Here is a 236835-nt window from a genome sequence, read left to right on the forward strand (position 1 = left end):
TCTAACAGTCTGACCCTTCCAAATACGGCATTTCACAACTTGCTTCGAGACGTTTTGGTTGACTTCAGGGAAGCGCTGTGATAGGTAGATACCTTTTCAATTTCATGGAGAAGTTTCGGTTTTCCGATTGCAGCTGAGTTCAAAGGAGTGCAGGAATCAGACGTACCTCGGGGCTGCCATTTTAGAAAATTTCAAAATTGAGGTTAATAGAGAGAAAGATCTGTATTTGAAATCCAGGTACAATTCCAAAGGAGAAAATAACCAGCTCTTATTAAAATGGCGGACGTTTTCCCTTGTGCTTTGTTTTTTACTTTGGGAAATCTAAATGGAAAATGACTCTTCTTGAACAATGGTTCCCATCTGAATGCATGAAGGGTAAAAGGGAGAGAGAAAGCAGGCAGGTGCATATCCTGCTTCTATGTAAATGATAATCTAAATGGCAGCAGAGCATTTCCTCCTAATCCTGGCAGGTGTCCAGTGTTGTGTTTTGTGAGGCTACCGAGTCACGCCGTGAGACCTGCTGCAGGTCTTTAGGACTCCTTGAGGGTTTCTCCTTAGCCTGCTCTCTGACAGACATTGATGCAAACAGATTTCATAGCACCGTTGTTCTAATCTCTCCTGGCTGCATTGTCTAGAATAGAGGAAAAACAATGAGTGCCAGGGGAGTGTGCTTGTACATTCTTCAGATCAATTGAGCTGGTGCTGTAATGCTGCTGAAAGGATGGGAATTATGAATGCTCAATGCAGAGTTCACGTACAGCCACTCTGAGATGAGAGTTAAAGCTGGGACATCGTGTCCTTTCTGATTTACATACCTTATGATCTAGCAGAACCTCATCAACTAATTTCATATTTCCTTGTTGTTTTTTTATAGCATTGTCAAATGGTATGCCTGTCAAAATCTTGAAATATGTGAGAAAGAAAACAATAAGAATCTACCCTGCTCAAGAATCTTGTCACTTTTAAAAATTGCAAATATCGTTGTTATCTAGGTTGATTTGCCAGATATGTTCCCCTGCGAAAATATCAATACAACCACAGATTTCAGTATTTTTTATGGACTTTGTGTGAACATCAGCTTTCTTGTGTTGCCACAGATTCTTCAATGAGTTTCACTCTTGACATTATGAACATACTTTGATCCAAACCAGGAATCTCAGCTTCAGATCCTTGGTAGCTGCTCTCCTGGAACTTTTAGATGTATCCCTGTTTTCACACTGCTGGTAACAGGTTGTACATTTCATTTATGTTAGAACAGGGAAGTACCTAAAATGTGTAAGAAGGTCTTGATAATTAGAGCTGTGGACCTCTGGTCTGTGTGTTAGGTGTTGTTGGCCTTCTGTAAGGTGCACATCTGCTGCAGTCTCAACTGTTTTGCAGCTTTTTCTTCATTAGCTTCATTCATCTTTCCATCAACTTTGACCAGCTCCTCTTTCCCTGGTGAAAAAAAAACATCCTCAAAGTATCATGCTGCCACTTTCATGCATCACGGTGGGAATGGTGGATAATGTACAGTGTCTTTTTTTACCACAAAGAGTTTTTCATGAAAGAAAAAATAATTTAATTTTGGTCTTATCTCACCCTTTTTGATAGGTCTGCTGTGTCTTCTACTTGGCTATTGGCAAATTTAAACAGGACTTTTTAGAGCTTTCTTTCAACAATAGTGTCCTATTTCCCACTCTTCCATAAAAGCCATATTTGTGGAGCTAGGACTAATATTTGTCCTTCAAAGAGCTTCTTCCAACTGAGCTGGGGTGTCTTTGTGGCTCTTCCAGAGTTACAATGGGCATCTTGGCTGTTTCTCTGATTCTTCTTGGCTAGCCTGTTATGGTAACTTTGAAATTGTGCTAAATTTTGTTCAGTTTTCAGATAATGGATTGAGCAGTGCTCTGTGTGGTGTTTAAAGCTTTCAATATCAACTAAAAGCTCAACAAAGTACAACCAAGTGTGAGGTTGTTGCACACCAGTTGTGGGAGGAAAACAGCTGAAAAGGTATTAATATTTCTGCAAAGCACTGTCTGTGCAATTTCCTATTAACTATTTATCTTTTTAGAAACCTTAACATTGCCACAAAGCTTTCTTCTTTGATAATAAACCAAGTACTGGTGTTAAAGAATCTCATTTCAATCATAACCTCTAAAGGGCAATTTCATTTCAGCAGTGGACTGCTACCTATTCCTGAAATGATCCCCATTTCTTGGGTTTCTCAGTTCAATCAATTTTAGTTAATTCATTATTTTATCCATGATGAAGATAAGATGCCTCTGACCTTAAATAATAGTAAAAAGATAACACTTTGAAAATTAGGTTTTCAATATCTGAATCTATTTTCTAAAATCTACCTCTAACTGCTCTTAGTGGATGCTAAAAAGATGCAAAATTCACAGCACAACTTTTCATGTGTAACGATATGCAAAAAGGCTTGAAATATGTTTCTTTATTGCAGTAGCATAATTTCACCCCAAAATAAGAACAATATATATTATTTATATTTTATTTTGGGGTGAAATTTTTATTTACTTATTTATTTGTTTGTTTTTACATACACTTTTGTTAAAAACATCATGTGAAAGGATAACTGTTTTACACAAAATCACCTGTTGGCAACGGCATCCATTACTACTTGAATCAAGTAAGTATTTGTAATGTGTGAATAATTTTAAATATCATACTTTACTTAATTTTAAATATCATACTTTACTTTTTAAGGTGGATCAGACTGTTGATAAAATTAGACGTTCACACTAGCACCACCCTAGTATAAACATAAACATATGCATGACATACTTTTTATGAAGTGTCTCCTCAGGTTTTAAACCAGATGCAACAGATAACACCTTTTGAAAATTTCCATTCTTGTTTCATTAGTGCAGAGAATATTTTTCTAAATGTCTTGAAGATCTCTTTGGAATAAATTTAGGTTAGCTTTTGTGTTCAGGCTTGCATTTTTTTTTTGTTCTGGATTCTTTTGCAACTGCTACGACTAGAAAATACAAAATAAATCTTTGGAATATATATTTGCCCACTTCAAGATAATAAAATTGGATTTTCTTTATACGACATAATGATTTATTTAGTGTAAATTGTTTAGGAGATTATTTAAAGACTACAAAAAAACACACACACATAGTCTGACAGCTAGTTCAGAAAACAGACCCTTTTTTAGAAACTGTATCTGGTCAGTAATCCAGACTGTCAGGATTACTCACAGAGAAATATACTGAGCTTTGTTTCCCTACAGCAATGTTATAATTTCACTGAAACAGAGATAACTAAGTGGGCTGTGTTGTGTCTTCTCATGCAGCTATCCAGATTTAATAAGATCTATGATCACAGACGTCTTATGTTTCACCTCTCTGATGAAATGTTGCTCACACTAAATCAGCATCACAATCTAAGCAAAGCAAAAAATAAATCATAATACCTGTGATGAATCATAATTCACGAAACTGTGCATTGATGGCGTCTTGTCTAAGGATATAATCCATGAGAAATAATATCCTTAATGTGTCGGGCTCGCACAACCTTAATTAGATCAGCGGCTTATCTGCAGCCCCTTAGCTTTTTGAGGTGTGATTAGGAGTGAGAGGCGCAAGGCATGCTTTACGAGGGAACGATGTGTGCTTTAGATTGATCTGTTCTTTTGTATCAGGGCATGTGGCAATCTCTCCAGCAGATTAAAAATAGACTGGATCTTTAAATTGGGCCTGGCTGTTCACTGGAGACCAATAGCTGAGCACTGAGAGCTGGGGTGGCAGAAGGATTGTGTGTGGGAAATGAGCTAAATCACTGTGCACTGTTTCCTTGATGAATGAAACCTCCTCTATAGTCGTGGTAAATGACTTGGCCTTGATAGACTCTGACGCAAACCCTACTTTTTTTTTCTCAGTGTAGCTCCACAGATAATCTAAACAATTAAGTTGTGAAGATAAAACTTCAATTCCTTTCTGCTTTCAAACATCAATGAAGTCAACAAGGGAGAGAGAGAGATATGTTTCTGTTTGATATCTCTAGGTAGTCCTTATTTTCTTTATGAAGGTAGCAGGAGGCAAAGTTATAATTTACAATGCAGATGATTTTGAAACTCTGGTACCGTTTTTCATATCTAGACTGTAGCTAAAACAGCACCACTAATAGATAATATCTTCTTGCCCATGTATGAAGCTGTTATTGTGCTACAGACCTTCTTTGTGCATCTTAGATGTACAAAGAAACATTGTCACAGATCCTTCTTCCCAGCATCTGTTGACCTTTGTAACCATCACTGCTCCTAACAATAAAATCTACTGTACCGCTTTTGTGTGACTCTGTATGCTCCTGCTTATCTTAAATTGCTGTGATACCTGAATGTCCCTACTGTGGGACAATAACGGATTCTATTCTATTCTATTTCACTTTACTTTATATTTTTGTACAAGGCATTACACTTATTTTATATAGTCTGCTAAGGACACCAATAAGTATGGCATCTTTGATTTTGTAATAAATAAGTAATAATGCTTTCAAATCAAGGTTTGGTTTTCTAAGTATTTAGGCCGGGTCCCAATCAGCTATTCTTTACTTTTTTAGTAGAATTTTTTACAGCATCTTTACCAGGCGTGCCAAAGAGTGTGGAGGTGGTATTTTTTTAAATCTATTATTAATTTTTTTTTCAGCTAGAAACAACTGCTGCGTGTGTTCCCAAATTGTTGTAAGATTCCAACAGAGATGATGCTTGTTTTCCCTTTATATCAGGGTTAGAAAAAAGGAATTCTCAAAGAGCAGTCTTGAAGGTTTCTCTTATTTTCCTACAGTTCAAAACATTCTCTCTACCAGGTTTTCTCAAAGGATTTTATTTCAACATTTAAACCAGAATATGGGAGTTCAGTCTGTGCTGTGATTGAAAAGAAGTTGTTTGTCCTCAAAGACTTCTTCATTAAAAGAAAAATCCCATTTCAATGTGTGGGGGTGGCATGCAAACAAAACCCCACACCTAAAACAATAGCTCACACCTAAAAATAGATGTATGCTTGGAAGCCACATTTGCATTGTCTTGCTCTGGAATCATGAAAAGGTTTCAGTGAAAGAATAAGATGTTGCTCCCTAGCAGAGGCTGTGCTGAGAGAGATGCATTTCAGCAATCGCTCTTCTGCCAGTGTTAAGTTCTGCTCACCAGCTCTGATGCCAGGAAGTGCCCTGCGGTCTTTCTGAAACATCAGCACTCGCAGCCCTGTTTCTCCTCCTGATCTTTGTTCGCTTGAAATCAAGATTGGAGGACACATGCCACAGAGTATGCATCCGGAGGTACATGACAATCTCATGGTGAAAGCCATGTCAAAAGTGTCAGCTTGTTTTTTCTGTGAAAACATCAGTTGTGTCACGCTACGTGCACCACCCACTCACACTTGTGGGAGGAAAAAAAGTTCAGTTGGGAGTGATGAGAAGGAAGAAGGAGGCAGCAGAGAATCAATTGTTCTTTTAATGTCAGACACACAGAAACATAGAGATGGTGTGCCATCTACTGGAGGAACGGCAGAATGCAGCAGCTGTGGTGAATGCGCAACATTATTTTGCAGTACTTCTTTCGAGCACTGGGTGGCAGTACATACCAAAATACATTTGCATCTCAACGTTCTTTGAAAGGAAAAAACAAATACAATTCTTGCAGAAAGGCTTCATAACCTTTCAGCCTTTTTTTGAAGTTACAAACTGTAATGTAAAATTGTGCATAATTTTGAATTAGTAATAAATAAAAAATACACCCCTAAATAAAATGCAACCAATTTTATTTTCTGTTTTTTTCTGCTCATCAAAAAAACTGAAACATAAAAGGATATTTTTTTCTAGTCCAAAGTTTCTTTGACTAAAGAAAAAAATATTTTATTCTCATCAACAAGAACAGGATACACTTTTAGCACTCTTTTTTTTCAAAAGTGCTTGCTGTATTTAGCCACATTTTATTCTAAGTTTGCTTTAGAATAAAAGTTACTTGATTTTTCTTATCTAGCTTCCTAAAAAAATTAAATGAAAGAAAATTTGTGTTAAAGATTAACCAAAATGCTGTAATGTGTTTTACGATTTTTGGAAGATTTAAATTTTTCTATGAAAACCTTCTGTAAAAATGACAGGTAAAATTTGCAGCATTCTTAAACTGCGGTCACTGGCCACAGAAAAAAATTTGGAGAGGTGTAAATGGCCCACAGGCTTCATGTTGAACATGCCTGGCTTAAATATCGAGGTAGCTGTAGCTCCTCGATATTTAAGCCAAAAAGTATTTGTAAAGTATTTGTCATATAATTAGAAAGTTGTGGGTCCGATTGCAGCTTCCCCCTTCAAATGTCAATGTGTGGGCAAAACATTTAATCCCAGGTTGCTTACTGATCTGTGTATCACTGTATGAATGTGAGTATCTGAACATGGCTCTAGTGTAAAGCACTTTGAGAGGTCAGTATGACTAGAAAGTTCCTATAAATTTAATGAATTTCTTTAATTGCCAAAGGATAAATATGTGTTAGAATGACCTAGTGAAAGTTCAAACCTAAATCCAATTGGCAAGACTTGAAAATGTCTGTTCACACACACTCCATCCAGTCTGACTGAACTTGGCTCTTAAGTCATTTAAAAATACTGCAGCAGTTTTGCAAAGTCTGGTGAATTAATTGTTTTCCCTCTATACACTATATCCTATTGAGATAGGTCATTATCACTGTTAATCTGCCAAGTGACGTAGTGAATTCAGTTTCTTTTTTTCTTTTTTTTTGACTCCAGGTTTGCTTCTGGCTACAGTGTTGCAAATGCATCATGCGTAAACCCGGATTTTAAAAGACAATAGAAAAGAAAAGGAGGCGTATTCAATGTATTTATCATATTTGTGGGTTTTCCCAAACTAGTAACAACTTGTTACTTTTTTCAACTTTTCAAAGAGTTTAGTGGTAATCTGTAAGCGTTTTGTTTTCAGCCAACTCTAAACAGACTGTCGCACTGTTACCCAACCCACATGAGCATGTTAAGTCAAGTCAGCTAGACTAGAGTCTTTAGTCACAGATACTGTCATTGGATTTCCTAACATTTGCACCATATGAATAATGACACCATCACCAGTTGAGCATGAGGTTTCAGGTGTTGTACAATCAAGACTGTATGTGAAGACATAAAAAAAGTGGAACGTGGTGATTTTTAAAAAGAAACTAAGTTTGAATAAGTTCACTGCTCTATTTTGTAGATATAACAATTTATGTGTGACCTTCGTAAAATAGGTGGCAATGTTTTAACTGTTGGAGTAAATAAAAAATCAAGAATTTAAACATAGAAAACACCTTAAAGGTGAGATGAAACATATTGTGGAGCAACACAAAACAACAGGCTCTGGATAGACGTCATGGGATTTATGATGAAAAATCTTGAAAGTCAGGTTATAAAGGAGAGTCTGTGGCGGTTAGAGATCAGCTTGGGTGGGCATAGTCAAAGCATTGAGCAATCTGTTGGGATCGGTTGGGCGAGGCCCTGGAGAGGCAGAGAGTTCACTTGGAAAAGGACAGAAGGAAAGATAACCTGGGACTTTTGCACAACTGTGTTGACTGAATGAACCACAAGAGATATAGAAGACCATCAAATGGGTCCCTAACCAATAGTTAATGTAGGAGATAGAAGCATAAAAAATTAATTATCCTGATATGAACCATACCAAAACATCCATCAGAATTATATTCTGAATAAGAATGTAATTTAAATTAAAACATTTTTCAATAAAGGGTTGCCAATCCAAACTTCCAAACTTTTCCAGATTTTGATTTTCAGGTTGCCTTCTGTTTTTTCAAAATAACAAAAGCCTTTTCCCCTTTACTACAAACAGATCCATTTCAGAATGTACACCACTTCAACTTGTCAAATCTGGGCAGTGTTATACTGCTCCAAATAGGGAAATTTGGTTTGGTTCAGGTACATAGCACCAGTTCACAACAAATGTCATTCTAAGGCAGTTAATATACAGAAAGATATAATTATCAATCTATTCACATGACCGGAGTTAGTTTCATACAGTCAGCAGCAGCCAGATTTAGTTACCAGGAGTTACCAGGAGAGTTCTCTTTAAGTTTATGAGATACAGTTTGTAAAACTGTTGATTTGTAGCAAAAAATGTCCTGGTTTCAGGTCCTAGCCTGGGATCTTTCTGCATGGAGACTGCATGCTTTCCCTCTACATGCATGGATGGTGTTCAGGCACACCGACTTCCTCCCACAGTCCAACAGTCCAACATGACTGTTAAGATAATTGAACACTGTAACTTGCGGTTAGGTATGTGTGTGAGCGTGTGTTTGTTTTTCCTGTTTCAGCAACTCTTCATGGAAAACTGAGTTTAGATAATGTTTGGACAGTTTTGGAATGGTAATACAAAATCATTACCATAATATCACAATTATGGTAATAATTATCAGAATTATTCTCAGAATTATGGTAATAAATTGTAAAATTCAAGTCAGAATTCTGACTTTTTTCTCTCAAAAGTGTTAGTATAAATTCAGAGATTAATGTCAAAATTTTGAGATTAATGTCAGAATTCTAAAATTTACGTTAGAATTGTGAGATTAATGTTAGTATTCTGATTTCTCAGAATTCAGAATTTTTAGTTTAAACTGAGATTAAAGTCAGAATTCTCATAATTCTGAGTTTAAATTGTGAGATTAAACTATTTAAGATTAAAGTCAGAATTGTAAACTCTGATATTAAAGACACAATAAAGTCAGAAGTGTGAGATTAAAGTCAGAATTCTATGATTTAAATTAGAATTGTGGGATTTAAATCAGAATTGTGAGAATTCTCAGAATCATAATGTTGAGTTTAGAGCTTAAAGTCAAAATTTTGAGGCTACAATCAAAATGATCAGAATTCTGAGATTAAAGTCAGAACTACGAAATTAAAGTCTGAATTCTGAGATTGAAGTCAAAACTGTGAGAATAAAGTAATAAAATAAATTCAGAAAATTATTCTAAGAAATTCTCAAAATTCTGAATTTAAGTTGCAAGATTAAAGTCAAAATCGTAAAAATAATATCAGAGTTTTTTGGGGGTTTTTTTTATCCAATGGCCCACCTCATCTTCCATTCAAATGTACCTTGAATCAGAATCATCCACATGTTTGCAAGTCTTGCTGAATTGTAAATAAAAGTCCCACCCAACACTGCCCCCTATCTGCGGGGACAAGCCCCGCCCCGCCTATCAACATCCCCAGTCTGTGAAGGGAACCTGGGAGACCGGAGGAATAGGAGCTGGCGGCGGCAGGAGATCAGCGGCTCCCGCGTTCGTCCGACGCTCAACTATAGCTGCTTCCAGGCAGTGGTGGTGGTGGTGGTGATGATGGCGGCGGCTGTGGAGCGAGGAGGCGTTCGGGCTGCTTTCCTGAACCCGGGCAGCGGCAGCGGCGGACCTGCACCGACGATGCCCCCGACCGGATCGCTGGCCGGGGCTGTGGTTCTCGGCTCTGGATCCAGCAGTATCCCCGTGCCCATGAACCTCTTTGCGACCTGGGAGATTGACCGATCATCTCCAAGCTGCGTTCCGAGGTAACATGTACGCTGCTGTGTTGGAGAAACTTGTCCCACGAATCAGTATATTTAAAATAAATAAATAAATAAATAAATAAAGCATTGCTTAATAAAATATAAATTGTAAAGAACAACGCCCTCGTTTACCGTATTGTGAAGCAGGGGAAGACGAGCTTCTTCACATTCCCACAACAGAGGCTAGCTAGCACGGGAGCTAATGCTAAAGCTTTCTAGCTAACAGCGTTGATGTTTTTTACTCTTCAACACATGTCAGTTTTGTTTTTATTCTGTTTTGAATGTTATGTGTCAGGTGCTAATTTCCAGCTGTCAAATTAAGTAAAATTATTCCCTAAACAAGTCACAGAAAACCCGAAGTTGTTGGAAACATTCAGTGTGGAATTATATTGGGACCGTTATACCAAGCTAACAAAAGTTCAGTTAAAATAATTTCATCTGCTTCTCGTCTACGTTAAAAACAATGTAAAAGTGTATTTATTTTTTTGTCATGCTGCGTATTCATGTGAGACTGTTTGATCAAATTTACGGAATGCATGCCGCCTAATAGCATAACTGTCTATAAATACAGCGACATGGATGCCAAGCAGGCATCCTTTTCATCTTTTAGAGCTGATCCAACTGATCTATGTCCGGAGCTGGCAGGCAGTTCGTAGTCAACAGATGTTTTTGCTTTTTATTCTATGTCTAGTTGTTTTTATGCAGATATGCATGCTCTTTTAGGTCAGCGTTGTGTGTTGCTTTGTCTGTTATTCTGCATGCGAATGTCACGGCCCATCCGTTTGGTTTTAATGGTGCTGAATGCAGAAACATTCAATACCCCTGCGTTTGCATGGATCGTCAGTGAACAAGCATTGCTGCCACCTGATCAGGAACCCTCTGGGGGGCTGTGGGTACATTAATCAGCTTTGACCTAGTTCTGGTTGGTTGAAAGTGGGCTTGCAAAAGGGGAGCGTTTCCTCTGCTATCCATTTGCATGTTTGTGTTTGTCTGCTCTTGCTTTCGTTCCTGCATGGGTATGCAAGTTCAAGTGGGACTGTAGCAATGTTCCCACAATTGGAAATATGTGATGGTGGTATGTGTATAAACATAACATAGTTGTTTTTTTTAAATTAAAGCATATCTGTACAGTATACAGCATAACTAGACTTTAACTCTAGTTGACTTTACAAGACAGGATGCAGCTAGAGATGCACGAATGAATCAGTCAAAGATCAGAACTGGATCTCATCATCTAATAAAGAAATCCTGACAAGTCTGCATCAAAATTAAGAGCTCCCAAATGCATGTTTGTCGGTTCACTAAGAATCAGATAATAATTTTGAACTAATTGGGGTAATTTTACAATTTCTCAATTTTCTGTTTTGTTCAAATCTACCAGCTCTATTAAAGACCCGGCAGCGCATTTGTGTTTAGACTTTAAAAAAAAATCACCTCAAACAAAACTGACAATTGGTGTTAGCTAGGATAAGTCTGAATGGTGCATTCCTAATTATAGCTATACAACATTTTATGTTTTTGCATACATCAAAATGTAAATTCAATCAGCAATGTATTTAGTTTTTTCTTACAATATGCCTTCAAATAGAAGTTTATTCAACTTGATAAAAGGAAAGCATTTCTGATTAACTGTCACATGTTAGATTGTTGAATCATTTATTTTCACAATGCAGCAAACTTTATGCACATTTTAATTGGAATTAATTAATTTATTAACAGAAGAAACCTCACATTGTGTGACACAGCAGCGAGTGTTGCACAGATCTGCAGCTAAACAGAGGTGGGTCAATATTTCAAGAAAACTCAAAATTATTTTACAGTTGTCATTTTAAACCATGTTAAATTTGAGATGAGCATGGTTAGCTTATTATATACTAAAATTGCTGAAGCATTTTGGCAACTGCAACCTGTTGCTTTGTTATGCTGCATCCACTTATTTGAAAAAAAAGGGAGACATTTTTTAGCGCAAGTTATGGCTGCAAAGAGTGTAGAAAATGGGGAAGGAAGAAGATGAAAGAAAGACATATTGCATTGATTGTCATGACAAGATTTACTAATATTGTCAATTCAAGATGTTCTAATGTAATGCAGCCCTACTCTGAATGGCAAATCAAGAATGAGAAAGTGTGAAATCACCCATTTCCAATAAGTCCATTCTAGACTCTAATTTTTAAGCATTGTCCCTTCTTTGGATGCGATAACTCAAATTTAAAAGTCAGCAGTTATTACACTAAACAATGTATTGACTTCAGGGTTCTGCTTTCTAATTTATTCCTTTGTTTAAAAGTCGGATGACAACAACGTTATTGTCATCCGTTTTAGATTCTGATCCTGCCTCCTGTGTGTTTTATTGCACATTTCTTGCTATTAAATGCTTCACTTTTTGATGATCTCATCATTCATAGCAGCAGCTGGTGTTTGTTTGCCACAACACTGAAGCATCATGTTCAGGTAGCAGCATTCACAAGGTTAGGAGGCTGCATGATGGTGCATTAATAGAACAACAGGGTAGACATTGATTTCGCATCTCCCTTCCCCCATGACTTTCTCTGTTGTGTGCAGCTTAGAAAGAGTTGTATTAAAGACAAATGTGTTTGAGCGCAGTAATAGATTATTATTGATGCACACAGTAAAAGCTCACCACTTAATTGGTGGACAAAGGCTGAATGTAGTTGCGTTTCTGTATGTTGCATAGGAGTAATGGTAATAGTTAATGAATCTGATGATTTATGACACTGTTTATGTGGCTTTTAAAATATTTATTGTATTTGATTTTAGACCTGGTGGCTTTGTGCTTAATTAATTTTCAAAGTAACTTCTGCCTTATGCAAATTTAATGCTCTCAGACATGTTTGTATGAACACTTGTGCAGAGAGCCCAACCCGAGGCCTGTTTTGGGGGATTTAGCCTTCGCATTCTTTCAGGGGTTGGGCTATTTCTCTCTGTGCAGCTGTTTGTTCCTCTGCTGTAGTGAATGTGGGTGTCCAGCCCATGGAATGGTTTCAAATGAAGGCATAGGGGCTGCTATTGATTTACTGTTTTTTTATTTTTGTATTTGTTTTCTTCTTTTCCTTGTGAGTGTTATATGCCTGAGATCGCACACAGCTGTGCATAGTTAGTAATTACCAGCTGGTTTTACTGTCTAAAACCTAGCAACTTTATTAAAAGCACTGCTCTACTTTCACGGAGTCTTCTAGCACAAGTTTGTGATTATTCTGACAGTTATTCTGCTGACCCCACCCTTGGCACTTTGCCACTTTATGACATCTTTTGTCCGTTGCCTCTCTTTGTAAAATCGAGGTGTGCACTTGTTCTGTGTTTGTGCTCTTGCACTTAGATTAGCTCCTCGCTGCATCCAACCACATCCATGAATTTGCATGTAAAGTTTTATCTAGAAATGCACTGGCTGTAGTACATCACATCTTGTTGATAATGCAGAATATGATTGAATATGTTTTGTTGCAATTTTATAGTTTGTGAATGAAGTTATTCTTTGTGCTTACATGTCGGCACTTGTTTCTGTGTAAAACATGTCAGGCTGTCAGCGTATGGGAGTCAATATGAAAATCTCAACTATTAACACAATTTCTCAGAAGTTTTGGAAATGCATTCAATTTTTTTTTCACATTTTCCCATGTAACAATTGTATTTATTATTTAAAGTAGACATTTTTTAAAGCTTTATATCATGTTATTGCCTCACCAAAAACTTACCTGGAATGATGCCTTGATACTTTCATGAATGTCTGAGAAATCATTGAATCTCACGTGGCAACCATTCAAGGTACCCAAACACTTGCTCATACAAAGCACCTCCTATTTCCACAAACCTACATTTCGGAGTTGCAGTCTCCAGTCGAGCTTCTGCCCTACAAAGCCCTCCTACCCTGCACTGTCCTCACTAAGCTCCTTCAGACTAGCAGCAGTAAGCAAATATCTAGTGGAACTTTGAATCTGCTGAGCTTATCAAATGAACTGCTTCTCAGTCCAACTCTCCTAAGAATGGTTGATGGAGAAACTTTGTTGTAATGACGTGCTGAAGACGGAGTGTCGGAAAGAAGAACTTCTTAAAGAGACAGAGATCAATTTCAAGTCGCGAGATTGTGAAGTCAAATTTCCTTTAAGTTATTCTTGATGTATACAATATGAAGATAACATAGTTACCTCACTGTTCTGTACAATGGCATTATATGCCTGGAAAATACAATAACAATCTCTGATCCACAACAGGGTTAAAAAGGTTTCAGATAGTTTCTAACTGAACTGTAAACACATGAGGCTTAGTCATTATTTTGAAGAATAATATGTACGGTAGCTAAATCTTCAGCATACACTCATCTACATTCACTATGTAATTGAATGAACAAATTCCACAATATCACATGTTTTAAAGTGAAGATGTTTCCAGCATTGTGGAAGCCCATGTGGCGAGATTTTATTTAATTTTTTAAAATTATTTTTTTAGTGCCAACATTGAAGAAACAAAGCTTGCCTGTAAAGTTCAACATAGAAAACTGGATTTATTTCACAATTCATTTTCAGTTACATTTCATGCGAAAAAGCTCTAGTGACCAAATGCTCCATCAAAACATTTTTCTTAAGCAAAACCTTAAAAAAAAATCTGAAATGCCAAACTTCAAAAAAGGATCTCATTTGGAGCTTCTCAGTCTTTTTATCCAACTGTGCTGATATTTGAGAGGCTTCTGTCTGCTAGATTAGAGTTGTTAAAGCCTTGTCCTGAACAGGCTGCCTGTTGGAACAGTTGGACTTGAATTGTTTTGATTCCAGCACTCCCATGGCTGCCAGACTGCCACCCCCAATCTTATAAATGCCATGTGGTGTTGGTTTTGTTGCTTATTTCTCTTTGGAGGAATTCATGTTTTTCTTTGTCCTCTGATTTTAACACAAAACCTTTTGAGGGGGCGTTGACAAAAAACATAAAGGACCAACACACATACCCATATTTTCCCCTTAGTTTTGAGCTGACTAGTGCTGTAGTCAAGCTGCTGACTAATTAAAGACACCAAGAGAGATGTGGGGTGAGATTTATAAGATTATTGAGTTTCCATATAAAGGTTAAATCCTATTTGTGTGTTAATGTATACACAAGTGACTTCACTGAAATGGTTTCCAAGTGAGAAAGCGATTAAAAAGAAAGAATTTGACTCCCAAGTCTAAGCCTTTCAAAGAAGTGAAACAATTGTGTTTTCGAGGAAAAAAACTGCTTTGTATATTACATCTCTGCAGAGAGCTCTATTGTTAATGTAGATTGTTAAACATCTTTTCAGATGGGATTTTTATTTGGTACAAATAGTTCAGGTACAGACTTTTGGCTTCTCCTTCCCCAGTGCTTGCAGTCATAAAAAATAATATCCTGTTGTAGATCATTAATACCTGCTTCACATGGCAAAAAAATTAAATTGCCAGTTGATTTCCAAAACCAGAGAGACCCCACACATAGATGATAGACATAAGGTTTGGTCCCACACCTTTTCTTGTACAGCCACACAACAAAGACGACACACCACGCACAGATTTTACTCATTAACAAACACAGTTGGCTAAGAAGAAGCAATGGCGATTGTTTATGGACTATTTGTAATGGAGGAAAAAAGAAACAACACAAAAAGCTAGACTTTCTGGTGTGCCATGGCAGTTGTTTAGCCATCTGTGTATTTTGTCTTTTAATTGACTGCATGTTAGAGAGTATGCCCGATTTGAGATTAACGCTGACTTCCAAGCTGACTAGATCACCCTTAAACACACCATGGTATTTTTGCAGTCTGGATTCTGAGAGGTACAGATGATTTAAAGGTACAACCTGGATCTGTCTTCCTTGGTTTGAGCTTTATTTCTAGTAAGCAGAGCTTGCTTTGTTCTGCCTGTCTGAGTTTCAGCCTCATCTTTTTTTCTTGCTGACAGTTTTATTTTGATTTCTTTCACTTGCCCCAAATCTGATCTGTGCTGCATTTGTATGGAAGTGAAATGGACAAACGGCAACAAAAAGTCAGAACTGGACTGAAGCAACATGATGTTTTTGTTCTAGGTCACTTACCAGGCAGCCATCAGTGGGGCATTATTACATATACTGTATGTAGTCAACACAGATTTTACTATTTGTATGCCACCTCCTTTATCATCTTAATCCCCTTTATTTGTGTTTTGAAAATTCCCTTTATGTTTATTATTGGACCAAAGATTAAATGTTGGTATAAGATTACATAAAATTAGACCATAAAATCATGTTAGGCAAATTTGCCCTTTCACTCGCTCAACAACACATTCGTCTCAAGGCATGGATATTGTTTGTCTTAGCATCAGAGCTGCAGTAATCTGATTTCATAACAGGAAAAGAGAAGCTAGTAATCTGATGCTGGACACACAGATGCTGTCTGCTTAATCCGCTGTTTTCTTGTGGAATCATAAAGAAGTCCTTGTCAGCCACCTCCAGTGCCCTTCAGGACAATGACATTGCACCATCAGTCCTCCGTCACTCATGTTCCTCGTCTTTTCGTTGCTCCATTTTTAACACCTAAAACACTACCAGCAGGAGTAAAACCCACAAAATATTTGACTAAATAAAATATTTTGAAAATATTTTATAAATTTTGACAAAAATTTATATATTTGTTCCTTGTTTGTGCACATAAGCTTGGTCGATAAAGCTGATTCTGATTATTCTGGACGCTAGCATTCTGACTTGTTTATGGCAAATTGACTTTAAAGACTTATAAAATCTATTTAAATAGATAAATATTTTAGTATGACATTCTACTCTATTCCTTATGTGTGCTAAATATTAGCTTAGCTTCTTAAAAATATTCTCTAACAGATTAAAAAGACAACTTCTTCTGTCAGGCAAATAAATAAATCTAATAATCTTGAATTTATGTTGTTACCATAACTAAAAGTTTCACTTGTTTGCTCTAAATTTTCTGCTATTGGTTCTTAGTATGTGCTTGTATTAGATTCTCACCACATGATCCTGTTCATCTAAAAGGCAACATGGTTGCATGGTATTTTCACCAAAATTTAACATGTTTATTTTTGTAAAACAGAGAAAGCTAAAAAAAAAATTAGGCTACTAATATGGTTTAACATAATTATTATTAATGTTATATGACAGAAGGATGGATATTCTGAGGTTAATACATGGACTCAAGCAAAAAGAAAATACCCTATTTGAAAAGAATTTAGTCAGTTCTGTAACACAGATGTAAAAACTAGCTTTGTGTGCACAGCAACAGGTGAAGCAGTTCTGCTTTAACCTATGTTCTAATAAAAAAAAAACCCAGCAACCTCTGGTCTCTACCACTTTTTAAGTTATCTCATGAAAATTCTTTTTAGTGGAGGAAAAAAGCACAAATCTTTAGTGTGCTTGAAACGTTTTACAACCTTGGTAAACTTTATTAGTAGAAACCAGCCAATGCCTCGTTGGTACACAAACAACCTAAAGGTGATGAGAAGTTATTAGGTGAAGGTGGAGAAAACTCGTCTGACGTTTGAATGGCTTACTCGTGGAGATAAATATCCATCAGAGGAAAAGAAAAACTGCATAAAGTCAGTTGTGGGACTTTTAGTTCATTCTCTATTAAAGTTTATAGCAAATATATTTTAAAAATTACTTAGTTATCTAAAGGACACCGTGCTCTTAAAAATGTTGCAAATTTATTTGAAATGTTTACAAGACTATAAATTAACAATAAAAATCTATTTGCCCCAGACTTTTCTGCAGAAGGGGGGAAAAAAACCTCTGCTTTTGATGCTTGAATTGATGTAGAGTCTGGAGTGTATGTGTTGCTGATGTGGTGTGTGATGCAGACTTAGAGCTGACACAGAGTTGCAGATGATGCCTGCAGGCTCCCATGGAGCTGATGAAATAGAACAGGGTGTTTGCAGTAGGTGACAGATTCTTTATTCATCTTTTCACTGAAAACTGTAAAAACAACAAGCTCTTCCCTGAAGGCCTAATGGAAACTGCTACTAATAAACAAGCTCTCACCCTAAAAAATTCTTCTTAATATTTTCAGAGATTATGTTTATCAACAGTATAATTACAATAATAGCATTTTAACATCACTATCAGTACCATAACATAGAACAAATCTAAAAGAAATTAATTTAGACAGAAATTGGACAAATTTTACAAATTGGTTTAAAATTGTATGTATAAATATCTCAAATGTGATTCTAAATATCTGTCCTAACATTTAAATTTTTCGTTAAGCATATATTAGTACTTCCTTTTTTCTCCTTGTTCTAATGTGCTGTTCACACACAAGCGAATAGTCGACCAATCGAAATTCAAACCCCCTTCTTCTCGCCTACTCCCACTCCCTGAAATGTGTCAAAAATCTCTTGGTTTCCTTCCCTGCTTTCCTGAAGAAGCAGGAATTTCCTTGGGAAACATTTTGCATTCCTGGGAACTCGAGATCGGGCTGTGCAGCCGAAGAGCGAGCCACTTCAGGTTTTGTCGTCTTTTTACTGTTTGTCAGCCAAGAACAAACTCTCAGGAAAGGGTTGCCAGAACTGTTGAAAAGTTTTGCTGACCTGGCTCAGAGCTTTTTCATGCCTTGAATGTGGATGTTTAATTCCACACAGGGGAAGATGTGTTTGTCCTCTCTTCCTCCCCCGGTTTGGACCTCTGAATGGGGGAAAGAAGGGCCAGATTTACATGTGGGCGGATCCTGGGGTCCTAGTTAAAAGGAGATCTGAATTTCTGAACAAGCGAGTGAGACAAATGCCCCGTCTTCTGACACGGGGGAATAAAAACAATGGGAAATGTGTTTCTACTTGATTTTTCTAGGTAAAATAAGATAAGATCTTTGTCATTTATCACAGTGACAGAGATCTTGTACAACAATCTAATAATGCGTTGCTGTATTTACTCATCTGTTGTCATATTTGAGATAGCTGCAGTCATGCTTATTCTACTTTCTGAAGTGCTCCCTATGATTTCAATTATACAGACACTATTATGATATTCAGAATTTTAAGACAATTCTAGTAACATTACTGAAGATACCAGATACAAAGGCACTCAAAGATTCCCAGGACTGGAATCTTTGCTGCATGTCTTCCCCCTTTTCTTTCTGCCCATTCCCTGTGCTAAATGCTGCAAATAAAGCCCACAAATAACCTGTGAAAAAAATTATCTTCTGGCTTTTGGCAAATAAAAATTATTTTGGTTTTCCTAACGAATCTAAAACAATAAAAGATTAGTCTGATTTATTGTCAAACGGTGCGGGGGGAAAAAAACTCCAGCACACTCTGGGATTTGTCTGTTTAGTTTGGGACATAACAGCCTTTAGAGGGGTCACTTTTTTAAATAGCTTTAAGCTTGATGCCCTCCCCACTTTGTCTAATCACAGATTAAGTTCTCTGAACTGTCTGGAGCCCTGTTTCATCTCTGCAGCGCCTTGCTACTGCATTTAACCACCCCCTCTTCTGTGTTTTAAAATAATAAAACAATGGGATATTTGCTTCATAGATTAAAACCTAAGACTTAGTCAAATGATAATGAAATCCACTGGATTTAGCTGACACCATTGGAGATATTGGGGGCCGGTTTGCTAAGGTTGAACTTTTTTTTTTTTGCATGGATTCAGAGAAAAGCTAGAATCTCTGGAGAACTTAGAGGCTTTATACCTTCAGTCCATTAGTCATTTGGAAATGTCGGGCCAGGGGAGGTGAACTGGAGCGCGTACTCAGCAGGCTGGTTCAGGCTGCTATTGTTCATTCCAAATGACACTGATGATACAGGAGGATTATATGCAGCAACTGTTTTATCATTGTTATTGAGTAATGTGAAGAAGTGATTCTTTTCACTGAGTAAATTTTGTCCTGAAGGAATAAGTCTTATGAAGTACTATGGCTTAATTAAGGCATTTTTAAGAGACTCTAGCCTCAGGTCTCCATGGCCATTTTTCTTTCTGAAAGAGCTTCTCTACATAGCAGTGAATAGTTATGGAGTTAAAGAACAGTCAGGCACCAAATGTCAACATGAAATATAAATAATAAAACTCAGTTGATATTTCAGCCTAAATGCCAGAAATGGTTTCAGTGTAGACCCAACCAAAAGAAAACCACAGATCTTTGTTTGTTTTGTATTATTTTTGTTTGAGAGAAAAAACCTCTTTGTGTCTGACTCAGATTAACATCAAATCAAATGAGTTTTGTCGTTTGACTGTTAAACAAAAGCACCCAACAGAAAAAGATCCTTTACCTATCCTCTGCTCTTTTGTCTGCTGTATTGCCATTGGAGTCAAAGCGTTCTCTAGCACTGCTTTGACTCTGCTGGATGTTGTGATGATGGATGTTGTGATGATGCTGAGTTTGCAGGCTTTGTCAGATCCGTTTCTCACTCCCAGTGGTGTTCTTCGACCACCATCAGAAATTTGAATGGGATTGGATTGAACCGGAGAAGAATTTGTCTGCTCTGACTTGCTAGCAGCTGTGAATGTCTAGATATGTCAAAATTGGCAGGATTCAAAGAAAAGCAGCAACTGTCAAAAATAATCCTTTGGCTCATGTTATTTTTTTAAATGTCCTTTTCTTTTTTGATTTACTATGCTTTCAACATAATAAACTATGCAGGTTCTTCTCATTTTGCATATGCATGTTGCATATGACAGAGTAGTCCGTTTGTAGTTGTTGGTTATCTCTTCTCAAACTGTACGGTGGGTGAAGTGTTTGCTTCTGTGATAAATTGGCTGTGTTGGAGAAGTTTTTCAAAGGTTGAGGGGTTCTACAGTGTTGAAGTACTTTGAGTTAGTGACAGAAAAACCAGAGCCACTTCAAGTAGTTGAAAGCACTATTAAGTTAGACATGTAGCCTATCAGTTGCATAAATATTTTAGTAAACTCTAGAATGGAATTACAGATTACTGGAATTTGGACTGATGTTTGATTAATTTATTTGGTGTCTGCATGTAAACCGTCTGAATTTATAAAGTACTTTTCCAGTCATATTGACCACTCAAAGCACTTTGCACTAGAGAAGCATTTATACACCGATATGCAGACTGGTTGGCAACTTGGGGTTAAGTGCCTTGCCCAGGGGCACATGGACATGTAACAGGAAGATGCTGAAATTGAACCTACAACATTCTGATTGCAAGACGACAATTATTCCACCCACAGTCTCCTTAATTTAGGCATTATAACTACTATATAAATATCAATTCTGCCTATTTTTAAACCATAATATTTCCAATTTGGCTCAATTAAAAAATGCAAACCTGAATAAAATTGCCTTTAATTTTTTGAGGAAAATTTGTTTAGTTTTGTTAGTTGAAAAATGTGTTAATAAGTGGCAGCTGTTAATCATAGCAGAGGTCTTTAATAATATTTTAAATTGAGTCTGTTTAAAAAAAAAAAACATTAAAGCATCTCTTTGTCTTGACTTATTAGTGTTTTGGAATGCAAAGTGTTTTCCACCACGCATGAAGTCAAAATTACCAACAATTCGGTACAGTATCAACGTAAGATCATTTTTCATTCTGCTAACTATTTCATAAGGTGAAATGTCTTTTTCTACATTTGCAGGGTGCCAACAGGGGGCCACACCCTATATAAACTGTTTAATGTATCAAGAATAAATCTCCTCTGAAGAGGTTTGCATTTATTTGTTCAGTTAATTTGACACACAGATTGTTTTAAATTAAGCTTTGCTCTTGAGACAGACAGAGGGACATTCTAGTGAGACAGGCCATCCACCATAACAGGATTTTAAAGCTCAGTCATAACATTGTCAGAGGCAGTTACATTTACAGGATTTACCTTTATCTGTAAATCTGGTCGCTTAGACACAATGTGAATTCAAGAAATACATGCACCAAATGATAGAGGGTCTACCCTTATTGAGAATCAACTGTATGTTAAGTTGCACAGACAAAGTATGTCATATTTTCTGCCTTGTCTATGTTTTTAACTGTGGTATGGTGTCCTGTGGCGCATCTGGTATTCTGTGTCCATCACAAACACAAACCTGCTGACTTCGTCGGTTTAAGGATAGAAAACAGACAAAAGAGATGTCAGCTACAGCAGTATCAGCAACAAAAGATAAAATTCATTCCACTGAGTTCCTGAAAATTACTGTCAAATCCCTGGAGGTTGTGAATGCACAATGGGTTTGTATTTTCTGTTAAGCTCTTGCTAATGTGTGGACTTACAGACTGACTTATGATGATAAAATAGTGTTTTATCTACAAGTTTACCATTCTCTATTTCCTATTTTTTGGTATCAGGTTCTAGCAGAGCCTGTGATTCACACTTCACTATTGGTAATCCTTTTGAAAGTGTGAGAGAAGCTCTAGTTTGAATCAAATGGGAATATAATCTGGCACTAAGCTGTAAAACAGAGTACCATGTAAAGTTACATAAAATATGACATTAATCCCAACAACAGTCGGATTGTACCGTGGCTGGGCTCCTGACCACACTAATACTATATTATGGAGTATTACCACAGTTATCGGCACAGCTCTTACATCCTCCCGCCTCACAAGAATATTGTTTCATCTCAATATATCCTTGTCTTTTATAACATGCCTATTCTAATGGTTTAACGCCTAAGTGATGACACCTGTCCTCCTCCACGCTGCTGCAAATTAAAATCCTCAGCAACAGTTGTTCTGCACAAAATAGATGGTAAGTACAAAATAATAAAAATAGACACAATAGAGCTAAACCATTCCCCTCTTCAAAATTGGTGTGACAAATTCTTCACATTATATTATTGCAATTTTTGGAGAGTGCTTTTAAAAATTATAGCAAATCCTGTTGATGGTGCAGAACTGGGATCTTCAAATTCAGGTCTTATGGGCGGGTATTGTGCAACTTTTAGATGTCTCTCAGCCAACACACCTTGCATAATTAGGTCATCATGTATGTGATCATGAGGTATGTGATGTTCATCATACCTCATGAACACCATGTATCTGTTTCTACTAAATTTAAATGTACCATCTTAGTTACACGAATGATAAATGAAAGACTTTACAAATATTCCCAACGGGTTGCGATGAAGTCCAGTGATGAAATGTTGCCATCTTTCCTGTTAAAGTTAAGTCAGTCTTACAAAGCAATGTTCAGCTGCTGACTATCTAGTAAAGAGTAAGTACAACTCTGAGGGTGATTAAATAATATTTTGTATTTTTTTTCTATGCAAGATACCATTTTGTATACGAAAAAAATGCTATTTTGTTTCATACAAAATGGTATTTTGTGTAGAACAAAAATACTACAGTTTTTTACAGTGGTATTTTCTCTGTGGTTCTGCAACACTTCCATACTGATCTATGGATTTTTCTGGCTGGAAGCAAAGTATTGACATTCATAAGTCCTGTTAAACACACATGGACAGCTCTCTTAATCCTAGACTGTAGCTGTAAAACCTGGTTGCCTCTTTAAAATTTTATCTCACAAAGGTTATATTCTTATCATTTTTGAATATTACTTTTAGTTGTTGTTAAACTTGACAATCACACAATTCTGGCTTTGCTTTAAAGGAGACTTCTACTTTGTCTACTCTCTTCATGTTTTTCTCCGCACTGTGACCATGAGAAGATTTCATTCAGGGATTTAAAGCTCAATCAGCATATGGCCATCTGGCACACATGACCAGATATTTGGGGTCTAAAAGAGGTTTTGAGTGAAGCCCAAGTGCAGACTAAGCTCGTATGGCACACACTACTGTGTAAATCTCTTAAAACTGTTTTGGTCTTTTCTGGTTTGGGCCACTTTTATTGGCCTAGAAATTAATTTAACTTTTTCCAAATAACTAACCATTAATCTTCTTGCTTTTGCACAGCTTGCACAAAAGGCTTATCTTTCCATTTGATGTTGCTTTTTAGTTTAATAAGGAAATATATGAAAAAAACAGCTTGTTCATGATGGTGTTAATGAGTTTTGGGGATTTACAACATATAGTTTCAATATGTGGTTTTCAGCTTTGTATTTTGACAATCTAAATCAGATGCAGTAAGTGTGGTTGTTTTGTAGCCTGGGGAGATTTTAGTTGTTCCTTTTGCAAGTCCCCATTTTGAATAGAGTTGCACTTGTGCTTGGTGTTGGCAAATAAAATATTCAAAAGAAGTTGCTTTCAGAACAGCGTTTCTTTTATTTGGGTTGAATTATACATTGAAACAAGAACAAACTGTGTCGTTATTATATAACCTAGTACTTTGGCTTTCGTCAGAAAGTGCCTTTTCTTCAGAGTGTTTTTTTTATCTGCCACTTATGTAGGACAGTACCACTCAGTTTGAAGAAGTGGAGAATTTAATGTAGAGCATTCTGTTACAGGATGCTTTATTAATTGAATCGGACTTTCTTCTCATCACAAAGAATCAAGAAATGGTTTGTTAAAAGTAGTGAAAGTATTACTGGAAAAACTTTCTTTAAGGCTGAAACTCCCATGAGCACATACTGGACAAAAAATGTCTCTTTTCATCCAGCACTCTGTTACATCACTCAGCTTTCATTCACCACTTCCCCCAGCTTTGTGCCCCTGACAAATACTGTGCAGTGATCCGAAGGCATGGAACTGGCAAAACATCAACTAGATTGCTGACCAGGGAAAAGAATAGCAAAAGTGCCCCTTCTGTTGTGTCAGGATATTGTTAGTCAGAGTGCTCCTTTGCCGTATCTTTGGGTCAGATCGCTAAGCAGCCAGAGCATAATAGCTATGTCGCACAGTCACTTTTTAAGCCGTCATATCTCACGCATCTCTCACAGTTTTCATTTTTTTATTTTTATATGCAGCAATGATTTGGTTAGGGATTGGAAAGAGACTATATATCCCGTTGTCTGAAGGTAAAATACCAAAAAAAATTACTCCCCTCTCCTCCATTTAGTAAATGCATCATAACTAAAAACTGCCAAAATCATTCGTCCATCAACGCATCAATCTAACACATGTACTCCTTTCATTTTGATTTAAGCCAAATAAAGATTGGGGACATGCAGTGTTAAGGTTCTTAGTCTGGAATTTATGAAGAAAGTGTGGAAAAATATTTCCATTTTAAAGGTTTTACCATAGAGTTGTGTTCATACATTCAAGTGTTTATCATCCAAGTGTCCATTTTGGTCTATTTGTTCATTCATCAATCTGTCCGTCTGTTCCTCCATGTATCATCTGTCCACACATCTGTCGATCATGGTCGATTTGTCGATGTATCCAGCCTGAGTTTGGTATTTCTAAACATTGTAGAAATACCTGCCAGAATTTCATAGGGGCATTTTGAATTTATATTTAAAACTGGCTAACAGGAGCTATCACCTCTAGAAGTATCAGTCTGGAAAAGTAGATAATTTTAAAACGAAAAGTATGTGGCATTCATAATAAATGTATTTTCCCTTAGAAAAATAATTGAATGGTCCGAAATTAGAATTGATGGGTCAGAACCTGAACATAACTGGAAATTATTATCAGCCAGAAGAAAGCCTGATCAGTCCATCTCTTACTGTAGAGTATTCCCCTGGCTCCAACTGCTGCTATTTTTGGGAGACCCATAAATTACAGTGTTTTTGTTAGAAATTGTACTATCACATAGAAGTCCAGAAATAGAACAGTGATAGAGACCACATGTACTCTGAAAGTGGAAGCATTTCTTTGGCTGACGGCCTTGAAAGAAGATGATTTAGATCTCATGAATCAGTTCCTGCCAAAGAGACGGTTTTCTAAAATTTTTACAGCCATGTATTCATTGTTTCAAACAGTACATCGGGCCTTTCGTTAAATAAAAAGAACACCAACAGTGTTTTATATATGTTTTATGTGGATTCAGATCTAAAGATACTTCCTTTTTGGAGATATGCAACACAATGTCTTATTTTGCCTTAGCTCATGTCATTTGTAATGTCAGACAAAGCTTTAAGGTCTAAGTTTGCCTTTCTATAAATTATGTTCTCTCCCAGATGCCTACAGTCATATAATCCATTATTATTCCATTTCCAAATGTTTTAAGGCACGAGGATTTCAAAGTATGTTTATGTTTAAAAACTTTGCAGTGTCAGTGTAATGTAAACTGTGCTATCACATGAGACAGGGTCATCATTTTGCAAAAGCTGCAGACAAAAGGCTTAGTACTGTTCCAAGTTTTGTCATCAGCAAAACCTGCGGGAGAAAAACCAGACATGTCAGAGGTTGCAGTCATTTTGCATTTTTGACTACCACCTATCTGTCCATATTTAGTCCATTTCTAGCATTGCTTTGACAGAGAAAATAATTGTAGTTGAGACTTTGAATTGTGTTGTTCAGTTTATTTGCACAGCTATAGTTACTCTTAATGCTTATTACTAGATAAATAGGTCCAATTCACCTATAATTTTACAGAAATCAAATTAATACCAGTATTGTTTAATCATTTTGATTCAGTGACAAACATTGCTTAGCATTAGCTCTGTTAGCACCCATGTCTAGGAAAGAGACATGGTTACTTATCAGTTACTTATCTGAGAATTGCTAGGTTAGTAGATCTATGTGATAGAAAAACGGAGAGAGAGCTCGTAGGTAGCCGTCTTAATAGCTCCTTTTAATAGCTCTGTCTATCAAAGAGATGAGGTCAAAGATATAATTATTGGAGAAATTGCATCCTCTACGGAAAAAGAACAGAGATCATTCACTTATCTGCAGCAGCAACTCAGCCGAAGGCCACCAGGAAAGGAAACCAACCATTACGGAGGGCCTGTACACCTACTGAATTACACATTTATAGTCATAGCCTTTGTACTGTATAGTTATTGGACAGCTATGTATACATTGTTGCTACTGTGCAACATATTTATAGTCATAGCAGGTACATCTGTGTAGCAACACCTATTTATATACAATTCATTTTGTGTATTCTATATTACTGCTCCATATGTCATTCAATTACTGCTCAATTGTTTTTGGTAAGATGCAATTTGTGTTTCATTGTCGAATTTTATTGACATTCTTATGTCAATAAAATTTAATCTGAATCAGTCACTGTACACTGCAGCCAAAACAATGGACCGCCACAGAGGGTTTGTGCATGCTCAAAGCGGTATAAAGACCTTTGGTGCTTCTTTATGGATAATGAGGAGAGCCTTACCTCTTAAATATGGTTCACATGACTTATCCCAGACTCTGCAGAGACCAAATTTTTTCTGGATGGATTTTATGCTTAGTTTGGGGTAAAGAAGGCCTTAAGAGGCAGATGCATGTTAGCCATAAGCATGTTATAATGACTGTTTTGTGTGCCGTAATATTTGGTTGGTTTGCATATTGCAAAATACTTTACACTTTGTAGTGAAACATGATGTTAATCTTCTTCTACTTTTAAAGGAGTCATAAGTCATGTTAGATACTACAGTCATCATTTTACCCACGATTGCTGCAGTTTTATCTAAAGTCAAATATTTAACTACGGCAGAGTGAGTGCCCTGCCTGATAAGTAGTTTTGTTTGTTCAGCCCAGATTATTGTTGGATGGTTGTAGCCACAGATAAGCTATCTCACATTACACATTAGTTTCAACAGTAGCTGTCTGCTTCACTTTGAGGAATAATGTATTATGATTATTTAATGATTCAACCAAGAGCACAGCAAGAAATTTCATCTGCTTCTCTAATGTATAGCTTTCTGTTGTGCTGATCCCTTTTTTTAAAGGACTCACTTGTAGCATTAAATTTCCTGCTGGTGCTCCTGTCTTCTTCAAGATGTCATAGTTCCTTTCAAAACTACTTTAGTTGAGCATTTTATTCATTTGTATTTTTTTTAGTTTGTTTTACCTGAAGAATCACCCTTGTTTTTGATTCTAATGGCCAATCAATCAACCAATCAACCAATGGTTACTGGCATCACATCTTATAACAGACACTACCAGGTAGGGCTGCAGCTAGCATTTAATTTAGTAATCAATTAATCTGATGATTATCACTTAAAAATTAGCACAATCTATAGATTTAACTTCTGTATTTTTACATTCTACTGGTTAAAATGAGAAAATAAACATTTCATTGCCTAAAATGGAATAACAGCATTCTTTTAGTAAATCTGAACCAGGTGATGCTGAAAGTTGGGTACTTGAGAAGTTTTTTTTCTCTATAGCCTATTTACAGACAAAGGTGTTTTTGTCTTAAATGTATGTATCTTTTTATTTTTGTAAAGTTTTGGCTTAATCTAGTTTGAATTTTCAGTAAATGGCCTTTTTTGAGTCTTTATACTCCAGTTGGTGATTAATCGATTACTAAATTAGTTGACAATTACTTCAATAATCGATTAATAACAATTAATAATTTCAGCCTTCTACCAAGACAAAGTGCTTTTTATTAGTGGAAGAATTAAAAACATAGACTGGAATAAAGACATATAAAATCAAAACAAATTAACATCGGTAGAAACATGGTATTAAAGATGTCGCTTTAATACTATGTGCTAAAAGCAGCTTTAATTCATCATTGATGGTCTGCAATTTCAAAAGGTAATGAATTCCACAGCTTTGGACCAGCGACGGCAAAGTAAAGGCTAAAAAAGGTCAGCATTTAGTGAGTGACATGGAGAGAGTAATGGGCTTAGATGAAGCAGGGCTGCTCTGTTGCTGTTAGCGATGGCATATAGATTAAACATTTCAAGCTGTGATGTGCTCAGACTCTGACTGGGCGCCAGTATGAAACTGTTCATTTTAAGATGACAGTAAAGTTCAGCCAGTCACTAGAAATGTCTGTCAGTCACTTAAGATTATATTTTGTAAAAGATTTCCTTGCAGTATATGTTACTTTGAAGGAGAATTGATTGGAATTACAGTTGTCTTACCATCTTCATATGGTTCAATTTGAGTTCTCTAGTAAATCTTTCCTTTCATCATGCAGGAGTAAATCTGACTGAGTTTTAGGATTTTACATATGAGATGTTTAGTCTGTTTAAAATTCTGGTTCATTTTCCCACTTGATGTCGTTTTTTTCTGTTGATGTCAACATGGCAACCTCACTAGCATGGAGACCAAAAAATCGTACCAAGACCAGAGGAGTTGATCTCAAAACGAACTCTAGAGTGGTTTGTGTATAGTGTTAATGCGACTCAATTCGACGTAGCTGCAACGTAGATTTATGTTGCAAGCTTGAGTGAAATGCCTTCCTGTGCCCCGTTTACGTGTATGTGGTAGAATAAAGAAAGGCAGTCCATGTTTTTTGTGACATAAAAGCCCATATGCGACTTGTAACACATCTCAAAATCATTTGGCTTACTTATTCAATAACTTTGCCTGAAAGAGTATCCAGAAACATGCTAACGATTAAACTTGACTTCGGAAACATCGGGTCACTAAACTTTCTTGCCTGATTTGTGATGACAGGGGTTTTTTTCATTTTTATTTCACTTTCTCTTTGGGAAAAGAAACCAAGCTGCTGGAACAAGTTACAAGTTAGCAAAATCATCAAATGATTTGGACCAAAGTAAACAAGTTATTGGTGTGAATAAATAAATAAAAAATATCCCAAAATATCAGGGTTCATCTTCAGAGAACCATCTGCTCAGTCTCAATTCATCCTTAATATAATAAGGAAGTCCGGAAATTTGAACCTGGAAAAGTAATAGGTTTTTACATGAAAAATATGTAGGGAACCCTGTTTGTAGGAATGTGAAAGCTCTCTAAAATTAGAGGTTGTTTGGTTTATTTGTCATAGTTAAAATAAAACCACATTAATACATGAAAGACATTAAATTCTACAGCTAGGAAGCAAAATGTTAGAGGAAATTCCTGTTTTCTCTATTTGCAGTTTTCCTTCCAGAGTGAAGACATGGCTGTCGGTTGTATTTTTCTCTCCACAGATTTAACCAGACACTAATCAAATCTGTTGATCGACAGGGAACCAGGTTTCCTAGATATAACAATAAACTGGATTTCTATCCATGAACAGTCAACCAGGAAAAACAAAAAAGCGCCAGAGGTATTACCCTTAAAGGGGCTTATCAGCTGGGGCACAGAGAGAACATGTGTCACTTATCTTTGCATTGCACTGAGTGTTTGTAGATATCTAGAACTAGAGACGCCTGCATAAATGCCTTCTCTCTTGACTGTTGACATAGTTTTTGGTACAGAGCTGTGTTTTGACTGGTAGTTGCAGGGAAACCATCTTTTGTGCATCAGTACTAGCAATCTTTTCTAAACTTCATTAGGAATGCACAGAGGTTTTTGGTAGTTACTTTGGTAGCTACTTTAACCAATTATTTGTTGTATTTTTTAATAACACCTGGTCTGTCTGAAATTACTGTTTGGGTGTCAAAGCGAACTGGCGCAGAGTATAAGGACGTCCGGGCACCGGGCCAGAACAGATGGCAATGAGTTTCATTTACAACAAAACACAGTGGCAGACAGGAGTGGAGATACTTGTGTCTAGTAACAAAGGGATTTCTGGCATCTGATCTGACCCCTCCGTCAGCAGCACACTGTTTTAATTACATGTGAATTTGGGTCCTCAGAGACGACATGAAAGCTCACAGTGATGATGAGCTGGGAATGCTGAAATATCAGTGATTCTTTCATAAATCCTGCCAAAGAAAGCCACGGCTGGCTAATTATCTGGTGACCAAACATCAATAATTCACCTGCTTTATTAACTGTTTGACTATTTAAGCCTCAAATATATCTGCAGTGCACAGTTATAAATGTGTAAAATATTTGTCATCCCCTTTATATGTCTTGCATTCCTAATGTGGCTTTACGTAAATAATCCAGCACCACCATTTTATGCATCTGATACTGTAGTAGAAATAGTGAGCTAAATTCTGTAGCTAAACCAGGCTGCATCAGATTTTTTTTTAGTTGCACCATGTGATCCAACTGGTGTACAGAGACACAACTTGAAAAATATTTTTTACTTTGGAGCATTATTTTTGTTTGAGGGGCTATGACTGAAACACTGACACATTTATAACCGAATATACTTTTTTATTGTTCTCACAAAGAATACTGCTAAAAATTATGATAAAAATCCATATCACCCATCTTGGGAGAAGGCCATTAAGTTTCATCTATCGACTCATGTAAGTAAATTATAAGTAATCAGACCAGCCCACTGCCAGAAACAGAACCAGGCAGCGAGCAGGAGTCGTCTTTGATGTGCTTGTAGCAGCTAATCAATCATTTATCTGAACTTTCTGTCTGGTTTCAGTGACAACACATAAGATTGAAGCTTTTTTTATGCACTTGTGGACTCATAAATTAAAAATTTTAATAATTCAACACCCTGTCAGCAATGTTTTCAATTTGGGAGCATAGTAATTTTGGTATATATCCAAAAGTATTCTTTATTACAAGTCAGGAATTAAGATCATTGTTTTGTTTTTTTTTTGTTTGTTTTTTTGCAGTATGTTTTTCAAGGCAATAAAAAGTATTGATGTTAAAAACTGACAAAACTTCTATTTTTTCATAAGCAGCAGATGGCTATGCACATTAGGCTCTGTTTCTTATTTTAATGCGTTGTTGCAAACCAACCATATAAAATGTTAAATTATGTTTTCTACCTCATTTTAAACAAAATTCTGATGTTTAGTATCCAACAAAAAAGACTGCTTTGTATAATCTGTGGTCTCGGTTCTTAGTGCAGACTCCTGCTACTGATTTTTTTTTTCCCTGTAATGACGGTGCTACTTTTTCTAAGTTCTTTTCTTGCTGTTTGTTGTTTCCCTCAGGCTGTGCAGTCTGACACTGAAGAAGCTGGTCGTCCTCAAAGAACTGGATAAGGAGCTGAACTCACTTTCGATAGCCGTCAAAATCCAGGTTGGTAACTTAACCTCCTATGTGTGATGAGAAAAGAGTCATTGTCAAGACCCTTGAAAGTGGCGTACCTCAGCCTGAACCCAGTGCTTCACTTTGTGTCTGCTTCCTGCTCTATATTGTTGGCCTAGTTGATAAGACATTCACCTAATCCTGCTGCAGGATAAAACCCTCTTTAGCTGCGCCGAAAGCCCCAGTGCCTTACATCCACTCAGGTAGCAGTGCGGCTTACCGCTCTAAGCAGGAGCATTAGCACCTTTAAGACGGATTGTGCATCTTGCATTGATTGCTTGTGCATACATGTGCTTGCAACATTTATCTTGAAAACTTTGTCATCTTTGCTTTTTATTATTATTTAATAATTCCACATAGAATCAACCACAATGGATCCAACATTATGTCTCACTCTTTTCAGACATTCTGGTTTTTAGACGGGGATTTTAATTTTATGTAATTTATTATGGAAATAAAGGCTGCTATCTCAAGCTTAAAGATGCAGCATAGAATTCTGTTTGGAAAGAAAAAATATGGTATAAAGCATGACATGAATCGCTCCTGACAGACAGAAGCCCCATGTCAACTGTGCAGCAGCTCAGGCTGTCATGAAAACAGTGGGAAACACACACTGCCTATTGTACATTCACATGGGAAATAAGCCCAGCAGCTAATATTGAACTCTTTGTTTAATGTTGTTCAGCATTCCATCAATTTCTAAATTCACACGTGCGTTCATACATCCCTTGAAGCATCAGTCAATATATCTATCTGCCCAGGCATGCCTCCGTCCATCCACACATGCATCTCTTAACATGTCTGAATGCATTTATCCATACAGCCATTCTTCTGGTGATGGATTTGTGCATTCATTTGGGATCAATTTGTGCAGAGTTGATGAGTTATCTTAGTTTTCATACCAAAATTATAACATTATTTTCAAATCCTTCACCTGCTTAGATTTAAACTGAAAATAATCTTCAGTTTATCTTCTTGTCAATAAGACTATGGTGGTTAAAATATTCTACTTGTGACTAGGCCTGTCACTAAGCAATTAATCAATTAATTTCATAAATGAAAAGAAACTCAATAATTGTCATTTGCTTGATTTATCGTTTTTTCTCTTTTCTCTCTCTTTTTACCAAATACTGAGTGATAAAACTTTTCAGTCTGGTGCTTTGGTCTCATCTAGCCCCATTTTTTTCTTTTAAAGATAATTTTGTTTACAGAGACTTCAGAATTCATTTCATTTGTTGTTTCTTTTGTTTCCTTTATTTATTTGGGATATTTAAAATGTCTTCCAGTTCCAGTGTTTAAATGTTCATTACAATTTAAAGGCTATTGATTCTTGAGAATGTGTTCTTGCATTTTTGTACCATTATTACTATTATATTACTTGAAAATGGCCTCAAAACTACAATATTATAGTTTATCGCAATAAGTTCTGGGAGAATTTATCGTCTAGCAAAATTTTCTATTGTGACAGGCCTACTTGTGACACAAAGTCACTTGTTACCCAGAATGGTGTGATGCTCTATCAGGTCATATGCCAGACTAATCTGCAGTTGCACTGTGTTGGATTGCTGCCTATAGTCAGTAGTCTGACTGCACAGCTTAAAGCAACACAGGTAGTAGCAAGCATAGCTGCAATTAAAGAAACGGTCAGTTTTCAGTTGTTTTAGTCATCAGCTGTTCCGATATAATGACTATGAAAGGTAAGGAGGATTAGGTGGGAGTTAACAGGAGCTTGTCTTTTGCTCTGTCCTTTAAATTAGATCACTTAATCTGCATCTGTGTTTTTTGTGCGCGATTGGAAATATTTGCCCTTACAGATTTCTTCTGTTCATATCAGATTTATTTTGGATGGATGGATAAAAATCCTGTATAGATCCTGTGCTAAGACTAGAAAATTGGTGTTTACAGATGCTCTCCATACATTCTGATTGAGTTTCAGCTGTTTTTTTATGAAGAAAAAGTGGAGCAACCTGTGGCTCAGTTTACAGGGCAGATGCACAATACTAGGAAACTATAGACCTCAACACACCTGTCCTGGGCTCCACTCCCGGTCCCAGGCCATTTCTTTGCTCCCTTTCCTGTTGCCTGAATGTGAAATAAATGTCACTTGTGCCCCAAATTCTTAAAAAAAAAAAAAAAAATCAGACAAAAATGTCAGTGTTACAATCTTAGATGTTCAAACTAAGTAGAGACTTGCTCAAAAGACTCTCCCCTCAAAAGACTTTCAGCTGTACTTGTAACAAAAAGTGATTCCATAATGTGCCGACACAGCAGGGCAGAGAATACAAATGCTTGGCATACTTTTCAGAGTTTTATTTGTAAAAAAAAAGAAGAAGAATTGGAATCCGATGTAAGAGTTATTTTCTCCAGCCCTGCCAGTGCATGCTCAATGTGAGTTATTGCTGCAGAATTATGAAAATGATGCAACCGGGTTGTTTCCCTTGATGGAAAACCTTTTACCACTTGGCATAGTCAAATGAATTTTATTGTATCGTTTTATAACTTTTTGAAACTGAAATGTATGCAATTGAATTGAACATAAAAAACTGAATTGAACTTTGACTTCACAATTACACATCACACTTTGTTGGTACTGCAATGCACTAGCGACCTGTCCAAGGTGTCCTCACCTCTCCCCCGAAATGTCTCGCTTGAGATGGGCACCAGCACCCTTCCAGATCCCACTATGGAAAAGGACGTAAGAATGGATGGATGGACTGATGGATTTTGTTGGAATATATCATAAAATACCAATGAAATTCATTGAAGTTTGCAGTTGTGATATATGAATACTTTTGCAACCCACTGTCTATGTAACAAGCAACCAAATTAACAGAATTGTATAGTCATTTGCATTAATTTGGTTTATAGGCCAACAAAATTGTTTTTATCTTGTATATAATTAATGAACTTTGACCTCTTCATTATGAAAACTAAAAGGTTACTCTGCAAAGCTGCATAATTCTATTAAAAGAGAAACCATAGCATCCTCCTGCTGCTGCTGTCCTGAAGGAAAAGATGGCCAACCAAGTGTGGCAGTATCCATGAGCTACGCTATCTCCGGAGCGTGAAATCTCCCCATTTCTGCTGAGCTGCCCCGAGGATAGCTGAGTAAAGCTCTGCCTGTCGCAGTTCTGGAATTGGAGCATTAAATGCATTTTCCAGCAGGTTTGGTGAGGAGAAAAACGGACGACGGGGAGCTGAAGGAACAAGTTGGGAATATGCCTGGAATCGCACGGCTTTGTTTTTACAGTGAATAAAGAAAAATTTTTGTTTTACGTCATTGCTTGTCTGTTGAACACAGTTGATGGTTATCTCTTTTATCTGCGTGGGACTCATCAAGTTAAGTGACATGCAAGTTCAGACTCAGCCCTGTAATGACTCAGCCCCATATAGAAACCCTTTCTATATGGCTATTGATATAGATAGTCTCCAGGCCTCCGCAGTTGTAACGAGGATGTATTCTTGTTTTTTCTGGGCATAGTTGTTGTATCAGATTTGATTCTTATCACTTCAAGTATGTTAAACATGTTAAAAGCAGCCCAATGCATTCGTATTCACCAAATTTTACAATGAATTCTGACACAAATGGTGCACAGTTCCCATTTCATTGCAAGTTGCTGTCAGAAAAGCTTTGGTGTGCAGCATGCTGAGATATGATCCAATTATATTTGTGTGCGTCTTCATCAGTGTGTGTTGGGTGGAAGCAGAAGCCTCCAAACTCCTGTAAAACCTCTGTAATATAATTCCCCACCGAGCACTTTGAGTGACCTGAACACACTTCCTGTCATTGCTGCAAACAAGAGATTCAGTTCAGAGTTTTTAATGTGCTTAAAAAGATAACCATAGGAGGAAATGTGACATTGAACTCATTTTTCCATGAGCTGGTAGTTGCTTGGAGGCTTTGCTAACTAAGCCCGGCACCCCTCCATCCTCATGTGGCCCCTGAGAGATTGTTGTAGGAGCTGTAGTTGAGTATAAAAGGGGGCTTGAGGATATTGAGTGCAAGCTTTCCTTGCCAAGGTTGTGCCATTTCAGTGTGCCTAGGTTTTTTTGTCTTGATTCATTATACTAGTCAATGGGCATGTGAAAGAACTGCATACAAGGCCTCTTTGTGGAGCTGATGTTGACAAGGTCAGACTCAGATTTATCCTAGTTTTTTCTTGTTATACCAACACAAGAACCACAGCTACTGTCAAAGGCCTATTACTCTCTTTTTGTGATACTCTGAAGCATATTGAGTGAGTATGTTTTATTTCAGAAAGCTCACAACTTATTGTGAGCTTTCTGAAGCTAAGGCTGCATGTTGGAAGCTGTTGTCCAAGGAAACAAAACAGCAGCAGAAGCTAAAATTGATGTAAAGGTTTGTTGTTGTGTAAAGGACTCACAATGCTTCCATCTCCACATAAATGTATTTAAAAAGTTGCTTCTGGCCAATCTTTGCTGTTTTAGCAATGAAACAACATTTTAATACTTTACCTTAGCGTTTTCATACTGCAATAGAAAACTATCCATCCTTCAATTATCTTGCACATGTATTCCTACTGGGGTCAGAAGGGGTCGCAGGTCAACACAGAGACAAACAGGACAAACAACTGTGCACGCAGACACCCACACTTAAGGAGAATTTCGAGGGACCAGTTAACCTGACAGTCATGTTTTTGTACTTTCAGAGTACCTGGAGAGAATCCATGAATGCACAGGGAGAACATGCAAACTCCATGCAGAAAGACCTCAGGCAGGCAACAGAAAACGAGTGTTACTGAATATATTGCTGGCATTGAGAGCCTGAATCAATCGGACCTAAATAGTTATCTAACACTTACTGTGGTTCAAGTAGTTCCTTGATACAGCGTACCACTGGTATTCAGAGGTTAGTAACTACAGTCACCTGCAAATACCTGAAATATACAAATACTTCAGACCCCCTTTAAAAAGAGAGACAAAATAACAGTAGCATAGCACAAAAGCAAACTGGTTACACTGTCTGAAATATCGAATGAGTTGATCAACAGTACCGGCTATGATTTAGAAACTCTGGTAACTCTGTGCCTAATTCCTTACCTACTTCAACATTACATCATTATTCAGGAATTTATTCTTGAGGAAGTCTTAAGTTAATTGGAATGTGTACTAGATACTTAAGCTGCGCTTGGAAGACTTGTGAACTTTTTATTTATTGCCGTTGCCAGAAGTGTTGCACAACAAAAGTCTGCTTACAACAAGCTTGGCCTAAACTTGTTACCCTAACCTGATGAGTTGGTGGTGGCTTCATGCTTTCCTGTTTTTAGGATTACAACCAGCAGAACAAGAAAACTGATTGTGAAGTTAATCTGAAATCTGTAATTCAAAAGTAACTTCATGGATTAAATCCATGGCATGCAAGAGAAGCATATTAAAGCCTGCCAGAGGTCGTACGGGGACATGCTGAGTGCTGTTTGGCTTCGGCTAGGAAGAGACTGCCACGACTGGTTGTATTTAAATCCTCAGGCGGCCATCTCCCAGAATTAGCTCAGGTGATGAGTTTGTCTTAAGCAGAATGGCAAGCATTAGATAAGAAAGCTTAATGTGATTTCAAGTAGCAGCTTGAATCAGTGGCTGTGCTTCTCCAACAGAGAATATTGGCTGCAGTAGTTAACATTACAGCATCAGACCAGGGTAAAGATTTGGCTGATGGGTATTTAGAGCTCTCAAAACAAAACATTTCTCTTATTCTGCAAAAAAACAAACTGTTCTCTAGGGAGAATTGATGGAGTTGAGGACTGTTTGTTCAAGGTTACGGGTTGGTGCGACTTTGCATGGAGGTGTGAATGTGGAGCAGGCCTGTTCTAAAGAAAATAAAAAGCAGAAAAAAATTAAACTTCCAGACTTGCTCACTGTTATCTGAGAGGATAAGCTTTTTTTTTCTTCTTTTTTTTTTTTTAAAGCTTTTTTAAAATTTGTATTAATTAATTCTGTTTAGGCTTACTTACTTTTCAGATACCTGTTGGCAAATTTCACATTGATGTATTTAAGTCAGATTTATTTTTGACCTTTTTTCCCCGGATTCCACATCATTTGCTCTACTGGTAGAAATGCATTGACGAAAAAGACGGCCCTCTGTCAGAACCTAAAGTTTATCTTTATAATTATTCATCAAATTTTAACATTTACTTTTCATTGCCTCACAGGGCTCGAAGCGTCTTCTGAGATCAAACGAGTACGTCCTCCCTCCCAGCGGACTGATGGAGACCGACCTGGAGCTCACCTTCTCACTACAGGCAAGCCGTCTCACATTCCACTGCAAACTCTCACACAGATGTCACTGCATCTTAAAAGTGCTGCTGAAACATTTCAAAATTTGTAAAGTTAGTAACCCTAACTTTACAGATTTTGACCTTTAAAAAATATGCAGGCCATAAATGAACTCAACTCTTTAGTATACAGGCATTTCTACAAAGTTAAATAGTGGTACAAGGATAACAGAATTGGTATCAGCAGCTGGTATATTGGCTAGCATGTTGCTCTTTGTATTTCTAAAATGCATATGCTTTCTCATCATCATAATTGTGGTCCCACCCTCAGCTTCTGGTACTGAATTGAATAAACGACCTGCTTTTGAGTTATTCGGGGCCACCTACCTAGGATTGGAGGCCCTTTTTCAACAGTCGTTATATGTTGAAAAAGTTTAGGAAATTCAAAAAAGAAAAATCATTTTTAAAAAATTATGTTTTAATTAGGAACAATAATCATATGTTTGTTGATTAGTTGTTGACGTCTGAGTCTTTGATTATAGAAAGTTTCAGCAGAGGAATGTTTGAAAGGAACAGTCAGAATCACAGAAAAACTTCAGCTTGTAAAAGTTGAAGCGATAAATTCAGCCAACTTTTAAAACCAGCAACTACAGATGATTATTATGAGAACGTTGTGCAGCTAAAAGATGAGAAAGTTATTCGAAGAATTTAGTTATGGTTTCAAAAAGGTACAGCTCTACATATAAAAAACTACCTTCTGACTACTGATATATGTGGTACAACAGTGAGGGATTAAATTCTGAAATAGTACAGATACCTTGATTGACTCCAGTGGAAGAATCTTTCATGATTCCTTTGCAGGATGTTCACTAGTGTGAGCAAATATTGCAGTAAAAGCAAAATAAATCCTTGTGCAAACAGACTTTTTTCTTTTTTATATCACCTGAATAATGGAATTATGTACATGTGGACTTACCTTAAAAAAGTGTTGCACATTAGTGCAATATAATCCTTCGGGTTATAGAAATGGTCTAAACATAGCATCAGAAAACATTTTTTTTATCTGACAGATTAATTAATTTGACTGATTATAATTTAGAATATTTACAATTGAATACTTGGATAAGTGTTTTAATCTTCAAAAAATACATACAAATTTAACCATAAACAGCTTCACCCCTATTTTCTTGTTTTACTTTGTAGGACTATATAAACAGATGAAATGTACTACAGTGAGTGATGTGTTTTCCTCCGATTCATTACAGTACCCACACTTTCTAAAGAGGGACGCCAACAGACTGCAAATCATGCTGCAGAGACGGAAGCGTTACAAAAATCGAACCATCCTGGGCTACAAAACGTTGGCTGTGGGAGTCATCAATATGGCTGAGGTAACATCCCCTCATCTGGGGGTGGAGTGCTTTCACCCGCTTCATTTCATGTGTCATTCTCAGTCGCTTTGCTTGAGAAGCGCTCTATTTTGCTCTGAGCTTGTGAATGTGTTCTACCTTGCTCTGCTTGCCAGAGAGAATGGGCTCCTGTGATTCATTTTCATCAGACAGAGCTGTGTGAAATGATCGACCATCTGGTGGTTGCTTCATATATGCTATTCTAGCCCAAAAAAAACAACAAACAACAAAACTGCTTTCATTGTCGATTGGCTGTTGAAATAAATATAAGCTAGTTTATTTGTTTGAAAAAGAGTTAGATAATTTACTATTGAGCCATTTTACTTCTTTAGGGTTAGTCCAAACCTCAGCTGGAGACACAGTGGGGAAATTAGGACAGAATAAGGATATCTGACCACAAACACTCATCTGAAACATCATGCTCATATGTTTTATGGATTGTTGGCTTGAAATTAGCCCTGACAGAACAGATACCAATGTTGTTGTTTTTTTAATTCTCTTGCAAAAGTATTCATACCTCTTTGTTTTTATGGTTTGTCCTCCTACAACCCTAATTAGGATTTGATGTGATATACTAACACATAGCAGTGCATAATTGTAGATAATTTAAAAAAAGAATTTCAAAAATGTCCCTGTCCCCTCTACTTTGATACCCCTAAATAAATGTAATGTAACAAACCGCCTTTATGAGTTGCATCTATTGATATATGTATATTACTGGATATATACTGGAGATGGTGCCTATTGGCCACTTAGCTAGTGCAGCCTCCATTACTATGTATTGAGTCATGTCCATAAAACCATGCTGTTCCAATGCAGAACCATGTTTTAAAACAAAATATATATTCGACCCAGATATAAATCGATAAATAGTTTGGTTTCTGTCAGTTTTGTCTAGAGGGAACTAAGCAAGTTTTTATTTTATTTTGGACAATAATTAAATTTGACATAATTACCTCTGTCTAAGCCATAGCTTAAAATTGAACAAACTGCAGCTCCAATATTTTATTCAATATTTGATCCTATTTGATGATTGTTAGGAATATAGCCATGCTAGTCCAGTTTTTGTTGTTTGTCCCCCACAATGAAGGGAAAATAACATAGAAAACCAACTGCAAACCACTCATGTATAGAAATGGCACATAAATATAGTCACATGATGTCCAACCCAAATAGTTTAAGAGGCATGCATACCTTTGCATGGTACAGGTGTTATCAATCATTTTCTAATCACTATCTGTCCTCAGCCAGAGATGTTTTCCTGCTGTGGCCTTCAGGGCAGAAACTGATTGTCATCTGAAAACAAGACTAATGCATTATTGTGTTTTAAATTCCAACTCAGCTGCTCTGCTCTTTCTGCTGGGAAATAACCCACAGACCTTTTATGAATGAAGCCAAATTGACCATTATTGTACCCTGTAGGGTAATTGCGTTGTCATCCGGCTGCAGAGCAGAACCCTCTTGTGCCTCGTGTTCTGAAACCGTCGAAGCATTGTGTGGGAGGAAGTGGCTTCCTGGGCTTTGCTCGGAGAGTTCAAGTGGACTCCTGCTGGTGGTTGAGCGAAATGAGCCTGCTCCCTGTTCAGCCATTCATCAGCTGAAATATTACAAGCAGCCCCCAGACAGAGCTTAGACGGAAAGCCCATCCTCTCTCATCTAATTCAAAACCGTTTATTTAAAACTTGCGCTGCTGGGTTGGATGGCAATGCAGATTGGATTGGGTCACTTAGGCAAAGCAGTTATTTTTTTTTATGAAGACTTATTTACAGATAGCTTAGCTGTCAGTGGTTTAAGAGAACCTGCTTTAATCTCTTCACCAGCAATGGATGTGTGAAGATACAGTATGTTTTATTTTTTGACTGTTTAATCACTGCTTTAGAAAAACGGAACAGAGCGATGGGACCAGATATGATCGCAGACGGTGTTTAGCTTGCAGATAAATTAAAACGTTCAAACCCAAAGAATCTCTTTCTGGGTGAGACATATCATTAACTAAACGGATGGATTTTAAATTTGATCTAAATGCTGCACTGTGTCCAGGTGATGCAACACCCAACAGACGGGGGACAGATTCTGGGTCTCCATAGCAACGTGAAGGAGGCCCCGGTGCGTGTGGCAGAGATCAGCGTGTACTCTCTGTCCAGCCAGCCCATCGACCACGAGGACGGCAGCGGGCAGGCTTGCCGCAAGACCAAAACCTCAGGTGGGTGAGCACCATCTCCCGCCTCCCTCTGTGGGTCTGTTAGAAAGGTCTGAGTCCAAATCCAAATGTGTTTCAGTTCTTCAACCCCAGAGCCAGCACCTCCCCGCTGTGGCCTCTCTCTTCCCTCCTTCCACCTGGCTCAAGTTTCCCTACTGAGAACAGAATAAACTCCATTAATCCAGGCCTGTCCCACAGCCAGAGATATGTTATTCTCTTCAACTGCGGCTGCAATGTCAATGTGAGACCTGAACAGATGGAGGGACTATTACCTTTCACCGCTCTATTTCTGGACGGTGATGGTCCAGTCTGAACTCCGTGGCATTATTCTGCCGTTCTGATCCGACCAACACTGTTCTGGATGTTATTAAGGAAGCTGCTCAAACATAACACATGAGCTCATGCGGCAAGCATGAAACGAGTGTCACTCTGAGGGAAGGGAGGGAAGAAAAGATGTTTATCTTTCTCCGTTCATTGATTCTTAATAGCATCCATCCTACCTTGGAGCATGGAGCAGGATGTTTCACAGGCAAAAGGAAGAACATAGAAGCTGCTCCAAATGAATAAACAGCAGATTTTTAAGCTGAAAATATTTGTTGTCTTTAAAGAAAATTAAATTGGGAAAAGCTTTTCCACCAAATCTTTAAAAAATGTCCAGTATAATCAACATCTCGCCACATTTGCCTTATTAAATGCTTGAAAATCAAGATAGAAATTCAAGATTATTGTTGTTGCATAAAAATGCTGTATTCTCTTTTAAGAAGAACTTTTGCAAAAACGACAAAAAAGGGAAATATTTTTTCTATCCATCATAGAGAGGCTATGATGGATAGAAAAAATATTTTTCTTAGCCGATATCTCTGTATTTTGACATCTGTTTTCATTTGTTGACCTCAGACCGCTCCCCTGACATGGATAATTATTCAGAGGACGATGATGACAGCTACTCGTCGGAGCAGGAGGCCAGTGATGACGCAGTTAATACCCAGGTTGGTGCCAGAACAATCATTTTGTGACTGTGCTGCAGCTCTCTGTTAAATCTGGTATACATTCATGTTTCACATTATTTTTTAGCTGTTTGCCGAACATATCACTGTAGCTTCCACAAACTGCAGTGTATTTATTTGGACTTTATATTATAGACCAACACAAAGTTCATAATTGTGAAGTGGAAGGAAACGAATAAATGATTATAAAGATTGTTTTGGAAATAAAAGTCTGAAAAGTGGGATGTACATTTGTGTTCAGTTGTCTTTACTCCAAAATCTCAAAATAAAACCCCGTGTAGCCAATCACCTTCAGTATACTGCCCATGTAGTTTATTTAATCTCAATATAAATGCAGCTATTCTGTGTTTATAGCTGGGTTAGGCCATAAAATGGAGCTGTGTTGAATTCATCATCTGAAATTGGAAAGAACATGGCATAACTGAATAGCCTCCTGCCTCATTTGCATTTGTTTTAACGTCAGGATATTTATGATGAAGATGACGAAGTCCGGAAACCCAAGAAACCCCGCAGGAAAATGATCAGAACCACCTCCATGACCAGGGTGAGTGGCTCGCTCTCCTGTCACAAAGAGCTTAATGTTCGCCAATCATTGACCATAAGAATCGCATAAAACGTGTAGCGTACTGTTCCACAAGCTTTTAGGAGAAGTAGCACAGCTTGTTCCATTTGTCCAAGCCATTAGCAGGATGTGGATGAACATGTAAATTACCAATGTGGGCTCGCTGAACTGACTATAATGGTCTTTGCATGAAATAAGTAATCCAGTAGTTGGTAACGAGGATAATTTATAAATCCAAGCCTCGCTTGGATTTATAAATCCAGCCTCGGATTTATAAATCCAGCCTCGGTTGTTAAATGTGAGATTTATTTCAGCAGTTTCCTTTGCTCACATTTACATCTTTTTTTTTGTCTTCTCTTACAGCAACCTAACTTTAAGCAGAAATTTGTTGCTCTGCTGAAGAGGTTCAAGGTTACTGACGAGGTAAGCTACAGCTGCTTTATTTTTTTGTTGTTGCCCAAACAAACACCTTTTTAGCACCAAAGGAAAGGTTTGCTGGGTTGTTTCTGTGTTCTCAGCCAGGCTGTTATGTGGTCTCAAGTTAGTCAGCTGTGATGCTTGTAGTTATTATATTGCCGTTGAGGCAGCAGAAAATAATCCCAACATTGACTGCCTGAATAGTCTTTTACTGCAGAGCAGTGAAAGGTAGAAGAAAAACAAGGTTACAGGCATTGTTAAAGCTAATTGATGTCTGATTCATACATTCCCCATAGATGTGATTCATACAGAAATAATTTACAGCTTGATTAACTCATTATTTCTTATAATGAACAGATGACTAATCTACTTTTTAGGATATATTTTCTGTGGATTCTGTTTAAGACATTGTATAAAAGGTTAAAAGTGAGACATTTAGCTCTTTTTTTGGGAGTAAGATTCAGATGTTCGCTCGTATCTAAACTATATTAATCTAGTAGAATGAGTATAGCCAAGTTGTAAAATGTAAAATCTATAGGAAGAAAGTCAAAGACTGTTAAATTATATTCCTCTTTAACAGCTTTCCCGTTTTCAGTTTGCCACAAGCTATGTAGGGGAAACAGCCTACATGGTCAGATTGGACTTAGACTGTTTATTAAATTTTTTTTTTACCTATGCAAAACATAGGTAAAAAAATTATTAGAAATTTTTTAAAAGTTATTAGAAAAAATAACTATCTAATATTAGTTATTAGATAGAAAGCTAACACTGCACACTGTGAGACACTGTTGTGACAGCATCATGCTGTGGGATGTAGTTCTGCTGGAAGGACAGGGAAGCTAGATTGGGTTAAATACAAGGCAGAAGCTGTTAGAGGCTGCAAAACATACAAAATAAAACAAGAGGTGCACCATTTGCAGTTTTCTGGTCGATCTGATTCTGATTTTGGCTGATGCTGATTTTTGTTGTTTGAAAAGTTGCTAAGTTGGCAACAGCGAGGTGACTATTGTTAACCGTGTATGTGCAGACCTGACCTGGTGGGTGGGTGAGTCAGTCAGCTCTCTCTCATGGCAAAGAAAAAGGGGACATTGACTGATTTTCTGACCTTCACATAAGATGAGTGAATACGATCGGTTTCACATGTCAGCCGATATCCTAAAATTAAGGAAACCCAGGCCGATTTATTGGTGCGCCCCTAAAAATAACTGTGATAAAGATTTGTGCTGCAGTACAACAACTCTAAACATACAGTCAGACCTATAATGGAATGACTTGGAGCAAAGCATCGTGACGTAAAATCATCCAGACCTAAAGGCGGTCGAGGATATGTGAAAAGACTTTAATTGGGCCCTTGAGACACTCCATCTAATATGTCAGAGCTTGAGCTGTTTGTCGAAAAAGACGAATGAACAGAAAAATTCCTTGCCTAGAAGAGCTCTATTTAGTGTTGACTCAGGAGGGCTAAATACAAATACACTTCACATTTAAGTCTGTAGTTCTAACAAAATTATAGGTGAAAAATATCAAGGGACATTCTAACTTTTGGGAGGCGCTGTATGTCTAATAATGTTCGCTCACACCAACCTCAGTGCTGTATTTTTCTGGATGGTTCTGAAAGCTCCAGGTGGTCCAGTGATCTTTTATCACGTTCACTGTCACTAATCTCTTCCTTGTGCCTGGGTAATGTGCAAGGCTCCAGCTCTATAAATACCCAGGCAGAAGGAGGCGGGGGGACAGACTGTTTATCTGCTTCCCGCCAGCTTCTGCTCTTATGGAGTGGCATTAATCACCTGATTAGTCCACAAGCCTGCCTGTGTGCACTTCCTATGATATAAATCCCCACTGTGCAGCACCTCAGCACTCACCTACCTTTTAACTATCATTTTAAAAAAAAAAAAAACTAAGGTATGAATTTATTGGCCTTCCTTGGTCCAGAAGTCTAAACCAACATTAGAGATTTACACTTTCTGAAGCCATGGCTATGAAGACAAATATGCGTCTGTAATGTACTAAAGGTGTGGGTGTGTTTGTGTGTGTGGTAGGTGCTAGACTCTGACCCAGTAGATCAGACCCAGGAGGTTGAGGAGGATCTGGATTTGCTCTACGACAGTCTGGAGGTGTACAACCAGAGCGACAGCGGGCCAGAGATGGAGGACAATGAGAGTGTACTGAGCACTCCAAAGCCTAAACTCAAGTATGTTTTTCTTAAAGCCCAGCTTATAAAAATTTTACCATGATAGATATTAATTAGAGAAGACACCAGTACAGAACCTTGGGGAGCACCAGAATTAAGAGCAGCTGAATGGACTTGATAGATTCTGGCTGTATGAAGTCAAAGCAGCCTTGGATGTTATGTAGGTTTTATGTCTGTTCTGTGTTTTACTTGTTGTAGCATGAAATTAAAACCAAAACAACTGAACCAAAGTCTAATTTTTTAGTTTGTTCAATTCTTATGACAAAAAAATATACTTGTTAGACATTTATAATAGGCTGCTTTTTTCTGAGCCCCTGCACTGAAAAGGCTGTTTGATTTTTTTTTAAGTCTTCTTATTTAAAAGGGTTTAATTTTATTGGTTCGGTGTCACAAAAAATATAATTTGCATTAATTCATTAGAAAATGTACATACTGCACCATAAATCACATGTACTGTCAAACCCCTGGTATTATTACAGGCTTCTTTATTTCTCAGTGAAACTATTCAAAAGTCAGTTTATGTTTGTATTTATCTTCAATTTCCCCCACATGAAGCAGATGTTGCTGTCTTCTGCTGTTTGTTAATCTGTTCTGGAAATATTTACATGTAATGCTTAATATTTAAAAGTGTTTCATTTTTATCAAAAGATTTCCCCATATTGTAACAAGATAAGATTCTTCTAAAGGTTTGCTTACTTTGTTAAACCGAGGCTGAGCGGAATAGTTTGTGTCCCTTAGTTTTAAACTCCTAATATTTAAAATATCATCTCCTTTTTTTAGGCCGTTCTTTGAAGGAATGTCTCACTCCAGCTCCCAGACGGAGATCGGAAGCATACACAGCCAAAAAAGTCAGCAGAGAGAATTATCCTGTCCTGTAAGTTGATCATTAATCACCATGTATGAACAAACTGTCTTCTAGGGTCATTGTTTATCATTAAGGCTCAGTTTCATTTGTTTTATAGGTTCCTATGTAAAAGAAAAAAAGCTATTGTTTAAATGTCTGTAAGCGCTCGGCTCATTGAGGTCGAGGGAATCAGAGCTTGAGTGCAATGCAGCCACTAGTAGGACAGGATGAAGACTTAAGTCCTTGCCCTGTCCACCCCTGCAGGCTCTCAGTATTTATAGGGAGTGTCACCAGATGACCTTTTCAGCACCATCAACACACACGCTTAGACACAACTATGCTCCAGAAGGAAGATTGGATGGAGCGGCCCTGAACTCCTACTCCCAGATTTATGGCCCATTAGAACAACACAGGCAGGGCAGGAGAGGCATGTTGAATCCAACGATGTGAGGGAGGGGGCCATTTATAAATATCTGGGAAACCATTTGAGCTTGTAATAAAATAGCCCAAAGCATCACAGGCTGCTGTAGCCCTATATTTTGTTGTGTTGCAGCGGAACTTCATAAACATGTCTCGCAGCCAGAAAGGAAAGTTGTTTGATCTCAGACTGAAATGAATTAACCCAGATGTTACAAGACGCACAGGAATATTTTCAATGGCTTAACTCTGAGCACGCAAACAGGCTTAGATGTGTGGGTGAAATTAATGCAGTGAATAGCACGACTATTAGACCGTTAGGTCATTGAGGATACTACAGTCTGGAAAAATATAGAATTTGACAAAAAATATTAACATTTACAGGTCTGGGTAAGTATGAAAAATGTGGAAAACATTTCATATTTCCAGACCATATTTTCTGTTACATTGTGTAAATCATCCATTCATCCGTCTGTCATCCATCCTTCCTTCCATATATGAATCCATTTCTACATCCATTCTTCTATCCATCTATGTGGGTTTTATATTCATCCATCCATTTATATCTCTATCTATCTAGCTCTGTTTTTATATCCATTTTTATATTCATCCACTTTTATATCATCTGTCTGTCCGTCCATCCATCCATCAATTCATTGTGTGCAGATTATCTGTATACTGTAGCACCATGTACAGTAAATTTAAAGCAAACTTTTATATTTATACTTAAAAACTCTGGAAATGTGAGTCTGAAAAACTTGTCAAACACATGTAGGAATCCTGGGAACTGTCTGAAAAACTACAAAGTGACCTCCATGGAGAATATAATCTAATGTAGCCATGTGTGTGTGTGTTTTCCCCCCTATAGAGCGGAGACTTTCTGACTGTGGACAGATGTAAACTCCAGGGGAGCCGATATCAAGATGACAGCATCACAGAAACGTCTGTTGGGGTATGTTTTTGGAACAGCGGCACATAATTTAAACCAAACCCCTCTGGAGAATCTCCTTCTCACATTTACTCCTTCCAACCGTTTCCTTTTCACTTCACTGCCTCCTCCTCCCTCGGGCCTTTGAGAAAAAGAAACAAAGAGAGGGAGTGTGTGAGGGCAGACAAAGATAACTCTGAATGATGAGGACAGAGAGAGGTCCCTGAGTTTCCTGCTGTTTTCTTGCTGCTAGGTCAGCTTAACCTTTTTCATTCAGATGTGCCCCTCCAAGCACAGGGCGGCCGTCTCAGCAATCTGCTTCACTAAACCAATTTGAAGCAAATATCGAAGATGTTTCTTCAGCCACCTGCTAACAAACCACAGCTTTTTATCTCCTCTGTCACGGCGGGCATTTAGAATTACCAAAAACCTCAGCAACTTGAGCTCAATTCCATGCAAAGCCACAAGCAACATCTTATTTTGTTCTCCAGCTCCGCTGGTAGACAGAGAAGACACTGCTGGAGATTGATGAGTTAGGTTTGATTCCCATAAAAAGTGTTTTTGTGTTTTAAAGCTTATTAACGAGAAAGAAAAATTACTACTTTTAAAATTTGTTTCAGATATCACTTCCATTATTTATTTTGGGTCAAATCCAAGGTGTTTGGGTTTAAACGGGACACCGACTTAAATGTCATTTTGCTCTCGTTAGATCATAAAATGAAATGCACAAACATGCAAAATTATCTGAGAATACAGTGAGACTTTTATGCAATGAAAAGATCTAGGATTAGGGAGAATTAAGAAAGCTAAAATAAATGTAATTTCAAAAGCTATATAAGAAGATATTAAAAACCTATCATGTTGTTCTTTTGAAAAATCCCAGTACTTCACAAGATGTGATGAGATTTTAGTCTTAAAACAAGAAAGTATTTTACAGGTTTGGATAAGTGTCTATATTTACAGACTGTTTGCCTGTCTCATTATCTAAAAAATATTATTATTTTTTCTTTATTCATCTATTTGCCCACATTCCTTCCACTTTGGTCTATGGATTTTTTGCATTGCAGTTCCAAGCTAGTGCTTCTCAACATATCACAAATGTATTGTTCTCTGAATGTATGTGTCTTTGTACAGTGTGAGAACTGCCTGAACTGCTATAAATGTTAATTATTAACTAACGTTTTATTATTAATTAAACACGTTTTTAATTCAGCATTAAAAGATTTTGAGGGTAAAGACGTGTTTCGGTGGTGAAGTCATAAAGAAACTACAACTAAGTTGTTTTCGTGCTGAAACATCAGATGTAAACTAGACTCTAATTTCTCAGTAAAACTTTGTTTAGATGGAAATAAAGAACTTTTTTGGTTTTAGCTCGATTGTTTGTTCATAATATGAGGTATGTGTTTCAAATTAACTAAATTCAGAAAGACAAAGACATTGAATTATTAGATTGTTTATTTATTGCAAGTCATATACACAAGTCAATGTTGTGATACTGAATCACAACATTCAGTATTACTGTCATATATTGCATGTTTTCCTTATGTTATGCAGCCATAGTCTGGTCACTGTAGAAATGAATTTGTTAATGAACTTTTGTATTTGTCCTTGTATAATGTGCTAAAAAAGAGTTAAAGATTGGAAAATTAAAAATATGGAATTTGGTTATGAAATATGTTTAATAACTCTGGTTATTCCTCCTCTTTATTTTAGGTCCAGGAGCCAGAGTCGGAAAACAGTGGATCTGGAGTTGGGGAGGCTAATAGCTGGGATGTCAACACAGAACGGATCCCAAGCACCGTCGGCAAGCTCTGCAAAACGGAGTCACAAAACCACATGTCACCCAGGTGAGTGGCTCATCACTACATCTGAGAATAAACACAATAATCCGATCCTACACAAACCAACATCTGTATCTAAATATGCAAGTTAACCAGAATGAGTCCATGTGGAATGGGTGTTTCCTTTTTTTTATTCACAAGTTGCGTCCAGATTGTTAGATTTCTTGTTCTCTCTGCCAGTCATATGTATTGAGCTGGTTGCGTTTTGTATTCTCAGTAAAGTGGAGAACAGGCTGCAGAGGCGTCCTCGCAGCACCTCCATGAAAGATAGACAAAACTCCAAGGCTCAGAGCGACAGGACCAGCAGCATGGAGAGCGAGTGTTCCCCAGACTCCCGGCTTATAGCGCAGGTAAGCCTCCCTGTTTTGTAAAACATTGTCTTGTCTCCATTTTTGGCTGATGCATGTGCTTGTATCAGTTTCAGAGTCTCTGCTCCTCGTTTTTCTCCAAGGTTCCCAGAAAGTCTGTGTACGACCAGCTAAACCAGATCCTCATCTCAGACGAACGCTTGCCAGAGAGCATTATTCTCATAAATACTACAGAGTGGCAAGGACAGGTGTGTTTTCCTTAAATAACATTCAGAACTTCTTAACAGTAATCTGTTCATAAAATAGCACTGGGTTTCTATAGTCTGGGAAAGTAAAAACTTTTGTTCATTTTCTACTCAGAATTCTTATCTATTCATCCATTTCTATTTAAAGCCTTGCCTCTGCAAAAGCATATAAATTAATCTCAATCCTTTGTATTTAAGCAAGAAAAACTGTTAATTATTAACAATGAAATCTGAAAATTATTGTCTGGGGATTTAAGAAGTTTGACTAAGGATGGGTGATATGGAATTAAAGTTTTATCTCAATACTTTATGGTGCTATTGTGATAACAGTAAAATGATAAGAACTATTTTACTTTTTTAGGGAAATATATGGCTCTGAGTGCGTGACACAACAGTCATGGCCCCACAAACGCAAATACTACTCTTGAAAAATATAAACGTTTGTAAAACGCTTCTTTAGGACACTAGTCACATAAAATAGTGTCATTTATATTACCAAACATTTAATCATATTTTTAAATTTATTGATACTCTCATTGAACAAAGAGTAGAAAAAAATAGTACAAATAATAATTTCAACAACACATAACATTGTTAATTGGAATTTATTGTAACAATAAATCAAAATTCTTGCTATGATAAGAAATGTATCACAATAAATGATAGTTTTGACAAAAATAATCTGTAGAAACCCTTCTAATACATACAGGGATCATAAAGAGCATGATTTAGTCACATTATGTGTCATAATGTGAGCCAATATCGGGTTGTAGTACAATACGACGTTTCTTTTATGTATTATGTGTGCAGGACGTTTCTCAGATTGTCCCGCTTCTGCTGTCTTTCAGATGCAGTCTCACTTAACTTAACTCATTGTGTCCCTCTCGTGTGTTTCTGTGCAGTACGTAGCCGACCTGCTCAATGAACAGGGCCAGCCCATTGTCTCCACGTGCTCTGCTGCTGATGTGCAGGCTGCCTTCAATACCATCGTTACACGCATCCAGAGATTGTGAGTCGCCTACACATGCACATGCTTTGCTTTGTTTGTATGAAACGTTTAATCAGGGAGTGTTATTCCCCTCCCTAATTTGGATTAAATCTTGCCAATCTGCATTTGTTTATGGAGGCTTCTCCTCAGAAGATTCCAGGTTGCTTCTGCTCATCTTGCTGATCTTGTTCTGTCTGTGTAGCCATCGTTTGAAAATCTGCTGTTTCCAGACAAGTGTTCAGTGTTCTGTTTCTAAATCCGTCATCTCTGCTTGTCATCTCCGCAAGCTTTCAAGTCATTTTTAGGCAAGGTTATATTTTTATATTCTTAAACAGAAAGTCAAAATGAAAAGGGGAAATATTTTAGAATGTCATCAGCATAATAATAAAAAGATTGTACTTTATAAATACTGATCCAGTATACAGCACCCTGATGTAATGACCTCTTAGCCTAATAACTGGATGACAAAAAGTCTTTCTTATCATTATTGAAGAATTTCAACCTAGTTTCTTTGAAGATTTGGTTTAATTCAGCTGGAGGGTTCAGTTTCAGCTGGTCTTAAAAAGTAACCCTATTTATAAAGATTTTTTTGTGGCAAGATCAAAAGAGCTGCTTAAATAAAGTTGAAAAAAATCTTCCAGATACTTTTAAGCCCTCAGTGCTGTAAAATCTGTTTGATACAATGTGGCTCTTTGGGGAAAAAAACAAAGCTGACCTGTTTTAAAGCAACAATCCTATAGAGATACAAATCTTTCTTTCAGGCAGGCTTTAATTTTTCACACAACATCTCTGACCTACATTTCTCAAAAGCCAGTTTTTTTCCTTCGTTTTACTCACTGCTTCCTTTATTTAACACCTTCCAGCTGCAACTGCAATGCTCAGACCCCACCGACAATTAAAGTGGCCGTTGCAGGCGACCAGAGTTACCTCAGCACCGTCCTGAGGTTCTTCGTGGAGCAGCTCGCCAATAAAACCCCAGACTGGCTCAGTTACATACGCTTCCTCGTTATTCCCATCGGTACGTCAACCGGAGTTAAAATTAAACCTGAAGATGCTGCATGTATGTAACCAAGTCTGCATGCAGGTTCCCATCCCCTGGCGAAGTATGTGGCCTCCTTCGATAGCCGCTTCAACAACATCTTCATGGACACGGCTTGGAGGGAGCTGTTCTGCAGGACGGAACGGCCCACGTCAGGTAGGACTCGACACTCTAAAGTCTGGCTGAAGGGAAAGTCTGTGTGTCTAATGTGCAGCCAACTTGAAAGGGAACGAAACTGGGTCAGAGCTCAGGTCATGAGCTGCTGAACAGAGGAGGGAATTTCTGTCTGTTGCAGCAGATGGTTTTTGATCAGGTAGTGTTTTCACACCCTGCAAAACATCTTAAGAACCAGGTTAAAATAGCATCACACATCTTTTGTTTTTGGTTTTGTTTTTTTTTTGTATTTTTATGTATTATGTATTTATGTATTTTTCTTTGACTTTGTATTTTGCTTATTTTAGAAGCGATTTATTATTTGTGAACTTGAACATCAACGTATGATTGCACTCACCCAATCGTTTTTAATCCACTGTCTCATCATCACTTCTAAAGTATCAGCGAACCCGGCTACCAAAATCCTTCTCCACTTTGTATCTTAATTTCAACCTCAAAGAGAGTCACGGTTTTTCGCGCATGGTGTTGAGTCATCACTAAGGAGCTAATGAACGCAGGAAGGCTTGGCATCCTTTTTTTCTCTAAATCTTTTATCCTTAACAGAAGCTGCCTTAACAACCCACCATTCTTTTATTTGTAATGCGGTCTGTCAGATGTGTGCTTTGCCTGTCTGTATTAACACACATTTGGAAGAATGTAAATAATTAATGTTCAGTCTCCAAGCAATCTGATGTATGTGGAGATGTAGACTCTTGTTGATCTGACATGAATGTAGAACTCAGGCTTTCTCTGTTCTACAAAGTCATGAAAAATGTGAGGAAGGAGAAATATTTGTATTTCAAGACTTTTATGTTGGATTCTACTTAAAAGATGCACATCTATCCATCCATTGCCTAGATTTATCAGTCGATCTATTCCACTCATCTAAGCCGGAAACGATTAATCATTATGAATCAATTATTGAAATAAGAATGAGGACTGGTATGCTATTGCATTTTAAGCAATAAAATGTTTGTCTTATTTTAAAAAATAATTATTTGTTTATTTGAATCTTTTAATGTATGTCTGATATTGTATAAAAAGACTTAAGAGGTTAAATCTGAAGAATGTGCCAATTTTTTAATCCCAATTAATTGATCAATCATCAAAATAACCGACAGAATAATCAACTACTAAAATAATCATTCGTTGCACCATGCACTCATCCATCTCTCTCTTTATTGATTCTTTATTGATGATCCATCTGTCTTTTCCCTACAGACAACATGGATGTAGCAGGACGAATTATTCAGTATCTAGCCGGTGCCAACGTGTCCCACCAGTTCCCCATCTCAGAAGCCATGCTCACCTACAAACAGAAGAGGTAAACCTGGATTACTTGTATGTTTTCAACCATATTCATACAGTATCTGTATGCATGTTTATATCTGTGCTTTTTATGCAATCCAAAAATATTCTCTCAGAAATAATTTCTAATTCTAATCCTGACCATCATTGTAACTTGAGCTCTTGAAGTAAATGTCTATTAAACTGCATGAAGGCAATGCTTGAATTGCTTACAAGCATTCAGCTTTTGCATATTACACTGCTTTTTGTGATGACAGTCATTGGAAGAGCCCAACATGGATTCTGAACTTGACAAGAAGATGAACAAAAACTTGTACCTATTGTTTTTTTTGTTTTGTTTTTTTTTAACTACCATTCCCGTCTTAGTGAGCACAGCTTCCAGTTGGTCAGCAGGTTCTAAAACCAATGTAGTTTTTAACTGTTGCATTCCTTCTCCTCCCCCTTCCCCCCTTTGATTTGCTTTCAAGGAAAAGAAGTCTGTATTTTGATTTTTATATCAGGTATCTAACTCAGCTCTTTTTGTTTGACCTTTTTTATTCCCTCTCCTCCATTTGGCCTAAGCTCCTCGCTGTGTCTTTACATTTACCTTTTCACACACTATTTTCTGTCTAACTTCACTTTGTCGTGACCCGTGTCTCTGGTTTGCTGTGACTTTGATTCCTGCTCTGTTGTCTGTGTTGTTGCTGTGACGATTTGCCTAACAACCTTTAAGACAAGCCTTTACAAATTAAGCTGGTGTTCTAACACGCAGCCAGCGTTAAAGTACCATAAGAATCGTAAAGACTGTGAGAACCAGGTGCTTTCTTAGAAGGCGGGACTATCTGCAGGTAGAAGAGTCAAACCAGTCAAGTAAATCATTTGTCACATTTTTGTTTTTCAAAACAAAAGTAATTAATATTGTGCTGTCTCTAAGCTACAGAAATATTGTTTAGTTTCTCTTTTAATTTTTATAGAAACATCTAAGACATTTTTGTTATCAACTTGAATAGCCCACATTATGGCTTGAAGGTTTAAAATTCAATAAAAACCTTTGTGATGTAAATTCTACATCCGACAAATGTTTATAAACCAATCAGTCTTTATCTATTTCTGCTTTTTCAACTGTGTGGACAAGTTTGCTCTGACTAAATTCATGATCCTATGACCCCAGTAGCCCTGCAGAAAGACGGTTCTTCAGTTGTTCACATCTGAAGTGTACTTTGATACACCTAGTTTGGTTCTGAAATAATGCAAGAAATTTTACAATTTTTGGAATATTTTGTACTTAATGCACACATATTTTAGAACAATGAATTTGGCTGAATATACACAAGTTATGTTGATATATGAGCCATTTAGAGCGATATTGATATGAGATCAGTTAATGGTTAAGGTACCAAACTTTAGTAGAGCAACAAAAGCTAACAAAGACACATAAACAGTCACACAAAAATACATCGAATAACCAAAGAAACAAAAACTAAATGACCAATGTTGTTTGAAAATGCATGAAATCTAAATACTAACATGTATGTTGACGTATGCTGTGAAAATAACTGAAAAAGATCATACTTTGTGAACTGTTGGAACATCAATAAGGCATATGATGACCACTGAAAGGTGGAGCGAAGAACTGATTATTTCTTCATTATGGCACCTGTTTGCTGGTGGGATATTGAAAACACAAGAAGAATCACTTTGTCATTCAGCACCACTTCACAGACACAGTGCAAAACAATATTGTTTCACAAGCTCATAAAAACAAACAAATTTAAAATCAGCAGCACATATTAAAAAGCAAATATCCAATTATTGCACAAGAGAAATGTTGATTGCACAAATATATTTTAACAAACTTGTAGAGTACAGTAATATACAAAATAGCAGCTATTGATTTACTGCTCACCAGTCTGAAAGACGCTTCCAAAGAACCTCTTCAACCTGCGCCTCAGGCTACAGTATCGTCTACCTGAGGGCAGTGTGCAGGCCGTGGTTGGGGTGTGAAGTGTTCCTGATGAGGTATTTTCCCAGAATAAACATCAAATATCAGGCAGTGAGTGAACATTTTGTCCCCAAATAGACGTAGAGATGGAAGTTGTTCCTGCTTCTCAACCTGAAAGTTAAGATGCACAAAACATGGACAAGTGTTGGTTTGACAAGGGCCAAATTGTGATAGTTTGATGAAAATTTCAGAACTACTGTTACTGTAGCTCAAATAGCTGGTTCTGATAGAAATGTGAAGGGTGCAGATAAGTCCGGGTGAAGCACAATGAGCTTGAGGTGTTCACTTGGACTTCAATGCCCACATATGAAGAAGACCCACTTCTCTACTTACACAGATTTAAGAACCCACTGTTGGATACTATCACACACCTTCAGAGGTTTAGTGGAGTTCATCAGGGCTGTCTTGGCAAGAAAAGGGAAACCAATGTACTTTTGGTAGGCAGTCATAATGTTATAGCTGATTAGTGTGTTTTCAGTGGAAGATTTTACCACATAGGCGGGGCCTCCATAATTATGTGGTAACATGGAAAAATAAACTCATCCTTTATCACAGTACCATAATGTGAGCCAGAATAGTTGAGGAAAAAACTATCTTTAAGTACATTTATTGTACTTAAAGCTGGAGAAAAATTATGAAATAGTTGTTATAAGTACGATGTTGATTTTCATAAGTCAACAAATGTCTACAAGATTGCCTATTCTTGAACATATGGTCAGTCAAAACAATAATTAAATTTAGAAAATGGTACCAGTGGTGAAAAATAAATAAATCTCCTAAGTTTACTGCAGCAGAGCGGTATCTTGGAGTCACTTATCCCTTGTTTCCATTGAGCTCTATGGCAGAAGTATTTTATGGTCCGGCTTACTCGGGACACTCTTTTCATCACTAATTGGACTCTCACAGGGTAGGCGTCACACTAGCGTAGCATCATACTAGTGCAACAACAAACATGACACACTAGTATGTCTCAAGCAGTGATGCTTTTCTGACTCCCAACCAATGGACAGTGATGTGAGATGCCAGTAGCTCCACCCTAACCATACCGTGCCATCGTCCTATAAACCTACCACTGAAGGTACGTTCAGTGGTAGCCAGGAATGGTGCGGTATGGGTCTGGTAATGGCTGCTTTCACAATGGAAATAGACATAGTGGCGAACAGCACCAGTGGCATATACCGCTCAGTGAAAACAATGCTTTAGACCCATCTTAACTAGGAATGGCAGTGATTGGTGGGTGCTGTAATGTGTTTAAAAGCTGCTCAGTTCATGATGTGTGAAGCTTCTTAGTACCGTTACTTTGGTTGGTTATTTTCTTTCTTACTAAAATCTCCTGAAACAGATTTAGAGCATCACTGTGTTGTAACCATCCATTGGATGATTGTTTTGTGAGGAAGTTACTTTGCAGATGTGTTGCAACTCCTACTGGCGATTCCCCAGCTAGTTTAGGAGTTGCACTGTTACCTCCTGGTTGTCTTGAATGCGTTTTGGCTTTTTTCTTTTGTTGCCTGGGTTTCTGTTTATCTTAATAAAAGGCTTTGTATTTTTTTTTTATCTCTGCAGAGGCATGTGTCGGTAGAGATTTTCCTTTTACTCATTGCTTAAGAATCCATAGTCCTCTCTGAAGAGATTTTGAGCCAACATGAAATGCTGTCTCTAGTTCCGGTTGTAAGGAGCGGTCTTCATTTTCATCTCATTGTAAGGTGACATCCCCTCCCAACAAAATCCCATATTCCACCTGAGTCATTTCAGCTGCGAAGGGACATGGTGAAAGCCATTCCTAAGCCATCTCTCCTTCAGGAGCATTGAGTGTTCATCTGCACCTCTCGATTATTGAAATGCTTAGACACCTTTTCCCCACCCTCACAGCGTTCTCGCTCTTTCTCTGCTCACAGCCCGGACGAGGATTCCTGTCAGAAGTTTGTGCCATTTATTGGGGTAAGGATTCGCTTTTCCATTTCGGATGTGTTACGGTTGAGACATGTCTGCTGTGTTTCACACTGAAGCTTGTTTGCTCTTGCAGGTTGTCAAAGTTGGAATAGTGGAGCAAAGTCTTTCGACCTCAAGTAGGAAACTATTTTATTTTAAATTCGATCATATTTAGGACTTTGATGTGTGTAAATGTTTAAGTTGGTCAACTTTTTTGTTCAAAATATGAAGACATCCTAAAAGGTTTTTTTTTAATTATTATTTTCATGATGAGGTAATGAACTTATTTTATTTCTCACAGTGGATTCTGATGATGCGATGGGAGGCAATACCAGCATCCTGTCTTCCCCACCGCCCCCATCGGCTGGCCCGTATGGGAAGGAGATTGGGAGTACCCCACCGCAATCTCCCTCTGTGTCCACTGCCCTCTCAGGAGCCGGGTACAGAGCATCATGTTTTAGTCTGTGGTGTTTTTATTATATGCGTTTTATGTTTTTTATTTTGTTTTAACCTTGCTTTCTTCCCTTGTAGCTCTCCGTGTTCAGGCAGTGAGGTTATGGGGCTCCAGGTGGACTACTGGACCTGGCAAGGCTCGGAGAAGAAGAAAGAGGGCGAGAAGAGGGACGTGGGATTGAAGAACACTCTCAAGTGCAACTTCCGGTCGCTACAAGTCAGCCGCCTGCCCTGCGGAGGGGAACTCACTCCTCCACCCAGCATGGCCATGACTGTGGTCACCAAGGAAAAGAACAAGAAAGGTACGCTCATCTATTGGTATTTAGCAGCTCTGAATTTAGCTATTTAGGCTGGATTTTAGGCTCCACACGCAGAAATATAGATGGTCATTTTATACTTCCCATATATTGTAATTTCAAAGGCATCTAACCAATTTAGTTAGTTATCTGTCTCACCAGTTCTTTATGGTCTTGGCTTGTTGTGTTTTGAAAAGAAAGATTTGAGCTAAGACACTTTTTAGATTTTATTCCTCTACAGTTTTGCATCAGATTGCTCTACAAGCCAAAAATGGACTATGTTGCAGGATAATTCACTTTATTTTAGAGATGATGCTTGTAATTTACTTCGTTCACTTTTGACAAAGCCTCCCTGTTTTCCAAACTGAGTGTAATGAACCAATGTTTGCAGCAGGTGAGATGCTGCCCAACAACACGTCCAATAAAATACACTCTTTTGAAAATAGGTTCCAGGATGAGTTTGGAAAGAAAAAATGCAGTCTGGATTATTTAACTGCTCCGTTTTCTTTAATTTTCTCATCCATCAATTACCTATTCTTCTATTTGACCATCCATTTATCCGTTAGTCCTTCTTGATTGTGGTTTTTGCTGCTTATGCATTCAAAGCCTGACCTCTGTAGAAATATCTGCCATAAATTTGTGGTGAATCGTGGTTTTTGTGGCTTAAAAATCCACCTAAGGAATAAGTCTAGATTAGAACAAGGAGAAATATTGTATTTGCGCAATAAACATGAGCAGGAACCCATTTTAAAAATAAAACCAAATTGATGCAATTATATCAAGTTTTCTTTCCTCCTCAGGCATCCAAACATACTGAAATATTCCTGAGATCTGGATGTGTTTTTATTTTGTCATATCAGTAAATTAAGTTCTCAGGATTGGGAGAGACAGTTTCTAAAGTAAACCTGTTCTGACTGAGCTCACGCTTTCTGCCTGCTCAGTGATTTTCCTTAGCAAGAAGCCCAAGGAGAAAGAGCTGGACTCTAAGAGCCAAGTGATCGATGGTATTAGCAGGTTGATCTGCACAGCCAAGCACCAACACACAATGCTGAGAGGTAAGGCGCTCTATGCTGCACTGCCATCTGCTGTTTATTTTAGGCAATAACAGCAGATTTACTTCTAGTCTTCTGCATGTCCCATGCATTTGTCTCACAACTGTTTGGTCCTTTTAGTCAACATTGATGGCGTGGAGTGGAACGATGTGAAGTTTTTCCAGCTTGCTGCCCAGTGGCCAACGCATGTCAAGCACTTCCCGGTGGGAATCTTTGGTTACACAAAGCCGGTGTGACCCCGCCCGGCCACCGTCCGGTCAAGTACCAGACTCTCAGCTGCACTTGTCTTACCCAGAGGGCAAAGAGAATGATATACAAACCCAACAGGGCCCCCGGAAGTAAAAAGTAAAAGTTTTCCTGTGGAAATCTTACAGACTTAAGACCACGTGTTCAGTATACTACAATTCATGTCGTTTGTTTGATGTTTTTGATGTTGTTGGGTGTTGCTGTTTTGGTTTTTTTGTTTTCTTTCTTTTTTTACACACTACAAAAAGAACAATTTTGTAAGATTTGTGGATATTTTGAGGTTTTTGACAATTTGCCACATTTCAGTAATGGCAGCTGTGTTTGCACATTGAGTTTTGTTAAGCATTTTATTATTTCTGTGAAATCCTACATTTATTGTTACTCTATAGACAATGGAGGAGTGTGATGGTGACGTGCAGTGGCGTGTGTGAGATTGTTACAGACCGTGTTTGTGTTTGCTGTTGAAAGTTGGAATATTGCTGTGAATCTAGATGGGATCCTTCTCTTCTAACTCGGCTTTCTTACTTGTCCCTTTAATTTTTTGAAAATCTTTTGTAGGAAGGAGCGCAAAGTTCTTGTTGCCTTGTTGCTTTGAAGCACACTAAAGCAAATCAAGACAAAAAAAAGACATTGGACATGAATGTAGCTATGTTATATTTGTTAACTGTCGGCATTGGTGAGTGCATTCAGACTGTACAGTAACAACCACTTAGAAGGAGGGTAAACAAAATGTTATTTCAACCCTGAACAGCTAAACACCAAATTTAGTTGCAGCTGAACGACTCGTGTTGTAGTTTCCAGACAGGAGTTTCTCTGGCACTTTTCAGGATGCAAAAGCATTTATCTAGTAATCATAACCACCCTGCTGCATTCGACTAGATTTACTAAGTTAACCTGAAGTACTTTAGCTAATGCTGGACTGTGCAGTGATGTGCCAAAGTTGGTTTTTACGGACTGTCCACAAGAGATCTTTCTTTAGCCAAAATTCAGATTGTGTGATACTCAAAACTGAAACTGTGCATTTAATGCGTCTGTGGTCCCTGTGGAGATCAGTATTAATATTACTGAATTACTAATTTAGACTTATATAAGTGTTAACACTCCATATTTGGTCAAATGTCAACTTAGATGAGTGCATGTCCTAACCTAGCAGTTACAGTTGTGTTTTTGAGTACAGCTCCACCGTGGCTGGTCGGAGAAAAACTGCAAAGATCTGGGGTTTAGTGTTGCGCGAGGGAGAGTTATACAGTGCCAAGTATTTGTACTCTGACTTTTTCGCATTACGCTACATTGCAACCACAAACTTCAATGTATTTTAATGGAAGCCGCCCCAGATTCCTTTGCTTTTAGCTATTTGATAAGATCTATTTCCTGGGTACAGTAGCTACGGTAAATAAATTGGGTCTTCTTGCTGGATTGTGACCCTCTACCACCTTTTAATAGCTTGACCTTTACCAGCCTTCCTCTCCCTGTTGAAGAAAAGCCTTCCCAAAGTACAATGCTCCTACCACCAGGTGTCATAATGGGGATGATGTGCTCACAGTAAGCCAAAACGGTGATTTTGAACCTTCTTCCATGTTTCCCACATCCCCTTCTAGAGTGCTTTGTTGTGCACTCTTGCAGAAATGTCAAATTTCTGGAATGCATGATGAAATCTGAACAGATTTTCCTACATGAACTCCAGCTCATCCAATTACATTGCATTTTATTTAGGAATGTTTGAATACAAAGAAATACCATATCTCTCACATAGATGCACTGAAGTTTGTAGCTGCAACGTGGCAAAAATGTGATTAAGTTCATGTGAAGCACTGTAAATAAGAGTTAGCTTTTCTGACTTGAACAATGCTTTGACTGTAGTTTTGAGCGCTGTGCAAATGTTCAGTTGCTTTTTATAGTTATGATAATCCTACAGAGTTTGGTCAGATGTCCAAGTCCACTGCCTATGTGTCTGCATTGGTGTGCTACAGCGTTCGATGGTACTCCCTGAATAGCGTTATGTGAAAACTTTCGCAATAGGAAAACCTTTCTTTGGACAAAGGGCCTTCTGTTTGAGTTTGCTTTTTATAAAGTGAAGACTTTAAAGCTTTGGTAGGACGGCTTTTTTTTTAATTACTGTATATAAATATTTACAGGATATGCTATTGTGAATCACAAACCATCCCCATCCCCCACCACTAAATTGAAAGCACAAATAGTGAACTTTTACTTCTTGACATGAATGCCAAATACATTTCCAGAACTCCTAACTATGAAGTCGACAATGCAAACACTGTTGTGTTATTTCTCATACATTTCCCTCACTTTGTAATGCACTTTCATGTGGTTTTATACGCATAGTAACTCTAATTAGGACACACTTTAAAGTGTTTCAGATGTTATATTTGAAATGGAAACCACTACCTATATGTATAGTCAAAAGAAGTTTTCTTTGTGTTGATAGGCTAAAGTTCTCTGATGTTTTGCCACTTAAGTTTACCACCCCATGGATCCCCGGTCGTCTGTCTCTCCCTGTAACCTGCTTATTGAAGGAGTCGGTATCGACTCTGGGTCAGAAATCCAGACACTTCCTCACAGTTTTGCTGGGTTTTTTTTTAACCCCTCCAGGGGATCTTTTTGTGGGCTCTAGAGTCCCTTTTCATGAAGTAGGCTGACAGGAAAGGGGGAAGGAAAGGTGTCGAACCCGCGACAGCCGTGTCGAGGACTTGAGGCCTCCAAATGTGGGTCGCGCTAACCCCTACGCCACCACAGCACGCCACACAGTTTTGCTGTTTTGAGGGAACCAGCCACATGGGTTAATCCCTTTCTAATACATATAAACAAATTATAATCCTATTTTAGTGTATTTAACCTCAGTTTTTCCCTCCCGATTCTAGAGGTAGCATATGGGTGTGTTACAAGGCTGGATCAATGAGCAGGCATGCTCACTCTGTTACCACAACTCGGCAAAAGAAACTTCAAAACATCAGTGTTATGCTTACAAAACAGGTCAGAATCCAGTTAAGCCATGCCATCTCATTGCTCCTGGTACTTGAACTGCCACCCAGTGTCTTTGCACAAACCCTATTTTAGATGACATGACAGTATTTTTAAATTTACCACTAAAAAAATATGGGTTACTCTGCATGTTTTATTATAGATGTAAATATGTTTTGGATTTTTATATTGTTTTTTTTCTTTCCATGCTCTCACAAGCAGTTGTGTTTAATAAAATTTTTAATCTTCCGTACAAGCAGCTTGTCTTTATTTGTTTGGTTGTTTTTTTTCTTCCAGCAATATCACCTGCAGACCAAATATAAACAGAGTAAGTTTCTGTTAGATAGTGGAGATCAATGGCAGGTTAATGAAGCTCTTCATCGGAGGCAGCGGTTTAATCTTCCGTCCCGCCCAGCCTCCTTTCCTCTTCCACAAGCCGCTGGACGGGCGGATCCCCAGCCAGCGGTTGCGACCAGCTTTGCCGATGATCCGTTTGTTGTGGTCAATGTTTGACACGCGACCCACCGTTACAATACAGGTTTCCAACACCTGTGTGTACCAAAATGGCATTGTTCAGTTCACATCACAGCAGAAAATTGTTTTAAATTTATGTAAAAAGATGGAAGTAGTTCCACCTCACCTGAACCTGCTGCTTTGAAGGGAGCTGAACAATTGCGGTCCCGTTTACTTTACGCAGCAAGACGCCACTTGTGCCTGAAAACATGAAATTTAAATTATGACTAGTTGGGTTTCAAAAACTTTGAAGATGACATCATTAATAGTTTGGCTAGCACTATCAGCTTCCACTTTCTAGTAACTTACCAGCTCCTTTCTGAAACATATTACCTATTAGTTCTGGGTTACTAATCAAAACCCAGAACTGTTTTGTTACCTAATAGTTACTTTCTGGAACTTTGCAAAAGTTAAGTTTTCTAGAAACCTAATAGAACCTTCCCTGAACTTTCATTAAACTTTACAGTTACAAATTGAAACTATCAGAATGTCATAGTTACTTTCTAGGACTTTCCTCAAACCAAATTGTCCCTCTTTGTATGTCAATTGTAAATTTCAATAAACATTCATAGAACCTGATGGTTACCTTCCTTGAACTTTGAAGAAACTTTGTTTGATTTATGAAATTTAATACATAGTTATGTAACTTAATGGTTAATTTCTTGGATTTATTTGTTAATTTCCCAGAAAAAAGTCATAGAACTTCATTACCTTCTTTGAATGTTTATTAAGCTTTATGGTAAATTGTTACTTTCTAAATACTGCAACTTAACAGTTACTTTCTTAACCTTCCCTAGAACGTCTATGTAACATGTTACATAGAATGTTCTTGGAACTCTAGGGCTATTTTCTGATACTTTCATTGAACTACATCGGTAAATATTAAAGTTTATGGAAATTAATGGCTACTTTCTAGAACTTTCCAAGGGACCAAATTGTTACCTTTTGTATTTTATTATGTTTATTATTTCCAGTAAACATTCATAGAACCCTATGGTGAACTTAATTGAACTTTCATGACGTTTTTTTATTACAATTATGAAATGTAATGGTTGCTTTCTTGAACTGTGCTAGAACTTCTTTGGACATAGTTACTTTCCCAGAAAACTTCTTTAACCTGATGGTTGCATTCTGATTAATTTTCCCATAACTTTATCTAAGGTTCTTGGAGCATAAATGTTACTTTCTGTAACTTGATTTTTACTTCAGTCATCAAACCTTACGGTCCTAGAAATGTAATTGTTACTTTTTTAACTTTCCCAGAACCTTTGAGGAGCTTAAATGTTACTTTGCCAGCTTTCTCAGAGAATTCAATTAATGGAATATTACTTCCAAAAATTAACCAGGTCAGATTTTGGGGCTTGGGTTACTTTCCTTGAACTTGGGTAACTTCTAAAAAGTATCTTTTAGGTTCTGGGAATTGACAGGCTATATTATGCAATGCTACTGAAATGTGTCACAAATTATAGAGTACCTGCAGCACGTATGTACTGTGATCCTTTTCCTGGCTGAACTTCCAGGTTGTTCACTAGTGTCCCCACAGGAAGAGCCCCCAGTGGGTAAGCATCCCCTTCATTTGCTGATACTGCAAAGAGTTTCCAAAACGTTAATATTACCTGAAATGAGCCAAATGTCATCAACTATGTCAAAAATCTGAGACGATGTGGTTCAGACCTGCCATGCGTCCAATGACACCAGATGTTTTAATGATGTCTCCAGCTTGCATTTTCTCTGTTGCAATGATCCATCTTTTGCGGTTGCCTCCTGCTATCAGAGCGATATCAGCAGACCTTTACACAAAAACAGAAAAGTAAGGATAATTCATCTCTTTTTCTTTAAGCAGAAATTCAGTGTGAGGTAATGATCTCACCTGCATGGATCGTAGCGCACCTCGACAACCTTCTCTTCAAAAGGCTGACCTTCTTTGTTGGGTTCATAGCGTAATCGCTGGAAGTCTACCCACCGGTACTTCTGTTTATGGCCTCCACCAATGCCCCGTGTGCGAATCCTTCCTGTAAATAAAAGATCAGAAAGAAACACAAAAACATCACTTGATTAACAAAAATAAATAATGGAATGATGCAGGCCTGCTAGCACAGGCTGATATGAGGAATAGTTCAGATGTTTGACAAGCTGTCACAACCAACAACAGATCATAATGCTTCAAAAAAAAAAAGCTGTTTTTGCGATATTCGATAGTTGATATTCCAACTTGTAATTGTTTTCTTTTAATAATCACTCTAAAGTTTAGAATAAAATCTGACAGTTGTTCCTGTTTTAATGCGTTTCTAAGAAGCTATCTTCAGAAACTTTAACTAATTCTGTTTGGAAATTTACAAGAACTACAAAATATGTGGGACAATCAAACGCCTTCTTAAGAAATCCTTTAATGATCGGACGACAAAATGGTTGAGCATTTTGTGCACAATGCTGAAGTAAGTTTGGAGGAGTCAAGATAAGCCTTTCAAATCTCCTGGCAGTTATGCAGTTTTTTTCACAACATTATATTTTCACAACAGAATGACCACAAAACTACTGATAATGTTTTTCGAACAATTTTTACTAGTGATTAGTTTGGGAACTATATTTTTCTTCATTTTCCACAAATGTCAACACACAATAAATAAAAATATATCGAAGTTTATAGCAAGAAAAGATTCATAGTTATGCATTTCTTCTTTTTTTTTTTTGAAGGCTAACAATACAAAATAAGGGTGGTGCTTGAAAAATGAATATAAATTTCCTGTAGTAGATTCAGTAGTAGTTTTTAAAATGTCATATAACATTTGTGGCTCTAAAGAAGCTTTATTTAGCTGGAATGAGAGCAAAAATTGTTATTTGGATTGTAAATGTTGCAGATCCCTGTACTACACCAAAACATAAGCACTGTAAAGACTTCTCAAATAACTTAAACATCCTACTTTATTTATCACCTAAATGCTAAAAAAAAAAAAATAACGAGGGAAAAAACTAGAGAGCGAACATGAAGGTGAAGATGACACCATTCTTCAGTCTCACCTGTGTGATCTCTCCCTCCAGTCTTTTTCATCCCCATTGGCCTTGTGGTGTACTTATCCCTCTGTTTCCAGTACGTCCTGTTCTGCTTCAGAGAGGCTGTGGTCAGGAAGCCTCTGCACTGGCTGATTGTACTGGACACCAGAGTTCCCAGCTTCAGCTGAGCGACCGGCGCCTACAAACACAAAAAGCAGATGCACAAACTCGCTTGGTTGCAAGTTAACTTTGAATGCAAAAGGGAAGGAGTATTTATTTACCTGTGAAGAGAGCAGAGCAGGCTTGGAGAGAGTCAGAGAGCGCAGAGCTCGGGTTAAACATGACAACGCCATGACCGCTGCAAAATGTTTAAAAAAAGAGAGAGATGTAATGTGTGTTAAATCACAAACCTCATTAAAATACATGATTATTCCCATAAACAAGATCCTAAATCAGGTTTTCAAGGCTGTAATTATATATATATTTAAATTATACAAGCACGTTAAAAACAATTAATATTTTTAATTTAATGCCTAATCAGTTATGGCAATACTTTTTATTATAACTTCGTGGATGACATAAACACTGGCGAAATGGTAGCTTACCGCCACTGATTAGACTGACTTCCGCTTGCTTTCTGCTGTTTTACTTTTGGATTTCTCCGAGATTTTAAGTTAAATCTCACACATAACCCAAAACAAGCTTAACAAATAGCCTGTGTTTTTAATCTTTTTAATTATTTCATCCCAAACTTCTGAGCTGCGTCCTTCACAGACCTGCACATGATGTCCCGCACTGATGACGTAAGCAAAAGCGCCAAAGAACATAACGTTCTGTTTTTAAGATACTTAGTTGAACTATTGTCACAAATCCATATCGCTCTCTGTTCAGCCAGGCATAAATATTCTTTATTACATCAAGAATTATGTTATCATTCTGTAGTTTGTTAATGAGGCTTTGGGTCAGTTCCTTGCTAGTCAGCCGGGGGTGACTCGGGCAGAGGTGATTCAGAAGCGGAATGAGAGGAGCTTAGTTCTTAAATAAAGTTACAAAAGGCATCCAGAGCGATCTGAGCTGACTACTTCATTTATCGCTGACAACCTATAAACAATAATGAAATAGGTCTCACAATGACAGGAAATAATCATTGAGAAGACCGGGTATATTCTGATACGTGAAGCAATGACCACTTTGTAGATTTGCTGTTTATTTATTAACTTTTGTCTTTAATGGAATGGACAATAAATTTCCATCTTTCCGTCCTGGTCCTTCCTCCTTATCCTCTATGGAGGTAATCGAAACACCTTCTTATAATAATGTCTGATGTTCGGTGTTCCTTGCTATGCCACCCCAAGACTGGAGGTTTTGAAAACTTTCTGTAGGCGCCCCTCGCCTGGTAAATGCACATCCTAATTGAAAGGTTTAATATTCCATCATATATTTTCACAAACTTCGCTAAAATCAGTCTACAGCGCAATGATGCCCTGACTGTTTCACTATTTTAAATAGTTTGCAAACCACGCTTCCCCTGCCGGGTGATAAATGGTGCACATCCACTCTGAGAATGCTGCAAATTTTCCATTCCGCCACGAGGGGGCAGTCTTGCTTTGTCGCGGCATGAAGATGTGTGCTTCAAACCTTCAGGATCACAAAAAAATAAAACTTAATGTTTTATTCTTTATCAATTCTGAGTCTGTGAGCTAAAGTATTTTTATCCTGATCTTAGCTACATATCTGCCACAGAAAAAGCTCGGAAACTGATTAACTGTACAAGACTGTCATGATATGGATTTTATATTATATATATTAAACTATAAGGTTTATCAATAAGGAACATTGATAAACACTTTAGAGGACTGTTTTTTCTTTATTTATATCCATACTGAATACTGTATGTAAGATTATATAAAGAACAGTGTTGTTAAAAGTGCTATTATAATATGGATAAAATGTTCAATTTCTTTGTGTTTAAACTGTCCAGCAGTGTTCTTGAGGTTTATAAACAGGTGAAATATTTTTAATCTTTTATACTGATCAAGTGAATTCTGACTCCCCCTCAGATTTCTAATCAAAATTTTGATCTCAGAATTTTTACTTTTTAGCCAGAATTCAGACTTTAATCGACATCATTAAAAGTCAATTAAAGTCGACATGGAAGAAAAAGGTAATTTTCCTCACATTTTTATCATTGAAGCTAGTTACTAAAATTAGAAGTTTGAGATTAGAACCAGAATTCCCTAAAATGTAATTGAGATTTTTCTTTCAATTGATGTAACTGTAAATTCTGACTTTTTTTTCTCAGAAATTATTTTATTTTATTTTATTTTTACCACCAGTGGAGCTAATCCTCCTCTGTTGAATGGCTTTTCCACAGTTTCAGGGCAGAAAACAAGACATGACGTCACTGCAAGCAACACGTGCCGCAGAGGCTTGTGGGAGATTTTTGCTGCGTTGGAGACATTTTGGATCTGAAAAGGGGCTGAACTAGTCGTCAGTCCCAGCTCTCGGTAAGTGAAAAGAGAACAATATGACGACGGAAATCCAAATCCTGTGTGGCGTTTGTTTCAGGGAGTGTTAGAGTAGCGTTCATGAAAGCCATGTTGTGCATAAATGGTCGACTTGACGCTGGAAACAGCTGGAAGTCACAGCAAATAGCCAGGGAGTGGTGAAGCTAGCCACCGGTTAGCCAACCAGGCAACCAGCGGAGCAGCAAACCGCATCAGATGACTTTAGTCTGTGAAGTTTGCTGTAACAACACAATTTTTCGCAAAAACAAATAAAATAAAATTTTAAAAATTAAACTTACGTTTCCAAAACAAACTACGCGTGTATTACGGCATTTTACATGGGAAGAAGATGGTTAAACGTAGCAAAAATCAAACCACGTTTGTGATCCACGACGCTTTATGTTGTTGTTTTTAGTCCAGAGTTGTGTTTGAATCGGATTATAGTTCAGTGTTTCCACTTTAATTCGATTTTATATATTCAAAAATACTTCTTTGCCACGTCAGTGTCGCGCGGAGTCGTAAATATGCAATTACCTCGACATAACATAAAACAATAAACATAGTGAGGTGCAGTTGTCACTCATTTCATAAAGGTGGAGGCAGATGTTGGGTCCAGATGTTTATTGGTGGCGGACTGCGGTCGGACATGTTTAAAGGTAAAGTCAGCGGGAGTGATGGATGACGGTGGATGGTGGCAGTTCTTGCTCTGCCACACCCTCCTGCATGCCTGTCTCTCCTTTGTGTCTGGCAGTGGTACCGATTATACTGGATCAATGTTTGTCCCAGAATTAGAGGGAAATGATGAGGTCAGATTGTCTGGAAATGCATTTTTATGGAGATAAACAAGTTTTTTGCACTCTCTTCTTCATGTCTTGGAGTTTAAATGGAGAACCATAAAGAAAAATCATTTATTATTTAAATGAGAGCATAATAGCGCGCCATAAATCACTTTCTATCGGCATTTTAAATATTGAAACGCCAGATTTTATTCCACATTTACAGCGTTTTAACATGTGCTTTGATTGACTTTCTGTTTAAGCTTAAAAAAAGATTTGATGCTTAAATGGAGATGAGTTTGTAAATTTTCCATTTTGCTTTGATTTTGAACTTGCTAACTGCATAAAGAAAACCCAACAAAATGCTTGATCTGTGAGCAGCATCACTAAGTTGGTATGAAATTAGCTGAGTTTGTGGTGATTTTATAGAGATGAAGACAACTGATCGATGCGGGGCAATAAGCTAATTATATAAACACAAATAATGTGTGCAGAGATTAAACTATGGATGGTGTCTTCCTATTTTTGCTGCAGGAATATAAAAAATCTTGTGATGGAAAAATCGGTCGTGATAAATACCAATTTTTTTGCAACAATTTGGGGGAATTTCTCCCTCAATCAGGATCAGCTAGTCAAATAACGCAAATCTGAAGTCAAATTAATCAGAACTTTTGATTTTCTGTCAACTTTTATGCGTTTTTTTGTTTTAACAAAAGTCACTCACTGTCAAGGTTTAGAGATGTATGCTTAGATGGAAAAATAGGGATAATCTTGTCTTAATGAAATCTGCAGCATATTTCTTTCTTTAATGATTTGTAGTTTGTGAGAAGAAAATTGCCATAAACCAGTCACATCTACAAGAAAAACAGAAATTGCTGTCAGCCAGCTGTACACTTGTACTACTAAACATTACATAATAATTTAACTCGGTTATATTTTGAAGTTTTTGTTGGCAGAACTCGTATATTGTACAAAATATTCCTAAAATCTAGTGTAGAAACTCTCATATTTCTTTTAATTTTTTGTGCTGTACTGTTGCTGTATTGCATGACCTTTGAACTCTCAAGTGGAGTCATCAAAGCTGTCCATAACGTTTAGTGTTGCATTGCCAGTTTTTACGATGTGATTTTGTGAATGTTGTTTACGGCATATGGGTCGTAAAAGCGGATTCCTGTGATGCTTACAGCAGTAAAATGGCTGAAAATTAGCATTTTTTTCCACCGCAATAGAGAAAACACTGACGTTTTGCTCTTGCCTGAGCTGTTCGGTGTCATCGAGGTTATTCCATAATGTCTGAGCATGGAGGAGAGCTGCATGGCTCCCTCCCCCACCCAACCTGCTCCTCTGCGCTCGTCTGTTTTCCTCCTACTGAGGGCGGGCCGGCTCCTAACGCACACCCTGAGCTGATGCTGCTCGTTCTGACGAAGCAGTGGGAAGGTCACAGTCATCCTGCAGGCAGCTCGCTTTCTCCACCTCCCTCTCTTCCTCTGCAGCATCATCATTCAGCCTTCTCATCACTGTCTCGTTTCCTTCCCATTTGTGTGAGTTTCATGCAGATTTTTTCCCGTCTTGTAGTGAGATTTGTTGGATTTTAGCAGGAGTAAGGGGCAGAATTTTCTCACCTTTTCTTCAGTCTGCAGATGAGGCCTCCACCAGTGAGACAAAGGTTAGTTCATAGATGTTTTAGTGAAAGCAATTCAGACTACAGTATTTCCAGCACTGATGGGGATTCTGTCTGAAATATTTTATTATGATGGATTAAGGTTGCAAGTGTAAAAATAAAAGGAAGTTTGTGAAGAATTAGACAGAATATTCCCTCTGGTGTAAAGTGCATCAACATTTGTTTGGCACCACGTTTCATTCTGTGATGTTAAAAATGCTTGTCAGCTGGCTTTGAGCTCCAGCAGCATTTCCGGTTAGTTTCTAAAGATGGATGGCGGATTGAGTTTCTCATTTCAAACCAGAGGTCAGGAAAGTAAAAGGATGGAAATCAAAACTAGGATTTTAATTAACCTTAAGGCTTTTTCTTGGCTGATTTCAGCAGCTATTTTTGTGTCCATTCCTTCTTATTTCTTGATTCTTGAATTCTTCAAGTCCTCCTTTAATTTCGATTCTTCAAGTCATCCTTTAGATTCATTTGTCCTTAATAATGGTCAAATGAACAGCTATTTCTTTAATGTACAAACATTGTAGCTTTTGGACTTTGTTTCTTGTCTTTAAAGTCTCTGCAAACATTAACTTCCTCGCTGTGAGTAGAGGAAGTGTTTGGAACAGGTGTTTGGAGTGTTTTTGCCGAGATGAAAGCAAACGTCTTTATGAGTTAATATGCGTCCCTGGTTAGTCGGTACTTTTATCCGTACAGGTGCCTGACAGCCAGGCTGACACTCGGAGTTGCTCTAAAGGGTAACAAGCTGTGTGATCCTTTAATGTTCTTGATCATTCAAAGGGAAGCGTTCAGAGAAGTTGGAGCTTTGAAGACAGATCTAATAAGAGAGACGCTAGGTTCCTGTTATCCGTTTTGACTTTACTTTAAAGTCAATATGACGAATGCAGCTGAAAGCAATGAATGCTCTGTTATTTATTTCAAAATGCAAACCCAGGTTAATCTTGATTCTTTTTGAAGCATTTGCATAAAGAAATGAGACTGTCAGCTGATTCTGCTCTGCATATTTTTAATAAGTCAGTTCATAAATTCTTTTTTATTTCGGCACAGCTCACTGTAAACATGAGGGTTTATTTTTGTTTTTCTGTACACAAATATTGACATAATGATAGCTTTTGCAAAAACATGCAGCATGCATTTTTAGATACAGTTTTCATTTCATGCTCAAAACATCAATAGTTAGACCATATTAAGCAGAAAATAAAGCTACCTTAAAAATATTGGATGTTTTCTGAATATTAGGTACTATCGCTATGCCATTATTTTTAGGACATGTTCTTCAAATTATTCTGAATATTTGATTCATTTCAGTTTATGGTCTATCTCAAAGTTTGTTCATCCACCTCGGAAGTTTGTAGTTAAAGTTATCTCTAATTCTGTTTGTGCAATTATATGGAGAGACTTTCCTTCTGAACATGTTAAACTATTGCTTGAATAGAGGCGTGCATTTGTACAGAATATGGTCTCTTTTAGGTTGTTCAGTTGTTCCAAGCTTTTAGGGGCCGCCATTTTTACTTGGGAATTAGTGGAAAGTGTGGCAGCATGGTGGATGAGTGGCTTAATGCCACCTTTTTTAATAGCTCTGGTTTTAACAACCAAGGTGGTTTTAGTGAGTGATTTGATGCAGCCCGTTTTAATCAGTTTTAATCCAGTGTAGCAGAGAGTTCAGGCCTAGCCACAATAGCTGCATGTCCATTGAGCGAATAATTCCACAGTTTGACATTTTGAAAATAAATTCACTTATTAGATAAGCCAATTTCAAAAAACAAATTTTTCAATAAACATCTTGGCGCTAGGATGAGGTGGTGTATGCAAGACGCGTATCACATGATCAACAACCGAATGTTGCCATTAACGCAAACCACGAAGAAGACTACGACAGGAAGTAGTTGGAGGATGGTGGCACGGTATGTTTTTAAATTGCGTCAACAAGCTTATGTATGTGTGATTTTTAACTGCATTTCTTACTTAATAAAAATTTTGGTTTTCGACATTAGCGGAATATAGAAGTTTTGCGCACATTTGTAATGGAAAGTACGTGTATGTGTCAGAAAGTTTAGCTTTTATTTTATTGGCTTGATTTCACCTGATAGCTTTTATGTATTTGTGTTAATGAGCCGCCATCTTTCACTCTACATCGGTAGTTTACTTGGCATTAATCTCTGCTACTCCAAGGCTTGCCCTGAGCTTCCAGCTGTTAGTAAATGGACACCAGTGGGATTGTGGGTAGCGACCACTGCCACAGCTGCATAACTCTCAGCGGACCACCAGCTGTTCACAGTTGCTGCTCTGCGTTCCTGTCAAGGATTCATCATGACACAAATTAGCTTGATGAACAACTTTGTGTTCACATGATCTGACGTGCACAGTGAGACATGATTACAGGACACAAGAAGATGCAAAAATCTTGTCAGTGAGGGATGTTTTGTCTAAGAAATGGGTGAAACTTGAGAGGAAACCACTAATGAAGAATTTAATAAAGTGATTATTGCTGATATTTCATTTTAATGATATTAAACAACATTTTTAAATCTTTTTTTTTCTTCCAGCTGTGAACAGTCAATAAGGAGGCAAGACATTAAAAAGTTTTACTGTTTTAAAATACATTTCCAGACTATTAATCACCCAAGAAGTGATTTGTTTTCATTGTCTGTGGTTGTTGACGTAGTGAACTTGGATCTCTCTGAAATGTCGTCTGTGACCCCTCTGGTTGCGTTGCCCTCCACTTCCTCCCACGCCGTCTCAGCATCACTTTCACCTGGCTCATCCCTGGTTGACTGTTCAGCAATAAACTCTAATTACTTACTGTATCATCCTGAAGGTGTAAAATACTCAGCTGTGTGTTTTGCAGCAGAAGAGGCTTGTATGGCTGGATTTAGATGTTTTCTGTGAACTGTGTTTCCGTCAGTAAAGTGGCTCTTTGAGTCACGGTTAACCTTCAGACTCTTTGGGGGAAATATCACATGTTTCATGCACGCTCTACATGCCTGACATTTTTACTGGACTCCGTATTGCTCTAAGTCACAGAGGTCTTTGCTGCTTTTTTCCCGGCTGCTGGATGTTTTGTCGTGTTTTCCACCGTTTATCATCTTGCAGCTGCAGACGTTCTTGGCTGGTTGTGTTTGGATGCTGCAGCTCCACTCCGAGCCTCAGCTTGTTTTAGATGCCAAATCCCAACGTATCACATCCGTTTTTCTGAGGGTGTGGCCCTTTATTCAACCCACACAGATATCAAATACACGAATCGTGTATATTTGATTTAATTTCCCTGTTTATAGAGTTTCATTCCCAATATATGCAGATGAGTTTCCTGCCTGTAAAAAATGCTGACCAACTGTGTGTCTCACATTTAGTGATTAGATAAGCTCTCTGCTCGAGAACAATCTGATTCCCAGAGCTCAGAAATGAGATGGTGTCGGTTGGCACTGACGGAAAGAGAAACACACACGCACACACACACAGATCCTATTTCATGTCATGCGAATGAAAAGAAACATCGTCTGCAAAAGATATTTGAAAACAAAGCTGCATCAATTTATTGAAGAAATGAATGACTTTCAGTTTACAAAAGCTAGATTAACTTTGCTCTCAGGTTCTGTGTTGAGTTTCTGCATCATCCGAGCGAAGCTGAGTCATTGAAAGATCATCATGATGTGCAACATTTATATTTTAGCTTCTCCTTTTAAATTTTACTTCGGTTGCACATGTTTGTTCTTTATTGCCCCACAATGGAGAAATTTCTGTGCAACAGCAGCTAAATGGCAGGCACTCACACAAAGACCATAAAATGTATATAAAAACATAATAAATAATAAAATACTGTACAGTAAAGACAAAATTTCAACATAAATACTGTCTAGATATAAAAAAAAATACTCCAGAACAGAAGAATGTGCAACTGAGTTGGTTAATTAAGAAATGTAAAATATAAGATAGTTTCACATGTTGACGGATTTAGTCAACACTCTTATTTTTAGACTAATTCAAGCGTTTATGCCGGGGTTGCTATTGGTGAAGGATAAGAGGTTGTTCTAGCTATTCTAAAAGATCTGCATAAGCTATATTAATTTCTTTTGGAGCAGTAAAATGTTGGTGCTTGTTGCCACTACTAGGTTTCCTCCTTATAAAAAGTATCTTCCCATTTAGAGTGCTGCTGTAACATAAAATGTTAACTGTTTTTTACAGGAATTGTTTCAAAAATCTTTTTAAAGTGTCTCAACCAAATAAACTGCTCTTCCTTCTCTTCAACCAGTTAGCCTATTTGGTTTTGTTGATGACTCATCGCAGCTCTGCAGCTTTAGCAGCATGAGACAGCTTCAGCTTTTCCAACAGTCTCATTGCTGGTCTCAAAGAAAAACAATTTAAAAGCCTCACAGGAGTTGAGAAAAATCAGCTGGCACACCTGTACTGTTGCTGTGACGAAAATCTCTAGATCCCTTGGCACAGAAGATCCAGGTCACATTGTGTGTGAGGATAATGGATGGATAATAACCTTAATCTAATAGGATGTTTTTCAGTATTCTGCAGTCTTCATATTGACCTTAATTCAAACTTTAAATTTTAAAGGGGGATCGATTATGCAACAATTCACATTTTGTACATTTTTATTCTTTCATTCGGGTTGCCAATGCTTAAAAAAACACCAAGCTTTTTTTTGACTGAGTTAATTGTGTCTGGAAAATGAGCTGTTTCAAAAACCTCTCAAATGTTGGGTCACCATCAACGGGCACTGCGCCATTACCTAGCAAACCAAGCTGAGTTTCAGCCCGTTTAGTCAGTTTTACCGCTGTATGTGATGTACAATGGCCGCTGGAAAAGACAAGTATTTTGTTGTTGACTTACCATAAAGAAACCACTTGTTGCATTCTTGTTGGGTGTACAGGAGGTTTTACTAATGCTTTTCAAAGATGTACAGTTGCATAGTTGCCAGTGATGTAACGCGTTACTGACGTCAGACCACTTTTTTCAGTAACGAGCAATCTAATGTGTTGCTATTTCAAATCCAGTAGTCAGACTACAGTTACATATCAAAATCACTTTGAGTTACTGTGCGTTACTATTTTCTTTTGGAATTTAATTGTATTTACTCTACGAGTCTTGTCGAGTGATCGCCGTTTCTATGCAACAGTGTCAGCAGCGTCAGAAATGTAAACAATGGAGGGAGGAAGGAGATGCGCATTTTGTTGGTGGAAAAACAGGAACTATTTTGAGTTTCTGTTGCCAAGTTCGATTGTTATAAGCGGCTTTGGGCTTGTTTTTTTTATTCTTTTTTAAGTTGCTTGCAAATTTAATGAGTCACAGGCTGCGCTTTTGGGCTCATTTTTGAACGTGAAGTTGCTCTTTTGGGCTTGGAAATAAGCAATACTCATAATAAACCACAGGATGTGTCTGACGTCCAGATAGTTTTAGTCAGGCCTTCCAGGTCCATCTATTCCCGGATGATCTGTCTCGCTGTGTCTTTGTTAATGTTAAGTTAATATATTACTTGTGAATTACGTCAAGCTTTGCTTTGCGCTCCAGAAAATTGTAAACGTCAAGACTAATATGAAAAGTGCAATAAAGGTGAAAAAAGCCATGAATGAACAAGTCCGTAAAGTTATGCAACTAAACTGCATTATAATTATTAATATTAAGATAAGTGTCACAAATCTGTGCAGCAGGCCATCTGAGTTGTGGGGCCGCAGGAGGAGCTCTGTGCGCTGTGCTGTGACACCAAATGCAGAGCGGCAGAACACGCAGAACCTGGAGGCTGGGGCTTTAAAATCCTTCTTAGAGTTTTCCAGACAATAGTGGAATACACAAAAAAACACACAAATTACTAACGTGCTTTTTTTGTACTGTTGTAACCATTACAAAAACCTCCTCTTCAGTTCAACCTTATAAGTGGAGATACATTGTTGATGTTACCATTATAAAATAGCTTACAATTAAGTATTGGCAAAGCTCAATGTAATTTTCACAGGTGGCGGAGCGTTGCTGTTTACTGTTGCTGAAAGTAACTAAAAAAGTTACTTTTAATGTAACTTAGTTACTTTCCAAATCAAGTAGTCAGTAATCTAAGTTACTTTTTCAAGGAGTAATCAGTAATCCGATTAGAGTTACTTTACCAAAGTAACTATGCCGTCACTGATAGTTGCGCAGCCATCTTCACATGCGAGTGTAAACATTGAGTTGGGGGGTGTGGCCAGCAGGAGCTTATTTGCCCTAAAATGGCTATTTCTGAAAGGAATCCAAAATAGGCAGAACAGATCAGACTAGCATCTCATTATCTAAGATAATGCAAAATATGTGATGGACATTTCTTGAATAGTCCATAGACTTATCCTAATCTGTTCAAGGAAGCATAATGGTTCACCTTTGAATGTCGTTTGTGTGTTTGTTTTTGTGCTGCATCCTTTACCGTGTTTTTCCTGTTTTCTTCTTACTCAGGTTTCCCTGAGTTCCAGAGAACATGTCAACTATGATGTATCCGCGGGAGGAGAAGCTGGAAAAGCTTTCCCAAGAGGAGATCATCTCCAACACCAAGCTGGTGATCCAAGGCCTTGAGGCCCTGAAGAACGAGCACAACTCCATCCTCCACAGCCTGCTGGAGACCATCAAGTGCCTAAAGAAGGATGAAGAGGCCAACTTAGTCCATGAGAAGTCCAACTTGCTCCGCAAGTCGGTGGAGATGATCGAGCTGGGACTGGGAGAAGCCCAGGTACGGCGAGAAGAGGAAAAGAAACAATAGTCTTCTGTTCAGTGTATTTTTTCCTCCTCACAGCTTCCTCATTCTATACTGAGGCTGCATGCTGATCATGATTCACTCTGAATCTGACCAGATTTGTACTTTTCACTCTTGTCCCCTTCCACTGTCCCACTCTTCGGCGCTGTCCCAGGTCATGATGGCTCTGTCCAATCACCTGAATGCGGTGGAGTCGGAGAAGCAGAAGCTGCGTGCGCAGGTCAGGAGGCTTTGCCAGGAGAACCAGTGGCTGCGGGACGAGCTGGCCAATACCCAGCAGAAGCTGCAGAAGAGCGAGCAGAGCGTGGCCCAGCTGGAGGAGGAGAAGAAGCACCTAGAGTTTATGAACCAGCTCAAAAAGTATGATGAAGACGTCTCACCCACTGTAAGTAAAGCCTTTCATTCAACTATATATATATATATATATTTTCCAGTTTTCTTGGGATTTATTGTGAAAAATATTTAGCTTCATGTTGGGCTCTTCACTTCTTTGTAGCCCAGAGAAGTGAAAGAAAGTTGACTTTGCTCTCGTCAATTAGCTTTAAGGAACTCAAATGGTCACTGAAAGCCATGATAATTTTTTTTACAGTTTATAGTGATAATGCACTACATGTCTGAACAGAAACATTGTCTTGTTATGGTCAAATCTAAATTTTATTTCAAAACAACACAGAATGAGCATCAGTACTAAACAAATTGCTTTGTATCAACGCATACTTAACAAAAACGAGCGAAATTGGAAAATAAGGGGAAGCACAGATTATCTGTAAATGTGAGCCCTGGAGGTGCACCGGTCTGACTTTACTGGCTAATATCAGGTGGACTGGATTCTTTTTTTTGTTTGTTTTTCTTCTTTAAGATGTAACACATACAAATTAATTTGTGCAGAACTTTTGTTATAGTTTAGTATCAATGTCTTTGTGTATTTAAGGAAAACGCTGTATTTTTCCATAGTATCTCCTAACTCCTAACTCAGTAGTTGTGTTAAATTGTTATGATTTCAATGTTGCCTAAATATATAAAATTTTGTTAATTTTGTTGTTACCTAATTTTAATTCCAGCAGTTTTTTTCTTTCTAAGTTTGTGAAGTTTCCATGACTGCATGTTGTCACTGAAGACACAAATAATGCTGCTGCTGTTTGCAGAGTAAGAAATCCCATTTTTCCAGGAATGAGCTACATTAGAGTCTTTATTGATGGGTGAAGAAGAACGAGTCGCTGCATTTTCTTACCACATTCTCTGTCCCAAAACAAGGCTGTATTGGTTTTTATTTACAAACCGCTTCGCTTAAATCAGCAGAAACTCTTCCTGCTTGGAGCCTGAGGGACCCTGTTGTTGGGCTAAATTAGAAGCTGCAGTTTTTAGCCTTTAAATCATTCTGAACACTATTATATGGAAGAACTTTATCCACCGCTTCCAGTTTCCACTTTCAGGAAGTAACAAATAGAAACATTTGATACTTTCTGTCAATTTTGAAAGTGTGTTTGTCTTACAAGTTCAAAGTTTACATTTGTTTGCTATAAAAACCTTTTTTAATCAATGGAGAGTGTTTCCTAATTTACCTTAATTATCGTATTGTCAAGGATTTGAGTTTTATTTTCTGTACAGTTCTTTTCAGTTGTCGGATTTTATTTCAAGTCTGAAATTTTTTTTAACCCTGACATCTGAAGGAGTGTCTAATGACTCGGTTTCATTTTACTAGCAGGAGGAGAAAGACAGAGAAACGCCAAAGGACAACCTGGATGACCTCTTTCCTAATGATGAAGAGGAGCAAGGTCAAGGAAGTAAGTAAAAACAGAACATGTTTAATGCTAGGTCTGGAATGAATACCGACTAGTTACTCTCAGAAACCAATTGGTTGCTCTGTATTTTATGAAGGGTTACTTTTATGGGGTTTGAGTAGAGATGGAGGGCATACATTTTGGATTTAACAGTTAATTTTGCTTTGCAATTATTCTCTACTTGGTGTTGGTCTTTGAGATAAAAACATTAAACTTCACGGTCATAAATAGAATTGGGCACTATGGCTTAAAAATAAAACATCCGATTTCTGAAATACCAGATCTGATTTCCAATTTTAATGTTTTTTTTTCTCATTTTCTTTTCTAAAAAAGAAATTAGAAATGACTGAAAATGTTTTCAAAAAGTTGCTTAATTTTCTTTCATTACCAGATTTTTCTCAGAAACATTCTAGTGACTCATTGTTGTAATGTTTTGGGTATTCCTCCCACAGTGCAGCACCAACACAACAGCGCCGCTGTGGCTGCGGCCCAGCAGGGCGGCTATGAGATCCCGGCCCGCCTGAGGACCCTGCACAACTTGGTGATTCAGTACGCCTCTCAGGGCCGCTACGAGGTGGCCGTGCCCCTCTGCAAGCAGGCTCTGGAGGACCTGGAGAAAACCTCTGGACATGACCACCCCGATGTCGCCACCATGCTCAACATCCTGGCTTTGGTCTACAGGTACAAATGGGGGAAAAAAAACAAAAAAACATCGAAAACCTCTCCTTAAGGTTAGGTTTTGTTTTTGTTTTATTACTCTGATCATGTTGTTTTTCCAATCATCCAGGGATCAAAACAAATACAAAGAGGCAGCCCATCTGCTCAATGATGCCCTATCCATCCGTGAGAAAACCCTGGGCAAAGACCACCCGGCCGTAAGCATCCGGTTGTCATGGCAGCATGCTCACAGCCATCTGTTACTTCATTTTGTTTATTTTATGTAACTGGTGAACAGGCATGTAAAATCCAGCTCTGTAGTCTGTTTACAGTCGTTTGATCAGGTTTACTGGAGCAGGGAAGTTACAGGATAGAAATGTTCAAAACTGGAGTTGGAGAGCCCTGATATAGATAGATTAATTTACACACAGTGAAAAAATTCAAGCATTTATTTCTGTTAATTTCTAAAATCATGCCTTTATAGCTAAATTAGAAGAGAAAACTGATTAAAATATATTTTTAATACAGAAATGTTAGGTCAAGACCTTATTATGGCCTACAGTCATAGTGAAAGTTGCTGACTTTATAGAGATAAGGAGGATAAGTCACAAAAGATCACTTCTAAGAGAACTGGCTGTTTTAGAGTGCTGTATCTACCCATATTAATTGAAAGTTGAGTGGATGGCAAGGATAGCAAGCAAGAATATTTTACTACATAAATGTTATGATATTTCTATGTTATGGCTTGTTCAGTGATTCCCGTTGTTTCCAAGCATATTAATTGAAAGTTAAGTGGACGGAAGAAATGTGGTAGAAAAAGGTGCAGAAGCAAGGTTTAATGTCATGTCATTTCCATGTTATGGTGTGCTTATTCAACATAGCAATAGAAAGTTAATTGGAAGAAAACGGTTTGGCAGAATAAAGTTACCAGAACATAAGATTTATTTATTAAAATTTGCTTTTATTGGTGTTTGTAATCTTAAAAATTTCAGTAAAATTCAATTTTGGGTTTTTATAAGCAGTGAGCCATAGTCATCTAAATTATTGTTTGAAATAAATGCTTTTGTGTTATGAATCTATATGAGTTTTACTATTTTAACTGAATTACTGGATTGAATTAAGATTTCTACGATATTCCAATTTATCAAGTTGCATCTGTAAAAGTATAGCTTTCTGCAGAAACACTTCTGAAATGTCAAAGTAAGCTAATAAAACACAGTGCTGTAGCTCTGCACTTCATAAATTCATTGCTTTTTGACAGGATGTGTTAACCCCCTCAGAGGTTTGAGCTGTAGAAAAGCTTTACTGAGCTTCTTGCTGTGAAAGAGTTAATTCGCTCTCTGGACTACAGTGGAAAAAGCCCTGAAGTGAAGTGAGTACAAAAGCAATAGAGAGCTCTAATTATGCTGTCTGTCTGTGTTTGTGTCCAGGTTGCTGCAACTCTGAACAACTTGGCCGTGTTGTACGGAAAGAGAGGGAAGTACAAGGAAGCCGAGCCTCTCTGTAAGAGAGCCTTGGAGATCAGAGAAAAGGTAGGTCGCATCCCCGGACTGCTTCAGCGCCGCCGTCCACCGCACAGGAAGTCCTCACCTCAGGGGCATCAGCTATGAATAGAGAAAAGAGAAAATGATTTTCTTAAATTTAGTGTGAAGTTTCTACCGGGGGCTGTTCCCTGGTCAGAGGAGGAGTTGTGGGTTTTAATTGAGAGCGCAGCTGAAAATGGATACCAGGCACAGGGGAAGCGAGGCAGGAGATAGATTAGAGAGAGACATGACCAATTATTGAACTCAGGAGATACAAACATTATCTCTTAGCCTGAAAGCCCTGTCCTGTTTATACTTTATCAGCCAGCTGTTTGCTACGTGTTCTGTGTTCTTGTAGCAGATAATGTGAAATGGCATCAGGATGTGCAACAACGAAGTTAGAGCTAACAGAGCAGCCAACAGCACTGAGGTAGAGAGGCTCCTATCAGAGTTCGTGACCGAGTTCTGATCTCCCAACTTCAATTTTAGCAGCTTCTGATTTCTCTTTATGTTTGATGGTTTCCGTTTCAATAGTGTCTCATGATCTCTGTGGTTCCACTAATTTCGTTTTAAACATATTCATACTGAAAACAGCTCAGAAATAGTCTCAACACTTAAAAGTGGGGTTTTTTTCAGTTTCACTTGCTAGTCTGGTGCGAATCAAAATGTTTACATTTCTGGATCTTGGCCTAAAATCTGCTAGTCCCAGTCACCAGCAGATTTGTGGGAGCACGAAGATAAAGTAAGAAGTTAATTTAAAACATTTCATTGTGGATTGCCGTCAGGTTCTGGGGAAGGACCACCCAGATGTGGCCAAGCAACTGAACAACCTGGCCCTGCTGTGCCAGAACCAGGGCAAATATGAGGAGGTGGAGTATTACTACTGCCGCGCCCTGGAGATCTATGAGTGTCGGCTGGGTCCAGACGATCCCAACGTGGCCAAAACCAAGAACAACCTGGTGAGAAACACAATGTCTCTCCTTTTATTTTAAAAACTCTGTTTATTACTCAGCTCACGTTGAGCAAGATAAACGCTCAGTCTGTTTCAAGGTAAAGTGACAGGAAAACGACTTTGTGTTCCCACTTTGATCAACATGTATCCAGCTCACTACTAGAGTCCTTGACTTCAGTTAAGCACAGTTTTCTCTGTCAGCATAAGAAGTTGGATTTTTGTGGCGGTTGGCGTCCTTTATCTACCTTACTTTCTTCCCAGTGAAGGCTGTATGCTGCAGTATTGTTCCTGTGTGACTGATATGCAGATGGATTCTTCTCCTAAGGAGGTTTTAGAGTCAATAGCATTCATCTTTAAATGTATCTTCTCATCTGTTTCTCCGTCAGGCTTCCTGCTTCCTCAAACAGGGGAAATACAAAGAGGCTGAGATTCTGTACAAAGAGATTCTGACCCGTGCTCATGAGAAAGAGTTTGGATCGGTTGATGGTAAGAGCCCATGATGGACGCTGAAACTCACACTGAGGCTGTTCTGTTGGAGATTTTATGCACTGTGTTAAATCAAATCAGTAAAGGACAGATGGTCAGAAAGTGGATCACTTTCTAAGCAGGTTGCCACTTGTAGAACCTAAACTTTACAGAATCGCTCAGGGAAAATCAAGAGTTTGCTTGTTCGAAGGATAAACTCTGAAAAGAAATCAGAAATCATTAGATTCCTTTCTTCGGCTCTTTAGAAAAAGCCTGTCTCATTCGCCTAAGAAGTCTTTTTTATGCAGCATTCAGCAACATTGTCACACCATCTTTTCAGTCTGGAAGTTCAAGGATAAAGTGGCAAAACTTGAAGAATGTCAGATTCATTCCCTTCATTCACTGCCTGGCAAAAAGCATTCATACCTCCTGAACAACACATTTCCATTTATTTTATTGAGATTTTATATGGTGCATGACCTATGACACAAAGTACTGGATAACTATGATGGGGTATACAAGTCATTGTTGATGGAAAAAAAAGAACTGGCCATGAAGGAGTACATTTTGAGATTCATTTAATATATTTATAAGAAAAGGCTTGTATATTTTATGATGTCAAAAAGCCATATTACTGCAGTTTTTCTTTCAAACTTCTGACTTGTATAATGTCAGATAATATCTTAGTTTGAATATCTTAAATTTATGCTTTAAATTGTGGAAAGTTGTGTTTTTTTCTTGCAAATTTCTGTAACAGACTATCAGCTTTTTAAGTAAGTGAGAATTATTCTCCAAATTTCCTTGTTTTTTAGCAGAAATAAATTCTTCTGTGGCCATGTTGTCTTTTTTTCATCTACACCGTGTTCCAAATTATTATGCAAGTTATACTTTCTCAGATTTTCTTAAATGGTCAATGCAAATGAAGGTCAGTATAATTTTCAAGTCATGAACTATTACAGTATAAATCAAATTTTACTGAACAAAGCTCCACATGAGAACAGTATTTTTTCTTTTTATAAACCCCAAAAACTCAAAATGCACTGCTCCAAATTATTATGCGCAGCAGATTTTCTAAACATTTTATGGATTATAAAGAACTGCATACGGCCATTCTTTGAATGTGCAGCATTAAGTGGTCACATGTACTAAAATCAAAAGCTATTTCAATCAAAAACATCTTAACAGACTGAGTTACATGTTAACATAGGACCCCTTCTTTGATATCACCTGCACAATTCTTGCATCCATTGAACTTGTGAGTTTGTGGAAAGTTTCTGCTTGAATTTCTTTGCAAGATGTCAGAAAACCTTCCCAGAGTTTCTGTTTTGATATGAACTGCATTCCACCCTCAGATCTTCTGCTTGAGGAAACTCCAAAGGTTCTCAATAGGGTTGAGGTCAGAGGGGGATGGTGACCACACCATGAGTTTCTCCCCTTTTATGCCCATAGCAGCCAATGACACAGTGGTATTCCTTGTAGCATGAGATGGTGCATTGTCATGCATGAGGATGATTTTGCTATGGAAGGTACGGCTCTTCTTTTTGAACCATGAAAGAAAGTGATCAGTCAGAAAGTCCATATACTTTGCTGAGGTCATTTTCAAACCTTCGGGGACTCTAAAGGGGCCGACCAATGATTCTCTCCCCATGATTTTGGCCCAAAAAATGACTCCACCACCTCCTTGCTGACATCACAGCCATGTTGGGACGTGGTGGCAATCCACCACCAATCCACTACTGCGTCCATCTGGACCATTAAGAGTTGCACAGCAGTCATCAGTGAACAAGTCTGTTTGAAAATGAATCTTCATGAACGGCTGGGCCCACTGCGACCGTTTCTGCTTGTGAGCTCTGGTTAGGCGTGGCCTCTGGAGGATCCTGCACCTTGAGGTTCCAGAGGCAACAGCAGCTTCAAATAACTGTTTGCTGCTTTGTAAGGGCATTTTAACAGCTGCTCTCTTAATCCGATGAATTTGTCTAACAGAAACCTTCCTCTTTATGCTTTTATCTGTACAATTCCATCTTTGTTCTACATCAGCCACAAATCTTTTCACAGTACGATAACGCTTCAGTTTTTGTTAAATATCTAATGTTTTCATACCTTGTCATATGGCACTGATGATTTTTGTCAGCAGAGAGATCCTTTCTCTTTCCCATATTGCTTGAAACTTGTGGCCTGCTTAATAATGTGGAACATCCTTCTTAAGTAGATTTCCTTTAATTGAGCTCACCAGACAAACTAATCAACCAGCTCTCTGAAATTATAGTAATTCAAAGAGCCCTGACACACAATACTATCTATAAATTTAATAGCACAACAAAAAATGTAATCTTTATGACACTTAAATCCAATTTGCATAAAAATTTGGAACACGGTGTATAAGAGCCTGATACTCCGTTTTATGTCATTTAGTGGTACAAAAACTTTCACAAGGGAGTTCATGTGGTTTATTTTCTAAGTATACTTTCATAAACATGCAACTTTCCAAAAATATCCCATGAATACAAAAGATTTTCCAATACTTTTTTTATCCCTGTTGTTACTTTTATATCATCACCAGTAAGATCTCAAATATATGTTTAGTTTTATTGCACTATTCATTTTAATAGATAAGCTCCATTGTTTTCTGTTTTAATATCCTGTTTTTCTGCACTTATGGAACTGTAAGCTCTGCTCAATTCAAACATGAATAAAAATAAATGCATCACTAAGTGTTTGAGTCCAGATTTAGACGGTTCGTTGCATCCCAGTTGTACAGTATGTAGACGCTCTCTCCTGTCTGTCTGCAGCTGAGAACAAGCCCATCTGGATGCATGCAGAGGAAAGAGAGGAGATGAGCAAGGTGAGAAAACCTCCCTAAAAAAGTCATCAAGATTTCTTCCTGGATGTAGGGCTAGGCGATAAATTGATTTTATCTATTAATCAAAATTTTGGGGTTTTGAAGATTTAGTTTTTGGAAAATCAGGATTATTTTTTTTTCCCACGAATGCACTCCTTGTGTTTCCATAGTTCAGGGTGATGTCAGCACGTCCAAAGGCCGCCATCTTGTTTGCGTTTTTTTTTCCCAGCTTCTACCTTTTTGGATTTTCAATTCAAGCCAACTCTATGAAAACTATATAATTCTAAACTATATAATAAAGTCAAAATAATAAAGAATAAAGTCTTAATATTAGGAGAACTAAGTCGTCATTTTGTGAGACTACATAATGAAAGATAAACCAATTTATCTAAACTTTTTTTCTCATTAAAATGACTTCTTGTAATTTTAAGACATTCTTCTGGTAAAATTACGCCTTTATTCTGCTATTAATGTGACTATATTTTCGGAATTAAACGAAAATACTTGTAGCCTGGCCTTAATACTCACAGAAGGAATGACTGAAATAAGAACTACTTTTTGAAAGCATTTTGTGTTGTTTGTAATTTCTTTTTTAGAAAACAAAAGAAAAAAATGCAATGCAATCAGAAATCGCATTTGATACGAAACAAATCTGAGATTTTATTTTTAAACCATATCGCCCAGTCCTACCAGGAAGATTAAAATATTCCTCTTTTTAAACGATGTGTCAGACACAACTGTATAAACAAAGTATAATGCTACTTATCAGGTCTAAACACCAGTTTTTCTTTCTCTTTTGCTCACTGAATTACTTCCAGAGCAAACACAGAGACAACACCCCATATGGAGAGTACGGAGGCTGGTACAAGGCATGCAAAGTCAACAGGTGACGCCGATAACCGTGTTTTATGACTCAGCCATAAAGGCTCTAGATTTAGGTCAACTTTTGATTCAGCGGAAATATTTAATGCCATCTTTACTGCATTTTCTCCTTTGTCTGTCCCTTTTACATCAGGATTTACTTTTGTGACCTTTTTGAGTAACTTTCTGTCTCTATCCATGCAGCCCTACAGTGAACACTACCCTGAGGAACCTCGGTGCTCTGTACCGCCGCCAGGGCAAACTAGAGGCAGCGGAGACACTGGAGGAGTGTGCTGTGAGGTCTCGCAAGCAGGTCAGCGACATCTGCTAAATAGAAACGGCCCTGTTCTGCATGACGGTTCCTGTTTTTTTTATTTAAGAAAGCAAATCTCATTGTATTTCTTTCCCTTTCCCTGCATTGCTATGGATTCAGAGCAACACAGTAAGTGGTTCGTCTCTCTTGGCTCCCATAGAGCTTCCACCTCTCCCATCTAACATCACTCCCATCTCACAATCATTTAAGATACTTGTTTGTCGCTGAAAACGTGATGGACGGACAGGAAATGTGAAATCACCTCAATTCCCCCCATAAAACTTTCTACTCTCACGAATTTACACAAGCTAATGTCTGCATCTGCAGCTTGATCTAATTAGTTTTTATACCTCTGCAGGGCATCGACCCCATCCACCAAACGCGTGTGGTGGAGATCCTGAAAGATACAGACGGTGAGAGGCGGAGGAGCAGAGACAGCCTGACCAGCGTTAAGTACGAGAGCGGCTCTGAGACTGGCGAGGAAGTGAGTATGGGCGTGGAGTGGAACGGGGTGAGTACAAATCCACTATTGTAGAGTAAACACGGCCCGTCTGGAAAAACCAGGCGGTGTCTGCTATTTCAGAGAGATTGAGGGCTGGTACAGAACTTCACTACTATGTTTTCCTGCTGTGTTTTTAAAGATGGCACAGTGTCACATGAATGGAAGCTAACTTCTCTCTGGAACTGAATAAGCTGGTTCATTTAGCAAGATGCTAACCCCTGGTTCTGCACTTTATTCATAAAAAATTTTTATAAAGCTACAAAAAGCTTAAACAAAAAATACCAACTGTATTTGTTTTTTAATGATGCCTGTTATTATTATTTAGGTGTATATAAATTTCTCTAAAACAGGTGCAGAGCCATGTAGTGATCTGAGTCTGTACCATCCCATCGACTCTGCAGACAGATCTTGTCTTTGTCTTGAAGTGACCCTGGTGTCATAAAGCTGATTGAGTGTCTTGGCATGTTCGCCTTTTTGTTTTCAGCCTCGCAGTTTGCTTTAAACTCCATGCTTATGTCTTTTGTTGTGCAAGTGAAACAGTAGGAAAAAGGCACACGCAGGAAAAAGGCACACGCTCAGTCCCTGTTGCCTTGGTAACATAATACACCTATGCGAGCACAGTAAACGAGTTTAGCCGCTAACACCATAAGCACAAGGAGCCCACCCTGTCTGCTGATGTTTGGACCCAAATCAGAACTTTATACCATTTGGGTTTCAAAGAGGTTTGAGTCTAAAACCTGCAGCAGCAACAATAAAACGGGTGTGGCAGCTGAAAAAAAGCTCCTATGCATCAACAAAGCGGGGATGCATCCCTTAGCTTGAGCTTGTGCCTCTTCGTTCACTTGAATGCAGTCTAACCTCAAGCTGCATCAGCCTAAGCATGCATGTTCCAGCCTGCCACTCTCACCCCCCTAACATGCACTAATGGACCACGTCTGTTTTCACATGACTGAGAAATGTCTGTTGACCGTGAGCTCTCCTGCTTTTCCTAATGTAGGAATTTTGTGGGGTTGTTTTAGTACTAAAGTGTGAATGTGAAAGCTCCCCTGGTGGAGATATGTAAGAAGCCTTTAAATAAATACAGCTTCTGTTGCAGTGAGGCAATAAAAAGAGAAAAATCCAGCCTTTTAGCCATCTTGACATGTAGTTTTCTACTATAACATTTCATAAGATTGTAGCGTACAGAGACGGCCAATCTCTTTAGATCAGGAGTTTAACTCAATCACTCATTTGGCCAAATTTAAAGACAAAGTTGAAGGCTAACCATGATATATTGATATTTGTTGAAAAATGTCATTTTCTTACACTTGCAAGGTCTATGTTGTACGATTGTGAACAAATATGCTTCCCGCCTGTCCAGAAAGCTTCTGTTTTCCATCTTTTTGGGAGGGATTGTCTTGATTGGCATGCCAACGCAACAGCAGAGTAATCTGATATTTGGATTTATCTTGAGGGAGGAAATATAGTTGCACTGCATGCCAAATTTGACCCACAAGTCTGATTTTGACTGATTGGGTGTTTACACAGTTGATAGTCCGGTGAATTCGGTTCAATTGGGGACCAAAATTTCACCATTTGTTCCATTTTCAGCTGGTAAAGTTCTCGTTCACACTGCACAGGCTAAACGACCAAAACCCTTTGAAAAACCAGTTCATCGGTTCTACTTCCTGCTTTTGGAGCGATCTCTGGTTCATTTGCAGCCACATATACTTTTGAACCGCACCAGAGTTCACCTTAATCTAACCAACTCTTAGGTTTCAATTCGGATAAGGGTTGGACTTTTTGGTCTGCATTAAAGTCTGACTACACATTCACACCAAACTAACTGGACTTTCCAGACAAACGAACTGGAGTTCAATTAAAGTGGCCTGAACTGGGGTGTTGTGAATGCACCCAAGATGATCCACATCTCTTTTTCTATCGTATCTTCAGTTCTATCGTATCTTCTATCGTATCTTCAGTTTACACAGGTTTTCACAGGTTTTAGGTTTAGGATGTCAGATGAACATGGAAGAAGGCTGATTTTGAGTGCTGCCTTGATTTGGCTTTTTGTTTTAGATCATTATCCTACTAAAAGAAAAACCAGGGTCCTTGTCCAGTCTAACGACCTGAAAGAAAACGGTATCAATAATTGATTCATTTCATTTATTAAATGCTTTCAAATAAAAGGTTGGATTTGTATTAAAATTTTCATTGAGCGATTAACCTACTGCAATGAAAGATTAATTTAAGGCTTTGTCCACATCCTCACCAAGGTGCTGATAAATGTAAAACTGCTTCCAAGCTTAACAGCAGTCGATCTAACCGCATGTGTATTCATGCAAAAGTGCAGTCTATTGTCAGAGGAGAGTGAAAACATTTCTCTATTTGCTCATCGTTTCTGACAGCTTAACCTGTTTACTTAAAGTGTTAATTACTTCCATTCATCCATCCATTTATTTACAAATGTAAAAACATGCCATGTAGCTCAGCTAGCCTTTGTTTGAATGAACAAGCATTTAAATACCCATCATCTTCCTTGCTTTAGACATTCAAAGGATTTTGTGTCAGAGCTGATACCCATCTGCTTTCTCTTGTTACTTTATGCAACATTATTTAACTGTCTGCTTACAAAATCTCATTAAGTGTGTGTTGAACCAGTTTGGTGTACAGATTGCTAACCCAGATGACATCACAGCTGTTTCACAATACGTTTGTGGTTGTGTGTTGGGTTCATTTAGTTTTCTGTCTCATTAAAAGCATGACTTGACCTGTGAAAAGTGTACGTGTGCCTGCAGGAGTTTCAATTTTCGCATTTAATGCACTGCTTTTCAAACTTCTTCTGTTTTTTTTTGTTTTTTTTGCTTTTCCCATACCTCATTCACCACTAACATGTTTCTTTGTTGATTTGAATTGCCATGACAACCAATCAGCCTGCCAATCAAATCCCCCCCCCACCTGGCAATCAGTGGATTGTACTCTCCCTGTTAATGAAATCAGACCTGGGTGGGGTGATGCAGAGAGATGTAATGAGAGATATTTTGTTAGTGATGGAACATAGCTCAGTGTTGTTATTAGGATTTCAATGTTTAGTTTGTTTGGCTAAAATGAGGTTTTCTCATAGTATTTGGTGCATTCTGTGCTGCATCTGCAGTGCACAGTCAGTTACTGTGCACTCTCTGCCAGATTCAGACTTTCCAGTACCCAAGGAGAAAATAAAAACAGCTGAGTCACAAAGACTGCATCGCTAATCTGACTGCAGCTTTCTGGGTTGACTTCTATTTTTTATAATGAAATGCAGCTCTTATGCTGCAGCATTTTCACGTCACACAAATTCAGCATTATCTCAGGGATGGAAATCCTAAATTTTACTATATTCCAGCTTGGGTGAGCAATATGCATGGAAGAAATGTAAAACAGGTTGTTTTTTAGACATTGAATTAATGACATTGAAGGTTTTATCAAATTAAAAATATGAATGTTTTTAATTTGATATTTGCCAGCACAAAATTAAACTTCAGAAATGTGCCTGCAGATGTGATGACCTTTTAGTGACTCAAACCAAAACATTCAGCACTAGATTGAGTCAAGCAGCTTTAGCCAATCAACATTACGCTTCTGTGATCATGTGACACCAGAACTGTGAAATATTTTACTCAGTTTGAGTAAATAAAACAATAATGAATCTCCACTGGCTGTCAATAAGTACCTCTTCTGTAATGCTTAAGAGAAAAACTTACTTCATCTTAATGAAGCCCCGCTAACCAGCTGCACTGGTGTCATGTGATCAAAGAAGCGTAATCTGATTGGCTGAAAGCCGCCCGACTCGATTTGTTATCGACTGCTTTGGTGTCACATTTGCAAGTGATTTTATTTTATTTTATTTTTTTTGTACTGGCAAATTTAAAGGAAAGAAACAAACTTCATATACATAATTGCATAAGATAAAAATTAAAATTTCTAACTCTAATGAGACTATATTTCTTCTATACATTTATCACATTGTTGTGATATTTCTCTGCAAAAAGAGGGTTAAAATATTTAAAATTCATCGGGGTTTTTTTCTATTAATCTGTCACTGCAGTCAGAGCCTCAAAAAACAAATCAAGTTCCAATAAATAAAGCATTGCACTTCATAACAGTTATCTAACTGTAATTAACTGTGAATAACACAGTAATTGCCCATTCCCAAGTGTGGAAAAAACAGAAAGTCACTTATTTTGGTAACAATGTGATTACAATTTGTCATATCTATAAAAGTTATCTGGAACTTAACCAGATTGTACAAGTTAAATCATCTGAAAATCAAATTTTCAGATGATTGTACACAATTAAATTTACAGTAGTTATAAGTGAGATCCAAGCCTGTCTTTATCACCACTTATCTCCATAAATCATGAAAATACTTAAAAATACAAAAAACTAAAACCATATGCTTTGGTTCGTTTGAAAATAGTCTGGTTAGAGGTATGAAATACAACAAGTAGGTCTGAAAAAGGAGTACCAATAGATAAACAAGTGAATTAACCCAGACTTAGAATATTATATAAACACGAGATTTAGCATGAATAAAAAGTTAAAATTTGGTTTTGGGACATCTGAATCTTGCTAAAATAGTCAAGAAATTACCTGATAATTTCTTTAATGGTGCTTTAAATGTCTATTATACACTTTTTTATTTGCGTATTATAAATTTGCTGTCAGATTTAGAAAATGTGAGTCTACAAATGTAATGCCTGAGGATCGATGCACCTCGGATGTGTCAGAAGTCAGGGAGCTGTAGAGCAGGAAGCCCAACCCAGAGCTTTTTAATCTTACAATGTCTGTCCTTTTTTTGTCCTTGTTTTTCTCTCTCTTCTCTCTCGTTTATCAGGCCTAAGCCATCAAGATTATTCCTTCATGCTTCTCTCCTTCCCCCCAACACAGTAACAAAGGGATGTGTGTTGTCGTTCCCTCTGGGCTCCTTTGTCCCTACAAACCAACAACTCCTCTTCCGTCTCCGGTGCCCCCCCCACCCTCTCTGCAGCAGAGACTCAGAAAGCCCCCCCCCCCTCCTGGTTGTCATCTCTCTTCCCTGCTCAACTGGCCACTGCTGGGACGTTTGGTCTTCTCATCTCTGCTCTTCTCAAACTTTCCTGTCACTAACCAATGTCAGAAGTCTTTCTTTCAGCTCGTTCTCTCACTTTGACCTTAGAGGAAGTTGTTATGAGTGTGTGTGTGTGTGTGTGTGTGTGTGTGTGTGTGTGTGTGTGTGTGTGTGTGTGTGTGTGTGTGTGTGTGTGTGTGTAATCTATCCCTGTGAGGATGTCACTTGTACGTTTTTTCCCCCTCGGCAGAATTTATTTATACTTTTTAATGTGGGCATAGTAGATTTATTTATCTAGTTAGTAGAGCTGAAGGTGGGAAAAGAAATGTTTAGAGTTATCATGGAGTCAAAATATTAATTTCTACAGTTTAGTTTATCTGCATGATCTCACGGAAATTGTTGAAACCTAAAAGTTGAGCTGCCATCTTGGTGCCTGGATTTCGCCACTTTATGTTTATTTAGTAAAGTTTTAACCTGATGCCTGGTTCAGAAATGGTACTGTATGATATCCAATGAAGGTTGTACAGCCTTGCTGAAGAAAAGTGATCGTTGCCATTTTTATTTTCTTTTTACATTACATGTTGTCGGTTCTTTTGTATCATCATTGTTTACATTTTTTTAAAAGGCTTTTGATACGTTTTGGCGCAGTGTAAAGGCTGTAGTGAGCGTTGCCTGTTGCTAATGAGAGCAGTTTTGCCTGATGACAGAAAGCTACTGTTGCCATGGTAAAATGTTCTGGTGGCTCCCACCAGCTTGCAGTGTCCTTGGTTTCTATGGTGTTCAAGAAAGGTTCGGTTCTGCCAAGATACGGTTCTGGTGTGAAGTTTACAAATGCTCATCTTTCTGGGTGGCGGCAGGAAGTGCAGACCCAGAGGTACCCAGTTCGAACCCGGCGTAAAACATCTGCTAAGTCTGTGTGTGAGCAGCTGTGGAGTGGAATCAACACAAGCAGACTAATGTGGAAATTTCTTAATAATTTAAATTCCATGGATGGATTTTGAAGCAACAGATAATCTTTTTAGAAGAACATGCACAAGTTAAGTTTGGGGGGCGGACTTTTAAAAATCACTTTTGCCAGTATTCTATCATGCAATGTGTAGTAGCACAATAAAATTGTATTGAGAAATACTTTGACCAAAAAATAATAAACAGCCATAAATGAGGAAAAAATAACATTTCACTAAATTACACTTGTGTATTGCACATAATCCACTATTAATAAATCGTTAATAACATAATGTTGACGCTGAGTATGAGTGTATGTAAACTTCTGACCAGAACTGTGAGTTTGATATGTGGAGTAGAGACCAGCTGGAGCGGTCAGCTCAACTATGAGCCACTTGAGAGATTACCTTGCCATTAATGTTGGATTTTTAATCCTTTTTTTTAAATGCAAATACCCAGAATTATTTGCTCTGATGGCATTGGAGATGTAACCTAATGGTGTCACTTTACAGATGTCAGTGTGATTATGTGCTTGTTTCAGTGGTACAGTCACAGTGAACCAATCTGGCGTTGGAAACTGTAGTTTGAACACAAAGCTTCGAGCCTTTTTAGTTCTTGCTCAGCGTAGATATTGTAACTTTGGTGAATCATGTTTTTTTTGGCACCAGGAATTCAGTGCAAGTGTCTCCTCACGGTTTACCCTAACCGAATGTAAATGATCTTAACATCTTGGAAGTGTAACTGTAGGCTGTATTTATAGATTCGACAAGTGCATTCACTCTATGGCTTTTCAATGTGCTACATGCCTTGATTCTTCATTCCTTTCCATTGAGTACGCCTATACATCTAATGCAACTCTGAACAAAAGAAAAATAATACAGTGTTCACTCAATTATGATGATATTGTTGTTAGTGGAATGCTTGCTTATTTATTGAAGTGTCTATTCTCAACATATAAAGTGGGATTCTGTTTCTATTTGTGAAAGAACAAAAACCATAAGCTCTATAAGCATTATCTTAGTATGTATTATGCATTATATCTATATATTCACCATTCTGCATTGTGATGATTAATGCATCAACACTTGTTGGTATTCTCAAATAAAGTTTTTCATTTGTGAACACTGTGTCTTTCTCTGCTTTGGATGAAAACATGAATGTCAGCTGCAGAATTGCAGCAAAGCAGGAATCAATCTCTATCTCTAAATGCCTGCATCGCCCCCTGCTGGTGATGCTCCTGCACTGCAGCTGGTTTAACTTTGAATGGGTGGATGGATAAAATACTGTGATGTAAAGATAAAATGTGACTATGGCAACTAATACATGCAACAGTTTATTCTCTGTACTGTTAAAAATCACAATTTGGTCTGGTTGATCATTTAGTTAAAGCTCCTTTAACAGGTTATTGGAAAAGTCTGTAAAAGGGCACTGAAGTGAAGTCTTTGCAGTAGCATAACCACAGGAAAGAATTTAAAAAAACATTTTGAACATAAAGATTATTTTTAACTTTTAACAAAAATAACTTTTAACATGGTAGCAACCCAAACATAAAACAAGTGAAGACTAAGACAATGTTTACGTTGTTGTGTTTACATAACTGAACCATGGTGAAAATGGGAAAGACCAGAGAACATCTTATTCTAGGTTGGCATCAGCTAAGGGTGGACATTTACCACACAGAAAATATATTTTTTAACAATAAACTATCATAAGAATTTAGATTGGTTGTGACAGTGATGAATAAAAACTCAAAAACGGGCTCTATTTTCTGCATTTTTACTATTTTTCCCTCAGTTTCATGAAGTTCTAAATAAATATCAGTACATTCAAAAAATTAAAAGCTGCACACAGTCACTCTGTGCAGCCCAAAATCACATTTCCTTATGTAAATGAAGTCTGGAAGAGGCCAGTTTATCGTCACTTTGATCATTATTGCAATAAACTAAATATGCTAAAAGTTTTAGTCCATATCGCCCATTCCTAGCTTCAGAAGCAGGTAAAGAAACAAGATCCCATTAGTTTCCATGAAACATCTAAGATCTTCTATGACTGTTTTAGTACTGTTTTTGGTGAGAAATGGTTAAAATAACTTTTAATGGACAAGGGAAGATTTTTATTTATGTAAAATTGAAAAATGCATGACCCATAGTCTCATCATTATAAGGACAAATGTCACAGTTACATGTTTTGGCTTCTAATGTGGTGTCAAAATTATTTTCGTTTTGGGTCTCATCAAGTTTATGAAAATCCTACCATTTATGGCAAAATATATTGATAAAACTACCCCTTAGCAAACTGTTAAAATATTAATAAATGACTGCATTTAATGAGTACTACTTAAAATTAAACATTGAACATCTCACAATTTTGTAACTTAGCAGTATACAGATAAAAACTGCTTTAATTTGACTGATAAAATTATATTTAAGAATACAACTGTTATCTTGAAAGTTCTATTTATGTGGCCCTCACATAAAAACTTAAGGCAGGCCTTGAATTTGGCCCCCTGGCCTTGAATTTTAACACATCTTACACAGAGTTAACTAAACTATGATCATTCCTCAAATACAGGTGGCATAGCTTTATAACTGGCCTTTAAGCATGTTTCTGAGTCGACACGTGTAGTGCAGTTTCAAAAAAGCGTCCCTTCTGTTTTCATAGTGAATAGTTAGCTGAAGAGCTAAGCTAATATTAGCATGTTTACTCTGTTTTGATAGGACTCATTGATAATTCAGCCGATAAGCCATTTAACCGTGTTTAGACAAAACGTAGAGAAATGCCTGGTCTCCATTTTCAAAAAGTCTGATTTTGCTTTTCGCATCATAAGTGTTAATGACTGGTGTTTCACCTGCTCTCTGGTCGCCTCTCATTCAGCTGTTTGTGGATATCTGATCATAGTGCAGAGAAGGTTACTGAAGCAGGTAATATGGCCTCTGACATCTTTTTAACGGAGGAAAAGACTGGTGTTTTGGGAAAACCCAGATTTGATAATGGAAAAATTTAACAAATACACAAGAACAAAAGGACAAAATTGTACAATTGAATGATCTATATTTAATTGTACCGGATCCCAAACATTCCTGCTCCAAATCTCTCTGACTTCACTTCAGCTTGTCATTTTATAATTATGCTACTGCAATACATAAATAACTTATTTTAGGCCTTTACCAGGGGACCAGTAAATGTAGAACAAGCTGCTTTTAGCTGGTACAGGGTGTGTTGACTTCTGCTAAAGCTGCCTCAGTAATGACTACCTGATCCTGTTTTTAGTGATTACTTTAGTTCTAGCTAGTGAAGATTAAGAAGAAAATTTCATCGGAACATCACAGCAGGGACATGTCTTAATGCATGAGTTTGCCTGATTTTACATTTCTACATCTAACTATAACTCTGAGGAACATCTGCATGGCAGTATCTGTTCTTCAGCATGTTTTCACAAAGGCATATATAATTTTTTCTGTCTCAAATTCAACAACACTGGAACAAACTTGAAACTAAAAATGTTTTTTAAAAAAAGCAGCTTCCTGTCAGAATGGCTGATGAGGTTGAGTGTGTGTGTGTGTCTGCAGGACGGCAGTGGCGCTCTGCAGCGCAGCGGATCTCTTGGGAAGCTCAGAGATGTTTTGCGTCGCAGCAGCGAGATGCTGGTGAAGAAACTGCAGGGCAACGGACCACCTGAACCTCGCAACACCAAGTAATTAACAAATAAACATTTTTATTTGAAGTAAATGCTAGTTATTAATGCTTGTTTTTTTTCTAATTTCATCATTCAAAGTGTGACATGTTCTTAGATCAGTTTTGGGAAAATAACTTGATATATAAACTATTCTTCTTCTTACTTTCCCAGCATGAAAAGAGCTGCTTCACTGAATTACCTGAACAAAACAAGTGACGACTCTTTTCAGGTGAGGATGGAAATATTTGGAATCTATTTACGCTTCTTTTTCACATTTTTATTTGTACCAAATTTCGAAAACTAATTATCATTTCCCTTCCCCTCAGCAATTAATTGTTTACTTCACATAAAAACTTTATAGGATACATTAAAGTTTGTTGCTGCAAAGAAAAATGTGCAAACGTTGAAGGGAAATAGATACTTTTGGTAGTAGCTGTATATGTTGCATCATCGGCATTTAAACTCTGTTGGCCAGTAGCCAAAGAGCTTATCCTGGTGTTTGTTGCACAAAGACTAAAAGATCATGTTTGTTCTGATGTGGAAATGGCATCAGAACAAACACCGTTCTAATGCCACAACAGTGCAATCTCTGCAAACATGCAGAGATTGTTTACAGGGGTGCAAGCAATCTCTGCATGAGATTGCTTGTATTTTCTTTTTTCTTCTTTTGTTGTGTTGACCACAACAAAAGAGTGGTGCAAACTGAATTGTGTTTTTTTGGGATTTATTAAGTTGTTTGATTTGATCTCTGCTTTCCTCTTTTTTTAACCTCCGTTCCAGACTCGAGGAGGCGGAAACTTCAGGGAAAGCCGGGGCCTGAGCTCCAGCACTGTGGATCTGTACACTGGGAAGTGAGCAGCTCAGGAGGTCGCATCTCCACATCAGAGTAATTCTTTATAAGGACTCGTCTCCTGAGACGCAACAATGACTGGCGACACTACCACACAGAACCAGCTGCTTCAGAGTCTTTATCCTCGCAGCCGGGCACTTATGCACTCCCAACACCCCAAACCTTCACAGTTGGAGACTTCCCTGCATAAATGACACATTGTGGTTTTAAATGTTTCTGTCTCCTGCTGACCGACAGCCTTACCCCCCTTCATCATGGCCCTGAACTTCTCCTTTGCCTGAGTGCCTCATTAAGGCGTTGGTAGTAGCTGCTGCACTTTGAATTGATTTGTTGCCATAAAGTCACTCGTGCTGGTTTTATTTTCCTCTTGTGTTGTTTGGATCTCAGATTTTTGTGACTTCCTCTCTTCCTGTGCCATTTGATTGTTTTATCAGTGCAAGAAAATAAACTTTGCAGACTTTGAGGTGTGAGATGAGGTTGGATGAATGTGTTGTTTTCTTGCCTTTTGAGATTTAATTTCCAATTAGGTTAAAGCTTTGGGGTACAGGGTGAAACATTTATCACAATTTTAGGTCGTGTGAAATTATCTGCTGCTTTAACTTACTGTTTTGATGTAAAAATGTTGTTTTTTTTCCTGCTGCTGAACTTTAAAACTTTGAGGCATTTTGGACTCAAAAAGCTGGAAAACAATATTTAAAATTGTGTTTCAGAATAAAAAAAACCCTAGGCTGCTTGATTTATCTCGACCTGGAAGTCTTAATAATATTTGGTGCAGGGTTTAAGCCTCTCAGCACCACCTGCCACATTTTGAGAGCATGTTTGTATAAAGTTATTTAGTAATCAGGATGGGGATGGTTTGTTTTTGCACGATTCTCAGGTGGTGGTCTTTCTCACTGATTGCATTTTTAGTGAAGCATCTCCTCAGAACTGGATTGTCCTAATACAGTTTTATATTTTATAAGTCTTCCTTACTCTGAAAAGTTTGTAGGAAAAAAAATGCATTCATCAAATGATAAGTCAACATAATCTTAAGAGGTGATCCTGATCTGTTTGTTGGGATTAAACTGAATGTTTTAGATGGTTAGAGCATCAGATTGGGCCTGATTCCTGAACAGTCCTGTGTGTAATCAGTAGCCACTTTCTCTGAGGATCCTTGAATAAAAACTTTTTGATTAATAGTTCTCTTGTCTTTTTTTGTCCAGTTTATGTTAGAGACGATCAAGTCGGCACACAACTTCAGTTATTACAGCTAGAAACCAGTGATCAGATCCAAAATCTGGGTGTAGTGATGGACTCAGATGTGAACCTTCTCAAGAAAGACGTCAGGTTCCTATGTCATGTAAACATTTAATTACTCAAAGTTACTATTTTCTGTAAAGTCCTCCAACCATATGTTCAACATAAACAATAAATGTATTTACTATGCTACACAAATTGTGTTTCACCATATTTATGGGCCATTAACTCAATTTGCACTTATTTGTAGATTGGTGAAACTTTTATTTAATTTTTTATGTTAAATATTTGCATCAAATAAAAAAAATGTCTAAGTTTAAAAAGACAGTGATCCATTTAAACCGGAGGGTCGCACTGTTGTATTCCCGATCCAAGTTGAGTTACCGGAAGCTGCATTTGGAAAAGAGAGGTTCATGTGTCAAGGCACCGGAAATATACACGTTGTTAAAAGGATGTAGAGAACTTCAAAGTAAAATTTTGTTCTTTTTTTTATGTTAAGTGGGGAAAGTAATGTGGAAAATCACCAAAGGTTCTGTGATCATTGTGTTAAATAAAACATTTTAATTTAAAAATATGTTTCAATTATTTATCTTTTTTTTGTTGCCAAAATTAGGTCAAAGAATATTAATTTATCAAAATGGCTGAGTTGGGTAGTAACTAGTTACATTTACTCAATTAACTTTACTTGAGTAACTTTTTTGAAAAAAATTACTTCTAGGAGTATTTTTCCTACGCTGTACTTTTTACTTTTGCTTGAGTTATTTTATTATGAAGTACCACTACTTTTACTTAAGTTTGTATTCTCTACCCACAGAATGAAAAACAAACATGTTTTAACCAAAAATTCACCAGACACACACACACACCTGCAGTTTTTGTTAAAGTTTCATAAGTCTTATATTGAAGTACACTGATTTTAACTATTTTTATTTTGCCCAAGTTTATTTTTTTGTTACTTGTACGAAGTATTATCATTTTGGTCTTTAGAATACCAAAATTTCCACTTAACCTTATGCCTGATGATGTAATTTCTAAATGTTAATTGATTGATAATTTGATCAGTTACTCAGTACTTTAGTAGACCTTTTTAACCAAATATGTTTTTACTCTTACTTGAGTAATTTCTTGGATGGCTACTTTTTATTTTTACTTGAGTAAATATATGTCGAGGTACTGCTACTCTTACTTGAAAACAATTTTTGGGTCCTCTACCCACCTCTGCAGAATGGTGTTTCCCAACCCTGGTCCTCAAGGCTCACTGTCCTGCATGTTTTACAGGTTTCCCTGCTTTAATGTGCCTGATTCAAATGATTGCAGTTCAACAAACGCCTGTTAATCAGTCATTAATTGAAATCAGCTGGACTGAAGCAAGGAAATACCTAAAACATGCAGGGCAGTGTGCCTTGAGGACCAGGGTTGGGGGAAACACCACGAAGTCTGGATTTAAATTCAAAAGAGAATCAATCTGATTGGCCTTCTTGAGGAATTATGCAAAAATAGAGGCGCGAAACTGGAGAAAACCCCGAGTTTCCGCCACTTTGCGACTCTAATTGTGAAAGGTATCTACAGGAAGCGCGTCCCGTTTTTCCAGCCTGCTTCACTGCATGTGTGTGAAGAGGGAGAGAGAGAAAGAAAATCCACTCCACTCAGAGTCTGCAGAGCGGGAGGAGGCAGAGTTGGGAGATAAACCGGGCTGAAGGAGGTCCGGGCGGTTCTGAGCTCGGTCGGACCCACGCAGTGGGCTGGAATGAGTCACAGCAGCCGACATTTCTCGCAGCTTTCCCCCCTGTGAGCCACCTGGAAGTTCGTAGAGTTGGGTCCAAACTTTCGGCGGGGCTGCTCGGTGTGAACTCAGTGGTTCGCGTAGCTGGCCTGGTTTGGGTTCCCTCTTGTTTCTGCCGTGTTCCGGTGAAACCAGGTGAGCAGCCGAGGCCGTCCGGGCTTCTCCCCCGGGGGAGCTGCGCAGGGAAGCGGCGCTGGGATACCTGTGCGCACACGGTGACTCTGCTCTCGCTTTGACTCTACCTGCGGGTTTTTCTTAGGGAAAACTGAACTGGAAACTATGGACGTACCGGCAGGGGCTAAAACCCGGCGGAGGGTAAACTCCGGGGTAACCCGGAGAGGAAAAACCCTGCTGGATGTTCTGTACGCGGCTGGATTCATCTGCCTCCAAGGTCGGTACCAAGTTTCTCTTCGCTCAGTTACGATGTATCCACTTCTCAACATGCTCTGCTGGTTAAAACGCTGATTAATCATCATCATGATCACATAAATGAGACTTCTGCCTGGATGTGGGGTTTAGATGTGAAAAGTTGGAGTTAAAGTTTGTGTTTGGAGCAGGAGGGGGACCCCTCCCCCATTGGCCCCCGGTGAGGGGGAGAAACAACTGAAATTTAGAGTGCAAGCGAAGTCTGCCTGCATAATGAGTGAAATTTACGCATGCATTGTGTTCTGCAGAGGTTTGCACCTCAAACCTTTTTGTGAAGCGTACGAAAAAGTGGGTGTGCGTTTGTGTTTATTCTGTTTTGTGTCATTTATCCTTGTTTTATGGAGCTGTTTCTTTATAAAAGTGTATCTGCATGCACCTACGTCCTTAAGTGTAACACATTTTAGGTGCAACACCTAAAATGTCTCCACTGTGGGACAAAAACAAGTTTTCCCTGTAGATACCGGAGGTATGTCCTGAGCCAGACTTTAAAAGAGGCAGTAGCCCAGGGCTCTGAGTTTTAGGGGGCTTCTAAATTATTGTTGTTGTATATTCTGTGTGATTTCCAAACATGGCCTCATTTTGCATGTGGTATTTTTTTAAAATGTTGTTGGAGTTTTGTTAATTTAATCTACGCAGCAATATTTGAAAATAATCATTTTGGGACCAACATGGTCTGTCAGATGTTTTAAACAAACTATTCATCAATTTGTACTTGTAAATATGTGGGCTTGCCTAACAATTTCTGTAATTTGCATGAGTAAAAGATGTTTTATTTTAATTTATTCTGGGATAGGGTACCAAACTGGCTCCAGCCTAGGGGCCCCCCATTCCTCTGAATCTGGCCCCGGTTATTTGTCTGCCAGCTTTTGGACGTCTAGAGAGATAAATATGTTTACTTGATTGTTGTTCTTTGCAAAGTAGTTTAAACTCAGTTAGATTATCCATAACAATCGATTTTACGAGTCATGCCACAGTTTATGTTCTTGGATTTGGGTCTGGACTTTGACTAGGCCATCCTCATGCTTTGATTTGAACCAGTTTTGTAGTTGTCTTCTCCCTCCCCCCAGGAATTCCCTGTTTTTAGCTCCATCTGTCTTTCCATCAACTCTAATCAGCTTCCTTGTTTTAGCTGAAAAAAAACAAAACACCCAACAGTATGATGTGCCATCTAGTACTGTAGATGGTGGTACTATCTACAGTATGATGGTACTTCCACGTGTTTTCCTTGGACTTCATGACAGGGATGAGCATTTATTGTGAAAAATTAGATTTATTAATGCCCTTATAAACTAACAGTATTCTAGAAATACTATTTTCTTTTACACAAAAGCACCAATAAATATTAGTTATAATTATTATAAAATTAAGTAAAGTAAGTAAAGAAGCGCATTTCAAATAGCAAATGTTTTAAGTCACACCCATACAGATACTTAAAGGAAGTAACTGTTTTTTATGCCACCACTGTGATTGTTATGACAATAATACCACAAAATATTGCAATAAAATTTTTAGGCCCATATCGCCCACCTCTACTTCATGATGCGGATTGTTCTCAAATATTCTCACAAACGTCAAAACATCCTCAAAGAACTGCTGGGTTTATACTGAGGTTAACATAAAAAGGAGAACTATTTATTTATTTATTTATTTTTTGATTTGGTGGCTGACGATGATCAATCAGTCAAGTTTAATTGTGTAACGCATTTCAGCAACAAGGCAGTTCAAAGTGCTTTGCATCATTAAAAACACAAAAAGTCTTTAAAGACCCCATGCAGTCAACAACTGAGAAAACCAGTAAACATTTCATTTTGTCAAGTGCCATTGTTACACATTAAATATTTTGGTTAATATTTAATTTATTATGGCTTCAAAGCAACTCAAAACAGTTGGGCTTTTAGCTTTGATTTAAATGAACTCAGTGTTTCAGCTGTTTTGCAGTTTTATTTTGCAGATTTTTAGTGCACAGAAGCTGATTACTGCCTCTTATGATGATGATATTTTTTATTTAATTAAAGGGGAGCACTGTTGCCTTGCAGTAAGAGGTTCCTTGGTTCAAATCACGGTCTGACATCTTAATACATGGAGTTTGCATGAAGTTATGTATGCATTTCTTTATACTTAAGAATTATGCACCTTTTTTTCATTTAAATACTAGTGAAATATACTAAAGTGTTAGCTGTAACATGATCAATTGTACCTTTGAAGGCACAGCTGTATGCTTTCCAGCATATTGGATAACTGCCTCTCCAAGCTTGGCAAAAGTTTGTGGATGTTGCGTGTATCCTGAAGTGGAGGAAAGTCTCATTCTGCTTTATGATCGTTGACCTCAAACAGAAGAACAAGAAGAAGAATCAACTCCTGCCTTCATTCTTTAAGACTCAAAGTTCAAGACCTCAGCTGCAGAGTGAGAAAGAAGAAGAAGAAAAACAGTGTAAACATCGGAGTGTGTGGAAAAGGAATTCTGTTCTCCTGCCGGGGATGGAGCTCATTAAATCAGCGCTCTTCGGGTCAGAACTGAGTCGGTTTTATCTGATTCTTGCAGATTGAGTTTTGCTGCTGCCGTGGCTGTCAGAGTGCCTGAATAAATTCCTTAGAGCTGAAGTGTGTCTCTGCTTCCACTCCCCCTGCCGCCACACCGCCTCATGGTGCCCGTTCTTGGGGATGAATGTGTCCTCTGTGTGCCAGCGGCAGCAGGGGAGACGGGTCTGCCGCGGGTTTGTTTTTATAAAACGTCTGAACAGAACCACTCCAGGTTCTGTCGTCTCAGACGGCCCGCTGTTTTAAAAAAAAAAAAGGGGGGTCTCTTTTTCTGACTGAGTAGATCTGACAAAATTTTCTTTTTTTTCTTCTTGCTGGTTCTTTTCAACTGGATCTGGGTGCTCTGGTCAATTGCATATAACATTTTAGAGAACTCTTAAGTGAAACAATCACACTTGAGTTTGTCGACTCTTGTTTCCGTCTGTGGATGAAGCCATCTGGACCACTGTCTATGACATAAAACTGCTTAGATATAGTATTTTAATGTTGAAAAACACTACTTGGCGATGTTTTTATGCAAATTCATAGGATTTCTTCATATTACTGTGCATTTAATTAAACCACTATTGAGTTTAGTGCTGCACATAATTATTTTAGTTAATGATTATTGTATCAATTATTGTGGTTATCACTCGCATAAAAAATTTCAACGTTAAACAGCTTTTTCATTTAACCACCATATTTCATTTAAATATGGCAAAAGTTTAGTTTTGGCTAAAGTTCACCTAGTTAAAACTCACTAAAGGAATGCAATGTTGCTGCATTTTAAGCAATAAAATGCTTGCTTTTCTCATTAAAAAAGGAATTGTATTGTTTGCATCTTTTGATAGATGCAAACAATCTATTGTTAAACCTTTTTACTGTATATAAAGGCGTAAGTGGTTAAATGAAATATCTGTAAAACAGTTTTTATCTGATTGTTTGAATAATCAGTTTCTAAAGTATTTTTTTATTGCAGCCATATGACTGACTTTTTTTTTTTTAATCTAAAATGCATGTATATTTTGTACATTTTTGGCTTAATTACTATTGTGAATGTTTTTTTGGGGTCTGTATATTCCAGTTATCACTTAATCAATTACGAAATTAGTTTAATTATTTCAGTAATCAATTCATCACGATTAATTGCTTCAGGCCTAATTGAGTTGGTTGCTCAGTGAAAGCCTGGATGCTGTTCCTCTAAGCGTGTGGGACGTGGCCGTCCTGCAGACTCCCTCCTAACCTCCAGCGTCACCCGACGGTTTGCTTAGCCTGTTAATAAACAGCAGCTTCTACTGTACTGGAACAGATGGCTTCCTTTTAGAGCATTTTATTGGCATTTACACCTGCTGCAGCTTTATTTAAGAAAAGGGGGGAAAAAAAACCTTTCGCTTCGCTCTCATTAATGCTGCTGTGCCTGCAGGCCGCTTGGCTGCTCCTTCATTTTCTGAATGCTCACATTAGGATGGGATAAGAGGATTATTACTGAATAAACTGAGATGTGTGTGGATGAATTTATCTCCACCAGGCGATCTGCCATCAGTTTATAAAGACAATGTGCACTTTGTGTTATTTACAGAACACTGACTGCCATCTGAAGTGGATGATTCATAAATTAGCACGGAGATTTAGAAAAAAAAAGTAAATCTGATATTTGATGGTTTCAAGTTGAAGTTTTCTATCGGCCCTTAGAAATTCTGGAAAAGTACAGGATGTGATTTGTGAAAATGTGTCCTGAAAAGATGGTAAAAGTTCAGGCTCCATATTGTTTGTGTTCAAAAGATTAATGTCGGAATTTGTGGGGAAAAGAGACTTTAAACATTGGGTTATAATGGAGCCGCTGCTCTGCAGGAAAAAGTCTCATTTATTTCAGTATCTTCCAGATCTGGATGAGAATGAAGAAATATTTGTTTCCAGACTTTATTTCATGTCTTATTCTCTAGACCTTCCTTCCCTTTGTCTGTCCTTACATTTTTTCCCCTTGTCCTCCCTTCCTTCCCTTCATGTGTCCTCCTTCCTTCTGCCTATGCTTCCTTCTTTATGTCCTTCCTTCCTCCTTTCTTTCCTTTAATTTGACCTTTTCTTCCTAACTTTCGTTCTTGTTTTTGTCATCTTCCTTTCCTCATGTTCTACCCTCTTTCCTTCCCTTCCTTCCTTGTGTCCTACCTCCATTCCTACCTTTTTATATTTTAGCCATGACTTATAGGTCTGGGAACTCAAACTGTTTTTCATGTGAGGTTTACAATATTTAAGAACAGTTTGTCTTTGTTTAGATTTTGCTACATGGAGATTTAACAACATCAATAAGAAAAAGGGGGGGAACACAACTGAGGTTAAAAACTTGACAAGGATAAATAGTGAGATTGTTTACCATGTGTCCTTGTGGACATCAGAAACTTTCACTAGTAGCTGTGGGACCGTGGGAGGATTTCTCAAGGCCCTCTGAGGCTCTGGTTTCTGCTCATTTATCAGGTGATGTTTATTCAGCTTTAGGTGTAGCTTTTGAACTTTTTTTTTTTTTAAACCCCAGTCACTATGTGCAGTTTACTCCGAGTCCATTATGGAGGGTTTCACTCTCAGGGGAGGATCTTCTTACACCATTTCAGAGGTTTAACTCATGGTTGTGAAATCTCTTGTTACAGACTTCGTGTCACCCGCCAGATCGATGCGTCGCTGGCGCTCGTTTGTCGCTCTCATCACGTCAGTAACAGCAGTTTGAAAGCAAAACTATTTATGGATTTTGTGGCTTTTCCCGTCTCCTGAGCTTTTCTTACGTTTCACTGAAACCATCTTAAAGTCAAGGCTCAGCGGTTGCCAAAAACAACCGATTCACCAGCCTGAGGGAGATTAGAAAGAAAAATGGATATGATAGCTTATAAGATGTCTTGTCAGCTAATATTTTTCATGCTCTTACATTAAACCTTTGGTATGTGTGTGGGAGAATCGTACATAAATGAGAAAACCTTACTCTTTTTTGCCTTGTAAACTAACAAAACCAAGTAAAGAAGAGCAAAAATAGTGACTACCATGCAACTAAGCCACCGTATGTTTTTCATTAAGATCATACATGTTGGCTCATGTGTTAGTGATTTGGCTGCTTTGTGGTTTTTGTTGTGGATCTTTTTCTTCTGCCGGGTCTGTTGCTCGTCTTGTCGTGAAGGATCTCTGTTTATTGACTTGGTTCCTCTGCAGCTCTTTGTTTTGTCTGAACTGGAAGACTGATTGTGATGCACTCTTGCGTAGCGGCATTTTTCTTTCTGCATTGTTTCTGAGGATTTGCTGCCACGCATCACTTGGTTAGCCTGTAAGAGATGCTAATTTTTTTTTTCTTTTTCTAAAATATTCCTAACTAGGATTGGAAAGAAAATCTAGGATGTCAGATGCCAAACCAAGTCATGTAAGACGAGGCATTTGTTTATGCTGTCTTTCACTGCAATACTGTAGCAATGTAATTTAACATCTCTAAAAGTCATTAGTTTTAAAGGGAAGTAAAATAACACACCAGAGTGAACCACCTCCTGCTGGTGGTTTGTGCATTTTTCTAACTATTACTCAAGGAAAGCCTGCCTGTCCATTAGGGTTGCACTGATAAACAAGCCCCAATTTTCTTAATATTGGGAGATTGGCGATCGGCCAATACTTGCATGAAAAACCGATCTTATCCACCAACCTGATCTACCTCTGCACAGGTGTGAAAACCAGCCACTGTCACCGTTTTTCTCTACCATGAGAGAAGTGTGACTAACACGCTCTTAAATCAGCATTTATTGTTGATCATGTAACATGTTAAAATTCTTAGAAGTATTTTGATTTCTTGTTTTTGTGCTAAATTGCAATTAATGCTTTAAAAAAAAGTCTAAATATTGTTAATTTAGCAATTTTATCCACTGTTTGATGAGATAATAAATAAATATGAAAATATGATTAAATTCAATTACTGTGTGCAGCTTATTATTCACACTTCTTTATGCAACTGGTGTCCTGAAGAAGTATATTACAAATAGGTATGCTTTTCAAGAGCATTGTTTATTTTTGTGGGGTTCTGATTGCTATGTCTTTAGACACTAAAAAGGAGTAATAAATGATTCTTATTACTTGAACTTATAGCTCCACAAAAGACCGTGATAAAACTTTATGCCTACAGGCACACCGTTAACAAGTGTCACATCATTCTTGCCAACTTGGCAACTTCTCGCTATATTAAGCGACTTTTCAGACAAAAAAATCCAAAATTGGGTTTGATGGGTAAGGCTTTTTAAAGGTCTGTGATTGCCCAGAAAACTGCAATTGGTCCACACTACTATCCTCAGATTTTTCAAGAGTATATCTAAAATATTGTAGAGTAATGTTTGGGAACCTGAAATAACTTGGTGCAATAACATGATATGCCATTAGCTGGTGTTTAGGGACAAGGGATCTCTCAAATGTTGCTCAATTAATTTTAAAGATAAAATTTTTGAAATAAAGCAGAATTTGGGCTTTTAAAGGAGCAGGCACATTTATTAAGAGGAGTTGTAAACTTTAAGTTTGTTTGGCCTTTTAAAGGCAGCATTCAGTGACTAGTCACAGCTGGCAGTAAAATTAACCTCGTTGATGTTTTCCTGCAATAGTTTTATTGTTTTTCCACTCTGTTCCTTGGGATCTGGATGAAATTTCATGATTTCTGCTGAACTGTAGAAATAAGATTTGGTTAAACTCATAGCAATTCAGTTTTTTTTTTTTTTAGGTTTACATATGATCATCCCTCGGTAAAAGAAGTGTATTTGTTTGGCAGCCTGACCTTGTAACTCCCTCCTCTGATACTCCAGCTTCTCCGCCTGGCAGGCAGGTATGAGGCTCACATTGAGGAGGGACGGGAGGGGCTTCATAGTGTAACAAAATCCCCGTTTTGTTTTCAGTGTTTGGGGGCGAAGCGTGAGCGGTGCTGCTGCTGCATTTAAATGCATCCAATTGAAACGTGCAGGAATGCCTCATTTGGCTGCAGCTCGTTTGAAGGGAGAGGAGGGAATAAAGGAGGGTGAGGAGGGGAGGAAGGCATGCCATCGCATAAACCCTGCAGCCATTAACTCTTTGTTGCCTGAGGCTGAATGAATTCATCAGAGCAACAGGCCACAGGCAGAGACACCAGACAGCTTCTATTCAGCTCGTCTTTGTCGCAGCGGTGCATGGAAACAGGCTGACGAGGCCTCTGGTGTCTGATACCGTCAGTGGCTGTTTCACCTCGAGCCGTTCAGTTGGCCCAGCCGCTCAGATGCTACAAACTAATCTGTTCTGTGACCGATTCATTCAGCTGCTTCGCTTTCTGTTTGGAGATGCTCTTTGTTTTTCTATTGGGGTTACAGCAGAGGTCCGGGGAATGGGTCCGTCTCCATGGCAGCGTGATGCGTTGACCTCGTGGTCCCCTCACCCAAATTAACCCAGCTGGGCCGGTGCGGAGGATGATGGGAGCCGGACTGATGTGGATGGGCTTATCAGAATGTTTTAGATCTTCCCGGCTCCCTTGACTTCCTGTTCAGAGCGCCACAGCTCTGCCTCGGTTCCCCTGGGATTTGGAGCAAAGCTTTGAAAATGAATAAATCAACCAAGAAGATGCACTTATTCTTCTAAGCTGTTTGGATTTTTTTCAATTCCCATGATTTTGACTTCTGTGTAGCGATTACTTTATTGATGATTAATAGTCAGAAAAGGCGATTAATTAGTCAATCGGCAAAATATATGAGCATATTTCTACATGTTTCTGTGTGAGATTATGGCTGCATTGAAATAGTTTTAAAAATCTCTAAATGCAGAAGAGTGATGCATCCTGGATGTGAACAATATTTCAAATGGGCCAATTTAACTGAATCATTTTCAGATTTTGACCAATTTCACCTTCCAGGAGAGCCAGCCTCCCTCTGGTTGAATTTAATGGCTTTATAATCACTAGATGTGACCTGTGCTGACCAAAGAACAGGCAGCCATGTTTGTGGCCTGTGCACCCAGCAGATCTGGCTCATTACGAGCAGTATTGTTCTGTGTTAGCAGGCAGTAATTGCTTTAGAGGAGAGGGGCTCACTAGACAACAGACATGGTTGTTTTTCTGGGGTTTTTAATCACGTTAAACAACCCGACCACCAACAACAGCTTCATTCCTTCTCCACCATTTCTGTAGCTGCACTCTCTTTCACCTCCCTCTGCTCTTTTCCACTTTGCTCGTTCCACTTTCACAACCCATGCCAAGTACCGAGCCACCCTTCCCCAAAGCTCCTCCATCCTTTCTGGTGTTGTCCTCTTTTTGAACCTTCCTCTAAGGAGTCTGTGTTAACCCAGACAGCAGGATGGAGCGGCACAGGAGGAATAATTGAGTAGGTTTGCAAAATAAGGAGGTCTTGGAAGGAGTCCGTCTCTCTGAAGCTGCTCTGCTGATAGGAAAAGCAGATTCGTCAAAGCTGTTTTTATATGCGGGTTTCCTCCAGAAATATTCTGATTTGAAGGAGCGCTCGCTTTGTCTTCGGGGTCCAATTTGTGCCTCCGTTGTCCAAAACACCCCCAGAATATATAACCGACAACCTGTTAAAATATTTTATATTTTAATATAAAATATACAAATATTTTCCTATTTTTTTTTTTTTTTTTTTTTCTCAGCTGCTTGAAGACTTGTTCATCCTTGAGTTCCATGGAAACTTTTTGTATTCTGTTAAAAAAAAGATGATGAATTATAATTTATGAACAACCGTTAAAGTGGCTCCATAACTCATTTTAACAAAATTTGATTTTAGGGCTGCGACTAAATCAAACCATTTAGGCTATTTTAGTAATTGATTTTTCTGATTAACTGATTTATTTATTTTGATTAATCGAACAAAAAATGTCCAAATTCTGCAGCTTTTTCCTTCAACCATCTTATACGGTATTAGAAATGCATTAAAATGTAAATAAATCAATTCCTCTTTTAATTAGAAATTAAACATTGCATTGCCTGACATGCAGTATGATGGCAATCCTTTAGAGAATCCGTGATCATTTACAGGATGCAACGACAATACTACTTCTAACATCAGTATGTGAGAAGCTCAGCCCTTTCAGCTCAACTTTAAATCGATACACTGTACGGCTAATCTACTTATTTCCAATTAATAACTGGATAGGAAAACATCCCTAGTAGGAGATCTTTTGCACAGAATTTGAACCAGTTGGAGCTAAAACTATATCACTTGAGGAGTTCAGGACAAAGAAGTTTTATTATCTTCAATGCAAAATGTATATATTTTTTGCTCTATTTTGGCTTAGTGCTCTTAAGGTGTTCTTTCAGTAAATCTGCTTTTTTTATTGTCTGCATACTCCAGTGAATGATTGATCGATTACTAAATTAGGTGAAGATTATTTCAACAGTCTATTAATCACGATTAATCTGTTTAATCGCTTCAGTCCTAATTAGACTGTATGGTTGTGACTGCACATCTTCATCAGTTATCAGCCTCAGTCAGCATTGTGCACATGTGCCCTGAAATGAGAGTTTAAAAGCCCACAGAGGACAGACGTAACACAGGCCTTAACAATGGGCTGCTCTGTGCAGGTGCAGCCAGCTGACACAACGTTGTTGATTACGCTGCAAGGGACCAGTGTTTCCTGTCCTTATCTGCTGAGGTGACGACAGACAGAAATGTGTTGTGTTGTGTCTGACAATTAACAATGGCCCCTCAGCTCGCCCCCATGTGCCAAACAGCAGAGGAAATCGATGTTATGCTGCCGTCGTTTCCTCCCGCAGTAACGCACACCGGATGAGGATCTCAAAGCATCCTCCCTCCCCTGGACTACCATGGCTTTTGTGTCCTCATCCAGGTTAGGACCCAGGCGGACGGCCACGGTCCTGTCTTTCGTCGCGTTGCCGGGTGTGTGGGTTTTGTTTGCGTGTGTGTGGTGAGGAGGGTGAAGGCTGCGGACTCCCTGCGGGCCTCAACAACAACCATGGCAGGAGAAGACCGGCAGCTGTTTGGTTGTTGACTTCCTGTAGTGCAGACAGAGACCCCATGCTCCTCAAAACCAGAATCTTTTACTGTGGATGGATTTCTTTTTTTAAGCTATATGAACACAGATTCATGCTTGAACAAAAGACTTCTCTGAGGATGAGTTTATGGTCTGCTTCTGGCTTTTAAAAGCATGTGACTGATTGTTGATGGACTCTGGAGAAACCCTCTTAATGTTGCTCTGCTTCATTTGTTGCTGTTTGCTTCTCTCTCATTTTTAAAACATGACTCCATGAACCTTCACTCTGAAGTAAAAATTTCATTGAAAGCTTCACACACAATAGAAACAAGGAGATGTTTTTCTTAGCTATATTTTAGTGAGCAGTGATATCTGTTTAACATTAAAGCCCAGATTCAAAAGCACTCTTTCACCATTCAAATGCAAAAAATGGGCTGATTGTATTTCTTTCTGGTTGTTTGCCAAATTAAAAGGGATGTGAAAACTCAGATGTGTTAGGTCACCTTGACAAACTATATTTTGTAGTGGCTTTCACTTGTGATATTCTGCATTTTACAAATCGCATTGTACAAATCAGAAGGGTTCAGCTAGAGGGTAAATTGCTCTTCATTTGCCTTTAAAAGACGGTCAACATGGTGCAATCTACTATAGTCATATAATTCACAGAGGGAACAGGGCAATATGGCTCAAAAATAAAGTCTCTGATTTTCTCATGTCAGATCCAGTTTTAATAAATTTTGTCTCCCTTTTATTTCCTAAATAGAATTTACAAATGACAAAACATTTTAAACTTATTTTTATTTCAATCATTTATTTTGGTAGTTGACCTGAATTCAAAGTCTAAATAAATGCAAGCTGTAAAACAAAATGGACTCTCGTCACTATTAACTGTGGAAGCCCATTGATGAAAATAATCCAGATTTTAAATATTTGTAAAAGGCAAATTTAGTTAATTGGTTAAATTAAGTAAGTATGTGCACTTACTTTTTGACTGGACCAAGTTTTTCTACTTGGTGGGTAGTATGGTCAGATGACAAGTTCTGATGGAAAATAAAATCAATGTCTCCATGAAGCTTGTTGGCAGACAACACTTTTTCCTTTCACCAAATGTTCCACTAAATAAACAAAATACAGCTATCTGACCATATTTATAGTGCCACTATTTGAATTAAATTACTGAAACAACCTTTTTTTGATCAAACTAATTTCTTGATATATTAATGTAAATCACAGTGCCTACTATTTCAAATTTATATACATTTTGCTATATTTTCAACAGCAAAACCTGATCTCTATTTTAACTTTTGACCCAATATGTGTCATGTGCACATTATGATGCTCCTGGCAAATCCTCTGCTTTGCATCACACTAGTTTGTCAAACCCCCCCATCCTCCTTTGTGAGTTGTAACATTTTGGCACCTTATTCAGAGATGTAGCTCTGCTTTTTTGCCCAGATGCGTTTTTGCACCATGACTTCACTGGTACTCTTTCATCTCTCTTGGGATGGTTTCCAGGCACAACTCTTTCTGTGCCTTTTGTACTGTCATCTCACAGGAAGCAAAGAAAAGTTTGCAGTGAAAGCTACACCTTTGCCTTTCCCCCTTGCAACCTCTCAGGGCCGTCTTGAAATGAGGTCAGATGACACACGAGCCCCCGTGTTGAACCTCCGCCCTAACGCTCTTTTCAGCGTTTACACGGATGCTCTGAAACCGGGAAAAGACTACTGAAACAGCAGCTCACTCCCTGGAGTGAGATTGAGAAATTCTGCGGTCGGCTGTCAGAAAAAGAAGAAATCCTGTTCAAACCAAGAGTCTTGAGTGACGGACGCCTCGGAGCACTCGTTGGTTTTAAATACAAGCAAAGCTGGAAAGATATGTGCCAAAAGTCAGCTGTAGAGTTATTGACAGTCTGTCTCACGTTTCCATTTAAACTGCTGTGGTATAATTAACTCTCAACTTTCAAGTGTTTAGGTGAGAAAACCATTATATCCTGATGAAAGCTGCAGTTATCTTTACATCAGCTCCACTTGTAAGAGTGAGGATTCTGCAGCAGACTGGGGGCTAGTCATGAATTAAAGAAGTGCCGCTGTTCGTAGACTCACGTCCAAGTGTTTCTCATCTTTAACAAGAAAGAGCTGGATGTCCTGCAGCTTTTCCTCCTCCCGTTCTTCCTTTGTTTGATCATGTTGTTTTCTGGTGCTGTGAGTCTTTGTGAATCTCTGCGGTTCAAAAGGCATTAAACATGAGTGAGGAAATGCTGAGGCCTCCACAGAGTGTTCTGGGCTCATGGAAGCCTTGCAGCTGGTCCAGACCTCCAACTGTTGGACTCCTTTGGGAAACTTAAGACTGTCACTAATTTTACTGCCTTGGTGAGTTCAGCGTTTGGTTTTTTCTAAAGGATTTTTTGGCTCTAGTTATTTTTAGTTGATAAAGTGGGTTGTGAGAGAGGGGGAAGACATGCGGCAAAGGTCGAGACTCACACCTGTGATTTGTGCGTTGAGGACTGAGGCTTATAGGTTGCGTGGTTTACCCCTGTGCTACCGTCTCTCTTTAAACTTAGTTTGAATGCAAAAAAAAACGAGGTTTGGACAGCTGTGCGTACCGACCAATAAATCAGACTTGTATTTTGAAAATTGTAGCTGCAACTCCGGGCCCCAAAGATAACTTTCTGCCCTTCTTCTCTGGACATTATCTCTATTTACCCAGGGCAGGCTTCTCGTTAGTCAAAGAGCACAAATTTCCTCCAATTTCTGTCTTTGTCCAGAGCAGGTTTCCATCGTCATTTACAGGAGATTTCCGTATTTGTCAATCTTTATTCAGGACAAGTTTCTCCTTATGTCAGTCTTTGTTCGTTACAGGTTTTGCCCTTTATTTGGGAAAGATTTTGCTTTTCATTTCTTTGCACAGTACTTGTTGTCCTTTGTCAACCAGTAGAGGTTTCCTCCATTCTCTTTTTTTCCAGAGCAGGTTTTCATCTTCATCCAGGACATGTTCCCCGTCCGTTCGTCTTCGTCCAGGACAGGTTTCTCCCTTCGTCTATTTTCGTCTAGGGCAGGGTTCACTGTTTGTCCATCTTTGTTCAGGATAGATTTACCCCTTTGTCAACCAGAGGTTTCCTCCATTGTCCATCTTCATTCAGTGCAAGTCTGTCTTTTTCCTGAAATTTGACATTTCTGTATGTGTCCTTGTCCCCATTTTCTGAAATCAACATTTTGTTTACCTTAATACTCTTTGTATATTTTGTCCCTTCAGTCTTCCAGTCTAGACAAAGATGATTAATCCCTTATAAAATTCTAACATGTCTTTTTAAAATTACACGCCGCGTCTTGTCACAAATTTACATGAATATCTTGTTTTCTTCTTCTACGGTTGCAGTTCTATCTAAAATGTCTTTGAGAGTTGGTATTTAACGTAGTTTTATAGAAGGGTGAAGTTGGTGAGTCAGTCCTTGAAAGTTGTTTAAAGTCGTTAACCTGAGTTTTGAACAATGCCCTTAGGGTGGCATCAATCTCAGGAGGGAATGTGGTTAAATTAGGGATCTGGAGAATGTTGGGTTATGAGTAGTGAGGGAGGATTAGAGAGTCAATGAAGGTCGGTCAACCTTCCCCTTAAAGACACGCTCAGGTTTCTACATAAACCATAGACATAAGGTGATTATAAAGGTTTAACATCCAAATGTTTTCGCCAGCTGGTGAATTATTAAAGTTCACAAGCTTTTTTTGTCAGTTTGTTCCTGAATAGACTTGCATAAAATATTCAAGACACTGTGACTCATAGGTATATGAAAGATGACTGGATCCTGATTATGCTCATGTTGCACAAGTGCTGCCTTTTTCAGTTTGGAGAGGAGCTGAGAAACAACACGGTAACTAACCTAATTACCCTAGTAAAGAATTGCATGTGTAGCCATGTGTCCTCTTGGTCTTTGCCAGCTTGATCCTGTGATGCTAATCTGGTTCTGGTTTGGGTCATGCGGTAGGGTCTGACCTCCTCTGATCCCAGTTAGATGTATTCAAAACAAATCTAAATTATCAGCTAAATAAACCAGACAAGAACAGAAGAATGTGTGTTCAGACTTGGTTATACAAGGCTGAAATGATGTTTCTATGATGGAAAATGTTCCCAATGTTTCTCTTGCTACAGCTAATGCTTTTTATATTGTGTTGGTCTATCACATAAGTACTGAAGTTTGTGGTTGCATACTTTTGCAAAGCAATGCATGTTTTATTAGTGAGTTTAATTTGAAGGCATTTTAAAACTAGAGCTATAATTTAATATATGAACATATGCTTTCTATTTGCTCCTATTTAACAAAAAAGTTTTCTTTTTTTTGTTTTTAGATTTTAGTTGTTCCGGTAGTGTTGAAGTGCTTAAATCTGGTATTTTTAACATACTGTGGAAAGCTTCTGTTAATCGGTTTATTGTGATTGTTGGCCTGCTGCTCATCGTCTGTTGAAGCTGTTTCACATTTATTAACCTCCTTTGAGAGGAGATAAGGAAAGGCTTGGCACTTCTCACTCTTTCTTAACAAACCGAACAAAAGCGCATTGTTTATTTCTTTATTTGATTAACATACAAGTAAGAGGATTGTGTGAATTTCCCATATGGCTAGACCATTGGCACTAAACCAACAAAATCAAGAAAATTCAACTTAAAACGGGTTGATTGCAAAATGTAACTGCTTTCCCTTTTTTTAATGGAGCTTTGGAGCCCGTTTTTTCCCGTTGACTCAGTGATGTATAATACATGGATTTTGTTTTTAGGAGTACAAAAAACAAGTACATTGCAATAAAGTTGTGGGTCATTTGTGTTAAAAGCCTAAAAAAATAAAAGTTTTTGTTTTTCTGCTCTGGCTTCATAGCAAACTTTTACCCCAAATGAGTCCATCAAGCCACTGGAAAACAAATATATTTTTCTTTCCATTTCAACAAGACATTATGGAATTGATATATTGTTGCAGCTTAAACCCTCTGTTAAGTACAACGGAGGATGCATGATGCTGTGGGCTGGTATCTTTTCTAAAGGCAGTGGGAACATTACTAGAGTTCAAGGCTCAAACTCCTTCAAATGGCAGGGCATTACAAAGAAATATCTGCTGTGCCTCTTCCAGAAAACTGAAAATGTTCAGAAGTTGGCTCTTTCTATAAAATTGTGTCAAATGTTTGTCTTAATTGATGTAAAAATTAATTGCAAGACAAAGAAAACAAACCTTCCATTCTTAGCTTTGTACTCTAACCTGAATCCATTAGAAGACCTACAGGGAGAGCTCAAGAGAAGATGAGCAAAAAATCTAGAGCTTTTGTAAGAGTCGGACTTTACACCCATTGACCTGGTTGGTAAACGGCAGTTCATTTGTAGCTAGGAAAGTTAACCTTACGTGTCGATATAATTTTGATTATTCATAGCAATGGTTTAAAAAAAAAAGTTTGCTCACTAGAATCTGTAGCTCTTTGCATCGGCATGGCAGAAAACATCTATTTAGACCCTCAGAGGTTACAATAGTCTCCCCTGCTTAAAAAAAACATGACCAGGGCATCAAACATGGGAAGAAAAGTCACTATAATCAGAAAGTCAAGAACTATGCTGCTGCCATGTTGTAAATTTTGCAAGAATTAAACTCCTAGATGAAGGTAATTTTGGTCTTGTTTGTTCATAAAAAAGCTGGACGGTTGCAGTGCTAATGCTACAAGTCTGCACAGATAATGCACTCTGCCCAAACATGAATAAATGAACACTGACGCAACAGTAGTCAGTAGTCTCTCCCTCTCTTTCTATCTTTGTGAAACTCAAACAGTGGGTCCGTCTCACCTTGCATACCTTAACATTGTGGGAATTTTTCAATGCAGCATTGTGAGGACTAAAGAGGACAGACTATAGAGCTTTTCTGAAAGAATATCTATTTTTTTTTTTATCTACACAGAGAGGCAGAAAATAGTCAAGCAGCAAGGTGTGAGACAGATACTGGGTAGAAAATCAGGTTGTTGGTGATAAATTGCAGTTCTGGGTTGGAAAGTGTCTCCTTTCTGACAGGATTGGGGCTTTGTCTTGAAATGCAAGCTGCTTCTCTCCAGCTGCTGCCAGCTTCTCAGGATTTCCAACTTTCAATGGGAGAGGTGGAAAGAGGAGAGAGATTTGTTAGAGAGATGCCTCGGGGTGACACGGGAGAGAAAACGATTTGAGTAGCTGTTGGTGTCTGTTAAAAGGGATTAGCATTTAATTAGAGCCGTGGTCAAGTATCATCATACCATCATATATTCTCAGTGTAACGGGGAGAGCCCTCTTCAGGTGTCCACAACTAAAACCTTCATTATCACGATGCATTTGACATTTAAGCTCCCCCTTTCCACAGTGCCTGGCAAAAACAACTTAATCTCCCAGTTTTTATTGGGGTTTTATGTGGTAAACCAACACCAAGCAGCACATAATTGTACAGTAAAAGGAAAACAATACATTGTTTTCAAAATTGTTGCAAAAAACATTTGAACAAACAACTTTAGGAAGTTCAAGGAACATCTGACAGGTCAAGACAGTTTAGAGGTCTACAGTAACTCTGGAGTAGCTGCAGAAATCTACAACTCTACAAATCTTAAGGAAAAGTGGCTAGTAGAAAGTCACTGTTAGAGTACTATCAGAAGTCCCATTTAATGTTTGGCACAAGTCACTTTGGAGACTCGGGAATATGTCGAAGAAGATCCTCAGACTAAATAAGAACTTTTCAGCATAATGTTGTGATGAAACTTTTCTTCGGGAGGGACATGAAAGCTGTTCGGGGTCCATGACTCAGGGTAGTCCGGTTTGAAAACCAGTTTGGGACTTCAAACTTGTACTGGGGCCAAAGTTCACCTTCCACCAGGACAGTGACCCTTAACACTAAAGCCAGAGCTACAGTGTAATGGTTTAAGGATTCCACATACTTGGAGTACTGTGTGTAATCTGCAAGTTGTGCGTACTCTCAACGGATGGGTAAAATGTCACAGTCATGGGTGCTGATTCCCTGCATTTGTCATGACAAATTCCTTCATTTCCAACAATTCCATGTAAGTTGACACAGTGCCTCATCTTTATAGTCTGAGGCGTTTCCTCCCATGTATTTTTAGTTCTCCGAAAGACCATCTCTTGCCAATCTGATAGAACTTGAGGCTAGCAAAGAAGACTGTGCAAAGAGAGAGATCCAATAGAGCCATACCCCAAAACATTTGTAGCTGTAATTGCAGTGAAGGGGAGTTAACCAAAGTAATGACTCAGATTATAGCTTTTAAATGTTTTTTGAGAATCACCTTTCACAGTTTTGTTCTACTCGTTCTTGGTCTACAACCAATAATCATTAAAAAAAAAAATACTTTGAGGTTAGTGGTAACGTGACAGAACGTGAAATAGTTGGCGTATGACTACTTTGTGTGCACGCTTGTTGTAAAACTTTATTCCCCCTTTGTGTTATCGTGGTTTAGAGATGTTTTATGAAATGTCTTTCTAATTATATTTGCATCTAATTCTGGACTACCTTTGAGCTTCAAATATACAGCTTCTCTTTAATTTACACCTAATTTTGTTCATTTTACTTCAGAATTCCCCTTTTTAAATTAGCTTGTCTATTCAACAGACATGACAGAGATTAAAGTGCTGAAAACATTCCCCTTTTTCCTCCCCTTGAAGTGTCACTACATGCCACGTAAAACTGGAAATTCCAGGAAACCAAATTTTTCCTTCAGGATAATGAAATGAAGTCCCCCCTTTAATGTAGAAATACCTGTTGTGTGCAGCCATAGTGGTCTTTTTGAGCTTTTAGCCAGAAATTATTTAAGGTAACATGTACATCATAGCCTGTTTAAATTACTTTTGCTGCAAGGTGAATGTTGACCTTTTGTGGTCTGTGATTTACTTCCTCCTACTTGAATGATCCACCACTTTGTGGTTAGCGTATGTTGGGTATTTTAGGCTGTTTTTGTGCTTTATAGCTTACAAAAGTTGTGCAGTGTTGAAGGTAATGGTTGAAGTCAGTCTTATCCGCCTCCTAACTGTTTTTGATTGATGCTGAAGGCTGATGGAAATTGTTGCCTCATTGTTCTAGTTCCTGGTGCCTCATCTTTGCATACTAATTTATGCATCTTTAGAGGAGTTCTCGTTTGGTGTAAGGGTGACTCTGTATACGTTTAAGACTTATCAGATGGGTGTTGTTGGATCTGTCTTTGGAAATGCAAGATACAGTTATTGTGAGGCATTCCTGATGGTGGGATTGAGATTGCCTAGGTTGGGAGCTATGGGATCAACATAATGCTCAATGTTTGGTGATTTGCTTTGATCAGCCAGTGAGACCAAGTGGGAGTCATGAAGACCTCTGAGCTCAGCAGTGGACCATGACTCTTGAGATAGATTAATCTTTGTTGCAGCGAGAGCAAAGGAGGGACACCGACACTGTGCAGTGAGTTTGTTAGACATTTAATTAATAAATACACAAAAAAATATTTCCCAGATCTAGTCAGGAGTGCCGTTCTGTAATAAGTCAACCCATGATGAAAGGGAGTAACTGGTGAACTAATGCTATCTAGCGCCATCAAGTCAGAATGCAACTTTGTGGTTTGATGTAAGATATTGTTCATCCTGATTACAATAAGCTGATGCATTTAAGACAGTTATGTTGAAGAAAGGAAGTAGTTTTTGAGCTCACCTGTTGTGACAACAAAGGCTAGCCAACAATCTTCTTGAGAACAGTCTTCTCGAGAAAACGATAGGAAATATGGAAACTATTTATGAGCACAAAGAATATCACTGCTGGCTAGTTTATAGCTAGCAGATGCTAAAATTAGCATCTGCCTTTTAGTGTCCAACTAGTGTAATTTGCTTTGAGTTTAGTATAAATCATCTAAAGGTCAGGAACATTTGAATCACAAATGGTAAAAATTACATAATTTCTTAATATTTCCAGTCTGCTTTGTAGATTAGATTTCTTTTTTTTTTTTTTTAAATGAAAAGAAATCAAGCCTGACCAGTATATCTCAAACTTGTCAGTTGAACTGGCTTTTTTTTGTCGCTTGGATTTATCCATGGAATATATTAGTTTTCTATGCCACACCAAGCAAGTTGTGACTCATACTAATGGAGACCAGAGTTTCAGAAGAACTGCAGAGCCAGTCTCATTCAAAGCATTGTAACGTAGGGCTTAGTTTTAAGGCTGCCACTCTCACACCATGGAGCAGAGAGAAGTGTCTCACCACATCTTACTCCAACACAAAAGAAGACTGTGATGTACATACAAATGAGCCTATAATTGGTGTTTTTGTCACCCACTTTCTTTTTAGTTTAATCTCACAAACAAACCTACTGTGCACAGGCATATATGGGCAATCCTGGAGTTTTAGGGTTGTGTTGGTCGATATTTTATGCAATTGTCCGGTAAACAGACTCTGAACTCTTCCCCCCTTCCTGTTTTCCTCCTCAGCTGTCTCTCCACTGTCCCCATTAACTCTCAGCCTGAGCCTTAGGTAAAGTAAAACATTGTTCTCTGTGTGGGTGCATGACTGCAGGGGATGGTGTGTAAAGCAGGAAGTAATTAGAGCTAATTATTCTGCTTTAATCATTAAAAAAACCTCCACTGATGCTGCATCACCACCATGCCTTGTTAACCAGCATTCACTATATAATTACTGCTGATTGTGGTTTGTTGGGCGAAACAATGAGGTTTGTTTTTAATGGTCGCTCTGAGTAACTTAAAAGTTTTCTAGAAGCTTCATACATTCCCTGATGGTTTTAAATCTTAACCTTTATTGCCTCTGTCTTATCTGAGTTGGTCTAAATTCCTGGGGGGAAGTAGGACAGCCTTTACAAGGAGCTATCTATTGTCATCGGAGCAATTAAGTTAGTTTCTTTCATCTGAACATCTCCTTTGAAACGGACATTGCACTTAGCAGCTCACTGAGCAGGGACCAAGTTGTTAGAAGTGTTAAAATAAAGATATGTGGGGGTGTTAAAGTTTGTTGTTGGGACGCTACAGACGCAGCGTCCCTGATTGCCAGACGCTGTTTGCTCTGTAAAGTTCCCTAAGCTAAAGAGATGTTCAGTTACTCATAGCTGTCAAGACCAATTTACTCTGGGATCCTCTTTCTTCAGATGTTCAGTGTTGTCACCCTCAGACTTGAATACCTCAATCCTGCTCTGCAGTATTTCACCTCACAGCAGTAAGCTGTGATGGAGTGCAAACTTACTTTATAGCCCAGTTGTTTTCAGTGAGCTCCTAGATCTGCTGTCCAACTTTTTTTATTTTGCCTTTTGAAGCTAAAAAACAGTTAGGATGATTGAATATGTGCCTGCAGGCTGTTGGCTCATTGTCACAAACGTCAGAACAAAAATCTGCACAGCTCTTTAATTCTTTAAAAAAGGTAGATGATGTTAGACTATGAGGACTTTACTGATCAGGTTATAATGGTTAAAATTAGATTTGGAGAACAACTGTAGGCCTATCACTGAACTATTTCCTGCAATCAATTGCTGTTTTGGATAATTCAACATTCCTTTCACATTTTAATTGGGTTCTGAGAATCTTATTGGACTGAAACAAGTATTTTTGATGTGATGTCAGACAATGTTACTGTCCTACTCGTCCTGAACCGTTCCTCGGCTTTCGATAGCCAACCATCGGCTTTGGGATTGGATTGCTGTCAGAATGTTTTTTGAAATGCTTTGCATCACCTTTATTTGACCAATCGTTTTCTGTAGTAGTTTCAATATACAAGTTTTTACACAAGTGCCACAAGGTTCTTCAGCTTCTCCTTGTTTCCCCTTTCAAGCACCTAGATTTCTTTCTTACCACTGCTATGGAGATTATGTCTAATTACTCACTTCTGCTAAGCTTTACCAGATTCTAAATTTTGGATTGCTTAAGTGTTTAACCAATAAAATAAGATGAAAACATAAAGGAAGAAAATACTGAAATCTGTGTTTCTGACCCAGACAGGATTATTTCTCTGCTTTCGGACACTCTGGAACCTTTGGCCATTTGTAAAATGCTACAAAGTTGAGCTCAATTACTTACTTAATAAACAGTTTTCTCATGCAACTTTCTTTCTTCATGCCTCGTCCTGCTTCACCAGCTTCCTCTCCATTGTAGACTTTAGCAGGTAAAACATCAACCAATAGTATCTTGTTTTTATGCTGTAATATTATATATTCTAGTATTCTTTGTAATTTTATAGGTGCTATATATAATTTTTTTTAAATTAATTCATTACTGAGGAGAAGGGTCGATGAAGTTCTCTACTGTGGGGTCCTGCAGCCTTCTATTTACTACCGTCCTCCATAATTTCTGCTTTCTACTAGAGTGAAAAGTAGAGGCATGAGGAAGAAAAGGTGTGATCCAAGCAGCAGTGGGAATAAGCTTGAACACTACACGGTGAAAGGCAAACTGACAGCCACTAATTAATTCAACATATTGAATCATCAATCCACAGCTCTTCTCTTTCTTTCCTTTGTTTCTGTCTATCCTCTCCACATTTTCCCCACACAACTTTTTGTTCGCTCTTCCAACAATACAAACTCCTAAAACTTGGAAGCCCGAAAAGAAAATTCTTGCTGCGTTGCATTTCTTTCGCTTCCTCCTCCCCATCTACATTTAATTGAAACATCAGAAGCAGCACACAAGTGTTGGAGAGTGTGAACCAAGCTGATCTTTAATGCACGTAAGGTACTGTACTTCCTTGACCTACTTTCACACCAACTAGTGTATCCTACAGGAATTTTATATTACTTTTTGGGTAGACACTGTGGATGCAAAAGGGATTAGCCTCCAAATTTATTTGAACTACATTTGAATTTTCTTTTTTAAATATATTTCCTAGTTTTTTTCTTTACTACGTTGTTGAAATAGTTTTCCCTTAAAAGTAAAATGCAGTACTGAATTAGAATTGGCTTTATTGACCAATATTGTGTGCATGAATAAGAAATTTGACTTTGGTTTCAAGCGGTCACAGCAAACAAAGTATAAAAACTAGTGTTGGGATTTGATTAAAATTTTTAATCAACTTAATTGCTGACTCTTTAATAAATCAAAAGCCATCTCATTTTAATCAAAAACCGAATATTGACAAAATAAACATGTTTAAGAATCGTTTTTGCTTCGGCTGGTCTAGTAGCAAAGATTTTTCTTCGACATTCTCTATCTGAATCACATTTTTCTTTCATAATAAACTCTCATAATTCATGAATTTTTGTTTTGTATTTTATTTGTATTTTTTAAATAACAGACAAAATACAACTTACAAGTTGCTATTGAGCAAGATATAGGAGCTTGTTTTAAGTCAATAATTCCTTGATATCGATGAAAGAGTACTAGTTCCACTGGCAGATTATTTCACTTGTAACAAAACATTTTTCACATATCATAGGGAAAATAATCTGCCAGTGGAAATAGTACTTTTTAAAATCAATGTTTAGGAATCAATCTAGCTCCTATTCTCGGGTACCAATATATTTGCACTAGAAATACTTGGTAAGATTTTGTGTTTTTACAGTGTAAAATCTGCAGGTCAGACCTACAGAAAAGCAAAATCAGACAGTATAATCCTGATCAGTGTCTTTTCCAGTTAAAACGGTTAAAGTGATGGAAAATTGATGTTGAATTAAGGTCTTACCAACTTGAATAAAAATCATGTTGATCTTTTCTCCACACCTTCTTAAAGAAGCATTCTTTGTGCTTTTATTTTTCTGAGTGGATTGTGCCTGTGTAGGTGGTGCACAGTGCCTATATGTCTGAAGCATGTCTCCATTGAATGCTCATGGCGCTAAAAGCGGTGATGTTTCTTTAGACCCCCTCATAGAGCAGCCAGAGCGTTCCTCCCGCTGTTACACTGCTCACTCATAGAGAGGTGCTTGACGGTCCAGTGGCTTGCTCTCTGAATACCCATCATTGTCTTCCCTGGTTTTAGGGAACTCTAGAGCCTGGCGTTGGACTTGCTGGCTGGGGTTCAGGAACTCTGCCGGGCCAGAGATTAGCAAGGCATGGCAGGATCCCTGATAACTGACACCCTCCACGCAGGCATCTGAGCCTCTCTCCCATCCTGCTAAAGACTACAGCCACAAAGACGTCTTTCACCGCCGGCCACGGTGGCGCTAATCCCCAAAACACAAAGACCTTAGCCACCGATAGCATCTAAATAACTCTAAAGTAAATGTCATTTGGCTGAATTAGCTGTATCTCATGTTGTCTGTGGATTGTGGTGTGGGCCGAACAGAAATATTTGTGATTGTGATTTCTGTTGGTGCGATTTTTGAGTGTTGGTGCTTGATGGGATACAAGGTCAGATCGCCCACTGAGATGGCTTCACTGCAGGGTTTGGACTGGTTTCTTTCAGCTTTGCCAGATGCATTCTGAAGATTCATAAATACCCCATGCCTTCACTGATGTCACCTTTTTAAATTATCTCAGGAATATCTGGATGGACCAGTACTGGTTCTTGGGTTTGGATATTTTATTTGATCTGGCCATCTAACGTTGCCAAATTTAATGGTGAAAAAGGGTAAAAAAGGCAAAAATGTTCCAGAATATAAATGTCGATTTGTTTTTGTTTTTTTTTTTCTTTTTTTTCCCTCCCCTTTCAGCCATGGACTGACACAACTAGGTTTTGCAGATATCTAAAGGAAACCTGGATAAAACAATACATTAAGTTACTTGCTAATGTTATGAGACATACTTATTGGATAACTTGTTAGATGTTTGATTAAAGTTATGAATTTTTGCTGTCAAAACAGGAAAAAAATGAATCCCATAACTGTCATAAGGACACTGGCATGTGGAAATTATGCTCATATTGAACTGAAACAGTACAAGAATATTCAGGAAGTGTTGATGAACCTTAATTTTGTCATTATATGCTTTGGTGATTATAGTTCACCGTTTTATTCTACTACTTCTAATACAGATCCCCTGCATAAAGTGACATTACTTACTGTTATTAATCACTGGTTAGTATTTTACTATTCAAGCATCCTTGGAGGATTGTGCCTCTGCCTTTCACTGAAAACAAATTACCCCGAGTTGATCTTTGACTTTAGAGGCTCTACGTCCCATGAGGATCACTAGCCACTGGTTGCTGTGGAAACGCCCATAGAAATATACAGTGAGACAGCCATGTATGAAGGATTAGCTGAGTTAATGAAGTTATGATGTGCTCCACCATCATGTGGGAATCTAATACCATACATTTATCTTGATGTAAAGTGCAGAGATTTCCAATAACAGGAGAATATGTCCCATCTATGTAATGCATAGCTCATATCCTTTTTGTGTAAGACTATCACGCCATCACCGGGGAATATCTGGGTCTCCTTTAGACTGGAGTTTGAGCTTCACAGGGCTACAGATCAATATGTCTCACTGAAATGAAGAATGGAAACAAACGGGTTGAGAGTACAGGTCTGAGAATGAATGAATAATCTCCAGCCTGGTGTTCCTTCATCTTGTCCTTCTGAGGCTTGGTGGGTTGTGAGGAGTGTTGAATGCTATTCTACTCCGTTCCTCCCGGCTTTAATTCAATAGGTCTGATACCTGAGAACTGGACCAGGGCTGTGTTATCCCTAAAGCCTGGCTTCTGGGTCAAGGCCAGATGGAAAGGTTGATCAGGCCGTTAATGGACGCCTGGGATGGGAGGGTTGGAGGGCAGGAATTGTGCATGGATATAACCGTTGTAAAAGCGTAACTCAATACATTGTTGTTTGCCATTTGTGCATAATTCATCACATAAATTTCTGCTAGAAAATACCTTCTTTGGGGTTTGCAGATGGTGGTGTAAAATAACCAGGAAAAGGATGACTTACTGCAGCTTCCTAAAGCCTCTGAAGCCAGTGAAAAATCATTAAATCACCATGTCTGGAGGGAGCGGTCATAACTGATGTGAGGGGAAGCAGAGTGCCTCTTTGTTACTGATACATGGGCGGGGGAGGCAGTTACTGATGACGCCTAACGGTCAGGGTTACCTTTTAGACCTCGTAGAGGCTGATTTATTGGACACGTTTTCTTTGAAGTTGGCTAAAGATGAATTTCAGGCAGCAGGAAATGTTTTGGTTTTGATGGATGGTAAAAAAAAAAAAAACCTGGATATTAAAAAAGGAGAATTTATAACTAATAAATTATGTTGTGTTATATAAAATATATGCAGTTATTTTTGTCATGGATGCCATTTTTTTGTTGCACCTTTTCCAACATTTTAGTGCTTTTCTGCCATTTTCATTGGTATAGCCACTAAGGAACCAATCTTGTTTATTCCTTACTTGGTTAAGTAAGTAAAGCTTTATTTATACAGCACTTTCCAAGATAAAAATCACAAAGTGCTTCAACAAACAAATAACATTGGCTTCCCCACAAAGACATGAATGATTAAAATCAGAGAAGTCTTTATAGTTGTGAGCTTTCTTAGTGCATCTCATTATTGCATCCAATTTCTCCAGAATTGGAAATAGTCACAGCATTCAGTTTGGCTTTAATGATATGTAGTATTGTGCTTAAATGTGCGTCAGATTTTTTTTTATTTTTTTTAAAATCATGAAGCCAGATGAGAAGTTCATTGACATCTTGTTTCAAATATGACCAAAAACACCACAGCTGTTTTTTTTTTTTTCTTTAATGTTTTACACATATAAATTAGGGATTGGCACTAATCTCTAATTAGTGATTAGTGCTAATCACTAATCACAGCAATAAATTGCTGTAATTTACAGTAATTTATTTAACTGTAAATTGCAGCTAATTTACAATTGGCTGTAAATTTGTATTGCAATTAATATAGATCCTTACATTATCTGCACCAGAGGGAAATTCATATGGTGATCCCAGACTGATTTCTGTCTCATATTGCTTAGAAACCACAATAACAAGTCATTTTTATAGAAAAAAGATATTCAGCCTAACACAAGGGGATCCAGAAAACTTCATCTTGCTTAAATCGACAGGTCACGTAAAGTTTTGTTTAGCTTCGTCCTGTATAGACCCTCCTGCTCAAGCAGGGAATTCTGGCAGACCCCAAAACCCCTCCTGCTGTTGGCCTTTCTTTACCTAATCCTCTTATAAATAGGCCACTGTGTGTATTTTACAGGCAATAAAGCAATGTGTGCTTGGCGTGTCAGTAAAGCTTAGGGGATAAATAGAGGGGCAAAGGGTCTCGCCTGGTGGCAGAGATCTTGCTCCTTAACATTCTTGGAAAATGAAAATCTTTGTTTTCCAGTTTTGAGTATTCTTGGATGTTCCCTCTGTTAGGCGCAAAATGGTCAGAATATTATTTAAAAAGGGAAAAAAAGTGGAGTCAGACCGTGAACACAAAAGGAAAATAGATTTCTCTTTCTCTGCTTACAGAGGCTTTCAGAAACCTTTTCAAAGATTGTTCCTTTGAGGCAGTGAGAACGCAGTAGAGGAAGATTTGTTGACCTTAACTACTCTTTCCCAGATGAAAGCATTACCCAGAAGCCCTCTGGCTTGGCCCACGAGACCACCAGGGCTGCTGGAAGGTTTTCACTGCCAGCGCTCATGAACCAAATCCATTAAAGCCATACAGTTTGGAGGATGAAGGGGGGGAAATATGAAGGATGAATAGGTGGAGTCATGTTTACTCCTGGATTGATTTATCTATCCCAGCTTTCACTTCAGCTTCATAGGGGATCACTTGCCAGGAGGCATCGCACGGTTATAGAAGCAATACATTAAACGAAAAGTGCATTTAAGAAAATACCTCACAACAATGGACAGGGTTATGCTACCCTGAAGCTAAACTCTGTGAAACATAAAAAAAACAGAAGATGCTGCCGACAGAAAGCCTCTGCTGTTTTTCTCATAGTCGGTGTTGACCCTGTGGCTAGCATTTCTGTTTTCTTTCCTTCTCTCTGCATGTTTGCTTCAATGTGGTTGATGCATTGATTTCCATCAAAGGTAAGCCTAAAAATGTCTCCATGACTTGTTTTCCCCTCCAACCCTAAATGTCAACTAAATCCGTCTGTCAGTTTTGCTTGAATGGACGTGAATAGAAATGCTACAGTGATTCTTGTTTTTACTTGCTTAGTATTGTTACATCTAGAAGATTAAAAAACTTCTCAGCTTTGACTTTTTTTTGGGAATCTGTCACTGAGCTTGTAGCATGGAACGATCTTAGACTAAATTAACTGAAGAACAACCTTTTTGAAACCATCTAAACTCTTTTGGATTTAGAAAATATATACCAACATACAAAAATGACAATTTAAAGGAAAAACAATAGTTTCTGTCCAGGGTTTCTTCCAGAAAACTGTCTAAACCTGATGGTAGGCTGCTGGATGATTGCCATTTTTTATAGTTTAAAATGTTTGGCAGGAAATTTAAAAATCACTTGATAATTATGTGTTCTTCGAAGATTAATACATAAACACCAACTATAGAGTCTTAAAAAAAGGGGCAAACATTAAAACATCCTAAAATAAATAAACAATGCTTAGCCTGGTAGGGGCACAAGTAAAGCCTGGTGGCCTGCCAGGCTTATAATCCACATATGAAAATTTAACAACTTCTGTTTATTCAAGACTTTGTTCATATCCTGTTGTCTTCACAATAAACATAAGACTTTCTCAAAATGGGTTGCATATTTCCGACCCTGGGTCTGCAGATCCACTGTGCATTTCCACTGTCCTCCAACTTTTGGATGCATTCCTGCCCCCAAAGCACCTGAATCAAATGAACGGTCAATGACCAGGTCTTTATAAAACTTCCTGACATGTCAGGAAAGTAATTCAGGCTTTTCAGGTGTGTTGGAGCAGGGATGCATCCAGAATTTGCAGAATGGCACTCAAAGACTGCAGTTAAAGACTTCTCATATTAGACAAAAGATGCCTTTTTTTCTCCATTCATTGATCATTTTGTTCATCCACAAAACCATCAGTCTGTCCAGTTTTATATCAGTTTCATCAAGCAATTTGTCTCATCGGTTAATGGTTAGGTCCACCCATAGTCCTTGCATCCAGAGATTCCTCTGTTTTTGGCTCATTGATGGAGTTTGTCATCTATAAATCCATTAATCCTTCAGCCAGTCGATTCATTAGTCAGTCTGTCTGTCCTTGGATGTGTCATTCTACCCAATTATTTGTTTATCTGTTCATAAATCAATCAATCAGTCCAAGGATTGTCCATCCACCTATCAATTGATCAATCAGTCCATCCATCAGTGCATCACTTTATCCATCGAACAATCACTCAATCGGTCTGTCAGTACGTTTGTAATTGATGAAGGGACTGAAGCACAAAGGGATGGCCAGTTCTTTTATAAGTTTCTTCAGGATCCTTGCATCCATCTGTCCTGTCCTTCTGTCAGCCTCACCACTTCAGAAACATTGAATGCTTATATTTTCATTTTGCAAAATGGTCCAGAGATTAGTTTTTAACTGCCAGTTTGAGCCTTTTAAAAGTATGAAATGTTAAACTGGAAAAATGTGCAAGAACCATGACCTCTACAGGTGTTTGGGTTACGAAAATACTTAAATGGCCATAAACTGGGTGGCTTGCCCAGTGCAGCCTAGAACTGACAAAAGCCCACAATGGTTTTCTGCAAAAAGAACTCAAAAGTGGCTAAAGGGCTAAGAAAAACAAAAATATCAGCAGGGCACTGATGTGGAAATGATGGTAGGACAGCAGCTTACCCGTGGTCTTCCAGACTGGCAGGGGATTGCAGACAGGAAGCGGCATTGTCCAATCGTGCTTAAAGACGAGACGGGCTCTGACAGAGAGACGGGCAGGGCTCTGGCTTCACACGCAGGTAATTGGCTGTTGGCATGGGAGACACCACAGCATGAAACCAGATTCTTTATCCCAGACACACAAACTCTCCTTCCCTTCCTCTTCCTCTTTTCCTCCCCTCCTCACATTTTGAGGGAAGTTCTAATAACAACAGCTGCGGCTCCGCACCCAGTTAGCATTCACGAACGGCCAGGCAGGCCAATTAGGGGCCTTAAAGTGTATAATTGCATGGCTGGAATTGTGTGGGTGTGTGTGAAGGTGTCATTTCGTTAAGTCTCAGGGGGTTGCGCCACCTCCCGCGGGGGGTTGCGCCACCTCCCGCAGTGAGGTGTCTCTGCTCAGAGTGTGAGTGGCAGGGTGCTTGGGCGGAGGTCATTGTGTCGGTCAGGCCTCACTGCTTTTCAATGCTGTTTACACTGAAGACGAGAGGAGACACGTCTGTTATCTTTGTGTGTACTGAAGACTGAACAACTCATCACAACGTCATTGTGTGATGGATGGGAAAAATATTTGCAAATGTTAAGCGTAAAAGGGAATTTTAGTCTTGAATAAAGTGTATCGGCTCTCTGTTTAAACCCTGACTTTTTTTATGCTACTCTTAAAACCTTCAATTTAGACTTCGTATGTTTCCATGAGAAAATACTTCGATCTCTGAGTATATATGCTTGCAAAGATCATACCCCAACTTTTTCAAGTGGGTTTAAGGAGAAACCACCATTTTGAAGGAGTGGACAGCTCCTCCTCTTTCCACTCTTTCTGCATTGGGAAAACCCAATTCCTGGTGTATGAATGCGCAAGATGTAGAGATAAGATCACAAAGACAGGTGTGAACAAGTGAACCAGATCAGTTATTTTATCTAAACAACTTAGTATAAACATTTGATCAGCTTTGCATGATCTTCACTGGCATCATTCTCCCACTGTCTGTTTTCCTTGACAGCTACCGATATTTTGTCCAAACCATAGTTAATGTACAACAGCCTCAAAGCAAGCATTTAGCAAGGTCAGACCTACTATAATGTATCAAGAACATGACTTCTAAAACATGCATAGCTTTATTTTTTTAAATTTATTTTAGTAAATGACATCATTCTTAAACGGAGCCAGCATTACACTCAACAAAAGCAGCTATAATCTTCAGTAAGCTCACAGATTACTGATATTTTTATGTGGAGAAGTTTGCATAAGTGCATGCTAATGCTAGTATGTTAGATCTGTTATGAGATGACTTGTTGAAGATGAGAAACGGGATCATTCTGGCTAAAATGACATAATTTTTAAACAATGTCTCCCATCTGCTTACCTGGCACAAGTTTAAAAATTGCATTTTTTTTAAAAGCTCTTATAACTTTATCACAGACATTGTATTGTTAAAATTTCTTCACAGTTAAACCAAATAACAATGATATTGCTGTATTTCTTTGTTGAAAATGAAAGGAAGTCACTGTATGATCTAGTTAGATGTATTCAGGTGTATGTTTAACATTGTTGATGTTCCCTAGCAAATCTAACCTTTTCCATTGGCAAGTTGACCTTTTACATATACAACAGATAATGGCATAGTGATGTAAATTGCATTTAAATTTCCCTTTTCACAGACAAATAAAGTACTATTCTACTCAAACCACTGATAACCTGGCAGTTTTTTACATTTTGCAGTAAAAGTCTTTGCAACTTCAGATTTTGGTGTAAAAACCATACACATGGAAATGGGGTTAACACTTGCTTTATAGAATAACTTACCTGAACCCTGGAGATTGGAGCAGGCAGGAGGATTGGGTTGGCAGCTCAGGATCACTGCTGGGCCAGCCATTGTGTGTAACTCCATAAACCAGATCAGTCATTGGAACAGAGCCATGTGCAGAAAATTGAACCCTTCTAGCAGAGAAATGTTGCTTATTTGATCTCCTGGATACACTCCACATCATTCCTAAACAGAGCCAGCATTGCAGTCCCACTTGACTCTCAGAATAGAAAGCTGAAATGCAAATATAGTGGAATATTGGCATATTTCTAGCCTGATCCGTTTTTCAGTCCCTTTCTGCGTTTTGCTTTTCCCCTCTACTTATTTCTTTTGCTTCCTCTGTTTTTGTCCTTTTCCTTTCAAAAAATCTTTCCAAAGCTTGTGTAAATAGAATCATCTGGATAAAGTGAATCTTTTAAGCAGAAATGAACATTTCATCAGTCATATTGAACCTTTTATATATCCCTATTGCATTTCAGTTTGAGAGTCACACTTATCCCTAAGGAACCTTCCAGATCTTGCCTCTCGATTCTTCAGTCAGCCGTTACAGCACCTGAACATGTTTCCTTTCTTATCGCCCTTCCTTCAATCAACATATGTAAACAATGTGTAATTGGTTTTTAGGTGGATTTAGCACTGGGCTGTTTGCGTGCCTGCTGTGTGAACACATTTTCTGAGTACAGAGGTGTGAAAGTTGAGCTGGTGCTGCTAGATTGTTCTGGAAAAACAGCATAATTATCTGAATTGCGTTCAGATCAACCTGAGTGGGAGAAAATGTGTCGAGTGGCTTGTTGCCAAGTAACACAGCTTGTAAGTATCAGTGTTTTTGTCCATAAGAATACTCGCTTGGATAATCTGAATAAAGTTACCATTTAGTGTTACATTTTAAATGCACAATAAAGACATTGTCCGGGGAGGGGAGTCCTGAAATTGACAGCCGATCAGTTTAATATGCATGAGAACAGGTCTTCTGATTCTTCTTTATTCTCTTCACTTAAACCGTTTTTATGTTAATAAACTCTCACATGGCTTTCAAAGCAAAGCGTGAGCCTCACCAGGGGGTTCGCCACACCCTCCCCCTTGTCCCTGTTATTCAAATAATCGTAGGGAGTGCAAATGTCATCGGCTCCCCTGAGCACTTTGACAAAGGTGGCACTTTTCCTTCACTGTGCTTTGGATATATTTTACTGTATGATAAATTCAGACTTTTACCTTCTTGCTCTTTTTTTTTTTCTTTCTTATGCAGCTTTAGAATCCACTTCAAATATCTAATCCGTATGTAAAATAGCATGCCTGATTTATTTGAAGCTATTTAGGTTTTCTGTCTTCAGTAGTTAATGCCATTGATGTCCAGAAGTACAATGCTTTTTTGTAAAACCACAAACTTAAATGTATTCTAAACTTCTATACTAAACTTAAATCTATTTATTTCCAGAATTGGGAAGTAGAAAGAAAATTATGAATGGTGGGACTTTGACTAGATTGTTCTAACACATGCATATGCTTCGATCTGAACCAATGTTTAGGATCATAGTCCTGCTAGAAGGGGAACCTTCAAATCAGTCAAGTGTTTTTGAAGCTTCTAGCAGGTTTTCCTGCAGAACAGACGTGTATTTAGCTTCATCTCTTCCAGTCAAATCTTCCTATTACTTCTGAAGAAAAGCATCCCCACAGTATGATGCTGCCATTACATATCCTTACTGTTAGGCCTGTCAGAATAACAATTTTTTCTGAATGGTAAATCATTCCAGTAATTATTATGATAAATGATAATATCGTTGTTTTGAGACCATTTTCAAATAATATTTTGATAATGGCATAATTGTCCAAGTTTGTCCTTTCAAATACTAATAAACTCTAATTTTGTACAGAAACTCCTGCAGTGGAACTTGAAGACATTTTAAATATCCAAAGTAAAACCTAATCAAAAAACATTATATAAGATAGAAATACAAACCACATACGACAGACACTGGATTATAAAGTGTTTGTAAACAAAATTGCACTCGTTATTTTATTTTGTCATGCAATAAATTAATTGTGTTTTGTTAGTTTTGTGCCAAACATCACATTTCACATGTCAGTCAAAAAGTTTGTTTTGTTGTCCACATCTATGCTCCTTCATACCTGACTTGAAGCAAACTGCAATCCGTGCTCTTGTGGATTTCTTCTTTTTCCCCATTCTGTCCACTAAGGCAATATTGGTGCAGTACCCAACTAATAGTTGTCACGTTAACATGTTTTCTACCCTGAGCTGTGAATTTCTGCAGTTCCTCAACAGTTACCATAATCATCTCTGGTTAGTGCTCTGGTTGTCTGGATTGTTAGTTCACAGTGTTCCCTCATCTTTATGATGCTGTTTGATCATTAATGTTCCCTAACCAACCTTACAGTCCTTCAAAGAACAGCTGTATATAGTTTATGCTACTATTAAATGCAAGTTTACATATCTTTACTAATTAAGTGATTTTAAATGAAGGAAGTTTCTGCAATGAATTTTATCCAAAGGTATCAGAGTGAAGAGGTGGGGACATGATGCATATGTACGCCACACTTTTCAGATTCTTATTAGTAAAAAAAAAAACATGTAAAGCAATTAAGATTTTTGTTGTGGTGTGAAAAAGAAAAATCTGGGAAATGTTAATGACTGATTTCAAAATACACTGCAGGCTTTAGAAATTCGACCACAAGGTTTGTTTTAATAACAAATAAAAAGCTTACGGGGGGGCGGGGGGGCTCTTTGTTTATAGCTGCACACAAATGAACGCGGCAGTACAGTCGGTGCTGATTCATACTGGGCTTGATTGAAGACAATAGTTCTGTCAGGAGACTAAAACACAGTGAAGCCGTTATTATCCTTCCTTCCTCCCCCTTCCTTTGTTCCTCTCTGGATGATGCAAACAGACCACCTGCCGGCTTGCAAACACAATGACACAGCAAGCCTTCTTAATTAAAAGATAACTTGACCTAATTATAGTAATTTGGGCTGCAGCTGCAATTAAAACACTAAGTTGATTCTAGGCATGTATTAGGGCTTTTAGTGTAAAAATGTGATGTTTTGGATGTCTGTTTACATTCAAATGCATTTACTATTTATTTTTAAGATGTCTTGTTGAGTGTCTTTGTTTTTTTCCTGCAGAATATTCACAAAATAGATGTATCTCCCTCTCCCCTCCTCATGCTTCTCAGGCTCTGAACCCTTTAGGCCAGAGGACCTCCAGTGACAGCAGTTACAGAAAATGTCTGACTTTAAAGTTTGTGGGCCAATTAAACTGCAGAGCCTACGCTGAGCTGGCCCTTCAGAGGCAGCCAAGCTCTGCTGGGAAACCCACCCCACAGAGCTGACATATCCTGGAAAAAAAAGCAAACCTCCATTTGCCAGGTTTGTTTGATTCCCTCCTGCCAGCATAAACATCCACATGTGTTCGTGTGTGGGAGGGAAGGAGGACAGAAGTAGGTCCAGAACCGTCTGCGTTCTAAATATGGGTCACTTACTTAACTTTCTCTAACTTTCATTTTTTAATTAATTTATTTTTTAGTCTCCTAACTTATGGATGGAACCTCAGGGTACATTTACCAGAACAAGCAGCACTTTCACTGCTTCCTTGATGAGGACAGTAAAAACGGCTTTTACCGGAGGGATCCATTTATACATGGCCATTTGCAGATGCACAGATTTAATGTGATGGACGGAGACAAGCGAGACAGAATGAGGTTTAATGGAGTCATAATTGACCCCGGGAGTCCCAGGGATTGACTGGAGGAATCTCCATTTTAAGAATGGGATTTCTCATTGTTCCATCAACCATTGAATTTTTTTTTTTTTTAATCACTTTATTTTTCTCATTGGATTTGATTTATTATCTCCTGATGTGATGATTAGCATATTATGATGTGGTCTTTTAGCAGCACTAGTTTCAGAGAACTACTCTGAAACTAGTAATTCATGTTTAATTCAATTTGGTTTATTTATACATCACTAATTACATCAGATGTCATCTCAAGACCGTACGCAAGAAAAACCAATGCATTTTTAACTAAATGCACAAAAAAATCCAAATTCATTTCAAATCTGGATTAATACAATACAATCAGATGATATAGTCACCTTTGGATCAACATTAAGTCGATTTTGGTACAACTTTTAGCAGGTTTTATGATTTCTCTTTTGTTTGTGGTAAAAGACCACAAGTCGTTTCTCTTGTTAGTGCGAAACTCACATGTTGATTTTGGTTTTATTTACCCAGAATGCTCTTCGCTATAATCTGCTTCTTGCTTTTGGAGAGGTCTCCAGTCTACTTGGCATCCACATTATGCAAGTGAACCACACCAGTATTCACTTTAGCCAAACTGAGACAGGTTTTAAGGTCAACCAGAGTTTGCCTTTTTTGGACAGTTGGATTGCGCATTCACACCTCCCCAAACGAACCGGACAGTTGAGACAAACGAATTGGAGTTCACTTAAAGTGGACTGAACAGGACTGGTGTGAATATGCCCTAAGTCACTGTCAGTAGTTTGTCTATGTTCTATTAGATCAAATATAAGTCTGTTACACAGGGTTTACTGACTCTGGCCTGGACAGAAACATAGTTACACACTGTGTAGGGAATACTTTCTGTGTTTGGGGAGGGAATACAAAGTTAATGCCATTAATAGCTTCCTGTCTTTGTTCAGGAAATAAAAACAGAAGCATGGAGCCTGAAAGCACTTGCAGTGCAAAGGAAAAACACGGAGAGCACACAAAGTTAATGCCATTGATAAGTCAATGACCATGTGGGCCAGAGATACTTTCTTTGAAAGTTTTTCTCAGATTGCTATGACCTCTACAGGCCGTCTGCTGCAGACAACACAAGCTTAAAACCTCAATGATGGAAACATGCATTCAGCCTGTTTTTTCTTTTAGTCTGAAAGTCTCCTCAACTCACTTTCCTCGTTGTCAGGGTGTTGTTTGCCAGAGAAGTGAGTGTCATCACATTCCAGGCTGGCACTAATGGCTGGATATAGCTGACGTGCAGGCATTAGCCAGAGCAGCCTGCCGAGAAGAGAATGGCATTGGCAGACGTGGATTCGGCGCCCATCCACTGCTAGAGCTGGCTAGGGAAACACAAATTATTACAACTGATGTGAAACCAGTTCCTGTCACTGTGGAGACGCTGTGTGCTGTGGCTGCAAATTTGCAGTGGAAGTATTTTTCCATTCTCTTGTTTTATTTCAGATAATCTACCATCTACAGTCACATTTTGCCTCGTCGTTGTGTTTTGTCTTATTTTCCTATATGACTGTAGAGACTCTGGTAACTCTGCAGCCAGGTCTGATTTCTAACTCCCATTTTCACAGCAGACTCTTTAATCTGCTTCATCTGACTTGTGTATTTTGCCTGGTTTTCAACAGTCGGGCCTCTGTATGAGTTGCCCTCCTGTTTTTGATTCATAATTGTTCAAAAATATCAAGAGTCACCTTCACATGTTTGTCTCTGTTTCTTTGTATGCTTCATCTGGCTGAAGGGTAGTTAAAGCGCTCGCTTGTGAAAATAGCTAGCGTCAGACCACACACTAGACCCCCATGTCTAGTGTGTGGAGTCTTTGTTGTAAAAATCCAAACATGCGTAGCAGAAAGAGTTTCCCCTTTTCCACATTGCTGCTGTTTTTGTTTTTTTTTTCTTTAAAAGTGCTCTCATTATTGGATTAAATCGCATTTTTCAACTCCAAACGGGATGGGAACAACCCAACCTGCCTTATCTGAGTAACGGCTGATCCCTGTTAATCTGATAATTGCTCCCATATTTTCCCTCATCTTAAAGGAGCACAGCTGCGGGAAGGCGGCTGCGGTTCCAGATTGCTCTGAATCGTTTAGAGGGGGGGGAGAAAAAAAAAAATTCTGGAGCCTTTCATGGATAAAATCAGATACCTAGATGCTGTGAAAAAAGAGTCTTCGTCGTAGTTTGGGTGCTCCAGACAAATTGTTTAACCTCTTATCGGCGCTTCTTGCGCTTTCATCTGTCCTTTCTTCTCTCCTCCCTGTCAGCTCATGTTCTTTGCTGAGGAGTAGGCAGGTCACGCAGAGATGCATTAGACTGCCTGTGTTTCAACAGTCCACCCTTTATGAGTGGGTGTTGAAAATGTGAGCGAGCTGGCTGTGCTCAGATGTCTCTGTTTTAGATACAACATGACAGTTATGAAGGCTGGTGAAGAGGGACGGACCGGGGAGCTTGATGAGCGATTTGGTTCATGTCTCCCCTTCAGAGGCTCCGTCACGTATTTGAGCGCCAGCCATCTAAAGCAAGATGTTCAACCTGAACGCCAGAGTCCTAATATTCTGGACAACATGATAAATCTATATTCAAAAAGTTCCCACCTTGTTGTCCACCTTTAAGAGATTTGAGTCTCATAGTTTGCTGTTTCATAGTATTCACCAAAAAGCATAATTGCTTTTAGAAAAACAAAAAATAACAAGATCTGACAAGTTCCTTTATATAAAAAAAATAATAATAAAAAAAGAAGGTTTTTGCTGATCTGCAGCTTAGACATTTATTCCTATTAGTGTATGGAGAAAATAGGAAATTTAAAGCTTTTAGATTAGTGTTGGTAAAGACACTTTCAAATATGTTTGCACATATATATTTTTGTAATAAAAATTTTCTGGAGTCGTGCAGGTAATTGATGTTAGGAAATAATGAATACAGCAATGTTATCATTTTGAATAAATCCGCATTTTCTTTACTTCCCTCTTTCTCATTTGCCTTTTCAATGCCTGCAACATTCTTTATATCTTTTAGCATCTTGGTCATGATCATCTTTGTCAGGTGAGGCTCTCTAGTGCCTTTACCTTCCTTCAAACTGACTGAATGTTAATCGCATGTAAAACTGCTGGAAATACAGGTTTAATGGACTAAGGTAAATAACTATAGACTTTTTGCTGAAAACACCAGGGTGCAAGTTCTTGTTGGTCTAACAGAGCCAACGCTAGGTTTTTGGCAGGCCTTTAGAAATAATGAAGTGGAAACAACTTAGGATGGTGTAGCCCATTAGGGCGTCTTTTGAACAGCAATTGAGGTGGGACTTATCCAGCACTTTGATGTTGTGGACCACATCCCAGTGTGCTCAGAGATTTATGACTGATTCAACACGCACAGCTACTTGTCATGTGGCATGACTGTTTGCATCATTTCTCCTGTCATGGGAACATATGGAGCAGATTGTTTCAAAGACGGAGGTGTGCTGGCAAGCAGCGGCTTGTCAATGAGGCGTTTTCATAACGGTGAAGCAGAAGTGATATTCTCCTGTTAGCTTTCTTACGATAATTAACGTCTGTCATCCAAAAATGATTGAGAAAGGATAAATGAGATGAGATAAATGTGTGTTGACGAGATGTCAAAATTGGGCTCGTGTTAGTCAGTTTTTGAATGACTGCTGCTGTTTTATGGGAGTCTTGATCGTTGAGTCTGGGTTTGCCAGGTGAGTTTGCGTGCCGGTTGCATGCCAGTGTTGCCTAGTAATAAGCTGGTGAGCAGGCCTTTGTCTCGCCTGCGCCACTGTTGGAGTTGAGATGGAGTGAAAAGTGCGAGAACTGATAGTAATCTCTGTGGAGTTTGCTATAATGAGGCCAGCATTTTCTTTGCATAGTGAAATCCCTCCACACACCAATTACCTGCTACAATGAGAGCAGGAATTGGATTTAGGCAGCATGTATGGATACCGATGTCAGTAGCAAAAAGAAAGACAGGCTCCACTGCTTTGAACTTGGTTTTCAATTAGAAACAGTGGAATGAACACAGATGCTTTCTGCTGATGTTCTTCACACAGAATCAGTGCATACCTGAGGTCATTCTTTTTTTTTTTTTACTTATCTAAAAACACATTAGGTTCCTACTTTTAGACGTGAGATGTCTAGAAGACAGTGAAATTCAGTTTAAATATTTTACAGCTCTGGATAAATACGTAAACGCATAACTTAAATAATTGATTCCCAGAGTCCATTTCCTGTTCCATACTCTAAATGTAGTATCTGTCTAACCATTTGCACACAACATGCACACTGTGAAGATCTGCCTGGACTGCTGTCAGTGTTGGCTAATTATTTAAGTGCTGTACGTTCAGGCTCTCCATTCCTTTGGTGACACTTGTTGTTTAATGTAGTATAAAGACTTTAGATTTTAGAAGGTAAAGAGGTGGTAAGGTCATCCATCCATCTTTCTGTCGGTCATTTAGTCTATGTACCCATCTCCCCATCTTTTGATCCATCAATCCATTGTTCTGTCCATCTTTTTGTTTGTCTATACATCTGTTTTATCTCATTCATCTTTCTTATCTATATTCTCTTATCTAGCTGTTTTTGATCTTTTTTATCTCTTTCATCCATCTTTTTTAGTATCATCCATTTTAATTATCCATCCATTGTTTTCTGTCTTTTTTTCTACTATCCATTGTTTTCTGTCTATCTATTCATCTTTTTGTAACATCTAACCATTGTTTTCTCTGTATCTTTCTATCCATTGTCTGGAAAATAATGAAATTTGATTGTGTAAAAGTTTTACTTTGATCTTGTTCAGCTAGAGAAACTTTGTGCTGTGGGATTATCAGAGGCTGAACATTTAAAAAAAATAAACCTGCAAGATGTTCAGTTAGATTTTAAACACCCCCAGGCAGTGCCGTAAGATTTCATGGACCAGAATAATGATGAAACTTGTAATTTAATATTCCTTTAGTCAATCAAAACAAGATTTTAAGTTTGAAAGGACTAAACCTCGATAGGTAACCAGCAGAAATTGAACAGAAACACCTGGATCAAAATTCAAAATTTTCCTGCTTGAAATTTACTTCTTCCTCTTTTTATTTTTATTTGAACTAAATCCAGGACACATTTTGAGTTAATAATATTCCAAAGTGAGATGAGTTTGACAAACTAAGTTGTCCCTTTTTGTGAAATAGCTTGACAGAAACATTGTCCCTTGAGTGCCGCTGTCCTGTTTAATGTCTTTTATGTCAAGTTAAATAAAAGACAGCATGACCTCTTTGTATTGGGGCACATTTCTGCTTCATGCACTGCTGCTCTGCTGTTGTATTTTCATTAGAAATGCAGCCCTTTCAATGACACGTTCGAAAGGCTGATCAAGCGAACACCAAAGACCTAATACTTATAAAAACTTAAGATTACACAATTGCAACAGTTTGTCTTGCAACGTCTCCTCTATCATGTTACAGAAATGCAGTTTTTCTGAGACATTTGTTAAATATTCCAGTTTAGCATTATGTCTCACCTGTTTCATGCTCTGATTGTTTTTTCCTGTGCGTTCATTAGACCATAAACGCTGCTGAAAAGATCCTCCATCTAGTCTTAAAGATGGCAGCTCAGTCATATAGGGAAACTGAAGCGCTGCTGACAGGCCATGAAAGCTCTGTCAGTGGGCCTAGGAGCTTTCATGACTATGCCCTCCGCCTCCATTCTCCAATTTATCTCTGACATCTCAGTCTGCACAGCTGAGGCTGAAGCTAGCGGCCTCAGCTTAGCTTTTACTTCAGCTTCTAAAAAAAACACACCGCCTTGCACTTTGACATCTGGTTGTCAGCAAATGTTAATACGCCAATCATTCAAGCCGTCACTTTTCATCATTTTGAAATTACTTGCTTTTTAACAGTTTGTGATGTGCCTACTGACAATACTAGGAAAGAAAATGTAGATATGTAATATTGCACAGCTAAAAGAAAATGGTAAGTTAAAGGCAATATCAACATGTCTGTCATCTGTCTGACTTCAACATGTTATGGCAAAGCAGTAGACCTCTAATAGAAACTCATATTTTGCAATTCTGAATGCTTCTACTTAGCCATTTAGCTTTGGTTTTGTTCATGGTGTTGATTAAACCTTTAACTCACACACACTCTCAGCTGCTCTGTTGCAGTTTGTTGTTTCTTGGCCATAACTTCAGCTTGATCTCTAATTTATAATTAAACTGATGAATCAAAACTAACACAAGGCATATACTAAGACATAGGGTTATAAACAATTGATCAAATTTCTGTTTGCAGAACTTTTATTGGCTTTAAATGTAAACTTCTACTGTAAATTCAGCCAGAACATCACAAAAATATGGCGTCTTGTTTGGTGGCTTCAGCCTAATATCCAGTCCAAGAATGTCAGAATCTCAATAGTCAATTTCTAATAATCAGATATTTTCTTAATTATTTAAGAAAATAGTAATTTGTCTTTTACTCCTTTTCAACTTTTAGATCCCATTTTTTCATTCTACTTGTGTAAGAAACTTTATATTTAGTATAAAACTGCAGCTGCTAGAAGTTCTGCTGATGGCTGCTTTTTTTTCATCTGTGATTGCTCTCGATCTTTTTTTAAAAATGTACTTTTTCATGTTGCTTCATGTGTTTTGGCCCTTGTTTGACCTCCTGATTGACAGGAGCCAAGTATGATGCCTTGTTTTCGTTCCAAGTCAGACACACTCTTATAGATCTTAATAAACACTGAGTTTTTAATCAGGCCCATTAATTGTTTACAGATTCACATCAGAAAGTTGAGATGTTTGATGCTGCGTGTTGCAGCTTTAACTGGGTATTAGTTATGTACACTTTTTATAGAAGTGGAGAACTTGAGGGAAAAACTGTCATGTTTTCATTAACGGTGCCTCACAAGAGAGAAATGACACTTGTCACTAAATCGACTGTTGGGTTTTGGGGGAGTTTTTTTTTTTTTTTTTTTTTTTGACATCTTTGCATGAGATCCTGGAATATTTATCACTGAGGCATTAAGGTAAAAATAACAGCCAAGTGGAACGCCACCAATCACTGTCTCATGCATCACCGGCACTTCTCACTTTCAGCGACTCCGAGGCTCCCTGTTCTGCCAGCTCGTCACTTTAAAACATTTTTAAAGCAGCTGTCCTGTGTTGACACGGCCTGCAGAGGAGCTCCTAAACCATGCAGTTGGGGTTATTTGAGCTCCCACAGTGGGTGTTCCTGGTGCCAAGTGTTAGTGGGTGTTGCTGTTTGTGTCTGTGCATGAACGAACGCCTTCACCCATTAACCTCCAGGAGAGCCAGGCCTCTGTGTCACCGCTGTTCTTCGTCACCAGGCGGAGGCTTGTTTAGAGAGCGCTTCAGAGATAACAATGCTGTGTGTGATGGGCTGCTGGAAACGCACAAGCACGATAACAGGATTTCCACTGATAACATCTCCTTTTATGCTGCTGACCTGAACAAAAAGAAAGACGTTTCCTCTTTCTTTCATCTTGCATACTTAAAACACCACTTTCTACAACTGGTTTGTTTTTATTTAGACAAAAGGAAGTATTGTTATTGCATGCTTGCATTCTGCTCTTTTCTGAGTGTTGGTGCAGCAAGCTTCATCGTAATCTCTGCATTCTTGTGACAGCAGACAGAGCTGACAAAGGGAAAGAAGAGACGTAGGTTGCTGATGAGCTCATTATGGTGAGTTCTGGCTGTCAGGGCGACTTAAACGTATCTTCAACCTGACAGCCCGACAGCCGCACCGAGCCTAATGGGGTCGACAGTGCAGCAAGCCAAAGAACAATACAGATATTCCCGTCTCCATCCTTAACCCCTGGTTCTGTCTCATCCAATGTCTTCCCAGAAACTCTGATCAAAATCCAAACATTGTTTCTCATCTCTCTACAGAAACTGTTTCCAGCTGGAGTTTTTTTCTTGACAATTGCACGGTGATTATTGTCAGAGCCACGGGCGAACTTGGGTTTCTGTTTTTATTTGTGTAACAATAGATGTTGCAAAGAAAGCCTGTGTCTAATCATCACATGCGATGAAGATGTTGCTGATTTACAGCTTCCAGCTTTTGTAGTGTTGTGGGTTTTCGCTTTTCAGATGGCTTAAAACGGAATATAACAAAGAAAAAACAAACCTAAGTGTAATTATTTAGCTTTACACATGAAATGTGAGGTTGGTTGATAATTTAACAGCTATTTATTTTATTTCTAGTATAAAAAAATAAACTGGTTCATAGATAAATGCTCATTTGTGATCCGTCCCTGAAACCTATCACTTACAGTACAATTGAATTTTCCTACTTAGTTTCATTGTCAGTCTATGTTTTTTAGACTTTGTGCAGCGAGCAGTCAAACCAAATGATTCATTATTATTACTAGTTACCGCCTTTCCAAGTTGGGTTTTATTTTTTCCAATTTTGTCATCAAAACAGTTCTTAAACTGCGATTTGATTACCAGATTAATGTATAATCTGCAGGAACAAATAAATTTGTTCTCTCTCCTTGGTTTGGGAGTTGCAATTTGTTCTTCACGTATATTTTGGGCAGAATTTTTTCTAACATGGTGTCCAAGAAATATGAAGGTTGTGTGCAGCAGTGGAAGAAAACTGAAGATTTCTTTGGAGTTCTGCACTTCAGCTTTTGAGAAGTATAACATATCTTGACAAGCAAGAACTTTACTCTACCAGCTTCAACAAAAATAACTAATTTCTATGCTTTTGCAGAATATGTCTAGACCAGAATAATATCATGACCTTTTTCTCTGCAACAGAATTAGTGCTTTCTTCAATAATCTTCAAGAAATTATGCTCCTAAATATATTTTACACATTCTTTCTAAAATTCAAAGTATAATTTTTCCCCTTTTTTGTCTTTTAGGTTATAACTACATGCTATGATGGAAAATTGACAAAAAGAAATACAACAGGGCAATATTTAAACTTTTTTTTTTTTTTTAAAGGGTTTTATTTTTTTAAATTTTTGCATTCTGAAAAATCCCCACATCATTAGTTGAGAGCGCAGCTACTGCCTAGCTAGTTTGTTCCAGGAGCCTCTCCATTCTGTTTGCCCACTATCGGGGTTTGTTTGTTCTTTATCTTAAACTCTCCCTTTCAACTGGTCTGTCTTTGAAGAGGAGTTCAGATTCCTCGGCTTATCTCCCCTGAAGCGCTGCTCTCTGTAGACCCAGGCATTTTTTTCCCTTCAGCTCTCTGAAGGCTCTATAAAAGAAGAGCGAGACCTAATTTAGCTGTTAATTCAGTCCGACAGATAGAGCTTCGGTGAAGTTTATATGTCTGAGTGGCTTTTTGTAGAGGAGGAGGAGGTCCGGAATGGCTGCTGTGGTTTTGTTCTTTGTTTATACAATGATGTTCATACAGTTAACGCTTTGTTCATGCCTGGTAGTCAGGAATATAGGTCACGCTGCCATCTCTGTTTGAACAGAGAGTAAACTTGGCAGACTTCTTCAAATGTGAGAGCCAAACCCCCCCCTCCTTACTTGAAGACTCCCTTTCATGTCTGTCATCATGCAACATGTGACACCTTAGCCGCCTGTGCTGAGACTTCTCCCGGAAGTCATCCTTTCTGTCTAAAAACATGAACTGGATGCCTGTGAGTTGCTGCATCTCCACCTAAACGCCATACTGCTTGTGTTGGAAGCAGCCATTTTCTCCCAGGATGCAGCTGTTGCCACAGCTCCTCCATCTCTGCACGTTTCTCGATGACTTGTTTAAGTTGATGTCGGATCATTAGGCTGTTTTCTCCGGCCCATATGCTGCTTTTCATCCCGGTTTGGTTTTTTTTACACAGATGGGACAAATCTGCTCCCTCATGGCGAAATTGTTCAGGAGTGAAGAATATGTTACAATCCTTGGTGCAATAAATCACACGGCGTCTCCGTTTAACACCACAATCCAGATGTTGTAAGGATGATATATTACTGTTTATTTAATATATTTTGCCACAAATCCCAAACATTTTCAGACAAGGTAACCCAGCAGGCCTTAAACTTCATGTTCACTGGTTTCCAGAAGTATTCACACCCCTTGGACTTTTCCACATTTTGTTGTTTTACATTGACAAACTTTGATGTATTCTATTGAGATTTTATGTGGTAGAGCAACACAAAAGAAGGGGACATAGGGTTTTCATTCTCACCTGTTCACTCTGAAACTACTAAATAAAATTGACCTAATCAGTAAGTAGCCCACCTGTATTTTAATCTCAGTTCTGTAACGGCCTCGGATGTTTGTTGGGGAACATTAGTGAACAAACGACATTATGAAGACCGAGGAGCACAGACTGACTGAATACAAGTGAAGGTTTCAATATTTATATCCACTTCAAAATTGGCTTGGATACAAAATTAAACCTGTGGTAGTTTCGTGAACAAAGACCTTATTCCTGTGCAGTTGTCAGTGCTGTCCTGCAGAAGAGGCATTGATGCTTCGCTCTTGTCCCTGCAGTCTGAGCCATAGTCCACTCTATAAAAGATGCCTTGTTTGACCAGGAATTCTCTTCAGCTCTGCCACACCTGTCAGATCCAGCCACCTGCAGCTGAGACAAAGGTGAACTTGAAGTAATAAGTGCAGTGGGGTAGGAGTGGTGGGATATGAAGGGTCAAACACTGGCTCATCTTCAACAGCCTCCTTTATGTAGCATTATTAAAGGATTTGCTTCACTCCCTTAAGAAACTCGTAACACCCGACACACACACCCTTCGCCAGGCAGGTGAAGGTATGCTTAATCGACTTTAGCTATGGACCGTTCCTTCTGATAACAAGCTTTGACATCTGGTATGATAACATTGTGTTGCGGGAGGCAGGCGACCTGCATGAAGATGGTTAGCAGTTCCCTGTGGCAGTCGCTCAAACGTGAAGGGACTTCACAGATTAAATAGAATTTTTCTGTAATTTTTCTGATGAAAACTGTATTTCTGGGATACTTTTGTCCTTTTAATCTGAGATGGATAAAAGAAATTGCTTTGTGGTATTTTTGCCAAAATCGTGGCCCGAGTCAGTTTCCAGGTGGAAAGATCTGCAGGAAGTAATTTTGTAGGTACATCTCTGCATGAGTGAGTTGGATCTGTACCATTATTTCACTGCTCTGAAGGGTTTCAGCAGGGTAGAGCTGCTCTTGGAGGTTTCTCCCATATAGTCACCCTTCGTTTTATTCACCTACTTCCAAAAAGCTCCGTCTTGTTTGATCAAAGCACACAGTTCCAGTTAAAGTCTCGGTAGTTTCTGGCAAGCTTTGTGATTATAGCAACAAAAAAAAATGCATTTTTTCTGGTATGCTTACTAAGCAAATGCCTTGGTATGGATTTTGGTATGTAATGGTTGTTTGGAGAATTGCTGACTATAGGAAAATAGGCTGGAGCTCGGCTGGAGACTGTAGCTCTGAGAAGGAGCTTTGGATAAATAGGCAGTGCTTCGTATTGGCAGTCATTAAGGCACCATCAAATGGCTGCCATATGAGATTAAAGGATTCACAAACATGCATGAAAGAATCAAAGCAACACTCCAGGTTGTATATGATGTGGGAATAACATCATGACATCATATGAAGCTGAACAAAAGTTGTTTTTTTTATACATAACATTCTTCTCTAAGATTAGCTTTTTGTTATTTAACACAAATCAAACATGCCCCTGGTCCATCTGTTTACAATGAAGTGAACAAAAATCATAATTTTCTCAATTTAGATGTGGCCAGCGGGAGTAAATGAAGCTGAAAGTGATCTTGTTTACAGCAGCATGATGTAAAAATAAAAGCTTTATGAGTCCAAGAAAATACAGGGAGTTTTTTTTTATCTTTTAAAGTAGCCTGATCTGATGCGATGTGCGACAAACTCGCACCGAGGCGTCACTAATGGGGGAAAAAAAAAATCTCTAAGTCGGGTCTGATCTTTTTACAGCATAATAATTTACCCTGAGTCATTATTGTCTCAACATCACATTCTTCCACATGGCTAAGTGGTTGCTGTGGCATACTCTTAATGAATGGAAAAAAGCTATAAAATGTTAACAGCAGCCCAGTCGTAATCCTCTTGTCATTTACTTTCCCCCCTTCTCTCCCTCTTTCTTTCTTTTTTCCAGTTTTGTCCATTCAGGCAGTTTCAATCCAGTTCACCAAGCAGCCCATGTCCCAGGATGCTTTGCACGGCCGCAGCGCCATGATGCGCTGTGAAGTCAGCGATCCGACCAACATCACATACAGCTGGTATCAGGGCAACAAGCGCTTGACGGACACAGAGCGGCGCTTTCAAGAAGGGGGGAACCTGAAGTTCACGGCGGTGGATCGGCAGCTGGACGCCGGCAACTTTTCCTGCCAGGTGCTGAACTACGCCACTGGAATGACGCAGCTTTCCATTAAGGCCTCCTTTAATATCAAATGTGAGTGTTCACCTTTAACGCCTTATCAACCTCGTTTACAAAAATGACTTGTCAAATGTTTTGAGTGAAAATTTACTGACTGATGGAGCTTCGCATTGTCTCACAAAGTTTTCACATCTTATGTCCACATTTTGTCATGGATCTGTACCCGTAAAGTACAGTTGTAAGTCTGTACTTTGACTAGGCCATTTTAACAAATGGACATCTTTTGATCAATTAAAGCTCTGGCTGTGTGTTTTTGGTTATTGTCCTGCTTGGAAACGAGTCTTTGCCCAATTTAGCTCCATCCAGCTTCCCTAACAAATATTGCAATTTTGGCCTACAATCAAACCGAGTCTACTGGACCATCAGGTGTGAAAACACCACAAGCCTACGCTGCATCACAATCACAGTAACAATGCTGAACAAATACTACACGGCAGTCCCCCTCCAGAAACACAGATGGCAACAAAATATTTAAAAAAAAAACATCATTTGATAATATCTATTCACTTTTAACGGATGCAGATAGATTGTTTTCACATTGATGCACCACTTTTTTGGTCGTAATGTGACAAAATGTGAAGAACACAAAGAGATGTGAAAACGTTTGGAGCGCTATTTAATGACACCAAGGCCAAGTGTCGAGTTCCTGGTTAAAAACCTGAACAAAAGTCAGCATATTGGGTGACGGGCTTCATGAGTTAGAGGAATGTTTCCACCTTGTTGCCTTGTTCTTTGTGGCGTCTTCTTTCTACTGGAAACCGGATACGTGTGCCACCAAGCATGTGTTTCTTGTTGTTTGGATTTTTATCCCTGTTGTGTAACACCGTTTTTTCCCATATATCCCTCAAAAGGCTTTTGTCGAGAACTCGCTGGCGGGTGTAATTTACCTCCTGGCTATATACCGTAATTATTTAGATTTAGTTCATTACTGCCCTCTTTGCGCTGGCTTTTTTACCCAGCAGCTTTGTAAACTTTTTGTGCCTTCTAGACGGGAGGCACGCCAGATTCTTAATTTAGTTTAACCTCATAACTGAACATGAGTGGGTCTCCTTGTTTCAGAAGATGCCAGGGGAATTCAACCAAGCTCTGTGTGGGATAAATAACAGAGAGCCCTCAGGTACCAGTTGTTGCTGAAAAGCCTTTTGTGCGTCTCAGCCTTTGCAAAGATAGCAGTAGAGGGGATGGAAGAAAAAAAGGAAAACCAGATGAAAAATGTCTCCATCTGGAACATGTTCTCCTCTTTGGCTACATTCAGATGGTTTCAGGAGGTTTTTCTTTGCAGTGATGATACTTGTTCAAAGGCTGATTACAGGAACAGATGAAGGTTCAGACCTCCCCCTCTGCCCGAGAAGAGGCAGGCGGAGTGATTTTGAGCACCATCTTTAAATAGTTTTAGCCAGAAAGACCAGAGTGGTACGTTGGTTTTTTGAATTCGAAGATGGCTGCAGTTTTGTTGAAGCTGCAGATGATCCAGCGTGTCGATAAAGATCAACTGACACACTCCCACAGATTAAAGTCATGAAAGCTGGAACGAGAACGAGTTAGACGAGAACGGCCAGTTCTTCAGAGTTTCCATTATGATCCAGAATAAACTGTATTTATCTGCCAAGTTGTTAACATTATTCCCACGCACTTAAAATAACTTTTTCTTATTAATAAAAGGCTTTAGAGGAAAGAAAGCTAAATAAAACATGTATCTGGAGTATGTGGGTATATAAGAGCAGCAGTTTCTTTTCCCAAATGTGTCGAATTTAGACACAGCAGACGTTTCAAAACAAATTTAAAAAAGCTTCATGCTAATGTTCTGAGTAGGGCAGTGCGATATCAGAAAGACATAAATGTGATCATATTTCTGAATATTGAGATATTTATTACGACTAGTCCACGGTTTCCTGAAATATGATTCACATGCAGAATTTGTATGCATTGAAACATAATATCCTACCGGTTATTGCAATCAAACAGTTCTTTGCGACTGGCATATTGCACACATTGATAATTAAATTCGATAATATGGGCATCGCTAGCTGCTAAAGTTAGCTCTGAAATCAGTGTGCATTAATATTACTGGACTGCATTTGATGCAGTAATTATTGGCCATTATATTGTAAGTTTCATGAGCTCACTGCAGAAGATGTTCACACCTCACCTAGATTAGTGTCCTAAATTTAGCTCATAAAACTGGAAGTATAAATGAGAACAAGAGGAATAAGGAAAATGTGGATTTATTGCGACTGGTACTGTTTTACTGATGTTAACCAAACTCATCACAGTCGGTTGTAATTTTCCGATTTGAAGCAGAATCGTTTATATAAAACAAAAAGTTCCTGTCAACTACTTTTTTTTTCTTAGATTACCAACAATCCTGGGCATTTGATTTATGAGACTGCTATACAACAACCGTGTCTTCAGTCAGAGGAGTCTTCAGAACTGCTGTAATACAGACTGCAGCAGGGGATCCTTTCTGCCCACAGCCATCAGCATCTACAGCACTTTGAAGAAACATGAATAATATGAGTTGCAACATTTAATTTCCCTCTGAGATTATGACATATCTTTGAATTGAATCTGAAACAAATGTCCTTAGGATAAACACAGTCATGTTGGTATATGAATATTTACTAGTATACGTTTAAAAATGTTTACCTGATACTTTTTAGCCACATCAGTTATCAATGTACGAGTAAATGTTAAAAATAAAATTGTGAATAGTATGACGGACATACCTTTTGTTGGTGCACTTAAACAAAGACTTATTCTGAAATATAACCGGAATTAATCTGATCAGATTTAAATATTTACTTGCAACTAAACCAAACATCGCTTTGTTTAGGTGCTCAAAAAGAAACCTCAAGCCAAATAACGAGAAGTTTCTAATTAAATTTCTTGCAGGAAGCAAAGTGTAACCATGACTTGATGCTACATGTTGGCCTTGTTCCTGGAGGAGGATCCAGCCTTGTTTTTATGAATTGTGCCATATTTACACAACATGGATTAATCGGACGATGGAGCCCTCTGCAGCTTTAATGTCAGCCCCTTCGGCATTAATCCTGCATGTGCGTTCAGTGATGTGTGTGCAAGTTTGCGTGCATGGCAGTAAATGCATTTTCTAAGGAGGGGTGGGTGCTCCGTATGCACTGTACATGGACTTGAGGACTGTTGCCCTTCCCCCACTGAAGAGTGAGTTAATTTGTCTTGCCTTTAGTGGTGGGTGGGCTAATCCTGTCTCAGTTATTCAAGAAAAATTATCCCCCCTCTGTTCTCACTAATAGAGGTTTTAGCCCCTGTCTGAAACCCTTTTGTCCTGTTTGGTCAGTGGTCTCCAGCAGAGACCCTGGGCTCAGGCCTCTCAACCATTAGTTTCTCCGCATGAGTCTCAGAAGATGCTGGACAGCTCTGTTCTGGATTTGGGGATATAACTTGCAGAAATGAGTCAAATGGCACATGTCGGCGTGCACATGTGTGCACCATCTTTGCTTTGGTCACGTGGTCCTTAACCTACATTTATCCAGCAGAAGCCACTAGTGCAGCTCCACTTTTTCTGCTCCTGTCACAGTTCATTCATCTTGACGATGATTTTCATTTTCCTAAGGAGTCTTCCTCATCACAAACATCTTCTTGATTTCCCGCTGCTCCGTTTGATGACTTCTGTAGGACACAGCTGATAAAATCTGACCCGTCCTGACAGCTGGCCCAGACCGCGGAGGGTGTGTTGGTGTTTACAGTACAAGAACAATCCCAACACACATGGCTCTGCCACTCAAATCCTGCCCACTACTTGTCAAGGTAATGACTTTTTCACTGTTTTACTGCTGCAAAGACCCTTCACCATGGCAACAACTTGCCTCGCTGAATGAAAGTCACGCACATTCAACTTACCGATGAATGTTGGATGTATCTATCCACACAGTTCGTCTATTATGACGACCGTGTTTCCTGTTCTGCCTCCCAACATAATAATCATACGTCCCTAATTATGGCGTCAAGGGCCAGGCCACTCCGTCGTAGACTCTGAGAGGAATTACAGGGAGTGTTTCTCCCCCCTTTAATAGGTTATGAAAGAGGATCCTCTGTTTGCAACTTTGACAGCTGGAGAAACCTGAACTGTGAATGGAGCTGTTAGAGGAGCAGAATGAGCGGCTGTTTAATAATAAACAGGATGAATGTGAAAAGGGAAATTCATCCAACAGACTTCACTGCATTGTTTCACTGGAGGTTTATTTGGATAGTAGATTGCAACCAGTTGTTAGATTCTATTGTTTATTAAGCTTGAGATATTTCCAGGGCTTTTCAAAAGCATTTGTACTCTAATGTCTTGCAAATATTACAACTACAACCTTCAATAAAGTTTATTGTGATATTGATGAAAGAAAGCCATAAGAAGCCATGTTTTCAGCTCACCGCAATCCATGTGTGGGACACACCTAACAAGTGGAAGGAAGTGTTGAAAACACAAAACGTGAACTTTCTGGTGTGTGTTGCATCTAAACAATTTTTTTTAATGCAAAGAAGAGAACAAAACAGTTTTTTTTTTCTTTTCCGTTCCTAATCTATTTACGTGAAAATGACTTGATTTTTTTTTTGTTTATAGAAGGGCAATAGAAAAGGCAATGATTGCACAGCAAGAATGTGTTTCATACAATGGGATTTAAACAGTTTCCATTGTTGTTTTTATGTAGGATAGATATCTGCATAACAGTGGAAGAGCACACCATGCTTCTTTAATGTGGAGCCAAGCAGAAACATAAGGCAAAGAGAAGGGAGCCTCAAACCGAGCCAGGTGCTACCCCACATAGAGCAAGGGTGTCAAACTCCAGTCTTTAAGAGCCAGTGTCCTGCAACTTTTAGATGCGTCTCTGCTGCACCACACCTGAATAGAATAATTAGGTCATTAGCAAGGCTCTGGAGAACTTGTCTACACAAGGATGAGGTAATTAAGCCATGTCATTCCAGTGTTTTGTACCTGTGGTACATCTAAAAACTGCAGGACAGCGGCTCTTGAGGACTGGAGTGTGATACCTGTATGATAGAGGATCTTATTAGTTAAGTAGGACTTGAACTAGTCCTTTGGTGTTTTCCTAATGCCCACCCACTGTGCCAAATGAGAGAGTAAAACGTTGTGCTCCACTGCATCAAATGCAGCAGTTAAATCTAAACTGAAAATAACTACACAGTTACCAGAGTGTGTAGCTAAAAATATATATAATTTAAAACTTTTAGAAGAGCCAATTCAGTGCTGTGTAAAATTTAAAACCACATTGGAAGAACTCTTAAACGAAATCCTTCTATAATCTTTTTGTTTTTTCTTTTTATCTGCCCATAAATTGGACATTTCCTTGAAATTATTTCGGCTCTTGAGTCGCAGATTCCTTGTCCGTTTTGCTTTCAGTGACTCAGTCTAAGTGTCTGGCCCCGGGTCCTCGTTGCTGACTTATCCTCCGTTCCCTCCCCCCAACCAAGTTGTCAAAGCTGTTGACCTTGAACAGGAAGAACAACCAATTGTTATCTTCTGGAGTCTTTATAATTTGAGTACATCTGTAGGCGTGTTTACAAGCCCAGCATCATTATCTGTGCATCACCCCTCACCAGCACATCTGTACACTCATCTCTCGCACCTTAAATGACTCGCTGAAATGCAGAGTGAGAGCACTCACGCAGTTGTTGGGCATCTGCTTTGAGTAGGCTCTAATGAGCAGCGCCTCAGCCAGAGAGATAAACAACAGGGATGGAGGCCTTGTTACTGTAGAGACTGTTTGCTATGACACCTCAGGGTGCAGAGCTCTGCCAGGTTGGAGCGTAATTCTTCATGACAAGTCTTCCTCTAGCGCCCCATGTGACCTCACAGGGGAGCTACGTCTCTCCTTCCTCTCCTCCGCTGTCTCAGGTTGGCTCATGCCATGCATATTTCATAGATGATCCAGGCGTACCATAAAGCCACAGGCCTTAGGAATGAATCTCAGCTCCCGTGGAATGTCTTGCATAAATACATGCACAGCGCATGTACACAAACCCAACAGAGTTGTGATTATACCTGCAAACCCTAGCAAACTCTGTTAGCAACACCACAACATATAGAGTTTTGTGCTTGTCTATCATCACATAAACAGATAGTTGCTGTTTTTACTTGATGTAAGCTGTAAATATTTGTACAGTAAACAAAACAGAGTTGGAAATCCAGGTTGGTGGGAGCTGGTTATGTATTGTGAATAAATCATAAGAGCTCAGTGTAATTATGTTATATTTTAGAAACATTACATTTATTGCAACTATTTCCAGTCCACAGTTATATAGGTACAAATTTAAATCCGATAAGTTTGATTAAATTCAATATAATCATATCGTCACTGTTCATTTTAGTAAACATGTTCCTGTGTGCTGCTGTACAAATCATAGTAGGACTGAAACAATTAATCAACTAATTTTGTAATTGATTGATCATGAACTGAAGTGTTGAGACTGTAAAACAGGCCATTTGCTGAAAGAACAACAACAAACCAAAACTGTACAAAAAATGTCAACATGTTTTTAGGATTTAAAATAAAATCTTCATTGTCTGTAAATATGTTCTACCCAGAACTCAAGTGACAAAGGTTTAGCTTCACCTGGTTGAAAGAAAATCTCCAATTAAGCACCTTTTGTTGTTCAATTATTAATCAGTAAATCCCAAAAATAATCAACAGATTATTCCTCCACTGTATTGATCAGTCAAGCATAAAGGATTAAACTTTTCACATGGTTGAAGTACTTTTTTAGCTGCCGATTCATCCTCTGCTACAAATGATCAAGCATTCACTAAAAGAATTCTGTAATTGTGTTTTAGGCAATTACGTTATTCTATTTATATAGGAATAATTATGTATCTCTATCACTTAATACATTTCTAATATTACATAAAACGGCTTAAGTAGTTGAATAAAAAAAAAAATCTGTTGAATGTTCACCCTCTGCTTCTGCCTTCTCAATCATCATGAACTGTTTTTCAGTTTTCACATCTCTGTTAATAAACCTTCATATGACCAATTAAATTATGCATTAATGTTGTGCATACAAATAACACTTGAAATGTGATAGCCGTGGAAATATTGCATTAAAGCATTCCTTTGCAAATGCAATAATGCACTCAGTAGTTGCCGTGACAATGATGGGTATTTGATATACCTCAGATATGCATGGACTGCATGCTTCCCCATCTATTATTATTCATAGTAAAAATGCAGATTTGTTTGATCGCATGAATAAATGCCATGAAATTCCTCATTTTCTGATGCATTTCCTCCCCCTGGGATTTCCACATTGCTGTACAAATACTTAATTACATTCATGTGATCATTTGGAACTGAAATTAAAATATAAGTGCAATTTATTACACATCCTTTCCAGCAATTTTCCGCAAAATATTAAAGTATTAGTTTGTTTTTCTGTCATTTCAATGCCACATTTTAATGAGCTGACAGTTCCAAGTTATACCTCTGAGTTTACCGGTACTTAGAGAAAAAAATACAATTTCATTTGATGTGGATTTGAAGGTTGGTATTTGAAGCATGGTTGGTTCAACCTTGTATATAAATAGGAGAAAAATACTTGAATGCGCTTCTGGCCTGAGATTTGCATTTTTGATAGTTGATATAAATCAGCCAGTGTACGGGGTCATCTTTTCGGCGGTAGATTTATGACATTACCTTGTTATTCCTGTTCAATTTGCTTTATTCTTTTCAACAAATGACATAAATTCACCTCCATTTCTCTTTCCTTCCTCCCTTTCATTTCCTACTCGAAGACAACAATCAGGTTTTGCATAATTCCCTCTGCCATTGGTGAAACGTTATCTCCAACCTTCTCTAGAGGTGCAGACATGCTTGAAAATGATATTCTGAAGAAATGCGTCTGAAATCTTTTTAAAGTTTTGCCTCACTTCTGCTGTCAAATCATGTTAATTTTTGCCTTGTTGCTTGCTTTCTCCTCTGGCTCATTTTTTGACAGCAGTGCATCCCTTATCCCAGTGAGTCAATGAAGTGTCCTTTAAATGACTAAAAAGCCAAGCCGAAGCCCATCTCACTCTGAGTGGAGTGATTCGGTGACGTTAGCAAAACAAGAGCTGTGGTCGCTCGCTGCTGTGGCTCTGGCTGTCACAGTGATGATGTTGCGCACCTTCCTCTTCCCCGCTGTTCTCATTTGTGCTGCTATGTGTCCTGTGTTGACAGATGAAAGGATGATCACTTAACTCAATTTTTCCTCCTGTCCTTCTCCTGGACTCTGCTTCGTTTTTGCTCTGCAGGGTTGGAGAGTGGTGGTGTGACACTGAAGGAGCCAGCTTCTGAAGGGGAAATTGAGAACTCGACTCCGGTCATGTTGCGCTGTCACATCGATGGACACCCACGGTAATTGTTGACCTCTGCTTCTACAGCAGGTCTCTAAAGTAGATAAGTGTGTGTTTGTTGACAACTCGTTCCATCCTGAGTCCCGGTCTCCTTCCCTTCCTCCCAGGCCGACCTGCCAGTGGTTCAAAGATGGAGTGAAGCTGATGGAGAGCAGCCATCAGACCAACAACAAGGACAGGACTCTGACCATCCAGAGCGCCAGTCCGGATGACAGCGGGGTTTATTACTGCTGTGCCAAAAATGCAGCCGGCTACGTCTGCAGCAGCAGCAACTTGACACTCACCATCACAGGTGAGACTTTTTTCCTTCTCACTCTTAAAGAAGTGATGATGAAACTTATTTATGATTCACTTGACATTATTTAAGCAAAAAGGTATGATAATAACAAATAGTCAAAACTCACAGATACCAGTGGCAGGTTCCCACAAAATTTCAATAACAAAAGACTAGACCAGATTTCTGTTGCTCCCTTTAATGATACTTTAAGGCTTGTAACTCTGAAAGCTGTAACTCAAAACACCTGTTGGAAAATCCCAGTGAGCTCAAAAACAGTGAAAAATCAATGGAAAGATCTACGTTAGTAAGTTTTCTGTCAGATGCCTTCACAATGCAATTGACCCCCAGAGTCACTTGCGAACAATTAAAGTCTACAAATGCTCATCCAAAAATTCTTATAGCTGCCTATTTTTCCAAACAACAAATGTACCTTAATATGTATTAATATGCACAGTTTAAACCATCTTAGAACTACTGCAGAAGCTGACATCCATGGTCTTTCTTCTTTTTCTGTTTTTGCTTTTTTGCAACATTTAAATGTTTAAGATGAACAAACAGTATTAATATCAGACAAAACTCTGAGTAAATACAAAAAGCAGTTATCAAATTACAATCTTATGCTACCCAAAGTAACCTGTGTGAACAGTAATTGCCTTGTAAACATAATAACCAGTTGTACCAGCCATGATTGCTACAGCGAATGTTTCCAGTAACAGACAATGAGTGTGTTTTTTTTTTTTTTTTTTTTATCACTCTGTAGGAATGTTGGTCCACTTTTTGGAAAACTGTTTCAATTCATTACAGGGTTTTCAGGGTTTTCGCTTCCTCTCAATTGGACTTTGACTATGCCTCTCCAAAATCTCATTTTTGTGTTTTTAGAGCCATTCAGAGATACGCTTGCTGCTTTGGATCATTGTTCTGCTGCGTCGCAAAAAAGTTAATGAGTTTAAGATTAACACTTGATAGACAGAAATTCAGGATTTATGGTTTGTTTGATCTGGAATATTTAACTAAAACAACAAAAAAAATCAAATCCGTTGAGAGGTAAATACTTGTTCACAGCACTATATACAGTACACAAAAATGTCCAGTATTTTTTTAAAGTGTAATATCTTTTTAGTCATAAAATGTTTTATTTTTTTTCCAAATTTCATATAAAACCAGCCCCAGACAAGAGAGTTGTTTAAGGTATACATAAAATTACACATATCTATACACATGACAAAGTATAAATAAATCTTTTTATGCAATAATGTTTTGAAAATGTAATTAGAATTAAAAAATGTCCCTTTCTGTTAAGTGGGACTCTAGATCACCAATTTAACAGATTGGCTCATAGTGCTCCAGGCAAACCCCTGAGTTGGAGATAAAGCTGTAAAATCCTAACATTCATTCACATTACTCTTTTCTTTTTTATGTGGGAAAAGTCTTGCCTTTTCCAAGTCTGCTGCTGCTGCAAATGAAAGGATAGGAAGTCAGTTTAAACACCATTAGTGATGAGAGAAAGCCCTGAAAGAGAATCTAATGAGATTATAAAAGAGTGTACTTGTACCTTCATTTCCCGCCTCCCACGCAGACTGAAATATAAACAGAAAAACGTGCAAAGCGAATAATAACTTGATATCCTGAAGCAGAAAGATCCCACTGCTGTTTGCTGTTCAGGGAGGCTGTTTGTTTTCCTCCAGAATCTGTTGTTTAACCCATTATGTGTGGCTTTAAAGTTAATGCAGCAGCATGTCTGTGCTGGAGAAACCCAACACCCTTCTTCATTTTAATTACCCACCTGTAAGACTCTCAAGTGCTGCGATAACACCTGCATGGGGGGAACAAAACCCTACAAGCTTCCAGTTACAGTCTTGCCGCCGTCTGCCTCTCTAATAGGCGTCATTGTGAGAAAAGGCAAATTTATCCTGTTTTTCCTGTGTATTGAGGCCATCCCACTGATTTCTTGGGTGGGCCAGATGTTCTCTGACTACACACCTTTTTTGTTCTCAGTTTTTCCAGAACTAACCCTGAGCCTTATCCCAGTGCTCCCTCTGGCACCATTCCTCCTCCTCGTAGGTGTGAAAATTAGAAGTTTTGACCCAAATCTTTAAACCTACTTAAATTTAAGAGTATTTCCATGCTTTGCCTCCTGTATGGAGCTCAGCAGTTTTACACTTTTTATTTTGAGTACAATATTCCCCTCCTGCTTGTATTGTACAGCCAATATTTCCTTTGGCATATCAGAGTAGAACAAAGTTTACCCAAGAATGCTTGTTTGGAAAATTATAAAATTATATGCACTCTAACCAGATTTGGGAATCATTTAAATCTCACGTCCAGAGTATTAATACTCACATTCTACATATTTATGAAGCAATGATGGATCTGAAATTGACAAACTGCTTTAAAAATGAGTACAACTTTGCTTCTTTTTTTTGTTTGTTTTTTTTCTTTTTAATTTTTTTACGTGTGCTGTCCAGCAGTGTAGAAATCATAATTAGTGTCATCTGAGCACCACAGAGAAGTCACACAGATTTACTTCACAAGAGGAACGTTATGGCTTTTACCATAATGCTCCACTATAGAGAATACAAGAAAACACCTTAGAAGTCCGCTTCTACATCTGCAGAAAGAGAGAAACGCAAACAATATATGCACTTAGAACAGTTTCACTGAAATGTACACAGAACAGCCCGATATAGAGCCAACATCTGTGTGTGTGATTATTCTTATGGTTTATCCATATGACTGTTAAGGAGGAAAGACTTCAGTAATGATTGTGAAAGCAATTGTTGCTGCAGTTGGAACCTGTTCTACTGCTTCCACATGTAAACATGCATATGTTTGTCTGTCTGTCCGTCTCATAGATAAGAGTGTGCCGAAGCCGGTGGTCACCCCTGAGAATCAGGTGGTGCTGAAGAACGAAGAAGCCATGTTCCATTGTCAGTTCTCTGCGGAGCCTGAACCCACGTTGGAGTGGTACCATGAGAATGAGCTGCTGGTTAACAAGTCTCGGTAAATTGCTTCCTCATGTTGTTTCTTCCCCTTCTTACTCATACCGACTGGTCATCCAGCTTTCAACTCTTTCTATCATTTCACAACACAAACATAAGCTGCTCCACTTCCTGTTAGTAGAAGCCTTTGCGTTACCCTCACGAGCCTCTCTTTCACGAGCTTTAGACAAATTGCTCATCGAGGGAAGCCAGAGCTGTAACAATGGGCAATCCGCCATACATCACTTGAACAAAGCCTTTCTCTGCAGTCCTCCAGTGTTCTCACAGTGAGTGGAAAAAGCCCTCAGGCTGCCGTCATCTCACCAGTGCAGCCATTACAAACACCATTTATTCATATTTTGTCTCATTCCAACCTAAAACTTTAATTTCACTGGGATTTTAATGAAACATAACACAAAGTAGAGCATAATTAAATCCCACATCCGAAGCCGAACTGTTGACAACGACGATGCAATTTCCATTCAGGAGTTTTTAGCCATTTAACATTTTTATAATTATAGTAGTTATTTAGTGAAGAACCTTACAAAAGTACATTTTTCCTTATCGCGTCACATAAGCTTCCCTAAAAATGTTTTGTCTCCTGTAGATTAGAGATGCACAATATGGCTGAATTATATAATTATTGATAAGTTTTTTTGTATTAAACATCAGAAATGTTGCCATATCGACAACATGACCTTTTCTGCTTTATCCCCAGTTTTCACTTCATGCCATTGTTTTTTTTATTTTTATTATTATTTTTGAGCGGGTACAGTGGCAAAACCTGAAACTGCTGCTGCACAAATTACTCAAGAGGTTGTTGCTAGGTAACCAAAGAGTGAGTGAGGTGTTACCACTCACCTTGATTAGTTGTCGATAAAAGGCTGAGCAACTAAAGCATTTCCTCTTTTCTCTTTCATATATTTCTTTAACTAGCTTAAGTAACTACTACAGGAAGGGACGTTTTTTTATTTGATTACACAATTATTTGTCAGGATAATCAATGACGAGGCCTGTCAAAAAAAAGTAAATTTTTCTGTACAATAAATTGTCCCAGAAATTATTCCGATAAACAATAATATTGATGCAAATAAATGCAACTTTAATTTTGTAAAGACTTAACACTGGAACACGTTCAACCTAAAATAATAAAACACACAAGACCAAAATCATAAATAAAATGGATTATGATGTCACTGTAAGCAAAATTGGTCTTCAAAAAATATTAGAATAGAAATTATCAAGCCCATTTTAATTTATCCTGTGATGAATTGATTATTGCTTGTTGCGGCAGGCTTATCAATTACTAAAATAATCACTTGCAACAGCCCTACTTTCTAGTTACTCATTTATGTAATAAGCAAAAGGCATTGATGGCACAATTGTAACAAAAAATTGTGTTTGATTCCTCTTTAAAATCTACGTTTGTTGGTTGAGGAATTCCCAGACAGCGTTGTTTTGTGTATTCTTGTTTATTGATGTGACTTGATTGTAACGCCAGAGAAATGCAGGTCTGTGTGGCCAACAAAACTGTTTAAATAACCCTCTGCACATTTTGTTTATCGGATGAAGATTGTTTTTCAGATGTTTTGAAATCAGGAGAAAATAGACATGTTTAAGCTCAAGGCCGTTGTGCAAACTGTGAAGCCAAGTGTTTGTTTATGCACAGGACCCAGCAGAGCTATGAGGATTTTTTTTAAGGGAAAAAAAAGTCTGTCTTGACTTATTTTCTTGTGAGGTTATTTGAGAGGTTTCCCTCGGAGTGAAGTCATTTTCATGGTCGTCATGGGGGAAAACGTACTCAAAGTCCCGCAGCTCGTTTCCTTTCCTCTTCCTGAACAACGAAGACAAGATGGCAGAAGTATTGCCCTGCCTCAGGGATTCAGTCAATGCTGGACGATTCTTTTTATAAAATAACCCCAAAAGCATTTTACTTTTTCTTTTATTAGATGTTGTACGTGTTTTTAAACTAAATCCAAAATAACTTTCTCATCAACCTGTGATGAGCTGCTGATTTGCCTTTAGTGATAGTATCACATGTGAGATTTCCATCTCACTCTGGCTTAAGGTCAGTCTTTAATTACTTTGCATCCTTTCCATCACTCACACTGAAGCTGCCAGCAACTTGGGTCCAGCTGGCAGCTTTCACTCCCTGAAGGATAGAAGTTTTATTTTTAATTATAGCAGAATGTGGGAATCTTTCCTTTCTTTTACTGTAGACTTGTTCTCAGTGGGATGTTGTTGGGGTTTTTTCCACTGCTCCTGTGAGATGTTGGTGATTGTTTTTTGTGAATCAGCCCAGTTCAGGCAGGATGGACTTGTCAAGGATGAAGGAATTGAGCTGGGAATTTTCTGCTGATGAGTCTGGGTTTGTTGTGGAGAACGTTGTTGTTGCATGTACTGGTATGCAGGCAGGGCGGCTGTCCAGGCTGCCTGGGCTGCAGAGGCTGGAATTTATCAGCAGTTTCCGGGTCCGGATGAACATGAAAAATAGATTTACATGTTCAGATCTTATTCTCTTTTTCTTTACATCCATCTGTCCGTCCATTTATCTTTTGGTCTATGTCTATTCATTCATATCTTCCATTTCTCCATCCATAAATAGCTTTCGTTCATCCATCCATTTGTTCCATCATCAATGTCTTTCATTTATCCACCTATTTATTCATGTCTTCCAATCGTCCGTCCGTCCATCCATTGTTCCATCAATCTATATTTTGGTCCATCCGTTGATCCATCCTTAGATAAATACTTTAGTCCTTATCTTTCATCTGTCCATTCATCCTTTGGCCCGTCCGTCCTTCCATACATAGCTTTTGTCCATCCATCCATCCACCCATCCAGTCATCCATCCACTGTTCCATCCATCTATATTTGGATCCATCCTTATATAAATACTTTGGTCCATATCTTTTGTCTGTCCAGTCATCCTTTGGCCAATCCATCCATCCATCCATCCATCCATCATTCCTTCAATCCAGTCCGCTGTAGAAATATCAGCAATAAATTCATGAGGAACTTTTGCATTTGCAGTTTTAAAATTGCCCAAAAGATGAACCAAGAGCTCTGAAAACTTGAGTCTGAATTAGTATAAAATTCTCACACCCAGTGTGTGTAGGGGCCCTGGTCAGGTTCTGTCGAATTCATGCACCCATCTCATCTAAATCGTCTGTTTGTTCTCCGCAGCGTGTCCCTGCTGTCCAACGGCAGTCTCCTGATCACACAAGTCAAGCCCAAGTACACAGGAAACTACAAGTGTGTGGGACGTGGCATTGGAGGATCCGTGGTTACACAGACTGCATCTCTCCAAATAGCTGGTACACGCACACCCCAAACTGCAGCTGTTCAATTGGTGACGGACAAAAACCTGTGTTTCTGAAATCTGAGGAGGGCTTATGTTACACCCTGACCCCGTCCATGGCTCTGCTCTGCACTCCACTCCTTTCACTTAGAGCCAGATTTCCGTGATGATGATCAGATTCCCATAGGGACATCCGGCCCTGCTTGATCCAGTATGCGCGGAAGACGCCAGTGGATCACATTATTTCCAGGTGTTTTCCAGACTTGTTCAAACCTTTGAGCTTTCTCCAGAGTAAACAACACCTGGCAGGCAGAGATCATCAGTAACAAATAACATGCTGGTATTGCTGAAAAGACAATACAGCAAAACACCATGAAAAAGTATCATAAATCTAATCATTTTCCAAATAAAAGTTTGCCAAGTACAGTATGAATTTGTGTTATAGTCAAAATACATGAACTTGGAAAAGCTCCTTACAGAATAGTTTTAATCAGCATTAAGCTTCTCATCTTGCATTTTCTAGTGCATGTGCATGCAAGTCCAGCATTGCGACTGAGCTCAGGGTTGGAATTTCTAAGCATTTCAAAGTCCTGATCACCTGATTGCTGTCCTCTTTATCCCAAGGGTCAGGGATTAACGAGAAATGACTGAATCTGCAGTTTTAACCCACAGAACCATAGATCCATATAAATGCCATATTTCCCAGCTGGCACCACATGGAGTGTTGTGTCACAGTAATATAAAGTCCCATTTCTGCTCCACCTTCTTCATTTTTCAGTGTTTCCCAGGTCTGGATAAGTATGGAAAAAGTAAATGATTGGAAAAATTGCTGTATTTCCTGACTGTATTCCCTCTCCCACTGTTTAAATATTAGTCATTTTCCCTTTCTTTTTTGTGTCTTATATTTCTCTTTTGTTGATGCATTTTTCCTTTCTTTTAACCTTCCTTGTGTCTTTTGATTTTTCCTACCTGATGCCCCCTCTTATTTTTCATTCCATCCTTTCTTATTTACTTACCTCCCACTCTGCATCCTTATAACCTAATTTATTTCCTTGCTTGTGTTGCTTAATTTTTTGGTTTTCTTGTGTCCTACCACATTTTTCCAAGTTTCCTTCCTTACTTTTTGTGTCCTTCATTTATTTCTTTTCATCCATCCTACCTCCCTTTCTACTTGTTTTTTTCCTTCTGTTTTTTCCTTCCCTGTATTTGTCATTTTCTTTCCCCCTCTGCCTATTCCCTTCCCCATTATTAGACCTTCATTCATACTTTCTGCTTCTTTCTTTCTTACTTTGTTTGTTTTTTCTCTTTTTTCATTCTTCCTTTTTCTTTTCTGTTTTTTCATTGTTTGTCTTTCTCCTTTCTTTCTTTCCTTTATTTCCTCTCTCTTTCTCTCTTCTTCTCCCTCTCTCCTTCTCTCTCTCTTTCTCACTCATGAAGTATTAATGACTTGTACTTGGGTATCAATGCTAACAGCAGATGAGGGTCTTGTGACCTGTAACAGATCTCATTGCTCTTTGTATTTAGGGGCTGCTGATTTTTGGTGTGACCCACCAAACAGAAGTTAATCCCCCTCTAAGTCCAACCTGTTCTCTGTTTGTCTTCCATCCACTGGTTTCTGCAACTTGCTCCTAAAATCACAGAATTTACTTTAACAAGTCAAGAAATCCCTCAACTGGGAATTAGTGTTGCTCAGGGCCAAATCAAAATGCTTCAGTGACTCTGAAAGCAAATTGATGATTAAATAGAAATCAGTTGGAGCATTTTAAATCTCTATTTCACGCTGCATTATTTCCATCTCCCTGCTCTTCGCTGCAGACATCGGAAGCATGTCGCCAAAGATGTCGAGGGTGTTCACCACCGACACCATGCAGCGGGTGACCTGTCACCCCCCAGCAGGGAGGCCCGACCCTGAGGTGTGGTGGGAAAGGGAAGGTCACAGGGTGCCCACGGAGGGCCGGGTGTACCAGGAAGACCTGGACCTGATCTTCAACCGGACAGAAGAGGGAGACTCGGGCGCCTTTACGTGTGTGGCCCAAAACAAGGCCGGGCGCAGAACCCAGGATGTCACGTTCACTGTTGCAAGTAAGTTAAACGTGGAAACATTTTTGAGCTACTAATGCAAGCTGGCGATGTTTGAATGAAAACGCAAAATGGATCTCATGAAAGGTAAAGCTGGGATGGGATTATGCATATATTTTAGATTAGTTATCAAAAATACATGACTGCATGTCCCTGTAAAATACGAACAAAAAATTATTCACCATGTTTATATTCGGGGAACATTTTGTCTGTGCCATTAAATTTTGGAAGATATTAAAATACTAAAACCCCAAGTTCTTAGCTTTAACAGCTGTAATAAATATTTAAATATATTTTTCTTTCACATATACATAAGTGGTTCTTCAATAAAATGAAGTCGTAACAAAATTACATTTTATTTCATGAAGAAAAATACTAAATGGTTCCTTTAAAAATATAAGGAAAAATACAAGAATTTTAAATAACTAAATGAATCCTTATTTTTAATGCTTTGATGAGCATAATTTCCAGTAATTGTGATGTTAATTCTTGTATGCTAGTGGTTTCTACTCTTAAAGCCATATTATTTAGGTTTTTTGTTTGTTTCGTCACAGAAAAGGTCCAAAGAAAACCAAAAAAATAATTATTATTATCATTAATATAAATACAGTTTGAGCCAAGATCCATCAGAGGGAGTTGAGTGTACATGGTGACAATAAACTGATGTTGCATACTGATGTCTCTCTGTGCCTCCACAGCTCCCCCGGTCTGGGTGTCCAAACCTCTGGACAGCAGCTTAGAGGAAGGTAAACCAGGTTATCTCCACTGCCACGCTCAGGCTTACCCTCAGCCTGAGGTCTCCTGGTACCGCAACGGCATGGGGATCATACCTGAGGTTTGTTATCACTCACAGCTGTCCACTTTTCTTAACAGCATACAAGGTTGTTAAGAAGTCACACATAGAGCTTTTTTTTCCCCTCTTCATTTTGCCCTCCAGGACTCTCGTTTCAAACTGTTTTCTAACGGCACCCTGAGGATCAACAACGTGGAGGTGTACGACTCTCAAATGTACGGCTGTGAAACCAGGACCATCGGCGGCCGCCTGTTTGGCCAAGCTCGAGTCACTGTGCTGGGTAAGCTGCAGGGGGAACTCTCTAATGATCCGTATGGCCATTTAAATTCTTTCTCTGCTGAAAGGTTGTGTGAAATGGGTGAAATCAAAATGGTTTTTTTCCAGAAAAGAAACAAACACAAGTTGATACCTGAGAGCCTGTGTGTTTGCCTGCTAAATCAGGAATCTGTGTTATGTGGGCTTTCTGCAGGGACACCCACAGAGGTGTGAAACATGACTCATATATAGCGGGTTTGGTCCAAGTCTGAGTTTTAACACCTTATCTCCTTCATGCATTCCTGTCTCCTGTCGTAGAGCTAAACCGTGATAGATGGCCAGCATGTTTACTTGATCTCAGCCTCTGATAAACCACAGCCTCTTTGTAATCATCAAGTTGTGTGACATTGTTGCTGCAATACAATTTGGTCACATTTGTCTATGTGACCACAAAATTGTGTTTTATTGGGACTTTGTCATTGTAACATTTTAGAACTCCTTCAGTTCACCTGATTGAAAAACATCTGTGTGTAATTTCATTTCATTTTTAATCCAGCTGTTCCAGGAACAAATGGAGGGAGCTGCTTCAAAATCAAACTACTTGGCTTATCTGCAAAACTTTGTGGTGTAAAGCTAATAATGCATCATTCTGACCTCACTATCCCATCTGAGAAGCACGGTGGTGGCAGCATCATGATGTTGTCCAGAGAAGCTGGTCAGTTTTTCTGAGCTGCAACTTTTAGAAAGTATGAGTTCGAGTAACTCAGTGCTCTATCCAATCTGACAATTTTCCTCAGTGGTTCTTAATAACTATGAATAAAGAACCCACTTTTGGTTTTAAGTATGGATATAACTAATGCATGTGTTAGCAGATTTTTCATGAATCATATTGCATTTCCACAGAAATGCCACTAAAATTACCATTAATATTTTTTTAATCTATTTTTCCTGGAATTAGGTTGGAAATTGTTTTCTGTATTTATATTTTTTCACAGAATATTTCAAAAATTATTCTTCCCCTCTTTTCTTTTTTTAAAAAGGTTTTATGTTTTTCTTTATTCAAATAAATTGGTGGTTCTTTAAAACCCCTTAAAAATTCAATGTTCTCATGTACACATTGACTAACATGTAGGCGTCTTGAGGTTGACAGTTAAGCAGTTAAAAATGACAACAATTTTCCTAAAGTATATATTGTTGTTGCGCAACACCCCCCCCTCCTTTCTGTCTCTACTCTCTCACTCTCGTACTTCCTCTTCTGAGAGGGGAGATGTGCTACCAGCTCTCCGTCTAACGGGTCCGTTGAGTTTCCTAAATCTGCTGGGATTTACCCTGTCCAGAACTGAAGTAAACTCTGTTTAAGCTGGTTTCGAGAAACGATTCGCCTGGTTATCTGACGGCCTACATCCAGGTGTCCCACCCTTCTTCCCCCTGTGAATTAGCCAGACTGAGCAGCCTACAGCCAACTAGTTTCACAGAGCACACCTGTTAACGGTCGCTCGTTCTCTATTTTACAACTTGCATTTGTTATTGAACCAGGTAGGTTTTAGTGACTCGGGCGAGTCCCAAGGATGAGGTTTTAAATATGGGCTACCAGCAACCTAAAAACATTTTCCACCTCTTCCTCTCCAGAATCAAACATCACAGCTATTTTACAACCATCAAAGAACTTTAAGGTGACTCATTAACTGAATGTCCACAACATCTTTAGATTTTTTTTATGCTAAATATTTTATTAGTAAGGCATTTTTGCAAGGGTCAGTACAGCTTAATTCAGTAGCAGAAATAATCAAATAAGTAAAATCAATCATCTAGTCTATCTTTCCCTACTGCTGATACTGAGTACTAAAAAAGGAACCTTAGAGCGAGACGGACGGAGTTTGGCGCCTCGAACCCCAGACCTGGCACGACGACGAAGAAGGTGCGGCAGCAGGAGGAAGATGTTGATCGGCGAAGGCCAGGATCTCCGCTGGTCTGATGAGCCTCCTCTCCGCATGGATGCTGAGGTCACACAGGACTTGGTGCTGGCAGGAAAAAAGGCACCAGTTCTTCTTCCTTGTCTTTGTCTTCATCTTTGTCTTTGGGGTCAGAACCCAGCCGATGAGAGAAGTGCGATTCGAAGCCACAGATTGTGGGCCAGACGGGTTGGTCTCCATGTGCAGGACAGTCTCCGGCTCCGTGGCCCCGGCTCTTCTTCAGCTGCAGAGTTCTTTGTCCATCTCGATCTTGGCTCGAAGCTGCCCGGAGGATCCAACGAACGGTTCCTCTTTTGCACCCACCTTATATAGGGTTCATCTGTCTGCTTAGACAGATGATCTCATATCCGTCACTGTCTTAAGAGACATCATGTCATGATGTCTGTGCCAATGTCTCAGGGCTGCTCAACCTCCTGTTTCCATATAAGGTGCTGATCATCTCTGCTCTCCTGTTAGTTCCCCTTTTTCCCTTCCTGTCACCTTTCACCTACCATCTACCTCCAACATATCAGTGATGTTTAATTGCAGTTTTACAACCTTTTACACCATTTCAAGTTCAATGTCAAAATCACATTTATATCACATTTATTTTCTTTAGCTTCTCTGATTTAGCATTCATTTATAATTTTATAACCATAACTTATATCACATTTATTTTCTTCAGCTTCTCTGATCTATCATTCATTTATGATTTTATAACCATAACTTATTAGTTACTCTTATTATGATCTTAATGTGAGTTATTACAGATGTTTTTCTGAAAAGAAACCAAGAATAATACATGATTCTAATTATTTACTACTAAAGTTACAGTTACTTGTTTTTCTTGTAGTTCTCACAAATATAAGTGTAAGTATTATTACAAGTAAATCAATATTAATATAAGTATTTTACTTTGAATCTTATCAAATTACTCAAAATGTTTAGATTTAATTTTTTAAAACTTTCATGCTTTAAAATAGTCTCAACTATTTTTATAAATCTGCAGGCTGGAAACTTCCTCTTTTTCCAGGAAACCTGCTTTTCCTGTTTAATGACTCTCTCTGACTGACTATGATTTTTTATGATTAGATAGAAAAAAGTAGAATTAAAGCAAAGTTTGCATGAGACAAAAACAACACACACAACTAGATTTATTTTATTGACACTTAAGTCTACTGTTGGGCCTTGATATCACTTGAGTGATTCATTTTAAAGATAACTTTATTTATTATTACTGTTAAACTAACTTTATTGACACTTAAGTCTACTGCTGGGCCTTGATGTCACTTGAGTGATTCATTTTAAAGATAACTTTATTTATTATTACTGTTAAACTAAAATCTCCAGCATGGGGAAGTGGGATGAGCTCGGATTTTCTTGACACCCCCTCCACGAGGTCAGACCTTTCACATGCTGGGAGTCCATCACCCTCCTGCAGTTCGCCGTCCTCATCCACTAGAAAGAGAAGAGGTTCGTCTGGGATGTGAAGATGCAGATTCTTCATCCTCAGTTTTCACAGAGGGCTCGGTGTAGTCATCAAAACTCCACTTCTCTTGACAATATTTTTTCAAATGTTTTACAGGGTTTTTTTGGTCGTGTAACATTAGCAGCTCTATAAAAGATTTATTTATCTGGCCTAGGGGTGAAAATGGCTATTTGGTTTGTAAATGTTTCAGACCTCTGAACTATGAGAAGAGAGTGTTGCAACATTTTAATGTCTAGCTGTGCAAAGTTGTTAGAAAAACAACTTTGCACTATTTTATGTTTTACAAAAAATTCCAGCAAAATAAAGAAAACTTGCTGCTAAATGTTTAAAGGCTCCGAATATGTTTGCAAGGTGCTGCAGATCAGTTTGGTTCCTTTTCATCTGCAGGTGGAGTTACACAAAAGAAGCTTTGACCTTCCCCCACCTCCCCATGTTTTTACCACATGTGTTAACCACATGTAATGTTTCCCTGGAACTTGTGTTTCAGAGCGGCTGAAATTCACACCCACCCCCCAGCAGTCCCAGTGCCTTGAGCTGGATAAGGAGATCACCATCCAGTGTTCTGCCAAGGGCCGAGAGAGCCCCACAATCCGCTGGACCAAAGCAGGTATGCATGGCACTGGCTTAACCTTTGCCCCCCGTTGTTGTAGATCTGATAAGGAAAAATCTCTCTGAACAATATCTCACCCCAAAAAGAAGCAGTAGCAACCTGCAGATCTTTGTCAACATTAAGGCGAGACGTGTTAAAACCTGCGTGGTCTTCAGCAAACATTGTGAGGAAGATTTATCATCACAGACCTCGTCTCGTTTGTCTTCATTAACCGAGAGGGAGAGGCAGTTCTCTCCTTAACCCATTCCCTGCTATGGCTGGGTTTTGTTAAAAACCCCATAATTTAATTAAATTTGTATTCTTTGAGTCATGTTTCAATGTCAATTTGAGTCAATGTTGATTTAAATACTTTGGTATTGATTTAATAATCAGAAGTATAAAAGTAATGTATTGGATTATCAATTTATTGTAATTACTTCAGCAGTGTATATATTAAAGTTTTTGAGCAGTAAGATATCTGAAAATAAGACGGTAGCACAGTAACATTTTGGCTTAATATGAAGTTCAAAAGTTAAAACATGACTCTAGTACCTGATTAAAGTTGCCACCCCTACCTTCTTCAAATTAAACAAAATTTGTGTCAAATATTTATGCTACGTTTGTGCAGCAAAAAACAAAACAAAAAATTAAATTTTTTTGTTTTCAGCTTAAATAAAATAGTGTCACCCGAGTGAAGTTGCCACCTCCCACTTTTTTCAAATTAATTGAAAAACATGTTTGGGCAGCAAAAATTTTCCTTTGTGCCTATATCATTTTAAAGATATTAATAAATGTTTCCAGAAGTCATTGAAAGTCAACCAGTCCCCCACATTTACAAAATCAAATGAAATGTTGTGTCAATCAACTGTGCCACGTTTGTGCAGGAAAGATTTTTGTTTCTGCTAACATTTTTAAGTTATGTTAAAAAGAAAATCCAGAGATCAACCTGCCCACTCCTTCACGTTATCATAATCAAACATAATTGATCAATTAATTGTGCTATGTTTGTACAGCTAAAATTTTGCAGTGCAGTTGATTGACACCAAATTTGCTTGATTTTGTAAATGTGTCTGGTTGTGGCTGGGACTATTTGCCAACCACCAAAAAACTCAAGGAGATGACAATTTTACGTGCGATAGCAAACTAATATAGCACAATTAACAGAGTTTTCCAAATCAATATTGAATTGGAAAACATATTAATTGCATTGATAAATCGATATTTTCACCCGCCACTCCCCCCTCAGACGGAGGAGCGCTTCCGCCACACGTGGATCAGAAGAACGGCCAGCTCCGCTTCAACAAGGTCACTCGCAACGACGCCGGCAACTATACCTGCATTGCCTCCAACAGCCTCCAGGGGGAGATCAGAGCCCTGGTGACCCTCATTGTGGCCGGTAAGCCATTCTCGATGTAAAAATACCCCACACTGAGCGATTTTATTTATTAGAGGGGTTTAATGTTGACTTTTCTCATTAAGATCCAAATAAAGCAGCATTTAATGTCCTCTGAGAGACCATTTTACTATAATGAAAAGCACCCAGTAACTGAGAATCCATCGGTGTGTGTAGTTGAGGTTTTTCACCAATTGTGTCCTCACATTAATGAGCTTTTTGCTTATTGTTCTGTCCATGCTTGCACATGCAGTGTATGTTCGCTTTAATGTGGAGCCAGAGCATACGTCGGTGTACCAGGGACACACTGCTGTCCTGCACTGCCAGGCCAGTGGTGACCCTAAACCTCAGGTCCACTGGATTGTGAAGGACAAGGTTCTGGGCGTCGCCAATAACGGCAGGTAAATGAGGCCAGGCTGATATAAAGTGAGCAGAATTATCACTTCAAACAAGTTTTAACCCTGGAAGGAAAAAAAACAACAACTTTCAGTTGCATTTGTCTGAATATTTGGAAGACTAATATACAGCTCTGGAAAGAATTAAGAGACTGCAAAATGATCAGTTTCTCTGATTTAACTTTTATAGGTATATGTTTGAGTAAAATGAACATTGTTCTTTTATTCTATGAACTACTGACAACATGTCTCTGAAATTTATTTGCAGAAAATGGTCAAAATAACAAAAAAATGCAGTGCTTTCAGACCTCAAATAATGCAAAGAAAACAAGTTCGTGTTCATTTAGAAACAATACTAATGTTTTAACTCAGGAAGAGTTCAGAAATTAATATTTGGCGGAATAACCAGGAGGTTTTCAATGGGGTTCAGTGCAGTGGTTTCTTGCTACATTTCCAGAGCTGAATGTTTTCAGTCTTTTTGTGTGTGTGGGTGTGTGTGTGTGTGTTGCACAGCTTTTTTGTAATATTTCAACTTTAGGCAGAGTTTCCTGACAAACTATTGATAGTCACTGTCAGAACAACATTGAAGAAATCTTTGTACCTCATTTTAAGCAAAATGATTCATTTCCCTTATTGATAGCTTATCATTTGCCTCTAACCTGTAAAAATTATGACTAATATTGCAAAATGTCCTTCCTTTGTTTTTCTCTCTTCCTTCCTTGCGCCCCTTCTTTCCTTCCTTCCTTCCCTTTTTCCCCTTATGTCAGTCCATTCCCCTGATCTAAACAATTTGAAATAAACTGTGGTACGTTGAGTCTGTGAAGGTTTCTTAATTTTTACATAAAAATGTTCTGTTAAGTTTAGGACTAATGTCTGCTGTAGTTTTTCCATCCCGCTGGCATGTGGGCCCCTCCTGCTACATTTTGTTATTTTATCTGACTGCTGTTCACACTTCTGCAGATTAGGTGTATGTCTGAAAATCCTAAATATGATCATTTAAGACAGATTGTGACTCTCGGGTTCCGCCCCTGTGTGTTTCGTCTAGAATCCAGGAGATGCCGAACGGCTCACTGATAATAAGAGACGTCACCACTGACGACACGGGTCAGTACACATGTGTGGCTGGGAACAGCTGCAGCATCAAAGACAGAGTGGCTCAGCTCTACGTAGTGGGTAGGTTTAACACACACACACACACACACACAGAGAGGCCTGCTTCCAGAGGTTTTCTTTTATCAGGGACAAACGTGCCCAGGTGGAGCGGTGAGCCACAATCACAGGAGCAGAGAGGAGGCATTAATTAAACCTCCACCCGTCTGTCCGTCACCCATGGCGACAGGTTAATAACCTGCCCCACGTCTCTGACGCCACGACTGACAGGGTGATGGGCTCGGGTTGATGCTGGATCTAATAAAGCTTTGCACTCTGAGGCCGATAAAAGCTGAAAATTACAGTCACACGCTTGCACTTTACTTGAACAGAAGGATTTCAGAGAGAGAGAGAGAGAGATGATTTAATTTAGTCGTTAGTCTGGGTTGGCGTGACAAAGCCGCCCAGCTAAACCACAACAGTAACCTGATCATTTTAACCTTTTAAGCGGTGAATGACTTGATGTTTGCTTCTGTAGAACATGCGATTGTTGCATCTTTCAGACAGTTGGTCAGACTTTTTAAATCTCTAAACAATCTTGTACCAGTTTCTCATGTTTGCTAAAGGCATCCAAACATTCTGCAACATGCAGGGTCATTTTTGCTATAGGCCAGGGGTGTACAAAATGTAGCCCGGAAGCCATTTGCAGCCCTTTGCATGATTTTGTGTGACCCCCAATCTTAATTCTACAGTGAGGTAAATATGACTGAATTGAGGCAAATGCACAATTTCTTCATTTCTTTTAGATCTGCAAATTTTGCAGACAAATTAAATCTTAAAATGACAAAAAAAAAAAGCTTGGTGCAACACAAGTTTCTTATTCATTCTGAGTCTTAAATTTTTTTCCATTTGTCATAGTTTAGTAGTATAATAGGACCACGAATATCCAGCAACTCTTCCTCAGACTTTATAAATTGAATAAACTGTAAATATTAACTTTGACTGATTCTTTATTGAGACCGCTGACATGTACAACAGGACTGATTTACAGCTACTAATCTTTCCAGTCAGCGAGAAAGGTAAACCAGACAAATGGCGTCTCAAAGAATTTTAGTGGCCCAAAAAAATGGAAGAAAAGGAAAACGGAAAGGTGACGCATTTATTGGCGATGTGAACTGGATGTGTGGAGGTGCAACGTTTCTTTTTTTATTTTGTTAGCAAATTTTTTGTCCCTCTAGCTAGCCGCAGGTAATAATTTTACTGGCAAGCATCTGTTCGTCATAAACTCATCTTTAGAGTTTACGTTATGAATATGTCGCATGTGAATGAACAGTCTGTGCTGCCATAGAATTGTCGATAAAAACTCAAAATCTGTCTTATTTTTTAATTGCCATGAAGAGGATTACTGTTTTTCTTTTATCAGTTTAATTTACCCCAAGATTTTAATTGTACATTTTAATTGTAGCCTGTTTTGCTTGTAAAGTGTAATAAATTTTGCATTTTTGTGGACCAGTTAAGTGGTAGCAAATCCCTTCATTCTAGTTTGATAAACTAGGGGCCCCAGACAGCATCTCGCTTTGGGCTCCCTCAAAGCTAGAAACGACCCTGTCATTATGTGCTTTCAATATCAAGCATCATAACCGTTCTGTGTCCTGCAGACAAACCTCCTTACCAAGATGACGTTGAGGATGACAAGGCTCCGTATAAGATGATCCAAACCATCGGACTTTCTGTGGGGGCAGCCGTGGCCTACATCATTGTGGTTCTGGGACTGATGTTCTACTGCAAGAAGAGACGCAACACCAAGAGACTGCAGAAGGGCCAGGATGGAGAAGAGCCAGAGATGGAGTGTCTCAATGGTAGGAAACAATCTCTGGATTACACGAACATGCCAACAAGCTTCCTAAGGCCTTTGGTGATTAAAAAGACCCAAGGCTTAAAAAGTTAAACTTAATCTTGCCAAACTATTCAGCTCTAGTTACAATCTTTAGCACATTTTTCAGATTTACTTTTTGTGATGGTAGGAAAGAAACAGCTTTTTCCTAGAATGCTTTGTGAACAAGTTGGCATAACGATAGTGTCTAATGGTTGCCTCTTTTACCAGCCTTCTCAGTGCATGTTGACAAAACCAATGCAGTCATCGTCCAGACATGTTTGTCGTTTTTGTTACTTTACTTTAAGTTATTTTCTGACTTATGAGAATCATCACTTCCTTATGTAAAGTGCATTTCCTCATGTCTTTCCCATTTTCAACAGCAGCCACAAGAATTTGGATTTTGTTGTCCTGTCATACTAGAGATGGGCAATTATTGTACTATTTGTTGTGGGGAAAAAGGAAATAAGATGTCAGATTTATTGGGACAACAATAACTTTTAATTGATGTATTCAAAATCCCACAACTGACATTATGGTTGAGATTTTTACTTCCATTGTTTGGACTAATTTGTTCCCCAATGTTGGGTGCAAAATCGGCATCAAATAAATGAATATATCTAAAAATATGACTTATAGAAATTATCTATGGTCAACAGTGCAATTGTAGTAAAGCAGCCTATTTATTAATGGCTATTAGTCAGAGTAGTATTTTATTTTGTCGAAAGATGATACTGATGCTAATTAATCTGTATAACTTTTTACCTTTTGTTGTTATCACAGTAAATAGCACAAGTTATTTACTTCATAATGGACTTGATTATAAAGTCACCCATTCATACATTATACCCTAATAGGTCATCAGTACAATTAATAGGTGATCAAAGATTTTACTAAACACAGTTAGTTTTTTTTTTTAAATTAATGTCCTCAAATTAGACATTGGATTTAATGTGAGGTTATCCTGCTGCAGTAAAAGATGAATTGAAGTAGAGACTTTTTACATATTTTTACTATTCCTACCAATAATTATAAACTCCTTTTATATGGTTGGTTCTCTTTCCCTGCTTTCTCATGCTGAAAATGTTTCTAACAGTCTGGATATTTGTTGCCATCTTGTGTTAGGTATGGGTATTGCAGGTAAAAAATACCAGAGGATTCATCCGAGTGGAGATATTGGTCGTGTAAATATGTGAATTTTAATCATTATCGGTTGTTCTTTTTGTCTGTGATCTTTGACCTTTTGTGGATGTGCGTTGTTTTCTTCAGGAGGTGCTGTTCAGCAAAATGGCCACACCACGGCGGAGATCCAGGAGGAAGTGACACTCACCAACATGGGCACGGTCGCTACAACTGAGAAACGCCACAGCCATGCCAGCGATAAGCTCCACTTTCCCCGTGCAAACCTCCAAACCATCACAACACTCGGTAGTTTAATCCTATTATTGTTAGTTTTGTTTGGGGTTTTTTTGTCCGTCTGTTCTGATGTGTTTGGTGAATGTTTGCTCAGGTAAAGGGGAGTTTGGTGAGGTATTGCTGTCCAAAGCGAAGGGTATTGAAGAGAGCGAGGTGGAGGCGGTGGTTCTGGTGAAGTCGCTGCAGTCCAGGGACGAGCAGCTGCAGAGCAACTTCCGCCGTGAAGCCGAAATGTTTGCCAAGCTGAACCACCCCAACGTGGTGCGACTGCTGGGCCTCTGCAGAGAGGCGGAGCCGCACTACATGATCCTAGAGTACTACGACCTGGTACACACACAGGAACTGAAACAAAGAAATAAACACGTTTCAACTTCTTTATTTTATACGGTTTTTGCTTTTTTTCTCATAACAGGGAGATCTGAAGCAGTTCCTGAAAATTTCCAAAAGCAAAGATGACAAGATGAAGTCCCAGCCAATCAGCACCAAGACAAAAGTAAGTCCTGAAGGTTTTAATTTTACTCTAAAGCTGCATAATTTTTGAAAATTCTGTTCCATTTCATCCCTACTGACCGCCAGAGGCAGTGCTTAAAGCACTGAATGATTACTCTTGCGCATGTACTGGTCGAATATCTTATACCAACATGGTCACGTGTGACCCCCGGTGATACCGGTAAGTCTATATAGTCATGTGACAATAACGGCTCAGTCTCTTTTCGTCTTCTCACTTTGGTTGAACAGGTGGTAAGACATTTGATTATTTGCTTGTCACTGGTAGCCTCAAGACTACAGTCGGAGCTGCGAGGATCATCTCGCCCTCCTGGGAGTCCTTCAGGAGGGGCATCAGGTCCTTCTAGTGGCCCCCCTGTGGCCAGGAAGAACCTGGTTTCCACTGCTGCGCAGGCTCTGTTGCAGCTCTCCAATGCCTCTTCTGTCACAGGACCTTCTCTCGCAGTTGGGGGGTGGGATCCTGCATCCCAATCCCAGTCGCCTCCAACTCTGGGTTTGGCCGCTACGGGGTGTTTCCTTCTCAGAGTATGATGGAGACATCGGACATATGATGACTAATTCCAGGACCCCTTCCACAGGACTGGTGTACACCCATAAGTGGAAGGTTTTTAGCAGCTGGTGTGATGCTAGACATGAGGATCCTGTACACTGTCCTATTTCTGTTATTTTAACCTTCCTTCAAGCACTGCTTTCTCAGGGTCAGTCTCCATCCACTCTGAAAGTTTATGTTGCTGCCATCTCTTGTTGGCATACGGTGGTGAGTGGAGAGACAATAGGCTGTAATAAGGATGTTTCTTTGTTTCTGAGAGGTGCCCGATGTTTGCACCCTCCCACACACTCTGTCGTGCCTGTGTGGGACCTCTCTCTTGTCCTTGCTACCCTGCAAGCTCCTCTGTTTGAACCCCTGGCAGAGGTGAGCCTCGAGTGTTTGTCAAAAGACAGCTTTTCTCCTCACCATGGCTTTGGCGAAGCGAGTGGGTGAACAACATGCGTTGTCTAAGAGTCCTGTTGCCGTTGGAACCCAGCTGGTTCTGGCGTTTCTCCCTAAGGTGGCCTCATCATCTTCGAGCCACTCTGTGCCCCTCCAGTTTTTGGGGTGGTTTCTTTTCTGTGTGTGATTCCTCAGGACTCTGTTGGTAATCGTCATCCAGTGCTCTAAGCACCACCTCTGGCGGTCAGTAGGGATGAAATAGAACGAAAGTTACGACTGTAACTACGGTTGTATGAATCCCGGATGACCACCAGAGCGCTCGGTCCCTCGGAATCATTGTGTTTCACGAGAAGATTAAGGGACTGAGCTGTCATTGTCATGTGACTATATAGATTTACCGGTGTCACTGGGGGTCACACATGACCATGTTGGTATAAGATACTCGACCTGTGCATGCGCAAGAGTGATCATTCAGTGCTTTAAGCACTGCCTCAGTCATCCGGGATTCATAGGACCGTAGTTACAGTTGTAACTTTTGCTTTGTTTGCCGCATCAAAACTAGATATTTTTTTAAAATCAAGCCAAAACTATTATGGTTTTTAAATGACTACCAGATAAACATTAACTCATTTAAACTTCATTTGTTTTTTACTTCAGGATTTTTCTTTTTTACTTCTGGGTCTGCATCTTCATTTGTGTTGTCAGAAGGAAAACTAATGATATTGTTTGAAACTATTCCCTCCCTATAATGGACAAAATAATCAAATTCCTGCTCACAAAATCAGGCCACTGGGCTTCACTGTGCCAGACAGTCTTTCATAACATCTTATACGGTAGTTCATATTCAGTTTTATACAAATATGTCTCTAAAGACTGAAAGCAATATTGGAATATAATGATTTGTCTTCAGAAACGGTAAAAAAAAGGAGAATTATGTTATTTATCAGCAGTGCTGAGGTTTATAGACTTTCTGACACCAAAACGTAATAAAATATTTTATTTAGAGATAAATAAAACACTGAAGATGTCTTTTTGTTTGTTTTTGCCTGTTGCAACTTTTGAAATTAGTCAGTTTAAGACAAAAATGATATTTCAGGTCTATAACCTTCTGTGAGTATTTTAATGTGTTCATTAAAAAAGAAGTGCAACTATGATTATGTGTCTGTTCCACTTTGAATGTTTTATGAAAGTCACTTTACGCTGCTCTTCTCCTTCGTCTTTTTTTCTCTCCAGGTCTCCATCTGTGCCCAGGTGGCTCGCGGCATGGAGCATCTGTCCAACCACCGCTTCGTTCACAAAGACCTTGCTGCCAGGAACTGTCTGATCAACAGTCAGAGACGGATCAAAGTGTCTTCACTGAGCCTCAGCAAAGACGTCTACAACAGGTCTGTTACAAACACAGTTATACAGCTGCAGCTTATAGTTGTTTCAGTAACTAAATAGAAAAAAATGGATTGTATACGTAAAGGAAGATCAACCAATTGAAAAGTGTCTCCATGCAATGTATAGTATATGTACCCAATTCTGGATCAAGGCCATTCCTCCAGATTCTGGAATCTTGATTTACAAAAAACATTTTTTTTCCTTAGCCCAGGTAACATTTCTGAAGTGACTTAACACAAGGAAATTCAATGAATGTGTCCCATCTTCTCCCTGAAATGTCTGAGTGTGGTGATTCCTGAAGCTCTGACCTCAACCACAGTCCACGTCTCCTTAAAACTCTTCAGTTGACTTTGCTTCAAAATCCTCTCAACGCAGCTGTTATCTATGCTGTGTGTGCACTGTTTTCTACCATATTTTTCCTTCCACTAAACTTTCCATTATTTTTGTGAATGCAGCCTCCTTTTTAGGAAGGACCTTTCATAGCTTACCATTCTTGTTTAGTGTGGAACTGTCTGCAGGAAAAACTAAATTCACAAATAATTTATTTAACCCAAAGAGAAATTAAATGTTGTCGTAACTCAGCATACAAGGATCATCAGAGTTGTTGTGGATGGTCATGCTGTGGGCAGAAAGGACCTCTAGTAGCAGTCAGTCTTGCAATGAATCTGAAGAGAACTCTGACTGAAGACTGTTGCTGTATCATAGTTTGACATCAGTTGGTAGCAAGTTCTGCTAATCATGCCCATTTGCTTTTGCTGCTCCTTTTTAAATCTGTCTGGCTGTATGATTGGAAAGCCGAACAGCGAGACGTTTGACTACGGGATACGATCCTTCCCCATTATGATCGATGGAAAACATGGTTTGAACTTCTTTTGTATTATAAAAACTGACCAAAAGTAAAAAAGTAATACCAAAAATCTTGTAGCTGCACAGCAAAGTACTAAAAATGAACAAAAATCTACAAAAATAACAAATCAAAACTAACGTAACAGACCTCCAACATGCTCCCACCATGAGAAGAACAGTGGCAACATCCAGTGCACACCCAGTGGATTCTGTTTTTTTTTTTTTTGTTTTTTAAGTTGACAACATAAACTCCTGACCTAATCTCACTGTTTGAATTGAATTTGTGTCTCATGTTTTATGTTTCTGTGTGCAGTGAGTATTACCACTACAGACAGGCGTGGATCCCTTTGCGCTGGCTGCCAACAGAGTCCGTGTTCGAGGACGATTACTCCACCAAGTCCGATGTGTGGGCCTTTGGAGTGCTGATGTGGGAAGTTTTCAGTCTGGGAGAAATGCCGCACGACAAACTGAGCGATGACGAGGTTCTGGAAGGTAGGGCTGATTTCTTTCTTCAAGTTTTTTTTTTGTTAAATAGATGGAGAAATGTGGTTCTTTGTCTTTAATTTTAACATAGAAATCTTGTGATGTTTTTGCTGCAGGTCTGAAGATGGGAAAACTGAAGCTTCCCGCACCGGATGGATGCCCCTCCAAAATTTACAAGCTCATGGTCCGCTGCTGGGTGCCCGGCCTCAAAGAGCGTCCCTCCTTCACCGACATCGTCAACGCCCTGGGAGATCAGCCCTCTGACAGCAAAGTCTGAGAGAACCGTCCACAAACTGAGGAGGGAACCAGAACTTCTGACCCTTTGTCCCTCTGAGGCACAAATGCTGGATTACTAGTCTCACTCATTTCAGGGAAGAGGTTTGAAGAGAGGACTTTTAAAAATTTTTTATTTCAGTTGAGGGTGGGAACTAGACTTTTGCTAAATCAATGGAAGCGCGATGATGGACGAGTTCGGCCTTAGCTGCAGCATATATGAGTCTCCACAGTCCGTCTGCAGCAGCTCACAACCTCAGTGCCTCGAACCCACATCACACACTCAACCTAGCTGTCCACTGCCACCTTGTGGGGATGATAGGAACAACGCTCTGTTCTGATCAGTGGAGATTTTTCCTGAAACTAGGGGATCATCTGTGGAAGGAGATCTGGCTTCTTCAATTTAAAATGTTTCATATTTTAATGGTTACAAAACAGGCTAAGAAGGTCTGGAATTGATTTTAAAAGAAAAGCAGGAAAAGAGTAGAAAAATTTCCTCTCCCATTGTCTAAATGCAACTTTTCTTTAGTCCCTTTTTCTTTCCTCTCCTGCTTACATTTGTTCTTCCTTGTGTCCTACCTTTATTCCTTCATTTTGCCCTTTTTGTTCAATCCGTTTTTTCTTATGTCCTTCCATCCTTATTTGCGTCTATAATTTTTGTGCGTCTCTCCTTTTCTTCCCTCCTTTGTTCCTCTTTTCTTTCCTGATGATTTTTCTCCACATTTCTTCCTGATGTCCTTCTTTTCTTGATTCCCTCCTCCTTAATTGTCCCTCTCTTATCTTCCTTCCCTTTTTATTCCATTCCTTCCTTGTCCTTCCCACCTCCTCTCACTTTTATCCTTCCTTCCAGTTTTTCTTTTTCCCAGGTTATCAAATTAAATCTTGCCATACTGTAGAAATACCGGCCATTGTTTCAAGCTGAACATTTGTTTTCCATATTTCAAAAAAGAGCATAGAGGACTGAGGAAGGTTGAGTCTGGAAATGTTTTTTAAATAAATTACGTGTAGGAACCCTGTCTTAAATATTTAATCTGCTCCTGTAATCTTTGAGTGGACAAGTGCTGATGCCGAACTCCTTTCGCTCAGACATACGTGGATAAAAGAAGAGGCCTAACCAAGCTTGCATGAAGGGTCACAGTCTGTTACGCTTCTAGTTTAAAACATCATCTGGCTACACTTCAGGAACAAACTGAAACAAACATTTTTAGCCAAGAATTTATATCAAAAGGACGAATATATGTTGTTGTGTCAACTTCGAGGTGCTTTTTGTCTCACCAACGATGTCAACAGTTGCAGGGATTCAACCCATCACCATGTTAAATGTGCAGTGTAACATCCACAGAGGTCCAATCATATTTTCTATCTTTTTATTTTTCTGTTTTTGTTTTTAATCAGTCGATCATCACACCAGACAATAACCACACCATAACGTAGAAGCCATGCACTAACTTCACTTGAGAGGACACCATGTTTCTTTGTGTAGAAGGATGCACAGGTACCTGTTTATTTATGATGAAGGTCCTGTTTTCTTTTTAATTGTTTATAATTGGTACTTCCATAACATTTTTATGCTACTTTTGTTTTCCCATGGTCCATCTCGGTGTGCATCCTAACAGAATATGCCAACAGTCGGCACACAGGAGGTCAAAAATGCTGACTGCAGGTCACCTGGGCTCATTTAAGTGCCTAGAAAATGAAGGATTATCCTAACAGTCTCCCCATTTTTTACATGATCTAATCAAATACAAAGGCCTTTGTTTATGAGCTTTTTATGTTTTGTTTTTATGAATGCTAGGCACTCAAACCTAGACCTCTTGTTTTTTTTTTTTTTACTCTGCTTGAGCAAATGTTCACAGTAATCAGATATATTCAAAAGTATACATGCTGCTGTCAATAAAGGTGCACAGTGTTTTTACTCGATGTGAGTTTTTTTGTTTTAACTATTACGGTTTGCAGAATTCAAACTATGAAAAATACCGAAACTTATTTTTAGCAGTATCCGGGGCAGAACAGGAGTGGAAAAACATTTGCATCTGCAGACTTTTTCTCGTGTTTTCTTTTTAAACAAACACACTTTCTATTATTTATGGAGCATGTAAACCATATACAGGAAGTATCTTTGTGTGGAAAGAAAAAGCAAAAACTTTGTTGATTTAGTTCAGAGGTTCCCAATTCCAGTCCTGGAGAGCAATCCTGTTGCGTTTAGATGCACCTCTGCTCCAGGCTCATTAGCAGGCTTCTGCAGAGGTGGATAACAGCTGGTGAGGGAATTCAGATGTGCAGAAGAGGAGATGCAGGATTACAAACAATCTGGGAAGAAGTGCACAGTTTATTACCATTAGTGTGTATGGTTGTTTATCCTGTATGTTGCATCGTGATTACCTAGCGATCTGTCCAGGGTGTTCCCTGCCTCTTAGGCAATGACCGCCATGACTCTGCATGACTAACAATGTGGTCGTTTCTCAGGTAATGGATAACTTCTTTCACCTTGTGTATTTTCTTTGGCTTCGGTTTTACACTTCACTGATGTTTTATAATAGCTAACTTTGAGCCTTCTTCCAGTAACAGCCTCCACACTGAAGAGAGTTGTCAGGGTGTTGCTATGTTGTTTCTTAGATGGACAAAGGTTGGATTTTTAAGTTTCTGCCTGGCCTATCGTGGCTCAGGACTAGTCGACCTAAAACTTTGGGGATTTTAGTACAGAAGTAAAACTATTTTTATAGCACAATACAACAGATCAGATCAGTCCACTGATCTCATACATAGTTTAATAATTTAATAATAGTTTAGTAGTTTTATATTACTGTTGATTGTTTTCTCAATTATTGACTAACTTCATGCCAAATGTTTGAGACAGGTGTGAATTAGTCATGCTCATAGTTTTGAGTATATAATAATTAAGGTTTGTGTATGAATCAGGTTCCAGCTCGTATCAAACTACAGTCCATCTGTTTTCTCTGAGCTGATGTCGCAATAAGTGAATATATATCCAGCAGCTCTTGAGAGAGAGCCTGTCAGAAATGTAATAAAGCATCTGTTCTAACCTGCCTGTTGGGAGAAGGAAGTGGGAGGAGAATCAATACCTTAACCACTGAAGCCTCTTGGCCAATTTTTCTCTAGCAACATTTTTTTTTTTGAGGACATTTTTTAAAGTGTCTATTCATAAAGTCATGACTAATTGTAATGCACTTAGTTAACGCTGCTTGTTTTAGTTGTCCTGGCAACCTGGATTCTTGCATTCAGTGGTTACAAGGACGAAAACTAAAGGGCAGATACTGACACTTAAATATTAGACACACAGGTTTTGGCGACTGTCAGTAATATCTGATAAAAAGTAATTTAGTCTAATCTTTGCATCTGGGTGTGACTATAAGATGTTGATTCTAACCGATTAATACTACTTATATAAAGAGTATCTTTTGAGCTATTTGATTGCCTTAAGGGAATTTTGTGGTGCATATTTTGTACTCTAAAAAATTTACTATATGTTGGAATGCATAATGCAAGCAACATTTAGTGGTATCCCTGGTAAAAAAGTGTAAAAAAAAAAAAAGTAAAAATAATTAAATATTTTATTGCAGCATCAAAATCAAAGCTTTTATTGTAAGTACATGCATTAATTTAGAAATAGTTTTGATACGATTATTTGTTCCTCTGACTAATAATTGTAATTAAGCATTAATTGAAGACTAAAATTGAGTTTATAGAGCAGCAAACACTTCAGGTGAAGTTAATGACTACCGTTCTGTAAGGTGGAGGATCTGTGATGCTGTGGGCCAATTTGAATTTATTTCATAAGGGACGTTGCATATTAACCAACACGAGTACATGAAAACAAACATGTAAAGTGGTAAAGGAGATCCACCATCCTCAGAGGCTGCAGTCCTCAATGCAGCTGGACCTGGTTCAATTCCAGGTTCTGGGCATTTTTCTGTAATGTCCACAAGCAAGGAATCATTTAAATGCATTTGCAGCAAGGTCATAAGATTGTAGCACAATGGCGCTGTATTAACAACCTTTTGCGCAGGCAAAGACTTTCTTCTTTCTTTTGCTATTTGTATTGGAAATATGAACAAGATTTAAACGGGTTCAAAACAAGTTATTTTTTTGCATCATCTCTTTTACCAAAGAGCTATTTCCTTGGAGTTTTGGTATGTTAAAGAAAAGAAACTACATAAGAAGAGGGAAAACTAATTGAATGTATCAAAACACAGACTCAGAGAAATGCATTGTCTTTCAGTTGAGTTTAGATGTATTTTATAACTGTTTGGAAAGGTCTGTACAAATTCAAAATTATAGCTTAGCTAATGTCAACAGTGTTACGCCTGGTATTTCAGTTGATTTGCAGATTGTATGAGTTCATGTTCTTTTTTCTTTTCTTTTTTTTTACCTCTTAAAGGTCAGTGACTTAACTAATCAAAACTATATCTGAGCATAGCATAAGGAGTGTCCTTCTCATGACTACCTTCAGCAATCAGATTTGGTTTTCCTGGAATCAAAATGAAAAGAATCAAGGAGTGGCTCTAGACTTGCACAGCATCAATTTCAGTCTGTGTCAACAAACTGAGAAAATATTCAGGATCTCAAGGCCACCAGCAGAGGGCCTCAGAGAGCAACTGAATTCCATTAATCCATTGTTTATACCCGCCGTTGGTGTTGGGTGAGAGGCAGGGTCCATCCTGGTCAGGTTGCCAGGCCATCGAAGGGCAACACGGAGATACACAGGACAAACAAGTCATGCAGTCATAATTTAGAACCAGTTAACCTAACAGCCATCTTTCTGGACCGTGAGGAAGCTGCAATACCCAGAAGGATCCTATGTATGCACTGGGAGAATATGCAAACTCCATGTTGCCAGACTGGATTCAAATCCCCACAGTGCTTACAATTGTCCACTGTGCAACTGTGTAATTATTAAAAAAACAAAACTTGAAGGTTAGTCTTTTTTTGCTGCTTGGGTCACATTTTATGTAATTTCTGACTATATAAAGTAAACTGTCTGATCACTCTGTTGAAAAGCTGTTTATATCATCCGAAGTACTACTATTTTATTAAATACTTGCATTACTGATCAGGTTGTCAAGCAGAACATTTGGTTATAGTCACAGAAGCACAAACTCTACCCTATGTTTATGTCACCTGAGATATTTGCTTCATAATCCTCTCAAGACTGTAGTTATCACTACACCTTAATGAAAAAACTTCATCCTCCCACTAAACTCCCTATTAAAGATAACTGGCAACAGCTCTGCTTGAAGAGCCATCTTCTTTGAGAACTTTTTAGTAGCATTGCTGTGGTCTCAGCTAAAGCCAAGTTTTGCATGAAAACATTTCTAGTTAAGATGTTTTCTAGGTCGGAGTTTACTTTGTAACACCCACTCGAAATGCAAAGTTGTTTTTTTTATTATTATTATTTACTCTATTTGCATTATTTTGGTGTCCCTGCTTTTCCACGGTGACGTTGACATTAGCTCAACCATGTTGGTATTTATTCTAATGAGTGTTTCTCATCGACCAATCACAGCGCTATTCAGATAATCCTCAGCCAATCGACGAGAGACGCTGTGACTCACCAAATAAGGAGAGACAGCACCAAATAAGGAAACGTATCTCTTTATAAGGAGGGAAGTAGTCCCCCGTTCTGGTATCACTCCGCTCTTAAATGCGGTATTTTTAAGCTAGGTGGTTGTTTTCGCTTCTGGATCAGGGATATATGGAGATTTTAATCAAGTATAAGTGAATGGTGATATATGTGCACGAATCGATAGGTTTGAATCGTTTCTTTTTTAAACGTAGAGCGGACTATCTGACTCGGCGGAATCGTTCGTGAGGCGTTCTTCGCGCTTTCCTTTTTGAGAAAGTGCTCGGAGTTTTGGAAATAGAGGAGGAGGGTGAGCCTAACTGAGCCGGGGTTTACGGGTCTTGGGGGCAGCATCAGTTTGTAAAGTTTGTATCGGTTATTTCCTGGACTCCGCAATCTGTCATCTGGCCCGGTGTGTTTACAGTTACTGGCCCGGACGTGTATGCGCTTTAACAGCCCCTCACGGTTCGACACGCTCCAGCTTCTCTGGCTGGCGTTCAGAGACTCGCTTCTGTGAATATAATGTTACCTAGCCAGGTCGGATCGGCACCATCTGGAAACGGGTCGGCATCGGGCAGGACTGCTACGGCACACGGGCCGGGGATTCGTCCCGTTTTGGTCCGAACTGGTCAAGCCTTACCGGGGGTCGGTGAGAGCGGCGGAGCTGCGGGGCGACAGGGGGAGAGAGAGGCTGCCGGGATGCTGGGGGCAAACGGGCCAGGGGGTTCTAGAGGGGCAAGACCGGGGAACGGGGCCGGGTTGAACCCCCTGCAGACTGCCGTCCAAGGAGGCATTGTGGGGTTAAACCCCGGGGTGGTGATGCCCCATGGAGCCCGCTTCGACCCGGACCGGGATAGTGCTCCTCTATGCAGCGGCTCGGATAATGATTCGGACTCTGGAGACGAGGATGACCCGGTGGGTTCACTCGGGGACAGCAGGAGAGGGGTGAAGAGGGAAAGGGGGGAGATGGAAGGGGCGGCGGCGGGACAGGAGCTGGGAGTACCCCCCGGAGGGTACGGCATGGTGACCGGAGGAGTTGCCGGGGCGAAGCCGGGGAAGAAGACACGTGGGCGGGTAAAAATAAAGATGGAATTTATCGATAACAAGTTGAGACGCTACACCACGTTCAGCAAGAGGAAGACGGGCATTATGAAAAAGGTGAGGTGTTAAAAGTGTTTTGTGTTTATTGTCCCAGCCGACCTCTGCAGTGCTTTGCCAATTTTTCAGGTTTCACACATACCAGGGTTAACTTCATGCATTTTGTTGGGGTTAACGTAATTGACTAAATTAAAGTAGTGTAGAAGTGTCAAGATGAGGAAAAGTGAAGTGTGTCTCCACTAACTTTTGCAAATCAACTTAAGTTTTAATGAATTTATGTCTGCACTTTGAGTAGGCCATTTTTGGGTCAATTCTAATTGAGACTAGAGTTAGAAATGCATGATGCTTTCCCACCATGTGTTCAGGGTGATGTGCAGTGTCGTTTTTCTGCATGTAGGCCAGAAAGTTCAACTTGGGTCACGTTTCCTGTGTGCCCTACACATCTTTCTATTACAACTTCTGCACTGATAGATTCCCCCACATGAACTGTGGAACTTTGCAACTCCTCCAGAGTTACTGCTGGCCTTTTGGATGCTTCTCTGAAGATTGGTTAATTTAGGTGGATGGCCATATCTTGGAAGGTTTGCGGTTTTGCCACACTCATCCTCATTTCCGACAATGGATTGAACAGTGTTTGTGATTTGTCCAACATTTTAAGTATGGTTATGTAACCCAAACCTGTTTGAAATGTCTCAACATTATCTCTGACTTTATTTTAGGGGTATCAGAGTAAAGTGAATATAAATGAAGGCCTGATTTCATAGAATTTTAACAGTTTGGAAAAACATGTTTCTTCCACCTCACATTGATTCATAATTTTGTGTTGGGTTATCACATAAAATCCCAATAAAACACAATTAAGTTTGTAGTTGTAATATGACAAGGTGAAAAATCTGATAAAGAAGGAACGCTTAAAGTTATAATAGAGTTTATTCACAGGAGCAGATCAGTCCATTTCTTGTGACGAAACAGTTGTACCACAATGTGACTCAGTGGGTGCAAGGAAGTCAGAGCAAAGGGCTGTAAATAGGTTTGAGCCAATGACAGTTCTATTTGTGACCATGCCTCACCCCCCCAACTAACACACACACAGACTCTCAGATTTCCAAATATCCTGATGCACTCATTCATACACAGGTTCCCAGACAGCACACCTTTACAGGTTCATTAAGAAGGCCTGCGTCTTCTGCAAAGAAACTCCTTTCAACTACATCAGTGCACAGACTGTTGCCTCCGCCACCGCAAAGGAGGGCCATGTGGCAGCGAGCAGCAGTAGTCTTCATGTGCCAACAGCTGAATAAGCCAGAGGGGAAACGGATCAGAGGATGGTCAGAGAGCGCTCACAGTGGAGTCTGTGCATGCAGCATGACTCTACATCCTCTTGCAGGCTTCTAGTCTGTCTTTTTTGCTTTCGGTTTTGTTAGCTCAGAGTGACAGGTGACACTGAAGATCTGAGGATGACAATTTCCTCTTCATCCTAATCTTCAAAGCCTGTGTTGGTGCCTGTCAAGCAGTAGTTTTTTGAGAGCTTTGCAAAGCAGTCGCCTATTTGCTAGATATTCACCAATCTGGTTTTTACCGATATTTGTGGATTTTTTTGTTGTTTTGATTTTTTTCTTTTTCGGACACAAGACAGAAAAAAATGTGTTCCTCTGTTAAAGAACAGATATAATAGTTCTGAACCCTGCCAAAAGTGAAAGCAGTAAAATAAATTATCCCCATTTATTGCATTAAAACACATATTCCTAACCTTTTTATCAGATTTTTAAAAAAAAAAGCTTAACAAAAGAACTTAAAGTACTTAAAATGGCTGCTTTTTTATAAACCAAAATCTATGGGAGTTCTTTGGTTAAGATGCAGCTCATGACTGAGAGGGGAAATTCAGATTTTTCAGTATTTGACCCCCCGATCTGAGCAGATTGAGGGGACAATAGTCAGATTTTGATCTGTAGATAATCATTTATCATGCCTCTAAAAAAAACCACAAAATTTGCAGATTTTATATAAAGAAATGCATCTAAGATATTCAAAGGAAAGTGCAGTTTGGAGAGCTGAAATACCTGGGTGCAAGTGGGTGGCATTTGCAAAGCAGCCAATCCAAGAACTTCATTCATTTTCCTTGGCGCTGATTGGCTGTGTCAGAGGAGTGTGGATCTTGCATTTCAAGGTATATTTGGTATTTGAATGATTTAAATATGCAGTACTAAGCGTTTTCTTGAAGAGAGACTTGAATATTCCTGAATTTCAGCTAATCTGGGGTGTCCACTGTATTTTATTTGGCTACAACTCAGATTTGGCCCAAGTTATAAGCAATCTAAGCCGCTGCTTAGTGCTCCATATCCAGCAGGAGGCACCCAAGAGCATTAGAAATGTCACATGAGTTGGATTTAATATAGTAAATTTCTTTTATTTAAAGTTCAAATTAGTTGTAATCATACAAAATAAAACTTTTTTAAATGACCTTTAAAACAATCAGTTTTCTATTCTGTGGATATTTTTGCTTGTGTTAAAATATTTAGATGTTGAATAGATTTATATTTTGCATGTGGTATTTCACATTGTACTTTTCTCTATTCTACAGAAGTGAGAATAAACTATTGTAAAGATGCCTGTGTGTTGGTAATGCATTTATTGAAGATGGATAGTAAAAAGCGGGTAATTGTTTGTTTGAGAGGACTGAAGCAGCATATCAAGTTTTGATTAGGGCCCCATAACTCCATTTAAAGTTAATTATTGTGGAACTTTGTCTGTAGTTATTTCACTATAAAAGGAGTGATGAACACCTTCATTAAAAGCTAACATAAACACTTAGTTAAATGTTTTGAGGCGCATGCACGGTTCTCTCTCTGCTGAATTTCTTTTGGTTTTTAATGTTTTGGTGTTTTTTTTTCCCTAGACTGTTGTCGTGGAAACTGAAGTGTCTTTATGTAGGCTCTTGGCAACGTGAACACTATTTGACAACGCGGGGAGGGATTTTTTTTTTTTTTTTAAGCGGTTGCCCACACTAATGCCAGCCATGACAGAAATTGACAGGTGGGTGGAGTGGGTAGATTTATAGTAGTTTGGTCTCTAACAAGGAGGAGCTCTGTTTCTGTTTTTGAAGGATGCAGAGAGCACAGATCGACCCACATCTTCCTTTCCCTTTACTTTACATGCCTGATGACCTAAAGTGCATCATAAAAACCAAGCAAGACAGTGGAAGGTACAGAGAAAATTGTCAAAGTTTCTACAGGTTATTTAGTGAACACATGACGTGTGTGGAAAGAAGGCACTCTGTTCAGAGGAGGCAAAAATGAAACACCCTCCTCCTCAACGTAGTGGTGGCAGTTTCATGCTGTGGGGATTTTCCTTCTCTTCAGAAGGGTCAGGCATGTTGCCCAGAGTTGATGGGAGTGATATATTGAGCTAAATCAAGAAAAAGTTTAATAAAAGCCAATAAGAGGCTTAAAAATGAAGTGACAGAACAACAACTCTAAGCACACAGCCAGAGCTGCGAAGGAATGGTTTTCTAGAGTTGGGCCGCTCATGGTGGCAGCATGTTGGAGTGGATCTGTTACTTTAGTTCTTATGTGTTGACTTTTGTTCATGATTTTTTTTTTCTTTTTGGTTGAGGCATGTTTGGACAATTATTCTCTCTGGTTTTGGATGCTGTACAGCTGGAAGGATTTTTGCTTTTCTCACTTTCGGATATTTGTTATGATAAGTTACCGTGGGAGCAGCGTCAAAATCAAATTGGGTGGATTACCAGAGTTTGCCAATTGATGGCGTCATCCGGGACGTGTTATGTCGTCTCTGCTGCCTGGAAATTGAGCTGTTAGCATGCCATGAAAGTCACAAGGCTGTAATACAGCAACATGCTTCAGTCAGAGGCTACTTAAGATTTGTTGCGAGACTGACTGCTACTGGACATCTTTCCTGCCTGTAGCATCAATTTAAAGATACTTGGGTCTTTAAATTATAAGTTCTCTAAAGGGTAAATAAAGTATCTTTGAATTCAATTCAATTTAGATCAAAGCATATTTGTTTGCTCAAATGGCCTTGTCAAAGTCTAGACCTAAATACAGTTGGGAAACTGTGACAAAACTTTATAAGTTGATGTTGAAAGGTGTTTCCATCCAATCAAAGCTAATTTGCAGCAAAGAGTGGACACTATGTAACAGTTTAGAAATGATCCCAGCTGCTCTGAGTGAATGTTGCTTTGTCTGCAGGTTTAAAAAAAAAATAAAAGACAAGTGATACAGGAACTTTTTAGGAACTGATCTGCAGGAACAATTCATTCACTTTTCAACCTGCAGGATGAGTAATTTTCTCTGGTCTCATTTTGTTCAGTTGGAGAACATGCATCCCTCAGGGTTCCTTTGTTTGTTTTAAGAAGCTATGAAGACAAATTACCGGCACTAATGGATGTTTTCGTTACTTGATTACCTTGCTGTTCCTGGAAGCATAGCTGTACAAAACTGTGTAATAAGCAAATAATGACCAAATCCTGTCAGCTCAGTCAGAGAAGCCAAAATGTTAATTGTTTTGATTAAATTAGGGGTTTATTATAAAAAAATTCATTAATGGGTTTTATTAAAACTTTGTCCATAAGCCCTGTTTTGTACTGGAAAGTACAGTACTGTGGTGATCCTGGTAGATTTAAAGGAAACCTTTCTCATTGTCTATTTAGGATTTAGTCATAATGCTTTAAGTTCTTGGTTTTGACTGTGATCTGTTTTTCGTTATATTTCCTGATAAGTCAGGAATATGTGATGCAAATTTCCTAGTTTATTATTAATGTCTGGTGTTGCTGCTAGAAAAAATTTACATTTTCTGTTCTGCTTTTCTTGAAACTGTGAATAGCTGCTTTTAACTTCTGAGAGGCTTCATTTTAATGTTCGTTACTTTTACAGAAACAAGTTAATCAATCTGCATCTGCCCTGGTCTAATCAATCAGCTAAGCTGTCAAATGGTTTAAGGCGGACCAGAAGAGGTCTACTCAACTAGAATCTGAGAAATATTTCAGTGAGGACCTGAAATTTAACAAGAGACAGGAACAGATTTCTGAAAGTTTAGTTCAGGTATGAGTCTGAGATGAGGATGTAGGCTGCCCAGAAGTTTAACATTGAAGTAAATCAAACCGAAATGACCCCTATCAGTTTGTCCAGCTTTCTGTTCTTTGATCAACCCACTACTTTGTCCAACCCTCTGTCCCTCTATCCACCAATTGGCTTGTTGAACTGTTCTTCTGTCTACCCATCGAATTATCCATTTGTCCTTTCGTGTACTTGTCCAGCCATTCTTTCATCTAGCCATCAAATGTCAGTCAGCCCTTTTGTCCACCCTCTGGTTTCTCCATCTGTCCTTCCGTCCATCCACTGGATTGTCCAACTACCCATCCATCTGTAAGTCCATCTATTCATCGGCTTGTCCAACTCTCCATCCTTCCAACCACCCAACAGTTTGTTCAACCATTTTTCTGTCTACTTATCCAACTGTTCTTTTGTCTTTCTATCCAAATATCCTTCAGTCTACCTATTCCAGATGTCTTTCCGTTTACCTGTCCAGAGGTCCTTCTGTCTCCCTGTCCAACCGTTTTTTTCATCTACTCATTGGTTTGTCTAACCCCTCATTTGTTCATTCATCTATCGATCAGTTTGTCCTACAATCTACCTATTGGTTTGTCTTGCTGCCTTTCAGCTCTTTTGTCCATCCACTGGTTTGTCTGCTTGTCCATTTGTCTAATCCTTCCATCTACCAGTCAGTTTTCCCATTCATTTATCTAACTATGTCTCCGTCCAGCCAACAACTCAACTATTTTACCAACCTCCTGTCAGGTTTTTTTGTCTGTCCATCAAACAGTTTGTGTAACCATGTATTCATCAGTTTGTCAGAACAAACTGTTGGATCAACATGAATTAACTTACTCAACTGGCACCTGACTGCTCATCAGTTTTTGTTCATTTGCCTGTGAATTTGTTTGTCCATCTGTCCAGTTTGTCTGTCCATCCAGGTGTTTGTCTGACCATACACTTTTTGCGTTTGTCCAATTTTCCGTCAGGTTTTCTAACGAACAGCAAGTTCTTTTCTTCAACCACAGTGATGGCCAGTGATAGTCTACATTCACTTTAATAGTTTGTTAAAAGGGACTGAGGTACTCTTGCTCTGGAAGTGTCATGCTTTTTGAAATCTTTATGAACTCTGACACTCAGTCTGTTATTTTTGGTTTTGGATGTTGGTTCAACTCACAGCTTCTAAAGGCAGATGGTAGAGAACAGTAAGAGGAGCTGTGCGGTTTTGCTTTAGTAAGGCAGAACCTCTGATCGACACAATGTATAAGGAGGCCGAACGTGAAAGAGATCAGATGTGGTTTATTACAGCTCAATATTTGAATGTGATTCATCTCTTCGCTCTGTCCGACAGTGGACTGCACTCCAGCGTACAATGGCTCGTGTGTCGTCTTGTTCTGACTGTGGTTTGCGTGCCAAGGTGGTGGTAATGACACCGTCCCTTGACGCCCCCCAGTAGCATCCGCCATATACCTGATGATTCTTTTAGATTAAAAGACGTTTTCACTCTGAGTCCAGCTTTAGGAGGCCGGAGTAACATTTCGATGCTCCACATCCGTATAGCCAGAGTGTGAACATGATGCAGATAGGCAGCAGAATCTACCTCTGTTTAAAGAATAGTTCCTCAGTCATCTGGAGTGCTAATATCCCCCCCTGCTTATGCAAACAAGCACTTTGCTGTCTCACATCTATATCACACTCTCTATTCTGGGAGTCTTATCTTCAGCTTCATGGAATACGTCACAGTTCACTACAGAGGTATTTATAAATTGCACTGGGCTTTTTATTTCTGTTTTTCCACTAGTTCATATTGGGAATTTTTTTATATTCCCTTCACTGCTGAGAATAATTCATCAAAAGGAAGTCCAAATTTGGTGAGCTATATATATATTTTATGTCTTACTGTTCCTGATTTATCTCTCCCCAGGCCTATGAACTCTCGACCCTGACGGGAACCCAGGTTCTGCTGCTGGTGGCCAGCGAAACGGGTCATGTCTATACTTTCGCCACCCGGAAACTCCAGCCTATGATCACAAGCGAAACGGGCAAAGCCCTGATCCAGACATGCCTTAACTCGCCAGACTCTCCGCCGCGCTCCGACCCCTCCATGGACCAGCGCATGAGCGCCACAGGCTTTGAGGAGACAGACCTCACCTACCAGGTGTCGGAGTCGGAGAGCATGGGTGATACGAAGGTAAAAACTCATAACTCGAATGCTTCTGATTCAGTGCATGCCTCTCTGTCTGTTCTCTTTGAGAGATTAATTAAACAGTTAAAGCATTGTAGAGAGTGACCGATGAATATTGTAAGAAACATCTCTAAGACATGCAGGCATGCAAGAGGACATAAATCAAGCTGACTACCAGCTGTGGAGGATAAAAGTTAAAATGTAAACAGTTTTAAGCTTTCTCCTGCTTCATGAAAGGTTTTTGCTTTGGCCTTGTTGTTATCGTACCGTCCATAAGTATTGGTTTTAAAACTTTTTCCTTCATTTTGTCACAATAAATGCATAAAGGTAAAAAACATAATTGGTTATTTTACAAATAAAAATACTACAGTAGCTTCTTTACAGGTATATCTCTGCAAGCTGTAGGCTTGTCACACAAAAAAAAATTTGCTGGAAGGTAAACTGTCGCAGAAATTATTGCGATGATAATATTGTTGTTTTGAGACCATTTTCAAGTAATATATTTATAATAGCATAATAATGCAAGCTGACCAATCAATGACCAATAAACTTTAATTTTGTAAAGAAGTCTTAACACTCTAACTGGAAGAAATTTTAAATAGCCAAAATAAAACACAACAACCAAAAACAACAAATAAATCGGAATTAAAAACAACACAACTTTTTTTCCACTTCTGATACAGTTATAGCTATCTGAGGTTCAGCATCGACTGATAACAATCCGATACAGAAAAACAGTGCTGAATTGACCTGAAAAATCTTTTAAACACTGACATAAATGGACTGATTTATATATCTGCTCTTATGTATTGCACATTGTTACTGCTACCCAATCTAGAATTTTTTTTTACAGGTATTAATTAGTGCATCTCTAACTTTAACTCTTCCCTTGCTCCATTTGTTTCTGGTTTGCAGTTTTGCCATATACTTCCCATTCTCAGATGCTACAGTTATGCTTCATGAGATGTTTAAAGCTTAGAATATCAATTTGTAACCTAACCTTGCTTTAACCTTCTCTCTGACCTGCCTTCTGTGTTTCTTCATCTTCATGATTCTGTTTGCTCACTAATGTTCACTTACCAACCCCAGAGGCCTTGGCAGAACAGCTGCATTTATGCTGAGATTACATTACACAAGCAAAAGCCTTCAACCATCCTCTTCACTGTAACTCACTGCATCTCATATGACCCTAATGAATAAAATTTGTTGTTGTGAGATGTTCAAAATCTCCACTTTCACCATCAAACCATTTTATGAAGCTGAGTAAAAACTATCTGTAGTTCCTTGTAGGGTTGCAGACTGAAGATGAAGACAGATGTGGAGATTTAAAGAATTAACCACCATATGTGAAGGGAATAGTCTTTTACTCATTGCCTCTGTGACCTCTCCTCACCCAGAAAAAACACTCCTCCTAAAGATAAATCCCAGCAGGTCTGGGCTGTGTTAGGATAAGAAACAACTACCCATCTCTAAAGTCTGTGGAAAGATCCGTGTTTCTTCTTTTCATAACATTTTAATCCTTTAAACTCAATCTGAGCATATCAACATATTATAACTTCACCCGTCTTGCTAATTTATTTTAGTCAAGTCAAAACAGAAAATTCAACATATTTTATTTGGATTTGAGAATGGTTGCATTTTATTTGGTGAATACAGATGCATGAAAACACACTTTCACATTTTCAATTTGATGCTAATTTCTGTTGCAACAAATCTCATTAACTTTAATACCTTTATATAATAAATATGAACAAGTTTACCATTTGAATGTACATAAAGTTAAAAATTAATCTTCAAAAGTCTTGATCAGCAGTAATAAATTTATCCGCCACTTCCTTTTTTTTCTCTCGTTCCTGATTGCACAGGAATCAATCGTGTGCTGGAAGTCCATATTCCCTTCACTGTTTGCACAGCTTAAGTGTGCACCTTTTTGAAGACAGACGCATGCAGGCCCCCTTTGCCCACTCGCTGTGTTCGCAGGGCGCCAGCTAATGCGTACCAGACTCCCGTCAGGGATGGGAGCTCAACCTTTGCATGTTAATCCACTCTCATGCCCGCTCCGCTCATTGATAAAAATTAGATTCTGCCTCTGTTGCCATATATGGTATGGTTTCCCTGCCTGCACTCTTGGCTGAGGCCCCTCGCATTCCTTATAAGCTGCAGCTGTCTTTCGAGTCCTGTGATTTTGACCCTCCGCTGCACTCCACCCTCTCCTCCCCCACCCCTAAGCCCCCCTCACGTTTGGCGATACGGTAGGGAGCTTCGGATGCAGATAGGAGCAAGTGGGCTAAAGATGCCTCACCAGTGCCGGCCGTCCATTTAGGCGGCTGGCAGGGGATGCTGCTGCCGGTGGCCCATCTCACCTCCGCAGCCAAGCCTGCGGGAGAGCATTATGACTCCTGTGAACCGTCAGACAGGTGATTTATGTGTGGTTTGGGGCTGTTATGGCTGAGACAGGGCAGGTGGACACCATTTTTTTGAGGGATGGTTTAAATGCAGTGGGTCCACTGTATGGTTGCTGCCGTGTGAGGGTCTGGACTCTGTCCATCATGAGAGCGGCGTGTCATGCATACAGACTAAGCTAGTCTAAACAGTTCAGTTTGCAGAGGCTGGTGGGGGAAGTGGAGAACCTTTGGAAGGGGGAGAAGAAAAAAAGCAGGTTTATGAGATAAGTGGACATGATTTAGTGTTGGGATGACGAAAACGATGTTGCTTGTGGTGTTTCTTGTTAGAAGTTTAGGAAGGTTTTTAAGAAAGAAACCAGCTGTAAGGCAGCAGACATCCATCCCCCAACTGCCAGTCAGCTGGCTGAAAAAAAGCGCCTATCAGTTTTCTTTGCAGAGAACAAATAAGGGCTCCAAGTAAAGATTATTTATGGATTAATGTATTGATTATTCTGATGATTAATCTCAAAGGAAACTGGCACATGTTTGTAGATTTTCCATTTCCCCCTTTTTTGTACAATATTGGAAATACATTATGTTGCAAATAAACGTACTTTATTATATAAGAAAATAAACATTTTCTTGCCCAAAATGCATTTCTTTAGTTGATGCTTGATCATTTAGAGCAAATAATATTTCTAACAATCCAGGAACTGCATTTATTTTCCTTGGTGCTGCTTGGCTACTATATCATTTAGTCTTATACCAGCTAGCCAAATACTAGTGTAGAAAACCAACAGAGCATCCTCACCTATCACTTATCATCTTGCCTTGTCTTAAAGTTTTACTTGGAAAGCTACTTGTAGTGGCTGACTCCTAGAGCAGATAGCTTGACTAATAAACCAGTTAATACCAACTTCTTATAGTAGTTACTCCATAAAAAGCTGAATTTCAAGAATGGCAAATATTCTGTACATTAAGTACTTGAACTATTGTTTGTGTATAAAAATAACTTTTTGTTTTCTGTTTAAAACAATAAAACAAACAAATTGGATCATGGTATACATTTTTGTTTTATTCTCTGCCTAATCTGAGCCTAAGCAGAGACTTGGATCAAGACTTCCCTCTTCCCAGCCACTTGGGCCAGTATCTCTGGGGGAATCCTAAGGCTTTCCCAGGAACATAGTTTCATTTTTATTTTTACATTTTCATGCAAATGCTATTTCTACTTAAGGTTATGCTACAGTGAAGTCCTGGCCCATGGTTACAGGAGAATATGTTAACACATCTTTATCTGTTCAGAGTGTGGTTCTCCAGCAGTTTGTATTTCAGAATGGAAGCAAAGTAAACCAGCTCTTCCAACAAAATGCTTATTACATTTTGTACCGATTCTAGTAGGTGATTTTATCTTTATAGAAAACAGAATTGGACATTTCCCTCTTGTTTTCCTGAACAGTAAAAAACAAAAAGGTATATTTCCCAGCTGTTCCCTTTTAATACTGACAGGTACAGCAGTGTTGTTGGTTATTAGTTTTCAGCTTCATTTTGTGTCAACTTACAGGACTATGATGTTTGTAGTCATAGAAAGTCATGGTGGAAGTTGCTCTGGGAGAAAAAAGACAAGTTTCAAGTTAATCTTCTTTGTCTACATTGATACTGCTAACTGATCAGATTCAGTTTTCCTTTTAATTGGGTCTGTCCAACTCACTTGAACGGTGAGAAATGAGTCTTCCCCTTGTTCATAAAATGTGCACAAACTGAAAACAATTTCCACTTTCTTACGATTGCTAAACAATCGTAATAGTAAGTTGACTTTTATGAAAAATGACAGATTATATCTCCAAAGCATTTCAGAATAACTGGGTAACATCTACTCTGTAAATATTACTTATAGAAGTCATACAAAACACTTAATTCTTTGTAGGTTAAAAAAAATTTAATCGAAGGGAGTGAGAAATATCTCCAAGGTTGCCACGATTTAAATACAGTTTTGGTTAAAAAAAACAAAACATCCATGTTAAACGGTCCAAAAGTCATAAGGTTCACCGGATGTAATGGACCATACCCCTTCCAGAAAGTTACACATTTATCTCATGAGTCCAAACAATATTTTCCTAAGTCTTCAGCAATTTTTTTTACTGGTTATTCTGAGACAGAGTCCCAAAACCTTGGACATGACGTCGTAACCCTTTCCAGATTAATGGCTCTTTTTAGCCTACTCCATGTTGTCAGACTAGTCACATTCAATTAATTTCTTAATTTTATAAGTGTTGTAGTAATTTGGCCAGGCTTTTATTATATGAAGCTATTTTTATCTGATACTAAAATTTGTATATTTGATCACAGTCCTCACTGATTTCCTGGATGTTTCTGTTGCCATTTTTTCATGTGATGCGTATCGGATGTACATCTTGTCAGGTTGATGAATGTTCGCCACCCCAGAGGTTCACACCTGTTGTGAATTTGTAATGGCCAAGAAGGTCACAACTAATTGAAAAGAAACAATAGAGATTAGTTTCAATATCCTCAGTAATATCACACATGCATATTTTTCCATCCATCCATCCATCCATCCATCCATCCATCCATCCATCCATCCATCCATCCATCCATCCATCCATCCATCCATCCATCCATCCATTTTCTTCCGCTTTATCCGGGGTCGGGTCGCGGGGGTAGCAACTTTAAGAAGGGAAGCCCAGACTTCCCTTTCCCCAGCCACTTGTTCCAGCTCTTCCGGGGGAATGCCAAGGCGTTCCCAGGCCAGCTGAGAAACATAGTCCCTCCAGCGTGTCCTGGGTCTTCCCCGGGGCCTCCTCCGACCGTGCCTCCTGGATGCCAGGGAGGCGTCCAGGAGACATCCCTACCATATGCCACCTCAACTGGCTCCTCTCGACATGAAGGAGCAGCGGCTCTACTCTGAGTCCCTCCCGGATGACCAAGCTTCTCACCCTATCTCTAAGTGAGAACCCACACACCCTACAGAGAAAACCCATTTCGGCCGCTTGTTATCCACGATCTCGTTCTTTCGTTTATGACCCAAAGCTCATGACCATAGATGAGGAATGTCGATCGACCGGTAAATCGAGAGCTTCGCTTTTGAACTCCACTCTCTCTTCACCTCGACAGACCGGTACAGCGCCCGCTTCATGGCAGATGCTGAGCCAATCCGCCTGTTGCACCAAAAGGATACGGTCGAACGCCTTCTCCAAGTCCACAAAACACATGTAGACCGGTCGGGTGAACTCCATGCACCCTCCAGGACCCTGCTGAGGGTGTAGAGCTCGTCCAGTGTTCCACTACCAGGACGAAAACCACACTGCTCTTCCTGAATCCGAGGTTCAACTATCCAATGGACTCTCCTCTCCAGGACCCCTGAATAGATCTTGTCAGGGAGGCTTAAGAGTGTGACCCCCTATAATTGGAGCACACCCTCCAGTCCCCCTTTTTGAACAGGGGGACCACCACCCCAGTCTGCCAATCCAGGGGAACTGCCCCTGATGTCCTGCAATATTGCAAAGTTGCGTCAGCCAACACAACCGTACAACATCCAGAGCTTTAAGGAACTCTGGGCGAATCTCATCCACCCCCAGGGCCTTGCCGGGACTGGAGAGCCCAACCCAGAGTCCCCAGGCTCAGCTTCCTCAATGGAAGGCATGTTGGTGGGATTGAGGAGGTCTTCAAAGTATTCTGCCCACCGGTCCACAACGTCCTGAGTCGAGGTCGGCAGCACACCATCCCCACTATAAACAGTGTTTGTGCTGCACTGCTTCCCCCTCCTGAGACGCTGGATGGTAGACCAGAATCGCCTCAAAGCCATGTGGAAGTCTTTCTCCATGGCCTCTCCCAACCCCTCCCACGCCCGAGTTTTTGCCTCAGCAACCACCCGCGCTGCATGTCGCTTTGCCCGCCGGTACCCATCAGATGCTTCTGGAGTCCCACAGGCCAAAAAGGTCCGATAGGACTCTTTCTTCAGCCTGACAGCATCCCTCACCAAAGGTGTCCACCAACGGGTTCGAGGGTTGCCACAGCACCAGGCACCGACAACCTTGCGGCCACAGCTCCAATAAGCCGCCTCGACAAATGAGCCATCGGATCACCAAGTCCAAAGTTCTTGTCCATCATAAGGGGTCTTCGGGCTGCGCTTTGTCTGGTCCCTCACCTAGGACCTGTCTGCCTTGGGTGACCCTATCAGGGGCATTAAGCCCCAGACAGCATAGCTCCTAGTATCATTGGGACACTCAAACCCCTCCACCACAATAAGGTGAGGGCATATTTTCCTAATATTGTAAATATTGTTTAGTCAATATGTCCTGCCCACTAAAAACCCAGTATGTTAAAAATAACACTGTTAATGCCTCCCTGCGTTCCTCCAGATTTTTCTGTTTTGTTTATGTCAGATCTCTAATTTAGGATATGGCTTGAATGCTGAATCTTTAAACCTTTTTTGCTCTTTAGGTTAGTCATAAGGACATAAATAACAAGTCTCATAACTCATAGATGCTGGAAAGCAGTGGATTCTCAGTATGCTCTGGTTTTTCCCTCTTTCTCCTCTTCTCCCATGCTTCCCTACTTCTCGGTGTGTCAGTGTCATTGCTGTTAAAATCCTCCCTGAGTTCAGTTGTAATGCTCATTAGTGCAGCTTGAATAGCCAAACCAACCAGGAAATGTCCTGAGTAAACCGCTGCCATTCTGTGTGCAGCTTGGTTTTAAAGAGCCTCTGTAAATCACTTGACAAGTCCACTATTCAGTATATTGTACACTTATGCATACGCACTGTGTTGCATGTATTAGTAGGGAAGGAAAGCAACATGATGTCACCAGCCCCCAACCCCCCACTTCCATCCCCTTATTTTACAGCAAGCAACTGGACAGGTCAGCCGCCATTGGCTGCACCTCCTCCACTTGGGCTGCCTTGCCTTTTTTAGCAGTCCCAAATGGAGCTGCAAATTCCATGTTGCTGGCAGAGTGACAAACTGGGAGATGGGAGCCAGCAAATGGGAGATTAGAAGAGGGCCAGTAACCAGTAAATTGCACAATGGTCTCTCACACCGACACTGGACCAGCCTGCCAGTTGTCACCTTCAGTTTGGAGTGAATAAAATCTCTTGTGAAAAGGGAATTATTTGTCCTTTTTACTCTAATTACTCAAATGTATTCTCCTTTTGGAACATGTTTTATCTGGAAGGCCAGAGGGTTTTTTTCTCTTTTTTTCTTCTTCTTCTTTTTTGTTACTTAGAAGGTTTAATAAAATCAAACAAAAAATAAAACACACAAAAAAAACTGACCTGAAAGAAGTCATCCAGAGTGCTTTAACAAGATTGCTGGTTTGTTTAAAGAATCTGTCTCAATATTCAACTCGTTGTTTTCAAAGTTCATTTTTGTCTCTGTAGTTAAATCCTTCTGTTGTAAAATGGATTAGATAGCCGGGTAAGGAGGCAAGTCTTATATCAGATTACTTGGTACTCTACTTGCTCACCTATAAAACTCTGACATCATTTGCTGTGGTAACATCTAGTTAATCAGGCACAGATTGGTGCTGGCCTTTTTCCTTTTTTTTTTTTTTTTAATTTAAATGCTGCAAAACCTACAAGTATACTTCTTTTGCTGTACTTCTTTTTGATTCTATTTAAAATCAGTGACATTGCAAGAATTAATGCTTTGATTGGATACATAAATGGGAACAACTTTTTAATTCCTTAATTCCTGTTGAATTCAAAATGCTATCAAACAAAACTATTGCAAAAATGTTTTTCTTGTATTTATAATTCATCTGAATCTGCAGAAGTTTGAATCACTGGATCAGATTAGATAAAAATTTTTTAGTTAAATTATATAACGGCAATTTAAAAAACATCATCTCACCTTACTTACAGCACCCTCTCCACCACATAGTGGACAGACAGCGGAGCACCTTCTCACATAGACTGCTCCAGCTCCGCTGTCGTAGGGACAGATACAGGAAATCCTTCCTGCCACATGCCATCTCACTGTACAATAAAAGCTAAATTATTGTTCTGCACTAATCAGTCCAATTTTGCACAACTGCACTGTGGCACACTTGCTGTACATATATTTACATATGCATACTGTATCTGCATTTTTTGAATCTTTGCAAGGACTGCTCTAAGTTGCTTTTTATATTAACAGCATTTTATATTTTATTTTTATTTTTTATTTTATCCACAACTACTACTCAGTGGTAGTTGTTATTGTGTCTTGTCTCTATGCTGTAACTGCGAAGTAATTTCCCTGCTGGGATGAATAAAGTACTTCTATTCTATTCTATTCTATACTTCAGTTCAATCATACCAAACCGATCTGTTATTAAACAATGCAGTCACGTTCAGTTCAGTATTTAAATTGATTAAAAAACAAGAAAATTGCATCCCCTCATTGACTTGCATCATTCACTCCTCCTGTCGTTGACTTTACAGCAATCCCTCATACCGCGCACACATGTAGTGACAGTGGAGAGGAAAAAACTGCCCCTTAACAGGAAGAAACCTCCAGTAGAACCAGAGCCTGGCTCAGTGTAAACTGCAAACTGCCACGACCGATTGGGCATTTGAGAAGAAAGAGCGAAATGAAACAGACGAACTGATCCAGTAGTACCTTCCTCTATGTTAAAGAAAAATGAAGTTATGGCATGTGAGAGGGAGAATGTTAAGTTGTTGGGAGCATTATCTTTGCTGTTGCCCTCCACCAGGAAGGTATCACAGCCAAACAGAATGCCAGACCAGTTGCCTCTCCCTTATCTTGCTGCAGCTTATCTAATGGTTGGAAATCAAAACGGTGATCTGAAAGTGTAAAACTTTTAGCATTGCCACTTTACCAGAGAGGAACCTTTGTGACCCTCTGCAGTCAAAAATGTGAAGGCAACAGACAAAGCACAGATATGCTTTGTCTGTAAATGTAAAGAGCGTTTCCAGACAAACACACCATTAACTTACTGACCGGGTAAGGAGAACAATAATCAGAGAAACAGCCAAGAGGTTATTTGTGTGTTCAAATGGACCAAAGTCCAGAACTAAAGTTTGTTTTGGTTGTATTTACCCAGAATGCCCTGCAGTACAGTCCACTTCCTGCTTTTGGATCGGATTCGAGTTCACTTCAACCGAACAGAGACCTAGGTTTATGGGAGGCCCAGAGTTTGATGTGCATTCACACCTTCTCAAAGAAACTGGACTTTCTAGACAAACAAGCTAGAGTCCGATTTAAGCGGACTAAACAGGGTCGGTGTGAATGCACCCTATGAAGCAGAGCTGAATAGTTGACCATGAAGCTGGTCAAACAAAGCAGTAGGTCAGTGGAAGGTCTCTATGTGGGTCACACAGATAGTGACAGGCTGGTTGGAGGTAGGAGTGCTCTGTGTGGCACACCTTCTGAAGCTAACCTCCCAGCCACTGATTGGACCTCAGTGACGACACGTTTACAGAGCAGGAGCAGATGTTCCTCTCTCCCCTGAGTGGTGTAAAATGGAAAACTGGAACATGATGACCTTGTCATGTCAGTGAGCCATTTTCTTAACTAACTGTGTAAGATTGAGCATCTGGGTTGGTTGTAGACGTTAGGGGGCTTTATGAGTGGACCCATGCTGCCTCATCTGGCCTAGAGGGGGGCTATTTGCCCTTCGTGGGTGCTCAGGTTTCTCTCCAGCTGTCTGTGCCCTCAGCTGTTTCTACTCTGTCCCCTGTGATGTATCCTACTCAGATCTGCCCCTACCTACACACTTTCTTTCTCCTCTCTGACTTTGCTGCTTCCTCAATTCAATTACTCTTGTCTGTCTTGTTAGTTTTACTGAGTATTAGCTGGGGAGTCTGGAGAAAGCGTGAAGACGTGATTACAGCTGCGTTGTGCTCTGTTGTATGAATGCATTCGATTTTCCTGTTGAGCTCAAATTGTCCCTCCCCTCACTCCACCCCCCGTCGCTTGAGCTGCTGTTTAACTAAACCAGAGAGGGACCTTGGACTAGTAAAGGTCTGAGGTGCAGACCATTTAAACAGATAATAGTTGTGCATTTTTAGTCATTTATACTTTATTAAAGGACCTGTCCATCCCCAGCTTATTACAGACCAGAAAACTGAAAGTGTTTGAAGTTAAAATGCTGTCTTTACATCATATTATGAGAAATATGACATATAGCTGCTCGGAGAGCCTGTACAGTAGCTCCATTTACATGGTTGCATGGTTGGAAGGTCTTATCAGACAAGTCCATGCTGGAGCAACCACCTCTCACCCATGTAATCAGTCACATATAAAAACCAATAGTTTGCCAGGATGAGCTGGCTGCACAGTCCTGTTTCAGCATTAGATATTGTATGTTACTAACTTTGTGGATCCAGATGATAATCTTGGATTTTCTCTTTTTTCTCTCCATCTCATGTACTACTGTGGAGAAATTTGTATTTTTGATTCCCTTCTCAGTCTAGAAACATTGAAAAGACGCTAAATGTGAGCCAAATATCGGTCCAATATCAGGTGGATTTTTATTAATCAAGTATCTGAAAGGTTATCATCTGGATGTTGCCCTCAAACTGCTGACGGATTGTAAATGACACTGGGAAACTAGGGCAAATTCCATGCTGCATTTTCAGTCCAAGTACAATACAGGTGACAAACAAGAAGTTGTGAAACCAAAATATCAATCAATTTCTTTTCACCTTGCAATACTTTGGTTGGGTATTAGCTGTAGCTACTACTGTAGCTATCATAGATTTATAGACATCAGGGATGTCTATAAATGTTCATGTATTGACAGGTTGGTGTAAGAAAACCCAAACCCTTGTGGTTTGTTGCTCTTCAGCTTCCTAAGTTTAAAACCTCTCCAATGTCATGTATTACTTCCCAGAGTATGACTTAATAATACATTTTTTAGTTGTGATGCCATGTTGACCCAAAATAGAGAAAGGAAACGCACTATACCAATTGTTTGCAACAATTTGTTCACTCCTTAATTTCTGTCTGCTTATCCATCCATCCATCGGTTCGTCCATCCAATTTTCTGACATAAGTTGGAGCTTTCCTCCCTCAGTAACAACATCCACACAGAAGGTGGTTGTTGTTAGTTTGCTGGAATTTGGTTTTGGTGCATGAAGTGTCTGTTTTGGTGGAGCTTGTCTGTTCGTCCATCCTGTTCGTTTTCTTTTCTTGTTTACTTCCTTTGTTCTGGCCTCTGGTTTTCACGGGTTTCATTAAAGGCCTGAATACTGCAAATATCTCTGCCAAAACCTCACCATGAACCTTCTGTATTAATGGCTTTAAAAGTTGGGAAATTTGGAGAATGGAGTATTCTACTAACCCACATAATTAAAGGATTATATAGTAATACCTCTGTAAATAGGTGCTTAAATTGAAAATATTTCTTTATTTAAAGATTAAGCGAAAGGTTTCACAAACTTTTTGGCTTCATTGTCGCTCCATTTATTCCTCCCCACAGTAACAATCGTTATATTTAAGTTTAATCACCTGGAGCCAGACCCTGAGAGCAGTGAACCCACACAAAACTGAAACCTTCTGAATGCTTAATAATATGCAGGCCTGTTCCCTTCCTGCTATTAAACATCATTAGCATCATGTGCTAAGTGTTGGTGTGAGTGTGTACACTGTGGCACTGCGGGTTTAGTTGGGCTTTTTAGTCTCAGCCTGACGCCCACTCTGCTCTCATCATGGAGCCCACTCACAGACACATCCTGCTAGGTGGTTCAATGGAGCTGCACATTAGGGTACAGTTTGATGCTACATCTCTCTCCTTTTGATCATCTCATCTGCCTCATTTCTTTGCCTTGTACCATGGTCAGTCAGTTGTCATAGTAACCCTACCAAATGATAGTTCAAAAGTGGTGAGATGGAGATATATAGGCAGATGGAGATAAATAAAGAAATAAATTCTAATTGCAAGATAAATGGATGAGATGTTCTGACATTTTTAAATTATTTCCAACCAGGAATGAGCTTCTCTCCTACCTCTATTTGGTATTTAATCTAAGAACACCCCATACTGCTCCTTGTTTGCAAGCTTTGGTTTCTATCAGCAGTCTATTGATCCCTGAAATACTGAAAGAATATAAAATGTTAAACAGTCTCTTAAGATTCTGTTTTGCATCCAGCTGCATTACTGGTTGGTGTTTTGTGGGGAATTCTGAGCCTCTTTAGCCAATTCCTACCATCTTTTTGGGATCATATTGTGCTTTTATCTCACCATACATGGCATTTTCAATTATTATTCTTCTAACGCCTGTTTGGGGCCCGTTGAATCTTGTGAAATACAAGGTTATGACCCTTTAAAGGACAAGGTACTGTACACTTTATTGGATGCTGGTCATCACGATACGTTCCTAGTTTTGGCCTTTTTTAGGGCACGAAAAGAAACCGTCTCGAGACATTTCCTACCAACCATCAGTTTGTCCCTTCAACAACTTTGTGTATCACTTTATTCCTCTGGTTAATGATGTGTTATGATAGATTATGGATAAAAGCAGACACCAGAAAAGATCCGACTAAAAATGGTCTTAGTTTGTGTATTTAGGGGTTTGACTCATGATCCAGTCATCTTCGTCTGTAATGTTTCCCAATTTTGTGGACATTCAGTATTATGAACTATAGAGAAACGTGATTATAAAAGTTCAAATCCAGTTGGCTCAAATTTAATTTGACAAATTGTGACCTTCAGCATACGATGGTCATTTTTTTCAGTTTCTTTCTTTTGCTAGATATGCATTTTAATAAATACGGAGATGAATGCCATAAAAATTCTCAAATCAGACATAATGGCCATTTTGTATTTGAATACAAATAGTTTAATATCCATGTACAAAACCATCAGGTTATTTCACTTTGTAGGCAATAAATGAACGGCAGAAGTTGGGTTTTCTTGGATTGTAGGAGGATCCTTTTCCCAATTTTTTTGCGACATTGATAGACCTTCCACATCAGATGCCAGCTACAGTTTCTGTATTCAGTTTTTGGTTTCCTTTGCAGGACACACTGAAGCCAGCGTTCACTGTAGCCAATCTACCGGGCACAACGAGCAGCACTCAGTCCACGGTACCCACCACCTCCACCACCATGCAGGTGAGCACTGGTGCGTCGTTTCCCATCACCAACTACCTGGCGCCCGTCTCGACCAGCAGCAACATCAGCGCTAATGGAACCGTCCTCAAGACAGCCGGCGCCTCAACAGGAGTCATGCAGCTTCCCAGTGGCTTCACCTTCATGTCCGGTAAGTCCTCAGCAGTCAGTGCTCTGTTCAAATTCTCCTTTTTTTAAATTTTCTGTCTGTCTTATCTTCATCCTGTCCCTCCATGTTTTGCTAATGTCATTGTGCAGTGAAGCTTATTAGCTGATTAGAATCTGAACGGTGCCACAGCGTGACCTCAGCTGTCATCTTCAGGTGGTCACGCCTACCTCTCTGAGCTGTTCACACCACGCTGCAGCTCTTCATAGCGAGTCACCAACACTCGGCGCCCTCGGGTTTCACAAAGCCCGCGGTATCCAAGGGAGACACATCGTCTATTGGCGACGGGCCCTACCTTTGATAGTCAGATGGGGACACGAATAATTAAGTGAGAGAGACACAATAGACCTGGCGAAGAGGGCCGATGAGCAAGCCCCATAATTAGTTATGAATATTCAGTTAAGTGTCTCTGGTTTGTGGTGAAATTATAATTGAGGCATGCTGGAGTTTGATCCTTTGTGTCGGAGTGATGCTGAACTAGGAATGACCTTTTCATTAAGGGAGGACTCCATAGACAAACTCTGCACTTGATCAACTCTGTGAAGCAGCTTCTGGTTTGGAAGTCCCTGGAGGCTTCCTGAATGGTCTCTCCTGTGATTATTCATTTCTCTTCAGGAGGTCACAGAGACTCCATAAATAAATAAGAGAGGCACTGATTGTTTTTGCCGGTTGTATGTTTATTTCTTCTACCAGCATATGAATAAGCAACTTAGGCTACATTCACACAGCAGTCAAATGCGATTCAAATTTACTTTTTTTGTGCTGTTATGTTGTACTAAATCAGATGCGTCTTTAGTCTGAGCGGTCATGCCGCTTATTATTTTACGTCTTTGATACGAGACGTGTCGTAATTTGGCACCAGGAGATTCATAATTTGGTGAATCTGTAAACAATGAATGAAAATTATTATGAAAGATGTCTGAGTCACTGAAGCGCATCACATCACAATCCCACTACTCCTGGTTCTGACTACAAACACAGACTTCTCTACAGGAGTTGCAGTCAATATTCCATAAAGCGCAATATCTATTAGTTGTGCTTTCTTTTTGTTAGCTTCCTCCATCATATGACACTGCGAATATACTGTCGGCTACTTTTGCTGAATAAACTTTAAAATAGATCCATAGACACAAACACTGCGTAGCTCTGTTATTTCAAAGTTCTTCTGTGCATTCAGGTTGCTTCCAGGTTGTAAACCGCTCACACAGAAGTCTGATTGCGGTCACATTTAAAAACTAGTATGAATGGAGATGCAAAAAATCAAATAAAAGCAAGCAAACAAACAAAAAAAAAGAGATTTTGGGAAAAAATTGTAATTGAGCATCAAGCCCAACTGGGTGAACGTAGCCGAATTCATGCTAGCAGTAGCTCCTCTTCAGTTGGGAAGAAAGGGTCTGTTTGCTGGTCAGTTTCATTACAGGGAGAGGTTTTCTGTCAAAGCACCAGCTGTCCCTTAATAGCCTATTCAAGTCCAGGACTTATTGTGGGATCTTTAATTTGCAAATATAAATGCAATAGTTTAATCGAGGTGTAGTTCTGCAGATGTGTATGGGAACATATGGGGATAATTTGGTAATTACTTTTTTCCAATGATGGAGATGTGTAGAAAACGAAAGAAAGCTCTAACCTGGTGCCATTTTCAAGAAAATAATTTTTTTCATTGAAAATATTTTAGTATTTTGTTATTATAGTTAGTAGGAAAAAAGTAGCTTTTATGTGATTTCTTTTAGTTCTTATAAAGAAATTAGACTCTTTGTCAAGTCTCTGTTTACTTCACCTGTTGTGATTTTTGCAAACTGATCTTTCTGCTGTCAGCGTACCTTTTTATAAAGTACAGTTGAGTTGTTGTCTCGTGCTGAAGAGGATTTCTGTTGCATTTAATGCTCATTTTCTCAGTATCAGCTGTGGTGATAAAGCAGTATTTGTGGACAGAAACATGTTGCCTCTCTAGCAGATGATTCTAACTGACGGGGGAACAAGCTAGTGTCTCTGCTCAGATTTTTGTTTTTATTTTTCTTTTGCCGGCTTTCTCTCCCTTTGCAACCTTGTCCCTCCACCCTCTACTCTCTTGCTTTGCTGCCTGCTCCCTCTCTCCCCTTCACCACCTGTCTGGCACATGGCAGCAGCACCAGGTGGAACAACACACTCCACACACACGCACACACACAATCAAAGCTCCACAGTTGACAGCTTGATGGGGCCTGCCCACCCTACTGCAGCAACTGCGTATGGAGCATAAAACCACTTCAGAATCCTGCTCAGAAAGGAAATCTATTGCCTGCTACCTTCACAAATGCATTCAAAATGAATTCTTTCATTCAGTTTCATGGAAAGCCATGCGAATATGCTGTTCAAGTCTTCATTAGAAGTTTGTGTTTTTACCCTGGTGTCTGCATTTTGGAGATTGTCATTCTTTTTCTGTTGCCAGAAACATTTTCAATGCCATTAAAGAGGCAGGGAGCGGAGGGGGAGGACAGCTCTGTTGAAAATGACAACCCAAAAGGACAACAAGCCTGAGTCAGGCTGTTCTGCTCATCCACAGTTGGTGTGGCTGGTTGCTGTGTGCCAACAAAATGAACTTTTGCAGCTCAAGATCTTCAAACTTGGATGTTGAACAAATCTTTTTTGTTATTGTTTCAGGGTTCTAAGGAGAACTCGGTGTGTTTGAAGAGAACATCAGCAGTTCACCTTGTACTGTTATACAAATTTTAATTAATTAATTACTCTCATGTTCCCAAAAGGAAGATGTGACATTTTTCATAATGGGAACATAAATGTTCCCATTATCCTACATTTACATTTGAGACATCATGTTGAATCAACCACGTCTAGAATCAAAAGAAGTCGTCATTTTACTTAAAAAAACAAAAAACAAAAACTGAATTACTACAGTCTGAAAGTCTGGATAAATATGGAGTTCAGTTGAAGTATTTTCTATTTTTGAATAAGGGTGGAAAAAGTCAATGAAGTGTTCAAAAATGATTTTATTTCCCATCCCTAAGATTTCCTGTCCATCGTGTCTGTTCCTTCTCCAGTCAGACTACCTGATCATCAGTTTTTCTTACCATCCATCCATCCATCCATCCATCCATCCATCCATCTATCCATCCATCCATCCATCCATCCACCCACCCAAATATCATTTTGTTAATCCAACCAACCAACGATCTCTAAGTTTGTTCATCCATAACGCCATCCATTTGTCATTCAGTTTCTCTGTCCATCAATCAGTTTCGCCATCTTTCCATTTATTCAACAGTCCCATAAATTTTTTTCAACCATTCATCCATCCATCCGTTTGTCCATCCATCCATTTATCTGTCTATTCGGCTATCCGTCTTCCGGCACAGAAGACGGAACCTGCAAAAATCTGTGGTTTTTGCAGGTTCCACATTTCAGCTTTAAGGTCAAACATTAATGAACCGGATTAATTAATGTCTGAACTGAGGGAAAACAATGACGGCCGCTTTGGCAGCAGCCCTTTAAGGAATCTTCTTGGTGTTGTGGGTTGGCTGCCACCAAAAATAAATGATCCCACTTGGTCCTCGGCTCCTGTGAGTCCTGGCTGTCAGCCAACAACTTGGTGTTTACCCTTCATTGCTCAGAGGCAAAACACATTATACGTTAATTAGCAGATAAAATAATAGCACTGGGTTACAAAAAAATATTTTTTGGAAGATTTAGAAGTCTGTTTTTTTTTTTTCAACTGAATTAGGACTATTTTGCACCACTGAATCCAAAAATGACATCCATTTTTCTCAATCAGGCCAACTTTTTATTCTAATTTGATTTAGAGAAATCTGATCTTATGACTAAATTGATTACATTTTTGTGACTATCAGTTCACTTTAGATAAGATTTCTCATCCAAAAAAGGTTTTAGGAGGAAAACAAATTGTTTTCTAACAGTGTATTAATTAAATGTTACAAACTTGGTTTTCTGTAAATTGAATAATAAACACTGATAAGGGTAAATTGAACATTACGTCTTCATTGTCCAAAATTCTCCATCTCTTTTCTGTCCTGATGGAGTCTCTCCTCCTGCTCATCACTCGTTGATCCCAGATTCTCAGGAAACTGATCCATATGTGAGAACAAGTCATACATTTTGATGCTCATGTTGCTTCCATAGTTCAGAAAGTTGACCTCATTGAGCAAAACCAATGTGCTTTTTGGATTCAGCACATCAAAATGACCCGAAAAACGGTTGAAAAACCCCGGACAATTTTTTGGCTGTTGATCAGGCTAGTAATGGTAGACTGAGGTTAAGTTTTGTAGTTTGTAGAGTTTTAGGGCCGTTCTTGCCGTTTATCCAGCTTTGATCTCACTATCTACAGTTTCTGATGCTGAGGGAAGGAGATAGTAATGTTGCCTTTTTATATTTAGCGAGTCTCTGAACATGCAGAGGACACTTTTGTGCTTCAGAAAAATTAAAAACAGGATTTCTGCTTTTTCTTAAAACACTATTTAGTTTTAACCCATGTGTATTTGTGTGCGTGCCCCTGCAGCAGGCACTCCTCTCCCCCCCAGCACCCCCACCATTCCTCTGAGCCAGCTGCAGCAGCACTTTCTGGCCCTCCAGGGGCAGCATGGTCAGACCCTGGCCGCCGCCCCGCAGGCACAGCAGGGACAGCAGGCTGTCCTCCGCTTCCCTGCTGCTGTCTCCCTCACAGGTGATCTGCTCTGCATGCTGTCACCATGCCTGCCTCTGCTAATCTCAATCATACCTTCATAAACCTGCTGGTTGCACACTGCTTTCCCTACTTCCTCTGCTAATATTCAACCATCTAATGCTAGAGTTACTCTCTCCACACGCAAGAGGACTTTCTCCTAACTCTGCTAACGGTACTAATGTGACGTAGTTCTTTGCTGCTGTTCCCTGGGTCAGGTTCTGTCGAGTTGCTGCAGTGGCTTCATGGCCTCTGTGTGTGTGTGTGTGTGTGCGTGTGTGTGCGTGTGTTTTTTTCTTTCTGCAGGTGCAGGCGTTCCTCAGCAGCTCCAGGCCATCCAGGTCCATCCCAACACACAGCCCAACTCCAACAGCGACAGCAGCCCCGAGATCTCCCACACCTCCGCCAACTCCACCGGTAGGTCGGATTTTCACTGGAACAATCACAGTGTACGCAGATTTAGGTTAACTTTATTTTGATAAATTTGCAGCATTACGAAAAAGAAAACTTTATTTTGCTTACCAATATTATATCAAAACAGGAATAGGCTGAAGATAGCACATATACATGCCAACCCTATTCAAAGAATCAGCAGCCTACAATAATGAAAAATATTTATTTTTAATATCAATGTATATAGATATACTTAATTTACATGGTTACACAATACATCATCAATCAATCAATGAAGTTTATTTGTATAGCACATTTAAGCAACAGGGCAGTTCAAAGTGCTTTATGTCATGAAAACATAAAGACATTTCCAGTCAATGATTGTGAGATACAAATATATATCTAGATAACACTTTTATATTTTCTCTTTTATAATTTTACATTTAAAGGTGCTTTTAAAACTCACCAAAAAAAGCACATCATTTGAGATCATCAATTTATTCATTCCACAGTTTCACGCTGATAACTAAAATACATTTAGATTTTACTTTTCTCGTTAGCAAGTTCAAATATTAACTTTGAACTTAATAATTATTAGTAAATTAGAGTAAATTATTTTTACTCTCTCGTAACTTAAATAATTTCTTAATTCCAGAAGAAAAACTTTTGTTCAATGCTTTAGTCATTATTACCAGAATGTTTTGTACACACAGTTTCTTAATATTTTATAGTATTACTTTGAATAAAAAGTTTACAGCGTCTCAAAAAAAAAGTACTGTTACCTCAAACAACGAAAAACTTTAATGGATTTTATTTCCATTTTAGAGATTATTGTTGGACTTTAAAGCTCATCAGGTTGAATAAGGAGCTTCTGTGAACAGCAATTTTTAAGCCTTGCCACAAATTCTCAATGAGATTTAGTACAAGGCTTTGACTAGGCCAGTCTAGCACATAAATATTTATTTATTTAACCCATCAGTGTTTAACCTTTACAAACCAAAGAGCCGTTTTATTTCCTTCAATCCAGGTAATAAAACTCGTTTAGAGCCTCAAAATGTTACATATCCATTTATGAAATGAAAACTAAACATTTCTTAATTAATATCTTTTTTTGTGGTAATTTTTAAATTATCTTGATAAGAAATTTTCCCACTATAAATGATAAACGATACATTGTGATGGCCTGAGCAGGAAAGAGAGTTTGGATATTAAGCGCCATCTGCTGGCCAACATGTGCACACCCCTCATGCCTTTAGACTCTCTCTCCATCTCCCCCAGCAACGGTGAGTCTCCCGGCAACCATCGTCACTTCGTCAGTGCCAACGTCTGTGCCGGGCCACATGATGTACCCCAGCCCTCACACGGTGATGTACGCCTCCACGCCGGCGCTGGCCGACGGGGGGCTGGCCGTGCTCAACGCCTTCTCCCAGGGAACCCAGGCCATGCAGGTGTCCCACGCGCACAGCCAAGACACAGGTGGGAGCCGCACCGCGTCGCTTCAGACAGCAGGGACAGGACTGGAGACGAGGATACACAGATTTTTGATCTTTCTGTGTTTTCCTGCCCAGGTGCCGTCCCTCAGGTGTTCCTCACAGCACCTCCCGGCACGGTGCAGATCCCTGTCTCAGCAGTGCAGCTACACCCAGTACGGCAAGATCTGCATTTCACAAGTGAAACTCTCATATTCCCTATGCAACCAGCATGCCACGTTGACTTCACTAATGCATCTTAACAGAGCACTTGGCACACAGGCCACAGGGCTGCATCCTGTTTGGTCTTTATTGAATGAATGTGGAGTGTTCAGCTGGCATCTTGTTGGTTTTTATTTGTTGCCAAACACATACAGAATACACCAAATACACAGGTGCATCTTAGTAAAAAAAGAATCACATCAAAAAGTGCATTTATTTTAGTAAACTCATAATGATTCATTACACATAACGATACATTTCAACCACTTTATTCTAATTTTGATGATTGTTGCTTGCAGCTAATGAAAACCCAAAATTATTTTCAAGTTTAGTGGAAGGGAAGAAAAACATGTGATAGACCAGTGTTCCCCAACCCCCGGGCCGCGGACTGGCACCGGCCCGTGGACCGAAATAATTAAATATTTCCGGTTTATGTATTATTTGAGTCTGGAGGATCTTTTATTTTGAAAATCCTTTAACCGGATTCTCTTTGTTACGTCTTGCGCGCCAACATTGAGCCCACAAGCAGCAAAATGAGTAAGAAACAGATCAGATTCTTTGGAAAGTTTCTTTGCGAAGGAGAAAAGACCCAGAGAAGAGACAGGAGAATGGATTTATCCCGGTAGGTGATTCCCACATTCCAAGCTCTGCATGGTGACCGGCTCGTTAATGAGGCAATAAAGCCTTCAAACTGCTTTGCCACTTAAAGGCCAAGTCAAGACAATGTTGAATATGGCCGATTTTAGATCTGGCATATTCAACACACCACCATGTAACACACCACACACTGCAGGACGTTGTAAGATTGTCGTAAAGGGAAAATTGGGGGGGGGGAAAAAGGCTTTAGCGGCAACACCAGCATGCAGAAGTATTATCTGACGGTTCCTTCTCCCGACCCCGCGCCGCTGGGTCCGCAGCAAGATTGCCAAGTCTTGACCGATCCGCAGTAATAAAAATGTTGGGCACCACTGTGACAGACTACTAATGTATCTATATGTATTGGCGTCATCAAGACTAAAATATTTAACAGAAGTTATTTAATTTGTACAAGAGCAGATTAAAAAAGTTACAGAAAATATGGCAATTGATTACAAATTATACAAAATTTCGAGACTCATTCTAACCTACAAACTCATTCTAACCTATAGACTCTTTAAAGAGTGAAAAATATCTAATATTCTCTGATTTCAAAAAATACATTGGACGTTTTATCTATTTTTTAAATCTGAGCATTAATATTAATAGAAAGTTCAGTGGAAGGAAGAAATACAGTAAAAAAATGTCAGGATACGATTTCTGTATTTAAAATAAATTTTTAAAAAAATAGTTCTTATGTAATGAGAACAGAAAAATATTAGAAAATAAATTTTAGAAACTTAATTTTGGGTTTTCATTACCTCTAACGGTCAATTACTTGAAATACACACTTCTATTATGTCACGCTGTGTGGAATACATCAATATATAAGATGAGCTTTTCAGTTGAGTTTTTCTTTTCTTGCTTTACATCACAGAGAAAAACACAGCTGTAATCTTCATTCAGTGCATTTATTTTATTAATACTACAGTAATATTTTTCAATTATACCCATTTCCTCTAACTTAAAAAAAAATTAATCTCTGATGCATTTTCTATGAAAGTTTACTGGAAGGAAAACTTGTGTAGTCCTTTTTCATAATCATATTTAATAAAATTTTCAGATAAACAGAATTTTTTTAGTTCTTATTTTTGATACTTGCATTATTACACTTTCATCATTAAAATGAGTTTAATATAATATATTAATATATCTAATAGAATTACTAAAATAAATGAACTTTTTGAAGTTATTCCAGTTTACTGAGCTGCGCCTGTAGCGCCACAGTAGCAGTGCATGGATAAAATGATTGAAATGAAGTGGCAAACATTAAGCTAATGTGTTTTATGGCGTCATCTTGAGTGTTTATCCAGGGCAAACGGCTTTCTGTGGATTAGCTGCAGGATCTCCATTTGCTCTGGCTGCTGTGATGACCTGTGATTGGCTGTCTGTAGTCACCCCTCTCTCCTGGCACGCTAGCGTTTTTAAAAACTTTTATTAATTAATTTTTCCGCAGATGGTGATTGGCCAGCAGTCGAGCGGCAGCAGCAGCAGTAACCTGACGGAGCTCCAGGTGGTCAATCTGGACACGACACAGAGCACAAAGGGCGACTGACGGACGGCAGGAGCTGTTTAACATGGCAGACACACACACATACACACCCCTACACACACACACACACACACACATCTCTATTTATTGATGCCTTCCTTTGAAATTTACCATCACTCTTCTGAATGTGATTTATCAGTACATATCTATAAACACAATGAAGGGCATATGTGTGGCAGGCCCTTAAACAATATGAAGTATGTTTTTGGTATATAAATATATATATATATATATTTGCAAATACATAGGAGATATATCACTATATTATAATTGGAGCCTATTTTCTATGCTGTTAGATGGTGTTATTTTTAGCGTGAGCTTTGTTTCCTTTTGACAAAATGTAATTACACACACGGACTGCAAGGTGCCACCAGCTTCACACCAGCCAAAGAGACATTTGTTTGTCTGAATGTTCCTGTGTGAGCCATCCGTGCACAAGCGTGTGCCTGTGTGTGTGTGCGTACACACATCTGGGGTTTTGTAAAACGGGGGTTGGGAGAGGGAGGAGAGAGACTTGCATTCTGGCTTAAAACAAAACGTTAAAAAAAAAAAAAACAACATTTGGAAATGTAAATAGTTTTTAAAACAAATGAACAGTTGTATTTTTTGGTCGGTTCAGTTTGTGCAACGGCATGTAACAGTTTTTTTTTTACATAGTGGGTTTTGTATGTAGAAGTTGAGTTATTTACATGGATGTGAAAATTAATGCACCATTGTTCACTACAAGATGGAGAAAGAAAGCTATCTACAGCTTTCTGTGCTTTTGTTTTTGTTTATGCTGTTTTTTTTGTTTTGAAGGAATTTCCAGATCATGTAACTTTGTCAGTGAAAGTATAACCCTTTTATAATTTACTGCTGTTGTATTCTTTACTTTAGAGAAGATTTCAGTACTGTACCCTCTGTTAGGCGTGACAATCGGATTGAAATATTTCCTATCAAACTTTTAGTTTAATGTTCATGAACTGACGTATATCCTTGGTAAAATGAGTAAAAAGCCTTAAAATTATTCGAAAAATACATGTTGGCCTTAAGATTTAGATCATAATTATGCAGAAAAACCCAATAATCACCCAGTTTGAGTACCACCCACGAGATTATAATTAAAATGTTGAGTTTTTCAAACATAATGCCAGATATTATGAGGAGAAATTGGCTTTTTGGTTAAACTAGATAAAGCCTTGCTTGTATCATTTTTAATTGTATTACATTTTTTTTAATTATTATTCCTCTGAGTGTAGAGATCCAAATAAAAACACTTGGACCTATTTTTCTTCACTTAGTTTAAAGTTATGTTTTGCCTTTCAGTGTCGCAACATATTTATACTCCCAAGAATATAGCAAACAAATGAAAATTCCCAAATTAAGCTAAAAACTACCCTGTATCATGTATTGTATTGGGATGCTGGTAATTAATTTTGTTAAATATTTCCCTCCTAACTACTTATATGAATTTGTTTACATTTTTCAGTGACACTGCGATGGAAGACGAGTTTCTTTTAAGGCTTTATACTGATCCTTACCAGGGATGCTGTAAAAATACAACTAATTCAGACCAAGTAGATCCATTTCCAGATGCTACTCTAGTTGCCTTGATCCATCTGTGGGTAAAGTTTAAAGCTGGCAGAAAAGAGAACGGTTTTCTGCGAGAACAAGGATGTGATTGTTAGGGATTGTGTCCTGAGGTGCTTTAAAATGTTATTACTGAGTCTGAGTTGCAAGTCTAGACTTGCGTCCTCTTTTTGCGCCATAGTGCCTATGATGCAAAGGCATATTTTGAAAGCAAAGTAATGCAAGGCTGTAGGATATTTCTCTCACACGGCTTTTGGACCTGCCGCCCTGTTTTCTGCTTCACCCTGCAAGGGGGATTGCTTATTGTTGACTCATTTCTCCAGAACTGGTGGGATGACAGAACATGACAAAGAAAACCTGACTGTCGATCATGATGCCATCCTGCAGTCTGTTAGCGTCAAGTTACAGACATTCACTCTGGTACTCATTAGGAAATGTTTAATTTTTTTTTTTTTTTTTTAAGATTGAACAGAGTTTGTGTTTTTCACCTCGTCGTTGAAAGAAATGATTGTGTAGTTTTGTTGTATTGTACAGACATTTTGTAATAAAAAGATGAAATGCAAACTGTTGGAAAAATGATCACATCTGTGGAGACGCAATTTTTTTTTTTTATCAGGACAAAGAATGTTAAACAAAATCATGCTGATTTTGAACGTACCCTAATAAAAAGTATAACCATCAGTTAAATGATGACTAAATGAACTTCCTGTTCTACAGCAATTAGTAGGAAAAACCATGTTAAGGTGTAAAATGACTGGTGTGATAAAAACAAGACATGATGCAGTGATTGGTGTCCTGTACATCGTCACACATTAAGAAAAGAGCCTACAACAGCAAAACCTACAGGGGCATCTCAGTAAATTTAGAATATATATTTGACAATTCAAAACCTGATTTTTTTTCTCCAGAAAATGTTAAATATTAAAGAAAAAATGTGGAAGAAATGTTAAAAGTAAAAACTAATTTTAATGAAGAAATCTATAATTTAAAAAATCTGTAACTTAGAAGTTTGGAAGGAAAAGTGTAGAAATCTTAAAGCTACAAAAGGTCATTTTTATCTAAGAAAAAGCAGGTGGGCAGAGTGCAATAGAAATAAACTCAAAACATTTATTTTATGGCAAATGTTAAGTGGAAGGAAAATATGTGGTAGAAAAATTCTTAAGCAAAAAGCAAAGGAATAAAAACATTTCAGAAAATGTTTTCAGTAGATTTATCACTCTTCCAAAGAATTCAGTAAAAGGTTTTTAATAATTAAAACCAAGACTTGTTATTGCCACTACCAGCAGGGGGAAAATGCTGACAGACACTTGTCCAGTAGACAGTCACTAATTACATCCACAAGGAGTGTTATGGAAGCTGGCTGTTTTGAAGTGCTGTATCAAAACATATTCATGGAAAGTTTAGTGGAGGGACAAAGTGTGGCAAAAGATTCACAACCAACCAAGGTACATGCAATCTTGAAAAGATTTATAAAGGCAACTCTGAAGTTGGAGTCACATCACTTACCCAGCCACACTTTTTCTTTCCAATTAACTTTTGATCTTGAATGATATCCTAATTTATTGAGATGCACTTGTAGGATAATCGAAGTATCCACAGTAAGGCATCTTCTCTTCCTGTCAGTGTCTTTCCAGACCAAAGTGCTGACAGCTGAGAACAAGCTCAGCTCCACTGGCCCTTTTCTCTCTCTGCACAAAGAAAAATAATTGCTTCAAGCATGCATTTTCACCAGGTAGTATAACGCTATTGTACACATACAATATACAACTGTACACCAGAAGTTGCAAAACAGTCGATTTAAAAAATGTGCATGACAGTTAAAATAACAAAAGGAAAAAACAATAGAAATGTTACTCCTGGAACATCCAAAACTTCTTTTTTTCTTGGTGTTTTGGTTCATGAAGAAGAAGAAAAGTAAAACATACAAAACAAGAATTACAACAATGTGCAAATCTGAATCCATGCAAGCAGTTTGCATAATGTAGCTTAGGTGCAAGAGTGATGAATTTGGAGAAGGAAATAAAAACAAAAGGAGCAGATACTCATGGCTTCAATCAATAACACTGTCATTTCTTCTCAGCAAAGAAAATACCAAACAGAATTGATCCCTTTTGGGATCAAATTAAAACAAAAAGCACATTTAGAAACTTTTCTATGAGCAGGATTATAAATTAAAGACACCCTCCAGACATAAAGGCAACACAACCCGTTCCAACACCACCGGTGCATCATCTCTAGGATGAACGAGTAACACTGCAACACCTCACAGGATGTCATGACAACTTGTGAAGGACGTCTCCGTATGCTGTACTGGGAAGGGTTTAGGACAAAACTCTTTATAAGTCAGTTTTTTTCTTCTTCTTTTGTCCGGCATAATTAGAACAACAAAAAAAAGGAAAAATGAGACAGGTTCCTCTCAGACTCAAATGTTCATCCCTAAAAGTGAGAAAGTTCAGATCATGATGACTTGAATAAGAGAAGATATGTTTCTCCACAAAGGCATGAGCCGTTTTCCCCCAAACTGATCCAACTCCTTCAGAAGAGACACCAGAGAGAGAGTTACCCCTCCCCCACTTGTTTCTGCACATGACCAGTCAGCTGGCTGAAAGAAAATTTCCTAGAGAATTTACCTCCAACTACATGTTGGTGTAGATTCTGGGACAGGAAGGCAACTTCACATCTCTTTTTATCTTGAATGTTTCCTGTCAACCAAGAGGCTTCTTCAGACAGTAATGTGGACATTTTGGACAGGAAATAGACGGTTTGCTATTTGTGTGAAAGAAGCCATCGATGTAAAACATGAAAAGCCAACTGCAGGTTTCATCTTTCTAACGCCTGCACTGCAGCCTCGACTCATCTGAGAGGCAAAACATCGAGACAAAACCAAAAATCCAGTTGCCCATTCTGCCGTTTGGAAATGTTTACAGTCAACATCTACAGCTATTTTATGTTGTGAAAACTAAAAGAAGCATCTTCTTTAACTGCTGCACACTGCCTTTCAGCTGGCTGACAGAAGGTTGATATGCCTTGTAACTAGGAAGTCAAAATCATCCGTTCTGTAGTATTTGTTATGGTGAGAAAACTAAAGCAACATCCCTGGATTCTTACTGAGAGACAAGAAGTTTTAAAACTACTGCACACTGCCGGTCAGTTGGCTGAATAAAGACTGCTACACTTTTCTACAAGGATGACAAAATCAGCTTTTATGACCAACTGTTTTTGACAACCGTCATATTCTGCACTTAATAAAGTATAGTCACTTTAAAAAGTGCTGCACACTGCAAGTCAGCTGAATGAAAAGGAGGTTGCTACACTTTGCAACTTTAAGTGAAAAATTTGGCTGTTTAGAAATATTTCTGGTAGTAAGAAAATATGGTCTCGTGTAAACTAAATATTTGTTACTCATATTAAGACAATGTTTCAAGGCTAATGTTTGTTATGATCCCAATTTTAGATTTTCTGCTTTTCTGTATTAAAAAAAAAATCAGATTTCTTTCTGAATTTTTTTTTGTTGCATAAATAAGATTCTACAAAATTTTACATCCAAAGTGTTAAAAACCAAAGTCTGTAGATAAGGAGGAAACAAAGATGAGGATGGACAGCCATCTGCTTCTTTTCCTAATCAGCATCTGTCCAACTACATGTGCATGCAGACACTGAAGGTTTCCAAGATAGTCATGATAAAAAAAGCTGAACTCAAAAGTTGTATGGAGAAACAGCTGACGCTATAATAACTGTGTACAAAATGGGTGCGAACTTCTGAGGAGGTAATCTGCTGGCACCAGATCATTTTGGGGATTTGAAACGTTTAACAACCTGGAAATTAAAATATTTTTTTTCCAATTTCTAACTTTTCATGACCAGTCAAACAAAAAAGTTATTTCCTGAATGAGAACTAGAAACCAACTAAGTTTAAGAGTTGAATATTCATTTTATCTGTGTATCAAAGTCAACATAATAATTTTTTTTAACTGTTATAATATTGGTGTTTTTTGAGTAAATGAGAGAAATCTTCACTTGATGTAACCACACAATGAGAATCTCAAAGCAGCCCATGCCTACTCTCTAAAGAAATGACTACATATGAACACTGATGAGTAAAACAATGAACACTCCAAACTCCGGTGAGTTCCTGACGCCTCGTCCTAATCTTCAGTGATGTAACCAGTGCAGCGAGGTAAGGTCCGTGTGCAAATCCTCATTTTCTGCAAATTCCCAGTTTTTGCTCAACACGACGTGATGGAGGGTCACATCTTTGGGTGGTGAAGTACTTAAAGCCAAACCCAGGAAAGACACCAAAACAAATTAAAGTCTCTGCAGTCGGTCATTAAACAGTCTCTTAATTTCAACAAAACATTAGATAATAAAAAAGGCAACATGAAAGCAAATCAAGAAATAAATAAGATGACTTGGCATTTAAAATGAGTGCAGTACGTCACTATGGATGTAACTACAGATATGTGTAAGGGCTGATGGTGAGGGGATTTTCCCCTCTACAACTTTTCTCTTGGTTCCTGCACAATATTCAGAAAAATGTAAGACTTTTCCAGACTCCTTTATAAGAAAGAAAATTAAGGAAACATAGGAAGGACAAAAGAGGGGAAAGACAGAAGAGGGAAGGAGGAGGACACCATGGTGTTTCTCAGAAATAAAGGAAGAAATTTAGACAATTGGATAGGAAAAGAATATAAATATGTCTCCATATTATTCACTTTTGTTTTTACATAATTTTATGATTCTGGAAAACACAGAACTCAAAATCCAGACTTTTCCAGGCAACGTTTTTCAGGGACAAAAGAAGAAAAGAAAGAATGTCAAAAGAGAAGGAGCATAGAAATGCCAAGAAATGAAGGAGACAAAGAGAATACATAGGGTGAGGGAAAGAAGAAAGGACAAGAAAGAAAGGAAGGACATCAGCCAGGCTTAAAGGTACGGCATGGAAAGAGAAAAGATACAGGAAGGAAGGAATTTTGTTTCCATGTTCTTGTTTTTTTTCTTATACTGAAAAATCCTAAACTCAAAATCCAGAGAATTCCAGTCTTAATGTTCAAAGATGAAAGGAAGAAATGACAAGAGGGACAGAAGAAAGGAAATAAAATAACATAAAGACAGAAGGAAAGAAAAAAAATATAGAAAATGAAAATTTAGACAACTGGATGAAGAATAAAGTATGTCCATACAATTAGTTTGTTTTTCTGTAGTTTTCTGATCCTGGAAAAATTTCCAGATTGTGCAGGAACCTCTCTCTCTCCAAACAGACAACACAAGGGGGATTAAAAACAAAATGTTCCACAGAGAAACACTTCGCTGTAAATGAAAGGTGTGACTCCACACTAAGGCAATGTAACATAAATAAACACATTTACTCCTCTATATTAAAACTCCACACTCATTCCAAAGGTAGAAGATAGAGGAGAGAAGGGCAGTGAGAAACTGCACAAGTTGGAAAAACAAAAAACAAAACAACCAAAACAAGAGTCCAGTGAACATGTCTGTGCACCTCCATCAACATCCCTGTCCTCTGTCTCGTCCTCTGGCTGGGCAGTGTCTGCGCTCCGACTTGCTCAGAGGTCAGAGGAAGGGGGATGATGAAGCCCGTCCACCTGGGCTCCTAACAGTCTTGCAGGTGAAACCAGTTAGTGGTAATTTTCTGCCAACCCTTTGTCGCCGGCGCCCGCGGAAGGCCCCGGCTCGTCCTGACCCGTCTGCCTGGAAGAGGCAGATGGTGGAGCAGCAGGACGGTTACGGCGAGGACGAAGCCGCTGCGTGATACTTGACGAAGGCGATGGCTGCCAGCTCTTTGCAGAACTCCTCAAGCACAATGACACCTTCCAGCAGCGTACTGTGGTCCACGCTGTGAGGACAGAAAGAGGGACAGAGAGGGCGTTTCAGAGGTCAGCTCAAAGGAAAAGCGGCTGATGCCGTCAGTAAGTACATACGTGACTCCCTCTGGCTCCAAGCCCAGTAGTCTCTTCCTCACAAGCAGCAGTTTGGGGGTGAAGTCTGGGATGCGGTGAATCCTCAGCATTAAATCTCCAACCACCTGAGGACACAGGGAGTTTTCACACCTGACTTGTTACATTTTCACCTGGTGCGGTTTGCTTTCACACAGTACTGTGTCAAACAAAACAAACCCTTTGAAAAAGCTGTTCCCCTCCTAGCCTGTGGTGGCGCTACACCAACAACCACTGAATGAAACAACACAAAACCTCTGAAGAAGATATGAGTAAAACTTCCTCATGGTATAGCGTGGTATTTTCGCCGTTTTAGGATTTCTCTGTTTCTGACAAGAGTCCTTGTCATTTCTCTTTCTGGAACAGGGTGTCCAAACTTTCTGTCACATAGGCCAAAACTGTCAGCTCAAATGTAAACAATATAATCTTTAAAAAATAACCAAAAACGTTGCAATTTTTTAACCTATTCAACAACAAAGTAAGCATGAATATTTTAATAATAAATTGTTTTTGTAACTTCAAACTTCAAATAGTTTTTGCACACTTTCCTAGTGCAAGTAAAGGCTAAATGAAAGCAATCCAGTTTACTTATTTTGGGCTTGATTGAAGAAAACAGAAAGAATATTTTGTTTGTTCTCAGCAACAAAAAACAGAATCTAGGTCAGTCTTCTTTTGAAGACACTTGCTGTATTTAGCTAAGTTTTAACACAGCAATTAAAGGCACTAGAGTGTATATTAGCGCTTAGGTCAAAGATTAAATGTGATCGGTGGTGAATATATTATAAAACAGATATTCAACACAAAAGTAAAAATCGGATTTATACTTTGTAGCAGTTCGTTACCAGAAAAAAACGCTCATCTCTTTACAACAAATTTATTGTTTGTAAGTAGACTTTAATTTAAAAGTTGCGATTTTCTCCTAATTTATTTAGTTTAGGCTTGAATAGTTGTAGGAGAGGAGGGGGGGCACAAAATCATTCCACAGGCTGAGAATGGCCCCTGGGCCTCACTTTGAACACTCTCTCATAAAGTTTTGAACATTTTGTCACGTTATAGCAACAAAGCAAATCAAAATATCTCACAGCATGATGCTGCTTCCACCTTGCATCAAAGGGGGACTGGTGTGTTTGTTATGATGTTTTTTTTACTATTTAAGTATTAAGTGACTCATAAGGGTTAGTGGTTCCACTTGATTTCTTTAAGGGGTGTATCACAAGATTAAACAAATCTTGTTCATTATACACAATTTTATCACATACAATCCCAATTAAAGACGTTAAAAGTGGAGCAGGAGGGAAAAAATCTATAGCATAAAGCAGCTGCTTCAAATAGTCTGTAAATACGTAAGCTGTGATTTAAAAAAAAAAAAAAAAGCGCTGAGCAAATTCCCAGAATTCATTCTCCACGTAGGAACTGTAGTTCTGGGAACAAACATGTGGCAAATTTCACACAGTTATCAAACTAATGAAGCTTCTGATAATTTCAAGGCAGTTGCCACAAAATAAAAAATAACCAATATTAAATCAACTGCAGTCTGTAAACTTTAGTAATAGAAACATTCTTTGTCTTGGTTGTGGCATCTCACGAGGACGTCTCACCCTGACAATGACGGAGAACAGCGACCTGCAGCCGGGGGCCAGGCTGATGTAAGGGTCCAGCAAGTATTCATGAAGGTGAGGGTGGGGCAGCAAGGACAGCTTGGAGAGCACGGCAGTCACCTGCAGGTTGACGTCATAAGGCTGCAGGGAAACAGGACAAAGCAGGAAATAAGTGATTAATTCTCAAAGTTTCATTTAAAGGTCAAAACAAACATGAAACTAGAATATTAGGGCCAGACAATAAGAGTTTTGTTTTTAAATGACAAGAAAAAATAAGATTAGCATAATTTCTCAAACTGATGAGAAAAAAAGTTTTTTAATGACAGCAAAACTTCCATAGTTATCAAGTTTGAACTCACTATGTCCATGAGGTTCTTTCTTTGAAATAAAATGATTTAATTATTGATGATTTGATGCTGATGTATTCAAAGATCACAATTTCTTATTTATAAAACCAGTACTGAAGTATAACTTCACAAAATGAGCATTACGCATGTTAATGCAGCTTTTCCGAGTAGTTCTCATAAAATAATTTATTCTCATTTTCTTACAACTTTATTTTTGTAATTTCAAGAAACAAAATCCTTAGTCTGGCCCAAATACTGTCATAAAACTAAATGTTATCCTTTAACTTGTGATTCTCCTAATAGTTAAAGAAGTTAACCATTAGGAGTTAACAAAAACTTTAAGCCAAGTTAATCAAAAACAGAATCAATTTAAGTCAATAGTCAATACTCCTTCAAGATTTGACATTATATTAAATCAAACTCACTTGATCAAGGATGCGACCCATTCTGTCAAACAGAACCTTTAGGAAGTGACCTTCAAAGAACGGCATGTCCAAGTTACATTTCTCCAGAGGTTTCGGACTTCCCCTCCAGTCCCACCGCTGGCAGACGCCACAGAAGTCCCTGAACTGAGGCGAAAATAAAACCCTTTAAAGGAAGAAGACAAAAGCAGAAGACTTTCTTGGTTAGAGGAGTGGAGCTGACCTGTCTGTGAGCGTCTCTGAGGTAGGTGTCGTAGCCAGTGCCTTCGACGTGATACGACGACTTGGCCTCATCAGGCACCAAACACAGGAAGCTGCAGGAAACAAACTAGTTAGAACAGATAAAACACTTCATCCAGCCCTGCAGCAGGAACAGATCCAGCACCTATTGACGATCTTGTGGACCTCGGTTTTCCCGTCAGACTTTGAGTGATCGGGACTGTGTTGGGGGGAGGAGCCGAGCCAGTCAGAGCCAGACAGCCTGCTGTCCGGGGAAAGGTCGTCTCCAAACAGCGGATCCTCCTCCAGGTCCCTGCAGACGGAGATTTGTTCTCATTATCAAGTTTTGTCTTGTTATTTTTAGACAGATCTATGTTAAAAATCTTTTCTTTTTGTCATTGCTTCACATTGGTTACCAGAACTTGTTCAGAAATGTTAAAAAAATCTGACTCATATCGATAGCTGTTATGTAAACAGCTGAATAAAATCAGTATTTCTGCAGCTTATGAAGCAGCTGGATGAGGAAAACCAGAAAGCTGGGGCAGGCGTGTGTCTTAATGGTTTCATTAGATCACATTAACCAAACAAAAGTACAGAAGCTAATTAATGTTCACTGGATTTCATTTTTATCCACAACTTTCAATTATGCTAATAATCCTCTACATCACAACGATCGCTACTTAATCTCAGCACCAGAGGAACAGCAAATAAAACCAAACTGAACAGAAGAATCTCCAGCTCATTTGCAACACAGAATGCATTATTTTTATTTGCAGTGTTTTTTGTTCAGGCAGAAGCCACAGGACGACAGCAGGTCCTTACACAGCGTCGTGGGGCTGCCCGTTCTCCAGGGGCTCTCGCTCCTCCCGCTCCTCCTGCGGTTTGTTCTCCAGGTAGTTCCTCTCCTCCAGGTTGCGCAGCACCAAACTGTGCAGGATGTGCTGGTTGGGCTTCTGGATCAGCTGCTCGAACAACCGCAGCGTCATGATGCTGATCTGAAGACGAGAAAGATTCGTTTTACTTGACAGGGAAGTAGGCGGCTGTTGCTTTAACAACACAAAAATGATTCATCTTTCTTTTGTGCTCTGAGAACTTCTGTCATGCTCTAATTAGTATTTCTCAGCTTTTAGTTGCTCATTAGATAACTTTTAAAGAGTTTCAGTGAACAAGAAAATTATACAATGTAAAAGAAAAAGAAAGAAAAGAGATTTCCAATTAAAAATGTATGTGATAAACCAAGACATACTTGTTGAATGGATGCAAAATAATACATTCTTGCCTATGATAGAAAAAGAAATGTGGCCTTAAAGAGTTATTTGGCTCTCAGAGCAGCCAAATAAAATTTGTTTGGAGCTGCAAATGTCATGGCTTTTTGAAAAAAGGCAACTTTTTAGATAAATGTGTAATTTAGGAAATGTCTAGTCATTTTTAAAGAACCAGCATTTTACTTCTATTTTTTAGGATTTAAAATGAAGATATATAAAAATATACATTTAAACGCACATAGATTTCAACCTAATGACAAGGAAAAGAGATTTAAAACATTTCTGGTACTTTTATAGTGTCATACTTTCTGTATTTAGTGCAAATATTGCAGAAAAAAACTTGGAAAACAGTTAAAAACATGCATTTGTTATTAATTTGTGGAAAGTCCAAAGAGCCACTTGCAGCTCCAAAACCACAAGGAAAGTTTAAAGTATTTACTGAAAGAAAGAGACATTAATATTTTTGTTTATGTCCAACTTTTTGATTTGCATGCAAAAACATTATGTGTGGCAACCCCCCCCCCCAAAAAAAACTCCACAATGTTTAGCATGGTGGTGGGAGTATCATGCTGTGGGGATGCTTTTCTTTAGCAGGAAGAGGAAACCAGGTCAGAGTTGATACTAGGATGAATGAAGCTAAATACAGAACAATCCTGTTAGAAACCCTGAGACACTTGACCCTGGTTAAGGTTCCTCTCCCAGCAACAGGACAATTTGGACTTGAGCTGATTTGTTATTGGGATAACTACAGAAGTGCTCATTAAAAGTATTTAAAACTCATTACATTTGGTCTGGGATTGTATGTTAGAGTCAGTAAAGCCACGTAAACACTGCTCTCATAAAAAATCTCAAAATAGTTAAAATTAACAACTTACAGATTCTTGAAAAGGCTATTTCAGGACAGCAGGTGCATTAAGTAGTGCAGGTTTATGAACTGCATTTAATTCGATTTTTACAAATATATAGGTTTTTATTGATGCCCTCATGAACGTGGGGTAGAAACAAACAATCCAAAAACACTTTTAGTTTTTGGAGATCGCTAACATCATCATGCATTGTAATCTAATTTTATTAATCTACATGCAAGATCAAATAGCAAGAAAGTTCCCCATCTAGCGAGACATCCATCCTGAATATGCACCCATTGGGTTTTAGATCAAATCCCAAATAGAACTATAATTAAGAATCTGCAGCAAGACTTCAAAAACTGATATTTACACAATTCAATCTTAACTTGAGCTGTTTTTTTGTTTGTTTTTCTTTGCAAAGAGAAATAAGCAACATTTTAGCCTTCGTGTCAAGAAATAGCAGAGACTCCTATTAAAACTTGCAAGCTGCAAATGCATCAAAATGGTGGTTCTGGTGTTGACTCAATGTGGCAGAATGCAAATGGACGGCACATTTTTCCAAAGTTTATTAAAATCTTTTTCTGTCCACAGTTCTGTGCTACTTTGTGTTGCTCAATCACATAATAACACTGAATTTTGTGGTTGTTTTGTGCGAAAATGTGAGGAAGTTCAAGGGGTATGAATATGATAGATAACAACCTCATCTGACAGATGGTCACAGTGCTCGATGAGTCTGTGTCTGAGTGGATTCTGAGCGATGGTAGCCGGAGTTTCTGCCTCCTTGTCCTCTCCCAGCAGAAAGTAAACAATCTCCTGCAGCAGCGCTTCGGACGTCACCTGCCTTATGATGCGGTTCAGCAGCGCCGTGGAGGTCAGGATTCCCACCTCAGACCTGCGGTAGCATGCAGAGAAAACTTGTTTTGGAGCAGTCACAACTCACTCCGGTCTAGAAATGTCAATACGCGATGATTGATGGATGAATCAGGAGCAGCACTTACGTCTGCATGAGCTGCGGTTCCATCACAGACACAAAGAATCTTTCTCTCACAGCCTTCGCCATCACTGCAGCGGCCGACTGGAAGACAGAAAAACAAAGAAACAAAGCTTTTCAGAGAGAACATCAGTAGTTCTGTCAATTTATACTACAATACAACACATCAAAGCACAACAATCAGAGCTGGTTAAAAAAAAAAAAAAACCTTCTGCGCCTCCTTGATGAGCTGATCGCAATAATCGAGCCACGACAGGAATGATATCAGAGCTCTCTTCCCTGTGAAGACAGCAGCATCCTCTTTCAGGTTGTATACATCTAGACTGAAACAGATAAAAAGGAGGAAAAAAAGACGACTTGTAAGGCCATTCAAAACACAATTTCATACAAAATGTTATTTAAAGACAACAAAATGACAATGGAGTTAAACTCCGATTTACCCCCAGTTGACCGACTCCACAGTCTCAATGTCCAGGGGGTCCATGGATGGCGGCAGAGCTTTATAAAACGAGACCAGCCTGTCAGTGAGAAGCTCACACAGCTCCGTGTTTTCTGTTAAACACTTTGCAGCAGCTGGCTCAGGCAAACTAACGAGGAGCATCAATCCCTCGCATGCTTTCACCACTATCCGGCCATCCTAAAAAGAAAACAAAACACAATCCTGATTATAAACGTGATCAGATTTTTCAGGATTTGTAAACGTTTGATCCGGCAGTGCAGTTTTTTCCCCCAGAGGCAGCCATTTTTAGCATCTTATATTAAAAATTAGTATGATTAGCATAGCTAGCAATATCCAAGTTATGTTTCCAAATCCAGCATTTTTTAATGGAGCTGAAAGCTCAAAATGATAACACAGAAAAGTAGTTGATTATTCTGACTTTTGATTGGGTAACAAAATTGGCAGATGTTTCTTTTAACCACTTAATTCGTATTTATATAATATAAATATACTAAAAGATGAAAGTAAACAGAAAATTTATTATATTGCAGAAAATGCTACAACACAGCATTCCATTGGTATTTACTTAACTATTTGTAGCAAATGACACAAAAAATAGTTCAATAGTGTGTAAACTCAACACTTTCTGCTTGACTAACATCAATACTATGTAAGGTTGATCCTTTAGTTATTTTTTCTATTGATTGATTAATAATTGGACAACAAAAGGTGTTTAATATGAGATTTGTCATTATAGAATTTGAACCAGGTGAAGTTAAAACTAAACTATGCTACTTGTGCAGTTCTGGGTAAGAAATATTTGGAGACAAATGTTTTTTTTTTTAAATGCAAAATGTTTTTGTACAGTTTTGACTTAATTACTGCTTTGTATCATTCTTTCATCAAATTGCCTTTTGTAGTCTGCATACTCCAGTTAGTGATCAATCAATTTCTAAATCAGTCGACAATCATTTCAATAATTCCTCACAATTAATCGTTTCAGCCCTAAAACTGAGTAACTTTGCTTCACTCTGTTCAACCTTCCTGCTTTCAGTTGAAAGTCTTACTCTCTCTCACAGCCTGAACCAACACAAAATACAGTTTTATTTTAAATTCCTCTGTCTTCATTTTTTTTAATAACTCACTAAATAGCTAACAACTTTCAGGCCAGAGGTGGTTGTTGTTTTTCCATAAGGTGAAAATCAACAGAAAGTTGAAATTTTGGACGATCAAGCAGAAAAATAAATAAATTGAGCAAAATTATTCATGTGAAATTGACTTACTGGACTCTTTGTGAGGTTAAGCAGCGAGGTGACCAGATTGTAGTTGTTGGTATTGTTATTGTTAGCAGCTGGGCTTGAGGTGGCAGCAGCAGCTGCGGCCTGAGGTTCTCCAGGATGATCTGCCTGAGACTGGCCCGTATCTGGAGCCAGAACACTTTCCTTTCCCCCTTCTGCTGCAGCAGAACTCTTTACCTCTGGTCTCTTTGATTTGTTCTGCAAACATTTAAAATGTAAAAACAGTCTGAGACCAAGACATTTAAAACTTTTATAAAAGCTCTACATTTCTTCTCACAAGAACCCACCTCAAGGAAGAAGTTGACAAGGTATGGGTCCTGTTTTAGTTTGGCACAGACAATGCAAAGAAACTGGATCTCCTCGTTTTCTGTAGGCGCAGCTAGAACCTCACCACACAGCCGGATCAGTTTCTGACAGATTGATCGGAGGGATACGTCCTAAATAAGTAACGTGCCATCACACACAGAAAGGAAAAACAAACGGTGAAGCGTCTCACCTGTACAGGTCGGTGGACGTTGATGTGTGGCAGAAGCGGCTGACGAATGTGAGCGAGCAGCTTTGTGTAAAAGGTAAGGACTTGCTGTTTCATTCCAGGAGGACACTGAAACAAAACGTTTAGAAACAATCTGATGAAAGCCACCTCAGTTTTTACTCTGTAAACAACTAAATAAAACCTAATTGTCTAGAACAATGAAGGACCTCCTTACATCTGCTTTGCCTAACGTGTAGAGGGTCTCCAGGATCTTGTGGTGCAGGAGGTACTCCATGCAGGGTCCCGTCTCACCAGACTCCCTTTCTGCCTCCTCCTGGGTCAGAATGTCCAGCATCTGCTCCAGGTGGGATGGGATGTTGGTGTCTGTGACTGGGGCTTTGTCATCTAACAGAAACATGTTAAACACCTTATTAATACCATAAAATGCAAAAATAAAAAGGTAAAATACACCAAATCAAAATATAAAAGAAATAATTTATAGAATTACATTGCTCATGGTGGCAGCAGGTTGAAGTAGCTCTGTTACATTAGTTCAGTTTGTTCTTTTTATAGACCTTTGCGCGCAAGTACTGCTAATCCTTCTCATTTGCTTTTGCCACCCTGCCAGGGATATGATTTTTGCCCATTATGATTGATGGAAGAGACGGTTTGAACTTCCTCCTTCTCTCTGCTCTGCAGCCATGAGGCCTCCTTTTCAACTCCCTGGAATTTAGGGTCGTAGTTCAAGTAATATTTGAGATGCTAATCAGCTGCTCCCAGTTGTAAAAACAATACATTGTAGCCACGGTTACGCATCATAGCAACTGCGATCCTGCACATGCTTATGCTTTAAGGATTTAATGTATTGTGCAACTCTAATTAGAAGTTTCAAACTTTAAAAAGTTGGGGTTTAGCTGCCAGACATTTGTGTAATATGAGCGTATAATATTACTTCTATAGATGAGCATGGGAAAAAGAAGACAGCTAAGCATCGTGAAAGGCTACTGCAATGCAAGCTCGACATTCTCAGAATACTTGACTGTTAGCGACTTTCCATTTTGTGCTTTCTCTGAAACAGTGAAGGTGCTCTCACAATGCAAACAGGCTTCCAAAGAATGTGCAAATCTGAATCCTACCATTTAGCTCATTTGAGTGTATTATCAACCCTGAGAAGAGTGTTGATGATATCTAGTTTTAGACTGAAAAAAAAAACACAGATCAATACCAATGTGAAACAGCAGCATTTTTTTTCATCATGTCTAAAAAGAAACTGATATAAAAAATAAAAGATTATTTCAGGATGATCCTGCCTGACTCAATTTTTAAAAAAGCACTGTCACTCAAATAAAAATAACATGCTATGAAAAAGGTGCCTTTTCAGCATTGCAAAAGACTAACGTGTTAACAATGCAGAAATAAATCTAAATAATCATTTCTTCTTCAGCTATGACCAGATTCCAAACATGTCTTACCAGAAGTTTCAATGTAATAATGTGTAATGCCCTTCCAGTGATAAACAAAGTCTTCTTGCAAGGGTAGAGATGGAGCAAGCTGGAAAACAAGAGGGAAAAAAATATCAGTTAAATTTCATCGTGTCCATGTAAGTTACTACTTTTAAAATGTTCCCTTAAATGTATTACTTTTTATTTTTAGTATTTTAATATTTATTTTTCTGCAAATTACCTTGAATATGAATAGTGAACTTGTATATGTTGTGGGTTGAATGGCTACAATGGCCTCTCAAAAACAGCTTTCTATTTCTTATTGCAGGTTTTGCAATTGCTAATAAACATAAACAAACGTCCAATAAATTACGTATTTGTTTTCTATCTTTCTCATTATTCCTGTAAGCAACCAGGCTTTTTTGTTAATGTTTCTCACCCAAAAAAGTCGTTTTATTCTCATATTTTTAAAAATCAGCCAAATGGTCCTGCAACTTCTGACATGTTGGCAAGTTTTATAAAGGCCTCGTCATTAACATTTGATTCAGGTGTGTTGGAGCAGGGATGCATCCAAAAGTTGCAGGACAATGGAACTGGAGGACTAGTGGTCCTCTTCAGAAATTACCCCCAAATGACAAGAAAGTAAATGCAATTTAAAAATGTTGTAAAAAAAAAAAAAAAAAAAAGACAGGACTGAATAATAAATTAAACCAACATTTCTGCTAATTTAGTGGCTATTGGTGTTTTTATTGGGACACTTCTTAACTGATTCTGTAAAAATGCTGGTATGTCCAAACATGAGTCAAGGTCACATTTTTATTTTGTGGAGCAGGAACTGGAAACATCTTGAGGACCACTCCTCTAGGTGGCAAGGAAACCAGTCAACTGCTTAGCTTTATAAACAATAGGAGAAGAAAGACAGGTTTTCCTGCTGCTGGTGCTTATTGTTCATCAGGTACCCTACTTGCAAACATCTAACGTGTAATTTTAGCAAAGTACTGAGGCAGAAAGGCCACGGACTGTCAATTTGAAATGGTTAATAGCATGTTTGCGCAACATCACGGTCCAAATATTTCGACATACTGTTTGAAATAGCGTAGCTAGCGAAGATGTTAGCTTAGCTTTTAGCATGTCAAGGGCTGAAAGGTAGCTTTTGAAATAATTCGCATTAATGTATACACTTGTCACTCTTTTAAAAGATAAAAATCAACCAAACAAACAAAAACACCACAGCTGAGGGTACCGAATGAAAAGAAACAAGCGGAAAACAAATATCATGCTAATTGTTAGCTTGCTAGCTAACAGCCTAATGCTGACGTTTTGACAAAACACCGACTTTAACCCAAATTAACGCCACAAAACGAAAACCTATGCAGAAAAAACGTCCAGCTATAATAAAACTCACCGCTTCCACGGCGTGCTGGAGAATGGACGTAAATTTGGAGAACATCTTGTTCTTTGACTGGACCAGTTTCTCCCGAGAAGACCTAGAGAATTCCTCTATCTTCTTCCTGTTGTTGCCGCCTCGCTCCAGATTGGAGGTTTCATACAATGACCCTTGAAACGAAAGAATATAATGAAAGCAATAAACTCGGAGCACGTTCTGGGCCTCGGAACTTTACAGGCCTGGCACCGCTACTGTAAACAAGGCGTCTAAGGGCTCAGAGGAAAGGTAGGCTCACTTTGGACACGGTGGCACTTCCCTCGCCAACCGCTTCTGATAGTGACCACCAGGGGGCGCCGATGCACCGGACAACAGTCACTGCACAAAACTGAACTCTGTTTTGAAAGGTGAGCTCAATGAAGGATAAAAATATGTCTAATTCCATAAATTAATACATTTCTAAAAAATATATTTAAATGTGTACAATTTTGAATGGAACATAATTTACCAATATATATATTAAACGTCAATTAGATCAAAATAAAAGGGTATTTATTGATTGATTATTTATAGGTTGATTATTCTTATGCTTTAATAATTTACATATATTTCATATATATAATTACATATGATTATCCAGATAAACGTATTTATGTATAAGTCATTGTATCTCTTTAATATCAAGGGTCTTAAGTGCCAACATTCAATACATATTTAAGTTATTGAAAAAAATATTTATGATCATTTTCAAAAATATAATTATCAGCATAAAAAATTATTTCATAATCCTGTGTTGCTACACCTCATCATTTTAAAAATATGTAATCCTAAGATATTGAAGTCAATGTGCAATCCATTGACAAGGAGATTGGTCTGAAGATGACTTCCTGTGCATACTAAAGTCACTGTCTATTTGACAAAGACGTGTTAAATTCTATTTTATAGGCTGAATCAGAAATTTCATTCATGATTTTGACATCTAATTATTTTACTGTG

At 38.7% G+C, this 236835-nt stretch overlaps 6 protein-coding genes and 1 long non-coding RNA gene across 20 annotated transcripts; 5 read left to right on the top strand and 2 right to left on the bottom strand.

The window, feature by feature from the left end:
* Positions 1-9208: 9208 nt before the first annotated feature.
* On the top strand, positions 9209-60874 carry LOC114137662 (phosphofurin acidic cluster sorting protein 2). Of its 2 annotated transcripts, XM_028006417.1 has the most exons (25): positions 9209-9538; positions 31191-31278; positions 37455-37544; positions 38783-38908; positions 40967-41129; positions 42024-42115; positions 42597-42677; positions 43059-43118; positions 45155-45306; positions 46087-46180; positions 47436-47519; positions 49209-49342; positions 49554-49686; positions 49788-49892; positions 50792-50898; positions 51741-51895; positions 51962-52072; positions 53291-53393; positions 53845-53877; positions 57254-57296; positions 57382-57424; positions 57589-57727; positions 57819-58042; positions 58978-59091; positions 59209-60874. In XM_028006417.1, exons 1-25 carry the CDS (start codon positions 9330-9332, stop codon positions 59322-59324), a joined length of 2799 nt encoding a protein of 932 aa, XP_027862218.1. In that variant the 5' UTR covers positions 9209-9329; the 3' UTR covers positions 59325-60874. The 2 variants fall into 2 exon arrangements, with proteins under 2 accessions (XP_027862218.1, XP_027862219.1); XM_028006418.1 differs by lacking the exon at positions 53845-53877 and having other exon boundaries at positions 9210-9538.
* Positions 60875-62532: 1658 nt separating this feature from the next.
* On the bottom strand, positions 62533-66635 carry mrpl2 (mitochondrial ribosomal protein L2). Its single transcript, XM_028006419.1, has 8 exons — positions 66420-66635; positions 66096-66172; positions 65842-66013; positions 64694-64835; positions 64498-64613; positions 64298-64408; positions 62951-63024; positions 62533-62859 (listed from the first exon to the last, which is right to left on the bottom strand). Exons 2-8 carry the CDS (start codon positions 66165-66167, stop codon positions 62650-62652), a joined length of 897 nt encoding a protein of 298 aa, XP_027862220.1. The 5' UTR covers positions 66168-66172; positions 66420-66635; the 3' UTR covers positions 62533-62649.
* Positions 66636-68220: 1585 nt separating this feature from the next.
* On the top strand, positions 68221-99094 carry klc1b (kinesin light chain 1b). 9 transcript variants are annotated; one of them, XM_028006044.1, is made up of 17 exons: positions 68221-68321; positions 77190-77460; positions 77639-77869; positions 79187-79268; positions 79718-79946; positions 80053-80140; positions 81353-81454; positions 82231-82404; positions 82784-82883; positions 85652-85704; positions 86520-86587; positions 86767-86875; positions 86996-87004; positions 87234-87386; positions 96957-97081; positions 97235-97292; positions 97844-99094. In XM_028006044.1, the coding sequence occupies exons 2-17, from the start codon at positions 77212-77214 to the stop codon at positions 97916-97918; spliced, it is 1905 nt and encodes a 634-aa protein (XP_027861845.1). In that variant the 5' UTR covers positions 68221-68321; positions 77190-77211; the 3' UTR covers positions 97919-99094. The 9 variants fall into 9 exon arrangements, with proteins under 9 accessions (XP_027861845.1, XP_027861850.1, XP_027861847.1 ...); XM_028006049.1 differs by having other exon boundaries at positions 87234-87359; XM_028006046.1 differs by having other exon boundaries at positions 79190-79268.
* A 1661-nt stretch (positions 99095-100755) lies between these two features.
* Positions 100756-183034, top strand: ptk7b (protein tyrosine kinase 7b). Its single transcript, XM_028006773.1, has 20 exons — positions 100756-101323; positions 148156-148452; positions 156713-156815; positions 156922-157106; positions 159944-160091; positions 163256-163386; positions 165186-165452; positions 166148-166284; positions 166387-166522; positions 170426-170545; positions 171774-171923; positions 172174-172321; positions 173361-173488; positions 175063-175263; positions 176547-176705; positions 176788-177020; positions 177106-177186; positions 179365-179516; positions 180674-180852; positions 180960-183034. Exons 1-20 carry the CDS (start codon positions 101212-101214, stop codon positions 181118-181120), a joined length of 3228 nt encoding a protein of 1075 aa, XP_027862574.1. The 5' UTR covers positions 100756-101211; the 3' UTR covers positions 181121-183034.
* On the top strand, positions 177196-179285 carry LOC114137916 (uncharacterized). The gene is made up of 2 exons (XR_003594133.1): positions 177196-177363; positions 177469-179285. It is a non-coding gene; the product is annotated as an uncharacterized LOC114137916 (long non-coding RNA).
* A 3917-nt stretch (positions 183035-186951) lies between the features above and the next one.
* On the top strand, positions 186952-221172 carry srfb (serum response factor b). 5 transcript variants are annotated; one of them, XM_028007295.1, is made up of 8 exons: positions 186952-187855; positions 194771-195037; positions 208395-208635; positions 213158-213322; positions 213626-213736; positions 214991-215188; positions 215281-215382; positions 217496-221172. In XM_028007295.1, the coding sequence occupies exons 1-8, from the start codon at positions 187220-187222 to the stop codon at positions 217534-217536; spliced, it is 1761 nt and encodes a 586-aa protein (XP_027863096.1). In that variant the 5' UTR covers positions 186952-187219; the 3' UTR covers positions 217537-221172. The 5 variants fall into 5 exon arrangements, with proteins under 5 accessions (XP_027863096.1, XP_027863094.1, XP_027863095.1 ...); XM_028007293.1 differs by having other exon boundaries at positions 186953-187855; positions 215281-215357; XM_028007294.1 differs by having other exon boundaries at positions 186953-187855; positions 213632-213736; positions 215281-215357.
* Positions 220390-236178, bottom strand: fhip2a (FHF complex subunit HOOK interacting protein 2). The gene is made up of 17 exons (XM_028007292.1): positions 235861-236178; positions 234486-234564; positions 233249-233418; positions 233038-233142; positions 232829-232951; positions 232527-232739; positions 231245-231441; positions 231013-231127; positions 230812-230888; positions 230513-230705; positions 228523-228695; positions 227867-228013; positions 227705-227795; positions 227485-227628; positions 226713-226853; positions 225100-225203; positions 220390-225014 (listed from the first exon to the last, which is right to left on the bottom strand). The coding sequence occupies exons 1-17, from the start codon at positions 235903-235905 to the stop codon at positions 224903-224905; spliced, it is 2229 nt and encodes a 742-aa protein (XP_027863093.1). The 5' UTR covers positions 235906-236178; the 3' UTR covers positions 220390-224902.
* Between the last annotated feature and the right edge of the window lie 657 nt (positions 236179-236835).

Source organism: Xiphophorus couchianus, chromosome 22 (genome assembly GCF_001444195.1).
Source record: "Xiphophorus couchianus chromosome 22, X_couchianus-1.0, whole genome shotgun sequence".
NCBI classification, from domain to species: Eukaryota; Metazoa; Chordata; class Actinopteri; order Cyprinodontiformes; family Poeciliidae; genus Xiphophorus; species Xiphophorus couchianus.

Bases quoted from the DNA above. Each gene is read 5' to 3' on its own strand.
- LOC114137662 (XM_028006417.1), top strand. From the start codon at position 9,330: ATGATGGCGGCGGCTGTGGAGCGAGGAGGCGTTCGGGCTGCTTTCCTG. The intron at 45,307-46,086 runs GTATGTTTTTCT...TCCTTTTTTTAG, and splicing joins ACTCCAAAGCCTAAACTCAA to GCCGTTCTTTGAAGGAATGT. The intron at 49,893-50,791 runs GTGTGTTTTCCT...GTTTCTGTGCAG, and splicing joins CTACAGAGTGGCAAGGACAG to TACGTAGCCGACCTGCTCAA.
- mrpl2 (XM_028006419.1), bottom strand. From the start codon at position 66,167: ATGGCGTTGTCATGTTTAACCCGAGCTCTGCGCTCTCTGACTCTCTCC. The intron at 63,025-64,297 runs GTACTCTATAAT...TCATGTTTTCAG, and splicing joins ACAGTACATACGTGCTGCAG to GCACAAGTGGCGTCTTGCTG. The intron at 62,860-62,950 runs GTGAGGTGGAAC...TGGTACACACAG, and splicing joins CTTCAAAGCAGCAGGTTCAG to GTGTTGGAAACCTGTATTGT.
- klc1b (XM_028006044.1), top strand. From the start codon at position 77,212: ATGTCAACTATGATGTATCCGCGGGAGGAGAAGCTGGAAAAGCTTTCC. The intron at 77,870-79,186 runs GTAAGTAAAGCC...TCATTTTACTAG, and splicing joins ATGAAGACGTCTCACCCACT to CAGGAGGAGAAAGACAGAGA. The intron at 97,293-97,843 runs GTGAGGATGGAA...CCTCCGTTCCAG, and splicing joins CAAGTGACGACTCTTTTCAG to ACTCGAGGAGGCGGAAACTT.
- ptk7b (XM_028006773.1), top strand. From the start codon at position 101,212: ATGGACGTACCGGCAGGGGCTAAAACCCGGCGGAGGGTAAACTCCGGG. The intron at 101,324-148,155 runs GTCGGTACCAAG...TCTTTTTTCCAG, and splicing joins TGGATTCATCTGCCTCCAAG to TTTTGTCCATTCAGGCAGTT. The intron at 171,924-172,173 runs GTAAGCCATTCT...TTGCACATGCAG, and splicing joins GGTGACCCTCATTGTGGCCG to TGTATGTTCGCTTTAATGTG.
- srfb (XM_028007293.1), top strand. From the start codon at position 187,220: ATGTTACCTAGCCAGGTCGGATCGGCACCATCTGGAAACGGGTCGGCA. The intron at 208,636-213,157 runs GTAAGTCCTCAG...GTGCCCCTGCAG, and splicing joins TGGCTTCACCTTCATGTCCG to CAGGCACTCCTCTCCCCCCC. The intron at 215,189-215,280 runs GTGGGAGCCGCA...TTTCCTGCCCAG, and splicing joins CGCGCACAGCCAAGACACAG to GTGCCGTCCCTCAGGTGTTC.
- fhip2a (XM_028007292.1), bottom strand. From the start codon at position 235,905: ATGTTCTCCAAATTTACGTCCATTCTCCAGCACGCCGTGGAAGCG. The intron at 227,796-227,866 runs GTGCTGGATCTG...TGTTTCCTGCAG, and splicing joins GTCCACAAGATCGTCAATAG to CTTCCTGTGTTTGGTGCCTG. The intron at 226,854-227,484 runs GTGAGTTTGATT...GTTTCCCTGCAG, and splicing joins TGGGTCGCATCCTTGATCAA to CCTTATGACGTCAACCTGCA.